This window comes from Pinus tabuliformis, chromosome X (genome assembly GCF_031772625.1).
Source record: "Pinus tabuliformis cultivar Carrire ecotype Pingquan chromosome X, CPIR1, whole genome shotgun sequence".
Taxonomy (NCBI): domain Eukaryota; kingdom Viridiplantae; phylum Streptophyta; class Pinopsida; order Pinales; family Pinaceae; genus Pinus; species Pinus tabuliformis.
Genome location: NC_142308.1, coordinates 1,030,354,491 through 1,030,642,848, shown reverse-complemented (window position 1 = coordinate 1,030,642,848; position 288,358 = coordinate 1,030,354,491). Strand labels below are relative to the sequence as shown.

Below are 288,358 nucleotides of genomic sequence, written 5' to 3'. Positions count from 1 at the left end.
CAGGAACATTTGGACCTGCCATATGAAAAGTAAAGGTAATGTGCTTGAGATATTTCAGAAATTTCATATTGTTGATGAAATGGAGACTAATAAGTTACTCAAGTGTTTGAGGACAGATAATGGTGGAAAGTATTTCTCTAATGCACTCAAGAATTATTGTAATAATTTTGGAATTAAACATGAAATGAATGTGCCTAGTTGATCCAAATGGGATCATTATATATTTTTTCATCCATCTTGATGCATTTGAAGTGGAAAAAGTGGAGGAATCATCTCACATGACCATTTTTACCGGCAGGACCTTGTTTGGCGAAACAAGGTCTGAAACCTTCCAAGAGTGTTTTGAGTCATCAAACACCTATTTTGGGGGTAAAAATTTACCTCTTTGGTGTAGCACCTTTTCGTGTTATTCTACACACAAACACCTATTTTGGGGGTAAAAATTTACCACTTTGGTGTAGCACCTTTTCGTGTTATTCTACACACAAACACCTTTCCAATGGTACAAGAAGAGCATCAATCGAAGTTTGCATGAAAAATTTATGCCACTCAAAATTTGACCTTCCATTTTTCACACTTATAGTTCGAGAGGATATCGCGTCAACCCCCATTATTCATGGAAAATGGGTTAGCCATGTGTTCATGATGTAAGGTTCTAGAATAGTCTATTTTGTAACTTTAGTTAAGAGTTGATGTAGTCAAACTTAACCACTAGTAGGCTATCAGGTTGTGTTATAACCTAGCCACTAGGAGGAAGAGGCATTCCAATTCTTTAGAGAACATTTTGTTCCACAGTTGAGCAAATATAGCCATGAGAGATAGGAGGTAGATAACACAGAGAGGATCTGTGCATTGTAGCAGCCCACAGGCCACTGGTATTACTTCTTTGTACTTGCAGCCATATTTTCAAAAAACGAAGAGAGCGAAGAAACCTCACCTTCGAGCTAGGTTTTTCTCCCAAAAGGGTTTCCCAGAGAGCATATCTTATGTCTTTTGTGCGTGTGTTCGCTTATTTTGCCATTCTCTATTTTTCTACATAGTTCATATTCGCATGCATGCACTAATTACAGTTAAATCCACAAATATTAAAGTTTAATAAGCTGTAATATTATATCTGTTGTGACAAAATGTCCAGTGGAATATCCATGGCATTTTATAGATCACTGGTACTCCCCAACAGAATGGTGTTGTAGAAAGGATGAACCTCACTATTCTGGAGAAGGTGGGGAGTATGTTGTCAAATTCCAAATTCGAAAAACATTTGTGGGCAGAAATAGTAAGGACACCTTGTTATCTCATCAATCACTCACCTTCTACAATCCTAGACAGTGGTATTCTTGAAGAAGTTTGGACCGATAAAGAAGTAAATTATTCTCGCCTATTTTTTTTGGATGTGAAGCATCCATGCATATTCCCAAAGAGCATAGAAATAAATTAGATTGTAAATCAAGGAAATGTGTTTTTCTAGGATATGAAAATGGTGAGTTTGGTTGACGTATATGGGATCCAGTTAATCACAAAATTGTTATAAGGGATGTAATATTTAATGAATCCGATATGTATAAAAGGTCTACAAGTGAAATGGAGGTCAAGAAAATTGTTGAAAGGTTTATAGAACAACAAGAAAATATCCCACCATTGGAATAATCTGGGCAAAAAACTCATGAAAAGGATGGACAAAGAGAAGAAAAAAACTTGACGTATCCATTACAAGAGATTGAAGTGGAAATCACACCACCATAGTTGGTTCAAAGGTCTAATAGACCTCAAAATCCCCCACCAAGGTATCCACCCTCAAATAATATTCTACTAACTAATGAAGGTGAACCTATTTGTTTCAAGGAAGCTTGTGAAGTGGAAACTAGCAAAAAAGTGGAAGAAAGCAATGGAGTAAGAAATGGACTCTTTGTTGAAAAATAAAAATTGGGAGTTAGTGAAGATTCCAAAAGGAAGACATTCCCTACAAATAAAATGGGTATACAGGATTAAACATGAGGATGAGGAGAAGAAGGAAAGATACAAACCAAGGCTGGTGATGAAGGGATTTGCACAAAAAGAGGGAATTGACCTTACAGATAATTTTTCAGATGTTGTTAAAATGTCATCCATAAGAATTATTCACGGTCTTGTTGCTGCTTTAAACTTGGAATGTGAAAAATTAGATGTGAAGAAAATGTTTCTTCATGGAGAATTGAAGGAGTAAATTTATATGGAACAACAAAGGGATTGAAGGTAAAAGGTCAAGAGAACATTGTTTGCAAGTCGAAGAAGAGACTTTATGGGTTGAAATAGACATCTCGCTAATGGTACAATAAATTTGACTCATTTTTGCTATAGCATGGCTTCAAAAGACCTGAGACTGATCATTGTGCCTACATCAAGAGGTATGACAAAGAAATGTATATTATATTACCGTTGTATGTGGATGATATGTTAATTGTTGAACATGATAAGAGCATGATTAGTAGGTTGAAGAAGGATTTGGGAAGTCAATTTGCAATGAAATATTTAGGTCCAACACAACAAATATTGGGCATGAGGATTATACATGACATAAATAACAAAAAGTTGTGGTTGTCGCAAGAAAAATATATTGAAAAGGTGTTACACAGGTACATTATTAAGGATGTCAAACTAGTTTGTAAACCCCTAGCATCAAACTTCAAACTTAGTGTTGATTTGTGTCCTTATGGTGGCAAGAAGAAGGAGGAAATAAGTAAAATCCCTTATGCTTCAATTGTTGGTAGCTTGATGTATGCCATAGTATGTACTCATCCAGATATTGCAAATTCAGTGGGAGATGTGACTTGGTTCCTTGCAAATCCAAACAAACAACATTGGAAAGTAGTTACGTGGATTTTGAGATATCTCAAGGGTACTAGTAATTATTTGTTGGAGATGTGGATACTAGAAAGTCCACCACCAGTTATTTATGTACTTTTATAGGTGCAACAGTATATTGGATGTCTATATTAGTAGTGGTCCTCTCCACAACATAGCCATAGAAGTTTGCAAAGAGATGTTGTGGATGCAAGGATTTTTAGGAGAGTTGGGAATAAAAGGAGATAAATATTTGTTGCATTGTGATAGTCATAGTGTTATTCATTTAGCGAAAAAGTGAACATATCATTCTAAGACAAAGCACATTGATATTGGATATCATTGGATCTATGAAGTGTTAAATGATGGGTTATTACAAATGGACATATAATTTTAAGAAAAAGCACATTGATGTTGGATATCATTGGATCTATGAAGTGTTAAATGATGGGTTATTACAAATGGAGAAAATGAACATTACAAAAATCTAACTGATATTTTAAAAAATACTTTACCAGGGATAAACAAGAATTTTGTAGAACCTTGGCTGGGGTAATGCAAACATGATAAAAATCACCTTGAGAAAGGGTTAATAGCAAGAAGAGAAAACAATGTAAAAAACTTGTGAGGATGAGGGTGGGGTAATTGGGAAATATTAGGTAAATTATTATATATGTTGGTGAAGGTGAGGTGAATTATAAAATAAATTATAATACATGAATGAGGGTAGAGAGAAAATAGTGGGTATATTATTAGGTGGATAATATTGAGGATGGGGGATATTGTGCAAATTATATTGACACAATATTTTCCTCTACCCCGACTCTGTATAATTTGGCCAATATTTTCTTGCACCTATGCACTTTATAATATACCAAATATTTTCCCATACCTCCACCCTCCACCTTCCACCCTATAGCTAATGTTTAACCAAGGTGAGGATGAATGTCTGGGTTGGGGAAATATTTTGTAAAGAAGATGAAAGTGGGATGGAAGGAAATATATATCCACCTTCACCCTCCTCTTGGGGTGGAGCCAAATATTGGGTCAATTAACAGGTGGAAGGTGCTAAGAAATATTAGGTAATCATATGGGGAAAATTAATTAATTTACTCAGTATTCACCACCTTAGATATAATAATTTACTCAATATTTTGATCCACCCCCACCTCACCCATGATTGGCCAATTAACCACGGACGGAGTAAAAACTAAGAAATCATGCTAGGGAAAAAGGGAAACATTGGATAAATTATTAAATATCAAGGTAGGGTAAGGGTAAGAGCAGGGGTAGGATGGGGTGTCAAGAAATATTGGATAAATTATTATCTATGAAGGTAAGGGTGAGTTGAAATATTGAATAAATTATATTATATGAGGGTAGAGGGGAAATAGTGGGTAAATTATTAGGTGGGGGTAGTGGGGAAAATTTTCACAAAATATTTCCCCACTACCACCACCTAATAATTTACCCCATATTTCCCCTATCCCCACCGTCCATTACTTAATATTTAAGGGGATTGAATGAGGGGAAATATTGTATAAATTACAAGGGTGAGGGTTGGGATGAGGATAAATATTGGGTAAGGAGGGTGAGGATGGAGGTGAAGGAAAATATTGATCAAATTATAATTGCCGCCATTTTCTCAACTCCACCCACATTGAAAAATATTGGGTAAAATATTACCCCTCAACTCCATCCTCACCCTCAGATTGAGTAAATAATTTACCCCATATCTCACTACCCCTACATTCATATATTATAATTTACTCAATATTTCTACCCATCCAATTGAGAAAATAAATAATTTACCCAATATCTCACCACCCCTACATTCATATATTATAATTCACTCAATATTTCTACTCATCCAATTGAGAAAATTATTATGTCAATAAGCAAGTCTATTTTGGAACGATGCTTCAAAAATTTTAATTTAATTATCAATAATTTTATGTGGATGAAAGGGATTTAACCGCCATGTAATATTCTAAAATATTCTTGGTAGTATCCACAAATCAAAGCTTGGGATTTATCTCCAAAGTAGTTATGCAAATTTTTCCCTTTTAATTAAATTGATTAATTTAAAAAAACTCATGTGAACAAGTGTCATATGAAATGAGCTATGGTTTTTTGGGCATGTGGTATTGAAAAGCTTTAATATTGGCCCATGGTATTGCAACAAAATCTATTTACATATTAAGAATTTTCATAATCAAGTGGAAGTGAATCTTCATGCTTAAGAATCTTGTTACATGTTTTTTAAAGGAATATATATTTAACTTATATATATTAATAAAAATAATAATAATAATTTAAAACAAAGTTCTAATTTTATTCATTTTTATGACTTTTTTTTAATAATGTAAAATATTGATACCAATATTTACTAGTCATTTAATTATATGGTTGAGTTGATTATACTTGAGGGAAATAAAGTTGAAAATGAAAAGTAATATTGGATAAATAATTTATATTTCTCACTCGAACTATCATGTATTCAGTATTTCCTCCCACACATCATTGTATAATAATTCATCCATCCAATATTCCCAACGTTTAGGTGAGTGGAAATATTGAATGAATTATAACATATGAGGGTAGGGTTAAAGTGAAATATTGTATGTAACACCCATCTACCATCAAAAATTAAAAGAGAATTTGTAAATGGTTACATTGAATATTACTTAGCTAAAATGTAAAAAAAATATATAGTTACTATTTAATCTTGGTGATACATACATGGGACTCATAATAGAAAATTAACACTCGACACTGATTGAAGCATTCTCTAACATATTGAATCAAGAATGTGTTGTCAATTTTTTTTAACCCATTGTTATGCAACTTATGCACCTTATGTATTATTTATAGTTAAGTGTTTATTAAGATTTATGTGACCATGGTATAAATTGAAAGGTTAAGTATGTAACCCTAAGTTTTGGAGAACTTTTTAGAGACTCACTGTCACATCACAATTTTTAATGGAAAACGTTTGTCCTCATTCTCAATATCTATTTTTAGGGTTTTAGGGTTTTCTGCCATCTGAAAAAATAAATTTGAGGTGAAATTTTGTTTTGTATTATTTAAACTGGTTTTTTTGACTGTATATATGAATTCACCACCCTCAAAAATCTCTAGAGCACTTTCATTATACAGGGGTTACTTATGAAACTTATGATTTCAATAAATTCTTACCAGATTTTAAATAAACTGAAATTGAAAAACAAAACAAACAAAGAAAAAATTTCTAAAAAATCACCCTAAAAATAACTCAAATTAAAAAATTCGATAAGTTAGAGCATGCACCTGCGACGTTTTAAAGACGTAAACGAAGGAATTTCTCCTCATGAGAAGCCATTCCCTGGAGAAACAGGCCTTGAAAAGTTCCTTCTTGTTCACGCCATACTTGGAAGTTGTGAGCGCAGCCGGATGGCTCTTGTTTTTATCGTATGGTACTGACAACTCCTGGGCCAATTTCTGTCCAACATGAAAAGACTGATATGCCTCAGCAAATTCCCTCACGGGTACAAATCTATACGGCTGATCCTTAAATGCCCAATATTGTTGCTGATCTTTTTTCGAAGTGACCTGCAAATCAAACACTATCAGAATCGATCGGACACAATACGGATCAAATCAAACGCTATCAGAATCGATCGCATACAATACGGATCAGCTAACAGCGCAACGGAAAAAAAGCTGGAATATAGACTAGACTAGTAGATATTGCCACTTTACTTACTTCCTGCAAGAAATCTGCCACACCCTTGCGCTCAGGACACCTGAAACCCATGGATTCAAAGAATTCGAGTACATTATCACGAGGGCCCTGATACACAATCTGACCCTCAGAGAGCAGGACGATATCATCGAAGAGGTCATAAGTTTCCGGCGCTGGTTGCAGCAGAGAAATGAATGTCGTCGCGTCCAAGACATGGACACTCTGGCGTAAGCATTTCACAATTTGATATGTTGTTGAGCTGTCCAGCCCCGTTGATATCTCGTCCATGAACAGAGCCCGGGCAGGACCAACCAGCATCTCAGCTACACCATCCAATTGTTTCATTAAAAAAAATCCCGACTTTTGCCGCACAATTGTTAAGCCGAATCTTGGACATTTTGAATTGGAGCAGTTTAATGATGTTACAATTTTGCCGGGAAAATAATGGAAATTATGATAAGATTTTAATAAATTTTTGTTGAAATGTTTGGAAATTTTGTTTACACTTACCAAGTATTAAAATTTTTTAATAATTCAGTAATACTGAATCTATTTCCACTATAAAAAAATATATATTCCAACATTCTTCCCTAAAAACCACCCTCCAAAAAAATTATAACGTCTAAAAACACTACCTTTTGAAATTAAAATTTTAATCAAAATACACTTAGATACTGTTATTATGCTATATTCTATTCAAATAAGTAGACAAACCTGTAGTTACACGTTTCCTCTGGCCCCCGGAAATCCCTCTGTGCATCTCATCTCCAACAATTGTATCCGCACAAATGTCCAACCCTAATATCTGCACCGCAAGCTTGAGATATCAGAACCTGCCGCTAATTAATCAGCTGCAAGTTTTTCATTTTTTTAATCATAAAAATGCACTTACCTTAAGTATGTAATCTGTGACCAGGCTCGTTTCTTGCCCCTCCACAGCGGCCGCCTACAAAAAGGGATTGGACGATTACGAAGTGAAAACAGAAACGAAAATATATCTTTTGAATAACAGTATTCGTTTTTTTTCCGAGAGAAAATCAACATATGACCGAGGCGAACAGATTTTTACAATATATGACCACAGCCAGCAGATTTCGTACCTTCATAAAAACATCAATATCTGGATCAGGCTTGATGCCAGCTTGTTTTTCTCTTCTCGAAAGTTCGACCAACATGTCTGTAAGAATGGATCAATCAATCTTGGTGAAAATCGTAAAAAAATTTCCACTTTTTCAGTATAATAGTAATATTTATTTGATTTAAGGCTGCAATTTGGTTATCATTAAATTAACATTTTCCCATCAACATAAATATAGAACTGTACCAAAACCAATGCAATATTCTATTTGAGCTGTACCAAAACCAGTTCAATATTCTATTTTAGTAATCATTTTCAAAGAGCATACCATATCTGGTTCCAACCCCTTGACATCGACCAGAGAAGTCCATAGTTTCTCGCACAGTCATTTCACCAATATGCAAATCATGCTGGCTAATGTAAGCTGATGTTCTCTGGGGCACGAACTCATCTAGTCTGTGCCCATTGTATGTCATAGAGCCGTTTACCTGAAAATAACGTCCAATTTTAGCCTTTGGTCTACTGTATTGTCAAAACAATCGGACTTTGCCGAATCAAACGATGGTAAAGCGAACCCACTCTTAATTCTGAATCGAGCTTGCCCGCCAAAGCCAAGAGTAAAGTTGTTTTGCCTGACCCTGGCGGTCCCAAAAGCAAAGTCATTCTGCAAAATCCAAACAAGTTCAAATTCTTAAAAGTCCAAACGGTTTGCAGCAATTCAGCCAGGATAAACAATACAAATATATGGTGGGATTTGTGGATCTGGATCATAGTTACTAAATTTGAGTTAGAATTTGAATTCATTTGGTACCCAAAAAATATTTGATTATTTAAAATTCAATAGAAAAAATCTGGGCTATATATATTGAAATATATTATTTTCCCAATATTTATTGAATAAATATATCATTTTCCCAATATTTAAAATTCAATAGAAAAAATCTCGGCTATATATTGAAATATGTCATTTTCCCAGTATTTTAAATATTGAAATATGTCATTTTCCCAATATTTTAAATTATTGAAATGTATAATTTATAATACTGAAAATAATAAAAAATGTTTTAAAATTATTTAATTATAAATATTGCACATAAAATTATGTATTAGATTATGTATTAGATTAATTAGTTTAGTTTTAAATTTCTAGTAGTAAGTCTGACAATAGGTTTTAAGAATTTTTGTATTGTTACATTCACCTACTTACATCATAAAGTAAATGTTATTTAATATAGAGTGAATTTCCAAACTAATCCGCATTATAATAAATCATCTAAAGTCCGCATTATCAAATATTTTAAATTCATAATAAAATAATATATTAAGTATTACTGGAATGGTATATTAAGTATGTGTAATATTTTTTAAATTAAGATTAAGTAGTAAAAAATAAATACGTTTATTTCTGGAAAAACAATCTAGATACAGATAGATTGAAAAACTAAGTAAGATGTACTATCTAAGATCCTTAAGATTAAGTAGTAAAAAATAAATACGTTTACTTCTGGGAAAAAAAATCTAAATACAGACAGATTGAAAAACTAAGTAAGATGTACTATCTGTTTTTATTAATATAAATTCAGAAGCGTTTTTTTCCTTTTACAAAACAATACAAATAAACAATATCGACAATCTGATGATTTCAAAAGGAAAGTAGGAAATTAATTGCATGAATTGATAATCACCTGCATGGTTTTATGATTCCACTAACATCGTGAAGGATTGAAATGGGTCTCCTCTTATCCGGGAAAATCTTCAGAAACCCTAAAACCGCCTGAAAAACGAAATCTCCATCTAATTCCCCACCATGATTTGTGCCAATAAAAAAAATCAGAATTCATGGATTCAACTCTACATACCTCCAGCATATTCATGGTAAAGTTCGGAATACTCGGCAGCGATCTGCTACCAACATATACATCTGCATCCACAGTCAAGTGCTCGAACCGGACTTCGATCTTCGGCATGTCAATGCCCACTCTGCAAAACACCGCCAAGAAAAAAAAATCATAAAAACACTAGAAAATAACTAGGAAATCAAAGATTAGGAAAGGAAAGAAATTAAGATGGGTGGAGTGTTTGCCAAAAAAACTCACTCTACTGTTAATAATACTGCAAAATATTTTAAAACAACAAGCTAATTATGACACTGCGAAACTAAAAACATATAACTAGAAAACAAAAAAACTTGCTCCTTACTTGTCGATCCTATTGCGGAGCTTGAGCAGAAACCGCTCGTTATCTTCGGCTGCAATTTTGAGCAATCTATCAATGAGAATCTGGCGATCTTCAATGCCAATCCTGGCCACCTCGACTTCCTCATGGCCGCCCACATTCTGGAGAATCCCCTTGCGGATGCGATCGTAAGTGGGCAGTTTCTCCAAGGCCGCCCACTTCAAGGCCTCTTCGTCGTCTTCGTTATCTCTACTCCTGGCGGACCTGGAGAACACATCGTCCCCTCCTCTCCAAATTCCTGAAGCGCTGTTGCGTTTGCTCCCGGCCCTCCATATCTCAGAAGCTGGAATTGCCATGGTTTCTTTTCCTCACCCTTTCCTCAACTGCAATATAGAAAACACAATACAATGAATGGATATGTATGACATTTTTTTGTTCAGAGTGAAAATTCACATATGGTCTAAGTTCATGATTACAATATGGCCGAAATCAGAATCAGAATATGGCCGAAACCATAATACAATAAGGCTGAAACCAGAATACAATAAGGCCGAAGCCAGTCAGAATACGGCCTAAGCCGGCAGATACGGCAAAGCCATCACAAATCGCTCGCTAAAGAGGAGACCTCCGCAAGGTTCGAACTCGGCTGGGGAAGCGAAAGCCATCCGCCCCAGCCGTCAAATCATGTATTTGATTATGTGAAGTGATTATCTATTTTGATTTTTAAAAATAATTTGTAACAACGACTAATACCAGATTGGTACAGTAAACAATACCATGCAGAATATTATTTGTGACAACTAATACCAGATTGTCACAGTAAACAATACTATGCAGATTTACCTTGTTTCTGAATCTATACATAATAACACGATCTACGTACTATCTAATATTACGTTACAGGAACGTGCAGGGCGTGAGAAGGCCATGGCCAGGGTACCTGTGGGGAGTTCGCATGGAGCAGCTCATCCTCCTCTAAGGTGGAGCGCGGAATGGGCCTTTTATCTTTGACCTGATCCGCTGATTCCTCGACCGTTTTAGTTAATTATTATTCCTTTTCATTTCTTCACAATCAAAATATGAATGCGGGGCAGCGTGTTCGTGTCCGTCTATTATTAATTCAAAAAAATAAATATATATATGTACTTCTAGAAACGAGAGCTGTCATTCGCATGGATTTCTGAAACTCACCCGTAACAATTGATTGAACGGTTGTTCAATTATAGATGCAAATAGGCCGTTGACTGCCACTCTAGCAGGAGCCCGTCTCCACTCCCACATTAAATTCCTTTAAGTAGTAACATTTCCTTTTCATGTCCAGGTACATTAATCTACATTACAAAAATAATGGTTTTCAATATTTTAATATAGATCTAACGTTGATGATTTTTAATAAAACCATCCATTTATATTATATATCTTTAATTCAAAACACTTATAAACTAGCATTTTCATCTAGTATTTGCATCAGATGTTGTAAAAAAGAAACACGGTAAGTTGGTAGTGCGAAACACTGTAAGTCGGTAGTGCATATGGAAGAAGAGCATACATGAAAAAGGATGCAATATGTTACATGATCATGATCTAACTATAACCAAATTTGAGTGAAAAATAAATGTTAATGTTAAATGTAATACAATCAAACAATCTATTAAAACTTCCTTCCTAAGTACTCAATCTAAGAGTTTATTTTCATTGACAATTCTAAGAGTATATTTTCATTAATAATTGCATCCCAGACCATGGAAGAAGAGCATAGATGGAAAAGGATGTGATATGTTACATGATCATGATCTAACTATAACCAAATTTGAGTGAAAAATAAATGTTAATGTTAAATGTAATACAATCAAACAATCTATTGAAACTTCCTTCCTAAGTACTCAATCTAAGAGTTTATTTTCATTGACAATTCTATTAAAACTTCCTTCCTAAGTACTCAATCTAAGAGTTTATTTTCATTGACAATTCTAAGAGTTTATTTTCATTGATAATTGCATCCCAGACCAGATATGGAAGAAGAGAATAGATGAAAAAGGATGCAATATGTTACATGATCATGATCTAACTATAACCAAATTTGAGCGAAAAATAAATGTTAATGTTAAATGTAATACAATCAAACAATCTATTAAAACTTCCTTCCTAAGTACTCAATCTAAGAGTTTATTTTCATTGACAATTCTAAGAGTATATTTTCATTAATAATTGCATCCCAGACCATGGAAGAAGAGCATAGATGAAAAAGGATGTGATATGTTACATGATCATGATCTAACTATAACCAAATTTGAGTGAAAAATAAATGTTAATGTTAAATGTAATACAATCAAACAATCTATTGAAACTTCCTTCCTAAGTACTCAATCTAAGAGTTTATTTTCATTGACAATTCTATTAAAACTTCCTTCCTAAGTACTCAATCTAAGAGTTTATTTTCATTGACAATTCTAAGAGTTTATTTTCATTGATAATTGCATCCCAGACCAGACCTCCTTTGTCTGACAACCCTTACCCTCATATGGTAATGGTTCTAGATCAAATCTCTTTGTGAGTAATATCTAGAGGGGTTTCCATTTATACACGACTCCATTTATACACAATTTTCCTAAAACATTCACCAATCCCGAAGAAGAGAAGCCAAATATGTGTCAAAAGTGAATGGAGCAAGTTAATCATTTTTTCTTCTTTGCAACTTCAAATACAATATCCTTGAGAGTGTAGTAAAAATTGGGCAAGTTAATCATTTTTTCTTCTTTGCAACTTCAAATACAATATCCTTGAGAGTGTAGTAAAAATTGGGCACAGGTAACCTAGGAATTTCTTCATGAAAGGGTGCCTCATGGCAGTGATATTTATGAAATGGACCAATGTAATATTTCCCCCTTAAGATAGATATACTATAAATTCCCTACATTAGGGAGGAGGGCATCTAACACATTAGTCAACATTCTTCCATGGTTTGCATGGTTTTGCATGGTTTTGCACCATACCATATGTTACCATGGACCAATGTAATATTTCCCCCTTAAGATAGATATACTATAAATTCCCTACATTAGGGAGGAGGGCATCTAACACATTAGTCAACATTCTTCCATGGTTTGCATGGTTTTGCATGGTTTTGCACCATACCATATGTTACCATATGTCTCTCTGCTAACCTAAACAACCCATAAAACAACTCATAAGATACAACCCATAAAACAACCCATAAGATATGAGTGACATACAGAAAAATTAAAAATACTAATAAAAAAACAACTTAAAAATTCAATAAAGTGAGATTATGTATTATAGTTTCAAACATTAAACATACACTATATCTTCAAGGGAATTCCACTTTATATAAATTTTCCAAAGTTTTTTTTATATAAATTCATATTCTCAAAATTTTTATTTATAATTCAATATAAATAAAAACAACTTATAACCTAAAGAAAGTGACATCATAACCCATAAGATAGATACAATAAATCCTCCAGAAAATTCCATTTCATATAAATTTTCCAAAGTTCTTTATATAAATTCATATTCTCAAAAGTTTAATTTATAATTCAATATAAATAAAAACAACTTAAAACCTAAAGAAAGTGACATCATATATTTTATATTCAAACATTAAACATACACTAAATTCTCAAGGGAATTCCACTACATTAAAAATTTCCAAAGCTTCTTTATCTAAATTCTTATTTTTTATTTTACAATTCAATAAAAAAAAATCCTTAAAACTTGAAAAAGTGTGATTATACATTATAGATTCAAACACTAAACTTATAATTAATCCTTGAAAAGAATTATATTCTCTTAAAATTTCCAAAATTATATAAATTCATATTTTCAAAATTTTTATTATAAAATCCAATATATAAAAGATAAATATTAAAATACAAATACAAATATACATCTCATTATTATTTTTTTAACAAATAAAATTACAAATAAATAAAATATTAAGAATATATCAATAAAAAGATTCAATTTATTGCTTTTATTAAAGAAATATTTACTTGATACATATAAAAATAAAAAAATGTTTAATATTTAAACATAAATATAATAAACATAAGAATAACAAACCAAAAAAATCAATTAACGAGAATTGCAATTGAATATATTTTAAATTTCATTAATATTTAATATAAAAATGTTATAATAATTTGGACTGTATCTTCCTTTGGTTATTCCTCCACTAAATTATCATGTATGACAGAGGAACCCATGAATTTCTAATGTTATAATAATTTGGACTGCATCTTCCTTTGGTTATTCCTCCACTAAATTATTAAAGAGGAACCCATGAATTTCTATGCTCTCCGGTTAGATTGTTTTATATATATGCATATTGCAGCTCTTGCATTTGTTTTATATATATGCATATTGCAGCTCTTGCATTAAACTCATCTCCTCTGTTGATATTATATACATTGCAACTTTGATATTACAGAAACATCACTGCTTTTTTTCATACTAATGATAAAATTCAACCATTTGATTCGTTGTAATGTACGGTTCAAAATGCTGGCATGAAAACTACACGACAAAATACACATAATTTTTTTTATTTAGGTATAGTAAAGGACTGGAATAAAAATTGAATGCACATAAAAATTGTTACAAATGTATTGTAAAGGATTGGAAATTTTCAATTTATTGTTTTTATTCCATAATTATTTACCGGATGAGTATAAAAAAAAACAATGTTTAATCTTTAATTTTTAAACAAAATATAATAAACCTAATTATATTGAACATTTGCAAGGCACTTGTGTAGAAAATCCAATTCTCTTAGGTTTGGGCAGATGCAAATTCCGAATGCTTATGACTGAATGTTGTGACTAGAGGAATGCTTGCTTGTTGGATTCTCAGGCATATCCCTTACAAAGAAATAAGTCATGTTTTGTTGCAGAAATACCGTCTTTACTTGAAGAGACTGAACGGTTCGATTCCGGCACCATATCCAGTGGCTTCGTTCCAGGCTGCTGAGAGCGGCAAATCCGGTGGGAGAATGCATATACAACCTCCTGCAAAGAGTGGAGCCTCATCACCTATATTAACGAAGGGCTTAAATTTTGGTTTTGCTACGAACCCAAACAGTACAGGCAATTTTGGAATGGGTGGAATCGACCAAGGCACTCTGAAATCACTAGAACAGTGCAGAGCTTACGAGCAGAAACAGGCAGCTAATCGAGCTCAGGTGTTGGGAGGGATTGGTATCATGCCTAGTAAACAATCAAGTGTTGGTCAATTACCAGCTGAATCGAAAGGCAGTCTCCAGCGAATGGCTTCGGTTGATCTAAGTCTGTTATGGAAAGCTCAACGGGATCAAGCTTCCAACCAAAAACCTGCAGGGTTGAACATCTAATAATTATTTACTTATGCATATAAAAATAAGAAACAATGTTTAAATTTTAATTTTTAAACAAAAAATATAATAAATTTAGCTATATTGAACATCAGCACGGCATTTGTGTAGAAAATCCAATTCTCTTAGGTTTAGACAGGATGCAAATTCAGAATGCATATGACTGAATGTTGTGACCAGAGGAAAGCTTACTTGTTGGCTTCTCAGGTATATCCCTTACAAAGAAATAAGTCATGTTTTGCTGCAGAAATACCGTCTTTACTTGAAGAGACAGAGCAGTTCGATTCCGGCACCATATCCAGTGGCTTCGTTCCAGGCTACTGAGGGCGGCAAATCCGGTGGGAGAATGCATATACAACCTCCTGCAAAGAGTGGAGCCATCTCACCAGTGCTATGGAATATAGCCCAAAAATTAGTAGAAGAAAGAGCAGAAGTGCTTATGGAAATTCCCGAAAATTAGTAGAACAAAGAGCAGAAGAAATATTATTATACTTTCAGCGCTTTGTGGTAGCCAACACTGATGGACAGATAAATGGTGTGGGAGCCGATGCTGGGGCTGCGGCCTAGTGGAAGCTTTGAGGGATTTTGTTTTAGCAGAGCATTTTTTTATCCCAGCGCAGTAAGTTTGGATATTCCATTATGTTTCGTAACTGACACATAACTGTTAACTGAAATAACTATTTTCAATCGAATGGCCGAGACCATTTCAATCCTCTAACACTAACATCTTGCACCAGAGAACAAGTGGCATATGTGAGGTGAGTCTTTTTCCAAAGAGGGAAATGCCTTATCGCGTAATTAAATAGCATATATCTTATTATATAAGATATTTATTGTTATATTGTGGGTATATAATATTGATCATACTTTCAGTGCCATTGAATTCTTTACATTGAGATTTAGTTTATTTAGCACTTTCCACTATCCATCATGTGAAATCCATACAAATTCAAGATTTTATTTATAAAAATCCATACTAACTGAAGACTTCGTTTATAGAAATCCAAACAAATTCTAAATTGTACCATTTCTAACAACAATTTAAATTTTGCCAAAAAGCATATACAACAAGGAGTTTAAAACTTGTATTTGGTTTATGCTGCTTCCCATTATTTACATAGTTAACAATGCACATTACCCAAACTTGAATTATGTTGATTAAAAATTATAGAAATCCAAACAAATTCAAAACTGCACATTACCCAAACTTGAATTATGTTGATTAAAATTATAAAAATCCAAACAAATTCAAAACTGGACCATTTCTAAAAACAATTTAAATTTTCTCCCTGAAGAAAAAATAAATAAACATATACAGCGAGGAGTTTAAAAGTTGTTGCCTTTGGTTTATGCTGCTTCTCATTATTTGTATAGTTAACAATGCATATTATCTGAACATGAATTATATATATATATATATATAATCTCTTTTTTCCTATGGTTTTTCACATTTTTCAAATTATATTAATAATAATAACAGGTTTATTTCAATTTCTCCAATCAACATTTGGTTTATACTCCAATCAAATATAAAGCATTTGGTTATGCTGCTTCTCGTTATTTATATAGTTAATAATACAAATTACGCCCAATTAAATTAGGTTGATTTTCAGAGAAAAAAACCCATTTGGATTCAATTTTTATAGTTTATTATCTCGTCTTCCTTCCTGGTCTTTACCTTTGAACCATTTTGATTAGTTTTTTATCTCGTCTTCTTTCATGGTTTCTACATTTTTCCAGCCATATTAGTAATAATAATAACAAACTCATTTCAATTTCTCTAACAAAATATTTTTTTTTCTACGTTAAGACTAAACTAAGTATCCACGGGGAATTGAACCAGTAACCTATCACAAGGAGTGCCTTAACAACGCACCCATTCATCGTCAATCCAAAACCCCGTGAGCTAATTTCTCCAACAAAATATAAAGCATTGTAATATATAAATTTATTTTCAATATCAATCTAATATGTAATCATTGGCTTGCTAATCATTTCAAATTACGCATGCTGATTTAAAAAAAAAAACCATTTTTATTCCCATTCTCATGATTTATTATCTCATCTTCTTCCATGGTCTTTCACATTTTGGCAAACTATATTAATAATAATAATAACACGCTCATTTCAATTTCTCCATATTCACTTTGAAGGTGATCAAATATAGTGCTTCGTAATATGTAGTTTTATTTTCAATATCAATCTAATATGTAATTATGGGCTTGCTTAGGTTGCTTAATATGTTATCATTCGCTTATTGTTTATATTATAGTGTTAATATATATTGAAAAAATGTTTATTTTAATATTTAGTAATATAATTATATAATTAAAAGTCGCTGATATAGGTAAATTAATGTATTTTTTTTATTTTTAGATTAATGGCTTAATTAATCATTACTTTTAATTAATATGAGTGGGAATGATTAATATATTTTTGAAATTAATTTAATTAATATTGAAATATTTATAATATTTTAGTATGTTTGATCATGGTTGATTTCCGTTAGCTATGAATTATTATGTTTGATTTTGATTTAATTTAGTTGAGCATGGTTGACTATATTGAATTATTATTGGTTATGGTTAAATTTGGTTGATGATTACTTACAATTTATCATGGTTGATCATGTTTGGTTATGTTTGACTATTGTTGACCATGGTTGACTATTATTGACCTATATTGACTACAATTGATCATTTCGTATTATTTTTTACTATGGGTTACCATAATTGATTCTGGTCATGTTTTTTATTATGTCTAATTGTGGTTGATCATGGTAGACTATGATTTTCCATGGTTGACCATGTTTGGTTATGTTTGATTACGGTTGACCATAGTTGACTTTCGTTAGCCACAATTGCTTATGTGAGTATGCTAGACTATGATTAACCTTGATCAACCATAGTCAAATATGTTTGAATTGACCACAATTGACAATGATTTACTTGTTGAATTATTATTGAATGTGGTTGAATTTGGTCACTATGGTTAATTATGGTTAACTATGGTTGATCATGGGTGACCATGTTAACCATGTTAACTATGGTTAACATTATTTTACTATGCTCTTTTGGTTAACCATGGTTGTCTATGGTTGAATTTATTTCTATGGTTTATCATGGCTATCCATGGTTGAACATGGTTGATTGTAATTGACCATGGTTAATTTTGGTTGACCTTAGTTGACTTTAGTTTACCATGGTCAACTTTTGGTTGACTTTGGCTTATGTTTGGTTTACTATGATCGAATTATGGTTGACTTTGGTTGTTTGGTTCAATATGATCGACTTATGGTTAACTTGGGCTTAATATGACTGATTTTAATTTATGTTTGATTTATTATGGTTAACATAGGTTGACTTGGGTTTACTACGTTTGAATTTAGTTTATGTTTAGTTAACTATGGTTGACTTTGGTTTGCTATGTTTGACTTTATTTTATGTTTGGTTTACTATGGTTAATATTGGTTGACTTTGGTTTTCTAAGTTTGATTTTAGTTTATGTTTGGTTTACTATGGTTAATATTGGTTGACTTTGGTTTACTATGGCTTCATTATGGTTGATTGTGGTTTACTATGGTTGAATTAGGTTGACTATCATTCACTTTGGTTAAACATGTTTAGACATGGTCAACATGGTTGACTATGGGTAACCATGTTGATTATCTTTAACCATGGTTTATTGTGGTAATATCACATTGGGATGTAAATCATGGTGGACTTATACTAAGTCACTACATTCCTCAATGTTACATCGATCAATTAGTTCCAATGCAACAACCGTCAAGGGTTATGTCATATTACAACATTCCATAATGGTTTTGTTGGATTGTGATGTTTCCCAATTATTATGTTGCATTGATTTTCTTCTTCATTTTGCAATGTCAATTGCCATACTCCTCAATGGTTATGTCACATTATGGTGTTCATCAAGAGTTATGTTACCTTTTGATATTCCTTGAGGGGTTTTTTTCAATGAGATGTTTCTAAATGGTCATGATGCATTGTGATATTCATCTTCATTGGTTTATATGGAATTGTCATGTTTGTCACCAATGTTGGTGCACATGCATTTGTATGGGTCATGTCTCATTTTTTATATTCCTTAATGGTTATTTCAAATTATAACATTCATTTCGGTGGAATTATATTGAATTGTAGTGTTTTTGAAGGGTTTGATTTAATTGTGATGTTCATAAAAGGATATGTTCAATTTCAATGTTCCTCAATGGTTATGTAGCATTACAACATGTATAATGGTTGACATGTGTAAAAATACTATGTTCCTTAATGGTTATGTCGTAATATGATGTTCTTAAAATGTTAGATTTGATTGTTATATTCCATAATGACTTTTTCATATTTTGATGTTTATCATGGTTGGCTTATAACCATCATTGTATTTGGGTTTCCATAGTTCATTATGGTTGAATTTGGTTATAAAATGGTTGCCTATGTTGACCATGTTGTGTATGTTTAATAATGATTGACAATGGTAATATCACTTTGTAACATTCATCTTGATTGAATTATATTAATTTGTTATGTTACTCGTGGTCATGTTGCATTATGACATCCATAAAGGGTTATGTCACACTATGATGTAATGCAAGGGTTATGCTAGATTGTGATGTTCCCCAATGATTATGTCACAATGTGAGGTACATATTCATTGACTTACTTCAAATTGCACCATTCCAAAATGGTTACATTGCATTCCAACATTCATTTAGGGTTTTGTCACTTTGTGACATTCCTCAAGGGCTATGTTTTAGTGCGTAGTTCATGAATGGTTGAATATGGTTAATTATGGTGGAAATTGATCAGCTTATGTTGGCCATGATTGATTAGGCTTGACTTTAGTTTTTTATTATTGATTATTGTTAACTTTGGTTGACTATGGTTGAATATGTTTTACCATGGTTTACTATGGGTAATGTTGCATTGTGACATTCATCTTGCTTGAGTTATAACTAATTGTTACATTCATCAATGGTTGTGTCCTTATAATTGGTTATATTTTACCATGGTTTACTACGCTAATGTCACATTATGACATTCAGCTTGGTTGAATTATGTCAGACTACTAGATTTCTCAATGATTGTGCTATATTGCAACATCATAAAGGGTTATGTCACATTATGACACAATGCTAGGGCTATGTTCGATTGTGATATTCCCCAATGATCATGTCACATTGTGACATATATGTTTGTTTACTTATGTCCTATTGCATCTTTCCTAAATGGTTACATCACATTACAATGTTCGTTTAGGGTTATGTCACCTTGTAACATTTCTTTAGGGCTATGTTTCAATGCAATGTTTGAGAATGATTGACTATGGTTGATTATGTTTTACCATGGTAATGTCACATTATGACGTTATGTTTGGATTACGTTAAACATATTTGTCTTTAGTTGATTATGCTTCACTATGGTTGACTTTGGTCAACTTATATAAATCATGGCTATGAATATGTTGGTTGTAATTCACTATGGTTGACTACAAATGACCCTAGTCTACTATTGTCAACTTTGGTCGATGTCATTAACTTTGGTTGATTATGTTAAACCATGCTACATTCCTCAATGCTTGTGTCACATTGTAATGACTAGCAAGAGTTATGTCGCTTTGTGACATTCGTTAATGGTTATGTGAATTGTGAGGTATCTTAATGATTAAATCACTTCATGACATTCATCTTCACTGTGTCAAGTTGAATTGATACATCCATCATTTGTAATGTCATATTAAGATGCTCAATAAGGGTTATGTAACCTTATGATATTTCTTAATAGTTATGTTTGTTGTGATGTTCATAATTGTTCATGATGCATTGTGATATTCATCTTTATTGGCTTATATGGAATTGTTATGTATGGGAATGTTGCATTTATCTTGATGCGCTTGAATTGCAATATTTTTATGGTGTTTCTTAAATTGAATTTTTTTATTTGTTTACATACACGTACACATATATCCAAGGAACAAATCAAGTAATTTTATTAGAGGATAACAAAATTACATGAGCAGAATACCATGAAGGGTATATGTTGGGTCAAAATATAAAGAGAGTAAGAGGTATAATTTTGATCAAAGTTATTGGTTGATTATGATATTAGGAAGGTGACCAGAAAAGAAACAAAATCATGAAGCAATTATAGATCAAGAAGTTACAAGGATGTATATCAACCACTATAATCAAGAGATATTAGTACTATTTTATGGCATAAAGCATTAACATAAACCAACATTTACTTCCTATATAATTCTAAAATATTGCAAGGGTTTACTTAACATGAAAGTATTTTAGTAGATTAGCTAAGACACAATCATAATCCTAAAGCCAATATTCATTAAAATGGGAAGAAAAATTATTATGTTAGAGCTCTTTGATATTTGAATCACCTTCTTACAACTCTAAGCTATCCTTTGGTATATTATCAAATTACTTGTTATTATTTATCATAAAAAATAATAAAATTGATGTCATTAAAAAAAGACTGCAATTTTTTCATGTATCGAAGTACGGGTTGTAACAACAAGTTTCTTAGCTTAGCAGCTTCATTCACATATTAGACCACAAGGAGGCAATTCCCTAGGACTTGAGTTAATAATTTTCTTCTTAATATCAAGTATCGTAACCAATTTAAGAGCCATAAGATTACCTTGGTCATTTGAATAATAACTATTACTAGCTTTGAGGTTAAGGAAGTGATTTTGTGAGACGTAGATTAAGCGCCCCACTCCAAATTTAGGTGGATCTCCTTAAGAGGTTCCATTGGAAATTTTGTAAAGAATTTTTGTGTCAATTTTCATGGTATAGTTTTAACCATGATGAGGTGCAAATGGGAATTTGGGAAAGTCAATAAAGATATTCATGTTTGGGAAGCACACTTGAAGGGTAGGGTTTCATTGTTCTCATTTTTTTTTAAAACCAAACTCCCCATTCCAAGGTGAGAGGTAATGGTTTTTAAGTTTTAATTTCTTTGTCTTATGCAGATTATTTAAAGCATGTTCAATAGATTTCCATTGTCAATTGGATTTTTTTCATATAATTCCTTCAATTTTATTCTAGACTTACTTTGTGAATGGGTTCGAGAGGGTGAAATGCATGTTTGTTTCTAATAAAATTTACATATGCTACATTATGTTTGTTTCCAATCAAATTTACATAAGCTACATATTCCAGGTACCTCATATCTTCTTTTTGAAGCATATCCAATGTTAAATATATACTATTGAGAAGAAACCACAGATATATTTTAGCCTTTTCATGCCATTTGTATTTCTAGAGAACTTTCCACCACTAGCATGATAATAAAAAAAATCCTTCAATAGCCATAGATTTGTATCTGAGTTTAGGTTCATAACCTCCCAATAAGTTTTCCGACCAAAATATTTCATCATCCTCTTAATTGATGAAGACACTATACTTTCTAAGACGACTTATATAATATTTCCAAGTCACAAAAAAATCCTCATTGAAGTCCAAGTCTCTCCAAGAAATGCATTGATATTGTTTAGATTTTAGAGCTTAATGTATTGCAATTTGATGAAGGGTATAAAATCCCTTTAATTTGAGATCATGAATGAGGGGAATAGAAAATCTATGTTATTTTTTCTTGCAATATATGGGTTAATACTTAGTAGAACCTTATCTCCCTTCCCAACCTTCCAAATTATAAGGAAAACAAAAATGGTGGCCTTCCAAGTGATAGAAGTCTATTATTTGATGGATAGGGGTTTTTTGTATTAATATTTTATGATTAATGTCCAAAAACCTTTTCCCTATATAATCCTCTAAAATTTCTTAGCTACTAAGACTTTGGAGAAAAGAAATATATCTTTAACACCCCATCCCTTTTGGCTCATGGGGATGGCTACGTTTCTCTAGGAAACTAATGTTATTCTCTTCTTATCTTAGTTTCTTGTCCATATAAATATGTAACAGAGGTGGTGAATTTTGTCTACAATCTATTTTGGTATAAAGTAGTGATATCAAAAAATATTGGGTGTCTTCAAGGACTAATTTTACAAGAATTGGTATGTCACCATAAGAAAGCCATATGTTGCACCATGAATTCAATTTTCTTTTAACATTGATTATGAGACATTGTTAGTATCCCTTTAGATATAAGTTATCATTTATGTGGAAACACAAATACCTGAGTCTAGCATCAAAGCTTAAAGTCATGAAAGGGAAAATTTAATTTATATATTGCATCCTAGTTTCAAAAAGACCCTAGCTAATAACCAAATAATTGGAAGAATTTAACAACATACCCATGCCTATGCAAAATAAGTTTAAAACTTCTTTGAGTTTATCCACCATATGCTTAGAACCATCATAGAATATTAGGATGTCATATACAAAAATTGTGATAAAGACAACAAGAATTACCAATACAAATACTTTAAAAGAGCCACTCGTTGTAGTTGTATTAAGTTCCCTCCTTAATCCCTCTACTACTAGGACAAATAACATGGGAAGAGAGTACATCCTTGGTGAATGCCTCATTTAAAGTTGAGTAAAGGTGAATTTGATCCATTGATTGTCACAGAGAATGCACATGTCATTACACAAGCCACAAATTTAAGGTGAATCCAAAATCAATTTGAATGAGTTGAAGGAAAAGCCAACCAACCTTGTTGAAGGCCTTAGATAGGTGTACTTCAACTATCATGGTCTTTAGTTTTTTTTGTTTTCATTGTATATCCCTTCTTGAAAAACACCAACTACTTATGAATTTTGTGTCATTCAGGGAAGCCAAACCATTTTGGAGAGACCTATTTAGAGACGGTTTCTTTTAATTTGTAGAAATTTATTTTTGAGATGATATTATAGATATTTTTGTGTAGTGAGATTGGTAAAAATCTCTCAAATTGGCTTTTTTATCACCAAAAAAATTATCATCTAGCCTAATTTACTATATGGATCGAAGTACACCATGTAAGGCCAATTTTACCATAGTAAAATTGCTTTCATTGTGAGAAATTACTTAATAAACCACATTTGTTAAGTAATTTATAATTAAACCCATGAAGAATAATTAAATAAATCATTATTTGTTTAATTATCTTCTAGGAATAATTAATGAAACCATTGTTTAATTAATATTCCTTGTCATATTTGACCCACTTATGAAAAATCAATAGATAAATTATTAATTATCTTATTTTTCTCTAGGATTAATTAATTAATTATTATTCCTTATAAAATTTAACTAAATCCCTCAGGAATAATAAAATAAATCATTATTTGTTTATTATTCCTTAACCATATTTCTTGAGATGATAAATAAATCATTTATTTATTTATTATTTCTAAATAAAAGTTTAAATCCTTTTTCCCTCCTAACCAAATATAATAAAATATTCCAAGTAATTATTCCAAGAATGGGGTTAATAATATTATATTATTGCTCATTATTCGAGGATAACTCAATATTTTGTTGTAAATAGAATGGTTTTTCATTCATTATTTACTTTTGATTATTTTCATTGTTGCAATCACTCCTGTAACTTTGATTATTATCATTGTCACACACCAGTTTTCTTCCATTTGAGTTCCCATTGAGCTCAAACATTTTATTTGATGGGTTTACACATTATAGAGGAGAGAGACTCTACACAAGATGAAGACGTTTGAGGATAGCGAAGAACCCATCCCATAGAGGGGGATTGGTAACATTTATTTGTTCCCTTCACAAGTGTTATAATAGAATATATTCTTTGTGTATCCGTTTTCCATTGGATTATTGCAGTTATTATTATTGTTTCATTTTGATGTTTAACTATTATTGTGGCATAGATCAGGACATTGGCATGGTTTGTTTCTATCAGTTGTTGCAGATCTACAATGTTTAGTAGCCATTTATATTGTTGAGACTGCTTGTCATCCATAGTCTTAAGTGCTTTCTTTCCGTACACCTTTGAGAAGAAAACACTCCAAAAAAATTGGCGACTCCACTAGTTTTTTACTTTAGATCGAGAAACCTGGGTGACCTTTAGTTTTCAACTTAGGGTTTCTTCTTTTTTTAGTCTCTTAATGTTGTTTACTAGATTTCTAACCCTAGATCTATCAAATTTCTAACTTCCAGAAGTTTTCTGGTCTTTTCTGTAGGTCACAAGAACCAGTTGCGACAGAGACAACAATTTTTTCCGAGACTTGCCGACGGGAATCAAGGAGAAGAAATCACAATTTTCTGCCTAAAAAGTGCGATCTGGAGGTCCAAATCACACCTTTCAGCCCAAAAAGTGTAATCCCCCTGAAATCAGGTCAATACCTGCGATTTTTAGGGTTTATGGGTTTTTGTGAGATCTGTTTTTGGGTTTTGCCAAGAGCTTTCTGCTGGGTTGGTTGACCATTGTATTATTCCATTTAGACCTTGATCTACTCTGGTTTACTCATCAAAGTGGAATTTAACCCCTTAGGGCTTCTAGTACGCTTCCACCTTTATATGAGGAGTTTAGCTGAGTAAGAAGTCTAAGTTTCTACAACAATTTCAGCCATATTTTCTAGATTTGTACCATTTTGTTTTAGATCTTCAAAGATAGGTTGTTTCCATCCAAAGTTTTGTTTTAAACCTTCTTTGGTCATTTTCCTTAGGGTCCCATTGGTTGCCCTAGGTTTTACACCCATCTCCCTATCTTTTTGCATGATCTTCCTCTCTGGTTTTTTGTTTTTGCTGCACCAATTTTTAGCAGCCCAGTGTCATTTGATCCTAGTGACACCAACACTTAGATATCTTGACCTTTTTAGTGTGTTTTCAATTGATTTCACCACCAACCAGCACAGTGTTTACAAACCTAGTTTGGATAGGGTTTAGTTAATTGATTTGTTGTTCATTTTCTGTTTTTAATTTCAGTCTATTTTTTCTTTTTTCAAACATGATATAGGCTTAATTAATAAACACACTTGCACACACAAGCACACCTTAAGTGAAGGGCACTTGGTTTACACCGCTAAGCCTAGACTTAACATAATAAGTTTATCTCTCCACACAGAGACAAAGGCATATTGTTGATCTCCCTTCACCATTTCCATGTCACTTGGGTCTTAACACCATTGCACCACCAAGGAATTTGTCACGAAGATTCTTAAGACTTCGTCCCCAGTTTCTGTTTGGGCATATTACTCCTCCCCGCAGGGTTCAAGTTCATAGTCCTCCGAGTCCCCATACCGACTCTTCTTCTGGTTCATCTCATTCCGAGCCTCCTTCACTTCATATTGTCACCATTTCTGGACCCACAGCTTGTGTACGAACCTAACCTAGTGTTGGCTTTGGTTCTACTCCAGTGGCCACATCTAGCAGAATCATCTTAGGAACCATCCCGACAGCCCCTATGCACCCTTTTATGGTTGGGTTAAGTCTCCCGAATTTTAGCCAGTTGATAAACTACCCTATACACCACGATGTTGGTTGGCCTGCTATGTCGGCTAAGCTTCCCTCAGGCATCCCAAAGTTTGAGGGTAATTCTGGAGAGGACCCTACCAATCATGTCCACTCCTTCCACATGTGGTGTTTATCCAACTCCATTACCAATGAATCCATTCATATTTGGTTGTTCCAACACACGCTTACTAGATATGCTGCAAAATGGTATATAGACTAGCCCGCCGCATCTCATTCCATTTTCATGATGCTTGCTAAAATGTTCCTCTCATATTTTAAGTTACCTCTCCAATACAACACTGATACGGAGCTAGTGACCTCATTTTGTCAATCCTCCGCCACTCGTCTTTCTGATCATATTCAAGAGTGGCATAGAAGGAGGAGCACATGTTGTTTCCTGCCCTTTGAAGACCATGTCTATCTAGATTGGTTTCTAAGGATCCATTTATCACCCATTTTCGTCAGATGGAGGAAGAAGCTCTCCAAACCGCTTTGAGATATGACCTGATTTATGCACAATCCAGTTATGACTATATCGTCATTCCAAACCTCCCCCATCCTTGAGGTGCCAATGCACCGAGGGCATCTCATGCCACCGACGGTATCTTTGGAACCCTTTCACATCCTTCACCATATACTCAACAAAGTTATCACTATCCGGAGGGGGGCACTAGTTCCTCCAACACTTATGCACCTCCTGCTAGCAACATGTTTTGAGGGCCAGCCAATGCTCAACTTGTCTACCAAACCATTTCTCTTCCCTATGCACAACCGAGTGCTCCAGTACCTCAAGAATTAGCACCACAACCTCCCATGCATCCTCAAACCCAACAGCCACTACCCCCTCAGGATCAAGTGTTCTCATAGCAGAGTGTGACCAATCCCCAAAATTCAAAGAAAAAGAATAAGGGAAAAGGTAACAAGGGTAACCAGGGTAATAAAGGTAATCAACCTATTGAGCCCCAGGGGAACTAGCATAACACCAAAAACCAACAACAGGGCAACCAACCCAAGCACAACAAGGTTATTCAAATGAACAAGCCTTGTGCATGTTGTGGTGTACATGTCCATTATGCACATGAGTGTCCTCTCTTACCCCAGATGCACCAAATGTGGGAAGCTCAAGAAACTTCTAGAGGTCAACTACCCATTCAACAATCGCCTTAGAATCCTACACCATCCCAACCGGCAGTGCTTACAAATCCTTTCCCTTAGCAAGGTTTTTTTGATACTCAACCTCATCTAGGTCAATTATTCCATCCCCCCCAACCTTCTGGTCCCGGTGACTACCAGATCCTCATGATGAATTCTGATGAGGTTAATCCATCTGATATTAACCTGCAAACTCGACCGTGTAAATATGACAAGCCATCGACGCCGTCCTCCACTGAGTCCAAAACCAAACCATCTATTGAGCCTCTTACAACACCAAATGATCCATTACAGATCCCTCAACCTAAAGTTGAACCAATTCCTAAGATCCCCAAGGGACCAATATGTTGTAACACGAATTCTAACTGAGATGCCCATGCATATAGTATAGTAGATGACTTGGAACAATCACCTGCAACCATGTCGATGCTGGAAGTGCTCCAGTCATGCCCATCTCAAAAGAAAGCTCTACTAATTGCTTTGGGTGCAGTAGATCCTTCCAAAAATTGTTTGATTGTCTTCCCAATTGATACATCAGATCATCCCCCATTACCTTCATCCATTGCTTTCCAGATACCAGTTGATTCCGTAATTCCATCATCTCTAGATGCATTATTGATGAAGGTGCATCCACCTGTGTGATGTCCACTGCCATTTGGAAACAACTTAAGTCACCTAAACTGTCCCCATCCACCATCACTTTGCATGATTGGGACAGTCATTCCTCCCAACCTCTTAGCATGTATTGCAATTATCCCATGACTCTTGCGAACAAGTTTGTCCATGTAGACATTGAGCTCATCAATTCCCCTTTAGATTACAACATTCTCTTAGGTCGTAGTTACATGAATGCCATGAAGGGAAGATCATCACCATATATTAATTGACTTATTATGAGCTGACATCCATGACCTCCCCATAGTCCATTATCTCGTCAATGTTAGATAAGCACTCTTCAATTCCTGTTACTGGTGTTTCACCTGGAGTCTACAAAGATTCCTCATTGTTGGGTGCTTTCCCTGGGCCTCCCCATCCCATATCAGAGCCTAACTCTTTGAGTGTTTGCATGTTACAAGCATCACGGGCTGCTTTCAAGTAGTACAGTACATCTGATCAACATCTATCTCCTTAGCACCCTACTGTTACCCTCGAAGTCGAGCCATCTGAATCTACCCCGCAAGGATCTCCTCCATTTGTGGGTGCCTCTCTTATGTTACCACTAGGAATTTTTCCTCCAGGTCTCAACCATCCAGGAGTTGTTTCGCTAGGACATTACCCTGCAGGCCAGATACCTTTCTTTTTTCCTCCTCTGGGAATCTTTTTTGTCCCTTCCATTGCTTCGCTGGTCCTCCCTAATATGAATTTGGGGATCCTAGTCTGGTACATTGACCCCCTATAAGCACTCTGCCTGTTCGGATAAGACCTTATCATGCTTTGACCCTGGTTCAACCGGTCCCTACAGCCCTTGCCATTGCTCAAGTTCCATCACAACCTCAACATGAAACCACTCCTGCTGCGAAAGCATCTAGACAGGGGTTCAAATCCAAGAGGAAAGAACCTAAGGACAAGGCTCCCCAAGGTCCTCCAGCCCCCAAGGCCCTAAAGACATCACCTCTGTTTGCTTTGTTTAAATTTTTTGGGAATGCCACCAATAATTGTCCTGAACTCCCACATCTCAAACCTTTGGTTCATGAAATGTTCCTTGAGTAAAATATCCCTTAAGTCCATCTTAAATTACCAGGTCCAGCTAAGAAACTCAGAATGTTATGCACAAATCACCCTTGTGCCTTGTATGATCATCAGGGTCACTATTCCCATTGTTTCCCTCATCTTGACGAATTCTTAAATTTCCTTGAGGTACTTCATGAATACGAGACCACTCATAGTGGATCACCTACTCCTCTACCAGTGGAATTTGGTACCACTAGTAAACTAGAACAGGGGGACTCTAGTCCCACCATCATGATCCCCCCTTGATGTCGAGATGATTGACTCCACGGGCCATATCGTTTACCTGTCGTCATCCTTGAGTTCCTTACAGGCAAACCTTTATGAGGTTTCTGTGTGCGCTTCTATCGAACCTCTTTCAACAGAATCCCAGGTCTCAACATTCGTAGATCCTCCATCTACTAGCTCGTCATCTACAATTCCAGATGATGCATATGTGAACCTTCTCTTTCAAGTTGATGCACCAGGTATCACCGTTGCATCATGTAGTCAGTCTTCCTCCCGTCTGCCCATCTTCCATTCTGATAAGAACAACATGGAAGCTATGTGTACCCCTGATTACCCTTGCACTTAGGTAAGGGGTAATATCTGTTGTAGGATTTTGAAGGCCATCTCCTTCCTAATTCTCCCAATGCACTGTACCTCAAGAAATTTTCCTCATATAATATCCCTTTGATTTGTGTGTCTTTATTTCTATCATGAAGTTAGGTAGGCTGCATCATCTCATTCATTATCTTTTGCACCTTTCAGATGGATCCATCATCCACACTGTATATTGGTCATGATGACAGTGTGAGTCACTTCTCTAGGAATCTAGCCTCAGCAGCTTGGGCCATTTTTACCCCCTTGCATATGTTATTCCTTTTGAATAGCGTGTGCATTGGATTTTCCACCAATAACCAGGTCGAATATGAAGCAGTGATAGGTTTGTTAGTCGATGCCCTCGCTCATCTCATCCTTCATCTTCATGTTCATTCAGATTCCTTACTACTTGTCATGCAATTGAACAGTGTGTATCATGTGCATAACTAAGTCCTCTTTATAAAATACCTACGAGTTAAGTTGTTGGTACGTGAATTTGAAACCATTACTTTTAGTCATGTTCCTAGAGCCCAAAATAACTATGTAGATACCATCGAAAATAAAATTCTAGATTGGAATTTATCACATGAGTACCACAAAAGAAAACCATAAACAAAACACATGGCAAACCATCATCGTCATATGAAATTCATAATCATATTATGTATCACATAAAACTTACAAGTGTTTTGAGCTAATAGCTCTAAATACATCAGACATGCCCATAGCATGTTCCCAAAACCAAAACCAAAGGGAGCCACATGTCCCCATATCTAGTCACTGTAAAGCATATCCTGCGCCAAAGGCTCTGCTCCACCTACACATAGATCACGTACAACCTGACCAGCCTTTGTCGTGTGCCGCACGATACCTCGCCACTCTAAGGGAAGGAAAGTACACTCATATGTGCATCGATCATCTAACTCATGCCATCCATGCTCAGAAACTCCGGTCAAGAGTACCTCACACCTACAGTATAAATCAGCAAGTAGTGCACTATCCTCTAGATGCTGTCATGACGATGATGTCCCTGATCTGCATCCCTTGGTGTTGTGGCTTGTTCTGCATATCCTACCAGGTTTACCAGTGCTATGTCTGCATACCACATGTTTTACACTCAGTACCATATACATGTGACATAAATATGAAAGGCACCATAAAAATAGCAACTTAACACTTACCGTCTAGTCCCCATGCTCGCCCAGGTGGAAGTGGTAAGTCAAGATCACCATGATAGTTCATCTGGCTATAAGGATAATCGTTAATGTAGAGGGGCATCTAATCCCAATGTGAAAAAAAATTAGGTAAGAACACCTGTCCGATTCCCCCTCCTCCTCCTCTCCGCAATAGCTGTCCCCAACAGCACATCCTGGGCTCATGTGGGCCCCCATCTTAGATCTGCACATGAGGACGGATGATGGGTATCTTCGTAAAGAAGACAACAATATACCAAAAGCACAATCATGGTTCACCTATCTCTTGCATATACTTAACTGTCGTTTCACTGATGACAGCATCATCTGGGCCCACCCATAGTAGGTCCTGGCCAAAACACTCTCAACCAACATCATCTGCCCACCAGTGATGTGGTGGAGTGCTTGGCTACCCCAAGACCCATAACACTGCTGCGACAACAACCTGTGTCTCTAGCCTATCTAGATAACCAATTCGGATAGTTTCACCCTTCACACGCACATCCCATGGACAATGGCACTCCATAAACTCTGTAATGTTCCTCCCATGAGGAAACACCAGATGTATATCTACCACCACCCCTAGGGGAGGGAGTCTGGTCAAGAAATAAATATCTTGTAATGTAAGCTCAATCTTGTCCCCCATTTTAGTGTTAGTATCTGCATACTTCCATCAGGGATCAAAATTCACTCTTTCCATTTTCATTTTAGGGGTCCCATACAGAAAATTTTGCATCATTCCATTAGTTCATGATATACTAATCCACTGATTGTTGTTTTCTCTTTAGAAAATTTAATTTTTTCCCTGATAAATTATACTTGCTGATTCTTCTTTAGATTGTCTTCAGTTATGGTTTCATAATCAATCCGTAGTCATGATTTCATTAGGTCATAGGGCATGATTTCATTAGGTCTTAGGGTTTTCACCACCAAGGTCAAAAGTTTGATGTTAAAAGTTAAATAAAGGTCAGCAAGGGTATGAGGATGACTGATAAAACAAGCATGATGATTTGTAAGTCATAATCTACTGAGTTATTATTATTTTTTTAACCTAATGTAATTTTCACCTCAAAAACATGTTTTTGAGGTGAAAACATATTATTTTAAGTTTATTTGTATTTCATATGTAATTTCAAGTTCCTATATGTAATAATGGATCTCAGTTGCACTAGAGCATTTCTCCTTGTTGCAAGACAAACAAACACTGTAAAATTCAAGTCAAATTGAGCATTCATCCACCTGTCAAAAAAGGAAAGGGTTAGAAAATCAAGAGCAATTAAATGGAAAGGTGAAAGTGACCAAAAACATTAGCAAAGGTGGTTTGAGGAGCTAAAGATTAAATTCAAGGGTGTATATATATCTTCTTGCCTTCATATCTTCTTTATTTCCCTTTCACCCCGCATTGAGCAAACCCAAACAATGTTTTCTTACACAAATTAGCAAAAACAGTGAAGGTGCTGCGCATTTCCTCTTGGCGCTATGCACTCCTTTCAGGCACTGCGCATTTCCTCTTGGCACTGTGCACTCCCTTCAAGCACTGTGCACTTCCTCTAGGCGTTGCAGACTCCCTTCAAGCGTTGCGCACTTCCTCTGGGCACTGCGCATTTGGCCAGTTTTGCCCCTATTCGTTCTTTAGTGTTCCTAATACCTCTTCAGCCTAAAAACAAGTAAGTATCCTCTTCAAAACATCATTTTCCCTCTCCTCAAATTTATTTCCTCAATGTTTGAAGAATGAAACCAAGATTGGTGTTAGTCTCACATTTAAAACCCTAGTTTTTCTCCTAAACCTTGATTTTTGCAAACAAGCTTCCCATTTCCCAAAATACCTAATCAATACCCTATATCCCCTTTCAAAGACCTCTATCCCTACACCCATCAAACTCTCATCTACCTTTCCCTTTTCCTTTTTCCTTCCTAAACACTTGCATTCCCCTACCATTTACTTATGGTTTCATAAAAAAGACACCATGGCTGATGAAGGATATAGGCCACACAATGAAGAAGAGGGATCAGACATAGAGGGAGACATAGAGCCGAGAAGGCAACAAAAAGGAGGGAAAATCCACAGGTTTGAGCCCACAGATCTCAAAGAGCTCCTAGCTTCTCCTATGACAATGACATCCTTCAAATGGTTAGGGTTTTTTGAGTTTTGTGAGTAGGTCCAAGCAGTCCAGTACCAACTTGCGTTGACTAGGATTTTCTTAACCAAAATTCAAGATAACCAAGTCACTCTTGCAGGCATAACCTTCACATTGTCTGCTGCCATCATATTAGCTGCCACCGAGATTCCAGAAGTTGGGGAAAAATGGTTCAAGCAGGGTGAAATAGAAGCACATTTTTATGAACCATACATCAAACCTAGGTACAGAAGTGAAAGAAAAGGCTATTTCCCTTTCTCATACCTCCTTGAAAGATATGCACCTATGATGAAGATTATAATGAAGTATTTTTCATGTGAGGGTAGGTTCTCTAGGGTCTATTCTTACCACATCAGTTACTTATGCATTTCACTAGGGTTAAAATGCTCAATATACCCTACTATCTTTTCAGGAGTGTTGAGAAGATGGCTTACATTGCTCAAAGAAGAGAATACAAAGATCAAATGAAAATATTATTTCACCATTCCCTCATAAAGATCATAGTTCTTTATCACCTTAAAGAACTTAACATTGCATGGAGTACATTTATAGCTAACCCCATTTTCACTCAAGTTTCCACTCAAAATGTTCAAGACATTCCATCATCATCTCATCCACCAACCTCCATTCCTCCATCTCAGCCCATGCACTATTCATCAGGACACCATCACCCCCATTATCAACCATTCCATGGACCTATTCTTTCATCTGAAAGGAAAGAGGACAGTGACAAAGAACAAAGTGATCAGGGTCAAAGTAGCAAGCCCGAAGGGGCTAATTTAGGTAATATGGTGCACACTTATCAGAGAGGAAATAGGCAAGTGTTTGTCCCACAGATTGTGGGACGGGCCTGTTGATGCCCCGAAATTCGTTGCAACAACATCGGGGAAACCACCCGGTCCGGAACTTAGTGCAGCTCCTTTTCCGTTTGGAATAGTGGCTCCGACTGGGGATAATGGGACCAGTTTCCCAAAGATTATAAGTAAATGGGATGGATGAATGATTTACGATATATGGTGATAATAAGTAAATAACTAAACTACAAAAGAAATATAATAACTATAAGCTAATCCCGGGACTTATCGATTCGTAGAATGCAGCGTTTGATAATCTATGCTTAATGGCAGGCATATAGATGACACTAACAGTAAGCATAGATGTTTAAATAATTTAAGATTGCTCTGCATAATTAGTTATGCAGAGCGATAATAGCGAATTACTGCACTCAGTCATTTATATTATTGTTACACGCATGAGTAAGAGAGATAACAAATCACAAAACATTCAATAGTGATATGAAATGAAGACTTGCTGTTATATTGCATACATGTATTCAACAATAGCAAAAATAATAACACAACAATTCATATAATAGAAAAGAGAACAGATACAGATAATAGTACCATGTAAGCTGTTTGATCAATCCAGTATATTAATCACTATGTCGCGGTCCTTCCTTCAAACCAGAAAGCATTCCAAGCAAACGACAGTAGTGCACAATTTACTTAAAACAACCTTCTAAGCAAAATTAAGAACCAATGGTCGAGTTTCAAAAAAGAATATAGACTGAAGCACAATAGTGCAAACTTCAGTCTTTAAGTCTTTTACAAAATTTTACGACCCTTTCCAAAACAATGAAAGGATCTATAAATACTATGCTAATCTAAATATCTAAATATCTAAAAACTAAAAAGCTACTAAATTGGCATTAACAAACATCATCTTGTTTCCTGGTGATCTGGCAGTCGGCGGCGATGCTTCATTCAGAGGTCTCTTTGCCTTTACTCCTTCGCTGACATATCGCCAGCATTGGCTCTACTTCTGGTGGAGTATTGAGGCGTGAAGTTAGCTGTGCATCATATGTGGCATCTTGAATATCGGAAATCAGGTATTGGAGAGCATCTGTTAGACAGTTAAGAGCCGACCTTTGAGAATGTGGTTTAATCAGAAAAAGCCAGTATGCATCGGCGGTTAAGGTATTTACTCCGGCGATTAACCGCCCTTGTTTCTCCAGATCAGGGTAATTCCTGTGCTCCAGCATGTTTGCTGTTGTTATGTTTCCAGGTGTGCATTGGGAAATCATGTTTGCCAGATACAATGTATCATTGACTAGATTGATCATGTTGCTGGCAATCATTTTGCATCTTGAGGCTGCCCTTTCCGCTTTCATTACCTGCGTGTTCCATTCCATGAAGAGTATGTCCTTGTATGTTACATGGATTCGGGACAAGTTTGCCGCTTTCCCTTCTGGAGTGTCTTGCCATTCAATATATTCTGTTATATCATCTTCAGCCTGATCCAGCTTATTCCTGGCTTTCTCTATTTGTTCACACACTGCTGTAGATGTTTCACAAAGTGATTCAGCGTCAACAAGTTGTTGGCACAAGAGCTTGATTTGAGATATCAATGCGCTGTTTATTCGAGTTGCCTCTGTTCTGAAATCATCAATACTCTGGGCGCCCTTGATACCTTCGAGCTGTGCCGATAGCTGAATTATTTGCTCGTCTTTAGCTTTTGTCATCAGCTCATTCGATGCTTTTAACTGGGATAATGCCTCTGACAATTCTTTTGCTTTCTGAATGTCACTTTGATCTATCCTCTGTTTTTCGATTTGCTGGGTTAACAAATTATTTTCTTGCTGTTGGGCCAGCAATTGTTCCTCTACCTGCGCTGCCTTATTTCTTGCCTCAATTACTTCTGCTTGCAATGCATATATCTCATGATCTTTAGTCTTCAAAAGAAGACTTACTTCTGAGGCTTTGTCAATAGTTGCCGCTGAATAAGCTCCCGCAAATTGCGATAGCTTTGTCAGATCTTCAGAGGGATCTAATTCTCCCTTCCAGACCACATTGCCCGTGACTGTTTTCTCAGGTGAAATAGAAGGTTGATCAAGCCTTCGTCTTTTCCTAGAGCGCCTTACAACGGCTCTATGCTTTGGGCTGTAGAAAATGTCTAGGGGAGGAATTTCCTCCACCTGAAGATCAATTTGATCGGATGGGTCTTGAGTGATTACCTCAACATTCTGTACCATGGGTGGGCCGCTGGTTCCTTCTAGAACCGAAGAAGAAGTAGTATCGGGAGCATTATTTGTTTTAGAGAAGTTTGAGTCTTTGGAGGCTTCCTTACCACTTATAATGGAATCGAATTGGTTCCATTCTTTAATCAATTCAGGATCAGTAGAGATTTGCTCACTTTGTTCTGTGTGGGCTTTACTCTGTTCTTTCTCTCGTTCAATCCTCTGCTGTTCCTCGAATGCCTTCCGCTGTTGCTCCTCTTGTGCTCTTTGCTGCTGTTCCTCCAATTCCCTTTTCTGCCTATCTTCCAGTTCTTTCTTTGCTTTCTCTTCTTCTTCTCTTTTCCTCTGTTCTTCTAACTCCTTTTGTTTTCTTTGCTCTTGATCCTTTTGTGCCTTTTGCTGCCTTTCTATCTGCTCCCTTTTATGCTTCTCTGCTTGCAGCTTGTTTTGCCTTTCCTCCTGTTGTTTATCATACTCTTTAGTTGTAACAGGAGATAGGTGTATTTGCTGCTGACCAGGCTCGCTTGAGGAGGATGTTGGGGTTGTGGATAATAAATCTAGAGGCAAAGTTTGCAACCTTTGCTTTCTAAGTTTATTAAATTCAGTTAACTCCACATCTTCATATCTCAATGTAGCAAGTTGTTTGACTTGGCTTATTGAATCGGCACTCACGAACAGGTCATCAAACTGATCCTCCTGATGGACAACCTTTGACAGTTTGGCTTGTTCCAAGGCAATGAAAGCAGTCTTTTTTGGATCATAGAGTCTATTTGGAATAGAAGCCAGGGATATCATTTGGAGTTTTGCTGCTTCCTTTTCTGCATGCTTGTAATTTAGCAGCGTATAAACTCCAATTCTTAAAGGAAAAGAGGGCCATCCTCTCTTTTTCTCCTCTTTGAGAGTTTGTGTGACACCCTCAGACATAATCTGGTAGGAGATTTCCCGGGCTAACAATTTATCTGGGATGTACAGGGGGAGGACGTGTGGCCTAGCCTTGCTTCCAAAAACTCTAATATAGGTAAAATGCTCTTCGCCGAACCAATGGGCTACGACTGGTAGGTCAAAATAAGCTTCATAGGAAATTCTTGGGATAGGTCTGTCAAAAATAGAATAGTGAATGGGCACCATGAAACCATTGCAAATCTGATACAAATGGTCTTTGTGAGAGGGTTTCCACAATTTCCGATGGTACAAGTGAATGGGTGTTGGGTCATGGGTGGTCCATCTCCAACCAAGAACAGGAAACTCAGAATTAAAACACAGGGTATCCATAATGTAGGCAGAGTAATAGAAGGGTGGGATTTTCCTCTCGGTGACTCTAGTTTTGGCCCTAAACTCACGAATGGCTATGACCAATTTATCAGACAGAATAGTGGCCCAATCCATGATTGTACTATTGACGGCCGCTTCCATTAAGGGAACCATATCAATATGGATATTAGCAGAGTCATGTAATCCCCACAATCTACACATCATAATCCCAGCATAGCAATAAGGTGAAGCCAAAGAAGCATTGGAGTACTTACCCAACATATCATGCTTGTGTTTAGCTGGATTCTGCCTCCAATCTCGGAGAGGTTCGGATGGTGATTCATTCTCTTTCGCGAATTTCTCCACAAAGGCTCTGTTATAGACTAGCTCAGGTTCAGGCAAATGATACATTCGTCTCAAGTCATCAGGCTTGAAGGAACCGAAAATCCTTCCATCCTTTGTATGAAAGGTTCTATCAGTGAGGGTAATTTCCTCAATTGCCCAGCGTACCACATCAGTATAAGGCAGGACTTGTTCTCTGGCTGCTATTCTGTGCAGAAAGGAGTCGGCCAAATCTTTGAGAGTTGCCTCGGACTTCCTTAATTCATCCACACTAGCCTCAGTTACTGTCTTTTCTGGTTGCTCTGCCTCTAGCAAATTGTATGTACCTTGCCATGTAGTGCTAGGAAGACCAGTGCATGTAGTATCTGAGATTAAGCCTTTCTTTGAAACTATAGCAGCTTGGCCTGAGACAGGTGTCGCAGTAGAACCTGCCACCTTCTTGAATTTCTTTCCCATCATATTCAGACTTCTCTCGACGGTTGAATTCTACACAAATGCAAGAGAAATCGTAACAAGGAAATAACAATGACGATCCATAACGGGATAGATATATAACTTGAAGCGTGGTGAGATTAATTCTAAAAGTGGCTGCGGATCTAATGATTTGAGAAGGCACCGCAGATGCAATGATGGTGATTTTACAGCCTGCAGCTCCATAAATGACCATTACTTAAGTTATTAAACCGAATGACCCCTTAAAGCGTGCAACAGATTTTTTCAAAGGTCTAATCGTAATTGTTCGTTAATTCGAAGGGGCAAAGCTTTAAATACACATGCATTACCTTATCCCTTTATTTAACGGCATTTTGAAATCTGTGCTTTTGTTAAATCGGATTTAAATATAACTTTAAAGCTTTGAAATAATCACCTTTTAGGAATTCTGGTCATCATTTAAGCGTCATCGCATCGCATCGGGGGTGTGAGTGACATTATCATTTGGGAGAGATCTTGGCGAATGCCGATTGCGACATTGTATCATATTAGCGTGCGAACATAATCCCTAAATGTATATCAATTGATTTGCCGACTACCGATAGCGATATCACATCGCATCGGGAAAAGATCTAAACGTCTTATGAAGATGTATGAGATTCTGCCGACTACCGATAGTGATATCGCATCGGGTCGAAGCTTAAAACACTTTTCATAAGAAGCAGCGCCGATAGTTGATCACCGATATCGTGTCGCATCGGGGAAAAGTCATGTGCTTTTTCTATGTGTGCATTGGCTATCGCCGATGGCCGATAGCGATATCGCATCGGAAAGAACCAAGGTAGCAAACAATTTGGCGATTGCTTTTTTCGGACTTAACCAAAAATTGCTTATTATTTGTTCAAAAAGGCTTTTATTCACAAATTCATTTGATTATCATACCTTTTTCGAACAAATTCGTTAATGCCAATTAAAATTTTAAAAGGGACCCATTTCATATGTTAATTGTTTGTGATAAAAATGTTATGAAATGGGGGGTTGTTGTAGGGCACAACAGGGCCTTGCTTTCTTCATCAGCAAATCAGGTACAGAAAGAAAAGGAAAAAATGGTTGAAACAGGAATGAAAAAATAGGAAGAAGACCCCCATGAAACTGAGCAGGATTTTGACTTAGTGGACTTAGATGAGGAAGATGAAAAGGAAAACACCAAAATGATCCTCCAAGAGCAAGAAGCATTGATAGGTGAATTGCAGGTGAATCTACAAAGAGAAAAATACATTATATCTTATTATGAACAGGAAAATAGGCAAATGGAGACCAAGCATGAGCTTATGGAAGTTTAGCTCATCAAAGCTAAAAGGGAAGCTGAAAAGACTAAAGTCCAACTTGAGGAAGCCTATGGTGACTATGGTGAGCCCATGGAGGAAAAAATGCCCAGGAGGAGGCCTAGGACTAGAGGCCTAAAGTGAGCTTTGGAGCTTGAAAGAGAAAAAGAAGCTCAACTTGCCAACCAACTCACCTTAAATGAACAATTTGGCATAATGATGAATGAGAACTAGGAATATTGGCTTGAGAGGGCTAACACTCATCTTGAGGACCTGTTAGCTAAAGCTAATAGAGATACAGAGGTTCAAAGAAGAATGGCCAAATACTATGCCATGAGAAACAAAATTGCTAGAGCCAAGCTCAAAAGGGCTCATGCAAAAATTGAGGCCTTAACTCATCAGAAGGAGAAGGACAAGCTTGACCTATTGGTGGAGGCTTCTCTCCATGCTTAGTCACCTTTAGCATTAGCTATGTCAACCATTTTTGAAGACCCTGAACTTAGTTTTTTTCTTTTGGCATTTCCTGTTTTCTTCAGGTAATTTTTGTATCAGTCCCTTGGTCCGCACTTTTTTGGGGAATATTTTGGAGGAATGGACACCACCATTGGATTCAAAAGGCCATTTACACTCAATAAAACCATGTTTCCAGATTTGAAAGTCAAAACTACTAGGTGGAAAAGGCAAAAAACCACCTAGATATCCTCCTCTATGAAGTCACAATAGTTAAGGAAACAATCAATGGTTAATCCATATAAAATATGGTTCTTTTAGTTTTGAAACATGTGAAAAATTTGAGTAGTTCCTCTTTCCCCACCTCTTCCATGAGGTATTGGTTGTCTTCTAGGTCTCTAGTTCTAGGGAAGAAGTTGGATATTCTAAGAATGACATCAATGGTGGCCTTGTTATCTTCTTTGAGTAGATTTAGAAATGGGAGATCCTTTCAAAAGTGATGTCATTAAAATTAGTAACCTATGACGTGTTCCCTTTATCTATTTTCCATACTATGATGGTATTTTTCCTACAATTTGCATAGTGGTGGAAAATTTTATTATTATTATCTATAGCCTCAAGCTAAATTAGCCTACATTTTAGATTCCATTCCTTTTATTTGTCTAGAAGAATCTTTCTTCCTTTTCTTTCTAGCTAGCAAAGCTCCTCCTAGGAATCTGAAGTCTTCCACTAAGAGTCTAGATTTAATGGCTTCTTTTACTTTCAAAAGATGTCTCACATCCTTTCCCATTTATCTTTTGACCATTAGTTTTCCAATTGTATAACCTTTCATATATTTGAGTGAAATTAGAGGGTTGTGAAATCATGAAGTGTATTATTGAAGGGCACTCAAATATTCTTCTAAATTTGGATGAAATCTTCATCCTTTATCCATTCATGATTTAATTTGAATGAACTAGGTAGCTTTCCTAGGGGCTACATCTAGTAGAAATAGATTGTGGTCAAAATCCCCTCCTACTTATACTCTTTATTAGATTTTGAGAAATTCTTCTAACACATATTATGAAGCTAGGAAGCGGTTGATCCACTCTATTTGAGCCTCCCCAAATTTCTGTTTGTCCAAGTCGGGGTGATCTTGATAGGATCAATGTCAAGCACATTGATTTACTTTAGGATTCTAATAAAAGAAAGTATAAGAGGGCATCTAGTTGGGAGATCCCAAGTCCCAAAATCTCATAGATATAGTCGAGAGTGGAATTTAAATCCCCTCCTAGGGTTACCATCCTTTAACAGTTCCAAGACATGGAAAAAATTACTTTTAATTTTTTCTTTTTAATTATTTAAATTATCATAATGTACACTACAAAAGAATATATGGTATCCTTGAGTAATTGTTATTGCTCAGTAATAATAAATAAACACACACACACACATATATGTTATGTTATTTATTTATTTAAAAAATATATATTTATGTAAAATATTTTATTTATTTTTAATGAAAGTTGGATAATCTATTTAATTTTGTATTACATTTTAGACTAAAAATTATATATAAATTCAATTTTATCCCTTTTGTTTGGGTGGAGTTATTGTTTTCATTTCCATCCAAGTTCAATTTCAACATGTCACTACTTTGTTGTAATGGATATATTGAAATTAGTGATAAAAAATGTTTTTAGGTATTTGCACTAGGTTTTTGGAAGGAGGGAATCATTTGTTTCTCTCTCTCTCTCTCTCTCCACAATCAAGCACACACACATACCTTGTATCAAGTCCATGTTAAGCTTGAAAGGAATTACACATCTCGTTTTGAATAATACACTAATAAAATATTTTAACTATAAGATTTTTTTTTTCAATTACTATATATATATATATATATATATATATAATCTAATTTTAAGGTCACGACCAAGCCATACACCACATTGGTGTATGAGACCCCCTTTTTTGTGGGACAGGGGTCCCAACTCTACACAATGATTTGACTTCTAAGTCTACGAAGGGATACACACTCTACCTCGTCTGGTTTTGAACCTGTGACCTCTTAGGAGGAAACACGTGCTCTTAACCATTATGCCCACTCAAGTTGTATACATATTAAAAACTGAACGAATTACACATCCCCTTAATAAGATATCATGAAGAAGTAACTAGATCTGGTTCTTTTTCAATTATATATTTTCTATTTATATTATTATGATCTAAAATTATTTTGTTTAAAATGATTATTGAAATATGTTATTTATAATCTACAATAAAAATATTTTTTTCTACTCTCTCTTTATATACAAAATAATGATATTAAAATATATTAGTTAACATGGATATTCAATTATTTTATTTATGGCTTACATTGAAATACTTTGAAAAAATAAAAGAATTCTCATCTTTTCCATACATAAAATTGAAAATATAAGTTTTTTTTTTAACTACTTATCTCTACATATAAAATTGACATAGAATCATGTTATGTAGTATGGACATTGAAATATTTTATTTATGATTGATAGTGATTTTTTCTTTTAAATATTACATGTGAATCTATCTTAAGCTCGGAATAAAGTACACATCTCCCTCATAGTGGCCTATAATATCAATAATTCTTTTAATTAAAACTAACAAAATAGGCATATTTATTTATATTTTTTTACTATAACTAATATTGTCTTTTATTTAAATTTTGTTTTTATTTTAAAAGGAACATTTGTTAATTCTAAGTTAAGCACGAAAGGAATTACACAGCTCCATTAAGGAATTACAAATCTCCATCATAGTGGGTTGTAAAATGCCCGTCTCAATGTAATAATATTTGAAATAAGATTTACATGTACTTTAATCATTGTTTTATAGTGATATTGGTGTAGTCCCAAAGGGATTGCAATATTTTCCTACTACAAGTGAGGTGTTGCCTATCATTGTTCACAACTACACTACTCTACCAACAATGTAAATGTAAAAGAGAATTTGCAAAATGATGTGGACATAATAGAATTTTCACACATGTTGGAATTGCAAACAGAAATTAAGAACCATAATTTTATTCAATTTTAAATATGAACCTGTTAAATTTCATCTGTATTCAAGGGGGTATTTATCTCCCCTTGTTACAATGTAATCACTTTAGAAAAAGGTAACAACCCCAGGTTAAAAGTTCGTGTAATAAAGGATAATAAAGGAAAAATAAGACTAAGGTCACTGGACATGTACTCCAAGTTGAATACTGGGAAAAACTCTATAGTGGGCATCACTTGTTGTTTATTATGGCTAAGGAAATTCAAAAAGTGATTTGCAAAGGCATTATAAAAGGAAAAGATGCAATACTTGATATTTGTTTATGAAAATAAAGGAAAATAGGATAAAAGGAAGATAAAGGGTCACAAATTTGCATGAGAGGGAATTTGAAGGGAAAATAGAGGAAAATGAAGAAAATAGAGACCTCAATGATAAAACGGCTTCTAAGGACCAACTCATGGCTTTTGAGGATCAATTCAAAACTTCTGTTAGTTCAATTTTGGAGCTCTTTTATATTCTCTCATTCTCTCATACTCTTGCACACATAGAGCATTCTTAAGGCACTCTAGCATTGAAGAAATGAAGCAAAGAAAGGACAAGGAACGAAAAGGATTAGAAATCAAGGAAAGAAAGGACAAGAAAGGAAATGGTTGGATCAACAACTTCAGCAGGAACATTTTGCAAGTAATAGGTTGCATGTGTGATTTCCTGGTTGAGGTGTGAATACATGGTACATGAATTTGTTTATTTGGTTCATTTTCTGTCATTGACATGGGTTTTCCCCAATTTGACAGTGGTTTCAGCCTTGCATTAGCATTTCCTGGATAGTGATGGTGTGATGAGATTATTTTCTAGTTGAGGTTTGGATTTTCAGAAGGTTTTGGAATTGGGTGAGGTGGTCTTAGGAAAATTACTAAGGGTTGGGGGTGGAGGTAGTTTAATCTCCAGGAAGCCCTCGATAGGTGGGTGGAGACAGTCAAATTCCATAAGGTAATCATGAAGAAACTCTGATGCATCCAAGCTTGTTTGGGCTTCATGATCTCTTGATTGGTTTTGGCAAGATTGCGGTAGCCTGAGGGTGGAAGAGGTTTAATATATAGGAAGCCTTGGTTATTTATGTCTTGAGATCCCACATTAATGCTTGGAATATGGCACGAGGGTGATTGGCTAAATGAAATATTTGGTTCAACCTAATCTATGGTCTGGTGGTACGTGGAAGTCCCTGACTTGGTTGGCTTTTGCATATGTTAAAAGGAGTTATTTCCCTATTGTAATATATGAGCACTTGTACTTGTTGTTATGATTATTTGGTGGTTGTTTTTTCATGGTTATTAATATGATTATATGTTGGCTATAAGCATGGATTTTTAATGTGCTCTAGCTATGACTTGTTCAAGATTTGATAAGTATATGAATGGTTGATGAATGCATGGACTAACAAGTGTTATTACAACTAATATGAGAGGGAATTAGACCTTCTTGATGACTATCAGATGGATCACAAACTCTTAAGATCAGATATGCATTCATGACTTGTATCTCATATGTTCACCATATGTTTGATGAAATGAATGTTATGGTTAGGCTTGGTTAGGTCAACTTCTCATTCAATTTTTATATGAATAGTATTGTCATTATGTTATTTATCATTTTGAGAAGTTATAGGCAGTTTCGGGTAGTGGTCTAGAGGATGGCATGGAAAGATGACTTAGATTGTGGGACCACACCCTACCAACTGAAGATTTTGGGTTACAATTGCATGGAGGTAGTGTTGTGCATGTGGTTGGAGAGTCAGAACCTCACCCTGGCAGGCTTTTTCATGCGGTTGGGTGTTAGGTCAGATAAATATAGCTTCATTTCAAGGTTTGGTCACTTGGGATGGTTCTTTAGCCCATGTGTGTCCTATAAGCCTTGAGGGATGTCTGTGAGTTGTTAATTTTCGACCCTAATTCCATAATTAAAGCTTGGAGGTCATGTCATTTCATAGTGGTTCTCTGCTTCATAGTTACCTGGAGGGCTTGTAAAAGTGGGTAAATGTGGAGTGACGGTATTACAAATAGTTCATGTCATCTCGCCTCATGTCTCGCTATGTCTTCGTGCTAACTCTCCTCCATAATCAACATCATTTCTTATTCCTTCAACATCTAGAGCTACTCTTTAATTGGTGAACAACATCATTCTTCTTTCTCCTAATCCATTTCTTTAAAATCCCTCTTCCTTCCCTTCATTTCTAGTATGGGAGATTGACAGTTCCAACCATCCCTTTCTCCATTAAGTTCCACCATCAAATCCCTTGTCACATGCATACAGCCAAATAAGGTTATGAGTCATTTCATGACACATGGGTAGGTTTGCTTTGTAGAAAAACCTTCTAGAATGGATCAGTAATAAATGGATCCACAACAAACTACACAATCAAGGATCTACAATTGTTATTCATCCTACAAAACAACTAACTTAGAAATTGATTTTTTTTTTTTTTTTGTTTATGTTAATTGCCACATGCCAAGGATGCTCCTACATTAGATACCCTTGGTAAGAAAAAAACATGAGCTTCCAAATCATGTGGTTATGCTTAAGAGGTTGAAGAACCTAATAGGCATGTTGAATCCTACACAAAAACCCATGATGCATCTTCATGTCCCTTGTCTTTCCATTTGATTAAATATTCTAGGTACTTGTTCTGGTGGTTTTTCCTACCTACCCTTGTAGTTAAAATCTCTTCCACTTCCTAAACAAGTTTGATTGGTAGTTGTTGCTTCCATTCATCTGTAGTACCTTCTTGAACTCATATAATTCAATGACATTGAACATCAAAGAGATATCCAAATTTTCTAGTAATTCCAACTTATATGATTTTTCAGAAATTTTCTTCAAAATTTTGCATGGTCCTATATTTTTGTGCTTCAGTTTGGTATAGGTACCCTTGGGAAATATTTCCTTCTGTAAATGTTCAATTACTAGTTCACCTTAAAAAAAATTGTACTCCTCTACAAATATTCCCTCCTTTTATACTTCACATTATACTTTGTTGCAGCCCTTGTTTACCACTCATGCATTTACTCTATGTTGTCCACAAATTCAGTTGCATCAACACTCTTTATTTATTCCAAATCCAACAAGTTGATCAAGTCTGCAACCCCTTTTGGTGACCTTCCACAAAAAAATTGGAAAGGACTCTTACTAGTTGATCTATTCACTAAATTATTACAGGAAAACTCATCCTATGCTAAAACCATATGCCACTAACTAATATTTTCACCACTCAAACTTCACAACAAATTATTAAGGCTTCTATTCACCACTTTAGTTTTTCGATCTATATATGGGTGCTAGGATGAATTGTACAAAAGCTTATATCCCATTTTCTTCCAAAGTGACCAAGAAATATCGTATCTATGTTAGAAGTAATGTTCCTTGGTAGACCATGAACTCTCAAAACTTGTGTGAAAAATAGAACAACCACTTCATTAGCATCACATGTCTTTTTACATGCTATGAAATGTGCCATTTTTGAAAATCGATCTACTACAACCATCACAAAATCATGCTTCCTTTGTGTCCTAGGTAGCCCTAAGACAAAATCCATGCTCACATCTTCCAAAGGATTATTGGGTACCAACAATTGAGTATATGGTCCTGTATTTTGACTTTTACCCTTTGCTAATTGGAAAAATCTATAACACTCAACAAATTTCCTAACATCTTGTTGATGCTAGGCCAAAAATACCTTTCCTTTACCAATGTTGCGGTCTTATCCATGCCAAAATTTCCACCCAAGCCTCCACCATGTAGTTCTTTAATAAAATTCTTAAAAAGGAATGCATAACTTTTTATTCTTAGAAAGGAATTCCTCTTGGATATGATAAACTAGCTACATTTGTCTACCTACACTCCAAGGTGCTTTACAACATCTCCACACTTCTCCAAAACATGCATCTTCTTCATATAACTTCTTCATACTTTTCAAACTCACAACTTCCATGGACAAGGTGTTGAGTAACAACACTCTCTTACTCAAAGAATTTGCCACTTTGTCTGACTTTCTAGACCTATGTTTCAATACAAATGAATAAATTTGTAAGAACTCAAACCATTTAGAGTGTCTCTGATTTAACTTACCTTGACTATTGATATATTGTAGCACCTTGTGATCACTAAACATAACTAATTCCTTGGGAAATTGATAGTGTCTCCACTTCTTCAAAGCCTGCACAATAGCATATAATTCCTAATCATATACAGAATACTTTTTATTATCCTCATTCAACTTTTCACCGAAAAATGTTATTTGTCTCCCTTCTTGACTTAAAAATACCCCAATAGTTGTCTCACTTGCATCACATTCAACTTGAAATACTTTGTCAAAATTTGGAAGTGACAAAATTGGTTTCTTTGTCACCTTATTTTTAGATCTGCAAATGCCTTCATTGTTGTTCTTCTCCATTTGAAAGTCCCCTTTTTCATGAAATCAGTAAGAGGTCCACAAATGCAACTAAAATTATAATGAATTTCATGTAGAAACTCTAATCCCAAGAAAAATTCTTACCTATAAAGTCGATTGAGGTGTTGACCAATCCAAAATATCCTTCACTCTTTCATGATCCTCCTCCTTAGGACGATCACTCTATATCGCCCCACCTCCTACTTGGAGGTATGGCTGCATGTGATCCCTCAGCCCACCTAGCTCGAAGTTTCCCCCTACTGGAGGTCTCTGCATGAGTAGATGTCTCTACTCGATCTCCTCTCAACTTCTCCTGTTGTGGCTGCTCCACAACCTCCTAACGCTGCTACACCAATTGTGGCTCCTCCACAATCGTCTGAAACTTCTTCTAGCGCTGCATGTTGAGAGTTAATATACCCTCCCTCTCAACCACCAAGTCCCCATCAGTTGCCTTGTTGCTCAAGGCTTTGTATGCATCTTGAACCTCAAGAGCATACAGGTTCTTGACCCATGAACCAATTTGCTTCACTTGTCTAGTGATGATGTGTCTAAGGAAAACCTTTCCCTTATTGAAGACTACATCATAGCCTCTTTCTTCTAGCATCGTGATCGACACCAAGTTTCTCTTTAGTCCTAGTACATACTTGACATCGGTCAAGGTAAGGTGAGCTCCATGCTCCCTCTAAAAAATAACCATGGCTACACCTGAGACAGTATACTTTTCATCATTACCCATTGCTATGAGTATCTGGAGATCTTTCTCGTCCAAAGTACTGAACAAACTCTTGTCGCTGGTCATGTGGAAAGAAGCTCCACTGTCAAGAAACCAACCACTTCCCACCATGGATGAAACCATGCATGCGAAGAGTGTGAAATCAAACTCAAACTGTGAAGCAAGTTCCTCACCTTCAGATCCTTCCCCAGATCCCTTCTTGGATTTCATCTATGGACAATTTGCAGCATAATGGACCACCTCATGACAATGAAAGCATCGCAGTTTTGATTTATCAACCTTCTTCCCACCATTGGAAGAACTGGATTCGGAAAGAGAAACCTTCTCCTTCTCCTTCTTTGACTTACTCACTAAGGCACAATTCTCCTCATCCTCCATGGATGAAGAACCGTCTTTGGTGCTCCGTTTGATCTCCTCCTGCATCAAATCTGACCATAATAGTTCCTAATCTGGAAGTTTCTCCCTTCCATTAGCCGAGTCCTGGTAGCTATGCTGGCTCTTAGGAAGGCCAAGGAGTGCTAGAATCACCATATTATCATCAACTATCATGACCCCTACCCTTGCAAGCTCATCCCTGCATGTGATGAGCTTGGTCAAATACAATAGAGATCATCTCATCCTTTTCACGCTTGATCTTTCAAAGTTTGTCCTTCAGTGCCAACTTCCACTAATCACTGCTATTCTGATATAAATCTTTAATGTTTTCCACATTGCAAACAGAGTCTCCTTCCCATGGAGGCTCAAGGCAATGTGATCTCGCACTCCCTCCAAGAGAATTCTCCTAGCTCTAGCCACACACTTCTTCCATTCCACCAGTTGAGTTGCATCAGTAGGCTTAGGGACTTCTTGATCAATGAAGTCCTCAAGGCCGTTATCTTCCAATACTGCCTCAATGTGATCCTTCCAAGCTATATAGTTTGAGATGCCATCAAGGGCATACTCAAGCCTCAAACCATAGAACACCATCGGTGAAATAGATGTGATAAGAACTTGAGATCTATATCCCGAATAATAAACTTCGAATTCCTTCTTATATATTGTTCTTCCTTGATCACCTATGCTCCGATACCATATAGAATTTTCTCTACGAATCAGCTAGCTCACTGATACCATGTAGAAATTTCACCTGCAGATCAAACTGATATATGCAATGTACTAAAGCATAATACTAGATCTACATCTACCATAAAATTTGTGGAAGCTAATCAACCATGAGCAACATCAAGCATGAACACATATAACTGATAAGAAGGAATCAATCACACATAACACATAATATATCACCGAGGAAAGCACCAGCATAAAACTCCAACACCGTATTATCAATCAAGTGGAGATCCTCAACAACATACAGAAAGAATAAGCTCAATAGCTATCCTGCTCTCTCTGTAATCAGAAGATGAAAAACATGAACTACCTAGGCCTCAATATATAGGCTGTAAGTTGGGCTAATTATACCTACTATCACCTCAGGTCCAACTACATAGTCATAGAAGAATATAGATTCCTTCCTCATGCAAGGAATACTTACTAGAAATATCCTAGCATCTGATAGTACATTGTCCCTCATTTGATCTCAACTGGGTCTTTGTTTGAACTGCCATGCATCAGTTATTCATGAGAGAATACTTAGTTATCTGAAAATAATACTTGTCACATGCATGCAAGCATCAACAAATTATATCTCATTAATTTAACAACTTGTTAAATTAATCTAGCTGGACTTGACTAAGTTAAACTAAGTCAACTGATCCTCTCAATATAGAATTGAACCTTATCTCCTTTAATCAAGGGATAAATTCCTAAATCAAGAGAGAAAATAATTGAATGATATCACAAAGAATTCAAGTTTAATTTTCCATAACTAATTAACTCATGGAGATTAATTAATTAATATTTTAAACTGCTGTTAAGGCCAAATTCGTTTTTACTTGCTATAATTAGACCAGGGACTGCTAAAAGTAGGAAGGAACCAGAAATTCTATTTTTAGAAGATTCTATTTTTAGCAGTTTCACCTCTCACCCAAGGTGGCAAAAATGCTCATTGGCCAAACTGCTATTTTTAGACATGCTATTTTTAGCACTTTTTAAATTTATCATTTCTTGTTGCACATTTTTCAACACAACCCTGAGCGACTTCCTTTCAATGTCATCTTCCAGTTCTTCAAGTTGATTACTGCATCCATATCAAAATCCCAGTCAATTCCTAGTAGCATGGGATACGAGTTACTATCATCCACTATTTCAATGACCTCAAAATCAACCAGGGAACTTGTGCCCTAAATGTCCACCGTTACACCATATAAGCACCCCATCAGAATAATCTTCTGTTGATGTTCTATGCGTAGCTGAATAGGAGACCACTGCAGTGCAAGTCTCCCCATTCTTTCCCATGTTTTCTTAGGTCGGACATTTGTGTCAGATCCCAGATCCAAGATTACCTTGTCCATTTCATATTTGCCTATCTGCACAGTCAGACTCATCTTGCATCCCGTTCACTTCTTATGCTTGCCAATTTTCCTCACGGTGCATTGTTCAACAAGATTCTTTTCTTTATTTGTGCACTTGTCGATTAACTCTTGCAACCCTTCTACTACTTTCTTATCGTGCAGTAACTTCATACATGTCTTCAGAAAAGTAGCTAGTATTGAAGGTCTCTTTAATGCAATTAAGATCAATGGCTATTTCCTTCTCAGCATCCTTGCGCACCCACCCGTCATCCTCAGGCTGCTTGCCTTCATTTGCACTAGTGGACATACCACTTCTTATTACTATATTTATGCTTTGATATTCTTCACGGGGCTCTACCCTCATCATCTAGATGTTTTGCGTAGGCTGCACCTTATTTTCTTGCATCTTCGCCATAAGGACCGGAAGCTCTTCTATCACATGGTAATATTGTCAATAATACTGACATGATGGATGCGTGGGGTTTGTAAAATCTTGTGTGAGGTGCCCTGCTTCACCACAATTATCGCATATTACCTGCCCATGCCCTCGACCAGTTCCACCCCATCTTCCTCCTCCTCAGCCTTAGAATCCTCCACGTGCTTCTCCTGTGCCCTAATCCTGAGGCCAATTCTCTTCCTGCATTTGGCAGGTAAGGGTTCTATCCATCATCAGCTCATAACTCCTACAATGGCATTCATCATGTCGCACAGATTTATAGAAATTGCAAAACAACTTCTGAGGGGTCTGTACAAATCTCTGTAGCAAATGGCAATTATTAGTTGCGTGTTGTCCTGTAACCTGACAGATAGTGCACCATAGAGAAACTCCTATGCTCGGTCCAACATTATTGTCTGGTTTCAGGGGAACATGCCCTCCCCCATAATATAGTTCTTATAAACTAGGCAATGGTCCTTATCATGTCCATAGCTCTTGCACTTCAAACATCAGACCTTAGCGTGCACCTCCAGCTAGGCTTCCTTTCCTTTCTTTAGGTTTTGCAACTCCAAGTGTAGGCTTTCCAGCTATGAGTGAATCTGTTTCACTCCAAGGTTCGTATCTTGTATGGGTGAGGCATCCAACCTCATCACAATTTCCAAAGCTTCCTCTTGCGTTTCTATCTTTTGTTGTGACAAAGGCACTCTTAAGTGTGGCAATAGTGATGCTATATACCAATCGCGATGTTGGGAATCTGTAATCACCATGTTGGCTTGCCTGATCAGGAATTTCAACCTTTGATCGAAATCCAAAGTTGTCTCATCTACCTTCTGTTGAATTTATTTAAACTTAGTCATCGACTGTGCCTCTAACGTATGCTTTATAAACTCCTTGTTTAGAGCTTGTTGGGTTAATGCCAACGTCGTAGTGGGGTTATCAGTGCAATAATTGATGTAAAATTTTAATGCTTAATCTTGTAAGGTTGTGACCAACTTCGCTTTCTTGATGTTATCATATGTAATCTGTTGTGCCATCCATACAACTCTTGCGACAAACTAGAACTGTTCAGGATCTTCACTCCCTAATTCTTTAAACATTGGCATCTTCATCACGTTAGCCATGTTGAATGGTGGAAATGGAGGTGGAGGGGGTGAAGTTGTAGGTGTATGAGGTGGAGTCAATGGATGAGGTATCCTTGGGATTCCCTACGTAATTAATTGAACTACACTTTGAGGAGTAGTCAACACAGTCCCCTCATCGTCACTTGAAGGGGGTTCAATGAGCAGATTGTACTCTGAGCTTGATCCTTCGTTCCTTCTAAATAATCTCCCACTTCGCGTAGCCACAAACATCACAGTAACTGCATAACCCTCTTTTCACATAACAACATTTTAATCCAAGTCTTTAATAATTTCAAATACTTACCTCATGGTCCCTTAAAGAGCCTTTGTTCCTCTTTGCTATAGCTGATATTTCTATCAATTGTGAAATAAGTCACAAAACTTCCCAGTGTGCGATTATTCCAGTGATCCACATTTTGCACGATATCTTTTTTCTGATGCCTCCAAATGTCACACCAGTTCAGGAGTCCACACTATAAGGCCGTTAACCCTCCACCTCCCTTGACTATTGGCCAATTTAGACAACCAATCGTGTAGTTCACCAGGGAAGAAATATAAGAATGCTTCGGTTTCGTCTCTGTACAAAAATATTTACAACCACTGCTCCTTTTATGATTTAGGGCTCCTGTTCTCTTGAGACACGAACACGTGCACGTTTCGGTCAATCCAATTTTCAATCTCTTTCTTTGTAGGAAACCATTTATCACACATCTCTTATATAGATCTCGGTCTAGGCAATGGAACCATTTGTTGGCTTAAGGGGGCCTGACCGAGGTTCAGAGTTGTTTGCGCCAACCAACAAACTGCTAACTGTGGTCCCTTTTGGAAACAACCTACATAGCGTAGGTTGCAGTATCACCCGAAGTAGTATTAGGGGATGTTAGAACCATTTTTCTAAATGCAAAGATCGTGTGATAAGTAATACAGGGAAAATTTTAAGAACCCCCCCTAGATTTATAAATATAATAAATGGGCGAATCTCCATGGTATATAGGAAAAATGGAAGGCGATTTTATCAATAATATAATATGTATATATAATTTTTTGGTGAATCTCTCACGAGGCATGGTGAATATTTTACTCAATTATAAAATCTTGTAAGATCTTGGCGAGTCTTTCACTAAATAATAGAACTTTGTAAAGTCCTAGTGAATCTTAGCATAGGCTACATGCTGGTTTAATTCCCCCATTTAAATAGGCTACATTCCAGGTGAATACCATGGGTCAATACCATGTGTCATTTTGGTGAATACCATGGGTCAATACCATGTGCCATTTTTGTTTCTATTAATTCTAATATTAGGGTTAATAATGGTTTTTTTGCATGGTATTAATAACAATCTAGTCCATGGTATTTGTCCCATAGTATTTTGGCCATAGGTTTCACCTAAATATAACCCATTTTTTGAGTGTTCCTAAATATAAGGTGACTTATGGAGTAAATATAAAAAATGTTTTATTTGTTTACCATACCTCTCGTTTATTTATATTTTTATTTATTTACCATACCTTTTGAGTAAGTATAAAAAGACGTTTTATTTATTTACCATACCTCCACTTTACTTATATTTTTATTTGTTTACACCCTTACATGTATATATGGTGACTTATGGAGTAAATATAAAAAACGTTTTATTTATTTACCATACCTCCACTTTATATTTTTATTTGTTTACACCCTTACATGTATATATATAAGGTGACTTATGGAGTAAATATAAAAAATGTTTTATTTATTTACCATACCTCTCATTTATTTATATTTTTATTAATTTACCATACCTCTTTTATAAATATTTTATTTGGCCCATAGGATTCACTTAAATAAAACCTATTCTTGAAAATGGGCGAATGGATTCACTTAAATAAAACCTATTCTTGAAAATGGGTGAATGGAAGGTTGTAAGTCCTAATTTCAAGGGCTAATTTTACCTTTTTTACCCTCTCCCTTAAAATAAGGTGGGCTATTTGAGGTGATTTGTAAAAATGTACTATGATACAAAATATTCGCCCACTAAAAATTTAAAACCCCTTAATTTCGTCAAAGGGCGAACATTCCCCCCTAAAATTATCCTTGAAGTAATATGAAGCCCTTGTTGCTCATATCTGCCTTCACATAGATCTATGTATTTCTAGGGTCCGCTACTCCAACTCTAAGAAAACAGCTCTTAGACCTTCACGAAGGTATAAGATCAGAAGTTATAGATCTAAAATAAGAATATTGTCCACTTTCATCACTAAATAATAACCCTATATCTGCCTTCGCGCAGATCTATCTGATTCAAAGCATTACCGTCGCAAAAATAGATTATTACTTAGTTCATGCATAGATATTAAAGATTCAATAGATTGACGCAAAAATTATACTTCATTCCACAAAAAACAAATCATTAAGCCATAATGCATAACATGAACAGAAATAAGAACAAGACACAAAGGCAAGATATTTGTTCCAAAATCAATCTTTATTAGATTCAATGTTCAATTTACAGACTCTTCCACCCTGCGCACCCAGCTATAGGGGCATGCGCACTCAGCTGCAGACTTGCCAGAGTCTCTGCGCACTCATCTGCAAGAGCCTTCGCCTTTCACCTAAGTACAAGAAACATAGCTTTCCTGCCTTAGCACTTGCCCAAAACAATAATCTTCTATCTTAAATATCATTTCTAGACTCGCTATGAATCACATATTTATAGCCTTTCTATTACAATACCATGGTCCACAGCCTATGGGTGAGTCTCAAAACTAACCTATCACTTACCCATACAAGGGGCTAAAGCCCCTTTGACTCCTACTTAGCTGCGAGCTCTGCATCCAGGAGACTTTACATTCTTTAAAATTCTTCTCAAAAATTGGTTAAACTAACCCAAAATTCACCCTGGGGACCCTATCCCAGCAGATGACATGGAATCATTTCATGCTAGCATGGTAGTGCCACATGGATTTCATGTGGTAGCTCAATGTTGATATGGATCAATATGATTGGCTAAAATTTAGATGACCATAACTTTCAATATAGGATTCAAATTGAGATCAAATTGATATCACTGAAAATTCTTGACAATATAAACGTGATGGTGGCATTTTTTCTAGTTTTGATGATGTTGGGAAAAGATAAATTTTATAACCCCATCTTCATAATAAACCTTGGAGATCTAATCAAATCAATAGGTAACACCTCCCATAGCCGAGATATGACAAGGGGGTGGGAGGAAGAGTTAGATGGAATGTTGTAGGTATCTTCAAATTCATGTCCATCTTCTCCCAAAATGTTGTCCAGAATGCATCAATAAATCTTGTGTTCCTAACTAAATTGATGCTCCTTCATATTGCAAAATGCATCCAGGCCCATCTAATGAACAAGTTCATTGCTTCTTTCCTACTGATTGTCTTTCTATAGGGAATTAGAACACACATTTTTTTGAACCTGTTATGTATGAAAAACTTGTAGTTATTTCATTTCGTAGTTGTTGGTAAACCTATCAGAAAATCCATGCAAATAATTTCTAAAGGATGAGTGGGTACATGTAAGGGATGGTATAGATCATGTTTCTTGATACTACGCTTTCTAATGTAGGAAGGCATACATCCTCTTATGAATCTAGATACATCTTTGTGCATCCCAAACTAGCACACATACCTTTACAAGTATGTTAATCTCATCCTTATACAAAAATGAATTGCAACTTTGGAGGTGTGTGCCTCTTTTATCAACTGTATTCAATTACCTTTAGGAACACGTAACTTATCTAACCTATAGAGTAACCCATTGTGGAAATGGTATTCAACTATTTTGTCACCTTCATGCACATGACTATGGTTTTGAAACTATTGAAACACCTACTTGGAGTCCTCGTCCCTTGTATATGACTCTTTGTATGCATCATGGGTGAAAGGAACTATGTGCATAAGAGTTCCCAAAGCTATGGGATTTTATGTGGGTGGCCTTGAATGCATGTTTTCCAACTTTTTTGTCTTTCCCTTCTTATACTTGATCACTAAATGGAAGTATTGTACAAACCACATTCACTTGTAACACCTAGTTTGTTGTAGCTTACTATGGGCCTATAGGTACTATAATGGATTTTGATTAATGTGGATTACTATCTCCTTTACCATCAAGTATCTTTTCCACTTCCTAAAAACTTGTGTTGAGGCACAAAGCTCCTTATCATAGGTAAGGTAGTTAAGAATAATGTTAGTTGGAAATATGTGAACAAGTGAGCATAAATCCTTTTCCTACTATGGTTTAGAGTAGGCTAACAAAAAATAGGATCGAAACTAAAAATAACAATGCTAAATATATATATGTCAAAGATAAAAAAATATGAAAATTACATCCCAACATTATACCCAAAATGAAAATCATTTTTTATTTCATAAAAATGAAGTACACCTATGGAGGAAGTCAAATTGAACATGGGTCACCACGATCTCCTTCGTGGGAGGGTCCTTTGCTCCCTTTCCTATGGTTTTATGCTTTCGTCTTTCCGGTATGAAATGGGTAGCATTGTAACATCCCTGGCCTCTTACTTTGAAACATTACCCCCTCCACAATATTTTAAACACACAATTGTCTGCGCAGATGTAGAAAACCTTAACTCTTATAATGCCAAATTTAAATAGTAAAGTTGTAATGGTGGTGTGCATTGCAAAAAGGACTCCTAATAGTAAATTATTATCACATTAACCAATAATTCAAGAGCATGCACAATAGAATAAGGGAATTCATACAAAGTATGAAATCTAGGGTTTTTATCCATAAATTATAATACATGAAAAACATGGGAAAAAAATAACATCAAATAGCCTTGGCACATAATAATAAGATGCTCAATGGAATTACAATCCATTGGCCAGAAAATGGAAATATACTTGTTATAATGATTTACACATTATTCCCAAAACTATAGTTTCAACATAAAATTGCATAAACAACATGGTGCATGAAATTAAATACTTATCTCCCCAAAGTAAACTAACTGGATATGGGTTTTCCACATTCCACCCTACCATAGGCAACGTGGTTCTTGTATTTCAACAACAAGTCACCCCCGAGCTAGGGATGCAACTCCACAGGCAATGGTAAACCGACAATAAATGCACCTTCATGGCCAAGGTGCCAGCCCAACAACCATGCTGGTCTAGGGCTCAAGACACCATCCAAGGTAGTTGTGAAGGTGCCAACCAAATAACCATGTTGCTCCAAATTTCTAGGAACCCTATAGGGCACAAACCAACATAGGTTCCAGTTGGTCCAGAATCCAAGCTCGAGGCTCACCAACTAGTTTCTTAGAACTAAAGTCCAATCACCATCCCCATCCTCATAATCATATTTGAAATCATAATAATAATCATAATCCTGAGGCCTACAAGAAAGTATGTATATGTACCTCCTTACAAACTTAAACTCTCTTAGCCATGTGGCATCTTGAAGCCTTGTGGGCCCTAGGTGCTCTCATCATCCACATTGTTTCCGATTGTCACTATGGATTTGCATACCCTTAATACTCTTACCATGGAGTGGGCTCTGTATCTAACCTTTTTATATTATTTTATTATATATCCAAAATAAATATGTACAATATTTACATTATATACCATCCTGGCCTTGTGGCCACATAATCAAAATCGACATATAAGCTCGAGCATACTGTCACCCAAAATATACAAAACATAAATAGATAGGCACTCAAACCCACAAAAATGTTTCCAACTCACTAACCTAATATCAAGTTACACATAATTACATCATAAACTAGTGGGGGTATTACATTCCTTCCCCCCTTATTTTATGCATTGACCTCATCACTGCATATATACACGTATATATAGTACATCAAAAAAAATATGAAGATACTTTTCCCTCATTTCATATTTTCTCCCACATGTAGCCTCATTAAGACTGAGTAAGATCCATTGTACCTTTACCATTCCTACAACTCGGTTCCAGAGCATCTTGACCATCCTGTCCAAGATCTATACTTGTTGTACTGGGAAATCACCCTCTGGCTCCACTTGAATCATATGTCAATCAATCATATCATTAGTAGTAGGAACATACCTTTTAATTAAAGATGCATGAAATACATCTTGAGCATGCATGGATGCAGGCAAAGCAAGTTTGTATTCAACTGGACCAATCCTGTCTAGGATCTCAAAAGGTCCAAAACAATGTGCCACTAATTTGGCACAATGTCACAATTTTAATGAGCTCTTTCATCATCTAACATTTAAAAACACATGATCTCTGAATTTAAATTCACTGTGAACTTTATGCATATCCACATAACTTGTTTGTCTATCTTGGGCAATTTTAAGAGTTTCCTAATTTTCACAAATTTCTCTTCCATTTCTTTAAGAAATTCAGGACCAACCATGATTATATCCACAAGATTTCTCCAATTTACAAGATTATGGCATCTCCTACTATACAATGCTTCAAATGGCCTCATTTTCAATGAAGCTTGATATTTGTTGTTATATGCAATCTCTTCTAGATGTAGGTAGTCTTCCCATTTGGACGGTTTATCCATGATATACATTCGTAACATACCTTCAATCACCTGATTAATGTGCCCAGTTTTTCCATTGGACTTAGGGTGATATGAAATATTAAAATTTATATTAGCACCCAAACCTTTAAATAATCCCATCCAAAATTAGATGTGAACTTCATATCTTTGTCTAAAATAATTTCCCTAGGAACAACATGCAATCTGGAAGTATCTCTCATAAAGATATCAACTATATTAGTTTCTTTATGCATTGATTTTAATAGTATGAAATGAGCATCTTTGGTAAGATTATTAACCACCACCATAACCACATAATGCCCTTTAGTCATCCTAAGAAATTTAGTAATAAAATCCTTTGATATAAAAACCCACTTCCACTCAGGAATGGGTATGGGCTACAAAAAGTTGTTTGGGTTCTTGTATTCAACCTTAACTCTCTAACACTCTAAGAAACTAGCTATGAAATTTTCTACATCTTTCATTAGTCCAAGTGAAAAATATTGGTTCTTGAGTGTTGTAATAATCTTCTGACATCCTTGTTGTCCCACATAAGGCACCCTATGCGTATATTTTAAAATCAAATCTTTCAATTCTTTCACATTTGGCACATATATATGGCCTTTATAAAGAAGAATGTCATCTTCTATAAAATCATAATCCAAATGCTTTGGATGCTTTCCCTCGTGCCATAAATTATTCCTGACAGTAAAAAGTATTGCTCATCCAACTTTATAGCTTCTTTGACTCTAGTTATTATATTGTCCTTTCATATACTTATTGTTGATGCATGCATAAAATGCACCCTTCAGCTAAGGTCATATGCCACTTTGTTCTCCTTTCCTTTACTGTACATGATCTCGAAATCATGTTCAACTAACAATTCAAGCCATATTATTTTCTAGGAATATAATTTAGCTATTCAAATAAGTGATACAAACCATAACGATATGTTTGTAACTCAACTTTTGGACCCATCATATAATTCCACCAGATCTTAAGAGCATGAACGATAGCCACAAATTCCAAATCATGTGCACCATAGTTTTTCTCATGGCATTTCAACTTTCGATACTAGTAGAATACCGCATGTCCATTCTACATAAGTATTCCACCTAAACCCCCTCAACATCCATCATTTCATACCGAAAAATCATCATTTGGATATTTTATCCTTAGTACATAAGAACTTGTTAATAGATCCTTCAAACAACAAAAGGCATACTCACACTCCAAGGTCTAGTCAAATTTAACACCCTTCCTCTACAACAAAGAGATGGGATGGGAAATCTTTGAAAATACTTCAATGAATCTTCTGTAATAACCTAGTTGAACCATAAAAGGCCTAAATTTTGTAAAATTTTTTGAAGTTGGCCATTCCTTGATGGCATTAATATTTTTAGGATCTATAGCTATCCCATCCTTTGAAATGATATGGCCTAAATAACGAATATTCTTTTGATCAAAAGAACACTTGATGATCTTAACATATAACTGATGTTCTCATAGAACTTTTAAAAATAACCTCATATGATGCTCACGTTCCTATTATGATTTAGAATATACCAATATAGCATCAAGAAAAACAATAACGAACTTATCCAAATATTCTTGGAAGACACCATTCATCAAACACATGAAAAAACTTGGTGCATTGATTAGTCCAAAGGACACTACCATGAAATAATAATGTTCATAATGAGATCAAAAAGTTATTTTACTAATATATTCCTTCTTAATTTGAAATTGGTGATATCTTGATCTCAAGTCAATCTTGGAAAACACCTTAGCCTCTCGAAGCCGATCAAATAGATCATTTATTCTCGATAATGGATATTTATTCTTGATAGTCGTTTTAATCCATTATATTTGCAAGGTTCCATATTTTTCTTAATAAATAGGACTAGGGAACTTAATGGAAATACATTGGGTCGAAAGTACCTGTATGTTTTAACCCCGTACAGAAATTACCTGCATACGAATTCTAGAACATATAAAATAAACAATGCAAGAGAATAACACATAAAACACATATACACAAAGATTTTCCCTTGGATCCCAAAACCGGGACTACTAGCTTGATTTTTCATTATGTTCCTTTCAATGTTATAATACATATTTATACATGCCGAAGCATCCAATACCATGGAACGAAAACCATCACATCCAAAACCATGGACCGAAAAGCATGACATCCAAAAACATGTGCAAAAATCATGCACAAAACCATAGGTGGGTCTGCCCAACCTAACATAGGTTCCAAAACCAAAATTTTCTGGGGTGCTACCCCAGACCCCATAGAGTGGGGTCACCTGCACCCCTCAAACCCCCTCTGACCCCTCCGCTACGCAATCAGCGCAATGAGGGGGGGCTCAACCCCCCCTCTAACCCCCCGGTTAACTACGTGGGCTAGTTGTGGAAAGAATATAACACAACCCAACATTCTCCCACTTGTTTTATTTCCACAGGAGGCCACAAGATAGCTTAGTCATTTATCCAGCCCTGCAATGCCCATTGTTTCTCTACACCAAGATAACTTCTCAGAGCTCACAACTTTTGTCAATTCATCTGTAGTATTCTTCAAAGTGTCCACCTTTACTAGCAACACCTTTTTTTCTTCTATCATATCCCTCACAAAGTGATACTGAACATCAATGTGCTTTGTCTTTGAATGATATGCAGGGTTCTTTGCCAAGAAAATTGCACTTTGGCTTTCACAGTCTATCCTTATATCTCACTGTACTAACCCCATACTTTAACACAATCTCTACAACCAAACTACTTCCTTTCTTGCATAAGTAGCTGCCATGTATTCTGCCTCTGTAGTTGATAGTTCCACTACAGATTGTTTCTTACTCATCCAACTGACTACACCTCCAAATAGGTTAAACACATACCCACTTGTAGATCTTCTCTAATCTAGATATATAGCCCAGTCTACATAAAAAAGCCATGGATATCCAACACTCTGTCCAATCCTGGTCTTCCTTGGTAGAACAAACCATAATCACTAGTGCCATGCAAATATCTAAAAACCCACTTCACTGCTGTCCAATGCTCCTTTCCTAGTTTTGACATAAACCTGCTCAATACTCCCACTGCATGTGCAATGTCTTGTCTAGTACAGACGATTGCATACATCAGGCTACCGACTGCACTTGCATATGGAACATAGGACATGTCCTCTTCCTCTTCTTATGTCTTGGGACACTGTTCAGCAGATAACTTTACACCTATAGGAATAGGAACCTTCACTGGTTTAATATCCTGCATATTAAATCTTTGTAATATTGTCTCAACATACTTCCTCTGGTTTAACGAGAGATTCCTCTTTGCCCAATCTCTTTTAATTTCCATACCCAAAATATAGTTTGCAGCACCAAGATATTTCATGTCGAATTTGGAGGACAATTGGGTCTTCAAATGTTGGATAATTTCTTTGTCATTTACAACCAGCAACATATCATCCACATACAAGACGAAATAAATAACACGGTCACCAATTAATTTAAAATTCACACAGTGATCTGCTTTGCTTCTAGTGAAGCCAAATCTTTGTATAAATGTATCAAATTTTTGATACCACATCCTTGGTGACTGTTTTAACCCATACAGAGACTTATTTAACTTGCATACTAGTTCTTTCTTACCCTTCACCGCAAAGCCTTCAGGTTTCTTCATGTAGATCTCCTCTTCCATATCCCCGTGAAGAAATGTTGTCTTCGCATCCATCTGTTCTATCTCAAAATCAAAAGCAACATCAACAAATAAAAGTAATCTAATAGAAGCTACCTTGGAAATAGGAGAAAAAATATCACCAAAATCAATTCCTGGCACTTGGGAATAACCTTTTGCTACCAACCGAGTTTTGTATTTCTCCACCTTTCCTTCTGCATTTGTCTTCTTCTTGCACACCCATTTGCTGCCAATGGGTTTCCTCCCAGCTGGCAACTCCACCATATCCCAAGCCTCATTTTTGTGCAAAGATGCCATTTCATCAACCATGGCCTCTTTCCAGAGTTTTCCATCCTCTGAATCTACTGCTTCCTTCACAGTTATGGGATCATCATCAGTAACAGATAAAGAAAAATTTGAACAGAAAGCAGATGGACTATACCTTTCTAGCTGTCTTATTTCTCGAACTGATCTTCTCACACCCGGAGTTTGTGGCTCTTCATCTTCTGATTCCTCCTCTGCTGTAGAGTCTGATTCTTCCTCCTTTAGATCAAACTCTATCTTCTTAGGTTCCTTTGGTTGGAATTCATGTTTAATAACATATTTCACCTCTCTGAACATGACATCTCGGTTGTACACAACCTTCCTTGATACTGGGTTCTAAAGCTTATAACCCTTTAAACCATCCTTATACCCAATAAAGATGCACTTTTCAGATTTACTATCCAACTTGGTTCATTTCTCCTTTGGAACATGTACATATGCATCACATCCAAATACCCTCAGATGTGAAAGAGAGGGTTTCTTACTAGTACATACCTCTTGTGGAGTTTTATCCTCCAACGCTGATGAAGGTGATCTATTGACCAGGTAACATGCTGTCTCCACCACCTCTGCTCATAATTCCTGTCCTAACCTGGCACCACTGAGCATGCTTCTTTCCCTTTCCATCAATGTCTTGTTCATTCTTTCTACAACTCCATTTTGCTGAGGTGTATATGGAGTAGTCTTGTATCGTGATATACCACACTTCTTACAGAATTATTCAAATTCCTTACTACAAAACTCTCCACCGTTATTTGTCCTTAGCACATTTATCTTCTTCTCTGTCTGGTTTTCCAGCAGAGCCTTGAATTCTTTAAACTTGTCAAAGACTTCAGATTTCTTCTTAAGGAAATATATCCATGTATTCCTTGAGAAGTCATCTATAAATGATACATAGTCAACAGACTTACCCAGTGATGGAACCTTCACAGGTCCAAACACATCACTATGCACAAGCTCTAATATATGTTTCACCCTCTTACCACCGGAGGGGAAACTCACTCGATTCTGCTTCCGATATACACAATTTTCATAGAAATCAAAATCCAGAGAGCTATTACTTATACCTTCTACCATACTTTTACCATGAAGTATTCGAAGGCCCTTCTCTCCAATATGTCCAAGCCTTTGATCCCACAACATGGTCTTATCTCCAAAGACCACTAGATTTTCTACTCCACTTTCAGGAACCATAGAACTGTTGCACCCATCAACAACTGTGCTACCTTGCATCTTGTACGGAGTTCCAATCTGAACTTGCCGCATCAATACCAATGCTCCCCCAACTATCCTGCATGTACCCTTCTTGAACACTGTTTTTTGCACCTGCATCTTCCAACTTGCTTACAAAAATCAGATTTCTAGCCAATGTAGGAATATGCAGAACACCCAGAAGTGTTCTAACCCTTCCACCTTGTAACTTCAACTTTACTTTTCCGCGACCAACGATTCTAGCCTTCCTATCATCCCCTACGAAGACATCACCACCATCATATTTCTCATACTTATAGAACCACTCTCTATGGGGAGTGAAGTGAAAGGATGCAACTGAGTCAATCAGCCATGCCTAATGATCTACATGTGTACTTGAAGAAGCCAAGTACACATCCCCACCTTCATCTAAGGTGGTTTTCACCTCTGCAGAAGGAGCATCATCAAATCCCTTTCCTTTATCAGGAGCTTTATATTTACAGTCCCTTTTGTAGTGCCCTTCCTTTCTGCATTTCCAGAACACCACCTTTACAGGTTTTCCTGTAGATTTAGATCTCCCTCTAGATTTAGATCTCCCACTCGATGACTTATTTTTGTTTCTATTCTGGGACCGTCCTCGTATAGACAAGGAATCACCATTATGGCTCTCCATAATTTTACGTCTCATCTCCTCCGTCAGTAAGGATGAGACTATTTCATCAAACTCCAAGGCAGTTGCATTGCTACCTACTACAATAACTAGACTATCCCATGAATCTGATAGAGAACACAACAAACTGATGCACTTATCTTCATCTGAAATTTTGATATCAACAGATTCTAACTGACTTACCACAGTAATAAATGCGTTCAGATGCTCTATCACTGAGTCTCCATCTTTCATCCTCAAGTTATACAGCTTTTTTCGTAGGAACAGTTTATTGACGAGAGACTTAGATTGGTACAAAGTCCCTAACTTGTCCCACAAAGGCTTCATCATAGCTTCCCCTGATACATTCAGCAATACTGAATTTGAGACACACAATAGTATTGTGCTCTTTGCCTTCCGATTCAACTTCTTCCATTCTTCATCGGACACTCCCATTGGTTTAGTACTCAGATCTACCACGATCCACTAATCTTTATCCACCAATAGATCCTCCATCTTGAGTTTCCACAACTCAAAACTCTTACCATTAAATTTCTTGATCTCTATCTTTCCACAGCTTGCCATGTTCTTTCACCATGAGAATTGATCATGTAAATATCCCACTAAACAGGGTCTACCACAGGCCCGAGTGAAACCCCTTAGCAACAAAGGCGTCCCCTTGAAGCAAAAAAAGCTCTGATTCCAAATGTAGGTTTTAACCCCATATAGAAATTACCTGCATACAAATTCTAGAACACAAAATAAACAATGCAAGAGCATAACACATAAAACACATATACACAAATATTTTCCCCTGGATCCCAAAACCGGGACTACCAGCTTGATCTTTCATTATGTTCCTTTCAATGTTATAATACATATTTATACCTGCTGAAGCATCCAATACCATGGACTGAAAACCATCACGTCCAAAACCATGGACCAAAAACCATCTCGTCCAAAAACATATGCGAAAATCATGCACAAAAACATAGGTGGGTCTGCCCAACCTAACATAGGGTCCAAAACCAAAAATTTTCGGATTACTGCCCCAGACCCCATAGAGTGGGCTATCTGCACCCCTCAAACCCCCTGTGACCCCTCCACTACGCAATCGGTGCAACGAAGAGGGGGCTTTGTCCCCCCTCTAACCCCCTGGTAAACTACATGGGCTAGTCGTGGAAAGAATATAACACAACCCAACAGTACCCTTTCTTCAACAACTCCTCCAACTGCATCTACAATTCTCTAAGCTCTAGAGTGCCCATTTTGTAAGGTGTATTAGATACTGGAGAAACTCTAGGCAACAAATCAATTGAAAATTATATATCCCTCCTTAGAGGTAATCTAGGGATTTACACAAATACATCAACATATTCTCTCAACAATGGGTAATGTTCCTTTTTGGCTTCTTGATCCCTATTGGGCTTCTTGAAATGAACTTCAAGGACCTGACAAACTTTTCTAAAATTATTTCTTAACTGTAGGGATGATATCTCTCAAATATATACGAGTCTAGGAATTCCTGAGACATGTCTCTTGTGACCTTCATCATCCATATAGGTAAAATAGTTATTATAAAAATCTAGAAATGTGTGATGTTTCTCTAGCCATTCCATACTAATCAAGCAATCATATGTTCCAAAGGAAATTATATTAAGCTCAACCATAGTACTTAATATATTCAAATTAATTAGGAATTCCTTTATTAGTTGTGTAACTATTCTCTTAACTCATATAGCTCATCGAACTAGCCATGACTTTCGATGCTTATTCTTTTCTAATTTAAATTTGTCGACTAGCTTTAGATCAATATAACTGTGACTAGCTCTTGAATTAATCAAAATAGTTATAGGTTGATTATGTGTTGTACCTTCGACCTCAATCATGTACGCTTGGTGTTCAAATTTCCTATTATCTAGCACAACATTAATTCTGGGCATGCTTATTCCCATGTGCTCCACTGCATATTGTGCATCATCTTCTTACTTCCATCCTTATAAGGTAATTCTTGAAATTTATGATATCCTTGATAACCCCAACATTTGATAGGTTGAAGTGAGGGTTTCTTTTCTATAAATTCAATGCCCTTAGGTTCACTGAGAACTAGGGCTAACGACTATTTCACTTGCAACCCATTTTTAAAGGTTGAGGGTTTAAACCCCTTGTTCCTCTGCTCCATGAAACTTTTATTCAATTCCCTATGTAACTTGACCCTGTGAGACATCTTGCTATCTCTCCTCACAGGTGTTATACAATGGCTACTATTATTTTTTTAGGTGGTACAATCCTTCTTACGTGACCTTCTTCTTGCATACAAATATTGTTGGTTGTCACTCTTAACTTGTCTCAAAATTTCAATGCATTGTTTATCAATTTTTTTCTCAATTTTTGGAGCTTTCCTAGACCCATATTTTTGGTCCAATTCTTGCTAATTTTATTTCAGACTCTACAAAATATGAGTATATAGTTCTTGTTTTTCTTTAAACAGTTTGACATTATCAACTTTAACACTGAGAACCTCCATTTTAAGGCTTCTTACAGTATCCTATAGATTTTTTTCCCGCCTGCTCATTATGTGACCATTTGATTATGTACATACATCCCCACACTCATATACTCTATTCTCACCTCTCCTTTTGCACTGTTAATGTCCAACATATCTCTCATTTATTCAATTCTCATAGTTTCTACTTTCTTCCTGACCTGTATTATTCTTTCAAATAAATATAGCGAAATTATTACCCAATTCAAAACTCTAATGCTACTAACATGTTCCAATCATCAGCAGTTTTCCACAAACTATTTTCTTGTGAAATTCTGACACTAAAGCAGAATGTTACATCCTTTGAAATTTTTCGTGGAACACCAATTATTCTTTTCAAACACCTATATCTTTCCCTTTAATTTATGGAAATTTACTACTATCAATCTAGTTTCAATTTTCCTAGGTGTGTTCTGCTTGAAATTCCTTTTCTTTTGACTACTCATAAGCCAAATTTCAACTCCTAACCGCAAACATGTATCCCTCGAAAGTTATGTCTCTCTTATTGCTTCTTCTCAACTGTTATAGAGTTATAAAAACTCATTTAACTTCAAAATAAAACTTTTAATTAGTAACACCTTGCTTGCTTTATTCCTGTTGGGAAAAAGCTCATATTTAGAAACTTGGCCAACAAGTTTTAATCAGTTTGCCACTTATCAGATGGGTATTTCCCTTCTTGATTCCATGTGGCACACTCCCAACTATATTTCCACGAGGGGTTCTACCAAGCACGCACACCCTCACAATTTCATGAACATATATAAAATTCATCAAAGCATTAATTAATTAATTATATATATATATATTATATACAAAATTTATACAGTTATATCATATATTGAAATATCTATATATGTGTACGTATTAAAATAGTTATATGTTCATATTCACCACAAGCCTGCGATTTCAATCTATATATGTGAATATATAACATATTCCACCTTATCGTCAAACAATTACATATATTACTAAAGTTTAGCATGCCTTATCTGTGTGTATATAAACTAGATATATATAAACCACAACTCATAACTTTATATCATAAACCTTACATGTATCACCTTCTCGCTTAATCATTTTATATATACCAAAAGAAAAAAAAAATATGTACATCAACCACCTTGTAACATCAACCATATCGTGTTGGGTCCTTAATTTTTTTGGACAATTTGGGTTGGAATATGGTTTTGGAGAATGGGAAGCGCAAGATGGAAAAATAAATAGTCAATTTTGCCAGAAGTTAGCAAAGAAAGATAGGAAGCAACACGAAAAGGACCAAGCAGTTATTTTAGAATTCACTTAGTGCATGTAAAAGTTGGATCAAACTATTACAATTTGAAGAAATCAAGCGAGCGTGGACCAAGCGAGCATGAAATGGGTCAATCTCATCAAAGTGGTTAGAGTTGACTCTATCAAATGAGCGTAAGTTGAACTTGATGAGATCAATGGGAAAAACCTATATAATGAGATAGAAGGGGAACTTTGCAAACAAAGATAATAGAGAAGGGCCAAAATGTTACTGAAATTCTGATTCGACCTTTGCTATTAGAATCGTGTGCCTATAATGAGGATTTTCGGAATAATACTAAAATATCTAGATGAGATAGAATATATCTAGAATTATAATGCTATTTTGGCTTATTAATGATAAGATAAGACTATTTCTGGGAGAATCATTGTGCAACATATGTTTCTATGTCTTTGATTATTCATCTATTTTAATTTTTTGTTTTTTGAGTTTCTATATCTAGTTTCTATGTAATGTGCTTTATTTATTTCTTGTGCAAATCTTCTTCAATAAGTTTGAATGGTAAATGGTTATGAACATACATATTAGTTGGTATAATATACTCTATTACCATTTAAACCCCAACCATTGCACCTAATCTCTGGTTGCATTTTGAGTAAGATTTTCTTCCCTTGCAAAAGATTAAAAATGGCAAGGCCAAGCTTACTATGTCATAAACCTTTGTGTGGAATTGTTGGGCATGGGATCCCCCAAGGATAGTTTTAGGGCTAAAAGCCCATATTTTGGTCAAATTTTGCAATCCAAGTGTAAAGAATCTGCGTTTTGTGGTCACGGAGCGCATAGATGTTAAAGAGTCATAGGGTTGTCTACCCTTATTTTGGAAATGTAATGTCGGTTGTAAAAGATCTACCCATGGTCCGCGGACCATGGAATTATATGAATAGAGCTAAGCTCTAAGTAGTTAAAAAAAAAGAAATGGAGAGGAAGAAATTCATAGCTTAGAGCAGGAAGTCTAAGTCTTGGGTCGTAGCATAGGTATAGGCTCTGCAGTTGAGTGCGCAAAGGCCTAGGGTAGAAGTCCACAGCTAAGTGCGTAGACCCCTGTAGCTGAGTGTGTAGTGCGGGTCAAGTCTGTAATTGTATGGAATTATCAATAAAGAGAAGTATTCTACAATTTCTACATCTTTGTTTCCTGTTTATGCATCTTGATATGTTGGGTACGAATTTCACTTATAATTCTTATATGATGCGTGAATGTATATAATTGTGTTGGTTAAGTGAACGCAAGTAAGAACACCTGTTTACGTGAAGCTAACTAAGATCAATTAATAAGATAAGTAAGACACTTAGCCTAGTTTGGGAGATATCACAGTTCGCTGCCCTAACAACGCAAAAGTATCTCAACCCTAGGTTAGGGCTGCGCGAAAGTCGATTATACCCTTCTGTGAAGGTACTGAAAGGTGGAACAAAGGGCTAAGAAACCTGCATGAAGGTAGGTATAGCTGGAATAAACCAACATCACAACCATCTCAAGGGTGCAAAAACTTGGTTCCATCATCCTCCCATACTGCTTCGGGTGAGACTTCAGTCTGCGCTCCATGGGCTGACTAACGATGAACTTGGGTTAGGCCTTCTCAAGCCAACAAATGGTTCCATTGCCGGGACCAAAATTTGCATAAGAGATGTGTGATGTCATATCACTGGAATCCAATTAAGAAAGAAATTGAAGGCTCGACCAACAGAAGGATGCATAAGTTCGTGGCACAAGAAAACAGAAATCCGTGACTAACAAAAGAACACTGGCTAGAAAGGTACCTGTATATGGAGATCCATGAAATCTTTTTCACCTCCTTTCTAGTTGAGCTATATGAGTGGACCGCGAAGCTAGAAGATAGCCAATGAAGGTGGAAACTTGACGGTCCTATTGTGTGGACCCCAGAGCTAGTGCAAAGGTTGGAACCATCAGAGGATAAGATTGCGCGCGTTGTCGATCATTGGCTTGATCGCGTCATAGGAGAATTTGTTATTGAATTTGCTGTTGACATCTTAGTCAGCCATAGTGAGGCAGAGTGATGCTTTCTCAAAGGATTGCAAGGTAGGTACATCAAATCTTTGAATACTTGGATTAAAATGTTGTGCGAAAAACAGATTATGTAGCTACCTTGATGTTCAGGACTACACGAAGCGGAAAAATTCACAGAAACGAAGGAAGTAAGGATCCAATGTATAGTCCCTTGATTTCACCACCCCGAAGGGTTGAAGAAGCAATAGCGAAGGATTCTAGTGAGGCATTATTTAGTTAATAAGACAAGGATTCCCGCGAATACCACCTCTGCCCACACCACCTCTGACTTCACCGCCATCACCTCCAACTTTTCCCATACCACCTCCACCTCCACCACGGTTCAGTATGGAAAATACAATGAAGTTGACTTTGTTCAAAGGCTTGGGAAATGAGGACCCGGACCAATTCTGGTTTGTTTTGAGGGCTATGGGAAGCTCAAGGTGTTACAAATGATCACATAAAGAATGCGACAATGGTTAGTTCTCTACAATATCGCCCACTAACCTAGTCTATTAAGTACTCTAACGATAACTTGAATGCTGGAGTAGCAGATATCCAGATAGCACTAAATAGAGAATTTAGTAGGCCTAAGTCTGAGGCGCAGTCGATTGTGGGATTCAAAGATATTGTGATGTGACTAGGCGAGACACCTTGGGAATTGGATCAAAGATTGAAGTGTCAAATCCGTGAAGCCAATATGAATTTGACAGATGGACAACATCGCGAGTGGTTTGTGGCTTCACTACTACCCCACTTAAGGAGTGCGCTGTCGTAGCAGAACATAACAAATCAGGCAAAGGCCTTGGAGATTGCCATGAGACTACATGAGACTCTAATGCAAGATCCTAATCTAGGAGTTCAACAAATCCATGCACAACTGCAGAATTTGTGCCTTGAGATGCAAAGTCTGAAGCAGGACAGGATGGTTCGACCAGAGGTACATGAAGAGATATGATGCTTGAAATGTAAGAGTCAAGGTCATGATAAAGACCATTGTCCAGTCTTTGTGAATTACCTTGCAGGGGGAGGACCGATGCCTTTAAGGCCGAAAGCTCAAGCAATACCTAGCATGGGGCCTCCATTATGGTACGCTATTTGTCAGGTATGTTCGGTTGTGTTATATTCTTTCCACGACTAACCTACATAGTGAACCAGGGGGTTAGAGGGGGCGGTGGAGCCCCCCCTTCATTGTGCTGATTGCATAGCGGGGAGGCCATAGGGGGGTTTGAGGGGGTGGGTAGCCCCCCTCTACAGGGTCCGGGGCAATGCCACGGGAAATTGTTTTTTGGACCCTATATTAGGTTGGGCGAACCTACCTATGGTTTTCGGTTCATGATTTTGGACGCGATGGTTTTCTGTCCATGGTATTGGATGCTTCGACATGTATAAATATGTATTGTAACATTGAAAGGAACATAATGAAAAATCAAGCTGGCAGTCCTGGTTTTTGATCTAGGGGAAAATCTCTGTGTATATGTGTTTTATCTGTTATGCTCTCACATTGTTTATTTTCTGTGGTTTAGAATTTGTATGCAGGTAATTTCTGTACAGGGTTAAAACCTACATTTGGTATCGGAGCTGTATTGGCTTTAAGGGGATGCCTTTGTTGTTGAGGGGTTTCACTTAGGCCTGTGGTAGACCCTGTTCAGTGGGAGATCTGCAAGATTGATTCTTGTGGTAAAAGAAGATGGTGAGCAGTGGAAAGATAGAGATCGAGAAATTTAATGGTCCGAGTTTTGAGTTGTGGAAACTCAAGATGGAGGATCTGTTGGTGGATAAAGATTAGTGGATCGCGGTAGATCCAGGTACTAAACTAACCGGAGTGATCGATGAAGAATGGAAGAAGTTGGATCGGAAGGCAAGGATCACAATACGATTATGTGTCTCAGATTCAGTATTGCTTAATGTATCAGGGGAAGCTACAACGAAGGCTTTGTGGGACAAGTTAGGGAATTTGTACCAATCTAAGTCCCTAGTGAATAAACTGTTCCTACAAAAAAAGCTGTATAACGTAAGGATGAAAGATAGAGACTCGGTGACAGAGCATCTGAATGCGTTTAATACTGTGGTAAGTCAGTTATCGTCTGTTGATATCAAAATTTCAGATGAAGATAATTGCATTAGTTTGTTGTGTTCTCTACTAGATTCATGGGATAGTCTGGTTATTGCAATAGGTAGCAATGCAACTGCCTTGTAGTTTGATGAAATAGTCTCATCCTTGCTGACGGAGGAGATGAGATGGAAAAGCATGGAGAGCCAGAATGGTGATGCCTTGTCTATACGAGGACAGTCCTAGAACAAAAACAAAAATAAGTCATCGAGTGGGAGATCTAAATCTCTCGGAAAACATGTAAAGGTGGTGTGCTGGAAATGTGGAAAGGAAGGGCACCACAAAAAGGACTGTAAATCTAAAGCTCCTGAAAAAGGGAAGGGATTTGATGATGCTTCCTCTGCAAAGGCAAAAACCACCTCAGATGAAGGTGGGGATGTGTACTTGGCTTCTTCAAGTACACAAGTAGATCATGAGGCATGGTTGATTGACTCAGGTGCATCCTTTCACTTCACTCCCCATAGAGAGTGGTTTTGCAAGTATGATAAATACGATGGTGGTGATGTTTTCTTAGGGGATGATAGGAAGGCTAGAATCATTGGTCTTGGAAAAGTAAAGTTGAAGTTGCAAGGTGGAAGGGTTAGAACACTTCCGAGTGTTTTGCATATTCCCGCATTACCTAGAAATCTTATTTATGTAAGCAAGTTGGATGATGTAGGTGTAAAAACAATGTTCGAGAAGGATACCTGCAAGATGGTTCAAGGAGCACTGGTATTAATATAGCGAGTTCGGACTGGAACTCTGTACAAGCTACAAGTTAGCACTGTTGTTGATGGGTGCAACAGTTCTGTGGTTCTTGAAAGTGGAGCAGAAAATCTAGTGTTCTTTGGACAGAAGAAAATGCTGTGGCATCAAAGGCTTAGACATATTGGAGAGAAGGGCCTTTGAATACTTCATGGTAAAGGTATGGTAGAAGGTATGAGTAATAGCTCTCTGGATTTTTATTTCTGTGAAAATTGTGTATATGGGAAGCAAAATCGGGTGAGTTTCCCCTTTGGTGGTAAGAGGGCAAAACATATATTAGAGCTTGTGCACAGTGATGTGTTTGGACCTGTGGAGGTTCCATCACTAGGTAATTTTGTGTACTATGTATCATTTATAGATGACTTCTCAAGGAATACATGGATATATTTCCTTAAGAAGAAATCTAAAGTCTTTGACAGTTTTAAAGAATTTAAGGCTCTAGTGGAAAACCAGACAGAGAAGAAGATAAAGTTGGTGAGGATAGATAACGGTGGAGAGTTTTGCAGTAAGGAATTTGAAGAATTATGTAAGAAGTGTGATATAACACAGCAGAAGACTACTCCATATACACCTCAGCAAAATGGAGTTGCAGAAAGAATGAACAAGACGTTGATGGAAAGGGCAAGAAGCATGCTCAGTGGTGTCGGGTTAGGACAAGAATTCTAGGCAGAGGCGGTGGAGACAACATGTTACCTAGTCAACATATCACCTTCATCAGTGTTGGAGGATAAGACTCCACAAAAGGTATGCACTGGTAAGAAACCCTCTCTTTCACATCTGAGGGTATTTGGATGTGATGCATATGTACATGTTCCAAAGGAGAAACGAACCAAGTTGGATAGTAAATCTGAAAAGTGCATCTTTATTGGGTATAAGGATGGTTTAAAGGGTTATAAGCTTTGGAACCCACCAACAAGGAAGGTTGTGTACATGTGAGATGTGGTGTTCAGAGAGGTGAAAGATGTTATTAAACATGAATTGCAACCAAAGGAACATGAGAAGATAGAGTTTGAGCTAAAGGAGGAAGAATCTGACTCTATAGCAGAGGAGGAATTAGAAGATGAAGAGCCACAAACTCTGGGTGTAAGAAGATCAGTTCAAGAAAGAAGGCAACCAGAAAGGTATAGTCTATCTACTTTCTGTTCAAATTTTGCTTTATCTATTACTGATGATGATCCTAGAACTATGAAGGAAGTAGTAGATTCATAGGATGGAAAACTCTGCAAGGAGGCCATGGTTGATGAAATGGCATCTTTGCACAAAAATGAGGCTTGGGATCTGGTGGAGTTGCCGGCTGGAAGGAAACCCATTGGCAACAAATGGGTCTTCAAGAAGAAGACAAATGCAGAAGGAACGGTGGAGAAATACAAAGCTTGGTTGGTAGCAAAAGGTTATTCCCAATTGCCAGGAATTGATTTTGGTGATATTTTTTCTCCTATTGCCAAGGTAGCTTCTATTAGGTTACTTTTATCTATTGTTGCTGCTTTTGATTTTGAGGTAGAACAGATGGATGTGAAGACAACATTTCCTCATAGGGATCTGGAAGAGGAGATCTACATGAATCAACCTAAAGGCTTTGCGATGAAGGGTAAGAAAGAATTGGTATGCAAGTTAAAGAAGTCTTTGTATGGGTTGAAACAGTCACCAAGGATGTGGTATCAAAAATTTGATACATTTATACAAGGACTTGGCTTCACCAGAAGCAAAGCAGATCATTATGTGTATTTGAAATTAATTGGTGACCATGTTATTTATCTGGTCTTGCATCTGGATGATATGTTGTTGGATAGAAATGACAAAGAAATTATCCAGGATTTGAAGACCCAATTGTCCTCCAAATTCGACATGAAAGATCTTGGTGCTGCAAACTATATTTTGGGCATGGAAATTAAAAGAGATCAGGCAAAGAGGAAGCTCTGGTTAAACCAAAGGAATTATGTTGAGACAATACTGCAGAGGTTTAATATGCAAGATAATAAACTGGTGAAGGTTCCTATTCATGTAGGTGTAATGTTATCCGTTGAACAGTGTCCCAAGACATAAGAAGAGGAAGAGGATATGTCTCATGTTCCATATGCAAGTGTAGCTGGTAGCTTGATGTATGCAATGGTATGCACTAGACCAAACATTGCACATGCAGTGGGAGTATTGAGCAGGTTTATGTCAAAACCAGGGAAGTAGCACTGGACAGCAGTGAAGCGGGTTTTCAGGTATTTGCGTAGCACCAGTGATTATGGTTTGTGCTATCAAGGAAGACCAGGATTGGACAGAGCGTTGGATATTCGTGGCTTTGTTGATGTAGACTGGGCTAGAGATCTGGATCATAGAATATCTACAAGTGGGTATGTGTTTAACCTATTTGGAGGTGTAGTCAGTTGGATGAGTAAGAAACAATTTGTAGTGGCACTATCAACTACAAAGGCAGAATACATGGCAGCCACTCATGCAAGCAAGGAAGCAGTTTTGTTGTAGAGATTGTGTTCAAGTATGGGGTTAGTATAGGGAGATATAAGGATAGACTGTGATAGCCAAAGTGCAATTTTCTTGGCAAAGAACCATGCTTACCATTCAAAGAGAAAGCACATTGATGTTTAGTATCACTTTGTGGGGCATATGATAGAAGAAAAAAAGGTGTTGCTGGTAAGGGTGGACACTTTGAAGAATACTACAGATGCATTGACAAAACCTATGAGCTCTGAGAAGTTCTCTTAGTGTAGAGAAACAATGGGCATTTCAGGGCTGGAAAAATGACTAAGCTTTCATGTGGTCCCCTGTGGAAAGAAAACAACAAGTGGGAGAATGTAGGCCCCCTCGATGGGAATTTTTTTTTTTGGACCCTATATTAGGTTGGGCAAACCTACCTATGGTTTTCGGTCCATGGTTTTGGACGCGATGGTTTTCGATCCATGGTATTGGATGCTTCGGCATGTATAAATATGTATTGTAACATTGAAAGGAACATAATGAAAAATCAAGCTGGTAGTCCTGGTTTTGGGATCCAAGGAAAAATCTCTGTGTATATGTGTTTTATGTGTTATGCTCTCACATTGTTTATTTTCTGTGTTTTAGAATTCCTATACAACTAATTTCTGTATAGGGTTAAAACCTACAAGGTAGTCGGAAAACATGCCATGAATGACTCTCACTTTCTACAAAAGTATGTACAAGCACTGCAACAGTTGTTCTGCAACTTTTGTAGGCCGGTAGGACATGATGAGCATACTTGCAGGAGCTATGAATTGATGATGTATAGAACTATCAACTACAAGGTTCGTGTCGAAACGCGGCCCCTTGACCAGAATGCAGGGATGGCGTGAACAGGATTTCAAGGGCGCGACGAGGCCGAGGCAGAGGAGGACTTGGTAGAGGTTGCAGACAGTTAATTTGCTATAATTGCGGAGGACCAGGACACTATGCCCGTGATTGCACTAATCCAACACATCCATCGTGAAAGTATTGCATGATTTTTTATCATGAAACAGAAGACTGTCCCATGCTAATAGCTAGGATACAAGACAAAGGGGCACTACCACCTCCACCAAATCAAAACCTTTAGATGATGAGGTCTGAGCTGCGCGAAGAAGATCCGAACGTAAATATAGTGCTCGGGAGTGGGATCACGATAGGTGATGACAAGGGAAAATAGCCAGAAGATAGTACATGGGTTCACAAAGCTCTGACGAAAGAGGCTAAGTTTGATTTGGAGTGCACTCGTGAAACCTTCATGGAAGCTAAGAAGAGCTTCACTGAGGCCTCCACCTTAGGAAGCAAGGATAAGCCTAAGCCGGAGATGGACCCTTCTATGCTCACAACTTTCCTGGAAACATGTATGAAGTTAATGCGTGACAGTAAGGCTGTGAAAGGGTTACAAGAACTCATCTATAGATGTGTTGGGACTGCACCAGGTGAATTGTGCGTAGTCTGAAATATCAGTAAGCATAAGACAAGGATGGGGTGTGAAATGAGACTCACTGCGCAGATCGGAGAATATGAAATGGATCAAGTCATTCTAGATTCGGGGTTAGATGCCAATGTCCTACCAAAATAGACATTGGAGAGAATGGGGAGAGCTGCGCTACAATGGTCTCTGATTCAGCTAAGGATGGCGAATCAACAGAAAATCATCCCCATGGGGCGACTGCGGGGGCTGACCGTGGACATTGAGGGAGTGAGCGCGCTAGTGGATTTTGAAATAATAGAGATAGTGGATGATAGAAATCCCTACCCTATTCTCCTAGGAATTGACTGGGCTACTGATATGAACGGGGTAATCAATTTGAAGAAGTGAAAGATGATCTTTGAGAAGAAATCACTATGTGTAATAATGCCCATGGATCCTGCTGAAGGATTGTGCAATACGGATCCAGTTTGTGATTATGAGAGTAATGATGATCTGGATTACATCTATAAGATAACAACGTGAGACCAAGACTGGGTGAATCCCACCGCAGATGGATGGATTACATGGGATTGTGAGAGTTCCTGCACTTCGGAATCTGACGAAGAAATATAACGCTGGCAGAATCGGTTACACGAAGTAACTACGTTGAATTACAACATGATGACCCGGTCGCTGTGCTGTGTGTAGTTAGAGGTAAGAAATTTTCCTGCTTATGATGGACTGAATGAGGTAGATATCTTTTTGGATGCATTTGAAAGAGTGGTACCAGAAAAGCAATGCTTCCAGGCCTTGGCCTGGGTACTGTGCGCTACGTCCACAAGATGGTGGGGTATGCACAAGGGAAGCTTTGATGATTGGTGCGAATGTAGGAGGATGATGAGAACACGATTTAGGAAGCCTAAGATGTGACTGATAGACAAGTATGATGGGCATAATGGTCCGCACTACTTGCTAGGAGGCCATTTCAAAATGTATACAGATCACTTCACGCTGAAGTACCTTGTCAATAGGCCTATGTTGTGGGGGCGAATATGCAGATGGATCTTATTGTTCCAAGAGCATGATTTTCAATTTGTTGTGAAGCCTGGACGATTGAACATGGGACCTGACCACCTGTCGCGCATCGAGATAGGGGAGGAACCCACTAATTTGGAGGAAGGATTACCTGACGCACAACTCTTTGCTATGCGCATCGAGAATGGAAATTTTGAGGATATAATACACTTCCTAACAACAGGAACTGCACTAGAAGGATACTCTGTCAAACAAAAGAAGGAATTAGTGGTGCACACGAGAGATTTATTTGCCATTGCTAGTTATCTATACAAGATGGGGACTGATGAGATATTGTGAAGATATGTACCAGAGTTTGAGAGAAGAAGCATCCTCGCGGATGCTCATGGGGGCACTGTGGGAGGACATTATGCGGGGAGAGCAACTGCACAGAAGATTCTACATGTAGGGTTGTGTTGTCCAACCCTTCATCAGGATTCAAATGCATATTGCAAGGTGTGTGGTGTATGTCAGCGAACATGTAGGCCATCATAGAGGGATGAAATGCCTTTGAATCCACAAATGATGTTGCAACCTTCCGAAAAGTGGGCAATAGATTTTGTAGGACCCATTTAGCCACAAGGGAAGACAGGGGCACGGTGTATCATCACCGCGATGGAGTATTTGACATGATGGGTAGAGGCGCAACTTGTGAAGGGTTGCACAGGTGCGATGGGTGCAAATTTCCTATTTGAGCATGTATTGACACGATTTGGGTGTCCAAATATTTTGATAAGTGATAGGGGTACACACTTTCTGAATGAAACGATTAGCGTGCTGACGAAAGAATTTCTGGTATATGACTAGAAGAGTACTCCTTATTACCCACAGGCTAACGGGACAGTGGAGGCATTCAAAAAAGTGCTTGAAAACGCACTGACCAAGGTTTGCAATGCTCAGTGAAGTGATTGGGACCTACGCATACCTGCAGTACTATGGGCTTATTGGATAACATGTAAGAAGTTAACAGGATAGACACCTTTTAGGCTGGTATATGGTGTTGAAGAGGTGATTCCCATGGAGTACATTGTGCCCAGTCTGTGCATAACAGTGCTCACAGGTATGACAAATCACAGAGCCCTAGAAGAGAGGCTCGCGCAATTGGATGAGCTTAAAGAAGAGAGATTTTTGGCTGGATTTCATCAATAGGTCCAAAAGCAACGTGAAAAAGCATGGCATAACCAACATATTAAGCTGCGCACATTTAAGGTGAATGACTTGGTGTTTTTGTATGTCAGTAGTTTTGATAAATTCCCTGGAAAATTCAGGATTCACTGGTTGGGGCCCTATGCTATTAAGGAGATTATCGATGGTGGTGTTGTCTAGTTGGTTAAGTTGAATGGAGATACCTTCCCAGGAAAGGTGAATGGTAGTCAATTGAAGCCATACGAAGGTGGCCCAACCTTCTGACTATGTGATAGAAGCACAGTTTTAGCACTATAGGCAGCTGAAAGGAGGCACAGGACTATAAACTACACTGCCCTGGTTGGGGAGCTGTGCAATTTCAGGACTGCGCGAAGCAGGGAAGTGTCACAAGTTCCGCGAGAGCGCGAAGGCAGCTGCGCTACTCATGGAAATAGCATGTAGGTCCACTAGAAAGTGACCATTAAAGTCACTGTTCACAATTTGATGGTCAGATTGAGGCCAAATGGAGCGGGCGATAGGAATTTAAGGTGAAATTTTTGTGTTAGATTCTTGAAAATATACTGCCAATCTAGAATTAACAAGCCAAATGAGGGGGGAATAGTCAGATTTGAATTCAAAATTCCCTATAAATTACAAGTGGCTATCCAGCGAAAACTCTTGCCATTTTGAAAATTCAGTTGTCACGCTATCAGTTGTGTATGGACTGTGTGAATTTCGAGGCTTTGAGAGCAAGTTCAATGTTTGAGATATTGCTGAAGGAGATGCAGGACCTCCTGAATAGAATGATGTCGACACCTGTAGAAGCCATGGACACAAAAGTGGCGACAACTGAGGAAGCCGCGCAAGAAATTGAGGTAGTAGAAGCTGCCCCAGAGAGTGCCAAAGCAGTAGTCGGAGTTGCTAAATCACCCAGGACACCAAGACCAAAGAAGGATAAGCAGAAGCAGCCTATGCTACCAGTGCGCATCTCACCAAGAAACCCATAGAGGACCAAGCTCACCTTGCAGGAGAAGGGGAAGGCCATTAACCTGGAGGCAGACGAGGAAGAATCTGAAGAAATCCTGGTGGATGAGGAGGATGTGGAAATGGAAGTTGAAACCTAGGGTGCGGACCCTATTACCAGGTTACCAGAATATGTTCCACCATGCAAGGGAAAATCCAAGGTACCCAAGGACATAGATGAGAGCAAGAGCTCCCTGCAAACTCCGTTTCTCTCATATGACATTGTTTTTGAGGGGCTGCACTTAGGGTGGGTCCTGTACTAAAATTTGAAGATTGGGACCTCATAGATCACGAGAAATTATCGCACTTAGTGACTGAGCAATTAATGCACCAAAGGATTGATACAGCTACTGGAATGATCGAATTAGAGCCACAGAGATGGCTCAAGGGTGTAGAGAAAGTTGGGCTTCTCAACCTTCTCTAGGTACCGCATTATGACCATGCCCTAGTAACTGCCTTTTTCATTAGGAAGCTGATCTACTTAGTACATGATGAATGTTTATGGTTGGAGGAGCCCATTCCCATCATATACCACTTGATTCATCGCAGGCTACCTTACTCAGGGGAGAATCCAGCCAATATATTAGAAGGAAAAGGTGGTGAGTTGGCCCTCATGAAGGTTATGAAGATGAAATTCAAGTTGGGAAAGAAGAAGTGAGGATATGCCATATCCAACATTAACAACCCTACAGTCAAGGTAGAAACACAAATATTAGTAGGGAAGGTGATGTGGAAGTGCTGCACGGATGAGGTGCCTGCACCTGTGATTGCATTAGCAGCCCAATGTGCTGAGGGATTCTAGTTCAACTGGGCAAATTATCTGTGCGACGAGTTCCTTTCGAGCTGTCACGAGGCATAAGAGCAGGGCAAGACGTTCCACTATGTGTGGCTCTTGCTCTCGATTGTGGTGGTGGCATGGGAGCTACCAAAGGATAGACAATTCCCTTTGGTCACATCAGACCTTCCAGAGGTAGTGAAGTACTCTTCGCTGTGGGTGACCAAGGACACACAACGTGTAAAAGATAGCAAGATCTTTTGGATCTTGATGGAGATGAGTATTTGGATGGGGATTAATTGCAAGTGGCAGTTGTCGCCCACAATATACGCTAGTTTGCAGAGCTTTGTAGAGTTCAAAGTGGATTTCCACCATGTATTTATTAGGGAGTGGAAGGACCCTACGAAGACATGGTATAACTTACCATATCTGGAAACTAACAATGTTATCTTCATAGTCCTCGAGTCTTGGTCACCGGAGTGGCGCGCTGCAACAGGCTTTGCGATGGAAATGGACAAGTCTGCCGCGCAACGTAAGAAGGAAGAAACAAAACTCTGAATGGAACAGTTGGCTGAGAAGCATAGAAAAGAGGAAGAAGAGGCTAAGGCCCAGGCAGCCCGCGACGTCGTAAAACTAAAAAAATAGCAAAAAATAGGAGTAGAAGAGTGCGAGGAAAAAGTCACCTTCACCCGGGACTGAAGCAGAAACACCAAAGCCAACAGAACAAGGTGTCGTGGACCCACAGATGACGTCCTCCTAACTCAAGCGTCAGCGACCACAAGAGAAGACATGGCCACAAAAGAAAACCAAGGCGTCAAAGAAATCCTTTGACCCAATCACCCTCACTGAGGGGGATTTGCACGATATTCGAGAAATGGTGAGGGATGTCACAGCAGAATCCCTTCAACAATTCGGAGAGCAACAACAAATGGTATTAAGGTCTCTCCAGACAGAGCTGCAGGAGTTGCAGGCTCACACTCCACAGCCTGGCACAGCGTCTACTAGCCTCACGATTAGCACTTCAGCTGCCGCGGAGATGTTGTGCATAAAGGTGACCAACACGATAGTGTTACTAGATGGGGCACTTACTACAGAAAATGAGGCCGACAGGCCCATGGTTAGAAGCCTGAAAGTGGTGGGATTAAATATGGCCGTGCTCCCTCGACAAACACTCCACCTCTTGTAGGATGGAGTCACCACAGAACTTAGGGCCTAGGAGAGTCGCACTGTGCAAGTGATGATCGAGTAGCACTCTGCAGGTGATGAGTGAGTAGCGCATCAACATCGAGTAGTTGGGCCTATAGCGCAATGAGACAGTGGAAAAAAATAAGCAGATCATGTAGGTTGTGGAGGAAGCCCGCTGAATGGTCCCAGAATTGGACATGCAGGGAGAAGAACCGATTGAGGTGCGCATACACAAGTTGGCCACAGGGGTGCACAACACTCGGATGGAGATGGCCAGGATTCAGCTGGAGCTAAACCTGCATATCACAAAATTGCAGTTGAGGGCTCAGCCTTCAACTCTGCTGGAAATCAGGGAACATCGTGCCACCACTGTTGCAACAGCAATAGCGGCTGTCAACAGTGCAGTAGCGGACTGCATGAGACTTTTTGAACAGTCATTTGAGGTCCTAACCACCCTACGGGAGGACCCGAATGTGGAATTCTTGGAGACAGAGGCATGCAAGCTACAACAAAGGTATGACGAGGTCAAAGGGACCACGTAGATGGTCACCCTTATAGAGAGGCTCACACAGATGTAGGAGGCAAAGGTGCTTAAGGAATAGGTGGATGCTGCTCGGCACAAAGAAGCGGTCTTAAAAGCATGCCTACAGCCATGGATAGACGAGGCACATACGACCAAAGCCTCCATTGAAGGAAAGCTCGTGACACTGCAGGCAACTCAGAAGAAGATTCAGGATGGTAGATCAGCGGCAGTCACCAAGCAGAGAGTGGAAGAAGTCCAGTAGGCAGCTGCTCAGTGCGCTGCTGAGGTTGCAACCATCCAAATAGAGCTAGGAGGTCTTCATGCTAAGATCTTCACACCTGTAGAGTGACTCGAGGGCGAGTCACGATGTTTGTGTTGGGGGCCTGTTGGGAATGGGGTCCCCCAAGGATATTTTTGGGGCTAAAAGCCCATATTTTGTTCAAATTTTGTAATCCAAGTGTAAATACTCTGGATTTTGTGGTTGTGGAGCGCGTGGATGTTAAAGAGTCAGAGGGTTGTTCGCCCTTATTTTGGAAATGTAATGTCAGCTGTAAAATATCTACCCATGGTCCGTGGACCATGGAATTGTATAAATAGAGCGAAGCTCTAAGTAGTTAAAAAAAAAGCAATGGAGAGGAAGAAAGTCATAGCTTAGAGCAGGAAGTCTAAGTCTTGGGTCGTAGCATAGGTAAAGGCTCTGCATTTGAGTGCATAGAGGCCCAGAGTAGAAGTCCACAGCTGAGTGAACGGACCCCTACAGCTGAGTGCATCTTTATTTCCTATTTATGCATCTTGTTATGTTGGGTATGAATTTCACTGATAATGCTTATATGATGTGCAAATGTCTATAATTGTGTTGGTTAAGTGAACACAAGTAAGAACACCTGTTTATGTGAAGCTAACTAAGATCGGTCAATAAGATAAGTAAGACACTTGGCCTAGTTTGGTAGATATTGTAGTTCGCTACCCTAGCAATGCGAATGTACCTCACCCCCAAGTTAGGGCTGTGCAAAAACTAATTGTACCCTTCCGCGAAGGTACTGAAGGGTGGAACAAAGGGCTAAGAAACCTACACGAAGGCAGGTATAGCCAGAATAAACCAACATCACAACCATCTCAAGGGTGCGGAAACTTTGTTCCAGCATCCCCCCATACTTCTTCAGGTGAGACTTCAATCCGCACTCCACAGACTGATGCCAAAAGGGAAGGTAGTGTAGGGATTTGTTTGGCTAACTAATGCAGAATCTCGGTTAGGCCCTGTCAAGCCAACATGAACCCTAGGACAAAACCCTAGGTCTCAATAACAATTTTTCTCCAACAAATGGCTATGTTTCCAAGACCAAAACATAATCGGGGCTTTAGATAATGGTGGCTAGAATCCTCAAGAGAAACATTCAAGAATGGTGGCACGATAAGTGTGATTCCTTCATTTATTAGCAAGAAAAACTATGGAACAAAAAAATTGGAATGGGTTCATGGAGATCCTATTTGTTGAACTTTTCTGCGACCAATATGAGATCTTTTGTGTTGAGTTTCTTGATAAGTTATACCATTGGTTAAGCAAGTTGTGAAATTCTTTGAGAGATTAGAATGGTGGTTGGATCTTTAAATCTTGGACTACAACTGATATAGTTGTTTTAGATAGGCTAGATCATGAACTTACCAGGTCCAACGACTCTTGGGTATAAGTTACACTAGAGGGGTGCAACATCGAGTTTTCTACAGAGAACCATCATTCATTTTCCAAATTGGAGGTGGAATTCAGATTTGGATTAAGAGGATGATTGTTGAAAGATTAGATCCCTTTGTGGATTAAAGTCTTGGTGGTAGAAGAAGGAATGTTACCATTTATTTCATCTAATATGGTAGCCTAAAACCCTTTTGCTGGGGGGTGGGACTTTGGGAGAGATGCTAACTAGTTGCAGAAGTTGAGAGAGAGTTGTGATGGACGGGGAGGAGATGTGGAATGCAAAATATTTTTTAGTGATGAGGAGGGCGAAGATATATGATGAATGGAGAGAGCGGAAGATGTGATATAATCGAAGATTAAAAAGGGAGTTCATGAATATAGGAGAAGTGTTGGCTAGTCCTGATATCAAAAATGTATAGTTGAAAGGGGATGCGAACTCTATCAAAGGGAGATTGGATAGAGGAAATAGAGAATGAGGACTAATTCAAAGTGAGTATGTTTATTAGGAATCAAGTGAAACCCCAATTCCAAGGCCAACAGTTGCAGAGATTGTTCCTGGTACCCCTGCAGAAAAAGATATGCATTTTGTGATGAGAAGGTTGTTTTATGAAGATGATATGTTCCCTGAAATCAATGTTTCACAAGGTAGCAACTCAACTAGTCCTCCTCCATCCCTGCCCCTGGTGCTTTATTCTAATTCGGTAAGGTTTCTTCCTAAACTCATTAAATATTTGATGTTTCATAAGATAAGTACATTTCATAGTTTTACTCATTAGATAAATTTTGAGGTCTGAAATGGGCATCCTAAGGAATATTATAAAATAATAGTGGAAATAATAAAATAAGATTAGATTACCTCATCAAGTTTTGGAGGCAAAAAAGATAAAACTACCTTTTAAACTTATCTCCCTACAATTTTACTCAAATTTCCAGCAGGTGTTATACAGTAAAATGACCTCCTCATCAACCCAGAGGGGAAAGACATGATGACTGAAGCAATGACCTTTATCACAATAGCCCTAGCTCTACTTATGTAGCATGTGAGGTTAGGGTTTCCAAGTTTCTCCTTGAGTTTCCTTAGGTAAAAGCAATGATGTTGCCATTCTTTTGAGATCTTTCCCATTTGCCTACTTCATTAGGATTAAAAATCCCCCAAATAGGTCAAACTTTGATGTTTCCTTGCTTTTTTGAGTTGATTGAAGAGAGAATATAGGGATATTTCTTAGTCAATCTAATCCTTTGACCTTTATATCCTCATTTGGGTTCACTAACGTTGTCCTCGAGGTAACAAGTAGAGTTACTTGGGTCACTAATGCTCCCTTAGGCTTGCAGAGAAGCTTTATAAAGTAGGTTGTCAGTGTATAGGTAGTGTTAGCTTGGAAACAAGGCTTGTGATCTTGGTCATTGCTTCAGTCATCATGTCTTTCCCCTCTGAGCTGATGAGGAGGTCATTTTACTATATAATAGCGGGAGCACTCATTAGATGCATAAATTAATTTTTCATCCAAGGATTACCCATCTTGCATATTTTCGATGGACCCTACTACATAAAAAATGTTACATGAAAAAATGTGATTGCAGTCACACTTTTTCATGTATTTCACATTTTTCATGTAGTAGGGTCCATTGGAAGTATGCAACAATGGTACTCCTTGGATGATAAGTTAAATCCTACATCCAATGAGTGCTCATGTTCGAAATTTGAGTAAAATTTTAGGGAGATAAGCTGAAAATACGAGTTGAAAAAGTTTTTTTTTTTTTTTTTTTTAACTTTTTTTATTTTTATCTTTTTATATTTTTACTCCAAAAATGGTGAATCATCTCCCATGGTTGACATCATCATGTCCTATTGGTTCTATAAATTTTATTTTTGTTGTACATTTTTACTATGAGGCCCATTTTTTACCTCAAAATTTCTCTAATGAGTGGTTATCAACAAGATTTGAGCAATATTTCCCAACATGGTTTGCAAGGATTTGTTTTTATTTCTTATACTTTTATTCCCATAGATGGAAATGTGGTTAGTTCCTTTACTCGCTATCCTAAGTTCCATGGTCGGGGTGATGAAGACGTGGAGAAAACAATAGTACTTGTGTGAGGCCACTTAGAGTTCTAGAGGAACTTAGGATGCAACCAAGTTGGTTAAATTCCAAACCACGTTAAGAGATTGTGCTCTTCAATGGTATATGAAAGTGGTACCTAATCTTCCCGATATGGCTATAAATTTACTAAGGGATGAGTTTATGAAAGAATTCAAACTACCTCATACAAAAGTAGGGTCTGAAAAAACTACAAGATACTAAGTAAGGAGAGGAGGAATCTAAATGGGAATGTATGCATAGGTTTAAATATGCTCTGGAAAACACCATCCACATAGACTACCAAAAGGAAAAATTCATTCAAGCTATGTTTCCTTTAATAAAGTACCTCTTACGCAACTGAAAATTAATAACTTGTAGGAAGCTTTAGAATAAGCCATGAATATTGAAGCTATCGCTGGATTTCCTAGTCATTTTAGAGTTTGACCTCCACTGATCTTGTTAGAAAATTATATATTACGGAGCAATGGAACACATAAAATATTGCAGAAATATAAACACATAAAACGTATAGAAACAAGAGAGACACAGATATACGTGGTTTACCCATTTTGGGCTATGTCCACGGAGAAACAACCAGTCCTTCCTTTTATATTATCCAGCAAACTGAAGAGATACAACCTACAGCATATCTGCTGTAACACCCTCTTCTCTCTCAATCTCCTCTCTCTTCCTCAATTAGAATACAGATCTACCTAGATGCAATACAATTCCCTCATATATAGTGAGGGGTTGCCTTCTAGGGAAAAAAACCCTAAATTAAACATAACTTCTACCGTTAGATCATCTGCCTAATGAATGGCCCAGATTGACTAGAAATTACTAGACTTTTATAAGGCAATTTTACATCTATTTTTAGCTTCAGGGGCGTTGACCCCGAACCCCTACTGGGGGACCGCTAGCCCCCAGACCCCCCAACTGGGGGGGATTTACCCCCTTGGGACCCCCGCGGGGGGAACAAGTGCCCCCCGCGTGGATGGGTGTACAGTCTTCCTGGGGTATACATCTGGCTGAAACCTTTGAATACAGAAGATAATCAGGCTCCACACCCAACATATCTTACTCTGAGTGATTTAAAAAATCGATCATTGTCTTGGCTGAGATATTGAAGGGGGTGAATGTTGCAATACCTGCTTGTCCTCAGATCTGGTGTACAATTTTATATGAAGAAGGACATCATGCTACATAATTATTGAGGTTGCAAGGGGAAAAACCCTCTAATTTTCTGCTAGGACCCCCTCCTCAACATACATGACATTTAGGAGGACATATACAAGTATTAATGATTTCTCCTTTCCAAGGACATACCTAGTTCCATGCATTTCGAAACCAGCAAGGCACGTCTTCAAATGCAGACTGTGAAATATGTCATTCTTACGGTCACTCACCTTGATTTTGCCCTATACTATAGAAAGTACTCTAATGTACTTAACCCTTTATTTTATGAGTTTTGTGGGTCTCCCACACATCATACTAACCAGTTCCAAGCACTAGATGCACTGGATGATCATCTAGATTCAACTGCATTACAAGTAAATGAGTTCTCTCATGGAAGAGGAGGTGGAGGATATATAGGAGGGAGGATTGGAGGAAGAGACCTAGTTAAATGCTATAACTATGACCAATAGGGCCATGTAGCTCGAGTTCGTCCATTTCCAAGGAGGCCTTGGTGATCACATTGTCAATTCAATTCCCATGCTAGAGAGGATTATCTAGAACTGATTTCTCAATGGGAGGAGTGCAACTATAAAATAGGAACTAATCTAGTTAATGCAAAACTACGCGAGTCGGAACAAGTCCCACAACCTAATATATATATTGTTACCAAAGGAGGTAAGTGGACTAGAGATAATAAATATAGTCTAGAACAACCTATTATTACAAAATTTGCATCTCAAAGAAGGAAATATGATCCCCATTAGCAGAAGTGTTGATTTTCTAGTTGCATACAAGACTAGAACAATTTTCTATTTGATAACTACTTCCACTGACACAATTTTTTATTTATTTAGAGAATTCCAATAATCAAGCAGTTACACTTAGAAAATTTCAACCATGAACTTAAATAAAGAAATAGATATCACAGTGAAAAAAATGAAACAAGAGACACCAAAATTTCTTGGGACAGAACCCCGAAAGGGGGAAAACTGAGTAAGATTTCCTTATGAGAGATTGTTCAGCTCATTTAATTTGTACATTAGAGACTTTTAGTCAAAAAGTTCAACCATTGACCACATTAGATGGAAAGTAAAATTGATTTAGATTTATGAAGGAACAAAATAAAATACAAATAGAAATAGAAACACAAAGATACAACAAAAACAAAACTTCAATTCATTAATAACAAAGTACTCAAAATTGTTTACATGAAGAATGGAAATGAACTAGATCAGGTGATCGTAGCTTATCTCTAAGAAGAGATGTGGTGGATACATGGCTTCTGAAATATGTTACGATGAGGCTTAAAGGCCTATTTATTATTGATAAATAATGGAAAAGCTTAAACATCCAAAAACTGAACCCTAGGAGATGAAGCCCCAAAAGTTTGTGGGCCCTATTGGCATAAATTGGTACATCAACTTCCCGACGTTGTAACTTTTCCATACGATCTCCATTTGACACATACGATACTTTGTTAGAAATATATATTTGAGGACTACAACTTTTGATTGAAAACCCTAGCTACAAGTTGTATGTTTTCCCATTTTCCAAAAAGAACATCATTTAGGGCCTCAAAACAGCTCTAGAAGTTCAAGGCCTGAAAAAATGCCAAAAAGAGTAAATTGTTCTACAATTAAGGAAACTAAAGGAAAACGTAGTGGGGGTCCAAGTGGAATAGGTAGGTGGCCACCAATATCCACCCAGATCAATCCTCCCCCTTAGGAAGCAATGGTCCCCATTGCGTTGACTGCCTCCATGAGATGGGGAAACTTCTGTTGAACTTGGTCCTTGGTGAGACACTTGCCTTGGTGCAGAAGTTGGACAGCTTTGACAACCCAATATATTTGACTCTTCTACTAGCGAGCGTTCTTGATTTTCATGTTCATGATTTGATAAGTTGTGGCCTATTCCATGAAGTCTGGATTTAGCTTTGTTGGTGTGAGTTGTTATGCAATGTATGATGTGTCCATTAATGGTGGGAAGTATGGCCGAAGGAAGTCCACATTGAAAATTGGGTGTAGTGATGTCTTTATTGATATGGATTACCAAATACACCTTCCTTGGAGTTGGTTTTTCCCTACAAGGAAAATACAAGAAATTAGTTGTTATTAATGGACAAACATTGGTAAACAAAGAACTGAAAGTAATGGAAACAATGCATACATAATCATAAACTAAAAACAATGAAAAAAAACATAAACAATGCTTAATGGACCAAACACATTAACAAATTAATGGAAATTGGCTCCCTTTATTGACTACCGAATGTAGAAGAGATATAATAGACGAATAAAAAGACACTTGTAGAGAATTGTTTGAGCAGTGGTGCTCAAAAAGCCTCAACAAGGAAGTTCCTTTCCTCAATATCCTTGCAATATTCATCTCTCTCTATCAAATAAGTATGAAGAATATCTCAATGATGAAATCCTCTTCTCAATTAAATGCTTGATTTCTAGGGAGAAATTTCGGCGGCATAACAATGCTTTGCTTTTTCTTGTTTTTTAGCTCTCCTTCAACTTGTATTTATAGAGTTTCTTGGACACTCCTCCCCTTGGCTCAACATGGTGGTTCACCTCATAAATGAGATGATAGATACCAATTCCTTGTCTTTAAGGCTTCTTGGGGCTCAATGTTCAAATTTTTCAGCCTGTTATATCAATATTCAGAGTGTTTCTCAAACAAGTTCATGGCCCAAGGTGCTAACTAGACATTTTCGGGACTACACGACTATTGAAGAAATAACCATGCGACCATTAATTTTCAGTAATGGTGCACCCGTGCGGTCTAATTTTTTAACTTGAATCTTAGGAAAGGTTTTGATTTTTGGTCTTCATGGTGTTTATAGCTAAAAATGTCACCCCTGTACGTGTTGATCATTGACTTTGAAATTATTCTAATGCGTACAGATGAGTGTATGATTTTCACATGATAACACTAGGTGTAGGCCAAGGAATGAGGGAACGTTGAGCTCAAAAGCATTATCTCCCACATCCTTGGTGATGGTGTAATACCCATATTGTAGTGGTCTGAGCTTTTGATGGGCTCTAGTAAGGCATTATTTCTGCAAATGAAACCAAACTTTTTCACCCAACTGAAACTTGTGTGGCACCCGATTGATCATTCCACTTCTTATACTTGGCATTGGACTTATCCAAGATGCCATGCACCCCCTGGTGGATGTGTTGGATGCATTCAATGAGCTGGTTTTCTTTATTAGTGCCAGACTATACATGTGTGGATTCTATTTGTGTAGTTGCATGAGGCATCACCACATGAATCAGACATAATGGTTGAAAACCCATACTAATGTAAAAAGGACTGTGACCAGTCAAGCTATGGACAGCTCTGTTATAACTGTGTTCCACATAAGGAGGGATCACATCCTAGAATCGTGGATGCTTGGAGTTGTACATGTGTAGTATAAGCACTATCATCCCGTTGATGACCTCTGTTTGGCCATTTGTCAGGGATGGAAGGAAGTCAACTTGGTAAGCTTAGTCTCCAATAATGTTCAAGGCCTCGACCAAAATTTTCTCAAGAACCTGCTATCCTGATCTGATGTAATGGTCTGCGGGATTCCAAAATGTACTCATACTCATTCAAGGAAGAGTTTAGCAGTATCTGTTAGAAACTAGGACAATACTAAGGGGAGGGGGTGTTAGAAAATTATATAATATAGAGAAATGGAACACAAAAAGTATTGCAAAAACACAAACACAAAAAACACATAAAATAAGAGAGACACAGATATATGTGGTTCACCAAATTTTGGCTACGTCCATAAAAAAACAACTAGGTCTTCCTTTATATTATTCATCAATAAGAAGAGATATGGCCTACAACAGATCCACTATAATTTTCTCTTCTCTCTCACATAGTCTCCTCTCTCTTTCTCACTCAGAATAATAATTCACAGCCGCAATACAATTCCCTCAAATAAACTAAGGGTCACCTTCTAGGGAAAAAACCTTGAATAAACATATATTCTACCATCAGATCATCCACCTAATGAACGGATCAAATTGACTATGAAATTACAATATTTTATAAGGGAATTTTTCATCTATTTTTAGGTTCAGGGGTGCTTCCCCTAAATCCCCACCAAGTGGGGCTCATAAAATTAGTGTCATCCCCATGGACCCCCCTAATGGTGATTAAATGGAAGGCATTGTGACCCTATTAGGAAATGAGTCCAACACAGTGCTACCTCTAAATAAAGAAGATAATCAGGCTCCACATTGAAAAATCTCCCACTTGGAGACTGATTATTGTAACTCCACCACTGCTTCATTTGTTGGACAATGGTTCCACTTTGGACCTGGATTTTTCTCATCTTCATCATCATACTTGAAGACCAATTGAAACTCAGCAGAATCTCATTTTCTCCCCAATTACAACTTTTGTTAACATATCTGCAGGATTTTGGCTAGTGTGTATCTTTTCTAGCTTCAACTGTTCATCTTCCAACAATGACCATATGAAATGGTACTTGAGATGTATATGTTTAGTCTTGGAATGAAATTTTGAGTTCATTTCAAGATGAATGGCACTCTAGCTATCACTGTATAACCTACCCTTCTCTTGCTTCTTACCCAATTCATCCATAAATATTTGCAGCCAAATAATTTCTTTTCTAGCCTCTATAGTAGCAACATACTATGCTTCCATCGTTGAAATTGCAAAAACACTTTTCATTTTTGAAACCCAACTGACATTTGTTCCACCTACAATAAACAAATACCCTGTGATTTTCCTCTTGTTATCTCTATCACCTACCATTTTTGCATCAACATATCCCTATAGAGCAATGTTTGAACCACCAAAGCATAATTCTTGATTTGTGGTACCTCGCAAATACCCGAGAATCCATTCCACTTCCATCCAATGTTCTTTTCCTGGATTGTTCATGTAACTACTTACAACTCCCACTCCATGTGAAATACTAGGCATTGTGCACGCCATTCCATAAATTAAATATCCAACAATTGACGCATATGGAACTTCAGACATATATTCCATCTCTTCCTAAGTCTTGGGACACATCTCCTTACTTAGTTTGAAATGGTTGGCCAAAGGTGTAGTAACTGGTTTTGTATTCTGCATATTAAATCTTTCCAACACCTTTTGTATGCACTCACTCTGAGACAATATTAATATGTGACTTTTCCTTTCGCTAGTTATTCTCATACCAAGGATTTGCTTTGCAACACCCAAATCCTTCATTGCAAATGAATTTTCCAATTTTCATTTGAGCACATTTATTTCCTACATGTTAGACATTGGAAAAAGCATCTCATCTACATATAATAACAATATAATATAGCTCCCATAATTTTTTGTTTTGAGATAAACACAATGATTAGAGTATGTTTCAGGCCATACAAGTTCTTCTTCAACCTGTACACTAGTTTCTCCTTCCCTTTGACCTCATACCCTTGTGGCTTCTGCATATAGATCTCTTCCAAAAAATCCCCATGGAGAAAATTTGTCTTTACGTCTAACTGTTCTAATTGAAGTCATTTTAATAACAAGAGAAAATATTTCATCAAATTCTGTTCCTTTTTTCTGTGACAACTCCTTCACCACAAGTCTAGCTTTATACCTTTTTCTACCTCCATCTTCTTCCGTAATCTTGTAAACCAATTTATTCTATGATGTTTTTTTACCTGCAGGAAACCTGAATACGTCCCAAGTCTATTTATGTACCAAGGAGTCCATCTCTTCTTTCATGTCTAGCTCCCACTTCTTCCTAGTTTCTACTTTCATTTCTTCTTCATAACATTCTAGTTCACAGGAATCAGTCAACAATACATAATATAATGAAGGAGAGTATCGTTTAGGGGGTCTACTTATCCTGGTAGATCTCTTGAAACCACTTTCAGGTGTTTGAGGTGCATGTTGTTGTTGTTGTGGTTATTGATCATTATGATTTTCAGGCACCTTTACTATTTATGTGATCTCATCAAGAACTGTGTATTCTTTGTTGTCTTTTTCCTGTTTCTTTTCCTGCATCTGATCCTTATACAAGACCTTTTCATTGAATATGACATCTATGCTCCTAATTATTTTGTGATTTTCATAATCATATAAGCGATAACCAAAATTATTAACACCATATCCAATAAAGGTACATTTCTTTGATTTTTCCTAAAGCTTGGTTCTATTTTCTTTATTAATGTGGACAAAGGCTTCATAACCAAAAGTATTTAAAAATGAGTAATTTACCTTTTTACCTGTCCATGCCTCCTCTAGAATACCACCATCCAAAGAAATTGAAGGCCCACTGTTTATTAGATAAACAACAATATCTACAACAACTGCCCTAAATTTTAAAGGAAATCCTACATGCAATCTCATGCACCTTTCACGCCCCATGCTTATCGTGTTCATCCTTTCTGACACATCATTTTCCTATGGTGTTCCTATAACTATCTTCTCTATGCTAATTCCATGCTCTAAACAATTCTTATCAAAATCTTTGTTATAATATTCTCCTCCATTGTCTGATCTGAGACACTTCAACTTCTTTCTTGTCTCATTCTCAACCAAATATTTCCATTTCTTGAAAGTATAAAATACATCAAATTTATTATGAATAAAATAAATCTAGGTTCTCCTAGTTGCACCATCAATAAAAGTTACATAATAGCGAGAGCCACAGAGAGATCATACTTGAGTAAATCCCCATACATCTGTATGCACAAGCTCTATGTTTTCTCTTTTCCTTTCTTTCCCAAATCTAAGAAATCTGACTCTCTTCTATTTTCCATAAAAACGATTCTCACATAAATCCAAATCAACATGCTTCAAACCTAGCAACAAATTTCTTGAGTGAAGAGTATGCATCCCCTTCTCACTCATGTGCTAGAGCCTATGATTCTATAATGGTGTATCTACTCTTGTGGAGGTTAGAGTATTAACAGAATTAGAAATACCATTACATAAACATAATGTACCAACATTTTCTCCTTTTTCTATTACCAAGGTTACTTTAGTTACATTCCAGGTTTTATCTGTAAAAGTAGTCACACAACCTTCACCACTTAACTGCGATGTTGAAATTATATTTTTCTTTAGATATGGAACATGCCTTACCTCCTTTAATAGCCATTGGTTTCCATTCTGATATTTTACAAAAACCTTACCCATTCCAACAATTTTATAGAGTTTATCATCAACCAGATGAAACTATCCAAAATCTTCTTGAAAGTAATCTTGAAAAATTTTCCTAACGAGTGTGGCATGGAATGAGGCCCCTTAATCTACCACCTAGGCATTAATTATTAGAAAATTATATATTACGGAGCAATGGAACACATAAAATATTGCAGAAATATAAACACAGAAAACGCACAAAACAAGAGAGACACAGATATACGTGGTTCACCCAGTTTGGGCTATGTCCACCCCGAACAGCCAGTCCTTCCTTTCTATTATCCAGCAAAATGAAGAGACATAACCTACAGCAAATCCGCTGTAATATCCTCTGTTTTCTCTCACAGTCTCACCTCTCTGTTTCTCGCTCACGGAATACACATCTATCACACAGCCTCAAATACAATACCCTCATACAAAGAGAGGGGTTGCCTTCTAGGGCAAAAAACCCTAAACTAAACATAAGTTCTACCGTCAGATCATCCGCCTAATGAACGACCCAGATTGACTAGAAATTATTATACTTTTACAAGGCAATTTTACAGTTTTTTAGCTTCGGGGGCATTTCCCCTGAAACCCCCCACCAGGGGGGGGCTCCCAAAGGTCACAGCCACCCCCCCTGGACCCCCCTTGCAGCGAATATTTTACGGGCGGCAACATTTCGAATTGGGGTCCTATGTGGCGATACCTTTGAATATAGAAGATAATCAGGCTCCACACCCAACATTAATAATATTTTCTAGTGAAAAAATCAAAGAATATTGTAACACATCACCTGTCACGTTCACTTCATGATTGTTTTCTTGTTGTGTGTCTGCTTCTTTTCCCTTTTGAGACTTATAGTCTTTCTTAAGGTGTCCTTTCTTCTCGCATTTCCAAAACACTATGTAACACCCTCCTCCCACATATACCCAAGCAACCATCCATTAGGGGTAAACATGTGACGAGAGACCGCTATGATATGATTCAACCTCCTAAGTCACATTAAGGAAGTGGAAGCAACAAAAACACACCATATAGAAATTCAAAATTAGCATTAGGACCCTCAAGAAATAATCCAACCTTTCTGCCAACTAGCCTCTTGGTCCCACTGAGCTTTTAGACCACTTGACCTCGAGATAGTCTCATGCTATGGACATGCCAACGTATAGGGACCTCTGGACACTCTCATAGGCCTGCAAGCGTTCATGGACTCTTTTGTACAGTGTTGTGCCAACGTCCTCGAGATTTGAGCCACTTTTTTAGGCCCAGAGTCACAGTCACTACCCAGAATTGAATCACATCTTCATAACAGTAAAATAACAAGGAAATGGCAATATAAATGCATTCACTTGAATGAGAACTTGACTAGACCCCTACTAGCCATGCTAGGCATTTCGTCAAACATATCACAAATATGTAATATACAGGTGTAAATAACATATATGAGCATAGGGGTCTCATATTTAGCTGATAATCGCTAAGAGACATTGATGCCTCAATATATTGACTTCCATTTTATCCACTAGGTCATAGATACATTGAACATTCATTTAAAAGTAAAAACATGATGAGAGCCATACATAACTACTGTCATAAAACACATATATAACTAACATAATAGTAGCAGAAATACAATGAAATCACAACCATATAAACCACATATCATATAAATACAAGGATAAATAACCTCATATTAATGATGAAAAATCCAAACCTGAGATGGGACTTCCACATTCCACCCAACCATAAAATGGTTGACCCAGATCTCTCTTCATGAATTCACTCGCATGCCATATTCCAAGAATGAATGTGGGATCATATAGAACACATCAATAAAAAACCATCTAGGGCTTGCAGAGGCTATCCACCTCAACCCATAAAATAGTGATTCCACCTCATGGTGAGACATCAAAAAACCATCATCATATTGGTCTCTATCTAAGCCTTCCTGGGTTTCCAGAGCGTTTTTCCAACTAAGGCATCCATAATTATTAACTCAACACATAGCTTTTATTGGGCTTCTAGAGTGTTTGTCCAACCGGGGCTTCCAGGACTAGTAACTCAACCCATTAAGGGCTTCCAGAGTGTTTGTCCAACCAAGGCTTCTAGGATTAGTAACTCAGCTTAAGATATTATAGGGCTTCTAGAGTGTTTCTCCAACTAAGGCTTCCAATACTAATAACTCAACCCAAGCTAAGGAAACATTGAGAACCAACAAAAAAAACAAGGAAAACAAATCGACAATCACCATGGCTATCCAGGAAATGGCAAGGCTAGGCTATCCACTCAATCTTGGACATCATCCATGCCCATGTGTTGGGATGGGGTCCCCTAGGTCCAATTTTAACTAAGTTTTGTAAAATCCTCCGCATTTCAAGGAGCAGAGCACGTAGTGTGCAGGTCACCAGGAGTGAAGGGGTTTTAGGAAGGTCAAATCCCATTAGTTTTTGTATTGTTTTGAGCTCCGCCCATGGTTTGTGGACCATGGTATTGTAATAAGAAAAAAAATATATAAAGGGGTGTCTTAGTAAGAAAACGACAATCAAGTCAGAATTTATGATGATATGTTTTTGAGTCTATACTTGTGAGATCTTCTGTGTTTGGGTGAAGGGAAGGCTCCTGCTCCTGTGTGCATGGAGGCCTTAGTAAGTCTGCAGCTAAGTGCGTGGGCCCCTGCAGTTGAGTGCGCGGGGTCTGAAACATATATGTATTGAAGATATGGAATAATAAATATTATTTGAAGGAAATTTGTGTCTAAATTGTATACTTATGTGTTTTCTGTATTTATGCTCAGTGAATTCCATTTATCTATATTATTGTCTTAATTACACCGCGAAGATCTGGATCTATTGTTAAATGTTATTTTATGCATGATTAGACCCTTAGGTAAAGCTCAAAAGTCTGTTTAAATTGAAAATTGCTTTAAGTTTGGGGATTTTGAGGATAAGGGTTCGCAAAGGTTAGATTAAGACTTAAATGGAAGAAACACCTTACCCCCACATCACATAGCCTTCTGGATGCAGAAACCTAGTTATGGCATCCCCAACACTGCCTCGAGTGATACTGCAGCCTACGCTAAGTGGGTTGTTTCCGAAAGGGTTGGTAGTGCTAGTTTTGTTGGTTAGTGTGAATGACTTTGAACTTGGGTCCAAGCCCCCCTCAAGCCAATAAATGGTTTTTTTGCTGGGATCAGGACCTATTTGAGGGATATGTGATGTGGCGTCTATGGAGACCAACTAAGAAAGAAATCGAGAAGTGGATAGATCAGAAATTGCATGAGTTTATAGCTAGGAGAATTAGAATCCACACTTGTCAAAAGAAAAGTGGTTACAGAGATATCTCTACACATAAGTGCACGAAGCTTTTTTTCCAACATTCCCTTGCAAATTATATGAGTGGCTATCCAAATTAGGGAATAACGAACCTACTTGGAAGCACGATGATCCTATTGTGTGGTCTCCAGAATTAGTCAAACATCTTGAAGGATCTAATTATAAGGTTGCAAAGGCTATTGATTACTTGACTGATAGTATCTTGGGTATTTTCATCACTGAATTTACAATCGACACATATGTGTCTTATAGCGAAGCTGAACACCGATTCCTCAAGGATCTGAGAGGTAAGTACCTGAAATCACTAAAGAATTGGATTAAAATGTTGTTGTGTGAAAAAAATGTTATGCCTTTACATTAATGTTTAAGAGAGTTCAGACTGGATCTATGCAAAATTCAGAGCAGATGCAGAAAAATTTGTTGAAAGTGAATACAGTCCTTTATTCGGAGAGTCTGGAAGTGAAGAAGAAAGAAGTAGCCCTAGTACTCCTAGAGGTGCGATGCAGTCTGTAGTTCAAGATACTTATGGAAATCCACATCCATCCACTCCACCTCCACCTCCACCTCCACTATTTAGTGTGGTGAGTACAGTGAAAATACCTGTGAGTACAGTGAAAATACCTGTATTCAGGAGTCAGGGATTAGAGGATCTCGATAATTTTTGGTTCATCATAGAAGCTGTGTGGAAAGTGCAGCAAGTCAATGATGATGACATGAAGAAAGTGCAATTGGTTACAGTACTACAGCACAGAGAGATTACCTGGTACATTAGATATAGTATGACTCATCTAGCTTCTTTGTTAGATGACCTGAAGGATGTGCTGAATGCAGAATTTAGGAAGCCGAAGTCGCAAGCTTAGTGTGTGATTGAAATCAAGGAGATCAAGAAGAGGGTTAATGATTCTGTAAGTGTAATATATTTTTGTATTTGGGCAAAGGGGAAGGCTCATGCGCTTGTGTGCATGGAGACTTTGGTAAGTCCGAAGCTAAGTGCACGGGCCCGTGCAACTATGTGTGCAAGGTCTGAAACGTATATGTATCGAAGATCTGGAATAAAAAATAATATTTGAAGAAAATCTATGTCTAAACTGTATACTTATGTGTTTTCTGTATTTATGCTTAGTTGAATTCCATTTATCTATATTATTGTCTTAATTTCTCTGCGAAGATCTAGATCTATTGCTATATGTTATTTTATGCATGATTAGATCCTTAGACGAAGCTCATAACTCTGTTTAGATTGGAAATTTCTTTAAGTTTGGGAATTTTTAGGATAAGGGTTTGCGAAGGTCAGATCAAGCCTTAAATTGAAGAAACCCCTTACCCCCACATCACATAGTCTTTTGGATGCAAAAACCTAGTTCTAGCATCCCCTAGTACTGCCTTGGGTCAGTCTACAACCTGCACTAAGCGAGTTGTTGCCGAAAGGGCCTATAATGTAGGGTTTTGTTAGTTAGCACAACTAACTTTGAACCTAGGTCCTAGCCCCCTCAAGCCAACAAATGGTTTCGTTGTCAGGATATAGATCAGCGGTGACAATGTTTACTGAGCCAAGCTAATCTTCAGATTTTAGATGAACAACACAGGGACTGGTATATAGCTACGTTATTACCTCACTTAAGATTGTCGTTATCTCAACAAAATATTCGGTCTCAGGACAAAGCATTGGACATGGAAATGAAGCTAGAAGCTTCGCCGATCCAAGACACGAATATAAGGGTTCAACATATCCAATCATAGTTAGGAATCTTGCATATGGAGTTGCAAGATCTAAAGAAGGGAGAGAAGTTTAAATCAGAAACACATTCTGAATTTTGGTGCATGAAGTGCAAGACTGAAGGTCACCATAAATATCAATGCCTTGTATTCTAGGATTATATAACCACGGGGAGTCCCAACCCACTGAAGCTAGAATCTTCTGCTAGATCAAGAGCTGGTGCAAGTGCCTGGTGTAACATCCGCCAATTGTCAAGACAACATTCGACAAATAATCGTTCTCTATTACAAAAGTTTGTACAATATCCAAAGCAACTCTTTTGTAACTTTTGTAAATCAGTTGGTCATGATGAAAGGAATTTTCAAAGCTATGAATTAATGATGGATAGGACTTCATTGTATAGAATCTAGGATGAAAACGTGCGCAGAATGATAAAGGATCACCTATGACTAACGGGGGATTCCAAGGATGGGGAAGAGGGGGAGGAGGAGGAGCTGGAAGAGGCCAGGTTCAGATCATTTGCTACAATTGTGGAGAACCAGGACACTTTGTACGTGACTGTCAGAATCCAACTCACCCTTCTTGTCAATACTATCGGTAATTTGATCATGTTATAGAAGATTACCATGTATTAATAACAAAGATGTAGGAGAAGAAGAACCAACAACCAACACTGAATATTCAGATGATGATATCTGATCCATGCAAAGACGATCCCAGTATCAACATAGTCATGTGAAGCGGTATAACCACTGGTGAAGACAAGGTCGAAGGAAAACAACAAGTATCAGATCTATGGTTTTGAAAAGCCAGTGAGAAGAATGTTGGTTTTGATTCACATAGGGAAAAAGAGACGTTCATGGAGGCAAGATTTTTTTTATGGATCTAGGTGCTTCTACATCTAAGAATCAGATACCACTAGTCCCACGAAAGGAGAAACATGAAGAAGTTACTGTGACGTAGGATTCAAATCCCACAGTGTTAAAATCATTTCTGTAGACCTGCATGAAGTTATTATGGGATCAAAAGGCAGTGGAAGGACTCCAATAACTGATAGATAACTGCACCATCCAGGATAAGTCATTACTAGAACAATGCGTAGTCAATAAGGTGAACCGAAGTAAGAAGAGAACTGGTAGGGAGATGCGGTTGACAACGTAGATTGGTGATTTTGAAATGGACTAGGTAATCCTAGACTTGGGCTCTGATGCTAATGTACTTCCAAAGAAAACTTGGGAACGAATGGGGAAGCCTAAGTTACAATGGTCACCAATTCAGCTGCACATGGAAAATCAACAAAAGATAATTCCAATGGGTCTCCTACATGGAGTAATTGTAGATATTGAAGGCGCAAGAACAGTGGAAGATTTTGAAGTTATTGAGATAGTAGATGACAATAATCCATACCTAGTGTTGCTTGGGATTTATTAGGCCTTCGAGATGAATGCAATCATTAATTTAAAGAAGCGAAGCATGGTATTTGAAAATAATGAACTTCGAATGATTGTTTCATTGGATCCAGTAGAAGCTGCGCCATACACATAACCAAACCATGATTATTATGAAGACGAAGACATTGAGCACATATATAAGCTAACTGCATGAAATTAAGGTTGGATCAATCACATTGCAAATGGAAGGATCTACTCAGAGAAGGACAGTTCATGGCAATTAGATTCAGATAAAGAGTTAGAAAACTCACAGACTTGATTTCACGAGGTCTCTACGCTGCAATGTAATCGACTTTCAAAGTCGCTAAGCTGTATATCTACTGAGGTATGTAAGTTTCCTTATTATGATGGCTTGGATGATGTCAATATGTTTCTTGACCATTTTGAAACGGATGTACGAGAGGAGCATCGATTCCAGGCCTTATGTCTAGCATTGTGAGCTACACCTACAAGGTGGTGGTGCATGTGCAAGGATAATTTTGCTAACTGGAAGGAATATCTGAGAATGATGTGACTAAGATTTGGCTACACAAACATCAAACTCATTGGAAAGTACACAGGAAAGGATGACCCGCACAAACATCTAGCTCGATGGACTAAGGCATGGGGTGAGGTACCCCAACTAGAGTGTGTGCACATATTTATTCATACCCTAGATGTTATCCCAAGGAACTAGTATTTATAGACGGAGCTGTGACACGGGACTGCTGATTGGGATGAAATGAAGGAGAGTTTCTTGGTGACATTCAGTTTTGAAAATGGGTTCAAATGCATTGATGAAGCACTTTAGCATATCAAAGTAACAATATTTCAAACACCCGTAGAGCCTATCACTTGGATACATCCTAACTAGAGTATGTAGCTACAACCTGCTTTGGAATGTTACAATGTGTTTACAGAAGAAGGCGATGAGGATCCTTTGAATATTAATATCCCTTAGTTAGGGGGACTATGCAAAGTTGTTAGACCTAATGTGGAGATCCATGATATATCACAACGGGTGCGCAAAAAATAAGTAAATATTGGCTCAGAAGCAATACTGAAATACACAAACATTGGAGACTATTGGGATGAAGACATAGTGGATAAGGTCATTGAATTATTACACACATATTAGGATTTATTTCCAACTGATTTCTCTGACTTGAAGTGGATAGTAGTAGATTTTGATATGATGAAGATCAATATAAAACTATATGTGAAGCTAGTTAAGTAGCGCCCATATCAATTGAATCCAAAATACAAGGAAAAGGTAAGAGAGGAACTCGATAAGAAGCTTGTAGAAAGAATAATTAAGCCTGTAGAAGAATCAGAATGGGTCATTCCTATGGTGTTCCAGGAGAAGAAAATGAAGGGTGATATCAAGATCTGTGTAGATCTGTGGAAGTTAAATGATGCATGTGTACATGATCTATTTCTTATGCCTTTTATAGATGAAGTTCTAGAAAATGTTGGTGGGAAAGAAGCTTATTCATTCACAGATGGATTTTTGGGATATCACCGAATTAAGATTCCGTTGGAAGATAGAAGCAATACTACCTTCTCTATAGAATGGGGGTCATTATAATATACAGTGATGCCTTTCAGACTAAAGAATGCTCCCGTGATATTCTCAAGGGTGATAGTCATAGCATTCAAGGAATTCATTCATGAATTTTTGGAAGTCTACTTCGATGATTGGACAGTGTTTGGGTTAGTCAAGAAGCATGTCTCTAGTCTACACATGATGTTGGATACATGTAGAAAGTATCAGATCTCCTTGAATTTGAAGAAATGCAATTTTTGTCTACCTTATGTAACACTTTTGGGACATGTTGTCTGTAAGCAAGGATTGATGGTAGACCCTAGTAAGATTGTTGTAATTATCGATTTGGAGCCCCCTAGGAACGTAAAATAGCTATGTGCAAATTTGTATCATACTAGCTACTAGAGGAAGTTTATTAAGGAATACATGCATATCACTGTACCCATGGAGAAGTTGTTAAAGAAGGATGCTATGTTTTGTTGGGACGATGACTGTCAGAAGAGCTTGGATACTCTAAAGGAAAATATGGTTATGACACCAATCCTAGTATTCCCGGATTGGAAGAAGGAATTTCATGTGCATGTGGATGCATCTTGTATAGCGTTGGGAGTTGTCTTAACTCAACCAGGGGCAGGAGATATTGATCACCCGATTTCCTTCGCCAATCAAAAAATATCTAAGGAAGAGAAGAACTATTCAATCATAGAGAGAGAATAATTGACCATGGTTTATACATGGACCATTTTGCTTTGAAGTACCTGGTCAATAAGCCTGTGTTGGGGGGGGGGGGGGGGGGAACTTGTAGATGGTTGCTTCTTTTCTAGGAGTATGATTTTGAAGTGATAATTAAGCCCGAGATATTGAATGATGGACCCAATCACCTCTCTCGGATCAAGAAAGGCGAAGAACCCACTAATATTGATGAAGGGTTACCTGACATGCAACTCTTTACTATTAGTGTTGCAGATGAGTATTTTGTAGAAATTATTCATTTTTTATCTACTAGCGTAGCTGCTGAAGGATATATGACACAACAAAAGAAGGAATTAGTTGTCAGGGTTGCATATTTCTCCTTGTTTACAGGACACTTATATAAGACGGGATCGAATGAAGTTCTACACTGATATGTGTCTGAATATGAAAGACATAGTATTCTAGATGAAATAAATGGTGGTGTCGTTGGAGGGCACTATGCAGGCAAGGAAATTGCGTAGAAGATTTTGGGAGTAGGATTATGGTGGTCTATGGTATATAAATATTCTAAGGAGTACTGCAGTGTGTACGATGTGTGTCAAAGGACTGAGAGGCCATCATGAAGGGATGAACTTCCATTAAATCCAGAAATCACACTACAAGTATTTGATAAATGGGCAATTGACTTCATTGGACCTATTTAACCACCAGGGAAGAAGACAGGAGCATGTTATATTATCACTGCGATAGAGTACTTAACCAGGTGGGCCGAGAAACATCCTGTGAAGGATTGCAACATGGACACTAATGTGGAGTTTATATTCGAATTTATTCTGGCAAGGTTTGGATGCCTGAAGATTCTAATGAGTGACAAAGCTTCACACTTCTTGAATGAGACAATTGCGGCTTTAATAGAAGAATTCTAGATGTACCATCAGAAGAGTACACTGTATCATCCCCAGGAGAATGGAATTGTCGAAGCTTTCAACAAGATCTTCAAGAATACCCTAACAAAGGTCTGCAATGTTAATAGGAATGATTAGTATGTGTGCATACCAGTGGTTATATGGACATAGAGGATGAATTTTAAGAAATTAATTGGGCTAACACCATTTTGACTAGTTTATGGACAAGAAGCAGTGATGCCGATGGAATACATAGTGCCCAGCCTAAGGATTGCAGTAGTAACCGAGATGGTAGATGATGACGTAATGGAGGAATGCCTAGTGCAACTACTTGCATTAGAGGAAGACCACTTTTTGGGTAGCTTTCACCAGTAGGTGCAGAAAGCTAGAGAAAAGGCATGGCATGAATGTCACATTAATCAGTGTACTTTTACGAATGGATATTTGGTCTGATGTATGACAGCAAGTTTACCAAATTTTCAGAGAAATTTCAAATTCATTGGCTAGGACCATACGTGATTAAGGATATTTCGGATGGTGGTGCAGTTCAACTTGTGAAGTCTAATGAGGAAGTGTTTCTTGGCAAGATTAGTGGGAGCAGATTGAAGGTTTACAGGGATGATCTCGCCCCTACGCAATGACTACATAACAGGAGGAAAGTCTTAGTGCTTTTGGAAGTTGAAACAGAGCGCAGGACTATAAAATACTATGTTGGGGAAAAGTTCTATCGAATAGGGAGGGTTGTGCGAGGTTTAAGAAGATGGCGTATGTGGAAGCTGTGATGAGGTCGCTATGCCATAAGGAAGGGTCCTGTGCATCCTACCCAGAATATGACCATTGATCATTCTACAGTTGATTTGATAGGGAATTTTTCTTTAAAAGGAGTGGGGGAAACGCATTTAGGGTGCAAATACGAGAAAATCTACCACCAAATTTTCATTTATGATGAATATCTGAGGGGGAACAGATAGTTTGAATTTGAAATGGGTTATAAATATTGCACCCCACTCGAACACTTTTCTTCTTGAGAGTTCATCGTGTGTTTTTGCACTTAAAGAGTTGAGTGTGTTGTTGCATGTTTGGTTACCCGAGTTGGGAAGATGTTAAGCAAGATTTTTTGAAGAGAGGAGTAGGGAACATCATGACTCTAACACTGCCAGTCCATGCTACAGCACCAAGGTCACTGAGGCTAAAACCTACCTCCTCCATATTAGGAGAGAAAAAGAAGAAAAAACTGTAGCAGACCCCGGTTTGGAAATATCTGGTGAAAATTCCAACCGAGCAGAGATATAAGGGAAAAATGGATAAAAACAAGCAGCTAATGGAGCCTCAAGACTTGGACGAAGAAGAGTTGAAAAAAGGGTTTGAGGATACCAGAAAAGAAGCAGCAGATCCAATTTCTCGGTTGTAGCTGTATATGCCACTGCGGAAGCCAACCTCAAAAGTGACTAAGGATATAGAATCTATCAAATTTAAAAGGAAGTGCCTATTAAAGGTGACATGTTGGCAAGGGTACCCTATCTCTGCATGGAAGAATTGGATTTGGGCGACTGTGAGAAATTTCTGTATATGGAACCCAACAAGTATTTGAAGGCAGTGTACTATGAGGAAGCAGGCCTCACAAGACTTGAATCGATGAAATGGGCAGTTGTTATTGAGAGTGCATGATTGGTGAAGATGATGTACATCCCACACTTTAGCTAAAGCAATATCAACACTATTTGTGTGTGCCAGTTATTGGCGCTGGTCCATGATGGTTTCCTATGGCTAGGAGATCCCATCCCAATTAATGACATGTTGATATAGATAATCACAGTGTTGCCCTATCAAGGCAAGAACTCCACATATGATTTTGTGAGGAAGTCACTTGAGAAAATATTGGCAAACCAGATGAAGAGTGACTTCAGGCTGATCAAGAAGTCTACGAGATATGCCATCAGTTCAATGACAAACAAACCTATACATTTTGCTACATATATTTTGGTAGGAGGGATTATGAGGAAGTGTTGTGTAGATGAAGTGTCAGCACCAATGGTATCCTTGGCTTCACAGTGTAGCAAGGGGGTTCAGTTCAATTGGGCACACTATCTATGCCAAGAATTCCTCGATGATTGTCGCAAAGCACAAGAGGAGGGAAAATCATTCCAGCACGCGTGGATCTTATTGTTGATCACGTTAATAGCTTGGAGGATTCCAAATGATTCACAATTCCACACTACAGATCTAGAGTTGTCCGAGGCTGCCATATTTTCCTCGATGTGGGAAACAAAGGACCCTACTCATGTTAAAGAAAATAATATGTTTTGGGTGTTATTCGAAATGGATCTGTGAATGGTGATCAGTCAGAAGTTAAGGTTGTCACAAAGTCTCTTCAAGGAATATCAACACATCATTGACTTCAAGGCCGATTTCCACCATGTGTATATCCGCGCGGTGTGTGATTTGATGAATACATGGACAACATTTCCATTTCTGGTCACATCAGAAGATATCACCAAGCTATTCCTTCTATGGCTGACTGACTGGCTCCTTCTGATAGACATTGTAGAGGGTGCATTAGGGACTAGTAAAGATATGACAAAGGAAAAGAAGAAGGTGACCATCGATGTAGACAAAAATACCAAGGAGGAACAAGAGTGCGAGCAAAAAGAAGAATAACATATAGAAGAACCTAATTAGGGTGGCAAAGACCCGTATATAGACCTGGAGGATGTCGATTCTCCATTTATTCTAAAACAGTGGCAGAATACATGTACGGGAGGCACACATAAAAAGCACAAATCTGATAAGTCCACCGAACCGGAGGCCATGGTCCTCACTGAGGGGGACCTTGATGAAATTGGGGATACTGATAGGTCTACAATGGAAGATATCTGGGGACACATCGAAGAGAAATACCAATCCATATTGGCGAAGGTCCAATAGGGCCACAAATAATTGCAGGTTCAAGTGAGTGTGGAACCAATGATATTGAGTAGTGTGCAGTCATTACTCACTTCAGAGCTCTGTGATGTACCCATACCTAATGGAGCTTTACACCTGAATAATGTCGAAGATAGGGAGAGCACGCAGCTACCTAATAATGTGAGTATCAACCTCTCGACACTCCCTCTACACACATTTTATTTGCTACACCAAGGTGTAGTAGATGAGCTTAAGGTGCAAGAGAAATGGGCTCTCATGGTGAGTAAAGATGTGAAGATCATTAGTCAGCAGATGTGTGATGAAAATCACAAATCTCTCCAAGATCACGATGAGGCAATTGCATGAAGGAAGCAGATGGAGTAGGCCATTTCCAAAGTATGCAGTGAGCTTCCAGATCTCCAAAGTTAGTCTGAGGCTAGTTCAGAAGACAAAGTGCAGTAGTTGGCAGATGCATTCAGAGAGTCGAAGGCACAAGTGGATAAGGATTTTTTTATCTACGGATGAAAATTTTTGAGCTTCAATTGAAGCTACAACCCACCACACTACCTGAGATCCGAGAGTAGTGTGAGGCTACCATTCGAACAACTAGGGAAAATATCAATGCTATAGTCATAGATTGTAGCCAACTATTTGAAGAAACGCTAGAAATGTGGGCCTCATTTGAGGAGGACCCACAGGTGAAAAAGACAGAAGTAGCCATCCAGGATAAGAAACTACAGTATGATGAGATCAAGGCAATGATGCACACCTTAGCACTTGTGCAACGGTTTGCCTAATTGAAAGAAGGGACATCCCTACAACCACATTCGAGGAGCTGTGGAAGAAGATGAAGATTATCACTGCACAGATGCAGCCTTGGGAAGAGCAGGGTAGATCTCATAGAATATGGAAGGCATGCTCAAAAGTATGTAGCAAACACATCGGACAATCAGCTTAGCAGTAGAAGGACAGACTATAGAAAATTTTGTCGAAGAAGTTCAACAGGTGGTAACACAATGTAGAGCGTACCAGCGGAGTGATTTGGGGATGAGTCACATCTTTGTGTTGGGTGCCTGTTGGGACAGGGTCCCCTAGGTCCAATTTTGACTAAGTTTTGTAAAATACTCCACATTTTAAGGAGCGGAGCGCAGAACACGTAGGTCACTAGGAGTCAAGGGGTTTTAGGAAGGTCAAAGCCCCTTAATTTTTGTATTGTTTTGAGCTGTGCCCATGGTTTGCAGACCATGGTATTGTAATAGTAAAAATTATATAAAGAGGTGTCTTAGCAAGTCTAAAGCAATCAAATCATAATTGATGATGATATTTTTGAGTCTATAATTTTGAGATCTTCTATGTTTGGTCGAAGGGGAAGGTTCCTGCTATTGTGTGTGTAGATACCTTGGTAAGTCCGCAACTGAGTGCGCGGGCCCCTGCAGTTGTCTGCGTAGGGTCTGAAACGTATATGTATTGAAGATCTGGAATAATAAAGAGTATTTGAAGAAAATATTTTTTCAAATTGTATACTTACATGTTTATTGTATTTATGATTAGTGAATGCCATTTATCTGTATTATTGTCTTAATTACACCATGAATATATCGATATACTTTTAAATGTTATTTTATGCATGATTAGACCTGTAGGTGAAGCTCATAACTCTGTTTAAATTGGAAATTGCTTTAAGTTTTGGGATTTGAGGGTAAGGGTTCGCAAAGTTCAGATCAAGCCTTAAACTTAAGAAACACATTACCCCCACATCACATAGCCTTATGGATGCAGAAACCTAGTTCTATCATCCTCCAATACTACCCCTAGTGAGACTGCAACCTGCATTAAGCGGGTTGTTGCCAAAAGGGCAAGTAGTATAGGGTTTTTTTGGTTAGCACAACTAACTCTGAACCTAGGTCCAAGCCCCTTCAAGCCAACACCATGACATATCACGACCAACAAACCACATGCATATTCCATGCATGCCAAAACTATTGAGGAAAACATACATGCAACTCGATACCTGCAAGAAAAATCCATTGTAGTTGCTGATCCTAATGTTCTCTTGTGATTTCCTACTCTTCCTTTGTCTTATTGCCCCAAAAATCCAAGTATGCGACACCCTACAAGAGTTATCCAAGAAAAAAATTGAGTATCCAAAAGTATGAGAGAGAGATAGAGAATAATGCTGAGAGCTCGAAAGTTGAACTGACAAAAGGTTACCAACTGATCATGAGAATCCTTTTTATGAATGAGGCTTCTATTTTCTTCAATTTCCATTATTTTCCTTCATTTTCCTCCTCTCATGCAATCTATGACCTTTCACCTCTCTTTTCTCCTAATTTACATTTTTTTCATAAATAAATGTGCCAAAATTCCATCTTTACCTTCCAAAGCCTTAACCATTGCCTTTGCCAATTTACTTAGCCATTAATAACCAAATGAACACCCACACTAGGATGACTTTCCCAACATTCAACCTAGAATAAGTGTCCCATCAACCATGGTTATTATTTTTCCTTTATTAACTTTTAGTACATGGAATTTTCACCAGGGCTATTACAGAACCCTCCCCCTTGAGGGAACACCATCCTTGGTGTTCAACAACACCTATAACCACAAAACTGTTCTAAGAAAAAAGTATTGTCGATGGAGCTTTATAGCTTAGCCCGATGTAGTATTTACAATGATCAACCTAATGAGAAGCAAACCAACATCATAATGACATGACACCCATACCGCCTATTAGAGTTTTATAACATAGCTCATGGTGGTATTTACATCCATATACATATGTACATATAGCAACATCACCAAAACATATGCCAAAACATATACCAAGAAATATACCAAAACACCATACTAAAACTGCTTTGCCTCAATTGGTAAACAAGGAGGGATACATAGCCCAGATCTAATCTTCCATGTCCCATGTATTTTCATCAGGCCCAAAGTGCTTCCATTGCACTTTAACTTGCTTGATTTCTCAGTTCTAATGAGCACCTTTTTAGGCAATATACATTGAGGCTCTAATTAGAATTCTCCATCTGGTTCCATCTGCAATACAGACCAATCAATCACATGATCAACATTCCTAACATACTTATTAAGAAATGACACATGGAAAACATCATGGACTTTAATTGTCAGAGGCAGTGAAAGTCGATAGGCTACTGGCCCAATCCTCTCAATAATGTTGAAGGGTCCAAAAAACCATGGTGCCAACTTGGCACATGATCTAATCCATAAGGAATTCTTCTTTGGTTAGATGTGAAAGTACACATGTTCCCCAACCTGGAACTCCTTGAACAACTTGTTCCAATCTGCATAACTCCTTTGCCTATCCTGTGCTTCCTATAGATTATTCTTGATCACCTTCATTTCCTGTTCCATGTCTACCAACATGTTTGGTCCAATCAACACCCTGTTAACTAGATTACTCCAACTTATGGGAGTATTGCAACTTCACCCATACAATGCCTCAAACAGAATCATCATCAAAGATTCCTTATACCCATTGTTGTAATTGAACTCTACCAATGGTAGGTACTCTTCCCACTTTCACTGCTAATGCATCACATCATCAACATGCCCTCCAATATCTTATTGACCCTCTCTATCTATCCATTTGTTTGTGGATGATAAGTTGTATTGAAGGCCAACTCTATACCCAAACCTACAAATAACTCCTTCCAAAACTTGGAAGTGAACTTTTCATACATGTCTGGCATGATCTTCTTCGTAACAATTTGCAGTTTGACTACATCTCTAATGAATACCTATTCTACTTCACTAGCTAAGAATGTAGACTTCACTGGAATGAAGCGTGGAACCTTTTTCAATCTGTCCACAATAAACATGATTGAATCATGTTTTCCCACTGTCCTCGGTAAACCTATGATGAATTCCATGGAAATGACTTCCAAATTTCCACTTTGGAATTGTAATTGGGTGCAGCCATCCACCTGGATGCTTACACTCTACCTTCACACAGTGAAAATCAAAACCCCCAACCATAAACTTTGCTACATCGCTCTTTAAGTTCGACCAATAATAAAATAGCTTCACTACTGTTAGTGTCTTATGATAACCTGAGTGACCTGAATATGGTTTTGCATGAAACTCCCTCAAGATCATCTTCTTGATCTCACTACTATCTGTCACATATATCTTGTCTCTGAACCTAACCAATCCATATGATGTAAGACAATAATCCACATCCCTTACACCTGCACTTGTACCTGTACATATACCTGTAATATCACCTGTAACTTCACCTATACTATCACATGTACCCGTACTATTACTCTCTTGCAACTTGTGCATAATCTCCATATATCTGACATCCTACTGATCTACCTACAAGATCCTATCCTATAAGTCTATCCTATAGGAGCTCATTGTTGCTAAGTGATTTACCTATATCCACTTGCTAAGAGCATCTGCCACTCTGTTCTCTTTGCCTTTAATGTACCTAATCTCAAAATCGAACTCACTGATTGTAGCCAACCACCGAGCTTGCCTACCATTCAGATTCAGTTGGTCAAATAGATACCACAAACCACTGTGATCACTCATCAATGTAACCACTATGATCACTCATCAGTGTAAGCCTCCTTCCCAAAATATAGTGTCTCCACATCTTCAACACATGTATAATTGCTTCCAACTCAAGATCATGTGTGGGGTAGTTTTGCTCATGCTCATTTAGTTTTTGCAACTCATAGCTTACCACCTATCCATACTGCATAAGGACTCCACCATGTTACCAGGGATAGTGTCTATGAAGAGTTGCTAATCCCACTAAGGCTGGTAGCTACCTTAGAAACAAACAAACTAAAATTACTTTTGTTTTCCTTTATGAGAGATAGATGAGAGAAGAATAAAGGAGACCAACCTCTGTCTTGCGCTTGATTCCTCTCTCTTCTGATAGTCCTTTGCTACTTGCTTTCTTGTGTACCCAGCTTCACAAAGTACCTGTAGAATCAAAGCATCATAACACTATACGAGAAAATAGATCTATTATCATAAGAAATATAGGATCAGATGTATATTAACCACACAAATGCATAAAACATCAATCATACAAGTGTATGGAGGAAAACTTGAATAGCTTTATTGATAATCAAGAAAGAGCCAAGAGAATTACAACCAATTGTTCTGACCAAGCATCATCCTCTTAGCAATAAGCCCTTCTTCACCTCATGACAAGCTTAGATCACCCAACACTATGATATTGCACTAAGAAACCAGCAACACTTCCTTACAAGATACACAATTCCAACCTCTGGATCTCTGGGATGAGGGATCCATATATAGATGTCTGCAAGGGAGGTGAGTCAGCTTTTGAGATTTTATTAGTGTCTTCTCTCTGATAGTTCTTGATTCCACTTGGAGATTGATGATCTCTTACTCATCCTTGGTCGAATTCAGAGAGGCAAGTGTCACAGGAGAGGTTTCTGGAAGATTCCATGCTCCTCCACCTTGCGGATTGACCCTGCCATTTGTCCCTTCTCGCCCATTGCACCCCATAGAAGGGCTTTTTGACATGCATCGCACCTACTGTGTGTATTCAGGTGGGATGCAACGCACTTTTCCTATGGATCTGGTGAAATGGTCCAGTTTAGACCAGTTATGAGTAGTTTTTCATGGAGAACTTCGGGGAGAAGATGTAATCAATTGAGCTTGTTCTTTTAGGGGTCGAAACAACACTTTTAGGGACTTAAGAGCCCTTGGTTTATTGACATTTATGATTGGAGATGCAGTGCCCAAAAATGTCTATAACACACCAAGACCTTTCTTGAAAGCATATGTGCATACTACAAACTCTTTATCCTTATTGACAATCTTTAACACTGGTGCATGTGTCTACAACTACTTGAGTTGCTTAAAACTAGCCTCACACTCCTTTGTCCATTTGAACTTCTTACCTTTCCTCTGTAATGATGTGATAAGATAAGAAATCTGTGAGAAGTTCCTGATGAACCTCCTGTAATATCCTGCCAATCCCATGAAAGATTTCACCTCATCTACATTCCTAGGAGCTACCCACTCCATGATAGCCCTTATCTTTTCTAGATCTACTGCAATGCCCTCCTTGGAGACAACATGCCACAAGTAGTGTACCTTAGTTTGAAAGAAAATACCCTTGTTGAGCTTAGTGTACAACTAATGATCTCTAAACAAGCTCAACGCTGCTGCTAAATGCTCAACATGTTCTTCCTCATTATTAGAATATACCAATATGTCATCAATGAATAGAATAAAAAACTTATCCAAATATAGACAAAACACACTATTCATAAAACACATAAATGTAGATGGATCATTAGTCAAATCGAATGGAACTACAATAAAATAATAATGCCCATACCTATTCCAAAAGGTTGTCTTGTAAATGTCCTCCTCTCTGATGTGTACCTAGTGATATCTGAATCTTAGATCAATCTTCGAGAATGCTATTGATCCCTTCAACTGATCGAACAAGTCATCAATCCTTGGTACTGGATACATGTTCTTGATGGTAAATTTGTTCAACTTCCTATAGTCAATGAATAATATGATAGTACCATATTTATTCCTCACAAACAATATCGATGTGCCCCATGGTGATATACTTGGCCTAATGTATCCCTTGTCCAACATTTCCTTTAACTGTAGTTTCAACTCTAGCAATTTAAGTGTACTCATCCTGTAAGGTGCTTATGATGTTGAAGCTACCCCTAGCACTAACTCAATAGAAAATTCTACCTCCCTGTTAGATGGGAACTCTAAAATATCCTCAAGAAATACATCCTTGAACTATTGTAGAACTTGGTACCTGCTCAAAACATCTGCATGCTCAACTTCCTTACCATTGTCATTAGAAATGTGCCCTTAAAATAGCACACAACCTTTCCTGCGATTGCGCTTTGTTTGCATAGTTGTTACCATCCTAACTAATGTGGCTTTCTTCTTTCCCTGTAAGACTTTTGGTTCTCCATTGTCATCCAAGCACTCAATACCTTTGTCATAACGATCAAACTTGTTTCTATGAAGAAACAACCAATTTGTTATCACTTAGAACTATAAAAATTTGTATATATAGTCTTTTGTCCAAATTAAAGTTCAAAAGTTGGTGTCAAATTGTTTTTATTCTATGTTTCTTACTTAGGTTTGGAGTTTTAAAGGGGTTTGATGTAAATCGTGCTCTAATCTTATTGGTCATCCTCCATTATCATGGTTTCATAAGTCATGTCTTGTCTCATTCATATCACCAATCCTTTCCATAGTTTTGCAGCGCAGTCTCCTATTGGTCAGTTTTGCAGCGTATTTCCGTAATTTTGCAGCGTAGTTTCTTATTGGTCAATTTCGCAACATAATCATTGTTTAGCCATTCCGCAACGTGTCACCATCAAGCCGTTTCGCAGCATATTATGACAATTCAAAACTAGCCGCGCTGCGAAATCACAGATTCCTGCGTTTTGCAGCGAATATTTCTCAAAGGGTCAAGTCTGTTGTTGAGTCATTGTTTCCGTCCGTTCATGTCAGTGGGCGTACCTCCCAAACACTCATTAACCATTACTCCTCCAATAGGTTTGTAGGCATGCACATTAATATAATTCAAATGGGTTTTACCGTGCATAGATTCTTTATGGTGATCGTAAATGATGCACAAGTGACCAGCCTGTGCGAGGAGATATTTGAATTGCAAGCGAGCCCGAGTTTTTTCAAGAGAGCCTAAATTGCAAGCAAGCCCGAGTGAAAAAGAATTGAATCATTAGTTTAGTTGAAGCTGCTGGTAATTGACTGTGTGGAAATTTCAAAGGCAAAATGGAGAGGAAAGGGCATAGGTCTGGGAAATGTCAGAGAACAGAGCCTGAAGGTTTGGACCTCGCACTAAGAGATGAAGGCGTGAAGAAAGCCTTCAAGGATGCTGGCTGTTGGAATTTCTGTGAGAAGCTGCAGGGTGGCCATGCTCAGGTAACAAAGGATTTTGCTTTAAATTTCACCGATTTGAATTCTAAAGTTGCTATGTTAGAGGTTCAGGTGTCCCCGGAGGCAATTTCTTCTGTAACTGAGATTCCAAGGGGGGGAAAGAGTGGTTTAAGAATTTTAAATTTGATATGAACCCCTGCAAATAATTTCTAAAAGAGGCATATGTGAATGAGGATCTAACAAAGGCAGTGCCTAGGAACTATGTTAAGGAGCACTATGCTCTTCTTCTCACATGTATTCAGAAGTATTTAACCTGTGAGGGAAGATATAACAAGGTCTACTCCTATCACTTTAAGTTGTTGTTGCATTTTACTGGTAAGGCATCCATAGATATTCCATTTTACTTGTTTCGCAGTCTCAACAAAATGTGTGACAAAGTGCAATTAAGAAAGGATGACTATGAAACATCATTATTTCACCATGGTTTGGTTAAATTGCTGGTGCTGGATGGTCTTCAGAAAATTGGTAGAGACTGGAACTCTTTCATCTTCATGGATGGTTTCCAAAGTAAAACAGGTCTTACCCCACAGCCAGTTAAGGAAAAAGAAAAATCAGTTGATGAAGAGCCCACAATAGCCCAGCTTCGAAAAGAGGCAAAAGATAAAAAGAAGGCCAAGTCACAGCTGAAAAAATCAGTGAAGTCATTAACCATTAAAGAGCAGCCTCAGCCATCATCAAAAGAAGAGGCTAAGCACAAGAAAGCTGTACCTGGACCAAGTGAATCTGAAACAGTTCCTAGAGCTAGGACAAGGAGTCAAGTAAGCAAAGAAAAAGGCAAAGCATTGGCTGTTGAGGAAAGCCCGACATCTAAAGCCATCTTGAGTGATTTGCTTGAGGCCATTGAGTTTGAGCAGGTTGAACCAGTGCATCTTGAACCAATGCACATTGATTTGACTCAATCGTCACCAGAAAGCACTAAGAAATCTAAAACTTCAAAAAGACTGAGGTTTGATGAACCCGGTGATGAATTTGTCCTCAAACCAAGAAGACCTGTTACAAGAAAACAAGTAAGGGAAGCCTCTAAACTGCCTGGAACAGAGGAAGTTGAAAAATTGCCTAGAACAGAGGAGGCAGAGAAAACCAAGCAGAAGCACACCAATAGAATAGTCATTATTTCCCAAGGAGGTAATGTTATAGCCATAAAGGACCAGCTGGAGGCAGAAAAGATTGAAATTGATAAGGTGAAGAAAGCCACTAGGGAGTTTGCAGTCAGATATGCAAATTATCGGAAAGCTGTGTTGAAAGGAAGTAAAAACCTAGTAAGCCAGGTGGATTCAGTAGCCGATGTCTACACATGGACGGTTCCAGCTCTCAAACATGCCCAATTCATCAGGAAAATAAACATGTGTTTAAAGGCTGAGAACAAAGCCATGAAGAGGAGGATTGAAGACTTGGAATGACAACTAGGTCAGTGGAAGAAGGTGGAGGACTTAAAGGCTCAGCTAGATCAATTAGCTGATAAATAAAGTTGCTGCTCAAAGAGAGGTATTGTTCTAAGTTTTGTAAAAATTTTGACTTAGTTTCATTATTTTGAAGGCATCCAGACCCCTGTCATATAAAAAGGAGTTTTAGCAATTGGAGGTATAAGCAGTAAATACCTCAGAGAAAAGATAAACTGCGAAACTACTGTAGGTGTTGTTTTTAATACAGGCAAACAGTTCGATGGAATAATCAGAAATTGTCAAAGGAAACATCTGAGGGACATTTAGGAGACCGAATGAAGCTAGCACATCCAGTCAAATGATGACAGGTGTTCCTTTGAAAAAGTGTAATGTTTTGGTTCAAGTTCAAGTTTTTATTGTAAAGGCACTTTATTACCGGTCATTAGGGTTTGGAAAGAGTTGCATACGAGGAGTTTTGGGTTTGCACACCTGTTCATCAGCGAAGCCTCCAGCACATTTGGAAATATGGTGATGCTCATTATTTTTGGGATATTAAAGAACTGGAGACATGCTGCTACATTTTCGAAGAGGTAGTGGAAGACTGGAACCGGAAAAACAGGGGTTTTATCCTAATATTATTGAACCATCAACGCATCCAGCATCCAAAGCTAGCCTGGAACATTGAATCCTTTTCTCAGCTATCTCGGCCAAACTGAAAGGAGACAGGTGTCAAGGAGCAAGAAAGAATCATTCTACGAGGAGGATAGAATTAGAGTTTTAGTTTAATTAGGACTCTTTAAAATTCCAGTTTAGCGCTTATTGTATTTAATAAGTCAGTTAAATAGTAGATAGGGGTAATTAGTAGTAGTCATCGAGCTCCCCTCATGCTGGAGGAGGAAGCTCAAAGTAGTTAAGGATATGTTTCTATATATAGAGGAAACTTTGATGTAATGGGGGTTGGATATTTGAGAAAACAGAGTTTATTTTGGCTTGTGTAAAAACTTATTCTCAGTAATACAAATGACTGCTTTTCTTCTCAGGATTCACACAGTGTTTCAAATGCTCAAGATATATGTGGTTTTGTTTTATCCTTTATGTTTTACAACTGTATAGATACACAATCACTCAGAATTCACTTTTCTACTCTGGTTTCCTGTGTGTATTTGTAAGTTGAGATTTCTATGAGAGGTATTTTGAGTGTTTAAACATTACATGCCCCGACTTCTATGAATGAGTAGTTTTATAGTTTGCTGAAATGATGATTAACTCCATGAGCCCAATGGAAGTCCTTGTAATGTCTGTCCAGCCAACATATGTGTTAAATTTACTTTGCAAGAGTTAGCCATCTCATCAATATTTAAAATCAATAACCCTTTGAGAGAGCCCTCTCAGGCTAAGGAGGCTAAGCCTTAGTCAAAAGTCTGGTTTGAAATAGTTACACAGAGTCTAACTGATCAGCAGCCTTTCAGTGCTTGATTTTGTGATAACACAATCCATGCCTAAAAACATATTTTATGATCTCAATACTAATACATTCAAATGTGTTATGGTAGGCATACCATTCAAATCAAATGTGCAATATCCTACCCAATGATGAACTTGCTTCTTTGTACATGTAGCCAACTACATTAACCAAGATTCTACATGAAATTCCATGCTCAAATAACACTTATCCACCAAGTCGGGACTAGCATAGTTATAATTAGATCTAGGGTCAATCAAAATAGAAATAACTTGATCACAAAGATTACCATCCATCTCAATGATAGATGCTCCATGGTATCCCTGTTTGTTATCCAATGCTGCATAAAAATGAGGAACACTCTAACCAAAATCCCCAATAGTCTGTGCATCATGTGCACTATATATCTAAGGCCTACCACCTTGACTCTGTAGGCAATCTCTCCTGCAATGATCTTTGCCACAATTTCAACACTCTATAGGCTTCGAGCCTGCATCCTTGTTCTGCTCCTCAGATCAATGTCCTTGTCCTCTGTTAGATGCATTGAACCTATTAGGTGGTGTAACATTCTCCTTATTACTTGAATCACGTGGTCTTACTCAATTTTTGTCCCATTTTCCTTTGTTCTTTGCATTTCCCTTCTAGTCTTTCTTAGTCTCAGATCTGTACTTCAATTGTTCATAGTAATTCCTTAGCTTCTTGATGGCCTCCTCCAATGATCTAGGCTCATCAAACTCAATCCTATATTTGAATTCCATTGGTAACTCACTAGTGAATCTCTGAATCTTGGCTTTCTCCTCCTTGAGTTAAGGCATTGTAGGTTTTAACCCCGTACAAAAATTGCCTGCATACGAATCCTAAAACACAGAAAATAAACAATGCGAGAGCGTAACACATAAAACACATATACACAGAGATTTTCCCATAGATCCCAAAACTGGGACTACCATCCTAATTTTTCATTATGTTCCTTTCAATGTTATAATACATATTTGTACATGCTGAAGCATCCAATACCATGGAACAAAAACCATCGCGTACAAAACAATAGACCGAAAACCATCACGTCCAAAATCATGTGTAAAAATCATGCACAAAACCATAGGTAGGTCCACCAAACCTAACATAGGGTCCAAAACCCAAACCCCATAGTGTGGGGTTATCTACACCCCTCAAACACCCTGTGACTCCCACCGTTACGCAATAGGCACAACGAAGGGGGGGCTTCATCCCCTTCTAACCCCCCGGTATACTACGTGGGCTAGTCATGGAAAGAATATACCACAACCCAAAATTCTCCCACTTGTTTTTTTCTTTCCATAGGGGGCCACAAGAGATCTTAGTCATTTATCTAGCCCTGCAACGCCCATTTTTTCTCTACACCAAGAGAACTTCTCAGAGCTCACAAATTTTATCAATGCATCTACATTATTCTTCAAAGTGTCCACCTTTACCAGCAACACCTTTATGTCTTCTATCATATCCCTCACAAAGTGATATTGAACATCAATGTGATTTGTCTTTAAATGATATGCAGGGTTCTTTGCCAAGAAAATTTCACTTTGGCTATCACATCCTATCCTTATAGCTCCTTGTACTAACCCCATACTTGAACACAATATCTGCAACCAAACTGCTTCCTTGCTTGCATGAGTGGTTGCCATGTATTCTGCCTCTATATTTGATAGTGCCACTACATATTCTTTCTTACTCATCCAACTAACTACACCTCCAAATAGGTTAAACACATACCCACTTGTAGATCTTCTCTCATATATATCTCCAACGCAGTCTGCATCAACAAAGCCACAAATATCCAACACTCTGTCCAATCCTAGTCTTCCTTGGTAGCACAAACCATAATCACTAGTGCCACGCAAATACCTGAAAACCTGCCTCACTATTGTCCAATGCTCCTTTCCCGGTTTTGACATAAACCTGCTCAATACTCCCACTGCATGTGGAATGTCCGGTCTAGTATAGACCATTGCATACATCAGGCTACTGACTGCACTTGCATATGGAACATGGGACATGTCCTCTTTCTCCTCTTGTGTCTTGGGACACTATTCAGTAGTTAACTTTACACCTACAGGAATAGGAACCTTCACTGGTTTACTATCCTGCATATTAAATCTTTGTAATATTGTCTCGACATACTTCCTCTGGTTTAACCAGAGCTTCCTATTTGCCTGATCTCTTTTAATTTCCATGCCCAAAATATAGTTTGTAGCACCAAGTTCTTTCATGTAGAATTTGGAGGAAAATTGGGTCTTCAAATCCTGGATAATTTATTTGTCATTTCCAACCAGCAACATATCATCCACATACAAGTCCAAATAAATAACACGGTCACCAATTAATTTAAAATATACACACTGATCTGCTTTGCTTCTAGTGAAGCCAAGTCCCCGTATAAATGTATCAAATTTCTGATACCACATCTTTGGTGATTGTTTTAACCCATACAAAGACTTCTTTAACTTGCATACCAGTTCTTTCTTACCCTTCACTACTAAGCTTTCAAGTTGCTTCATGTAGATTTCCTCTTCCAGATCCCCGTGAAGAAATGTTGTCTTCACATCCATCTGTTCTACCTCAAAATCAAAAGTCGCAACAATAGATAAAAGTAATCTAATAGAAGTTACCTTGGCAACAGGAGAAAAAATATCACCAAAATCAACTCCCGGCACCTGGGAATAACCTTTGCTACCAAATCAGGTTTGTATTTCTCCAACTTTCCTTCTGCATTTGTCTTCTTCTTGAACACCCATTTTCTTCCAATGGGTTTCCTTCCAGCCGGCAACTCCACTAGATCCCAAGCCTCATTTTTGTGCAAAGATGCCATTTCATCAACCATGGCCTCTTTCAAGAGTTTTCATCCTCTAAAACTACTGCTTCCTTCACAGTTCTGGGATCATCATCAGTAATAGATAAAGAAAAATTTGAACAGAAATCAGATGGACTATACTTTTCTGGATACCTTCTTTCTCGAACTGATCTTCTCACACCTAGAGTTTGTGGCTCTTCATCTTCTGATTCCTCCTCTACTGTAGAGTCTAATTCTTCCTCCTTTAGCTCAAACTCTATCTTCTCAGGTTCCTTTGGTTGGACTTCATGTTTAATAACATCTTTCACCACTCTGAACACCACATCTCAGTTGTACACAACCTTCCTTGTTACTGGGTTCCAAATCTTATAAGCCTTTAAACCATCCTTATACCTAATAAAGATGCACTTTTCAGATTTACTATCCAACTTGGTTCATTTCTCCTTTGTGACACGTACATATGCATCACATCCAAATACCCTCAGATGTGAAAGAGAGGGTTTCTTACCAGTCCATACCTCTTATGGAGTTTTATCCTCCAATGCTGATGAAGGTGATCTGTTGACCAGGTAACATGATGTCTCCACCGCCTCTACCCAGAATTCCTAACCTAACCTGGCACCACTGAGCATGCTTCTTGCCCTTTCCATCAACGTCTTGTTCATTCTTTCTGCAACTCCATTTTGCTGAGGTGTATATGGAGTAGACTTCTACCATGCTATACCACACTTCTTACAGAATTCTTCAAATTCCTTACTGCAAAACTCTCCACCATTATCTGTCCTCAGCACCTTTATCTTCTTCTCTGTCTGTTTTCCACCAGAGCCTTGAATTCTTTAAACCTATCAAAGACTTCAGATTTCTTATTAAGGAAATATATCCATGTATTCCTTGAGAAGTCATCTATAAATGATACATATTACATAGACTTACCGAGTGATGGAACCTTCATAGGTCCAAACACATCACTATGCAAAAGCTCTAACATATGTTTCGCCCTCTTACCACAAGAGGGGAAACTCACCTGATTCTACTTCCCATATGCACAATTTTCATAGAAATAAAATCCAGAGAGCTATTACTCATACCTTCTACCATACCTTTAACATGAAGTATTTGAAGGCCTTTCTCTCCAATATGTCCAAGCCTTTGATGCCATAGCATGGTCTTCTCTCTAGAGATCACTAGATTTTCTACTCCACTTTTAGGAACCATAGAACTATTTTACCCATCAATAATTGTGCTACTTTGCAACTTGTATAGAGTTCCAATCTAAACTCCCCGCATCAATACCAGTGCTCCCCGAACCATATTGCAGGTATCCTTTTTGAACACTGTTTTTACACTTGCATTATCCAACTTGCTTACAAAAATCATATTTCGGGCTAATGCAGGAATATGTAGAACACCAAGAAGTGTTCTAAATCTTCCACCTTGCAACTTCAACTTTACTTTTTTGTGACCAACGATTCTAGCCTTCCTATCATCCCCTAAGAAGCCATCACCACCATCATATTTCTCATACTCATAGAGCCACTCTCTATGGGGAGTGAAGTGAAAGGATGCACCTGAGTCAATCAACCATGCCCCATGATCTACATGTGTACTTGAAGAAGCCAAGTACACATCCCCACCTTCATCTGAGGTGGTTTTCGCCTCTGTAGAAGGAGAATCATTAGATCCCCTTCCTTTACCAGGAGCTTTAGATTTACAGTCCCTTTTGTGGTGCCCTTCCTTTCTGCATTTCCAGCACACCACCTTTACAGGTTTTCCTGGAGATTTAGATCTCCCACTCAATGACTTATTTTTGTTTATGTTCTGGGATCGTCCTTGTATAGACAAGGCATCACCATTCTGGCTCTCCATATTTTTCCATCTCATCTCCTCCGTCAACAAGGATGAGACTATTTCTTCAAACTGCAAGGCTGTTGTATTGCTACCTATTGCAATAACCAGACTATCCCACGAATCTGGTAGAGAACACAATAAACAGATGCACTTATCTTCATCTGAAATTTTGATAACAATAGATGGTAACTGACTTACCACAGTATTAAATGCATTCAAATGCTCTGTCACTGAGTCTCCATCTTTCATCCTCAGGGTATCCAACTTTTTCCACAGGAACATTTTATTCACCAGAGACTTAGATTGGTACAAAGTCCCTAACTTGTCCCATAAAGCCTTCACCGTAGCTTCTCATAATACATTTAGCAATACTGAATCTGAGACACACAATCGTATTTTGCTCTTTTCCTTTAGATCCAACTTCTTCCATTCTTCATCGGATACTCTCGTTGGTTTAGTACCTAGATCTACCACGATCCACTGATCTTTATCCACCAACAGATCCTCCATCTTGTGTTTCCACAACTCAAAACTCTAACCATTAAATTTCTCGATCTCTATCTTTCCACTGCTCACCATCTTCTTTCACCACCAGAATCGATCTCGCAGATCTCCCACTAAACAGGGTCTACCACAGGCTTGAGAAAAACCCCTTAGCAACAAAGGCGTCTCCTTGAAGAGAAAACAACTCCGATACCAAATTTAGGTTTTAACCCCATACAGAAATTACCTCCATACGAATTCTAAAACATAGAAAATAAACAATGCGAGAGCATAAAACATAAAACACATATACACAGAGATTTTTCCCTGGATCCCAAAACTGGGACTACCAGCTTGATTTTTCATTATCTTTCTTTCAATGTTATAATACATATTTATACATGCCAAAGCATCCAATACCATGGACTGAAAACCATCGCGTCCAAAACCATGGACAAAAAACCATCACGTCCAAAACCATGTGTGAAAATCATGCACAAAACCATAGGTAGGTCTGGCCAACCTAACATATGGTCCAAAACCAAAATTTCCTGGGCCGCTGCTCCGGACCCCATAGAGTGGGGTTATTTGCACCCCTCAAACCCCTTGTGACTCCCCCTGTTACGCAATCAGTGCAACGAAGGGGGGGCTCTACCCCCCGTCTAACCCCCCCGTTTAACTACATGGGCTAGTCATGGAAAGAATATAACACAACCCAACATGCACATACCTCATTAGCTCCAAGAACCTGCTAGTGTACTCATCATCTTTCATGGATCCCATCTTTAGCTCATAGAATTATTTTTCCCTGTCATCAAGTTATCACTCTGATAGTTACTTCCTTTTGAATAGCCGCTCAAACTCACTCCAATTCAAATCTTCCTCATGTATACCTATGACATTCTTCACATCTTCCCACCAAATGTCTGCTTTACCTTTAAGACTGAAAGTAGCTACTCTGGCTTTCATGTTCTCCAAATAATCATGCAACCTAAAGCAGTTCTTCATACAAAGAAACCATGCCTCTGCATCTTCTGATTTCTTCATCTCTCCATGAAAAGTAAGTGGCTTTAATTTATTAGACTCATCTGGAAAGTATCCGCTATCACTCCTCATGTGAGGATGATAATGATATCGATCATCATGCCTTTCAGAACCAGAACTAGAATTGTACCTGTGTCTATCCCTCCTCCTATATGAAATGTCCAACAATCTACCATCTCTAATCATGTCATCGTTATCTGACCTGTGACCACCATGCGACCTACTCCCATATGCCTCATTAGTTTTGTCCTCTTTCTCATGGCTGATCTAAAGTGGTCCTTGTCACTGTAAATTTTAAAAGCTTTGAAGTATCACTGCATTTACCTCTCCTAGTTTCCCCTGTGCCTATATGATTCTTTCATTATCTGCCTTACAATTCCTTATTTCTTCCTTTAAGCTTTTACTGTAGTTTCCAAATTGGAATAATTCCCAACACCATACTGCTCTTCTAATTCATAGGGAGAGTCTTTGTAATCTACCATCTTGCTAGCCATTTGATATTTCTTCCTGCAAGGTATATCATGTCAGCTAAATCAAATCACAATAAACCAACGTACCTTAGTATAGCTCAGGAATGATATCTTATCTATGAGATCCACAAATCAACATGATACATGTATAACATAATCATGACAACATATAGAAACATAACACATAAGCATAAGACCATGCAACCATCATTCTATCTAGGGTCCAATCATCAATGCATGACATTATCAACAACACACACCACGACCTCGTGCATGACAACAATCATTACAACCATCATTTGGCAGCTATTGGGACAGGGTCCCCTAAGGTTTATTTTGGGGCAAAAGCCCATGTTTTTGGGCCGAAAGCCCAAGTTTTTGTATGTAAAGTGTAAAGTCTCCACAATGTGTAGTTGCAAAGCGCATAGATGTAAAGTGTCATAAAATGGTTTTACACTTTGTTTATGTAAGTTGTGTCGGCTTTAGTAGACCTACCCATGGTACACAGACCATGGGATTGTATAAAAATGATAGCCTTAGAGAGTCTAAGGCGATTCAGTTAAGTAAGTTTGAAGATGAATGTAATGGGTCAATAGGAGCTAAGAGCGAAGAGTCTTAGAGTAGAAGAGAGGCTCTTTGGTTGTGTGCATAGAGGCCTAGAGTAGAGTCCGCAGGTGAATGTGCAGACCCCTGCAGTTGAGTGCGTAGGGTAGTTTTCAGTCTGTAAGAAAATCTGAAGTATCAATAAAGAGACTTTTTTGGAAATATTTGTGTTTATCCATTTAATTTTGTTATGAATGAATGTGTTTATGTTATGATGAATAATGGGTTTATGATTTAATGATGTATTGATGCGCGAATTTTTATGTTTTATATTTTTATATGAATGCAAGTAATAGTATATGTTTTCGCAAAGAGTATCTTAATGCATGCTAAAGATTTCAGACAATCAAGCCTATCTGGGTAATAACAGACCTAGGAGTGATTACAAAGGTGCGTAAGTGGTTGATTCGCCTTGTTATAGACATTTTTGTGCCTTACAACATTGAGCATGAAATGTCCATAATCTAAGGGATCCAAAGTCCCTAAACATGTTGTTCCTACCCCTAGAGGAACAAGGCTAACAAACCACAACAATTCATAGAAGTTCTCCACCAGAAACTGCTCAAAAACAAGTCAATTCAGGATCATTTCAGTGGATACACTAGTTGTTTGCGCTGAATGTCAAAGCCAACACTGGCTACCTGCGTTTAATGTCAAATGGAACACTGGCTACCTGCGCTGAACGAGAGTGGACATGTGGCAGGCTCATTTCTCAAGGTGTCAAAACCCAGGAAGCTTCCAAAATGACACTTGCCTCAGGGAATTCGACTGGTGATGAGTAAGAGGTTCCAAATCTCCAATTGGAAGCAAGAACCTCCAAGTGGACTCAAGAACTGATAGAGGGAGAGGACACTAGTCAGATCTCAAGCTGACTCATCCTCTCTCCAAACATCTATATATGGATCTCTCCTCCATGAGATCTGGGGGCTGGAATTTTGTTATTGCAAAGAATTGCTGTTGGTTTGAGACTGGAACCATTGGGTGCTTAATTATTTGAAGGGGGTGAAGATAGGAATTCCATTTACTGGGAAGGAGATGCTGGATTGGAGCCCTCTGGGTTGTATCTCTTCCTGAACCTTGTTATTCATCAATAAAGCTATCTTGGTTTCTCCTATATGCTGATGTATTTTTGATGTATGAATGCATTAGTATGTTTAGTTTATTTCTAATCCTAAACTAGTTATGAATGTGAATATCTGTCTTTGTGTAGTGTTCTTCTCTTGTTGCAAGTAGCTGTTCTCTTGTCGCAAGTAGTTGTTCTCTTGTGATCTTGCAGGAACCCGTTGAAGCTGTACAAGCAAGAAGGCAAGTAGCTGTTCTCTTGTAATCTTGCATGAACCTGTTGAAGCTGGGCGAGTGAGAAGGCAAGTAGCTGTGAACTCCCAAAGAGAAGAGAGACCGGATCGAAGGACAAACGAAAGACACCGGTAAGTCTATTGATCTCTCTTCTTTCAAATTTCATAAAGGAAGAAACCAGAATAGCTGTCTCTGTTTGTTGCTAAGGCATTGTCACACCTTAGGTGGATAGGATCGTCCTGCATAGGCATTTTTCCCCACAACAAATTGGCGACTCCGCTGGGGGTAATTGTTTAGTCATTTTATTTGTGTTTCTATCATTGTTTGTTTCATAGACTTGACAGCAACAATCGAACTGCATCTTTCCCGAATGCAAAGTAGACAGCTGCTGCTTTGATCCAAATACTGGACTTGTCTATGATCTGAACAATGGACTCACAAATGATTTGATGATCCTTTGTGATAGATCTTAGTAGCCCCTCAAAGCATCCCTTTGATTGTACCTTGCTTGTTGCTTTTATTTGGCCTAAAACAGTGAATTAAATAGCAATCTGTGACCCAGAACTTGTGGGAAACGAGAGTTTCTCCTTCAGCGCAGACCCAGTGAAGGGATTCTGCATTTCAACGCAGGTCCCGTGAAGGTTACCTGCGCTAAATGTCAAAACCCCTGTGTTGAGGTTGCGCTGAACCAGTTTTTCCTTGTGCAGCTGGGGTTCTCTGCTCTGTTTTGCCTTGTTTTGATCTCTGATTTTTGCAGCCTGTAACAAGCATAGGTACTAGTCTGATAACTCCTTTTCTCTACTCAGATTCCGCCTCCTTTTGTACAAAACGACTGTGAGTGTTTTTATGTGTTTGTGGCGTCATTTACAGTTTTTCCTTTGCATGAGTGAAATAGTCATCCTGTAGCCCTTGATTGAGATCTGTTGATTGTGATCTTAGAAGAGAGTTCATTGGCTGTTTGCAGATTGATTATACATTTAATTTTGCTTATTGGTTTGAATTTGTCTCTTTTAAGTGTTGAAACAAGTCTTCATTTCGAAAATTGTTAAGTGTTGTAATCTCTTCTACCCTCTCTGATTTCGAAAAAGTAAACTTGTTTGTATTGGTCATTTAAAAGCAAATTCAAAGTTGTACAAAAATCTTTCTTTGTAGGCATCAATACTAAGAAAGCGGAAAACAAACATCTGCATTATGCATTTGCATTTGATAGTTTGCATGATTGATTTAGGAAAAGTGCATTAGAGTGTGCTGATTGCTCTTTGAGAAAAGATGGTGTCTTTCTTTTCCCTTAGTAGCTAGGATTTTCAAAGTTGAAAAGATATAAAGCTTGCTTATCATCTTTAGACTGCATTTAGGAATTTGTATCATACATCTCGTGGTGAACCTTGAAAGGTAAAATTCTAAAAAGATCAACCTAAAATAAATTGAATGAACTTAACAACGCTTTGCAACATAACACACAACATAGAGGTCTAGGCTAGAGACGTGTTCCGGCGTCGTTAAGCATGGTGACTGTCGATCTCGTGGATGGTGGGTGATTCCTCCTGAGGGACGATAGCACCAATACGGATTGTGCTCCCACGTACCGCCGCATATATATTGGGAGACCCCTATAGGCATAAAACCTTTATCCTCAGGAAGCCATGTCGGTCGCCCTACTGATCGCAATGCACTGAACACAACATTCAGGAAGATTGACCGCCCGTACCCTAAAAAGTATTCTGCGGTTTTGTGAAAAGTTTGGCACACCCTCTGCCTAGAACTCCAGAGCAGTTCCTTTTGGCATTTTTCAGTCTCTATAACGGAAAAATTCTATCCGAGCATTTGTCACTTCGGGCTCGTTAAAACATCGAAGGAGACTAGAGTCATCTTTAGCTTTTTCTCGACTCTTTAAAACTGAAAAAGCAAGTTGTGTCTAAGCGTCATTAATTTTTTTTTTTTAAACGGAACAATCACCCTTTAATTCCTGCGTTGATATTTAGGTTGAAAAAATGGAGCACACCAACCAAGGAATTCCCCTTGCCGGAAATCCTAGTCCCTTCTCCTCTTGGGGAGATGTTGGTGCGCCCCACATGGCCACATTGTCGCTTCCAAGACTGACAATTGGCCTGCCGGTCTGGCTCTTTCCAACCAATGTCGTTCAAACCACCGCTATTCCTGAACAGTCGAGTCAATAGTTAGACTAGACCAGGGTTGCCAACCAGCCTTCTACTTCATCTAACTCTTCCTCTCCTCCTTCCTCTTCGCTTGACGGAACTGGTAAAACAAAAAACCAAGTTCCTAAGGAGAAGAAGGAAAAGAAGAAGAAAGAGAAGAAGAAGAAGGAGCCAAAGGCAACTGGGGGCAAACAAGCGTCGTCTGAAAAAAATCCACACACAACATTGACCAGGCCTAAATCGCCATGTGTCATATGCAAGGGAGACCACTTCCACAGAGATTGTCCCTGCATCCCTTGGATACTAACGGACTGGTCTCCCCATTTGCACAATTCGGTAGCGTCGACCTCTGATAGCCACGTTGACTGCTCACCGTCAACTAGTGAAAGTGAAGTCCCAGGATAGAGAGGGAAAGCTAGATTTCCCTGCAAACTGTGTGAAGGTGACCATGCCATCCACCGTTGTCCCTTCTTAGACGAGGCTAAAAGAGTTCTGGAAGATCGCCCGATTCTACGAGCACAACTTCCTCCTGGATATCAAAAACTCCTGCCAAGTCCTTCACTAGTTGAGAACCCGGCTGGTCCACCTAGGTGGTCAGCCGAAGCACCTATCATTGAAGATGAACCGTTTGGATCCATGCCTGACGAAAGTCAAAAGGTTGAGGCGGCAGTTGACCCGGTTTTGCCTTCAGAGGCTCTATCTTCGAATGATACCATCACAGAGGAGAATAAAGACGACACCGTCCAAATTCTCTTCATCAACACTGACTCTGATGAACAAGGGGGCAATTCCCCCATTCCTATATCGCAAGAAGGAAGTTCGTCAGAGCGATATCCGGCCGTCTATTCAGTCCCACCACCAAGCAACCTGGTTGTGTCCTTTGACTGGAACCAACTAGGCAGACCCCGGTTGCCAGCAAGCATACCATTCAGAATTATCGTTCAAATATACAGAATGGTGATGGCTGGCACTATTATTGATGAGGGGGCATCTGTGAGTATCCTTTCCTCTATTGCTTGGAAAGTGCTTGGTTCGCCAACGCTTTTACCTGAAATGAGAAATCTATTAGGTTTTGATAAAGGAACCAGTCGACCTTTAGGGATCCTCCCCAATGTGCCTATAACATTGAAAGGGAAGACCGTTCAGATGAATGTGATGGTCGTTCAAGGACCCTTGGATTATAACCTACTCCTTGGACAAGACTATATATATTGCATGGGAGCTATAGTCTCCTCACTCTTTAGAGTAATGTGTTTTCCGCATGAAGGAAGAATGGTCAAGCTCGTAGACCAACTTTTGTTTCTCGGATCACGCATCACAAATAGTCATGTACCATCCCTAAATGGTATATTCACGCAAGAAGTGTCTCAACCCACGGTCCGTCCTCCTGATGAGCGCGAGTAATCCGGGAGGATATGACTGGAACCCAAGGGGCATGCATCCTGGTCTGCTTCGGCAGGGAAACTTTGGGTATAAAGTAGGTTTCCGCGGGAGAATATGACTAGTCTGTACCCCGTCTGTAGAGGAAGAGGGGTTATTCTAGAATAAGATTCTTTTGTCAAAGTTATGTGAGTTGGCGGGAATCGCCACTCACCTTTGTCAATTTCGGTAGACATTGCTGAGGAAGTGTTTTGTTTGAAAGATTAACGAGACAATCTTTGGGTAGCCTGAAAGAGGTAAGCCTCTCTCTTTAAAACAATTGTTTTGAAGGAAGAGAAGTAGAGGTAACCTTGAAATCGTACTTTATACCTGGGGGCATGCAAGCCTTTTGGAATGCAAGAAAAGAGCGGTTATTTATCTATTTTTTGGGTTAGCCGTTTCCTAACTTGCATAAAGAAAGGATGCGGGGCATAGCTTTGTGAGATGAAGCTCCATAAAAAAATAGAATCTCAATGAGACACTCTTATCATATGACTGGTATTTTCGAGCAGTTTTAGCGCGTAATTCATGCTCGTTAAAAAATAAACGTAAGTTCGAGCAGTTTTAGCACAAAGTTCATGCTCGTTAAAAAATAAACGCAAGATCCGAGCAGTTTTAGCACGTAGTTCATGCTCGTTAAAAAATGAAACGTAAGATCGAGCAAATGTTTCCACCCGCGTTTAAGCTCGTTAAAAAATGAACTATCCTGGTAAATAACCACTGTGAATGTAATATCAACAGCCATTAAAGCCTTGGTCGTATTTGCACCGTCACCTCCACTTTTCATTTGGCCGATCGTTCACCTCCATATGATTGTTTACCCATTTTGAGGAACAGCTGCGAAGAGTGATTTCACCTAGCCATCCTTGTGACACTGTCGTGATTGGAAAATTCCAACCTGTACCTGGAATCAACTGCTAACCCTGTTTATCACTTGTTCCTCAAAAGACGAGTCTTCTTTAAGCTCTTTTCAGTTGACTCGTAAAATATGAAAAGATTGCCGAGTCCTTGGCCTTCCAGCTCGTTAAAGGGACAGGAAGAGCTATCCCTCCTCTAGATTTTAATCTTTTTGGACCTGAGGGATTATTGCACAAAAAGATCGAGCGCTTGTTTTATTCGGCTCGTTAAAATTATCGAAAACTCATCCCTTCTGTATTGTTTTATACTTTTTCGGACTTAAGGGATTAGATGACGAAAAAGGAATTTTGGAGTTAACTTTATGTACCTTTTTAGACTCTCTAAAAATGAAAAGGACCGAGTTATCCTTGTCGTTAGACTCGTTAAAATCATTAAATAGCGACAAACTTGTCTTTAGACGAGAATGAGTTTCACTATTGCTAGGCTCGTTAAAACATAGCGATGGGCTTGCCCGAAGGGCAGGTTATAGAACAAGCATATGTTATCCTCCTCAAGCTTGAAAAAAATAAAGAGGTACTGGTCAGCAATAACTGGGGAAAAATTGGGAGAAACTAAAGAAAACTTTGATGGTAGCAAGTCGCTCTTGAACATGACACTTTTCCTCCGTACCACAATCGGGTTGGGTTGTTTCATTCACCGGTCACATCCATGGTCTCGTCATACCATCCATATTTGGGGTAATGCTACCGATCCATCGTATCAGTGTCGGCATATGTTCAAGAGAAGTCGTTCAGAAAAAGTCAACCGTGTCCCATCCACTGCCATACATTATCCTTCATCCTTTAATGACCGCCACCCTGAATCATATGTCACAGATCGTTTTCAACTCCATTAAAATCATTAGCTCCGTTCCGTGTCACTGATGTGGGATTCATTAATGCCCTCCTGTGACGGATCGCTTCTTGTCGACATCAGCTCATTATCCAAGAAGTTGATCTAGGAACAACCCCTTCAGTACTTTGAAGCTTGCATGCCTCAATGGCAAGTTTCTCACTTCCGGCGACAGGTATACATCAATGACCTTCGACCGAAAGATTTTGCGTGGTGTTCGACGCCAAGTCCTTTATTCACACCACGTGAATTGTACTGCAGTACCTTGAGGGTCATTATCATTATCGGTGATTCCTCTCGCGCTTGTTAACGGTTTACATCATTGACCGGTAATCAAGCGATGTCTTTCCGTGTTCGACTTCAGAACATTTCTCACATGGATCAACTTGTACTTAGAGTGAAGATAGAACGAGTTTGAAGACCCCGGATCTAGTTTCATCCATCCGGGCTGCGATATATATTCAGCAAAGATAAAGACATTGACATGTACATCATTGCAACAGATAATCATCCTACTCAAAGGATGATAATTTCATCAAAATTATCAGTCTACCATCAGACGATTGTCTGTTCTATGTACAGAAAAATGAATTTATAAAGCTGAGCATGGGAATGCCTGCCTCAGCTAGATCATGAAAGCAGTATGAAAAATAATGTATTGTATTGTATTGTATTACAGGTCTCCTCTCAGCATTGGATGAACTTCGGATCCCCTTGATAAAGCATTTCACCTGATAAACAGCCTCATACTTTAGGGGGCAAATGTTATAGACATTTTTTTGCCTTACAGCATTGAGCATGAAATGCCCATAATCTAAGGGATCCAAAGTCCCTAAACATGTTGTTCCTACCCCTAGAGGAACAAGGCTAACAAACCACAGCAATTCACAGAAGTTCTCCACCAGAAACTGCTCAAAAACAAGTCAATTCAGGATCATTTCAGTGGCTACACTAGCTATTTGCGCTGAATGTCAAAGCCAACACTGGCTACCTGCGTTGAATGTCAAATGGAACACTGGCTACCTACGCTGAACGAGAGTGGACATGTGGCAGGCTCATTTCTCAAGGTGTCAAAACCCAGGAAGCTTCCAAAATGACACTTGCCTCAGGGAATTCGACTGGTGATGAGTAAGAGGTTCCAAATCTCCAAGTGGAAGCAAGAACCTCCAAGTGGACTCAAGAACTGACAGAGGGAGAGGACACTAGTCAGATCTCAAGCTGACTCATCCTCTCTCCAAACATCTATATATGGATCTCTCCTCCATGAGATCTGGGGGCTGGAATTTTGTTATTGCAAAGAATTGCTGTTGGTTTGAGACTGGAATCATTTGGTGCTTAATGCTTTGAAGGGGGTGAAGATAGGAATTCCATTTGCTGGGAAGGAGATGCTGGATTGGAGCCCTCTGGGTTGTATCTCTTCCTGAACCTTGTTATTCATCAATAAAGCTATCTTGGTTTCTCCTATATGCTGATGTATTTTTGATGTATGAATGCATTAGTATGTTTAGTTTATTTCTAATCCTAAACTAGTTATGAATGTGAATATCTGTCTTTGTGTAGTGTTCTTCTCTTGTTGCAAGTAGCTGTTCTCTTGTGATCTTGTAGGAACCCGTTGAAGCTGGACAAGCAAGAAGGCAAGTAGTTGTTCTCTTGTAATCTTGCATGAACCTGTTGAAGTTGGGCGAGTGAGAAGGCAAGTAGCTGTGAACTCCCAAAGAGAAGAGAGACCGGATCGAAGGACAAACGGAAGACACCGGTAAGTCTATTGATCTCTCTTCTTTCACATTTCATAAAGGAAGAAACCAGAATAGCTGTCTCTGTTTGTTGCTAAGGCACTGTCACACCTTAGGTGGATAGGATCGTCCTGCACAGGCATTTTTCCCCACAACACGCCTATTTAGGGTCCATGAAAGACAATCGTAGACATTCACGAAGGTCTAGAGAATGGTAAGAGGAGGTTATATCGATAAGCCTCGAGGGCTTATCGATCTGTACGAAGGCATATAAAGGGTACAAAACAACATCATAACCATCTCTGGGTGCGGAAACTTGGGTCCAACATCTCCCCATACTGCTTCGAGTGAGACTTCAGTCCACGCTCCGCAGATTGATGCTGAAAGGGCCAGTGGTGTAGGGATTTGTTTGGCTAAATTAACGTTGAACCTAGGTCAGGGCTCCATAAGCCAACAAATGGTTCTGTTTCTAGGAGCGGGATATGAAAAAAGAGATGTGTGATGTCGCATCATTGGAATCCAACTAAGAACGAAATTGCAGATTGGTTGGATAGGAATATCCACGAATTCGCAACGCAAGAGAATAGGAACCCGTGATTGATGAAAAAATCGTGGTTAGATAGGTATCTGTACAAAAATATAGACACAATTTTCTTATGTTCCTTCCCGTCAAATTATACGAGTGGATCGCTAGATTGGCATACGGTCAAGGAAGGTTGAGGCTTGACGGTCCGATAGTGTGGACCCCATAGTTAGTGTAGATATTGGAAGCCTCTAAATATAATATCGCACGCGTTGTCAATCAATGGCTTGATCATATCATTGGAGGATTTGAGATAGAGTTTGTGGTTGATACCTCGGTTAGCTACAGCGAAGCAAGGCGATGCTTCTTCAAAGGACTGCGACGTAAGCATTTGAGATCTTTGAATACTTGGATTAAAATGCTCTTGTGTGAAAAGTGGGTTATGAAATTACCTTGATGTTGTTGAAAAGTGCGCAACAAGAAATGCTTGTTGAAAATGCAACAAGATGATGGAGCTTAGTGAAAAGAGTCGCCTTCACTAAGTGGGCCCGCAGGAAAATTATGGTGCAAGTTCTAATTTTGATCCCAGCAGGGATGATCACAGTATGGGTGATCATAGTATGGATGATCACAGTATGAGTGATCACAGTATGGGTGACCACGGTATGGGTGACCGCAGTGTGAGTGATCACAGTATGAGTGATCAAAGTCTATTTTTAGATTGGCTTTCAAAAATAGAAAAGTCAAATATTATTGTCTCATAATAATATTTGGACTATAAACTTGATCTTATTCTCTTGGAGCACTTCAAGATGAGCTACGGATGTGGTACATGCAGATCACAGAAGGAAATACGTGGTTACCTATGGGATGACTAATATTTGCATGCATGACTTGAGTTTTTTTTCCGGAGAAAAAAAATCAAAACTTTTTATTAATGGTATAAAAAGTTACATTTTTCGGTTAATCATCATCGAACCACCAAGAAGCGGTATCCAAACTGATAGGACTATTCCCTATTTTAGAACTGTGTACAGAGAGAAGAGGGACCCATTGTCAACCTCCACATGACAAAACCAAAAGAAAACGCATTCAGAGGATCTGAACTGTCACTAGAAATCATATTTATCTGTTCTGGTTCTCTGGATCCACAAATATAACTTCTTCATGATCCATTTAAAAAGGACTATGTGGCCTCCTTCATATAAACATATAAACAGCCACGTATAACATGTAAACTTTTTACGAATGTACAGGATGCAGGAAATATAAAGACAGTTTCAGCATACTGTGTGAATGATAGAAAGAACGCGGCCCTCCTGAAAACGACACCATGGAAGAAGATGACCATAAAGCAGAAACGTGTTTCAGCTGTAATATGTATTTGGAGAAAACCATCAAAGAGGCGGAGCAAAAGGAGGCAGCTGTGATGTGGTAATCTGCCCCTGACATGTTTCTTCTATAGACCAACTCCCCGTCGCTTGCTGAAGGTCATTTTTTGAAAGCTGGTCTGCTGATGCATTGTGTTCTCTGTAAATATGGCAAATAGAACAGTTGTTAAAATGAGATTTTAGAGAAACTATATCATCTAGGATAGTCTTCAAGATCTGGTTTTGACACATGGATTTTCCATTAACCCATTTGACAGCGTTCATGGAGTCTCCAAAGATTTGAATGGACAAGATATTCTTTTTTAAAGCCCAGCACACGAGGAGACGTAATGCAGACATTTCGGCATAGTTATTTGATCCTTGACCCAGACCCACAGAAGCTTTAAAAGACTGATCGTGGTTTAAATGAATACATATTCCAGCACCTTCCCTGTTTTCTTGGGATGCCCCGTCGAAGAAAGCCCAAGGAGAACCTTCCTTTATCGCTGGAGGACTGTTTCGGTTTTGTGCACTTTTTGGTTCAGGAGGAGGGATAGAAGAGTATATGGCCACACAGGTTGATGCAATTGTTGATGTGGATATGGCCTGGTCTTGAAATATGCTGTTATTCCTTGCAAGCCATACACCCCAGAAAAAGATTGGGGGAAGATTTCTGAGGTTACCATCGGGGTGGTTGTTCCACCAATTCTTCCACGCATCCATGACTTGAGTTAGAACTCAAGTGAGTTGAGTTTAGTGGACTGGAGGTGCAGTTGATGGAGTTGTGTTCAGTTTAACTTTGTTAAACTAGTTGTATTTGGTCTAACTGATCAATAGACTAGAGATGAGTTGGATTAATTAGTTATTAATTAATTCACAAGTTATTAACTCATAATGCAACTATAGAATACATCAGTTAATTCAGTTGCATTTCAGTGCATGTTCAATTCAATAGGGACAGGTGTTAGAGGATCAGATTGCTATCAGTTGTGACTATAGTCGTGCATGATGATTTGCACAATCAGAGGGATTGAGTATGCCAATGAATTGGCCAATACCAAGAATCGTAGCCTGTGCTCACGTCCAACACAGTGTGAGTGATTATTTGCAGGTCAAATACGAGTTTGGTAAACCATTCTCATCAGTTCTTGAGCAGGTATTGAGCTGTGGAGGAAGGCAAGCAGCGGGGGAGATTTGGAGATTAGATCTGACCTGTATTGTGTGTAACAGTTGGAGCTGGTACTGGATTTCTTGTGATAAGCATTATACTTAGTAATGTTACATGATTCAATCAATATAATATACAGATAGTTGGGGTTTTTAGCGAGATGCTTTCCCTGGGAAAATACTGTGTTGATATGTGTGATTGATGCTTCTATGTGCGCCTGTGAATGTTTCTACTTTTGTGAATTGATGATCAACATAGAGGAGGTTATGTATTATGCATGTTCCACTTATAAGTGTATAATCGGGATAATCTCTGTGAATATGTGTCATATTATTCAAAATTTCTACATGGTATCAGACCTGCTTGATTTGTAGAAGGGATTTTTACAGGATATCAAGCGAGGATTGATCATCGGATCTATTATTCAGAAAGTGTTTACATATTATTTCTTCAGGCAGAGTAAGTAATCAGGCCAGGTAGCCTCTGGATTCATCCTTCTTTTGGAAGGTGAGATATCTGGTGAATGCCCAGACAGTCAATCTCTGTACAAGAAATACTTTGTTCTCACGAATTCTAGATCGGAAGCGGTTGAGTTTTGTGCTGGTGGAATTCAAATTTAACTCCAAAGAAAGAGATAAAACTCAGAAAAATTAAGTGTGAGAATGGAGACAGTATGCCCCAGTATCTCATGAAGTTCACCCAATGCCGGGATGATCTGGGAAGTGTGGGGGTAACTGTCGGATGAGGATGGTGAGTCTAGCACTCCTTGACCTTCCTAAGAGTTGGCATAGCTACCAGGAGTCGGTGAATGGAAGGGAGAAACTGCCAAATTGGGAACGACTATGGTCAGATTTGATGCAGGAGGAGATTAGACGGAGCACCAGAGACGGTTCTTCATCCATGCAGGATGAGGAGAACTGTGGCTTAGCAAGTAAGGCGAAGAAGGGGAAGGAGAAGGGTTCTCTTTACGAATCCAGTTCTTCCAGTGGTGGGAAGAAGGTTGACAAATCAAAAGTGCGATGCTTTCAATGTCATGAGGAGGGTTGATGGGTCAAGAACCTGTATGCTCTTGAGGTTCAAGATGCATGCGAAGCCTTGAGCAGCAAGGAAATTGATGGAGACTTGGTGGTTGAGAGGGAAGGTATGTTACCTTTCAACCTGCAGAGCCAGAAGAAGTCTCAGACGATTGTGGAGGAGCCACGATTGGTGCAACAGCTTTAGGATGTTGTGGAGGATCCATAACAAGGGAAGCTGAGAGGAGATCGAGTAGAGACATCTACTCATCCAGAGACCTCCAGTAGGGGGAAACTTCAAGCCAGGTGGGCTGAGGGATCGCATGCAGCCATACCTCCAAGTAGGAGGTGGGGTGATGTGGATTGATTGTCCCAAGGAGGAGGGGAAAGATCCTTGAGGTACCCAACCTCTTGGATGAGACCTTGCTACGGGAGCCCCAGATGTGTAGTAGCAGGATCTGACTAATTGGGTAGAGACAGATGCGGATGGAGCGGCAGAGAGAGCGACAGTGCAGGGAATCCCAAGATAGCGCATAGCTAGTAGGCTGCAGCAATGCGAGAGGCACAAGTGTTTTGCACAGTGCTAGGTGGCACAAAGAGGTGTGCAGTGGTGCGAGATGCATGGATATGTTGCACTAGCGCAGATGTCAGAGAGGGAGCACTTGTCAGCAGCAGGTAGAGCTTCAGCATCAGAGGATGTTTCTAGCCCAACAGGGAGGTCAGTTGGGGGGTGCAGTGCGGATGCAATGTTGGGAGATAGAACTAGCAGCAGCACAGATGTAGTCAGAGATCAAAGTGACATAGGCTAGAGCAGTCAGATACTGAAGAGCACAGAGATGCAGAGTTTTCAGTCGACAGAAGCAATAGCAGTCAGAGACTTTGATGACAGATCAAGTGGACCGGCCAGATGTGTTGCATGGAGAACATTCCAGAGTTTCAGGATCGGGTTTGAGAGGAAGCCTTTATTGTTGAGAGGGAGTGTTGAAAAGTGTGCAACAAGAAATGCTTGTTGAGAATGCAACAAGATGATGGAGCTTAGTGAAAAGAGTTTCCTTCACTAAGTGGGCCCACAGGAAAATTTTGACGCAAGTTCTATTTTTGATCCCAGCAGGGATGATCACAGTATGGGTGATCACAGTATGGGTGACCACAGTATGGGTGATTACAGTATGAATGACCACAGTATGAGTGATCAAAGTCTATTTTTAGACTGGCTGTCAAAAATAGAAAAGTCAAATATTATTGTCTCATAATAATATTTGGACTATAAACTTGATCTTATTCTCTTGGAGCACTTCAGGATGAGCTACGGATGTGGTACATGCAGATCCCAGAAGGAAATACATGGTTACCTATGGGATGACTAATATTTGCATGCATGAATTCATTTAGAACTCAAGTGAGTTGAGTTTAGTGGACTGGAGGTGCAGTTGATGGAGTTGTGTTCAGTTTAACTTTGTTAAACTAGTTATATTTAGTCTAACTGATCAATAGACTAGAGATGAGTTGGGTGAATTAGTTATTAATTAATTCACAAGTTATTAACTCATAATGCAACTATAGAATACATCAGTTAACTCAGTTGCATGTCAGCGCATGTTTAGTTCAACAGGGACAGGTGTTAGAGGATCAGATTGCTATCAGTTGTGACTATAGTTGTGCATGACGATTTGCACAATCAGAGGGATTGAGTATGCCAATGAATTGGCCAATACCAAGAATTGTAGTCTGTTCTCACGTCCAACACAGTGTGAGTGATTATTTTTAGGTCAAATACGAGTTTGGTAAACCATTCTCATCAGTTCTTGAGCAGGTATTGAGCTGTGGAGGCAGGCAAGCAGCGGGGGAGATTTGGAGATCAGATCTGAGCTGTATTGTGTGTAACAGGTGGAGCTGGTACTGGATTGCTTGTGATAAGAATTGTACTTTGTAATGTTACATGATTCAATCAATATAATATACAGATAGTTGGGGTTTTTAGCGAGATGCTTTCCCTGAGAAAATACTGTGTTGATATGTGTGATTGATGCTTCTATGTTCGCCTTTGAATGTTTCTGCTTCTGTGAATTGATGATCAACGTAGAGGATGTTATGTATTATGCATATTCCACTTATAAGTGTATAATTGGGATAATCTCTATGAATATGTGTCATATTATTCAAAATTTCTAGAGATGTTTGGAGCTACGTTAAGTGGAAAGTTATTCAGAGATAGAAAGGGAACAGGACCTAAATATAGCCCACTAATTGAGCCTCCTTTAAGTGATGACAAAGAAGTGGAACATGCTTCTCCACAAAGTGTTGTTTAGTTAATAAGGCAAGGGTTCCCGCAAATACCACATCCACCCACACCACCTCCATCTTCACCTCCATCTTCACCTCCATCACATACATCTTCACCCACACCGCCACCACCTCCACCACCATTCAATATAGCGAATTCAGTAAAATTTCATGTTTTCAAGGGCTTGGGGAATGAGGAATCTGACCAATTTTAGTTCATCACGAAGGCTGTGTAGGAAGCCTAGGGCATTACAGAAGATCAGATGAAGAAATATACATTGGTTACTACTTTATAGGAACACGTGCTAACATGGTACATTAAGTACTATACTGCTAACCCGATGGCTGCGTTGGTAGACATTTAGACTGTGCTGAATAAGGAATTCAATAGGCCCAAATATGAAGTGAAATAGATCGTTGGATTCAAAGAAATCATGATCAAACCTGGCAAGACACCCTAGGATTTGGATTAGATATTGAAGTGCGAGATCCGTGAAGCTAACATGAATCTTATGGATGGTGTTAACGGATAAAGTCCCCTAGGGTTTGGGTCAAAACCCTAGTAGAGCAGGAGTAATCCACAACAGGAAACAAGCAAATAACTCAGGAAAAATTCTTAAACGAGTAAACTATGCGAGAATGTACATACCCAGGGGTCCTTCGTTTGGGTAGTTCTAGCGAGGGTTCAAACCCTCTGCAACTCCTCTTGATATTTGAGCCTGCAAAACAACCAATTCAAAGACACACAACAGCATATAGTTAAAGAATTATAGTGAAATCAACTTTATAACATATAAATAGATGGTTAGTTATACATTGAAATAGTCATTCATACATAAACCAAAACAATAACATCAGATGCATGAACAAAGTTGATATCAGGAACAAGACAGTGTTTCTTTTATTGCAGATAACCATAATCAAAACATAGAAAGAGTTCACCTGAGTCTTCCTCTTTTGGCTCCAAGCAGAACCGTCCTCTAGGTCTGTCCAGTCTCGGTTTTCCAAAGGTTCCTTCCATAACCAACACAAGGATATCTCCCACAAGTTAAAGGATATCAACTCTCAAGGAAACAAGGGTTTCCTGAATTTGGGGAAGTGCTTGAAGCACATGGATCTTCATACTTGACCAAGGGATAATCTCAACAGAGTAATTCTCTATTTTCTCTCCTCCTTAAGGCCTTCCCATTGAAGTCTTTTTATACTTCTCCCAAAGTAGCTTTTTAATTGGGAAACAATTGGGAACAGTTGGTCCATAAGCACTAATAGGTAATCAACAAGTAAAACCCGTTATCTCCGCCCATAATTAAGGAAATTTAAATTTTTAAAGTGTTTTAAGAAATATACGTGGGCTGGGTATAGACTGACCCATGTGTACACGCGTTTAATATAGGGCAAAGTCGTGTACAGGGAGTAAAACACTATTTTTTGAATATTTGAACCAAGTCTGGAAGGAGGGGTTTCCCTAGGCCATAGACCAAGCATCACAAATACATAAGGTGGTATTTGGAGCTATAACAAATGCCCCCTAATATATGAGGTCAGAAGGGAAACATGATGGCTGAAATGTATTAAGTATACGGAAAGGAAACCTGTCAAAAACCGGGAAGGACTTCACCAGATTTTAGCCTGCCAAGCCAGCAAAAGAATATTAGAAAGAAACAGTTGTCTGAGGCGGGCATACCCATGCTAAAAGAAAGTAAAGCATGTTTGCACATCATGTACAAGCAAATCCACTGTGTATACAAGTATAAGGACCTGAACGTACATAATGGATCATTTGATCACGATCGAACAAGTACATGTCTGAATATCACATAAGATGATGATCAATGAAGTTGAAGGATGGAGCTTATCACTGATGTCAAAAACTAATCCCAGTAGTACGAAATAAACATGATGGAATAAGATGGTACTACATTGCAACTCAGATGCCAACATATAAGATGTCGCTGTGAAGGACTGCAACATATAATGTGGAATGGTGTCAACTAGCAGCAATAGGAGCAACTGACAAGTGAACCAAAGAATGCTGATGCAACCCAATGTCTTCATCGACCGCCATGGTACATTTCTACGCAATGGGAATAAATGATCTAAAGTCGACCATGTGAGAAATCATTTGATTACCGGTCATTGATGTATATCGTTAACAAACGCGAGACTACTCACTGATAATGATAATGAGAGTCGATGTACCCAGTACAATCTAACAAGTGCGAATAGATGAGCTAAATTCGAACACCTGTAAGAATCTATCAATCAGGAGACAATGATGGTTTCCCACTGTCGATAGCGAAGGATCTGCCACTAATGACTGCAAACCCCAAGGTACTACCAAATGGACTCTCGACGTTTGCCGCAGAGCAATGAGTCATAGTCAATAGGGAAAGATTTATTAGACGGAAGGAATTAAGGCATCCTTCATCAATCTAGTGTGAGTGTAGCCTGTAGGTCAATAATGTGGAAGGAATTGGACAAAAAAGATGTAGTAACCCGACCGAAGAACATTTCCGGTGTACACAAGATGTACCTAGTGCACGATAGAAACCCTCTGAACCAACCAATAATGAAAGCTGAAATGGAGGCGAGGAATCCACCAATAGGGTCAAATGGAAACCAAGGCACTGCATGAATCCCAATGTGTGATAATGAAAGCTGATGTCAAACACAAGGGAAACCACTCAGTCAAAGACCCATGATACTGATCGATGCTAAGCACAAGGTGACCTATCAATAATGAAAATAGGCAGGGTGCGGCTCTAGGCCTGTCCTCAGGGAAAGATGTCGTCATCAATAAGGACAAGACCCGCCAGCAAGAAGTCAATGGAGACCTTCTCAAACCGGCATGAGTAAAGGACCAATATAACTGATGTGATGATAGAAAAGACACTAACAACCAGGGATGGCCGACTGAAAAATAGGTCAAGAGACACTGCAAAGAGGTCGACTTAGGCTTACTTCCCTTGAAAAAAAGTACAACTCAATGATGACCATGTGGCAGCATATGATGACTTTGTATAAGTTTGTCATGCAGGAGGCACGAACGAACTCTACATATGATTGGAAGAGATAACCAATCAGAGGAGAACTGACTCAATAACAAGCTTAAGGCATACCTAAGTCAAACTAAATCCCACCCAAATGGAGGAGAGACTTTTCTTTGAGTGCTTTGTTCAAGGGCAACACGACTGACTCTAGCTACCAACAATAAATGGAAATGTTGTCTTATTCCCGCACTTTTTGGAATATATAATTTTTTTTATCTTTTGTTTTAAGCGGGAAAAAGAATTCTATAGTACAGTGGAAAGAACGAGTGTCAATGAAATAGATGATCTAGTTCCTAGTATGGGAACATTCCTATGCTCAATGCAGGGAGGCGAAACTCATCAAGGACACTCAAAGGGATGTTCCTTCCACGGGTCTGAAAGTGTGTCAAATTGTAGAAGCTAAGGGATTGAAAGTTTGATTTTTGCAGAAGTCATGGTCAAAAAGTGGCTTAAACACGAGTGCAAGTGAAGCCGGCTCAAGGCCAAAAGGGGAAAATGGTCAAAATGCAATGCAGTATTATAACTCAACACAAAGGAGCCTCTCGGGTATAAGGCTAGAACGAAGCAAAGAAGCAAAGTGGAATGAGTCTTCAACGCACAAGTCATGGCAGGACTATAGAGGACTCCCGAGCCTACTCAATGAAGCAAGATGGGCAACCAATGTCAGTGAGGTGCTAACTATGATGCCCATGAAAAGGATGGCTCTATCATCGTGTCATGATTTAAAAAATCAACGAGTGAAGATGGTCTACGAACCATAACATGATGGGATCGACCCTATGGCAAGTGTATCGACAAATGGAGGCTAGTATGCAAAATGCAACAGAAAAATGGCTTCCCTAACCTATATGCCAGTGAGTAAATGATACCTACCATGATGGGTCAGTAGTCATGGAACTGACTTGAAATTTTTGAAAAAGCGTCCAAAATGTCCTTAAAAACAACCCATTCTCGACACTCCAAGCTCCTAAGTTAAAAGATACATGAGACAAAACAAAATCAAGATTTGAAAAAATTTGAAATTTTCAAAGCTTATAAAATAGTTTTTTGACTCACCATTTTTACCATTTGTGTTGAGAGCAAAAGCTATGGAGAAAAAGAAGCAATCTTTCCCCTCAAAGAATTCTACCGTTCAAATTGACTCAAAGTCACCAGGTAACCCCCAAATCTAGCTTGCATCAATTTGAGATTGTTTTTAGAAATTTAAATTGAGGTTTTACCGTTGGAAACTATGTCAAAAATTCCAATGCGGCATATACGCAGGTTGGTTATGATAAACTCGCATATACGCAAGCCCTACACGTGATTGTGTATGAAATGGACCCGCGTATACACGTTTTGAATTTAAAACATAAAAATCTAACGGTTAACCTTGATTTTCTTTGAGGATGAAAATCACTTGCAGGGAAAGGGAGCATGATAATATTGATGATGAGGTTATGAATGATAAGTAGGCCTTAGATGCCTTGAGAGGATGCAGTTTAGTAAAAATTTTCAAAATGCCAAATATGAAGGCAAACACCCACTTGTTTGAAATGTTGATCCGTTATTGGAGTATTGAAGATGATGCGTTCATTATTAATCAAATGCCTTTAAGGATAGAGATAGAAGATATTTACTTTATCACTGGACTCTCCCAAAGGGGAGAAGTGGTGCATTCAACTGGACGATCACGAAGTAGTCTTTCAGTGGAAGACTACGTGCATATATACCGTCCAGGGCATTCAAAGAAGGTTGGAAGCCAAATTCCAATCAAACATGTAGAGAGTTTGTCCTTGAGGATCATACTATTCACCATAGTCAGGGTAAACAGATCGGCTTCATTGCACCAAGTGTCACGACTATCCATGAGCTTGGTTGTAGATTGTCTCACTATTGTGTTTTACTAGTGTACACCTCTTCTGACCAATATGAAGAGTCAACTATCCACCATTCAAAAAGGACAGACCAAGAACTTTCGATATGGGACCATTTTGTGGTCCTTCTTCTTCGAGAAGGTTCCAAATTTACGTCCCAGAGTATCAGTTCCTATCAGTAGCCCGCAAGATCCATGGATGGGTAGGTGGGCCAACCTGATGAAACACCTAGGAGGCGGAGACATACCGCGGATTGCTTTTGACGATGATTTCTTCTCCTGGTGGGAGCAATAGATCATAATTATAGATGACTATCCCTATGTTGGCATGAATTTCAGGGGAGATCCAGATCTGGCGTTGCCACCAGACGTAGCATGGGGAGAGATAGGTAACCATTTTTGTCAATTTTTATGATTTTTATGTGTTTTTCAAATATGAAAATGAACGTAAAGATATTTTTGATGGGATTAAATGACTGATATAATGATCATGCTCTAGATGTGGGTCCAGTATGACTAGATGGATTTCCGCGGCACATGCGTCATGATAGAGGTACCGAAGAGGTGGCTGCAGAGACTGAGAGAGTCTTATACGCAGTCCAGTGAAACTTGGTGAGGTTTACCCACCAGGTATCGATGGAGGCGGTAGAAGATCTACCAGAGGATATGTAGCACCGCGTGGTAGGAGTTCCGTTCAACTGGGTTCGCCTTTTCGACATGTGGCCAAAGTAGTGGTCACCTACTTAGCCGCTCATCTTGAGCCAGGCCCTTAGATGTACTAGACATGATTATGGGCATTTTAGTTCCAATTTTGTATATTATTTTTGACACACTTTATGTACACACAAGCGATTTTATGATATATATATATATATATATATATACAATTCCGACTTTTTGATGATTGATTTTATCTTGATGAATGAATGATGTGCCAGTCTAAAGCTTAATTAGTGATAGAATCTACTAATGAATCGTTAGATCGTGGAATGTGCAAATAAGTAATATAAACAAATGATCTTTGCAACACCCTCACTCTCAAATATTGGCGATATAAACAAGGATCCCGAACTCGATAGATGTTATTCAATTGTGACACTACCAGTTGTGAATCAAGATAGACTACCAACAAATCGATTCCATAAGAAATAGCTTAAGATATTAAATTAATGATGGCAGTATGCTTGGCCATATTATTTGACGCTGGACCAATACACATTCCCCTTGATACCATCAACTGACCAGTTGGATAATAAATCACCCAAGCTGTGGAAGCGAGGTTCCAAGTGTGCTCACTAGCACCATCGGCGAATCCGAAATAGACCAAGTCATTCATCAACACCTGCCAAAGCAAATAAAAAAGTGTCAATATCATGAAATCTCCCGATAAGATATGTACAAAAATACAAAATATACAAAGAACCCATTGCTCGGCCGTAACCTATGCAAAGTACTTCTTGAGGTAAAGCCTATTAGGGGGCTCCACTAGCTTGCTCCTAGGGATGTTTATAGGTATAGCCATTGAACCAATCAATATATTATCTTCGGCAGAAAACTATGTTAGAGCCAGAGGACCTGTACAAACATCGCTAGTAGGCAGACTGGAGGACCTAGATTCAACTTCATGCAAAGGAGGACGAAAATATGAACGATGATGTAAATCTTCCAATGGTCGATCTATAGCCGTCATTGCTTCAAATATCGCTTCATCAGATGGAAAAACTGTATCCAAGCAATCCAAAGCAGAAGTGGAATCAAGGTTCCAAGTAGGAGCCACATCATCATCTAACTCTTCCTCTAAAAAAGGAGTAGGATGGTCATTTGCAGAGTTAATGATAGACTGATATCTAAGCTCTGTTGTAGACATGGGAGATTATATTCCACCCACCTTCCCTTCATCTGATGTGGTTGCAGATGAAGGTAAGGTCCCAGGATTCGAAAAATAGTGAGTTCAAACAAACTCTTTCCATAAAGGCTCCTTGGAGGATGAAATTGTATCTATTCTAGCTTTAGGAGGGGGATGATCAACTACACCCATCAAGGAAGAGTACATCCTGACTCCTAGATTCTTGACAGGTTGATGGGGGTTATCCACCATCGGAGCAGTAGAATCCGAAGTTTCTCAAGGGTCAACTGGAGAATAATCCAATTGACCAATCTTAACAAATTTCCCCTCATGAGGAAAACAAAGGACTCAAAACAGAATCAAAATGACGACATCCATTTCATAAATCAAATTCTGTCCTAAGAGGAGATTGTAATCTAGGTTGGCATCAACGATTTCTACTTTGACATTAATGACCTTTCCTCCAACACATTCCCGTGTGGCCTATGACAATGACCATCAAATGCTGTCAAGAGTGTGGGTGAAGGAATAGCCGAAGGTGATCCAATGGCCTTCCAACATGACATCGAAATGACGCACTTGGAAGCTCCCTCATCTATAACTGTCCAAAAAATGTTGGTTTTCCAGTAAGTAGACTTTATTTGGAAAGACATATGATGAGGAAGTCTCTTTTGGACATTATGCATATCGAAAGTGAGAGCTAAAGAATTATTTGGATCCACTGCCCCCATTACCGAAAGCAAAGAACTTCTTTGAGCTGGACACGACTTGAGTACCTCTAAAGCAGACATCGTGCAAGGACTCTGAGCCAGATCTTCTACAATGGAGTAGTTCTAGGCTTCCCTAGCATTAGGGTTGATAGTAGCGCATTTGGCGGAACCTTTTGGTATTCGAGGTATAGACTCGATAGAGGGTCGCTCAATATGAAGTGGATCTGTAGTTTTGGGAACAATTTTATCCTTCGATGTTTCAGCTTCACCATAATCACATGACTCATCCTAGACTCATTTCCACCCTCACCAGCATTATTACTGGGCTTATTTGCATTACCCTTCCCATCTTGATTCTTCTTTTTACCTCGTCCCTTCTTCTTCCCATCAGAATTTTGATTTCCTTTGGGGTTGGAAGCTTGAACGGTGTTTATGGAAGAAGGTTGAGAAGGTGGAGTAGTAGATGGTGTAGCCTGATTGGAAGAAGTAGTTTGTATAGACAACTGCTGCAATTGGCTCAGAAGGTTCATGGCATTCACATCAATCGATCCAACAATACTGTCAGCATGCGGGCCTGGCTTCGATTTGGCTATATCAACCATGGATCTAGGAGCATCAGGTAAGATCTTCTGCAGGGTCCTTGACTAAGAATATATCAGTTCTAACTACTGGGCATGAAACATAGCTTGCTCTTCGGAATATACTCCGAACATAAAAACGTCCTTAGAGATCTTGGGTTGTAATGATCTTAAAAACCATTCGAGACGGAATTCAAGTGGAATTTCAGCTTTAATAAGCCTCTTTCTCCGTCTCCATTCTTGAATATGATTAGAAATGTGAGTGGCCGTGTCCTAATGAAAGCTGGCCAGAAGTTTAGTTTCGGCTTCGTAATGGATAGGAAACTGAAAATGGTTTAAGAAAATGTTAGCCAAATCGACGAAAGATGTAAAGGTGACCCCTGGAAACTCTATATACCACTTAGCCGCATTGCCAGTTAAGGTGCGTTGAAATAGTCTCCACCTAATCGAGTCATCGATGAGGGAGTTCGATGAGCACCATAAATGGAATGTGGTTACATGGTCCCCTGGATTTTCCCCACTCTTCCTTTCAATTTTTGGGATATCCGATGGAAGTTTTGTTGGGACCGGAGGCCAAGCCGGATTGTATCTAATTGGATCATTCCTTAACTTAGTCAAGTCTGGTAGATTGAGCGTAGTCAGAAATAAAAGTCTCAAGGGACCCTGGGGATTCCACCCAGATTGGGCGGGGTTCCCGAAAGTCTAAAAAGAATGGCTTGGATTTTGAAAGGCACCAGGTTGCTCGAAGTAACTGGTAGAACCTGCTGAACCAAAATGTGACCCTTGTGGTCCAGCAAAACTCAGAGTTTGACCAACTCCAGCCGAAAGACCTCCGTAACTGGCAAAGTTTCCCCCTCAAGAATTATTATAAGGAGTGGACAACCCTTGGTAAGGGTTCCATGAATTAGCTAAGGGTGGAAAATTTCAAAATGAACTAATCGAGGAGTATGCAATATTCCCTTATTGTTCAAAAAATGGATTCCCTGCTCCTGTTCCACTAACTGCAGGATTATTCCAACCTTGAAAGGGATTGTTGCCTTGACTCGTGAAAGAAAAAGGCATAGACCCAAACAAGGATGTGCTAGTAGTAGACCCAAATAAATATGTAGAAGGGATGGAAATGGTTCCTCCCCCTTGTACTGATATAGGAGTCTGCATACTTGTAGCACTCGTGGTGGATGCCATGCTCCCAACAGTGGTCATCGAAGGGATGTGCGTGTGTGGACCTAGACTTGAAGGTCTATGTGTCGGAGTCCCAACGTATAACACTACGTCTAGATGATCAGAAGGTAGAGGAGAATTCGGAGCTGCTAATGGCTCTAAGAGTTATTCTACCTCAATATTATCTTCCGACTGGAAGAGAACTTGAGAAAGAACTGGGGTGTTCCTCTCTGGCTCTGTGGTAGTACCAAGCCTATCTTGTACACTACTACCCCCAAGCGGAGGATCAATCCCTGATGGATCGGCTGCCACTGGGTGAAAACCACTGGCAGTATCGCTCCTACGTCTTCTATAAGAAGGCTTTGGACTTGCAGGTGATATCCCACGAAATCTTGGGGACCGTCTAAGCAATCGGTCAGCCAATTTGAATTATTTAATAAGATCTATGTAAAGACTCAAGAAATTGAAATCTAGGCCAACTAGGAGCACAAAACACACACTAAAAATTTCCCTAAAAGAATTCAGCAGTCAAACAACTTACAAGTATTTCCGCTCCGGCTGATTAAGACCAGACACCAAAATACAAGAAAGTGAATAATAAGGGCCTTCTAAAAGTAGACTAGGGTAATTATGCCCCAGGTTTACTAGCAAAGGTATCAACGGAAGTTATGCTGACCACCAAACAACAGCCTTTGTTGGTGCAATCCCCCAAGTTTCGCAAGGGTGCCCTACAGAAGTACCGCTAAAAGTGATGCAACGTCGATCTCAGGTGCCACGGGATTCCCTTCCGCAACTACCTATGTAGATCCCTAGGATATGCAACTAAAGATACCAACTCATATTAGAAGTCGGGCGGAACAGTCGTGATGTAAGATCCGACAAGTAAGAGAGGGGGTATCTCTCATCCTTATCTTCAAAAACCCTCATGCTTAACTCCCAGTCATGGAGCTTTCCCAGTGTCCCTAACGCTATTGGATTTCCACTCTCTATTCAGACTTCTACATTTGACAATTTAGAGTGACCTTAGAGATTTTACTTTCCTTCACCTAATCCAAGGCCCTAAATAACCTAAAAATTGTTGGTGTACTTATTGACAATATAAAAAGTTCTAGTTTATTTTATCAGCGCTTGATTTTAAGTGGCTGTTCTTTTTAATTCAAAGGGACAATACATAAGTGAAACTAATGGTGTTCTTAGACGCAAAAGAAAATAATGAAAAACTAACTTATATGCAATGCACTTGTTTTTTCTTCAATGAAAAGCAACTTCTACTTGGGTTCTAAGAAACTTCTATTAAATAAATAAACTTTTTTTCTTTTCCTACAACAAACTTCACACTCACAAAAACTAAAAAACTATTGATGCTCTAATAATGTGAACTATCATAATGGAAAGTGTACATGATGATGCAAAAATTCTAAATTACTCTAAAAAAGAAAATGAAAGTAATTTGTTTTATAACCCAACTTAAATGTTTTGAAAGGAATGAGAATTCTGAACACAAAATCTTTCCCAAAACAAGAAGGACTAAACACAAAGATCCCAAATCACTCTCAAAAGCCAAAAGAAACCAAACAAAAATTCGGCAAAGAAAGAAAAAACAATGTTTTGAAGGACTTTTATTTTTCAAAAAAGCAATAAAATCAACTTTTCAAAAGTACTCAAAATTCTACCAAAGACTCAAAGATAAAAAACAAGTCACCAAGAAACTTTGCAAGTTGTCAATTCAACAAGAATGAAAACTTAACAAAGTAGATGTTTCAAGATGTACTAAATGATGCCAAAAGCAACCAAAAGAGGTGAAAGGCACTGATCAAGAAATCAAGAAAAGCACAGTTTGAAATTTGTCAACAAAAAATTTCGAAAAGCAAGAAGAAGTGAATGGCCACAACCTTAACGGGAAGCAAAGCAAGCAAACCATAAAAATGAAGTTTGACAAAAATATTGCAAGCAATATTTTGTTCTAAAAAACTAGAACAATCAAGAGTCTCTACAAGAAACCTTGTGTGTTCAAACATAAATGAAAACACTCACTATAAAGCAAACTGAGACCAAAAACTCTTCAAAGTAGGAGAGAACTCGAAATAGGAGGCTCACTGAAAAAACTAAAATCTAAAAGTAGAAACTTACCACTCAGGAAGTACACAGACCAAGAAACAAATCTTCCCAGATAAAAAGACTTGAAAAAATCATGCAAAACAAATGCATACGTGACTATGTCTCTACACAGCTGCGTGTACACGCATTTCAGTCAAAAGAAACTTGCGTATATGCGGCTCCAATTTAGTGAAACTAGCGTGTATACGCTTCTGTAACCTGACAAAGGTGCATATATCAAAATTTACAAGAAAAAACAAAAATGAGGCTTGATGAAAAGGATCAGACTTGAAGTCTAAGTTCCTACAAGAGTAGACAATACAATCCCAGCAAGCAAATTGAAAGCTGAGCCCTGATTGGCATAAAATAACCCAAACTAGGAACAACAAGATTGTTGTCCCCAGTGGAGTTGCCAATTTTGTTAAGGGATAAAGTCCCCTAGGGCTTTGGGTCAGAACCCTAGCAGAGCAGGAGTAAGCCACAACAAGAAACAAGCAAATAACTCAGGCAAAATGCTTAAACGAGCAAACTATGCGAGGATGTACATACCCGAGGGTCCTTCGTTCGGGTAATTCTAGCCAAGGTTCAAACCCTCTGCAATTCCTCTCGATCTTTGAACCTGCAAAACAACCAATTCAAAGACACACAATAGCATATAGATAAAGCATTATAGTGAAATCAACTTTATAGCATATAAATAGATGGTTAGTTATACATTGAAATAGTCATTCATACATAAACCATAACAATAACATCAGATGCATGAAAAAAGTTGATATCAGGAACAAAACAATGTTTCTTTTATTGCAGATAACCATAATCAAAACATAGAAAGAATTCACATGAGTCTTCCTCTTCCGGCTCCAAGCAGAACCGTCCTCTAGGTCCGTCCAGTCCCGGTCTTCAAAAGGCTCCTTCCATAACCAACACAAGGATATCTCCCACAAGTGAAAGGATATCAACTCTCAAGGAAACAAGGGTTTCCTGAACTTGGGGAAGTGCTTGAAGCACAGGGATCTTCAGACTTGATTAGGGGATAATCTCAGCAGAGTAATTCTCTATTTTCTCTCCTCCTTAAGGCCTTCCCATTGAAGTCTTTTTATACTTCTCCCAAAGTGGATTTTTAGTTAGGAAATAGTTGGGAACAATTGGGCTACGGGCACTAATAGGTAATCAATAGGTAAAACCCGTGATCTCTACCCATAATTAAGGAAATTTAATTTTTTTAAGTGTTTTAAGACATATACGCGGGTTGGGTATATACTGACCTGTGTGTACACGCATTTAATACAGGGAAAAGTCACATACAAGGAGTAAAACACTGTTTTTTTAATATTTGGACCAAGTTTGGAAGGAGGGGTTGCCCTAGGCCATAAACCAAGCATCACAAATACATAAGGTGGTATTTGGAGCTATAACAGATGGCGAGCATCATGAATGGTTTGTGGCTTCACTCTCTCCTCATCTGAGGGTTACTTTATCACAGCAAAATATTGGGACCCAAGCGGAGGCCTTGGAGATTGCAATGAGATTGCACGAGACACCAATTCAAGATGTTGCTTGAGGATTTCAGCAAATTCACATGGAGTTGCAGAACCTTTGCCTAGAATTCCAAATTCTGAAGAAGGATAGAGCGGCTCGGCTCGAGGTATGCGAAGAGGTTTCGTGTTTGAAATGTAAGAGTCAAGGGCATGATAAATATCATTTCCTTGTCTTCACGAATTATGTTGCAAGAGGAGGGCCGATGCCTCTGAGGCCGGAATATCAAGCAGGGCCAAGTGCGGGGCCTGCCCTGTGGTGTAATATCTATCAAGTAGCTGGAAAACATGAGATAGACAATTGCCACTTGTTGCAGAAATTTGTACAGACACCGCAACAACTGTTCTGCAACTTCTGCCAATCAATAGGCCATGATGAGCGCAATTTGCGTAGTTATGAGTTAATGATGTGTTAGTGTCGGTATCTTCATCCCTCCATTAGTGATCAAAATACTCTTGTTGCATTGCATGTTAGGTGTCTCATTTGATCATCTGCATTCCATTAGGATCATGGATCATCTGATGGTAGTGGCATATTATAAATTTTCCCTCATGATCTTTACTTGTTAGCCCATTTTCATACATTTAGGTCATTTGCAGTCATTTTTTGTCTTTACATCTGTAAAAGTCATTTTTAGGGTTTTAGGTCTCATTAGGTCTAGGGTTTTGTCAATAAAGTCTTGTAAAAGCTCAATAATGGTCAATAGGCACATGAGGAGGTCAAATAAAGTCTCGACAACAAAAATTTCAATAATCACATGCTCAGTGATTGAAAAACGGAGCTTTTTATGTTTTATGTACAAAATTTCATGTGATTTCATTTTTCCTATATGTAATAATTTCGAGATGCAGCCCTAGTCACCTTGCCAAGCTCCTGCACTCCATCTCCTACAAAAGAGTCAAAAATTCAAAGCATTTAGTCCAATAAAGGGAAAAAGCAAGTCAAACTGCAAAAACAAAGTTTTGAAATACAAGTGAAAGACAAACATTACAAAGTGGGTTTTTATATGTGAAAAATGAAAATCCTTCGTATATAAAGTATTTTTCATGTTGAAGAAGTTCATTTGTGTCCAAAGAGTGCAAGAGAACAAGAGCCAAGTAATTTTTGAGGTGAAGGAGTGAATTTACAGTAAATTGTGAAAATTCTTGTGGCGTGGTGCACCTGGGTTGAGTCGCAGCGCACCTGGTCGGCGCGGCGCATGCAGTGCAGGTTTAACACTGGGATTGCAATGGGCGTGACACACGAGAGAAGCATGGTACACCTATTAGTGGGTGTGACGAACTTGCCTCCAAATCCTGAAACTCATCCAAATCGCCTCCTCCAAGCTCCAAACTTGCAAATTTCCTCCTTCGAAGTAAGTCAAGCATCTCATATTGCCATCGTAAGGGTTTTCATCAGTTTTTATGGTGTTTCAATAGGTAAAAAACAAAACCCTAGTTCCTTGCACATTCAATTGAGAAAGCAACTTAGGGTTTGCAAAATTGCAATTTTGTTGTCCTATCCCCCTCTACCATTTTCACATCCCCTCACTACAATTTCATTCACCTCTTTTCTCCTTCCCTCTTTTACTTACACTTACCTATCCCCCTATCCCCAAAACTGAAAACCTTAATCCCTAATCCCACTACTCCCAAACCCTAATTAACATCTTTAAACCCTATTCCTTGTTCCCCAAACCCTGCCATTCCCAAAGACCCTACAGTCATCACAAACTTCCACATTCACAGTCCCCATCATCAAACCCCTGTCATTTAACAACAAATACCTATTGTTCCTATAAAATCTCTTCATACTCATCAAAGAACATCAAACAATGGAAAACATGGAGTTAGATTCATCTTATGACAGAAATGAGGAAACAATGAGTGATTCCTCCCAAGAAATTCATGCATCAAGGAGACCTCACAAGGGAGGGAAACACATCCAAGAGGAGCCCACTACACTTACTGAGCTATTGGCTTTCCCTCTTGCTGTAGCATGCTTCAAACATCAATATTACTACCAATTTTTTGAGATGGTGGAAAGATTCAAATACCACCATGAGATTTCCATACCTTTTTGTGCTCCATCTTCACAATGGCCAGGTCAATTTGGCAAGTGTGACATTCACTTTGACACCTGAGACTATAGCTGAAGCAATAGGCATTCTGAATGTGGGTGAGCAGTGGAACAAGGGACAGCAGGTGGATAGAGATCATTATGAGCCTTATATCAAGGCTAGCTTTCAGAGGCATATCAGTAGGGTCTTCCCTTTCAGATACCTACAGGACACATATACTCCCCTTATGAAACTCATAATCAAATATTTCAGCTGTGAAGGCAGATTTTCTCGCCTATACACCTATCATGTCATATTATTGATGCATTTTACTAGAGTAAGGATGATGAACATCCCTTATTTCATATGCCGAAATATTGAGAAAATGACTACATTGGTGCAAAGGGAACCTCCTCATCAGCAGTACAACAACATCTATCAGTTTGCATTGATCAAGATTGTGGGTTTGCATCAGCTTAGTTTACTGAATGATTCATGGGATGTTTTCATTTCAAATGAGGTCTTCACAAGCCCTCAAGTGCCCCCATCAGCTTTTCATGAGGCAGGAGAGCCTTCACATCAGCAAGAGGTGCATGAGACTCAAACCACCAGTGTGCCAGTGTTTGTCACTTACCAAAAGGGCACAAGGAGATTGTTTGCAGCAGCAAAGCGAGTACTATCTCCACTCGGGTTGGAAAGGGTCTCGTTTCCTTCAACAACAAAGAAGATATAGGACAAAGGTAAACATCCATTTCATGATGAGGTACCTTCAAAAGGTCAAGAGAGAGATTTCATTCTCATTCAGGATGATGACACTTATTTGGGCTCCCAAAGCTCAAAGCTCAAGGAGATCATCCAGGAACAACAAGCTGACATTCATGACTTGTCTCTCAACCTGGAAAGAGCCAAGTGGGTAATAAACTATCTTGAGCAAAGGAACAAATAGTTAGAGGACCAGCAAACTATCATGGAGCTCCAAAACATAAGAGAAAACCGGCAAGCTGCCAAGAGGAAGAAAATCAAGTTGACACCACTTGAGCAAGAAATTGAAGCTGATCGTGAATCTTGGCTTGAGAGGGAAAAAATGCATTTGGAGAAGATGCTGGAGAAGGCCAACAAAGAGAAAAATATGTTGAGGCACATGGCCTATCACTATTTGGCAAGAAATAACGTTTGCAAAGCAAAAAGTAGGACTTTGAAGGCTAAGTTGAGGAAGCTTTGAGGAAGAGGAAAGAGCAAGATAAGCTCAAGATTTTGGCTAAGGCTTCCTTAGCCCAACATAGCACATGATACAGAATACTCAACCCAAATTTCAAGAAATTTGGCACACTTTTTGTCAATTTTGAATTTTTGGAGCAAAACACATATTTTTCTGCCTGGTGCGTAGAGCCACCTGGCGCTTGCTTTTGCTAGGGACCTCCTCTGGAGGAAAAATCAGGATTTTTAGTTTTCTCATGAAAAATTATGAGTTCCCACAAATGGCCGAGAAATTTTGTCAAGTTTTGAGCTTCCAAAAGGGTCAAAAACACCTCAAAAATGCCCTTTTTCGCCTTTTTCGCCACACAGGAAGCAATGTTGGGAGAACTCACTTTTGGAGGGGTAAATTGCCACCAAATTCAGAAATACCACCTGTTCTAGAAAGTATACAGGTAGACCCTTCCAACAAGCCCACTTGGAGAAAATTTGGTGCACGGAGAGGCCTCCAAAATCAGCTGCAAAAAGGTGTTATGCACAGGGACAATGGCGCGACGCACAAGATGGAAAATTGTCTTTTTTTTTGCCAAAAAACAATGTTTTTCGCCTAGTTTTTTCTCAGTTTGACTTTTTTATCTCTCATAGTCAAACTCATGATCTAATTTGATGTAAATTGATGTAAAAATGTTAAAATTTCACTCATGGGTGTAGATACATCATGAAAAGGTAGTTTTGAACTGAATGAATCAATTTCCTAGGTTTTGGAGGCAAGTTGTTCCACTGCCTACTTTTCCGTTCTTTGTTTAGATCTTATTGAAAAAACTCCTAAACTCATGAATTCGAACCCTAAAGCCTAAAATTAGTTGTTTTTTGCCTATATCTAGTAGTTTTTCAGTCATTAATAAAGGTTGGACTCTTGTGAATGCTTTGAGCATTATTGTTCATTCATCTCTGCAGTTTAACAAAGGAATAGACCAGGGTTTGCAACATTTTGTGGGATTCTTGTGGCAACTTGATTTGGTATTTTTTTTTCCTTCTGTAATGCAAGTTTACATGTGTTTATGTATGCCATCATCTCTTTCTGTTCAACTTAACTAAATGAAACAAGGATAAAGGTAGAATTCATTGATGTTGAAGTGCTCTACCTAGAGTTTGTTTAGTTATTCATATTTTCAACTATTTGAAGAGAATCCCTAAGAATTTCATGCCCTCTCCAACTCCTCACCAGTCTTAAGACTCTCCATCTCATGCAATTTAAAGTACTAAACTATTTTCCTACCTCGCCCCACAGAAACCTCTGCAAGACTAAGTCCATTCCCTGAACCCAAATTTGCCTTTCACATTTGAGCCAGCAAAACAACATAAAAATCAATCAAACTCCTATGAGAATATACCTAGCCTAAAATTAGTCTTTACATCAGTCATCTCAAGCTTTATTGTTCATATTTTTCCGAGATTGATAAGAAGATAGCCCTCTCCCGACCTGGTAGGGCTAGCTACCAAGTTAAACATGGTTTGATGTTACCTTAGATCCTGCCTTTCTTAGCCTGAGGTATATTTAGGCCCTAACATATGGCAACCGTACTGGGGAAGAAAAGTTTATTATCATTGTTTTGCTTTGTAGACTATAGAAAGAGCCTGAGGTTAGCCAGGTAGCCTTCTAAATGCTCTTTCTTTGCATTAGCAAAAGTAGATGAATGTTGCTTCAGTCACTCTCCGGTCTAGTTTACAGACTAAACATTTGATCTAAATGATTACCCCAGTATCATAAAGCAATTCTAGACTTTGGATGATGAATTTAGGATTTGATAGGCTGAACCAGTTGATAATGTCCATTTGATTTTTGGGAATAATTCAACACACTGGCTTCCAGATGATACACCAGGGCCAATCCTGATCCTGATACTCTTCCTATGCATGAAAACCCAAATTTCATCCCAAGAATTCTCCGACAAGAAAGTTCTGTGATTCCCATGGTCAAATCTCATTCAAGTCCAGTTGTTTTTTAATATCTTAAAGATCTTGAGTTTGATGAAAATTTTGATCTATCATTGTTTGAGACTAAATCTGAAAGTGTTTTTGGTTCTAATGTCCTAAATCCGGAGTTTGTCAAAGATCTTGAAACTGAAAAGGCTAATAGATCAATTGATGATTACATCCTAAATCTTCAAACTTCCATTGTGGCTACAAACATTCCCGAGTTCTTATAATCTGCATCTGCAACTCTTGGTTCATCCGCTATTGCATCTAGTTTAGAAATTCCTACCAAACCTCCTTTCATTCCCACCATTCATGTGCAGCCCACTATATCAGATCATAGACCTCCTGTCCCTTCTCCTCCATCAACCCCTTCAACACCTCAAAAATCTCATATTTCCTCTCCTCCCTCTACACCTCATACACTAATTACATCAGACGTTATCATTGTTTCAACTCCTCCTACATCTCCAAGGCCAGTTTCAAATCCACCTTGAGCAATGGCTGCCTGATATGCACCTCTTGTGCTGCCTCAAAACTTGGATGCCATGCCCGTTGATTACCAAATAAAAATTCCATTGTTTGATGGCAACCCCCAAGGTATCACAACTCAGCAACATGTGGATAAGATGATCGATTTCTTTGACCTTCATAAGATTGATGTAGAAAATGTGACTATGAGACTATTTGTGCAAACTTTTGGAGGTGAAGTGCGGAAGTGGTTCAGTGCTTTGGCGGCTGCAAGTATCACTACATTGCCCGTTCTTCAGAGACAATTCTTGGATCGCTGGGAGGTAAAGAAAAAACCTCTTCAAATCCTTTCTGAATATGAAAGCATCAAGAGGAATGTTGGTGAGAGTGTCGAAGATTAATGTGTCAGATTCAATATTGTTTACAATGCAATTCCTGCTGATATAAAGCCACCTATTGGGTTGGATTTGATTAAATTTCCTAATGGCTTCAATCCCGACATGGCATATCAATTGAGAGAAAAATATCTAGCCACATTGGAGGACATGCAGAAAATTGCAGTCAGCGTTGAGGCAAATCTGCTTGCCAAGAGAGCTAGAGCAAAGGCCAAAAAGAAGGTGACCATAAAAGAGGAAGCTTCTTCCTCAGATCATTTGCTTCGCAAGATCGAGAAGATGTTTGATAGACTCACAATTGTTGATAAGCCTGAAGCACAAGTCAAAAATCCAAACTTTCGTGGTCAGCAACAACCACAGTTCAGAATCAAGCAACGAGAACAAAGAGCGCAAGACCAAGAAGCACAACAGCAAGTAAAGACACCCTTACAACATAATTTTGTACATGGTCCGGAATCAGATGATGATGATAACATAATATGCGAGGATAATCATTTCTTTACACCTGATGATCTGCCCATTTATATCACAGAAGATGAAGAGTATTCAGAAAGCCCAGTTGTACAAAAGGATGAAGATTTCATCTTGGCAAACGAAACAATTCTTGAAGAAGAGTCTGATGAATATCAGAGGGGATACATGAATGCTTTGACAGCCCAGCAGTGACAATATTCACTCAGGAGTAGAAAGGTACCCATCAATCCAATTAAGAAGAGAAGAGAAGTGACACCACCAAAGAACGACTCTCCAATAGTGCAGAAAAAGGGAAAGGAGGCAGCTGATCCTACCACCAACAAAACACAATCAACAAATGAAAGATAAAATCAGCCAATTATATCAAAGGAGAAGACTGAAAAGAAGGATGCCCCAGTCAAAGAGGTAGAGAAAACTTCATATTTTAGCTTAGAAAATGAAATTGCTAAGTTAAAAGTGTCAATTCCTTTGATTGAATTAATGAAGAATACCAGTTATAAAGGTCATGTGTCAAAGATTTTGAATTTTGATCCATTATCTGGTATGGTAAATGTGGAGGATGACCAGCCCGAAATTATCTTTGGTTTGGCATTAGAAGGTCAATCTTAGGATAATGATGTAGCTCCTTTTTACATCAGCCTTAGATTGCATGATTACGTATTGCACAACGCCATGTTTGATTCAGGAGCCTCTCATAATCTCATGCCTAAAGCAATCATGGAAAAATTGGGTTTAGATATCACTCACAAGTACCATGATCTTTATTCCTTTGATTCTGGTAGGGTCAGATGCATTGGGATTATTAAATATTTGGTTGTCACATTAGATTATATTCCGGCGAAGAATGTTTTGATGGATGTGGTTGTGGCTGATATTCCTCCTAGATTTGGCATGCTTCTTTCCAGATCTTGGGGAGAAAAACTCAAAGGGACATTGCAGCTTGATTTCTCCTATGCTATTATTCCCATGTTTGGTCAGTTGAGGAAATTATACTGGGAGAAAAAGATGAAGTACATGATCACTAGCAAGGAGAAACCTCTAAATCATCCAATCAATTATGTACATACTGATTTAGAATCTTTTGTTCTATATTCTGATAGTTTTAATGATGTAAATAGTCAAGTAGTTGAAGTAGAAGATATTCTAGAGATCACTAAAAATTTCAGAGCTGTACTAGATCAAGAAAGACAAAAGCTTGATAAAACTGCTGAACAACCAGCCTTCCCACAGTAGCAAAAGAATGATGGACAACAAGCAAAGGTAGAAGAGAAAACAAAATTTCAGCAGTTGGAGGACGAAACTGGTTTGTGGAGCATGGATTTTGATGGCATAGTAGGTAGGGAAGGTGCTGGAATTGGCATTTGGATATGCAGCCCTGCATTTCTAGCAAACAAAGTTCCAAGTAATGTGAGGGTTTGTTCATACGAATTGGCTTTTGATTGTTCAAATAATGAAGCTGAATATGAGGCTTTAATTACTGGTTTGAAAATCCTTAAGAAGTTAAATGCTAAAATAATTTCAGTATATGGTGACTCCGAGTTAGTTATCAAGCAAGTGAAAGGTGAATACCAAGCTAAGCATCCTCGCATGCGAGCTTATCATAATGCGGTATTAGATATTTTGAGATTGTTTCCAAATTACACTTTGACATGTGTCCCTCGTGTATAGAATGTTATTTCAGATTCCTTGGCAATAGCTGCAAGTAATTTGAAAATTCCGATGAATTCAAACAATAAGTTTGAAATTCATGTGAAACATCACCCTGTTGTCCCTGATAATCAAAGATATTGGCAGGTGTTTCAAGATGATAAAGAGATCGAAGAATTTCTGCAAAATGAAGGCAAATACAAAGACACTTCTATCGATGGAGAGCATGATGATGGTGAAGCGGATATGGAAGTAAATCAAATGGAAGTTTTGCAGCCGGAGGACAATGTCATTCCTAAAGTTCTAATACCTTTAGAGGAGTTGTTTGATCAAGATGATGTAGCCTGGAAACCAAGCTTGGTGCCAACCGAGAATGGAGTTGAGGATGTAAACATTGGACAGTAGAAAATCCTAAAATGGTGAAGTTATCAAAAGCATTGCCTCCACAGGTAAAGGAAAAATACATTAGTTTATTGTCTTCATTTACTGATGTATTTGCATGGGACTGTTCATATTTAAAGGCATATGATAAGATTATAATTCAGCACATCGTTCTAATCAAGCCAAATCAAAAGCCATTTCAATAGAAGCTAAGATGGATAAATCCAAAGCTGCTGCCCTCAATAGAGAAGGAATTGAATTGGTTTTACAAAGTTGGTATAATCGTTCCCATAAGATTTTCAGATTGGATTTCTAATTTGGTGCCCGTGCGCAAGAAAATAGGTGAGATTCAATTATGTATTGATTTCAGAAATCTGAATAAGGTGTCTTTGAAAGATAATTATCCATTGCCCAAGATGGATCACATACTTCAAAGAGTAGTTGGAGCATCTCGTATGTTGCTACTCGATGGGTATTCCGGTTATAACCAAATTCTGGTCCATGAGGATGACAGGGACAAAATAGCGTTCACCACTCCGTGGGGAACTTTCCATTATGCCAAGATGCCATTCGGATTGAAGAATGCTGGTTCGACCTTTCAGCGAGCCATGGATATCGCATTTGCAAATGAGGAAGATGTATTTTTAGTTGTTTATATTGATGATTTGACAGTTTTTTCTAACTTAGATGAAGAGCACCTTTATCATTTGAAGATTGTATTTCAGCGGTGTAGAAAGTATGGCATATCTCTCTATCCAAAGAAGAGCTTGTTTGCCATGGATGAAGGCAAGCTTCTCGGTCAAATCATATCCAAGGAGGGCATCCGCATCGATCTAGCTCGAGTGGAAGCCATTGAGAAGATTGATTTTCCACGAAGTAAAAAGGAGATCCAAGCATTCAACAGCAAGATGAATTTCTTACGACATTTTGTGCCAAATCTTGCAGAACATTTGAGGGAAATCACAAACATGTTAAAGAAAGATAGTGTAGTGAAGTGGACCGAGGAAACAATCAAGTCTTTAAATTTGGTAAAGTTGGCCCTTTCTTCAGCTCCAATTTTGATCAGCGCGGATTATTCCCAAGATTTCATTTTGTTTTCATTTGCTTCGGATCATACTATGGCAACGGTCTTAATGCAGAAAAGAGACCAGCTTGAGAAGCCAATTACTTTTTTTAGTAGAACAATAAGGGATGCAGCCTTAAAGTACAATATTATTGAAAAGCAAGCTCTTGCCTTGGTAAAGGCATTGAAAGATTTTTGAGTCTATATTTTGCATTCTCATATCCTTGCTTATGTCCCTAACACTGTCGTTAAAAATGTCTTAGTGCAAACATATTTGGAAGGGAGACAAGGAAAATGGATCGCAACTTTGTTAGAATATGATGTGGAGATCAAACCAACAAAGCTCATCAAGGGTCAGGGGATGGCCAAACTAATGGCGGAGTCTAATTTGCATGCCCTGGACATAAATCTGATTGCTGCTATGTCTGAAGAAGATGAAGAAAGTTTACTTGTTCAAGTATCTGAAATGTTTGTTCTTTCTCCTTGGTATTTGGATATTGTCTATGTGCTCCAACATCTTTCACCACCACTTGGAATGGCTAGGAACAAAAGTAGGACTTTGAAATCAAAGGCTACCAATTTTTGTATAATGATAATGCACTTTATTGGAAAGATTCTGGTGGTGTCTTGTTGAATTGTTTGGTCGAAGAAGAAGCAAAACATGTCATAGATGATTTTCACAAGGGAGATTGCAGACGTCACCTATTTTGGAAGACAACAGCCAATAAAATTTTGAGAGCGGGATATTATTGGCGAACCCTCTTTGCTAATGTGTACAAAACTGTTACAAGCTGCCAGGAATGTCAAAATTTTCAAGGTAAGAGAAAGTTATAGCCTTTTCCACTCAAGCCGGTGGAAGTAAGTGTTCCATTTCAGCAGTGGGGTTTAGATTTCATTGGCGAGATCCATCCTACTTCTTAGCATAACACAAGTGGATCCTCACAGTGATATATTATTTAACTAAATGGATTGAGGCGATTCCCACTCGGTAGGCCACTGATTCGGTAATAATTCAGTTTCTTGAAAACAACATTTTGTCACATTTTGGCTATCCTAACAAGCTGATCACAGATAATGCAACAGTTTTTAAATCTAAAAGGATGATTTATTTTTGTAATAAATATCAAATTATCTTGGGGCACTCAATTGCATACTATCCACAAGGTAATGGACTGGCGGAATCCTCAAATAAATCATTGGTCAACATTATCAAAAAGCTGTTGGAAACAAACAAGAGGACCTTGCACAAGAAATTGGTTAATGCACTATGGGCAGATAGAGTAAGTCAGAAAAAATCAATAGGCATGTCCCCTATGGTGTTGACACGGTATTCTCGACATCTCTCGTAGTCCTGGTTGTTAAACTTTTGTAGGAAGCTGGCAGCGAGGAAGATCATTTACAACGAAGAATCAACCAAATGATCCATTTACAACAGACAAGAGAGGAGGTTTTTCAGAATACCTTCAGGCTGCAAGAGAGAATCAAGAAAATATATGATCAGAAGGAAAAGGTGAACAAGTTTCAAATTGAAGACATAGTGCTGAAATGGGATGCTCGAAATGAAGACAAAGGCAAGCATGGCAAGTTCAAGAATATGTGGAAAGGACCATTTAGAATTGCTGCATATCAGGGTCAAAATGCTTTCCTACTGAAAGAAATGGATGGAGAAGATTGTCCAGGTGGGCCGGTCAATGGTCGGCTGCTGAAATGGTACCATATTTGAAATGTTGTCTATTGTCATATGTATCACTGTACATACCGTTTTATTTCCTTCATTGCAAGTGTATACTATTATCATTCATTTAGTTTGGGGCCCGAAGTGAAGGCTATAAAACTGAAGGTTTGATTTCAGTTTTCATTTGGATTGTTTGAGTCAAGTTTTCAGTCAATTTCAGTCTTGAAATTAAGTCATTTTTGAGTCAGATTTCAGTCCTGAAATTGAGTCAAGATATTGGTTTTGGTTTGTCGAAGTTATTGACTCCATAGCCGAATGGAAGTAGGCACTGTCTGATTTCCAGAAGTCTATAGTTCTTGGCACCTCCAAGGAGCTGCCATCAGCATTGGAGCCAATCTTAGTGTCGTTATCTTCATCCCTCCATCAGTGATCAAAATACTCTTGTTGCATTACATGTTAGGTGTCTCATCTGATCATCTACATTCCATTAGGATCATGGATCATCTGATGGTAGTGGCATATTATAAATTTTCCCTCATGATCTTTACCTGTTGGCCCATTTTGATACATTTAGGTCATTTGCAGTCATTTTTTGTCTTTACATTTGCAAAAGTCATTTTTAGGGTTTTAGGTCTCATTAGGTCTAGGGTTTTGTCAATAAAGTCTTGTAAAGGCTCAATAATGGTTAGCAGGCACATGAGGAGGTCAAATAAAGTCTCGGCAACAAAAATTTCAATAGTCATATGCTCAGTGATTGATTTTTCCTCAAAACCCTGTTTTGAGAAAAAAACAGTTTTTTTATGTTTTATGTACAAAATTTCATGTAATTTCATTTTTCCTATATGTAATAATTTCGAGATGTAGCCCTAGTCACCTTGCCAAGCTCCTGCACTCCAGCTCCTGCAAAAGAGTAAAAAATTCAAAGCATTTAGTCCAATAAAGGCAAAAAGCAAGTCAAACTGCAAAAACAGAGTTTTAAAAGACAAGTGAAAGACAAACATTACAAAGTGGGTTTTTATAAGTGAAAAATTAAAATCCTTTGTATATAAAGTCTTTTTCATGTTGAAGAAGTTCATTTGTGTCCAAAGAGTGAAAGAGAACAAGAGCCAAGTCATTTTTGAGCCGAAGGAGTGAATTCGCAGCAAATTGTGAAAATTCTTGAGGCGCGGCACACCTGGGTTGAGTCGCAACACACATGGTCGGCGCGACGCACACAGTGCAGGTTTAGCACTGGGATTGCAACGGGCGCAATGCACTAAAGAAGCATAGTGAACCTGTTAGTGGGCGTGGCACACCTGCCTCCAAAGCCCGAAACTCATCCAAATCGCCTCCTCCAAGCTCCAAACTTGCAAATTTCCTCCTTCCAAGTAAGTCAAGCATCTCATATTGCCATTGTAAGGGTTTTCATAAATTTTTATGGTGTTTCAATAGGTAAAAAACAAAACCCTAGTTCCTTGCATAGTTAATTGAAAAAGCTGCCTAGGGTTTGCAAAATTGCAATTTTGCTGTCCTATCCCCCTCTACCATTTTCACATCCCCTCACTACAATTTCATTCACCTATTTTCTCTTTCCCTCTTTTACTTACACTTACCTATCCCCCTATTCCCAAAACTGAAAACCATAATCCCTAATCCCACTACTCCCAAACCCTAATTAACATCTTTAAGCCCTAATCTTTGTTCCCAAAACCCTGCCATTCCCAAAGACCCTACAGTCATCACAAACTTCCACATTCACAGTCCCCATCATCAAATCCCTGTCATTTAATAGAAAATACCTATTGTTCCTATAAAATCTCTTCATACTCATCAAAGAACATCAAATAATGGCAAACATGGAGTCAAATTCATCTTATGACAGAAATGAGGAAATAGTAAGTGATTCCTCCCAAGAAATTCATGCACCAAGGAGACCTCACAAGGGAGGGAAACACATCCAGGAGGAGCCCACTACACTTACTGAGCTATTGGCTTGCCCTCTTGCTGTAGCATGCTTCAAACATCAATCTTGCTACCAATTTTGTGAGATGGTGGAAAGAGTCAAATACCACCATGAGCTTGCCAAACTTTTTGTGCTCTAGCTTCAAAATGGGCAGGTCAATTTGGCAGGTGTGACATTCACTTTGACACCTGAGACTATAGCTAAAGCAACAGGCATTTCGAATGTGTGTGAGCAGTGGAACAAGGGACAACTGGTGGACAAAGATCATTATGAGCCTTATATCAAGGCTGGATTTTATAGGCATATCAGTAGGTTCTTCCCTTTTAGATACCTACAAGACACATATGCTCCCCTTATGAAACTTATAATCAAATATTTCAGCTGTGAAGGCAGATTTTCTCGCCTATACACCTATCATGTCAGATTATTGATGCATTTTACTAGAGTAAGGATGATGAACATCCCTTATTTAATATGCTAGAATATTGAGAAAATGACCACATTGGTGCAAATGAAACCTCCTAATCAGTAGTACAACAACATCTATCACTTTGCATTGATCAAGATTGTGGTTTTGCATTAGCTTAGTTTACTGAATGTTTCATGGGATGATTTCATTTCACATGAGGTCTTCACAAGCCCTCAAGTGCCCCCATCAGTTTTCCATGAGGCAGGAAAGCCTTCATATCAGTAAGAGGTGCATAAGACTCAAACCACCAGTGTGCCAGTGTTTGTCACTTACCAAAAGGGCACAAGGAGATTGTTTGCAGCAACAAAGCGAGTACTATCTCCACCCGGGGTGGAAGGAGTCTCGTTTCCTTCAACAGAAAATCTGGTACAAGACAAAGGTAAACAACCATTTCATGATGAGGGACCTTTAGAAGGTCAAGAGAGAGAATTCATTCTCATTCAGTATGATGACACTGATTTGGGCTCCCAAAGATCAAAGCTCAAGGAGATCATCTAGGAACAGCAAGCTGACATTCATGACTTGTCTCTCAACTTGGAAAGAGCCAAGTGGTAATCAACTATCTTGAGAAAAGGAACAAACAGTTAGAGGACTAGCGAACTATCATGGAGCTCTAAAACATAAGAGAAAGCTGGCAAGCTGCCAAGAGGAAGAAAATCAAGTTGACACCACTTGAGCAAGAAATTGAAGCTGATCATGAATCTTGGCTTGAGAAGGAAAACATGCATTTGGAGAAGATGTTGGAGAAGGCCAACGAAGAGGAAAAGATGTTGAGGCACATGGTCTATCACTATTTGGCAAGAAACAACGTTTGCAAAGCAAGAATTAGGACTTTGAAGGCCAAGTTGAGGAAAGTTTTGAGGAAGAGGAAAGAGCAAGATAAGCTCAAGATTTTGGCTGAGGCTTCCTTAGCACAACATAGCACTTGATGCAGTACACTCAGCCCAAATTTCAAGAAATTTGGCACACATTTTGTCAATTTTGAATTTTTGGAGCATAACACAGATTTTTTTGCCTAGTGCATAGCGCCACCTGGCACTCGCTTTTGTTAGGGACCTCCTCTGGAGGAAAACTCAGCATTTTTGGATTTGGCATGAAAAATTATGAGTGCCCACAAAAGGCCAATAAATTTTGTCAATTTTTGAGCTTCCAAAAGGGTCAAAAACACCTCAAAAATGCCCTTTCTACCCCTTTTTGGCCACACAGGAAGCAGTGTTGGGAGAACTCACTTTGGAGGGGCAAATGAACACTAAATTCATAAATTACACCTATTTTGGAAAGTAAACAGATAGATATTTCCAAAAATCCGACTTGGAGAAAATTTGGTGCACGGGAAGGCCTCCAAAATCAGCTGCAAAAAGGCGCTACGCACAGGGACAGTGGCGCGGTGCACGGGATGGAAAATTGACTTTTTTTTGCCAAAAAACTTTGTTTTTCACCTAGTTTTTTCTCAGTTTTACTTTTCTCTCTCTCATAGTCAAACTCATGATCTAATTTGATGTAACTTGATGGAATTTGAAGTAAAAATGTTAAAATTTCACTCATGGAGGTAGATACATCACGAAAAGGTAGTTTTGAACTAAATGAATCAGTTTCCTAGGTTTTAGAGGCAAGTTGTTCCACTGCCTACTCTTCAGTTCTTCGTTTAGATCTTGTTGAAACATCTCCTAAACTCATGAATTTGACTCCTAAAGCTTAGTATGAGTTGTTTGTTTCCTATATCTATTAGTTTTTCAGTTATTGGTAAAGGTTGGACTCTTGTGAATGCTTTGAGCATTATTGTACATTCATCTCTGCAGTTTGGCAAAGGAATAGACCAGGGTTTGCAGCATTTTGTGGGATTCTTGTGGAAATTTTATTTTGTATTATTTTTCCTTCTGTAATGCAAGTTTACATGTGTTTATGTATGCCATCATCTCTTTTTTTTCAGCTTAACTAAATGAAACAAGGATAAAGGTAGAATTCATTGATGTTGCAGTGCTTTACCTAGAGTTTGTTTAGTTATTCATGTTTTCAACTGTTTGAAGAGTATCCCTGAGACTTTCATGCCCTTTCCAACTCCTCACCCATCTTAATAATATCCATCTCATTCAATATAAAGTACTAAACCATTTTCCTAGCTCGCCCCATAGAAACCTCTGCAAGACTGAGTCCATTCCTCGGACCCAAATCTGCCTTTCACAGTTGAGCTAGCAAACCAACATAAAACTCAATAAAAATCCTCTGAGCATATACCTAGCCTAAAATTAGTCTTTACATCAGTCATCTCAAGCTTTATTGGTCATATTTTTCCGAGATTGTCAAGGAGAGAGCCCTCTCCCAACCTGGTAGGGCTAGCTACCAGGTTAAGCATGGTTTGATGTTACCCTAGATCCTGCCTTTCTCAGCCTGAGGTAGATTTAGGCCCTAAAATGATGTAGGGAACGCCCACGTATTGAGTTTAGATAGAAACTTAGCCTCCATATCAAGGTGCTGGGGGACCGCGAGAAGGATATCAAGGGCGCGGAAAGGGCTAAGGCGGAGGAGGACCTGCGAGAGGTCAGGGGAAAGTTATTTTCTACAATTGTGGAGGTCTAGGGCACTATGTGCGAGAATGCACAAACTCGATGTGCCTGTCATGATGATATTGCACTTAGTTTGACCACACGACAAAAGACTTCCCTGCATTAATGCATAAAATGTACGAAAACCGGACGCAACCTTAGAAACCTACGCAGAAGCTGCAGATGATGAGGGCTAAGCCCCACGAAGAGGACCCCAATGTGAATATTGTGCTACGAAGTGGAATGAAAATTAGAGAAGATAAGGGAAATTGGTCTGAAGAAGGTGAATGGGTCCACAAAGATCCAAAAAAGGAGGGTGGGTTTGATTTGGAGCGCGCGAAGGAAACCTTCATGGGAGAAAAGAAAAGCTTCTCTGAGGCTTCTACCTTAGGAAGTCAGGATAAGCGGTTTGAAGAAATGGACCCATCCATGCTCACTACCTTTTTAGAGACCCGTATGAAGATGCTACGTGATAGCAAGTCCATAAAGGGATTACAGGAGTTGATCAATAAATGTGCTGGCAATGCTCCTGAGGGACTACACGTGGTCAGGGAAATTGGTAAGCATAAGGCAAGAACAGGGCGTGAGATGAGGCTCACCGAGCAAATAGGAGAGTATGAAATGGGACAAGTTATTCTAGATCTTGGGTAAGATGCGAATGTTTTTCCAATATAGACATGGGAGAGAATGGGGTGACCTACGCTGCAGTGGTCTCTTATTCAATTGAGAATGGTGAATCAGCAAAAGATTATTCCCATGGCAAGACTACAAGGAGTGATTGTCGATATTGAAGGCGTGAGCACATTAGTGGATTTCGAAGTTATAGAGATTGTCAATGACAACAATCCATACCTTTCTCTCCTTGAATCAATTAGGCTATCGACATGAATGGGGTGATCAATTTGAAGAAGCAGACGATGTCATTTGAAAGAAAATCGCTCTGCGTAGTAGTACCTTTGGACCCTGTAGAACGACCACTCTATATTGAATCGGTCCGCGAACATGAAAGTGATGATGATTTGGAAAAGATTTATAAGATAATGACGCGGGATCAAGATTGGTTGAATCCTACAGCTGATGGATGTATTGCATGGGACCGCGAGAGCTCTTGCACATCAGATTCATATGAGGGATTGGATCACTAGCAAAATAGTTTGCATGAAGTGACTACACTACAGTGTAACATGATGACCAAATCGATGCACTGTGTATCGTCAAAGGTAAGAAGTCTCCCTTATTATGATGGTTTAACCAACATTGATAAATTTCTTGATGCATTTGAGAGAGAAGTGCTTAAGAAGCATTGCTTCCAAGCCTTGGACTTGGCGTTGAGCGCTACGATTGCAAGATGGTGGGGTACGCATAAATACAATCTCAATGGATGGCACGAATATAGAAGAATGATGAAGGTGCAGTTTGGTCACCCAAAGGTGTGATTGATAGAAAACTACGATGGAAGGAGTGATCTGCGTGATCACTCAGCCAAATGGACCAATGCTTATGGAGTAGAATTGCAACCGGAGTGGGTGCATTTGTTCTATCACACCTTGGATGTAATACCTATGAATTCGTACTTGGAAACAGAGCTCAGCCATGGCACAGATGAATGGGATATTTTGAAACATGGATTATTGATGACATTCAACTTTGAATATGGATTCGAGTGCATTGATGAAGCACTGTAGGAGGTCAAATCAGCGATCTTTTGAATCCCAGAGGATCCCTTGGATTTGATTCAACCAGATTGGACCACCTAGCTGGGTCATGCACTGGAGTACTACAATGTGACTGCTAAATAAGAAGAGGAGGATCCAAGGAACATTGTTATCCCAGAGGCATAAGGTCACCCTGAAGTTGAAGGGCCATAGATAGAGAATCTAGATATCATCGCGCCGATGAAAATGAGACAAGTAAAAAATGGGATAGAGGCAGGGCCAAGGTTTGTGAAGATAGGGGATTACTGGAATGATGCTACAGTGGATAAGGTTGCTAAGTTGCTCTGCAAGTATCGACATTTGTTCCCTACAAAATTTCCAAACCTGAAAGGGATTGTAGTCAATTTAGGAGTGATGAGAATAACATTGAAACCAGACACGAAGCTTGTGAAACAGAGGCCATATCGCCTCAATCCTAACTACAAAGAAAAGGTCCACTTAGAATTGGACAAAATGTTGGCAGCAGGAATCATTAAACCAATGGAGGAGTTCGACTGGGTAAGTCCGATGGTCATTCAAGAAAAGAAGCGGAAGGATGAAATAAGAATATGCATAGATCTCAGGAAGTTGAATGACGCTTGCATACATGATCCTTTTCCAACTCCATTCATCGATGGTTTCTTGGGGTACCATCAGATCTAGATCGCGCCGGAAGATAGGAGGAAGACGACCTTCACGAATTAATGGGGATGCTTTCAATATACTGTAATTCCTTTTGGACTAAAGAATGCGCCGACTATCTTTTTGCGCATAATCATTGCGGTGTTCAAGGACTTCATTCACAAGTTATTGGAGGTATAACCTGATGATTGGAAGGTGTTTAGGCTGGTAACATGCCATGTAGCTAGTCTATGCTTGATGTTAGATACATGCCGGAGGTATCAGATCACACTAAATTTAAAAAAATGTTTGTTCTGTGTTCCCTTTTGAATCTTGCTGGGTCATGTAGTATGCAGACAAGGATTAAAGGTGGCTCCAGCTAAGATTGCGGTTATAATCAATTTGGAGGCACCAAGAAGTGTCAAATAGCTTCGTGCAATGCTGGGGCATACTGGTTATTATTGAAAGTTCATCAAGAGTTATGCCTAGATTACCGCGTTGATGGAAAAATTGTTGAAGAAGGATGCTACATTCCATTGGAATGAAGAATGTCAGCGAAGCTTGGATGTATTAAAAGAAAATATGGTCATCGCATCGATCCTAGTCTTCCCGAATTGGAAGAAGGAATCTCATGTGCATGTGGATACGTCATGTATTGCGTTGGGAGTAGTACTGACACATGCTGGTGAGGGAGAGTTGGATCACCTTATTACGTTTGCAAGCAGGAAGTTATCTAAGGCTAAGAAGAATTATTCAACAACAAAGCGCGAAGGTTTGGATATGATGTACGTGCTCCAGAAGTTTAGACACTACTTCCTAGGAGGACACTTTAAGATGTATACAGACCATTTTGCATTAAAATACTTGGTAAACAAGCCTTTGTCAGGGGGGAATATGGAGATAGTTGTTGTTGTTTCAGGAATATGATTTCAAAGTCATTGTAAAGCTAGGGCAATTGAACGCATGACTGGATCATTTGCCACACATTGAAATAGGGGAGGAGCCTACCAATTTGGAGGAAGGACTGCCTAACGTGCACCTCTTTGTGGTGCGTGTAGCAGACACTCATTTTGCAGACATCATACACTTTCTAACTATAGGAATGACTCCAGAAGGGTACACCAGCCAACAAAAGAAGGAATTGGTGGTGTGTGTAGCATATTTTTATGTTATTGCAGGTCACTTGTATAAGATGGGAGCAAATGAGATATTGCAACGTTATGTGCCTGAGTTTGAATGAAGCAACATCCTAGCTGAAGCTCATGGAGGGGCTACAGGAGGCCATTATGAAGGAAAAGCAACAACACAAAAGATTTTACATGCTGGGTTGTGGTGGCCCATAGTTTATAAGGATTCCAAAGCTTATTGTAGGGCATGTGATGCATGTCAGAGGATGGGAAAGCCATCTTGGAGGGATGAGCTACCTCTGAATCCACAAGTGCCATTGTAGCCATTTGAAAAAAGGGAAATTGATTTTGTAGGACCGATTCAGCCTCCAAGAAATACGACAGGTGTGCGGTATATCATCACTGTGACTGAGTATTTGATTGGATGGGTGGAGGCGCAACCTGTAAAGGATTGTACAAGGGCAATAGAAGCGAAGTTGCTATTTGAATATGTGTTGACTAGGTTTGGTTGCCCAAAGATTTTGATGAGAAATCGCGGTACGCACTTCCTTAATGAAACGATTAATGCGCTGATAGAAGAATTCCAAGTTTATCATCAAAAGAACACGCCATATCACCCTTGGTCTAATGGGATGGTGGAAGTGTTTAATATGATATTGGAGAACACACTGGCAAAGGTTTTCGATGCACAGAGGAATCATTGGGATGTGCGCGTACCAGTGGTGTTATGGGCTTATAAAACTACTTGTAAGAAGTTGGCTAGATAGACACCTTTTCGACCAGTCTATGGTGTAGAAGTTATGATGCCGATGGATTACATTATGCCTAGTCTACGAATAATGACATTCACAGGAATGATAAACCGCACAACCATAGAAGAAAGGTTGCCGCAACTAACAAAGCTGGAGAAAGATAATTTCTTGGCTGGATTCCATCAAAAAGTTCAAAAGGAGTGCGAAAGGGCATGGCACGATTTGCGCATTAAATTGTGCACCTTCAAGGTAAATAATTTAGTTTTATTATATGACAATAAGTTTGATAAATTGCCAAGAAAATTTCAGATGCATTGGCTAGGGTCATATGTCATTAAGGAGATTACCAATGGTGGAGTAGTTCAATAGGTGAAATTGAATAGAGATCCATTTTCTGGAAAGGTAAATGGTAGCCAATTGAAGCCATACAACAGGGATCTGGCCAGATCACTATATGAAGGTAGCAGAGTCTTAACACTCCAGGCAGCTGCAAGGAGGCGCGAGACTATAAACTACACTGCCCAGGTTGTAGAGCTACACAATGAGGGGCCTACATGGGACAGACGGGTGTCACAGAGTCAACGGACGCATGAAGGGAGCTACACTATAGGACAAGAGACCATGCAATGTAGCTAGAAAGTGATTGTTACCATCACTGTTCATGATTTGACAGTGAAAAAATGGTTAAGAGGAGGGGGGGAGGTATTTAAGGCTGAATTTAAGAGCGAGATCTTTGAAAATCTGCTGCTAATCTAGCATTTATAAGTGGATTTTGGGGGGAATGGTCGAATTTGAATTCGAAATTGCCTATAAGTTACAGATGGCCACCCAACGAGAGACACTTTGTATTTTAAGAATTTATGTGTCGCCTTTTCTGGTGTGCATGAACTGTGAGTTCTTTGACGATTTGGTGGCTAGTTCTGTGTTTGATAGGTTACCTGTGAAAACTCAACAACTTATTAACATCTTCATGTCCGAAACCATGGAAAAGGCAAGTGCTAGAGGGTCTATTGCCCCTGAGGTTTTAAGTATGGAGGTGCCCGCAGCAGTGCCAAAATCACTGAGGTCGTGTAGGCTGAAGCCTATGCCGGCAATAAAGGTTCCCAAGTCGAAGAAGGATAAACAGAAGAGATGCTGCCAGTGCGCGAGTCATCAAGGAAACATCAGAGGAAAGAAAAGCCAACCGCATAGGAAAAGGGAAAAGTGGTCGACTTGGAGGGCAATGAGGGCGCAAAGGGCATCGATATTGAGGGGGCAGACCCCTTTTTTAAAGCTGCCAGAATACCTCCCTCTACGCCAGGGCATGGTGAAGGTCCAAAAGGACCCAGATGAGGGAAAGTTTCTCCTTCATACACCCCTGTTGCCAGAGAATATCACGTTTGAAGGTCCGTGCTTGGCACGAGTCCCACATCTGAAGCTGGAATATTGGGACTTGGGGGACACTGAGTGGTTCCCCCACCTGGCTATCGATAATTTCATGCTATGGGTATTCTACAAGGACTCTGGTGTCACCGTGCTGGAGCCAGTGAAGTGGATTCATAGGGTAGAAAAGGAACGATTGTTGAATCTGCTATGGGTGCTGCATTACCACCATACTCCCATAAATTTGATTGTTATCAAACAGTTGTTGTGCCTGGTGCACGATGGGTACTTGTGGTCGGAGGAGCCAATCCCTATAACTGATTTGCTGATCCGTAGGATCACCTTATTACCACATTTAGGACTAAATCCGACTAAGGTATTTGGTGGAAAGACTTGCAAGAGCGACCTCGCCGAGCAAATGAAGGACAAGTTTAAGCTTGTCAAGAAGCCACACAGATATTCAATTTCAAGAATAAGCGACCCCACGGTGAAGGTAGCCGCCCATATTTTGGCTAGCAAGATAGTGAGGAAGTGTTGTGCAGATGAGGTGACGGCACCAGTTGTTTCACTAGCGTCCCAATGCACGGAAGGCATACAATTAAACTAGGCATGCTACCCGTGCAGTGTGTTCCTCGTGAACTGCAGGGAGGCACAAGACTAGAGAAAGATGTTTCACTACTCATGGCTCTTACTTTCAACTGTGTTGGTCACATGGCAGTTGCTGGAGGACAACCAATTTCATCTAATCATGCCAGATTTTCCAGAAGCAACGAAGTTTGCTTCGCTATGGGCCCCAAAGGACACTAATCAGGTCTGGGAGAGCAAGGGTTTTTGGGTATTGATGGAAATGATCATTAATATGGCCATCACTTAGAAGCCATAGTTATCACCAACCATTTTTGAGCAGTTATCTGGGTACGCAGAGTTCAAAGCAGACTTCCACCAGATTTCCATTTGGGCGCGAAAGGACCCAGAACAAAAGTGGTATGATTTACCATACCTCATGACGGATGATGCAATTGCAGCAGTCCTCGAGCATTGGCCAGAAGATTAGTGCACAACATCTGATTTGTCCACTGGATCTAGTAAGTCCATGGAAAAGCAGAAAAAGGAAGCGGCCCGGTTGAAAGTTTAGCAGTTGGCTGAAAAGCGAAATAAGGAGACTGAGGAGAAGGTGTGGGTAGAAGTAGAGTGTGATGCCAAGGAACATGAGGAAGAGCGTGACTTTGGCAGAAGTCAAAAATCTCCTTTGCCACAGACAAAGGACTAGGAGCAATCAGAACAGGGTAGTGGATATCTAGAAAGCACTCCCTTCCAGGAGAAGCAGAACTCGGAACATGAAAAATAAGGACCACGAAAGAAGACCAAGGCCACTAAGTCATTGCTAGACCTAACCACCTTGACAGAGGGCGACTTGGATGACATTGGGGACAAGGTAAGGGATACAATAGTGGAACTGCTGCAGTAGTTTGAGCAGTAGTAGAAGAAGGCATTAAGTGCTATTCAGACGGGTCTGCACGAGCTGTAGATCCAAACAACTAGACTAAAGGCAAGAGCAAGGAAGAAAAATGTGACCTCAACTAGTTTATCACCGTGGAAAATCGCAGCCGTGGAGTTGGTTCACTCTTTGGATCTTCAGGTAGTCGTGTTGCCTAATGGAGCCTTGAGCACGGAGGCAGATGCTGACAAAGCTATAGTCAGCTCTTTGAGGAATGTTGGACTAAACCTCACTGTGCTCCCTAGCGAATTCCTTCACACACTACAAATAGGTGTGATTGAAGAGATTTCTTGCTTGAGAGGAGCGTGTGCTACTCACAATCAGTGAGCATAAAATCAACAACGAATAGATATTCATTGAGAAGACAACCACACCAGAAGCCTAGAAGAAGGCGCAGGAGAAGAATGAGCACACCACCATGGTAGTAGCTGAAGCATGCAGAACCATTCTCTAACTTCATATCCTAGAAGAAGCACCGGTGGAAGCAAAGCTTCAAAAGTTGGTTGTAGGTGTGCATGATATGAAGACCGAGATGGAAAAGGTTTTGTTTGAGCTGAACCTAAAAATTACAGATCTTGAGTTGAAGACAGAGCCTTCAACTCCACCAGAAGTCAGAGAATAACATGAAGCTGCTACGAGGGATGGAGTCTCTACAGTAGATGCCATGGTGGTGGAATGAACTACACCATTTGAGCAGTATATGGAGCTAATCACGAGTCTACAGGAAGATCCTAACCTGCAGAGGTTGAACACAGAGGCCTGGGAACTATAGCAGCAGTATGATGAGGCAAAGGCGACAGCGCACACCATCACTATCATGTAGATATTGGCAAAGCTGCAGGAGAAAAAGCAACTGCAAGAATAGGTGGAAGCAACGTAGTGGAAGGAGGCGGTCCTCAAGGCCAAATTGGGGCCTTGGCTGGATGAGGCCTATGTGATCTCTGCCACCGTTGGGGAAACTTTTTCCAACCTGCAGAGATCACAACAAAATATCCAGGAAGATAGCGCAGGACGAGCAATTGAGCAGCTGGTGGAGTAGGTCAAGAAGGCACCTACGCAATACATAATCGATGTTGTAGTGGTGCAAGTGGAGTTGGGAGGTCTTCGCAGTAAGATCTCCACACCAACAGAGTGACTCGAGGGTGAGTCATGATATTTGTGTTGGGGGCCTGTTGGGAAAGTGTCCCCTAAGGTTAATTTTGGGGCAAAAGCCTATGTTTTAGGGCTTAAAGCCCAAGTTTTTGTATGTAAAGTGTAAAGTCTCTGGAATTTGTGGCCACGGAGCATGTAGATGTAAAGTGTCATAAAAGAGTTTTACCCTTTGTTTATGTATGTTATGTTGGCTTTAGTAGACCTACCCATGGTCCGTGGACCATGGGATTGTATAAAAAGGAGAGTATTAGAGATTCTAAGGCAGTTCAGTTAAGTAAGTTTGAAGATGAATGTAATGGGTCAATAGGAGATAAGAGCAAAGAGTCTTAGAGTAGAAGAGAGGCTCTACAACTATGTGCGTAGAGGCCTAGAGTAGAGTCTACAGCTGAGTGCATGGACCCTTGCAGCTAAGTGCGTAGGGTAGTTTTGAGTCTGTAAGAAAATCTGAAGTATCAATAAAGAGACTGTTATGGAAATATCTGTGGTTATCCCTTGACTTATGTTATGAATGAATGCATTTATGTTATGATGAATAATGGGTTTATGATTTAATATTATATTGATGCGTGAATATATATGTTTTACATTGTTATATGAACGCAAGTAATAATATCCGTTTTCGTGAAGAGTATCTTAATGCATGCTAAAGATAGCAGACACCTAAGCCGATCTGGGTAATAAAATACTTAGGAGTGATTACAGAGGCATTTAAGTGGTTGATTCACATGTTTAGGGTTCGTGAAAGATAGTTATAGACCTTTGCGAATGTCTAGAGACTGGTAAGAGGAAGTTATATCAATAACTCTCGAGTGCTTATCGATTTGTTCGAAGGTAGATAAAGAAAACAAAACGACATCATAACCATCTCTGGGTGTGGAAACTTGGTTCCAGCATCCCCCCATACTACTTCAGGTGAGACTTGAGTCCGCGCTCCACTGATTGATGCCGAAAGGGCCAGTGTTGTAGGGATTTGTTTGGCTAACTTAACGATGAACCTGGGTGAGGGCCCCTAAGCCAACAATGAGATCAACAAATTAGCATGATACAAGTATAACATAATCATGGCAACATATAGAAACATAATACACAAGCATAAGACCATGCAACCATCATTCTAGCTAGGGTCCAATCATCAATGCATGACCTTATTAACAACATACACCACGACCTCGTGCATGACAACAATCATTACATCATTTCACACTTTTCCACATGCAAACATGAATATGCGTAAGTAATGCATAACCAACCACACACATTCATAAAGACATAATCAAGCACAAATGAACAACACTAGTACCTAAACATACAAGAATGATACATGCAACCAAGCATATAAGAATACAACCAAACATACAAGGATGTAACCAAGCATAGAATAATGATACATGTAAGCAACATAATCGACATGTAGCCAATCATACACTCATGATGATGCACTCCATAATAACAAAATAAACTTCCACATGATGACATCACTACAACCATGATCAACATCATGCAAATGCAACAAGCACATGGAATGCAAACGTAACATACACACATGCAATCAACATGCATGCATGACCAACACACAACCCAACCAATCTAAGGGATGGCCATGATATAATACCACTCTGTAACACCCTCCTCCCACATCTACACAAGAAATCAACCAGCCAGGGTAAATATGTGAGGATAGGGAACTATGATATGATTAGAACTCGTAAGTCATGTTAAGGAAGTGGAACCGATGGAAACACACCATACAGACATTCAACATCAGCATTAGGACCCTTAGGAACCAATCCAACCTTTCTTCCAACCAACCCTTGGGTCCCACTGAGATTTTTGACTACCTGGCCTCTAGACGCTCTCATGCTATGGGCATGCTAGCATCCAGGGAATTCGGGACACTCTCATAGGCCTACAAGCCAGCGTCCAGGGACTCTTTTGCACAGCGTTGTGCTAGTGTCCTCGGGCTTTGAGCTACTTTTTCGGGCCCAGTGCCTAGGTCACTTCCCGTTATTGAATCACATCTTCAGAATAGTAAAATAACAAAGAAATGATAGTATAAATTCAATCACTTGAATGAGACCTTGACTAGACCCCTACTAGCCATGATAGGAATTTCATCAAACATATCACGAATATGTAATCTACAGGTGTAAATAACATATTTGAGCATAGGGGTCTCATACTTAGCTAAGAATCACTAAGATACATTGATGCCTCAACATATTGACTACCATTTCATCCATTAGGTAATAGATACATTGATCATTCATTTACAAGTAAAAACATGATGAGATCCATACATAGCTACTGTCATAAAACACATATATAACCAGCATAATAGCAGCAGAAATACCAATGAAATCATAGCCATATAAACCACATATAATCTAGCATAATACTAATAGAAATACAAGGATAAATAACCTCATATTGATGATGAAAAATCCAAACCTGCAATGGGACTTCCATGTTCTGCCCGACCATAGAATGGTTGAGCCAAATCTCTCTTCAGCCATTCACTCCATGCCATATTCCAAGAATGAATGTGAGATCTCATAGAACACATCAATCAAAAACCATCCATGGCTTCTAGAGGTTGTCCACCTCAACCCATCAAATAGTGATTCCACCTCACGATCAGACATCACAAAACCATCATAAAATTGGTCTCTATCCAAGCCAACCAGGGCTTCCAGAGTGTTTTTCCAACCGAGGCTTATAGGACTAGTAACTCAACCCACAACTTTTACCGAGCTTCAAGAGCATTTTTCCAACCAGAGCTTATAGGACTAGTAACTCAACCCACCAAGGGCTTCCAAATTATTTTTCCAACCAAGGCTTCCAGGACTAGTAACTCAACCCAAGTTGTTATAGGGCTTCTAGACCATTTGTCCAATGAGGGCTTCCAAGACTAATGAATCAACCCAAGCTAAGAAAACATGAGAACCAACAAAAAAAAATAACAAGGTAAACAAATCCACAATCACCATGGCTATCAAGGAAATGGAAAGGGTAGGCTATCTACTACTAAGCCTGACCATCCTCCATTACCATGAAAAATCACAACCAACAAACCACATGCATATGCCATGCATGCCAAAAATAGTGAGGAAAACATACATGCAACTTAGTACCTACAATAAAAATCCACTGTAGCTACTGATCCTGATGTCTTCTTGTGCTTTCCTCTCTTCCTTTTTCTTCTTGCTCCAAAAATAAAAGTATGCCACACCCTCCAAGAGTGCTCCAAGAAAACTCTATGTATCCAAGAGTATAAGAGAGAGAATAATGAGAGAACTCCAAAACTGAATTGACAAAAGGTTACCAACTGATCCTCAAAAACCTTTTTATCAATGAGGCCTCTATTTTGTTCAATTTCCATTATTTTCCTCCTCACATGCAACTTGTGACCTTTCACCTCCCTTTTCTCCTAATTTCCATTATTTTCGTAAATAAATGGGCCAAAATGCCATTTTTCCTTTCCAAATCCTTAGCTGTATCCTTAGCCATTAATAACCAAATGAACACCCACACTAGGATGTCTTTCCCAACATTCAGCTTGGAATAAGTGTCCCATCTACTGTGGTTATTATTTTCCTTTATTAACTTTTATAACATGGAATTTTCACTAGGGCTATTACACACTATCCTTGATATGGACTTGGACCTGCCCTTCCTTGACTTACTGTGATATCCTAGGCTCTTTCCTATTTCCATTTTTCTTCCCTTAGTCTCTACAGTCAAAGCATTACCTTATGTCTCACCAAAGCTTTTCTGTCACATTTCCTCGCTAAGGATGGCATCGAAAACATCATCAAACTTTAAAGTACTAAATTTGGAAATAGAGTTACAAATGGCCATAACTAAACCATTCCAACTTTCTTGGAATGAGAACAGAAATACTAGAGCCCTAACTTCATCATCAAAAGTTACCCGTACAGAACTTAGCTGACTGGTAACCGTATTAAATTCATTTAAATTAACAACAACAAATCCAACTTCTGAAAACTTCATATTAAATAAATTCTTCATAAGAAATACCTTGTTTAAGGACAAAGGTTTTTCATATAGTTTGGCCAATGCTATCATTAGGCCCTTTGTTTTCGTTTTCTTTGAAATAATAAAGGCTACGGACATTGGCAAGAACAACCATATTGTTCCAAGTGCCTTTTTGTTGAGAATCTCCCATTATGTGTCTATCATACTCATCTGCTTCTTTATTTTTCTGCTCAATGGTAGGTACAAATATTTCTTATAAAAATAATCTCCCAACTACATCTTCCATAGTTGGTAGTTTTGGCCTTTATATTTCTCGACCCTAAAACTACCATCTTCCGCCATTGCTCTCCCTCGAGCTAGGAACCCTTATCTCCTACAAATTTGTCGACAAAATAGACCTTCGGCTCTGATGCCAATTGTTATAAAATTATATACTACAGAGCGATGGAACACATAAAATATTGCAGAAATGCAAAAACAGAAAACACATAAAACCAAAGAGATACAAATATACGTGGTTCACTCAATTTCAGTGACGTCCATGAAGAAACAAGTAGTCCTTCCTTTATATTATCTAGTAAAATGAAGAGATGCAACCTACGATAGATCTGTTGTAATTTCCTCTTCACTCTCTGTTTCAGGGAAAACTAGTGTTGATTTGAACTGCTAGTCCCACTAAGACGAGTAGCTATCTTAGAAGCAAACAATGAAAGCTTTTCAAGAGTTCCTTTAAGTGTTATAGATGGAAGAGAAGAAAAGAGGACCAACCTGGATCTTTCGCTTTGATCCTAGCTTGATTTCTTCTTTCATTGATAGAATTTGCCACTCCTCTCCTACTTGTCCAAAGAGTCCCTGTAGAGTCATAGTAATAGCAAACTATCAAAGAATCTCTATCTAAAACATCATAAACAATTCGGAATCAGAAACACATTGACCATACAATTGTATTCATAAACAATAAGATTTACAAATACAAGATTATATGGAGGAAAACTCAAAGAACTTTCTTAATAGTAATGTAAGAGAGGATTACAACCCAGTTGTTTGATCCAGCATCATCCTCCTAGTTGTAGAAGCCCTCTTCACCTCGTGAACAAGCAAATCACCCAACAATGCAATGTCTCTTCTAAACAAACCAACAACACTTCCTTACAAAATACAAAATTCCAGCCTCTAGATCTCTCAGATGAGGGATCCATTTATAGATGTCTTGCAAGGGTGTGAGTCAGCTCTGGGTTTTTGATTAGTGTCATTCCACTAATAGTTCTTGGTTCCACTTGGATATTTCATGATCTCTTACTCATCCCTGGTCGAATTCAAAGAGGCAAGTGTCATAAGAGAAGTTTTTGGAAGATTCCATGATCATCCACCTTGCAAATTGTCTTTTCCATTTGTCTATTCTCGTTCATCACACCCCACAGAAGGCCATTTCAGTATGCATCGCACTTGGCTAGTTAGGCAGTCAGTATGCATCGCACCTTGCCCATGGAGCAGTCTGTATGGTCCAGTTTTGGCTAGTTCTGAGTAGTTTTTCAGGTGGAACTTCTAGGAAATGATGTAATCAGTTGACCATGATCCTTTAGGGTGTGAAACAACACTTTTAGGGACTTAAGGAGCCCTTAGTTTATGGACATATGAGTTTGGGGTTGCAGTGCCCAAATATGTCTATAACAGCTGCCCCCTAAAGCATGAGGTCGTAAATCTTCTGATGTCAGGTGAAATGCTTTATTCATGAGGATCTGAGGTATTCATACTGGAAAGTGACCTGTATAAGATACAATACAATACATCATCATCGTATTATTTTCATGATCTACCTGAAGCAGGCATTCCCATGCTCAGATTTATAAATTCATTTTCATGTACATAGGATAGAGAATCGTCTGCTATTGCAGACAGGTGATTCTTCGCATGAAGAGTCATCTTCCCTGGCTTAGATGAATATTTGTGCAGCTTTTGTGTACAATTGATGTCTTTATATTCTTGGATATATCATAGCGCGGATGGATGAAACTAGATCCGGGGTCTTCAAAACTCGTCCAATCTTCGCCCAATGTACAAGTCGATCCATGTGAAAATATTTTCTGATGTCGAACATGGAAAGACATCATCTAATTACCAGCCAATGATTTAAGTTGTTAACAGATGCGAGAGGAGTCACCGATAATGATGATGACCCTCAAGGTACTACAGTACAATTCACGTGGTATAAATATACAAGCCGATGTCAAACACCACGCAAAGTCTTTTGGTCAAAGGTCATTGATGTAAACCTGTCCCTGGAAGTGAGAAACTTGCCATTGAGGCATGCAAGCTTCAAAGTACTGAAAGGGTTGTTTCTAAGTCAACTTCTTGGATAATGAGTTGATGTCAACAAGAAGTGACCTGTCGTAGGAGGGCCTTGATGTATCCCACATCTACGATGTGAAACGGAGCAAATTATTTTTGTGGAGGTGAAAACGATATGATGATATAAGGTTCAAGAATGGTAGCCATGAAAAATGAAGAGTGGATGTAATGCAGTGGATGAGGCGTTTTCTAGATGGTGAATTCTCTGAATGACTTCTCTTGAACATATTGGTGACACTGATATGGACTAGTAGCGTTAAGCCCATGGATGGCACAGCAGACCAATGGCGGTGGTGAACGGAAAAACCCAACCCAACTCAATCACAGTGATGGAGTGAAAGTGTCATGTTCAAGAGAAACCTACTAGCAATAGAGTTCTTCAAGTTTTCTTCCCATTTTTCCCCAGTCATTGCTGACCAGTACCTATTTATTTTTGACAAGCTTGAGGAGGATAACATATGCTTTGTCTATACTTTTCCCTTTGGGAAAACCTGTCGCTTTGTGTTTAGCGAGCCTAGCGTCAGTGAGACTCGTTCTTGTTTAGGTAGACAAGTTTGTTGCTATTGTTTTAATGAGTTTAATGACAAAGATAATTCGGTCCTTTTCATGTTTAGAGAGTTTGAAAATGGACGAAAAGAAGACTCCAATATTCCTTTTTCGTGGCATAATCCCTTAATTTTGAAAAAGTGTAAAATAATATGAAAGGAATGACTTTTCGATAGTTTTAACGAGCCGAAAAAGACAAGCTCTCGATCTTTTTGTTTAATAATCCCTCAAATCCAAAAGGATTAAAATATATGAGAGGGATGGCATTCCCCTTACTTTAACGAGCTGGGAAGGCCAATAGCTTAACAATATTTTTATAGTTAACGAGTCTAAAAATATTTTAAAAGAGACTCATTTTTGAGGAACAAGTGGTATTTCTGGGTAGCAGCTGGATCCAGGTAAGTTTGGAACTTCTCAAAACATGGCAGTGTGAAGAGGGTGGCAATCAGAATCACTAGTCGCAAATTTTCCTCAAAAGGGTAAACAATCAAGTGGGAGCATATGGTCGGCCAAATGAAATGGAGGTGATGGAAGGAACACAACCAAAGTTCAAAAGGGTATATAGCAAAGCGATCACAAAGGTTATTTACCAAAGGCGGGTTTATTTTTTAATGAGATTGAACCTTGTGCCAACATGTGTTAGTGCAGGTTGACATTTTAACGAGCTTGAACCTTGCGGGAACATTTCTCTTACCAGTATTTTGATAATGTCTCTTTGTAGATTTATTTTTTAATGATATTGAATACTACTATAACATGTGCTCATGACCTTTTTATGCAATCTAGAAATGACCAAGATACAAGGTTAAAGGCTTAAGAACCTACAAACTAAGAAAATCAAAGGTCGCTTTTCACTTGCACATAAAGGTTTTCATGCCCCCAGGTCTTTCAGTAAAAGGAGACTTCCCAGGTTATCAAATGGAAGTCCCTACTGTTAGGCAGGATTGTTTTTGTCGGCAAACAAAAACTCTTCCTTTGCTTTGTCCAACGAAATAAATGAAGGTGATTGCTGTGATCTTCCAATCACATAACGTACGAAGGTGAATGCTGTGAGCTTCCATTCACAATCGTACAAAGGAAATAATTGTGTTAGACTGATTACATAACCTATACGGGAATGTTATTCGGTCCAAGTATTATGACCTTTCAAGAAAATATCTCTTTTCCTCTGTGTGGAGCGATAAAAAGGTGTCTTTTGAACTCCTAATTACCTTCACATTAATTATCAACCTAGGGACGACTTTTTATTTCAAGAGTGTACTCAGTCTGAGGCGGCAATTTACTCAAGAGTAATGTTTTGCAGTATAGTTCTCAAAATCCAAAAGTAAATGAAAGCTAGAAATAAAATCTACTTACAACAAAGCACTTTAAGACTTAAATCATGCATTCGGAAAAATAAGCAATGTATCAGTCAAGGGTCCAGTAGCAATAAATCATCCCTTTGGAAACTGATATAACCAAAAGTAATCAAGGTACAGATCATCAATCTGGGGACTAGAAAGCAAATGCCAATGCCCACTACAGTTTCAGATCTTTCTTCACACCAAAGCAAAGATAATGCGAATAACAGGAAATGGAACGACAGATAAGAAATGGAACAACAATTAAGAAATGGAATAGCAAGAAACTGAAATGTTCTTAAACTAAATCATTCACTCAAACAACCATCAATTGAGGATACAGTAGCAATAACTCATTCCTCTGGATATTGATGCAATTGAAATCAAACTAGAACAAGACAATCAATCTGGGAACGAGGAAGCAATAACCAATGTTCTCTACAGTTGACAGTCCTGCTTTAAAGCAATCAAAAGGAAAACGAAATTGAGCTAAAGCTGCCATTGAAAGTAAACTAGGAAAACTCTTTAAAAGAAAACTCTTGCAATTAATCAACCAAACTGAACAGTGAAGTAAATGCACAACAAACTTATAATTAAAGGAATTAAACAATGAATCATATTTAATAAATCTGAACAACAAACTCTGATTAGTGGAATCGAATAACCAACAATCTGAAATGAACAATGAAGCTTTACATTTGAAATGAACATCATGACAATATAAATTGAAAATGATAATAATCTCTGTTAAGATGGAAAAGAACAGCCACGCAATTCAATCTCAACTTGTGCAATAAAACAATTCCATAAAATATTCTAACAACACACTATAAAACCATGAAACTGTAAAATAATGCAATTCAAAAGAATAGGAAATAAATCAAACCATCACATAGCAGCAATTGTAAAGATATGATACACAGCAGCAACATACTCCACCAAAGGCTGGGCCCTTAGCCGCCAGCGGATGCTGCTGGGCTACTTCAGATGAAAAGAATGAATATCAACTCCCAAATCAAGTTTTAATCATTAAATGGTAAAATCATTACAACAGCAGCAGCCTTGAGACTTATAGCCTGAAACAATCCTTTCTTCCTCCCATCCTATCATGAATTTTTAATTTTAAATATCTAATTCTAAATCCTCAATTCCATCATTTTTCCATCCCAAATCATCCCCATCTTTGATCTCTGTTTTGATTTAAATAAAGAGAGATCAGAGAGTAGTTACAATAAACATAAGTACAACATGATTTCTATTACAGAATTGGTTTGATTCTAACCAATTGATCAACAAGAAGATATATTTCCATCCAGCTTTCAACAAGAGCAAGACGAATTTGGCTTTGCAGCTGAGATTTGGAGGACGTCCGCAACAACAAATCTGAGAAAATCATGCTCAAAGAACCATGCATTTCTCTCAGTATAAGCTGAATTTGGGCAAACCGTTCTTTGATAAAGTTAATTGGGTCCATTCTGGACAAAACCCATGTTCCAGATTTTCCAGATTCTGCTTCATTTGCTCAAAATCTCAATCGCAAAACCGTCACTTCTTATTCCAGCGAATTTTTGAGTTGGCACTTTTAATGATCAAATCTTCAATCTGGAAATTATCTTGGAGGCTAAAAATGGTGAATAATGTTACAACTGATCTATTAAAACTATCATTGAAAAAATCATGCATAATCATCAATTTATTAGAAATAAAGGAGAATAAATAATATTCATTCATAGAAGCATAAATCATCATAAAATGGATTTATATAATAAATTATAATAAATGACATGATGAAGAATAATAGAAATGGGTGGAATAAGTGTTCAAAAGTGATAATAATAATGGCATATTAACGGCCCAACATACCCCCACACTCAATATGTTGCATGTCCTCATGCAACGAAAACTGAATATATTGCATGTCCTCATGCAACCCAAAGACAAAAGCCCATGTGTTAACCAAGCAATAAAAAATATGTTCATCTCAGCTCATGAAATGGATAGAACAAATGAATTCTTCCTTAATTAATGAATATTCGCTTTTAGTAATCTTGATGAAGGCATAACAATTTTTACATTGACATTCAACTATATGTATATATGAAGTTGCAACAAAATATGATATAAGTAACAGCAAACTTCATTAACTATTTTCTCAAAAACTACAAACCAGCTTTTGTTGAAATTTGGCAAGTAAATTTATAATATATGAATTCCTTTATGATCCGAAAAATCAGACTGTTTTGACGCACGGATCATGAGATATAAACAAAATGGTTGTAGGTGAGAGTGCATGATTTCCGAATATTTTATGAACCAATTTATCTTGAAATTGTCTGGGTTTTATTAATGATACGTCTGTGTTTTCCAAAAATCACAAGAATTGAGTTCATAGCTTTTAAAAATATTATGGAAATCAATTTCTACACTGAAATTGTATGCCTTAAATGAGAAAGAAAATAGAAAACATCCATCATGCATAGCAATTCAAACATCCATCATGTGTAGCAATTCCTCCCCCTCTTTGAAAAATTAGCATGCCCTCATGCGATGCTAGAAAACAAATAGAGGTGATTGCTACTATCTGTTGAAGTCTATGCTTGGTGTAAAACAACATGGAATAAGGGAGGTGTTGAGAATGAATAAGAATAGGAATGGATGATAAAGAATATGAATGACATGGTCATAAGAAAGAAATTAATGAAAGCAACACTCCCCCAAACTGAAAGATAATATGCCGCTGAAAAAAGGGAAGTGGTAAAGATGTGGAATGAAGGATGATAAATAATGCTCAAAATGGATTTCATTGAATTCTCCTAAATTCGTAATAAATCAGAAAATTATGCTATTTTACCTCAAGTTTTACCTCCAAAAAGAAAAATGTGGAATGACATATATGTACTGGCATATTGTTGTTCTTTTTATCTTTTTCATAACTTATCATCAATCCTAAGCGTCCTATCTCTTATTCATAACTATCTTTACATACTCTTCTCTCATTATAACCATAACTCTCGCTGTCCTATCATTGATAAGTGTACTCTGCTTCATTTACTGATATATTGTTCATTCTTGTGCCTTGCCGTCAATATAACCCCTCTCATACGCTTTATGGTCATGGAATTCATTTTCCAATTGGAGGGGGGGGAATGTATGCATTATGGGATTGCATGCGATATGATTACTGCACTCTGCCATAACTTGTTGATTTGACAAAATATTAATATTGCATGTATACAAAAGTTTTTCTGACTGAAAGTTTTGCATGCATCTTATCTATTTCTCTTCAAAGCTAACACTATGGATTCAAGAACATTGTATGCAAAATAGTGATTTGTTTACAAGAGAACAACAAGTATGGGGGAAAACTCTATTCGCAGCATGACCACACTATTGCAACTAACAGAAGAGGCTCGAGCAACTCTCAACGGCGCCAAAATGTGGAGCGATAAAAAGGTGTCTTTGAACTCCTAATTACCTTCACATTAATTATCAACCCAAGGACGAATTTTTATTTCAAGAGTGTACTCAGTCTGAGGTGGCTATTTACTCAAGAGTAATGTTTTGCAGTATAGTTCTCAAAATCCAAAAGTAAATGAAAGCTGGAAATAAAATCTACTTACAACAAAGCACTTTAAGACTTAAATCATGCATTCGGAAAAATAAGCAATGTATCAGTCAAGGGTCCAGTAGCAATAACTCATCCCTTTGGAAACTGATGTAACCAAAAGTAATCAAGGAACAGATCATCAATCTGGGGACTAGATAGCAAATGCCAATGCCCACTATAGTTTCAGATCATTCTTCACACCAAAGCAAAGATAATGCGAATAACAGGAAATGGAACGGCAGATAAGAAACGAAACAACAATTAAGAAATGGAATAGCAAGAAACTGAAATGTTCTTAAACTAAATCATTCAATCAAACAAACATCAATTGAGGATACAGTAGCAATAACTCATTCCTCTGGATATTGATGCAATTGAAATCAAACTAGAACAAGACAATCAATCTGGGAACGAGGAAGCAATAACCAATGTTCTCTACAATTGACAGTCCTACTTTAAAGCAATCAAAAGGAAATCGAAATTGAACTAAAGCTGCCATTGAAAGTAAACTAGGAAAACTCTTTAAAAGCAAACTCTTGCAATTAATCAACCAAACTGAACAGCAAAGTAAATGGACAGCAAACTTATAATTAAAGGAATTAAACAACGAATCATATTTAATAAATCTGAACAACAAACTCTGATTGGTGGAATCAAATAACCAACAATCTGAAATGAACAGCGAAGCTTTACATTTGAAATGAACATCATTACAATATAAGTTGAAAATGATAATAATCTCTGTTATGATGGAAAAGAACAGCCACGCGATTCAATCTCAACTTGTGCAATAAAACAATTCCATAAAATATTCTAACAGCACACTATAAAACCATGAAACTGTAAAATAATGCAATTCAAAAGAATAGGAAATAAATCAAACCATCACACAACAGCAATTGTAAAGATATGATACACACTAGCAACGTACTCCACCAAAGGCTGGGCCCTTAGCTGCCAGCGGATGCTGCTGGGCTACTTCAGATGAAAAGAATGAATAGCAACTCCCAAATCAGGTTTTAATCATTAAATGGTAAAATCATTACAACAACAGTAGCCTTGAGACTTATAGCCTCAAACAATCCTTTCTTCCTCCCATCCTATCATGAATTTTTAATTTTAAATCTCTAGTTCTAAATCCTCAATTCCATCATTTTTCCATCCCAAATCATCCCCATCTCTGATCTCTGTTTTGATTTAAATAAAGAGAGATCAGAGAGCAGTTACAATAAAGATAAGTACAACATGATTTTTATTACAAAATTGGTTTGCTTCTAACCAATTGATCAACAAGAAGATATATTTCCATCCATCTTTCAACAAGAGCAAGACGAATTTGGCTTTGCAGTTGAGATTTGGAAGACGACCGCAACAACAAATCTGAGAAAATCGTGCTCAAAGAACCATGCGTTTCTCTCAGTACAAGCCGAATTTGGGAAAACCGTTCTTTAAGGAGGTTAATTGGGTCCGTTCTGGACAAAACCCATGTTTTGGTTTTTCCAGATTCTGCTTCATTTGCTCAGAATCTCAACCGCAAAACCATCACTTCTTATTCCAGCGAATTTCTGAGTTGGCACTTTTAATGATCAAATCTTCAATCTGGAAATTATCTTGGAGGCTACAAATGGTGAATAATGTTAAAACTGATCTATTAAAACTATCATTGATAAAATCATGCATAATCATCAATTTATTAGAAATAAAGGAGAATAAATAATATTCATTCATAGAAGCATAAATCATCATAAAATGGATTTATATAATAAATTATAATAAATGACATGATGAAGAATAATAGAAATGGGTGGAATAAGTGTTCAAAAGTGATAATAATAATGGCATATTAACGGCCCAACACTCTGGGTTTGCCTGCTGAAGCAGACTAGGGTGCATTCCCCCTAACCTTCATCACACTCACCGAACTACTCACGAAAATTAGGTGGATGGGATGAAGGTGGAAGAGACATTGTTGATGTAAAGAGACCATTTAGGGATGATGGTTTATTTATAGCTATGTTTGAACCAGGAAATGATTGCTGGTCGACAAGTTGCACCAGTCTGCCTTCATGTGGAAACACATCACTCGGAAGAATGTGGAAACAATAGCTTCCATGCTATATATATAGTCAAATCCAAGGAGTAGATTGTAATCTAGTGGACCTTGGACTATCATCACATTCAAATGAACGATTTTCTTTCTCAAAGTTATTGGCAACTTTGGAAGGATCCCTAATGGTTGACTGGTTCCTTTGTTGAAGCCTAACAAATTTTGTTTTTCAGGCAAAAGTGATGGCGAACCAAGCAGTTTAGGAAAGGATACTCACCAAATCCCCTTCATCTATGATTGTGCCAGACACAATCATTTTGTAAACTTGCACAATGATTCGGAATGGTATATTAGATGGAAGGTGAGGTTTCACTAGTTGATTCCAATCAAAGAGAACGACTAGACTTCTTGGAGGAGGTACTGGATAAATTTCTGGATAAGTTTCATGAACTGGGGGGGTCTCTTCCCGTTGTGAAGGAATGGGTGGATTGCCCACAAGTTCATTAGATTGTATTGACAAAAAGAATTTGAACAGTGTTGTTCTCATCCTCTTTGGAAACTATATCATCTGAAGGTGGATTTTCTGAAGGCAATACTAGGCCGACTGCCATCTCAACCAGTTGACTTTGATCTGGTATGGACTCAGAAGGTTCACTTTCAATGATAGGTGATTCAATTGACAATTGAGTTATTTCAATCGGGTTTTCAACTAGCGAAGGACTTGGCAAGAGTTCCTTGTATCCAGGTGGAAGTTGTTGTGATGAAGCAGGCCAGTTATCCAAAATGTTTTTGGCTTCGTCTAGAAAAGGACAATGGTGAAGATTATGATCACCTTCACATAACCTACAAGGAACTCTGACTTTTCCTTTTGGTCTATTGACTTTGTTTTCACTAGTTGATGGTGCGCTGTCAACTTGACTGTCAGGGGTTGATGACACTGAATGGTGCAACCGGGGAGACCATTCTCTCAAGATCCGTGGGATGCAAGGGAAATATCGATGGTAATGTATCTCCTTGCAAATTACACATGGAGTTTTTGGTTTGGAATTTTAGTGTGCGGATTTTCACCAGATGATGTCTGGTCGTTCCCTTGTTTAGCTGGCTTCTTCTTCTTCTCCTTCCCTTTCTTTTTCTTCTCATCTACTTGGTTTTTAGTGTCACTAGTTTCACCAAGTGAAGAGGAAGAAGGGGAAGGAGAAACAAATGAAGTAGAAGGCGAAGGGGTAACTTTAGTATCATCTAGTTGCTGATTAGATTGTTGAGGAATTATGGTGTTTTGAACGACAGAGGTCGAGAAAAGCCATGCTGGCAAGCTAATTGTGATTCCTAGAAGGGACAATGTATCCATATATGGAGAACCAATATCTACCCAAGAGGAGAAAGGACTAGGATTCCCTCAAAGAGGGATTCCTTGATTGGTAGACTCCATTATCTCAACCTCAGATCAACGAAGGAACAAGGATGTTATTCCGTTCGAAATAAATTTTAAGACAATTTGACGCAACTTGCTTTTTCAATTTTTAAGAGTCGAGAAAAAGCTAAAGGTGACTCTAGTCGCCTTCGATTTTTAATGAGCCTGAAGTGACAAGTGCTTAGATGGACCTTTTCTTTAAGGAGTCGAAAAGGAACGAAATTGACTGCTTTGGAACTCTAGATAGAGGGTTTACCAAACCGATCGTAAAACTACAAAATACACCTTGGTGATAAATGATAGAGAAATTACCAAGGACTTATGTACAGCAGTCAATCTTCCTGAATGTTGTGTTCAGTGCATTACGATCGATAGGGCAGTAGACATGGATTCCTAAGGATAAAGGATATTAGCCTATTGTGGTCTCCCAATATATACTTGACGGTACGAGGAGCACAAGTCCATACTAGCACTTGTCGTATCAAAGAGGAGGAATCACCCAACCTTCGATGAAAACGATAGTTACCAGGTTTTATGATGCCAGAACACGTCTCTAGCCTAGACTTCTAGATGTGTTGTGTTAGGTTCCAAAGCATTTTTATGTTCATTGAGGTTTATTTTAGAGTTGATCTTGCTTAGAAGTTTGTCTTTCAAGGTTCACTGCGTGATGTAGATGTGAAATTCCTAAATATGCAATCTAAAATGATAAACAGTTGTTTATGTTCTTTTAGCAATGAAAATCCTAGCTACAAAGGAAAGAATATTATGATTTTTCTTTCAGCAGAGAGCATAGAGTACACACTAAATTCACTTTCCTAAATGAAATTTCGCATGCAGTGAAAATTTAGATGCACATCCATGTACTTTTTTCTGCTTTCTTAATGTGTGAATGCCAAAAAGAAAGCTAAGTACAGATCTGGACTATTTTCTTTCAAAGCGACAGTACTAACAATTTTCTATTCAAAACGAAAGGAAGACTAAGACGACACTTTTCGATTTCGAATTGAAAATTGTTTTCGACACTTCAAATACTAATAATTTCAAATCAAGTACAATGAAAAAAGTACAATCAACTATCTAGAAAAGGAATACTTTACGACACTCTTGTTTTGATTCAGAATGACAATTACGACACTTGCATCAAAAACAACAGTTCGATTAGGCTACTTTCAACAAAGAAAGACTGTAAATGATTGAAAAATACACAAAAACATTTACAATTCCTAATTGATGGAGGCTGAAATAATGTGAAGGAAGATGGTTTCAGCAAGAAGGTATTGATCATGAACAATAAAACTACTGAATAAAGCTTAAAGCAAGGATAAAAAACAAAATTTTAGAGAAGAAAAATAGTATCACTCAATCATCGCGCCTGCAACATAGGGAAACAAGGATGCATCTCTCCTGCAACACATAAGAGGTGTGATTCATCTAGGTTTCATAGTTACAGACAACGCGATGGGCCAGGGAACGAAACTGAGCTTGGTTTTTTCTTAAAATTTGCAACTAAGTTTAGTGATTTAGGTTGAGTAATGATGGACAGTGAAAACAAATCATAAGGGTGAGATTTGATGAGGTTCTGAGCTACCACAAGGGCACTTAGAATGCTTTGTAAGTCAGATGTTCAGTTCATAAACCAACCTGGAGATTGATTGAAGCAACGCTTATCTACTTCGCAAATTGCATAGCAAAGGTGTTTCAAAGGCTAGTTGGCTAACTTCAGGCTCTGTCTGTAGTTTTTAAAGCAAACAATAAGCAAACAAAACGAACTATTCGATCCCCAGCAGAGTCACCATTTTGTTTCAGGGAAAACTAGTTTCGATTCGAATTGCTAATCCCACTAAGATGGGTAGCTATCTTAGAAACAAACAATGAAAGCTTTTCAAGAGTTCCTTTAAGTGTGATAGATGGAAAAGAAGAAAAGAGGACCAACCTAGATCTTTCACTTTGATCCTAGCTTGATTACTTCTTTCCTTGATAGAATTTTCCACTCCTCTCCTACTTGTCCCGCTTCAAAGAGTACCTGTAGAGTCAAAGTAATAGCAAACTATCAAATCATCTCTATCTAAAACATCATAAACAATGTGGAATAAAAAACACATTGACCAAACAATTGTATTCATAAACAATAAGATTCACAAATACAAGATTATATGGAGGAAAACTCAAAGAACTTTATTAATAGTAATGTAAGAGAGGATTACAACCTAGCTGTCTGATCCATCATCATCCTCCCAGTTGTAGAAGCCCTCTTCACCTCATGAACAAGAAAATCACCGAACAATGCAATGTCTCTTCTCAACAAACCAACAACACTTCCTTAAAAAATACAAAATTCCAACCTCTAGATCTCTCAAATGAGGGATCCATTTATAGATGTCTTGCAAGGGTGTGAGTCAGCTATGAGTTTTTGATTAGTGTCATTCCTCTGATAGTTCTTGCTTCCACTTGGATATTTCATGATCTCTTACTCATCCCAGGGCGAATTCAAAGAGGCAAGTGTCACAGGAGAAGTTTCTGGAAGATTCCATGATCATCCACCTTGCAAACTATCTTTGCCATTTGTCTATTCTCACTCATCACACCCCACAAAAGGCCATTTCAGTATGCATCGCACCTGGCCAGTTAGGAAATGAGTATTCATATCACCTTCCCCATGGAGCAGTTTGTATGGTCCAATTTTGGCCAGTTCTGAGTAGATTTTCAGGTGGAACTTCTAGGAAATGATGTAATCAGTTGACCATGATCCTTTAGGGTGTGAAACAACACTTTTAGGGACTTAAGGAGCCCTTAGTTTATGGACATATGAGTTTGGGGGTTGCAGTGCCCAAATATGTCTATAACACTCTCACACAATCTCCTCTCTCTTTCTCGCTCAGAATAATAATTCACAACCGTAATACAATTCCCTAATATAAACCGAGGGTTTCCTTATAGGGAAAAAAACCAAAATTAATATAACTTCTACCATCATATCATCCACCTAATGAACAGCTTACATTGACTACAAAATTACAATAATTTTACAAGGAAATTTTTCATCTATTTTTTAGCGTCGGGGGCACTGCCCCTAAACCCCCACTAGGGGGGGTTATAACATCATTGCTGCCCCCACTGGACCCCCCTGATAGTGATTAACAGGAGGTTTTGCCAACCTGTTAGGAACCGGGGTCCAATGCAGTGATAAATCTGGAAAAATAATATAATCATGCTCCACACACAATAGGGTGAATCAGTATTGCAGGAATTTTTACCAATTGAAAACTTTATTTTACTTTGTGAAAGAATATTTGGACACCATTAAATACTTCAATAATTAATTTAAATAAGCATAACAAGAATCAATGTTAGAAATCTCAATGGAATGCTCAAAGAAAAATTAAATTTTCAAAACTACTCTTCAATTCATTCATAGGGAAAGCTACAACCTTTTGTTACAATTCTCTTGCTACAACAAATAGGAAGCTACAACTCTTTAATTTATAAGCTACAACTGAATGGAGCTACAACCCCAACTATTTACCAAAAACCACTAGAAGGAGCACCAATCCCTAATCTACAAGATAAAACTTGTTAGACACTCAATGTTTCATATTTCATCCATTTTTACATTAGAGCCATGAATGTCATCTCTACTTTTATAATAAAATATTTCTCCTTGATCACCAATACCTTCAGCAATCTCTAATTACTGATAACACCAAAAACATCTCACTCACAAAATTATATTATATATATATAAAAACATTATCTCAATCACACACACTCTGTAATACTCTGCTACTCTTTCATAGTTTGTTGCACTCGTCCATCACTCTGGTACTCAAATTTTTCATTTAAATAATTCTAAATTGATTTTTTGGCTTCATTCTTTGGTTAACTTGCTCATTGATATGTTGCATGGTTTTCTTATTTTTTCCTTTGTTCAATTCACAAACTGTCATCTGAACTTGTTCTCTAAATATTCTTTTGATCTTCACCTGTTACTTCAAGAATTTATGAGTTAACTATGGGTTTCCTCAATTCTAGTGAGTTATAGGTTTTAGTGAGGTGTTGTAGCGGCTACAACCATCCTCCAAGATTTTTCCTATGATTTGATTTTTGCGCCTTCCTTTTTATTGACATGAGCTTAGCTTTCACTGTCATCAAGTATTCATGAATTGATCAAGACTTATTCTTTCTTTCTATGCTTTTTTTTTATTGTTTTACAATTAACTAGTCTTTCTAATCCACAAGCTAACCTCCTGACTTGGCCTTACAACAGTTCTGGGATCGCCTCCAGAAATTTTGCAATCCATGAGGGTAATCCAACCTTGATGATTGGAATTGTGCAATCCAGTATGGCAGTTCTACCTTGAGCTCATAAACTGCGCAATCATGGAAGGAAACCCAAAACTGAGCATAGAAAAGGTGCAATCCATCACTAATCTTAGAAACTGCATAGTGCACTGAAACAGAAAGTTTCCTAGTTCCCCAAAATTGCACAATCTTTTCCAACAGTGTGCATGGAAAGTTTCCCAAAAAAGAAAAAACAAGAAAACAAAAAAACAAAAAAAACAAAAAGAAATCCCTAGAAAGTAGGGCTTCATCATTAGTTTCCCAAAGGTGACATAATCCCCATTCTTAGAAATTTATGCTAAGTGTCACTTTTTCCTTGATTTTAGGCATGTGTGTCATAAACACCAATCCAACTGAATATATTTAATAGACACCTCTAGAGCTCATTTGCACATTCTATCTTGGAGCTTTAGTATTACCGAGGAGCTCAAGGAACCTTCGGTGCAGTTGTCGCCGATTTTCTGGGTGAGTTTTTCTTCTTTCGTCTTTTGCCTCTCTTTTTGTCACTTTTTTCCATTTCGCTTCTATGAGTGTTATTTTGTTTTTTTCTCTTCATGGTTTCTAGAGTTTTAACTTATATTAGCTTGTAGAAGTGTTGTTTTAGTTTTTCATTTGCCTTTCATAAGTGTCGCATTGATTTTCTTGTTTTTGTACACCAGCGATTTTCGTTTCAGTGACTCTCCTCACACATTTGTTGTTTCTACCGTTCATTAATTTTATGCACTTGATTCACATTGATTCATCTATAATTAGTCATATCTTCACTCAAACTCACATAATCACTTAGATCTTCTTGTTTCCCACACTTCCACTAGGCAGATCCACACTTTCCTTGGCTAGTTTTCACACTGTCAGGTGGGCGTTGGCTTAGTGGGTCCTGACCCAGGTTCAGAGTTAATTCTGCCAAAAAAAACCCTACACTACTGGCCCTTTTGGCATCAAACCACATAGCATAAGCTGAAATCTCAACCGAAGCAGTATGGGGGGATGTTGGAACCAAGTTTCCACATCCAGAGATCAATGCGATGTCTTTTATTGACCTAGATCTATCTTCATGCACATCTATAAGCCCATAGGGCTCAATAATGTAACTTCCTTTAAATTACCTGTAGACCTTCGTGAAGGTCTATGGTAGGTCTTCGCAAACCCTTAAAAGATGGATCAGCCACTTATGCACACCACAAAATAATCATAGCTTTGAGTTCATGAAAATCTACTTAAGTACTCAATAAACATAACATAATGTATTATAATCTTCATGGAAATACTTATCAAGCATTACGTACAGTTAATAAGACTTATCCAATAGAGTCGAACGTCAATAAATCAATATTTCATAATGAAATTATTCCACCACAGCTTATATCACAAACATAAATAACAAAAGTAAACAAATAAACACATTAATTTTTTCAACAACCTTCTTTATTAATCTTCAATATGGGGTTACAGACTCAAACTTCCTTGCACACTCAACTACAAGGGTCCACGCACTTAGCTGCAAACTCTACTCTAGGCCTCTGCACACTCAGCTATGAAGCCTTTTTCCTTCTATCTAATTTCTTCTTACTTGCCCCTTTTCTCCTCTCTTAGCCATAGACATAGATCTTTGCCTTAGATTCTTTAAGACACACCTATATATAGCTTTTTACATACAATTCCATGGTCCGTGGGCCATGGGTGGATCTCAAAACCAACTCGACTTTCCATAGACAAGGGGATAAAATCCCTTTTCACTCCTAACTGTCTACATGCTCTGCATCCACAAATTGCAGAGAATTTACATCTTTTTACCAAAATTTACATCAAAAATTGGGTTTTTAACCCCAAAGCTGACCCAAGGGACCCCATTCCAATAGGCCCACAACACAAAGGTCATGACTCACCCTCGAGTCACTCAGCTGGTGCAAAAATCTTGCTACGAAGATCCACCAACTCCATCTGCACAACTGCAACCTCGGAAGCGCTCTACATGACTTCCTTCTTGAACTCTTCTAGGAGCTGCTCTGTAGCTGGTCCTTCCACAACCAGCTTCATTATTTGTGGTGCTTGCTGAAATCCTGTAAGCTTCTCCTAACTGTTGGTTGACACTTGGTAAGAATCGTCCAACCAAGATCCCAACCTGGCCTTAAGCATGACCTCCTTCTTTTGAGCTGCTTCCCTCCTGCAACTTGGCGAGGCGTTGCACTATAGTAATTGAGCACGTCATTGCCCTCACCTCGTCGTACTGCTTCTCGAGCTCGTGAATCTCTATATTCGGTATCTAAAAGTTTGGGTCTTCCTGGAGGGTCATTACGAACTCCATCACATGTTCAAACAATTTCATGCAATCAGCAATTGCGGCATCCAAAGTGGCCATCCCTTCCTTGATGGTGGCTCCGCATTGCTCCCCAACCTTAGGTGGAGTCATAGGCTGTAATCTAAGTTGTAGCTTTATGATCTTCATATTGAGTTTGAATTAAACTCACCCAACTTTTGCCTTCGCCTCACGCACTCCTGCAGCTAATTCCAGATCTTGGCTTCCGGTTGTGCGTCCTCTAGGATGTGCAACTCCAGCATTGTTCTGCACGCCTCTCCTACCACGACCTCTAGCCTAGAAATTTGTGCCTGGATTGTATCTTTTTCCTTTAATGCTCGCGTTTTTTTGGTGAACATATGTTCATTGTTCACCTTGTATTTTCTTATCAAATTAAGAGTGTGCTGCTCCAGAGATCTCAATTCCTCCATAACCCCTGCCTATAGCACATGAAGAAGCTCATTGGGGAGTGCTGCAATGTTAAACCTGATATTCTTAAGGGTACTTAAGATTATGCGGTCATCGACTGACTCTGCGTGAAGGGACCCTTTTGGTAAAGCAATTATGTGAAGGTCTAGGGTACTTACCAATTTTGTAGCCTAACTCATCCCCGGTGCCAGGCTCACTTGTGCGGTGCTCACTTGATCTACGCCCACTTGTATCCTACTAGTTTGGATATGCAACTTGCACAAATCCTTCTGGATGCTCCCCAACATCTACATATACTGTTGCTCGAACTGTTGTAATAGTTCAGTTGTAGTATCTTGGATTTTGTCATCTATCTCATCGAGATCACCCTCTGTCAATATCATGGGATCAACAAGTGTTTTGTCTGACTTTTAATTCTTGCAGGGACCTTCCCGTTGCTCCTTTCTGCACTTCCTTAGCCAAAACGGGGTGATCTACCCCTCATCTTCGTCGCCTCCCTATTCAAACTATTCTTCCTCCTCCGTCAAGGGAGAAGGGGATTTACTGCTTCTCTGTGATTTGTGCTACTCTTGCTTGGCCTGCTACTTAGAAACATGCTTCTTCTCCATTTGAACCTTCTCTGTGACTTCCTTCTTCTACTGTACGGCCAAATTTTGCGCAGCCTACTTTGCTGCATCCTTCCTTTTCCTTTCAGCTGAGCTTCCTGCACCCTTATTGGTTCTAGCATATGAATTTGATGGGGTGCACCATTTTGTGGGCCATCGCTTGATGACCTCCTGAATGTCATGATCTGTGACCAACTATGGTAAATCATACCATTTGTGTTGTGGGTCCTTTCGTGCCTGAATGTAGACGCGGTGGAAGTCTGCTTTCAACGCAACATATGCTGACAACTACTTATACAAGGTTGGGAACAACCATGTCCACTGATTGATGGCCATGCGGAGACTCATTTCCATCAAGACCAAAAAAATCTTTGTCTCTATGACCTGCGTGAGGTCCTTCGTGGCCTAGAGGTAGGAAAACTACACAGCCTTGGACAATCATTCCTTCAACGGAGGAAACTGGATATCCTCTGGAAGCTCCCATATGACCAACACGATGTAGAGCAACAACCACACATAGTGGAATGGCTTGCTCTCATCCTGGACCTTGTAGAAATTCAGGAGGAATTCACTGCATAGGTACCTTGACCAGTTAATCTGCCCACCCTTGGTGCATTGTGCAGCTAAAGAGATCACGGGTGCTGGAACCTCATCCATGCTACACTTCGTCATTACCTTTCCTGCTAGGATTTTGGTGACAGTTTGCACTATGGGATCGTTGATAAACATGATTGAATATCTGCATGGATTTTTAACTGGAGAAAACTCCTTTTTCATCTTATCCACCAAATATTTTTCTCCTCACTTTCCACCAAACTCCTTGGTAGAATTCAAGCCCTCATGTGGAAGGTGCATGATCATATGGACGATCATGTCAGTGATGGTTATAGGCCCTCCAAGCCATAAGCACCCATCGTGGACTAGAGTAAGAAACTAATGCACACAGGTCATGTTGATAGTGGTGCGGTGACAGTGGGGTACCCACAATAGGTTCAACAACCCAGAATTCTCCACTCCACAGATCCATTCCATCGTTTCTAACTTAGTGACACTTGATTTCGGGTAATAGACATGCTTCATATAATTTGTTGTCATGAGGTGAGTGAACTGCTCATGGTCTACCAGGTCCAAATCTTCCATCTTCAGTAGGGGGATCCGCGCAAGGCGCAAACCTTCGAAGGAGACATGCTTCGGTAGCAGGGGCATAGAGATGACAAACTTGTTGGATTCTAGGTCCTTGGTGACCTTCACCTTCCGCTGGAATGGAGGGATATAGTCAGGCAACTTGGTAAGGGGCTCCACTCCCTCAGCATCTATATCCTCGGTGCCTTGTCCTTCCTCGACTTCCAAATTGAAAACCCTCTCGGGCTTCTTGTCTTTCTTCTACTTTTGAGTTGTAGAATGTTTCCTGGGTGATTCACAGACTGGCACCAGTTTCTTCTAGTTATTCTTCTTTGACTTCTTGGTTTCTCTAACAGGGGTAGGCTTTGGCATAGGCAACCTCGACGCCATAGGCACAAGAGCTAGAGCTTCCATACTCAACACCTCTGGAGTAGCTCCTTCAGACGTGACATCTCCCCTATTTCTCACAGTCTCAGTAGGGCTTGGTCCTAACATGGTGTCAAGGATGAACTTCTGATTCAACTCTGGTAAATTGGAAAATGCAGGGCTCGCGACCAAATCCTCAAAGAATGAGCGATTCACAAGAAACAGACAACTTAGCTAAAAAATTATAAGTGTGCAAAGTGTTCTCTGTTGGTCTAGCACATGTAATTTATAGGGGTTTTTGAATTCAAATCTGACCTTCCCCCTCAAAATTCAACCATTAATGTTGTTTTGGCAGGAGATCTTCAAATATTTTGGCCTTAAATGCCACCAGCCCGCTCCTCTTAACTGAATTCTGGCTGTCAAATCATGAATAGTGACTTCAATGGTCACTTTCTTGCTATGCTACTTGGCACCTCCCTTCATAGTGAAACTCCCTTTGCACAACTTCTTATACTGTAACTTCACCTGTTTCAGCACAGCCTGCCTGCCATGTATTATTCCAATCCTAGAAGTGTAGTTTATAGTCCCACACTTCCTTATAACTTCCTAGAGAACTAAGACTGTCCTTCCGTCATATAGTCATTTGAGATGGATCCCCTGTATATGGTTTCAGTCGGCTTCCATTCACCCTTCCCGGAAAAGGTTCTCCATTCAGCTTTGCGCGCTGAATCATGCCTCCAACTGTGATCTATTTGATAACATATGGCCCAAGTTAGTGCATCCGAAATTTCCCTGAAAGCTTAGTGAAATTGCTATCATACAACAATACCAAATACTTTACCTTGAACGTGTGCAGCTTGATGTGTTGATCGTACCATGCCTTTTCACATTCATTATATACGTGTTGATGGAATCCAACCAAGAATCTATCTTCTTCAAGCTCCATCAACTGCACGAGCCATTCTTCCAACGCTTCGCGATTTTCCATACTTGTGAAATCCGCTATGCGTAGACTAGATACGATATATTCCATAGGCATCATAACTTTGACGCCATAGATGAGTCTAAAAGGTGTTTGTCCTGTCAGCCTTTTGCAAGTAGTCCCATACACCCATAGTATTACAGGTATGCACACATCCCAATCATTCTGTTGTGCATTACAAATTTTTGTCAATGTGTTATCCAAAATCTTATTAAAGGCCTCATCTGTTCCATTAGCCTGAGGATGATACATTGTGCTCTTCCGATGATAAACCTGGAACTCTTCAGTCAACGCACTAATCATTTGATTTAGGAAGTGCATACCACAATCACTCATCAACACCTTTCGATAACCAAATCTTGTTAACACATACTCAAACAAAAACTTCTCTATTATAGCCCCTATGAAATCCCTAACTGGTTGTGCCTCTACCCATATAGTTAGATACACCATCGTGGTAATGATATAGCACACACCTATCTTCCTTTCTGGGGGTTGGATTGCCCCAGTGAAATCAATTGCCCATTTTCCAAATGGATGAAACAATACTTGAGGATTCAGTATCAGTTCATCCCTCTGTGATGGTCTGCCCATTCATTTACATGCATTGCATGCCCTACAATATTCTTTAGAATATTTATGCAGCGTAGGCCACTATAAGCCTACGTGCAAAATCTTTTACAATGTCGCCTTTCCTGCATAATGTCCTCCTATAGCCCCTCCATGAGCTTCAGCAAGGAAATTATTCCATTCAAAATCTGGCACATATCGTCGCAATATCTCATCTACACCCATCTTATTCATATGTCCTGCAATCACCGAGAAATCCATTGCGCACACTACTAGTTCCTTATTTTGCTGGCTCATATACCCTTCCGATGTCATCCATGTAGTTAAAAGGTGAATAATATCCTCAAATTAGTTATCTGCTACACGCACTGCTAAGAGTTGCGCATCGGGAAACCCTTCTTCCAAATTAGTAGGCTCTTCTCCTATTTCGATCTGTGATAGATGGTCGGTCATGCATTCAACCTTCCTAGCTTGACAATAACCTCAAAGTCATATTCCTGAAATAGCAGCAACCATCGACAGATCCCCCCCCCCCAATACAGGCTTGTTGACCAGGTATTTCTAGGCAGAATGATCTATCTACATTTTTAAATGTCCACCCAAAAAGTAGTGCCTAAACTTTTGAAACACATATACCATAGCTAGTCCTTCGCACTTTGTCGTTGAGTAATTCTTCTCAGTGTTAGATAATTTCCTGCTTGTGAAGGCTATAGGGTGGTCCATTTCTCCCTCACTAGCTTGTGTTAGCACTGCTCCCAAAGCAATGAAAGAGGCATCAACATGTACATGGAATTCCTTCTTCCAATTCAGGAAGACCAAAATCGGCGTGGTGGCCATCTTCTCCTTTAAATAATCTAAACTGCACTATAATTCTTCATCCCAATGGAATGTAGCATCCTTCTTCAGCAATTTCTCCATGGACGCGACAATATGAGCATAAGCCTTGATGGACTTTCTGTAATATCTTGTATGCCCGAGTGTTATGCACAACTGTTTGACACTTCTTGGGGCCTCCAAATTCACTATTAACGCGATCTTGGCAAGGTCCACCATCAACCCTTGCTTTCACACCACATGACCTAGCAAGATCCCAAAGGGAACACAAAATAGACACTTCTTCAAGTTCAGTGTGATTTGGTATCTGCAGCACGTATCCAACATCAGGGGTAGTATTTCTACATGGCACTTTACTAACCCACACACCATCCAGTCATCAAAATATACCTCCAAGAACTTATGAATAAACTCCTTAAATGTTGTTATAACTACGTGAGATAATATTGCAGGCATATTCTTAAGTCCAAACAGCATTACAGTATACTGGAAATAGCCCCATTCTGTCACGTAGGTTGTTTTTATCCTATCCTCTGACGCGATCTTGCTCTGATGGTACCTCGAAAACCATCAGTGAATGAGCAGGGCTCCTGCCCTCCAACATTATCTAATACTTCATTAGTAAATGATGTCAGAAAAAGATCATGGATGCAAGCATCATTAAGCTTCCTTAGGTCTACGCAAATCCTTATTTTTCCCTTATGTTTCTTCTCTTGAACCACCATTGGGCTCACCCAATCAAATTCTTCCACAGGTTCAATGATGCCTGCTTCTAGCATCTTATCCAACTCCAAGCAAAACTTTTCCTTGTATTTGGATTAAGGCGATACAACCTCTTCTTAATAGGCTTCGTGTCCAGTTTCAAACTAATTTTCATCACACCCAAGTCACCTATGATTCCCTTCAGGTCCAAAAACTTGGTGGGAAAGAGATCTTGGTACTCGCAGAGTAGCTCAATAACTTTATCCACTGTGGCATCATCCCAGTAGTCCCCGATATTCACACATTTTGGATCTGCTTCAGTGCCAATGCTTACTTTCTTGGTTTTCAATGGCGCGATGGTGTTTAGGTTTCTTAGTTGCGGACCTTCAACCTCGTGATGGCCTTCTGCCTCTGGAATATTGATATTTATTTGATCTTCATCCTCCCCATCAGCGGTCACATTATAGAATTCTAGTGCATGGCATAGTTGGGTGCTCCAGTCTGTTTGAACCAACTCCAATGGATCTTGTGGAATTATGAAGATCGCAGCCTTAACCTCCTATAGAGCTTCATCAATGAATTTTAACCCATATTCAAAACAGAAGTTAATTAAGAATCCTTCCCTTAATATATCCCACTCCTCGGTGCCATGGCAGAGCTCTGTTTCTAGATACCAATTCATAGGAATTGCATCCAAAGTATGACAGAATAAGTGCACCCACTCCGGCTATGGCTCAGTTCCATAAACTTTAGTCCACTTCGCTAAATGATCGCATGGATCATTTCTACCTTCATATTTCTTGGTCAATCGAATTTTAGGAAGACCAAATCACAACCTCATCGTCCTTTTGTAATCTCACCATTCATCGAAGTTGTCTTTTTGTGTACCCCACCATCGTGCGGGCGTAGCGCGTAGCGCCAAATCCAGTGTTTGGAAGCAATGATCCTTAGGGGATTCTCATTCAAAGGAATCCTAAAATTTATATACTTTAGTTAAATTTCTTACCTCCGATGACACACAACACAACAATTTAATCATCATGTTGTAGCGTAGCATAGATAGTTCATGCAACCTATTCTGCCAATGCTCTAATTATTCATCTGAATCCAAGGTATAGGAACTTTCCCCGTCCCATGCAATCCTTCCATCAGATGTTGGATTAATCTAGTCTTGATCTCGTGCAGTTATTTTGTAGATTTGATCTAAGTCATCATCACTCTCTTCATAGTCACGGACCAGTTCAGTATAGCGTGGTCCTTCTACAGGGTCTAATGGTATTGTTAGCCCTTAGGTGCAGTGCTGACTTTTTGAAGGTTAAAGGAAAGGTGATCCGAATTGGATCCATAGAAGACTGTCAAAGAACCATGACTGTATCAGGTCACAAAAATCTCTAAAGAAATCCAAAATAGTATCAAAAACACCCTGAACCAGTGGCAATGGCAACCTGCATGGAATAATGAGGACCTCGGTCAAAGCGCACTAACCAAGGCCCATGGAGACTACGCAGGAGGCCAAAGTAGCCCCTGGGAGCCCCAAAATGGGAAAAGGAAGAGTTTTTTGATGTGTGATTAGCGCTTAGTGCTAATCACGCATTGCTAGGCGAACAGGGCTATGATGGGAAAGCCCGAGCACTCGGTCGCGCAAGGAACCGTGGGCGGAGAAGGAAAAAGCACTAAAATACAATGGTGGGACCCGCTCTCTAGAAAACCAGTGGTTTTGATCAGGGCGCCCTTGAACGGTAAGAGGCTTTGGACAGGAGCGGAGTGATTCCATACACCGATCGACACATGGCAGGTGGAGGTGAGAGAAAACCACCATTGATCACGTCCTATCGGTCGAGCAAGTCAACCGCGCGAAACATGTGTATGGCATCGGATCTGGAGGGCCCAGATCGGACGACTAAGATTACACCTGATAGAAAGAAGCAGAATCAACAGGGAATTAAGCCCCATTTGAAGAGATTTGGAATCCGTTTGACCGCCATGGTGGAGGAAGAACGCATCCATAGTGTAACTGAAGAAATGAACCGACGAAGCATGCTGGCACCATTTAGAGGAGGACAAGTGGCCCCTCCCTAAGTGTTCATAATGACGCCGAACACAGGGAAATCCAAGCGCAGCTATAGAAGGTGAATCGACAGGAGGAAGAGGAACCGAAAAGGCATAGGGATCAGATGGCTAAAATCCATGAACGGAACAGAGGAAGAAGGCAGTTAGAGTTGAGAAGAGTCCAAGTGACTAAGAGAGAGAGTGAACAGTGAACCCTGAGAGGAGGACTAAACACAAAGAATAGTAAAGCCAAGCAGAAGAGACAGAGGGTCGAGTTGACCATAGGCAGCCTTCCCATAGAGGAATCTGTTTGGACTGAGCATCACATTTGGCTTTTTCCACTGTAGACCAAAAGGTCACAGAGCTAGTAGGAAGAAGAAGAGTCTGTGTACTCCAAGTGGCTTGGGGAATCCAAGAACCACCCTGCCAAGCAAAATCTGCTTCAGGAGAACTCATATTGAGTCCCTGTATTGTAATTTCTCTACTTAAAGACACAATAAAACAAGGCCACCACTGAAAGCTGGACCAGAGACATAGCCTTGGAGGATAGGGTGAACTCCTTATTAAAAATTGTTTGTGTCTTTGTGTTTTCTTACTTTATTTCTATGCTGTCTTTCCATTTTATTGTCTGTGTATTGGCAATCTGATCAATCCGTTGTTTCAATAACATAGAACACATACTAGCACATGAGTCTGTAATACCTTAGTTTAATAAAGCTTTAACTGATGTTACTCATAGGGTGAATATCAGATCAAGTGATATCAGAGCTCAAGGCTGTAAGGTTAGACAAGCTTGTGTTGGTATAGTTGTGAATGCTCACAAGATCAAAACTCAAGTTAGGAGAAGGAGAGTTAGTGGAAACTGATCCTGAAATTGGGAGAGTCTATCCTCGAAAGACCATGTTAGAGGAAGGTTCTATAGGGCCAGACCCTCAATTCATAGAGAGTTTCCTAGCTATAAAGTCTATGGTTGAAGAAATGTACAGATACTTTAGAAAGAAAAAGGTGGAAGATGCATCAAGCTCTAAGCAAGAGAAAGAAGAAGACGAGTCTCACTTCCATGACAACTCCAAAGGAAAGGGGAAAGAGGAAAACTTTCTCACACCTCCTAATAGCCCTGTACATAATAAGAAAGCATCTTTGATTAAGTTAGATGTTAAATTTGATTTGCCTATATATGATGGAGAGATAAATTCTGAAAAATTGGACAATTGGATTAGACAAATTGATGTGTATTGCAGGGTACGGAACATAAACTCAGACAAGAGTAAGATTCAGCTAGCAAGCCTACACCTAGAAGACATTGCCTTGGTTTGGTGGTAAGGTAGAACCCGAGCTGATATGAAAAGACATGGCAAGACCATCTCTGTCTGGAGTGAATTTGTTGCTGCAATCAAAAAGCAGTTCTATCCATTGGCCTACATGCAGCAAGCCATGATGAGTTGGCAAACGCTTCGGTAGTTGAAAGGACAAAGTCTGCAAGGGTATACTCAAGAGTTTAGAAAGAGAGAATTGATGTTGGGCATCTCATTAGACTCCCCAGAGACTCTTTTGAAGTACATTGGTTGTATGCACAGCTACATGAGGCATACCATCCTCATGTTTAATCCCACTAGTATAGGTGAGGTATCTCTACAAGCTACTCATCTAGAGGCTACAGGAAAGAATGACAATCTAGAAGTTGGGGGACCATCCCAACCCACTGTAAGCAAGAGCAAGGAGAAAAGAAAACAGAAGTGGAAGGCAAGGAAGGCTAACATTGCACAAAAAGCCAAAACTTCATGCACTCACTATAAAACGGAGGGGCATGATGATGAGCATTGTTGGATTCTACATCTAGAACCGAGACCTAAGAAGTCCGAGGGCAAGAAGAAGAAGACAACTGCAACTATTCAAAGAGATTTGGGGTTAGACTCAGGAGATGAAACAACTATAGCAGCCATAGGTATAAAAGGTAAGAATTTTGAAGCATCTACTAGTAATTCTGCTCAATCTGTAATTGATGAAGAAAATGAGAGAAAAAGACATGAGCTTTTCCATATTCGAGTTATTTCCAAAAATCAAAAGATTGATACTTTGTTTGATAGTGACTCTCAATTAAATTTGATTTCTGAAGCAACTGCAAAGAAATTGGGATTAGCAACTACACCTCACAAAAAACCATACCCATTAGGATGGTTAAATGATAAAGCACAACCACAAGTGACTAGAGAGTGAAAACTCAAGTTTTCTTTTGGGTCAGCATTTGTAAATGAGGTTGAGATAGACATAATTCCTTTGGATATATGTGGAATTGTTTTAGGAAGTCCTTACTTGTATGATAGAAAGGCTATTTTATATAGAGCTGAGAACAAGTATCTACTTGTTAAAGATGGAATCGAATACTTTGTAAGAGCTCATAAGCTCAAGAACAATTATACTCTCATAAACTCAGGACAGATGAAACAAATGATTAATTCATGAAAACAATTCTTACTTATGGTTGTAAAGGAAAAGAAACCTGATAAAACCAATGTATTTGAGGGTTGTAATGTTGAACAGCAAGCTGATATAGAAAATACTATTTCAGAGTATGATGTCTTGTTTCAAGAACCTAAAGGTCTGCCACCCAAAAAGGGAATGGTACATGATATTATTTTGCAGCAAGATGTTCCATTTCCTAACATTGGGATGTACAGGTTGTCTGCTTTAGAGAATGCTGAAATCAAGAAGAAGGTGCAGGACTTGCTTGAGAAGGGCTTCATCAGGCCTAGCACATCACCATGTGGGTCACCAATCGTTTTGGTGAGAAAGAAAGATGGCTTGTGGAGAATGTGCATAGACTACCGAGCACTGAATAAGAAAACAATTAAAAATCATTATCCCCTTCCTCGGGTCAGAGTTGTAGAGCAAGATGCATGGAAGACTGATTTCAAAACAAAGCAGGGATTGTATGAATGGCTGGTTATGCCTTTTGGATTAACTAATGCTCCTACTACTTTCATGAGATTAATGAATGATGTACTCAAACCTTTTATTGATGATTTTGTTATTGTGTATCTGGATGACATTCTTATTTTTAGTAAAACGCGGGAAGAACATTTAAAGCATGTTAACCAGACATTAGATGTTTTGAAAAGAGAAAAACTTTATGTTAAACTCTCAAAACGTGAATTTGGAAAAACATCTCTAAACTATTTCGGTCATATAATAGGGGGAGGTGAATTGAAAATAGATCCCTCTAAAGTGGCAGTCATTGTGAACTGGCCTAAACCCAGGTTTGCTACAGAAGTGAGAAGCTTCCTAGGAGCAGCACAATATTGGAGGAAGTTCATCTCTAACTTCTCCTCGATTGCAGCTCCCTTACATGCTTTAACAGGATTGAATAAGGTGTTTCAGTGGGGAGGCAAACATCAGAAAGCCTTCGACAACTTGAAAGAGAAAATAAGTACAACACATGTACTAGCACTGCCAGATTTACAAAGACCATTTGAGATCCAAACTAATGCTAGTGACTATGTCATGGGAGCAGTGTTGACACAGCATGACAAACCCATATGTTATCATTCTGAGACTTTTAATCCTGTAGTAGTTAACTATCCTACATATGATAAAGAATTGTATGCATTAGTTCAGAGTGTGAAAAAGTGGAAACATTACTTAATGGGAAAAGAGACAGTAATACATACTGATCATCAGCCACTTCAATATCTACACTCCAAACTAAGTTGTAGCAATCAAGACATTATAGATGGATGGGTTTTCTACAACAGTTTCACTTAGTCATCAGATATAAAAAGGGCATACATAACAAGGTTGCAGACATGTTATCTAGACCCATTATAAATGCATCTACCATACTTAAGCATAAATACATGCTACATGAAAGCTACATAGAACAATATGCTCAGGATATGGCTTTTAAAGATGCATATGCAACTTTCAGTCAAGGCAAAAGAGTAGAAGAATTGGACTATCATATAAAGGACTGACTCTTATACCATTGTGGGAAACTATGCATTCCACAAACTGAGAGGATAAAGATAATTAGGGAAGCACACGCTTCTCTGATATCAGGCCACTCTGGGGTTAGTAACATAGTTGCACAGCTGCAAAGATTCTGCTATTGGCCGAAAATGAATGAGAAAAGCAAGCCCAGCAACAGAAAACTAGGCTTGTACACTCCATTTCTAGTTCCATCTCACCCTTGGGAAAGTGTTTCCATGGATTTTCTTGGAGGACTGCCTAAATCTAGGAAAGATCATGATTATCTATATGTTGTTGTGGATAGGTTCAGCAAAATGTGTATTTTGATACCTTGTAGTAAACAGATCATAGTTGAACAAACTGCCAAATTGTTCTTTGAACATGTATGGGTTCATTTTGGATTACCCACTTCCATTGTATCTGATTGAGAGACCCAATTTGTGGGGAAGTTTTGGTCTAGTATGTGGGAACTAATGGATACCAAACTGAAGAAAAGCATAGCTTTTCATTGACAAATAGATGGCCAGACAGAAGTAGTAAATAGGACCGTGATCCAGTTACTGAGAGGATATTGTAGTAAACATCTTAAGCTTTGGGATGAACACTTGTGTTATGTGAAACATGCTTACAACAGAGCCAAACACTTTTCTACACAGAGATCTCCTTTTGAAACTTGTTTTGGTTTCACACCAAGGTCTCCTTTGGATTTTGTCTTTGGTAAAGATACCATGGTTGATGGACATAGTGATGTGGACAAGGAAACTAGGTTCATTGAACAGATCTAGGAGATCCACCAAGTAGTACGGGAACAGCTGGAAAAGAGCCAGGCCAAGTACAAGGCTAGGCCTGATAAGCATTAGATGGAGCATAGTTTTTGAGTTGGAGACCAAGTCTGTCTGTATATCAGCAAGGACAGGATGCAAGGTGAAGGTAAAAAACTAAAGCCTATCAGGTATGAACCTTTTAGGATACTTGAGAAGATTGGTGAAAATTCTTTTCGCCTTGATCTACCAGCTTACATGCACATCTACTCAGTCATAAATTCCAATTGCTTGAGATTGTTTGAACCTTCAATGGTTGAGGTCCCTGAAGAGGAAAGTCAATTGCCTTCTATTAATGACCTGCTACCTAAATACCTCAATGAGTTGCAGGAAGACACAGTGTTGGACTGGAAAGTGAGGACTACGGGCAGGGGAGATGTTGAGTACCTCAGGATTGGGCTCAAAGGTTCAAAGCCGAGTAGCACAAAGTGGATTGAGATTGGAAAAGTGAAGAAACAGTATCCTCACTTAGTCGATGCTTGAAAACCAACTTTTGGTGGTCCAAAAGCTTTTTTAGTGGGAAGGACATGATCCAAATTGGATCCATAGAAGACTGTCAAAGAACCATGACTGTATCAGGTTGCACAAATCTCTAAAGAAATCCAAAACAGTATCAAAAACACCCTGAACCAGTGGAAATGGCAGCCGAGGTGGAACAACGAGGACCTAGGTCAAATCGCACTGACCGAGGCCCATGGAGACCGCGCAGGAGGCCAAAGTAGCCCCTGGGAGCCCCGGAATGGGAAAAGGAAGAGGTTTTTGATCCGCGATTAGTGCTTAGCGCTAATCATGCATCACTAGGCGAACAGGGCCCTGATGGGAAAGCCAGAGCACTCGGTCACATGAGGGAATTGGAGGACCATGGGCGGAGAAGGAAAAAGTGCTAAAACACAATGGCGGGACCCACACTATGGAAAACCAGCGGTTTTGATAGGGGTGCCCTTGAACGGTAAGAGGTTTTGGATAGGAGCAGAGAAATTCCATACATTGATCGATGCGTGGAAGGTGGAGGTGAGAGAAAACCACCATTGATCACGCGCTATCGATCGAGCAAGTCAACCGCATGAAACATGCGTATGGTGTCAGATCTGGAGGGTCCAGATCGAATGGTTGAGATTACACCCAATGGAAAGAAGTGAAATCGATAGGGAATTAAGCCGCATTTGAAGAGATTTGGAATCCGTTTGACCGCCACGATGGAGGAAGAATGTATCCACAATGTAACTAAAGAAACGAACCGACAAAGCATGCTAGTGCCATTTATAGGAGGACAAGTGGTCCCTCCGAGCATTCATGATGATGCAGAACATAGGGAACTCCAGGCATAGCTGTAGAAGGTGAATCGACAGGCAGAAGAGGAACCAAACTGGCATAGGGATTGGATGGTTAAAAGCCATGAATGGAACAGAGGAAGAAGGCAGTCAGATTTGAGAAGAGTCCAAGCAACCAAGAGAGGCAGTGAATAATGAACCCTGAGAGAAGGACTGAACACAGAGAACAGTAAAGCCAAAAAGAAGAGAAAGAAGGCCGAGATGACCATAGGCAGTGTTGAGCACTAGAGAGCTTGAAGATTCAATCCTTCCCATAGAGGAATATATCCAGACTAAGTATCACATTTGGCTCTTTCCACTATAGACCAAAAGGTCACAGAGCTGGTAGGAAGAAGAAGAGTCTGTGTACTCCAAGTGGCTTGGGAAATCCAAGAACCACCCTGCAAAGCAAAATCTGCTTTAGGAGAACTCATATTGAGTCACTATATTGTAATTTCTCTTTTTAAAGACACAATAAAACATGGCCACCACTGAAAGCTGGACTGGAGACATAGCCCTGGAGGATAGGGTGAACTCCTTATTAAAAACTGTTTGTGTCTTTGTGTTTTCTTACTGTATTTCTCTGCTGTCTTTTCATTTTATTGTATGTGTATTGGCAATCTGATCGATTTGTTGTTTCAATAACACAGAACACACACAAGCACACGAGTCTGTAATACCTTAGTTTAATAAATCTTTAACTAATGTCACTCATAGGGTGAATATTAGATCAAAAGGCTTGGCCTACTTCGCTGTTCTTAAAGGGGTCCCACATGGGCCATTATTCCCCTCCTTCTCTTACCCCGCTCACACTCTACCTGCCCCGTTTCCTGACTAAACCTTCTAATCCCAACGAAACTCCCCTTTGGCCTTAGCCCCAAGCAAAAAGGCCAAAATACCCATAAAACCTTACCCATTCACCATACACGCCTTTAGCACAGCCGCCGAGGGCGTCTCATCATTTCACCGCGTCTACGCTGTTGATCTTTTCCCATCGATCCAACAGCCCACATTCCTTCCGATAAAGGCAACCTGCATGATCATTCCCCGCTATCAGATCACCTCCGCCAGATCTAATGGTCAGCGCCCATATCGCATAGACAACAAACACCATAGGTACCCGCGGAATGAGGGTGGTTTTCCTCTCTCCTCCACTGCTATGTTTCATCCACTGAATGGCATCGCGCGAGTTCTGACACTTACCGCTTACCTCCTGATGCTTGTCCAATAAAAACCATTACCACTCAAATCAAACCACCCCGCGCGTTATCGCATGCACATCTCTGTCGCCCGATAACCGTCTAATTTGTTCACTTGAAGATCTAACAGCCCAGACATGTCCCGCTCCCACCATGACCGCTAGCTTCTATAAAGCAATCTCTGCCACACATCTCCATTGATCTGAAGGCCACCATTCGCGATCACTCCCATCGTTCATCTGCGCATGCAATCCACACCCCACGTCCTATCTGTTACCCAAAGGAGAATATGGCTGACTTTGTCAGTCTGGTGACAGTCTGACCATGAAACTGAATTAAAGGAAGAGCATGGTTGAAGGATGAAAGGACACAACACGACCCAAAAACCAAATTAAATAGTCATGGAACTCCACTGCCATGATCAATCCAACCACCCGAAGGACAACACAATACCAGAACTGACCATGTTTTCATAATGGAGAAAGCAACTACTTTCAAAGACGCTATCAGATAGTTAATGGTAGTTGGCAGTTTATCAAGACCCCTCCATCCATAAATGGCTAGGAGCCATCGTAAAGATAGAATATAAATAGCCAGAAGAAAGAGGTAATGGTGGTTGGAAATTATGTTTTGGTTCAACCTCTGGAGACTGTAGATATTCTGTAACTTGCAGCATCTCATCTTCATTTTCAACAATGCAAGATTCTTTTGTTGTTAATTGCTCAATGCCCATTTCTCCTCTGTTGTAAACTTGTACCTGGAATGTTTTATTCATGATATCTTCTATGCCTAATGCTAGATAAATGTCATGTTATCTCTGTATTAGTAAATTGAATGTATCATTGAGTAGGTCACTCAGGTTTCTTATTTATCTAATGCAAGATAACTGTCATCTTATCTCTACATTGACAGAGTAGATTTGTAAGTTTCTTTACTAGTTGCAGCTGGCCTTCATACATTCTGTATGCATCTGGTGGTGTGGTTACTATTATTCATTCATTCACGTATTCTGCAAATTGTTGAGCGTGGTCTAAAGCCTTGTAGTCTGAGGGTGTTCATGCATGTCTAGAGTGAAAGCATAGTAGAAGTGGTTATCTGGCTTGAACCAAACCATCACCCATCCCAATAAGTTCCTAGAACCATATTGAAAATTATATGTTACCAAGAATCTCCGAGATACAACCTAGGAGAGTTTCCTGGAGCCCTAACATAATTGGCGTCGTTGCCGAGGAGAGGAGATTGAAGCTCAGCTTCCCTGGGAGAACGACACAAATCCAGCTTCGATGATAGACAAAGTCTGTGTTATCTCAAAATCAAGCCCTGGAAGACTGCGACCCAGGAAGACTTCAAGTAACTATTTCACACCAATCTTTTGACTAAGGCTTAGCCTCCTTAGCCTGAGAGGGCTCTCTCAAAGGATTATTGATTTTGACTATCAGTAAGATGGCTAACTCTTGTGAATAACATTGACAAATAATGAAGGCTGGACAAACATTACATAAGTTTCCATTGGGCCTATGGAGTCAAACATACTACAGTAAACAATGATGATGCCTTACATAGAAGTCAGGGCACTTAGTATTTGGATGTTCAGAATACCACTTATATAAGACCACAGTTTACAAAGACATACAGGAAGTCAGAGCATGATCAATGAATTCTGAGTGATTATGCATTTGTACAACTGTAAAAGAACACTAAAGAAAATATACCATCACAAATTCTAAACAAGTAAATCCCTTATGAATCCTGAGAAGTAAAACAATCATTTATATTACTGAACTCTGTTTTTTTTTACATAAGCCAAAACAGTCCTCTGTTTTATAAAAATATCCAACCCTCATTACATAGATGTTCCAGCTATATATAGAAAATCCTTATTCTAACTACTTCGAGCTTCCTCCTCCAACATGAGGGGAACTCGAATTCTTCCTATGATGACACCTATTTTCTTTACAAAAAACTATTAAATACAATTAGTGCTAACTGGAGTTCTAAAGAGTTCTAATTTGACTATGACTCTAACTCTATCTTCTTCGTAGAATGATTCCTTCTTGTTCTTTGACACCTGGTCTCCTTGCAGTTTGGCTGAGATGGCTGAGATGAGTATTTAAAGCTCCATGTTGGCCTCGGATGCTGAATACTTTAATTGCTTAGTGATGTTAGGTGATATCCCTTGCTTTTCGGTTCCAGTCCTCCATAACTTCGAATATACAACAGCATGTTTTTTTTTTTTTTTAGCCCCTTTTAATAACCCAAAAATATATAACACCACCATGTTCCTGATGTGTTGGAGGCTTCATTGATGGCCAAGTGTGCAAGCCAAAATTCCTTATATGCAACTCATTCAATACCCTATGACCGGTAATAAAGTGGCTATATAACAGAAACTTCAAACTTGAGTTAAAGCATTCCACCTTTTAAAGGTACAGCTGTCTTGATCTGAATGGTTTTGATGGCTTCATTTGGTCCCTTACAAGTCCTTTAGGTGTTTCCTTTTGAAAATTCCCACATATATTACCAAACTGTTTTTCTACGTTGAAAACACCACCTACAGCAGTTTCGTAGCGCGCTACGAAACTGCTGAATTGTTTAAACAACTTGTCTTTGCCCTGAGGTATTTACCGCCTAGACATTTGATTGCCACAATTCTTTTTGATCTTTGATACATATAGCAGGGATATACATATCCTCAAAACAATAAAACTAAGCAAAATTTGACAAAATTTAGAACAAAACCTTTCTTTGAACAACAACTTCATTTAGCAGCTAACTGGCCTAACTGTGCCTTCAAGTCTTCAACTTTCTTCCTCATAGCTTTATTTTCATCTCTTAGATGCATATTTATCTTTCTGATGAATTTGGCCTCCTTAATTGCAGGAACTGTCCATGTGTAAACATTGGCTACTGAATCCACCTGGTTTACTAGGTTTTCACTTCCTTTCCATACAGCTTTACGATAATTTGCATACCTGACTGCAGATTCCCTAGTGGCATTCTTCACCTGAGAAATCTCATGTTTAGCTGCTTCTAACTGGTTCCTTATAGCTATAATATTACCTCCTTGAGATATGATGACTGTTCTATTTGTGTCTTTTTGCTTAATTTTCTCTGCCTCCTCTATTCTGGGCAATTCCTCGGCTTCCTATGTTCTAGGCAATTTCTTAGCTTCCTTTACTTGCTTTCTTGTAATAGGTCTTCTGGGTTTGAAAATGAATTCTTCACCTGGTTCATCAAACTTCAGCCTTTTTGAGGCCTTAGACTTCTTGGTACTTTCTGGTGATGACTGTGTCAAGTCAATATGCACTGGTTCAATTTTCCCAAACTCAATGGCTTCCAATAAATCATTCAGGCTTGCCTTAGATACTGGGCTTTCTTCAATAGCTATGGCTTTACCTTTTTCTTTACTTACTTGGCTTCTTGTCCTTACCCTTGACACTATTTCAGATCTACTTGTTTCAGGTACAGTCCTCTTATGCTGAGCTTCTTCTTTTGTTGATTGATGAGGTTGTTCTCTAATGATCAGTGGCTTCACTGGTTTTCTTAGCTGTAACTTGGCTTGCTTTTTATCTCTTGCCTCTTTTTGAAGCTCAACTATCGTGAGTTCTTTGACTGGTTTCTCTTTAACTGGTTGTGGAGTAAGTCCAGTTTTGCTTTGAAAACCAGCCATGAAGATGAACGAATTCCGGTCTTTGCCTATCTTCTGGAGGCCATCCAAAACTAACAATTTAACCAAACCATGGTGAAACAAAGAAGTTTCACAATCCTCTTTCCTCAGCTGCACCTTATCACACATTTTACTCAAACTGCAAAATAAGTAAAAAGGAATGTCTATGGAAGCTTTCCAAGTGAAATGTAAAAGCAGCTTGAAGTGATAAGAGTAGACCTTATTGTATCTTCCTTCACAGGTCAAATATTTCTGAATACAGGTGAGAAGAAGGGCATAATGCTCCTTGACATAGTTTTTGGGAACTGCTTTTGTTAGGTCTTCATTCACATATGCCTCTTTTAAAAACTCTTTGCATGGATTCATATCAAAATTAAAATTCTTAAACCATTCCTGCCGCCCTCTTGGGATCTCTGTTACAACAGCTATTGCCTCCGGAGACACTTGAACTTCCAACATAGCTATTTTTGAATTTAAACCGGTGAAGTTTGAAGCAAACTCTTTGGTTACCTGCGCATGTCCTTCTTCCAGCTTTTTACAGAAGTTCCAGCACCCGACATCTTTGAATGCTTTCTTCACGCCTTCATCTCTCAATGCTATGTCCAAACCTTCGGGTTCGGTCCTCTGGCATTTTCCAGATCTGTGTTCTTTCCTCTCCATTTTGCTTTTGCAATCTTCACACACACAATGACCAACAACTTCAGTTGAAATGGTGATTCAGTTCTCTTTAACTCGGCCTCGCTTGTAATCAGGCTCGCTTGAAAATAGCCTCGCTTGAAAACTCAAATACATCATCATACGAGCTTGTCACTTATGCCTCACTTACGATCATCATAAAGATCCATGCACGGTAACATCCATTGGAATGATATTACGGTGCATTTCAACAAATCTATTGGTGGAGTAATTACTAATGAGCATTTAGACATGCTACGGGAAGTACACAAACTGACAATGAGAGGACATAAATGGTGACTCATCAACAGACTTGACACTTTGAGAAAGATTTGCTGCGAAATGCACGAATCCCCGATTTCGCAGCGCGGTTAGTTTTGAATTCTAATAATGCGCTGCGAAATGGCTTAATGATCACGCGCTGCGGAATGGCTAAACAATGATTACGCTGCGAAACTGGCCAATAGGAGATTACGCTGCGAAATCACGAAAAGAATCGGTGACTAGGATAAGACAAGACATGACTTATGAAACCATGATGGTGGAGGAGGACCAATAGAATTCGAGTCTAACTTAAATCAAACACCTTTAAAGCTCCAACCCTAAGTAAGAAACATACAACGAAAACAATTTTCCACAGACTTTTGACATTGAACTAGGACAAAGGATGATATGCAATTTTTTTTTTTTTTTTAAATTCTAAGTGATAACAGTCTGGACACATTTTTGGTTGTAATCATCCATCTGGTGACTCTACTAGTATTGGCGACTCCACATCATAGTTCTGGCTTAGTTTGTGAGGCACACTCGGAGAAATCCTCAGAAATCACCAACTGACCCAGTACCTGACCCTAAGAAGATTATCAAGGAAAGAAAGACATCACAAAAGGGAGCATCAGGATCAGGTAAACCTAAACAATCTTATGCATCTCTACAAGAAAGGCTTGTAACAGAGCACATACATATTGAGAATATAGCCTCTAGCACTAGCAGTGAAGAAAATTTTTCAGAGATTCATAAAGCTCCTTATTCTTTAGGTCCTCCTTTGGATTTCAGCCCAAGGGAAACCTCCCCTCCTGTCCATCATATTCCTTTAACCCTGTCAATCATTTCTCAACTCCCTACCTTTCAGACTGCCAGCACTCTTTCATCTACACCAGTCATGGCAGGCCCACAAGCACCCACCAAAATGGAAAGAATCATAGCTGCTAGGTATGGGCCCTTGGTACTGCCCACTCCTTTGAATGCAATGCCTACTAGAGAATATCATAAACACATCCCTAATTTCACTAGGACGGAAGGGGTTATAGTTGAAGAACATCTTGAGTCATTCTATAGCTATGCTGATAACCTAGATATTAGTGAAGATTATTTATGGATGAGACTATTCATCCAAAGCCTAGATGGAGAGGCTAGAAAATGGTCCAAAGAATTAACCCCTAGGTCTATAGCAGACATTGAGGCCTTAGATGATGTTTTCCTAAAGATTGGGGTGATAAGAAAGATCTGCTCTATTGTCATACTGAGTTTGGAAACCTAAAAAGGGAAAATGGGGAGTCATTGTCTGATTTCAATAAAAGGTTCAACTGTATGTACAACAAGATACCAGCTGAAGTGAAACTTACCCTCACCTCTGCCGAGCTCACTTATGCCAATGCCTTTGATTCTGACTTCTTCCTGCTATTGAGAGAAAGAAGATGTGCCTCTCTGGCTGAGATGCAAGATGCAATTTTGGAGGTAGAGTCTAACATCATGGCTGCTAAGAAACTCAAGGGACATATTCAGCGAAGGAGATAGAGGGGAGAATCTTCTTCATCTTTAGACCCCAAGATAGACAAAATGACCAAGATGATAGAGTCATCAGCCTTTGAAATCTCCAAGTTGAAGGATGAGTAACATTAAGGGAAAGGAAGGGTTCCTAATACATTGGCTCCTAGAAATACAAATCCATATAGGAGAGAAAATGAATAGTTGCAGATCATGCAAAGGGGCAAAGAGGCCAGTGAAGAACAGAAGGTGAAGACCCCTTTCCAAAACGTAGTCATGGAAGAGGAGAAGTTTGATGAAGAGGATGAGATACACTGCATGGAAGACAAAGGAAATGCTTCCTTTTTGACATTAGCCACCTATGAAGAGTCATTACTCAAGGAATAGACTAGCCAGGAGTGGGACAGAGAAGCTGTTCTGCAAACTGAATATTAGCAAAGATATAACCTAAGGTCAAAGTTGAGTAATGTCAAAGAAAGCCCTATCCAAAGAGCTATTGTCCCCATAGAGCAGCAGATTAGAAAGCAGAAGCGACTAGTAGCTGATCCCATCAGCCTCAAAGCACTAGCTCAAGAGGTAAGTGGTCCTAACAAGTCCCCTTCTCCTTTCAGTTTTGAATCAGAAGTCCAAAATTTGAAAATATCTGTAACTTTGATAGAACTAGTCAAGAATGTGGCCTCTAAAAAACCCATCCTTGAAGCCCTTGAGCTCAAACTCACAAAAGCATCACATGCCTGTATCAATTTGCAAGATGACAAACCTACAGTTATGCTTAGCCCAAGGATTAAACCCTATGATGATAATTCCCCATCATTGTATGTCTTCTTGATTATTCATAACAAAACCCTTCACAACTGTCTACTAGACACAGGTGCCAACCATAATCTAATGCCAAAGGCTGTCATGGATGACTTAGGCCTTAACATCACTAGACCCTATCATGAATTGATCTCTTTTGAATCAATAAAGGTGAAATGTTTTGGGTTAATCAAAGATCTAGCCATCACCTTATTCTAGCTTCCCATGAAGCGCATGATGATGGATATTGTGGTAGCAGATGTCCGTCCTAAGTTTGACATGTTACTTTCCAGAGGATGGATTAAGAGATTAGGTGGGACATTGCAGAATGATTTGTCTTATGCCATTGTCCTAGATTTGGAGGAGAAAGCAGGAGATTGTACAAAGAAGCTCAGCTAGTCTATATAATTAGTGACGAGAAGCATCCCACTAATCATCCCATTTATACTGTGGACACTAATTTTGGAGCATGTATTCTCCAAATTGAAGAATCCCAATTGGCCTCAGTAAAGCTCAAGAAACAAGTATGCTAGGTCATGGGGAAAGAAGGGCCATAGATTTGGGATATGTTCTTTGATGGAGCTTGCTCTAGGAAAGCTGCAGGAGCAGGTGTGGTGTTAGTACCCCCAACACAGGAATGCACACATCTATCTTTCAGGCTAACTTTTCAGGTCAACAACAATATAACAAAATATGAGGCTTTGATATTGGGCTTAAATGTTGCTAAAGAAATGGGAATTAGAGACATAAAGGTGTTTAGAGATGCCAATCTTATCATTCAACAAGTGAACAAAACCTTACAAGCAAAGCACCTAAGGCTGAGAGCATACAGAGATGAGGTATGGAGGCTAAAAGATTCTTTTAGTAGATTTTGCATCTCATATATTCACAGAATTAAGAATCATCTTGTTGATTCCATTGCTATGTTTGCTAGTGTGTTCATCCCTCCCATGCCTCCTAGATTGACTTATGAAATCCAGGTTAAATATAGACCATCCTTGCCCGACAATGTCAAGTATTGGAAACTTTTTGAGGATGATGATGAAGTCAATAGGTTTCTGCAAGTCATTGATGAATTCTCTGAAATGGAAATTGATTAAGAGAATGAAACCATGGAGGAATGTCACCAGTCTCAGCCAAGAAATAAAATTGGCCAAGACAACATTGTACAATTGCCTAGTAACCATATACCAAAAGGCTTGGTGACTCTAGAGAAGTTGTTTGACCATAATGATGTACCCTATAGTACTGACCAAATGGAAAATAAGTTTGCAGTCCATATACATAATATAGGGAGTCCAGATCATCCAAAGTGTATAAATTTGTCCACCCATTTGTCTGCTGCCCACAGTTCTGACTACTGCACCCTAATGAACTAATTTGCTGATGTTTTTGCCTGGGATTATAGTGACCTTAAGACTTATGACAAGAACATCATCCAGGATAAGATTCCACTGGAGAAAGACACCATCCCTTTCAAGTAGAAGCTGAGACCCATAAGCCCCTTGCTACTCCCTTTGATCGAAAAGGAAATTAAGAAATTGTTGGCTGCCAAGATCATAGTTCCACTGGGTTTTTCGAAATGGGTAGCCAACTTGGTACTAGTGAGGAAGAAAAGTGGGGAAATCTGGATATGTGTCGACTTCAGAAACCTGAACAAATTCTCTAAGAAAGAAAACTATCCCCTGCCCAAAATAGAACATCTGCTGCAAAAGGTCTTAGGGGCTAGAGTCATGTCTTTGTTGGATGGATTTTCAGGGTACAACCAAGTGGTTGTACATCCATGGGACCAAGAAAAGGCTACCTTCACCACTCCTTGGGGCGCTTTTATGTACTCCAAGATGCCTTTTGGATTGATGAATGTTGGGGCTAACTTTCAGAGGGCCATGGATATAGCTTTCGTGGGAGAAAATGATAAGTTTGTCCTGATTTACCTTGATGATATAATAGTTTACTCCAGCAGTCATCAGGATCACTTGCAGCATCTCAAGAAGGTGTTTTTGAAGTGCAGAAAGTTTGGGATTTCAGTAAATCCCAAGAAGTCACAGTTTTCTCTAAAAGAAGGCAAGCTTTTAGGACATGTCATTTCTGCTACAGGTGTTAGGATCAACCTAGAAAGAGTTAAAGCAATCCAGACATTGTCTATCCCAAGGTCAAAGAAGGGCATTCAATCCTTTTTGGGTAAGATCAATTTTGTAAGGAGGTTTATTCCTAATTTTGCAAAACTAGTGAAGCATATCACCTCCATGTTGAAGAAGGGATCAGAGATCAAATGGACAGATGCAACAAGAAAATATTTTGAAGCCATCAAATGAGCTATAATGGAAGCTCCCACTCTAATCAGCCCAGATAATGAAAAGGAGTTCCATATCTTCTCTTTTGCTTCCTGTGACACCCTTGCAGCAGTCTTGTTGTGGAAAGATGACGAAGCTACAGAGCACCCAGTGGCCTTTTTCAACAAAAATTTAAGAGATGCTGAATTAAGATATGAAATTATTGAAAAATAGGCTTATTCCCTTGTTAAGTCTTTAAAGGCATTCCAAATCTATATTTTGCACTCAAAGGTGATTTCCTATGTGCCTTCTACCTTGGTAAAGGATGTCCTAACACAATCAGATGTTGATGGAAGAAGGGCTAAATGGATCGCAAAGTTCATTGAGTTCAAAATAGAATTGAAGCCTACCAAGCTTGTCAAAGGCCAGGGCTTGGCTAAGCTGATGGCCGAAGAAAATTGTGGTCTGCTGAGCATAAATTGCATAGGTTCAGATTCAGAGGATGGACAAGCAGAGGAAGAAACAACAGAGCAAGGGTAGAACCAATCTTTAGCTGAGAATTTGGCTTCTTGTGATTGGTATTCCAGTATAGCTCACTTCCTATTGAAGCTAGAAGTCCTCTAGGCCTTAGTTCAAGCCAAGCCAAGACCATTAAGCTCAAAGAAGCTAAATTTTGCATCAACGAGAACCTACTTTATTGGAGGGATCAAGCTAGAATCCTCTTAAGGTGTCTAGACAAAGAACAACCAGTGGAAGTGACGTAGCAGTTCTATTCTAGCATATGTGGAGGGCATCATTATTGGAGAACTACAGCCCACAAGATCCTGAGAGCTGGGTATTATTGGCCCACCCTATTCTCTGATGTGTTTTCATTTGTGAAATACTATGATGAGTGCCAGATATTTGTAGGAAGACAACATCTGAAATATTTTCCCCTGAAGGCAATACACAGTAATGGCCCTTTCCAGCAGTGGGGTCTAGATTTCATAGGAGAGATTAATCCACATTCCAGTGGCCAGCATAAATGGATTTTAGTAGCCACTAATTATTTTACCAAATGGATTGAGGCCATCCACACCAAGAAAGTTGATCATCAAGTTGTCATGAAATTCCTGACAGAAAACATTTTTACTAGGTTTGGCTGCCCAAACAATTTGGTTACAGACAATGCAGAAACATTCAGGGCAAAAGAGTTGGTGGACATGTGTGACTCAATGGGCATTAAATTAGTTCATTCCACCTCATATTATACTCAAGGAAATGGCCTAGCAGAATCATCTAATAAAAGCCTAGTAAGGATAATCAAAAAGCTGCTGGAAGACAACAAGCAGAGCTGGGATTCCAAACTAAAGTTTGCATTGTGGGCTGATAGGGTCACCACCAAGAAGTTCACAGGGAATTATCCATTCAAGTTGGTATATGGCACTAAAGTTGTTTCTCTAATCCAATTGATCCTCCTTGTGGCAAAATTTTTGCGGGAAGAGCAGAGTGAGGAAAATGACATGGCAAGGAGGATGAGTGACTTGGCTAAAGTTCATCAGATCAGAGATCAATTGATTGAGAGGTCTGCAGTACATCAAAGTAAAATCAAGGAAGCTTTTGACAAAAAGGCAAAGATGGATAGTTTTTAGGTTGGTGAATAGGTTCTCAAATGGGATGCACTAAAGGAAAAGAAAGGAAATCATGGTAAATTTGATGCTTTATGGACAAGACCATTTGTCATCTCTCAGGTCCAGGGGAACAATACTTTCATGCTGAAAAGATTGGAAGGAGAAACTGTTTTTGATGGCCCAGTCAATGGGCAGTTTTTGAAAGTTTATTTTGTTTAAAGCCTGTAGGCCTTAGTATTGTAAATATTTTATTTTTCAAAGTTCAGTGTAGGCTTAGATAGACTCCATGCCCAATGGAATACTAGGTAATATTTCTGATCTTATTTTTCATGTAAAGGCAGTGGTCTATGGTTCTTGATACCTCATAGGGAGGATTTCATCCCTAGAAGGAGCCAGTGTTATCCCTGAGGTGCAGTGCTGACTTTTTGAAGGTTAAAGGAAAGGCTCAGCCTGCTTCGCTATTCTTAAAGGGTTCCCACATGGGCCATTATTCCCCTCCTTCTCTTACCCGCTCACACTCTACCTGCCCTGTTTGCTGACTAAACCTTCTAATCCTGACGAAACTCCCCTTTGACCTTAGTCCCAAGCGCAAAAGCCAAAATATCCATAAAACCTTACCCATTCACCATATGCACCTTCAACACAGCCCCCGAGGGCGTCTCGTCATTTCATCGCATCTACGCCGTTGATATTTTCCCACCGATCCAATGGCACACATTCCTTTCAATAAAGGCAACCTGCCCAATCGTTCCCCGCCGTCAGATCGGCTCCGCTAGATCTAATGATCAGCACCCATATCACATGGACAACAAGCGCGACAGGTACCCATGCGATGAGGGCGGTCTTTCTCTCTCCTCCGCTGCTACGTGTCTTCCACAGAATGGCATCGCGCGAGTTTTGACACTTACCGCTTATCGCCCGATGCCTGTCCAATAAAAACCATTACCACTCAAATCAAACCGCCACGCACGTTATTGCCCGCACATCTCCGCCGCTCGATAACTGTTTGATTTGTTCACCTGAAGATCTAATGGCTCGAACATGTCCTGCTCCCACCATGACCACTAGCTTCCACAAAGTGATCTCTGCCACACATCTCCATTGGTCCAAAGGCCACCATTCATGATCACTCCCACCATTCATCTGCCCATGCACTCCACACCCCACATCCTGTCTGTTACCCAAAGGAGAAGATGGTCGAGTCTGTCAGTCTGGTGACAGTCTGATCAAGAAACTGAATTAAAGGAAGAGCATGGTTGAAGGATGAAAGGACACAACACGACCCAAAAATTGAATTAAACAGCCATGGAACTCCACTTCCATGATCAATCCAACCACCTAAAGGATAGCATAGTACCACAACTGACTAGGTTTTCGTAGTGGAGAAAGCAACTACTTTCAAAGATGCTATCAGATAGTTAATGGTAGTTGGTGGTCAATCAAGACCCCTCCATCCCTAAACAGGTAGGAGCCATTGTAAAGATAGATTATAAATAGCTAGAAGAAAGAGGTAATGGTGGTTGGTAATTGTGTTTTGGTTCAACTTCTAGAGACTATAGATATTCTATAACTTGCAGCGTCTCATCTTCATTTTCAGCAATGCAAGCTTCTTTTGCTGTTAATTGCTCGATGCCCATTTCTCCTCTGTTCTAAACTTGTACCTAGAATGTTTTATTCATGATATCTTCTATGCCTAACGCTAGATAAATGTCATCTTATCTTTGTATTAGTAAATTGAATGTATCATTGAGTAGGTCACTCAGGTTTCTTCTTTATCTAATGCAAGATAACTGTCATCTTATCTCTGCATTGATAGAGTAGATTTGTAAGTTTCTTTACTAGTTGCAGCTGGCCATCATAAATTCTGTATGCATCTGCTGGTGTGGTTAGTATTCTTCATTCATTCACTTTATCTGCAAATTGTTGAGCATTGGTGGTATAAAGCCTTGTAGTATGAGGGTGTTCATGCATGTCTGGAGTGAAAACAGAGTAGAAGTGGTTATCTGGCTTGAACCAAACCATCACCCATCCCAATAAGTTCCTAGAACCATATTGAAAATTATATGTTACCATGCATCTCCGAGCTACAACCTAGGAGAGTTTCCACGAGCCCTAACATAATTGGTGTCATTGCCGGGGAGAGGAGATTGAAGCTCAGCTTCCCTGGGAGAATGACGCAAATCCAGCTTTGATGATAGACAAAGTCTAGACACATTTTTGGTTGTAATCATCTATCTGGTGACTCTACTGGGGGCCCAACCTCTTGGCGACTCCACATCACAGTTCTGGCTCAGTTTGTGAGGAACACTCAGAGAAATGCTCAGAAATCACCAGCTGACGCAGTACCTAACCCTGAGAAGATTATCAAGGAAAGAAAGACATCACAAAATGGAGCATCAGGATTAGGTAAACCTAAACAATCTTATGCATCTCTGCAAGAAAGGCTTGTAACAGAGCACATACATATTGAGAATATAGCCTCTAGCACTAGTAGTGAAGAAAAATTTTCAGAGATTCATAAAGCTCCTTATTCTTTAGGTCCTCCTTTGGATTTCAGCCCAAGGGAAACCTCCCCTCCTGTCCATCATATTCCTTTAACCCTGTCAGTCATTTCTCAACTGCCTACCTTTCAGATTACCAGCACTCTTTCATCTACACCGGTCATGGCAGGCCCACAAGCACCCACCGAAATGGAAAGGATCATAGCTACTAGGTATGGGCCCTTGGTAGTACTCACTTCTTTGAATGCAATGCCTACTAGAGAATATCAGAAATACATGCGTAAGTTCACTGGGATTGAAGGGGTTACAGTTGAAGAACATCTTGAGTCATTCTATAGCTATGCTGATAACCTAGATATTAGTGAAGGTTATTTATGGATGAGAGTATTCATCCAAAGCCTAGGTGGAGAGGCTAGAAAATGGTTCAGAGAATTAACCCCTAGGTCTATAGCAGACATTGAGGACTTAGATGATGTCTTCCTAAAGATTGGTCTGATAAGAAAGATCTGCACTATTATCATACTGAGTTTGGCAACCTAAAAATGGAAAATGGGGAGTCATTGTCCGATTTCAATAAAAGGTTCAACCACATGTATAGAAAGATACCAGCTGAAGTGAAACCTACCCCCACCTCTGCCAACCTCACTTATGCCAATGCCTTTGATTCTGACTTCTGCCTGCTATTGAGAGAAAGAAGATGTGCCTCTCTGGCTGAGATGCAGGATGCAGCTTTGGAGGAAGAGTCTAACATCATGGCTACAGAGAAACTCAAGGGACATATTGACCGAAGGAGACAGAGGGGTGAATCTTCTTCATCTTTAGACCCCAATATAGACAAAATGACCAAGATGTTAGAGTCACTAGCCTTTTAAATCTCCAAGCTGAAGGTTGAGTAGCATTCAGGGAAAGGAAGGATTTCTAATACATTTTCTCCAAGAAATCCAAATCCATATGGGAGAGCAAATGAACAGCTGCAGATCATGCAAAGGGGCAAAGAGGCCAGTGACGAACAGAAGGTGAAGACCCCTTTCCAAAACATAGTCATGGAAGAGGAGAAATTTGATGAAGAGGATGAGATCCACTGCATGGAAGACAAATGAAGTGCTTCCTTTTCGACATTAGCTGCCTATGAAGAGTCATTACTTAAGGACTAGACCAACCAGGAGTGGGATAGAGAAGCTGTTCTGAAAACTAAAGATCAACAAAGATATAACCTGAGGTCAAAGTTCAGTAATGTCAAAGAAAGCCCTATCCAAAGAGCTGTTGTCCCCACAGAGCAGCAGATTAGCAAGTAGAAGTGATTAGCAGATGATCCCATCAGCCTCAAAGCACTAGCTCAAGAGGTAAGAGATCCTGACAAGTCCCCTTCCCCTTTTAGTTTTGAATCAGAAGTCCAGAAGTTGAAAATATCTGTACCTCTCATAGAACTAGTAAAGAATGAGGCCTTTTAGAAACCCATCCTTGAAGCCCTTGAGCTCAAAGTCACACAAGCATCAAATGACTGTATTAATTTACAAGATGACAAACCTATAGTTGTGTTTAGCCCAAGGACTGATCCCTCTAATGATAATTCCCCATCATTCTATGTCTCCTTGATTATTCATAACAAAACCCTTCACAACTGTCTACTGGACACAGGTGCCAACCATAATCTAATGCCAAAGGTTGCCATGGATGAGTTAGGCCTTGACATCACTAGACCCTATCATGGCTTGTTCTCTTTTGACTCAAGAAAGGTGAAATGTTTGGGGTTAATAAAAGATCTAGCCATCGCCTTATCCCAGTTGCCCATGAAGAGCATGATGATGGATATTGTGGTAGCAGATGTCCCTCCTAAGTTTGGCATGTTACTTTCTAGAGGATGGATTAAGAGATTAGGTGTGACATTGCAGAATGATTTGTCTTATGCCACTATCTTGGTCTTTGGAGGAGAAAGCAGGAGATTGTACAGAGAAGCTCAGCTAGCCTATATTATTAGTGATGAAAAGCATCCCACTAATCATCCCATTTATGTTGTGGACACTGATTTTGGAGCATGTATTCTCCAAATTGAAGAATCCAAGTTGGCCTCAGTACAACTCAAGAAACGAGTATGCTACGTCATGGGGAAAGAAGGGCCACAGGTTTGGGATATGTTGTTTGATGGAGCTTGCTCTAGGGAAGCTACAAGAGCATGTGTGGTGCTGGTATCCACAACACAGGAATGTGTTGGAAATAATACTGAGAGGGGGGGTGAATCCGTATTATCAATTCAAATATTTCCTTTTTTAATTCCAGATGATATGCGTTACTTCTGTTAATAAAAACTGTGTATATACACACTTACAGATAAAGAAACCCGCGTATACAAAGCAAACTTATAATTTGATTTATCTTTGAGATGTCAGTTATTAATCTGTGTATCAGAAGCAAATAAACAGTACCAGAAACAGAGCAGAAGACAGTCACACACAAGAACACATGATATAAGGAGGAAACCCAATGTGGGTGAAAACCCCCTACTGCAATTTGTCTCTATCTTCTTTTTAATTAGAAACTTATCTTTACAATGTTTTGTACTGGTGCAGTCTTTACCAGTACGCAGGCTGCAACCTGCAGAGAGCCACAACTCTCTCTCGTTCTCTAGCTTTCCTGGAAGGGAGCTCCAACCCCCTAAGTTCTTGTACTAGCTTGAGATACTAGTACGCAGGCTCCTACCTGCAGAAGGCTACAACCTTCTCTTTGCTTTCAGGGACCTCGTTTCATTAATTTTCAGACTGGATCCATAAGTAACATCAATCAAACATCATGAATTTCTGCGTAACCCAAACTCCTTTTCACCAATCAAAAGCTGAACCAAATAAACACTTCTCTGATCGCTGTACCGAGAACACAGTAACTATAATCAAACACCAATTCTGAACCCAGAACACTACAGTAATAAAACAGAAGCAGCTAGAACATAAATCAAGATATATACGCTACTTCACCGTTCAGCAACCTGCGAGTATACGCCTCTGTACCACAACCAACCTGCGTATACGCATCTTTCATTCATAGAAAAAGCGTGTATACGCACCTGCAATTCACTGAACCTGCGTATAGATCTATAAAGGATAATTTATTCTTTTAAGCATTCAGAAATCAGTTAACCTAGATTTATAGATCAAGAGTGCGCCACATATAATAGATCAAAATCATACAGAGATACCAATGTTCAAGCCTTGAGATTTTGATCCATCAATAGTCCTTATCCTTCTTGCGCTGAGGTTCCTCCTTCATTCAGATCTAGATCTACACCATAACCCAATCACCAGTATTCCAGATCTCATACATTATCAGATATTCAATAATAATTCAGATGATTCCTTGTCACATGATCTCCTTCCTCTTTTATAGTTTTAGGCCTTCCACAATACCACGGTCCAAAACCATAATAAACCAATACCAAGGGCCCAAATCCTAGGGTCAACACTTCTGACGAGATACCATGGTCCAAAACCATAGGTTCAAATTCCAAGGACTAACAACCATGGACCAAAAATAAGTTTCCCACCATGTACGTGCTTTTCTGTGCATAAAAGTGCGTGTATACGCATACGCGACTTCTGAACGTATAACCCGCGTGTATACGCGTGTTTGGCAAGGTGAACCTGCGTATACAATATTTCCTTCATTCTGAGCGCCTGAACTAAGATCTGTCACCAAAGAGAGTTGCCATCAAGGACAACACCTGTACCATAGCACCATTCTTGTGCCAAAATGCCAACAGAATGCACACATCTTTCTTTCAAGCTGACTTTTCAGGTCACCAACAATATAGCAGAATATGAGGCTTTGATATTGGGCTTAAGTGTTGCTAAAGAAATGGGAATCAGAGACAAAGGTGTTTAGAGATGTCAATATCATCATTCAACAAGTGAACAAAACCTTCCAAGCAAAGCACCCAAGGCTGAAAGCATACAAAGATGAGGTATGGAGGCTCAAAGATTCTTGTAGTAGCTTTTGTATCTCATATATTCCTAGAGTTAAGAATCAACTTGCTGATTCCCTTGTTGTGTCTGCTAGCGTGTTCATCCCTCCCATGAATCCTAGATTGACTTATGAAATCTAGGTTGAATATAGACCATCCTTGCCCGACAATGTCAAGTATTGGAAAGTTTTTGAGGATGATGATGAATTCAATAGGTTTCTGCAAGTCATTGATGAATTCTCTAAAATGCAAATTGATCAAGAAAATGAAGCTATGGAGGAATGTCACCAGTCTTAGCTAAGAAAGAAAATTGGCCAAGACCTCATTGTACAATTGCCTAGTAACCATATACCTAAAGGGTTGGTGCCTCTAGAGAAGCTGTTTGACCATAATGATGTACCCTATTGTATTGCCTAAAAGGACAATAAGTCTGCAATCCATAGACAGAATATAGGGAGTCTTGATCATCCAAAGTATATAAAATTTTCCACCCATTTGTCTGTTGCCCACAGTTCTGACTATTGCACCCTAATGAACCAATTTGCTGATGTTTTTGCCTAGGAGTATAGTGAACTTAAGACTTATGACAATAACATCATCCAGCATAAGATTCCACTGGAGAAAGGTACCATCCTTTCAAGTAGAAGCTGAGACCCATAAGCCCCCTGCTACTCCTTTTTATCGAAAAGGAAATTAAGAAATTGTTGGCTGCCAAGATCATAGTTCCACTGAGGTATTCGAAGTGGGTAGCCAACTTGGTAGTAGTGAGGAAGAAAAATGGGGAAATCCAGCTGTGTGTCGACTTCAGAAACCTAAACAGATGCTCTAATAAAGACAACTATCCGCTGTTGAAAATGGAACATCTACTGCAAAAGGCCTTAGGGGCTAGAGTCATGTCTTTCTTGGATGGATTTTCAGGGTACAACCAAGTGGCTATACATCAAGAGGACCAAGAATAGACTACCTTCACCACTCCTTGAGGCACTTTTATGTACTCCAAGATGCCTTTTGGATTGATGAATGCTGGGGCTACCTTTAAGAGGGCCACGTATATAACTTTCGTGGGAGAAAAGGATAAGTTTGTCTTGATTTACCTTGACGATATAAGAATTTACTCCGGCAGTCATCAGGATCACATGCAACATCTCAAGAAGGTGTTTTTGAAGTGCAAAAAGTTTGGGATTTCAGTAAATCCCAAGAAGTCACAGTTTTCTCTAGAAGAAGGCAAGCTTTTAGGACATGTCGTTTCTACTGCAGGTGTCAGGATCAACCCAGAAAGAGTTAAAGCAATCCAGACATTGTCTATCCCAAGGTCAAAGAAGGGCATTCAATCCTTTTTTGGCAAGATCAATTTTTTAAGGAGGCTTATTCCGAATTTTGCAAAACTAATGAAGCATACACCTCCATGCTGAAGAAGGGATCAGAGATCAAATGGACAGATGCAGCAAGAAAATATTTTGAAGCCATCAAATGAGCTATAATGGAAGCTCCCACTCTAATCAGCCTAGACTATAACATGGAGTTCCATATCTTCTCTTTTGCTTCCTGTGACACCCTTGCAGCACTCTTGTTGTAGAAAGATGATGAAGGTACAGAGAACCCAGTGGCCTTTTTCAGGAAAACTTTAAGAGATGCTGAATTAAGATATGACATTATTGAAAAATAGGCTTATGCCCTTGTTAAGTCTTTAAAGGCATTCCAAATCTATATTTTGCACTCAAAGGTGATTTCCTATGTGCCTTCTACCTCGGTAAAGGATGTCCTAACACAACCAGATGGTGATGCAAGAAGGGCTAAATGGATCAAAAAGCTCATATACTTCAACATAGAATTGAAGCCTACCAATCTTGTCAAAGGCCAGGGCTTGGCTAAGATGATGGCCGAAGAAAATTGCGATCTGCTGGACATAAATTGCATAGGTGCAGATTCAGAGGTTGAACAAGTAGAGGAGGAAACAGTGGAGCAAGGGTAGAACCAATCTTTAGCTGAGAAGCTGGCTTCTTGTGATTGGTATTCTAGTATAACTCACTTCTTGTTGAAGATAGAAGTCCTCCAAGCCCTAACTCAAGCCAAACCAGAACCATTAAGCTCAAAGCAGCTAAGTTTTGCATCAACAAGAACCTACTTTATGGGAGGAATCTAACTGGAATCCTCTTAAGGTGTCTAGACAAAGAACAATCAGTGGAAGTGATGCAGGAGTTCCATTCTAGCATTTGTGGAGGGCATCATTATTGGAAAACCAATGCCCATAAGATCCATAGAGCTAGGTATTATTAGCCCACTCTATTCTCTGATGTGTTTTCATTTGTGAAATTTTGTGATGAGTGCCAGAGATTTACAGCAAGATAACAACTGAAATCTTTTCCCCTAAAGCCAATACACAGTAATGGCCCTTTCCAGCAGTGGGGTTTGGATTTCATAAAAGAGATTAATCCACATTCTAGTGGCCAGCATAGATGGATTTTAGTAGCCACTGATTATTTTACCAAATGGATTGAGGGCATCCACACAAAGAAAGTTTATCATCAAGTTGTCATGAAATTCTTGACAGAAAACATTTTTACTAGGTTTGGATGCCCAAACAATTTGGCTACAGACAATGCAGCAACTTTCAGGGAAAAAGAGTTGGTGGGCATGTGTGACTCAATGGGCATTAAATTAGTGCATTGCACCTCATATTATCCTCAAGGAAATGGCCTAGCAGAATCATCCAATAAAAGCCGAGTAAGGATAATAAAAAAGCTACTGGAAGACAACAAGCAGAGCTTGGATTCCAAAATAAAGTTTGCATTGTGGGCTGATAGGGTCACCACCAAGAAGTCCACAGGGAATTCTCCATTCAAGTTGGTATATGGCACTAAAGTTGTTTTCCCAATCCAATTGATCCTCCCTGTGGCCAAATTTTTGCAGGAAGAGCAGAGCGAGGATAATGACATGGCAAGGAGGATGAGTGACTTGGCTAAAGTTCATCAGATCAGAGATCAACTAATCGAGAGGTTTGTAGTACATCAAAGTAAAATCAACGAAGCTTTTGACAGAAAGGCAAAGATGGTCAGTTTTCAGGTTGGTGACTTGGTTCTCAAATGGGATGCACTAAAGGAAAAGAAAGGCAATCATGGTAAATTTGATGCTCTATGGACAGGACCATTTGTCATCTCTCAGGTCCAGGGGAACAATACTTTCATGCTGCAAAGTTTGGAAGGAGAAACGGTTTTTGATGGCCCAGTCAATGGGTGGTTTTTGAAAGTTTATTTTTTTTAAGGCCTACAGGCCTCAATATTGTAAATATGTTATTTTTTAAAGTTCAGTGTAGGCTTAGATAGACTCCATGCCCAATGGAATACTAGTTAATATTTCTAATCTTATTTTTCATGCAAAGGCAGTGGTCTACGGTTCTTGAAACCTCATAGGGAGGATATCATCCCTAGAAGGAGCCAGTGTTAGCCCTGAGGTGCAGTGCTGACTTTTTGAAGGTTAAAGGAAAGGCTCAGCCTGCTTCGCTATTCTTAAAGGGGTCCCATATGGGCCATTATTCCCCTCCTTTTCTTACCCCGCTCACACTCTACCCGCCCCATTTACTGAATAATCCTTCTAATCCCGACGAAACTCCCCTTTGGCCTTAGCCCTAAGCGCAAAAGCCAAAATACCCATAAAACCTTACCAATTCACCATACGTGCATTCAACACAACCCCCAAGGGCATCTCGTAATTTCACCGCGTCTACGTCGTTGATCTTTTCCCACCGATCCAACGGCCCACATTCCTTCCGATAAAGGAAACCTGCCCAATAATTGCTCGCTGTCAGATCACCTCCGCCAGATCTAATGATCAGCGCCCATATCACGCAGACAAAAAGCACGATAGGTACCCGCGCGATGAGGGCGGTTTTCCTCTCTCCTCCACCTCTACGTGTCATCCACTAAATGGCATCATGCAAGTTATGACACTTACCGCTTACTCCCCGATGCCCATCCGATAAAAACCATTACCACTCAAATCAAATTGCTCGATGCATTATCGCCCGCACATCTCCGCCACTTGATAACCGTCCAATTTGTTCACTTGAAGATCTAATGGCCCAGACATGTCCTGCTCCCACCACGACCGCTAGCTTCCGCAAAGCGATCTCCACCACACATCTCCATTGATCCGATGGCCACCATTCACAATCACTCCCACCGTTCATCTACCCATGCACTCCACACCCCACGTCCTGTCTGTTACCCAAAGGAGAAGATGGCCGACTCTGTCAGCCTGGTGACAATTTGACCATGAAACTGAATTAAAGGAAGAGCATGGCCAAAGGATGAAAAGGCACATCACGATCCAGCGACCGAATTAAACAGTCATGGAACTCCACTGCCATGATCAATCCAACCACCTGAAGGATAGCACAATACCAGAACTGACCAGGTTTTCATAGTGGAGAAAGCAACTACTTTCAAAGACGTTATCAGACAGATAATGGTAGTTGGCGGTCAATCAGGACCCCTCCATCCCTAAATGGCTAGGAGCCATTGTAAAGATAGATTATAAATAGCCAGAAGAAAGAGGTAATGGTGGTTGGCAATTTGTTTTTGGTTCAACTTCTAGAGACTGTAGATATTCTGTAACTTGTAGCGTCTCATCTTCATTTTCAGAAATGCAAGCTTCTTTTGTTGTTAGTTTCTCAATGCCCATTTCTCCTATGTTCTAAACTTGTACCTGGAATGTTTTATTCATGATATCTTCTATGCCTAATGCTAGATAAATGTCATCTTATCTTTGTATTAGTAAATTGAATGTATCATTGAGTAGGTCACTCAGGTTTCTTCTGTATCTAATGCAAGATAACTGTCATCTTATCTCTGCATTGATAGAGTAGATTTGTAAGTTTCTTTACTAGTTGCAGCTGGCCATCATACATTCTGTATGCATCTGCTGGTGTGGTTAGTATTCTTCATTCATTCACTTAATCTGCAAATTTTTGAGCATTGGTGGTCTAAAGCCTTGTAGTCTGAGGGTGTTCATGCATGTCTGGAGTGAAAACAGAGTAGAAGTGGTTATCTGGCTTGAGCCAAACCATCACCCATCCCAATAAGTTTCTAGAACCATCAGTTTTACCTTTCTATTGGTTTCTTTGCTGCTCAATTTTGTCCCATGGTAGCTTGGATGTAGAGGCATCATGTTATCCATTTCATTTGAATCTTATGCAGTGTAAATATGCCTTTTCTCCTTGAGAGTGTCTGCCCCCTCTGCCTCTGAAATATCTTCCTCTTCCTCTTCGACCACCTCTTCCTCTTGAAGAATCTGGAGCAAGATGCCTTTCTTTATGAGCAAGGCACACAGCCTCTTCAGAAGATTCAGGGGTTGTCCTCTTTCCAAAAGCTTTCTCTCTTTTATCAAACTTTTTCACAAGAGAGTCAAAGGTGATATCTTTTAGATTTCCATTTGCTTGCAGTGACTCAAGATAATTGGAGTAAGTAGGATAAAGTGCCTTGAGAAAAGCGATCAGAGGAATATCCAATTCAACCTTAGTGGATTTTATATCATGCATTATAGACTTTACTTCAGATTCAAGAGAAAGAGGATCATTATTTTGCAGTTCAAGAGTGAAGAATTTAATCATGAGTTGAACAACTTCAAGTGTAGAATGTGAGTCATAGAGTTCTTTCAGCTTTTGTAAGGCTTCAAAAGTAGTTGAAAATGGCGAAATATGGCGACTCACCTCTTAATTTACAGATGTTGCTATTAATTCATAAGCTTTGTTGTTCTTGTTTTCCCAAATTACGAGCTCTTTGTCTGATGTAGGTTGTTCTGGCTCTGTGTCTCCGTATCCAACACACACTCCTTTCCACAACTCATTGAAAATAAGCGTTTGTTTTATCATCCGGGACCACTTAGGATAGTTCTCTTTGCCAATGAGAACTATTCCCACAATAGATATGATTGAATGCATACTGTAAAAAATACTTCTGTTGATAGAAAAATATTTCTGCCAATATACAGTAAAATTGTACTTCTGGTGGTAATTTAAAAAAAAATTACAATTCAACAGACTACGCACAGTAGATAGTGGACAAAGAGCAATGAATAATGGAGTTAGAACTATTTTGGGAGCTGGCTCTGATACCATGTCAGACCAGGCAGTAACTCCTCAACCAAAATTGATTCGTATATGTCATTCCTTTAGGTAGGTCTTCATTATATACATGAGGGAGAGACTGTTCACTTCATCTCCCGATGACTGTTCATATTACTTATTTATTTATTTACATTATATTCACCCAATCCTGATGATTAGGTGTCAACAAGTTCAAGCCAAGCTAGGACCATTAAGCTCAAAGAAGCTAAGTTTTGCATCAACGAGAACCTACTTTATTGGAGGGATCCAGCTGGAATCCTCTTAAGGTGTCTAGACAAAGAACAATCTGTGGAAGTGATGCAGCAGTTCCATTCTAGCATCTGTGGAGGGCATCATTATTGGAAAACCACAGCCCACAAGATCCTGAGAGCTGGGTATTATTGGCCCACTCTATTCTCTAATGTGTTTTCATTTGTGAAATCCTGTGATGAGTGCCAGAGATTTGCAGGAAGACAGCAGTTGAAATCCTTGCCCTTGAAGCCAACACACAGTAATGGCCCTTCCCAGCAGTGGGGTCTGGCTTTCATAGGAGATATTAATCCACATTCCAGTGGCCAGCATAGATGGATTTTACTAGCCATTGATTATTTTACCAAATGGATTGAGGCCATCCCCACCAAGAAATTTAATCATCAAGTTTTCATGAAATTCTTGACAGAAAACATTTTTACTAGGTTTGGTTGCCCAAACAATTTGGTTATAGACAATGCAGCAACTTTCAGGGAAAACGAATTGGTGGACATGTGTGACTCAATGGGCATTAAATTAGTGCATTCCACCTCATATTATCCTCTAGGAAATGTCCTAGTAGAATCATCCAATAAAAGCCTAGTAAGGATAATAAAAAAGTTGTTGGACGACAACAAGCGGAGCTAGGATTCCAAACTAAAGTTTACATTGTGGGCTGATAGGGTCACCACTAAGAAGTCCACAGGGAATTCTCCATTCAAGTTGGTATATGACACTAGGGTTGTTTTTCCAATGCAATTGATCCTCCCTGTGGCCAAATTTTTGCAGGAAGAGTAGAGCAAGGAAAATGACATGGCAAGGAGGATGAGTGACTTGGCTGAAGTTCATCAAATTAGAGATCAACTAATCGAGAGGTCTACAGTACATCAAAGTAAAATCAAGGAAGCTTTTGACGGAAAGGAAAAGATGGATAGTTTTAAGGTTGGTGACTGGGTTCTCAAATGGGATGCACTGAAGGAAAAGAAAGGCAACCATGGTAAATTTGATGCTCTATGAATAGGACCATTTGTCATCTCTCAGGTCCAAGGGAACAATACTTTCATGCTGAAAAGTTTGGAAGGAGAAACGGTTTTTGATGGCCCAGTCAATGGGTGGTTTTTGAAAGTTTATTTTGTTCAAGGCCTGCAGGTCTCAATATTTTAAATATGTTATTTTTCAAAGTTCAGTGTGGGCTTAGATAGACTCCATGCCCAATGGAATACTAGGTAATATTTCTGATCTTGTTTTTCATGTAAAGGCAGTGGTCTATGGTTCTTGAAATCTCACAGGGAGGATTTCATCCCTAGAAGGAGCCAGTGTTAGCCCTGAGGTGCAGTGCTGACTTTTTGAAGGTTAAAGGAAAGGCTTGGCCTGCTTCACTATTCTTAAAGGGGTCCCACATGGGCCATTATTCCCCTCCTTCTCGTACCCCGCTCACACTCTACCCGCCCCATTTCCTGACTAAACCTTCTAATCCTGACGAAACTCCCCTTTGGGCTTAGCCCCAAGCGTAAAAGCCAAAATACCCATAAAACCTTACCCATTCACCATATGCGCCTTTGGCATAGCCCCCGAGGGCATGTCGTCATTTCACCGCGTCTACACCATTGATATTTTCCCGTTGATCCAATGGCCCACAATCCTCTCGATAAAGGCAACCTGCCTGATCATTCCCCGCCATTAGATCGCCTCCACCAGATCTAACTGTCAACGCCCATATCGCATAGACAACAAGCACGACAGGTACCCACGCGATGAGGGAAGTTTTCCTCTCTCCTTCACTGCTACGTGTCATCGATTGAATGGCATCGCGCGAGTTCTGACACTTACCACTTAACGCCCGATGCCCGTCCGTTAAAAACCATTACCACTCAAATCAAACTGCCCTATGTGTTATTGCCTGCACATCTCTGCCACCCGATAACCGTCTGATTTGTTCACTTGAAGATCTAACGGCCCGGACATGTCCCGCTCCCACAATGACCACTAGCTTCTGCAAAGCGATCTCTGCCACACATCTCCATTGATCCAAAGGCCACCATTCATGATCACTCCCACCGTTCAACTACCCATGCACTCCACACCCCACGTCCTATCTATTACCCAAAGGAGAAGATGGCTGACTTTGTGACTCTGGTGATAGTCTGACCATGAAACTGAATTAAAGGAAGAGCATGGCTGAAGGATGAAAGGACACAGCACAATCCAACAACCGAATTAAACAGTCATGGAACTCCACTGCCATGATCAATCCAACCACCTGAAGGATAGCACAGTACCAGAACTAACCAGGTTTTTGTAGTGGAGAAAGCAACTACTTTCAAAGACGTTATCAGACAGTTAATGGTAGTTAGCGGTTAATCAAGACCCCTCCATCCCTAAATGGCTAGGAGCCATTGTAAAGATAGATTATAAATAGCCAGAAGAAATAGGTAATGGTGGTTTGCAATTGTGTTTTGGTTCAACTTCTATAGACTATAGATATTCTGTAACTTGTAGCGTCTCATCTTCATTTTCAACAATGCAAGCTTCTTTTGTTGTTAATTGCTCAATGCCCATTTCTCCTCTGTTGTAAACTTGTACCTGGAATGTTTTATTCATGGTATCTTCTATGCCTAATGCTAGATAACTATCATCTTATCTTTGTATTAGTAAATTGAATGTTTCATTGAGTAGGTCACTCAGGTTTCTTCTGTATCTAATGCAAGATAACTGTCATCTTATCTCTACATTGATAGAGTAGATTTGTAAGTTTCTTTACTAGTTGCAGCTAGCCATCATACATTCTGTATGCATCTACTGGTGTGGTTAGTATTCTTCATTCATTCACTTAATCTGCAAATTGTTGAGAATTGGTGGTCTAAAGCCTTGTAGTCTGAGGGTGTTCATGCATTTCTGGAGTGAAAATAGAGTAGAAGTGGTTATCTGGCTTGAACCAAACCATCACCCATCCCAATAAGTTCCTAGAACCATATTGAAAATTATATGTTACCAGGCATCTTTGAGCTACGGCCTAGGAGAGTTTCCTGGAGCCCTAACAAGTACTACAAACTGAAGTGATTTTCTCTCAAACGACATCTTCCTCTTCTTTAAGTTGATGACTCCATTCATATCAATGGCCTAGTCAATTCCAAAGAGTGAGGGGTATGGGTTGTTGTCGTCGACAATCTCTATTACTTCAAAATCAGCTAGCGTGCTCACACCTTCTATATCTATAGTGACTCCATGTAGTCGTCCCATAGGGATGACCTGCTGCTAGTTGGCCATTCTCAGTTGGATCAGAGACCACTGTGTTATAGACATTTTTGTGCCTCGCAGCATAGAGCATGAAATGTCAATAATTACAGGGATCCTCAGTCCCTAAACATGTTGTTCTTACCCCTAGAAGAACAAGGTCAGCAAACCACAGCACTTCCCATCAGTTCTCCACCTAAAAATACTCAAAAACAGGCTATTTTTGGATCATGTCAGCTGCTCCACTGAGCAACTGCGCTGAATGTCAACTGCTCCTCCTTGTACCTGCGCTGAAAGTCAACTCCAATGAAGGCTACCTGCGCTGGGCGAGATTGGCCAAGTGGCACAGTCATTCTGCAAGGTGTCAACTGCCCAGGAAGCTTCCAAACTGACACTTGGTTCAAGGGATTCGCCCTGTGATGAGTAAGAAGGTCTTGATCTCCAAGTGGAAGCAAGATTCTCCAAGTGGACTCAAGAACTGAAGTTTAACTGAAGAGGGAGAGGACACAAGGCAGCTTTAGGTCAGTCTTAAGCTGACTCCTCCTTTCTCCAAATCTCCTATATATAGAGCTCTTCTATGAGGTCTAAGGAGGCTGGAATTTTGTGCAAAGCAAGGAAGTGCTGTTGGTTTACAGTTAGAGCTATTAGGTGATTGCTTTTATAGAGGGGAAGAGGAGATTTCTTGCTGCTGGGGAGGTGCTGCTGGATTGGAGCCATTGATGGTTGTAACCTTCTCAGAACCTTTTACTTCTATCAATAAAGCTTTGAATGTTCTCCTATATACTTGTATTGCATTGATGTATTGTATTTACTTGTATATCTGATTCACTCTAATCCATGCATCAGTTATGAGTACATGTTTCTTGTAGTTTCCCTCTCTTGTATGTACAGGATCTTTGTGTAGCTGGGCCGGCAAAAGAACAAGGAGCTGGGAGCAAGGGACGAAGAGAGAAGACAAGATCGACAAAAGCGAAGGATATCGGTTGGTCAATCTTTTCTTCCTTCTCTGTACTTTCATAAAGGAAAATATCAAAGCTTTACTTTCAGTTGTTGCTAAGGAACTATCACCCTTAGAGTAGGGATAGGGTCATTCCGAGTCGGATACTTTTCCCCACAACACACTGCAGCACAGGTCTCCCCATTCTCTCCCATGTCTGTTTAGGAAAAACGTTCACGTTAGACCCCAGATCCAGAATGACCTGGTCCATCTCATAATCTCCTATCTGTGTGGTGAGCCTCATCTCACGCCATATTATTTCCTTATGTTTGCCGATTTTTCTTACTATGTGGTGTCCATCAGGAGTGTTTTCTTTACCAGGACACTTGTTTATCAATTCCTACAGACCTTTCACAGTCTTGCTATCATGTAGAAGTTTCATGCAGGTTTCCAGGAACGCAGTAAGTATAGAGGGGTCAGCCTCTGTAGGTGCACTTGTTTTTGGTACTTTTCTCTGGCTTCCTAAGGTAGATGTCTCAACGAAGCTTTTCTTGGATTCCACAAACATTTCCATCACGCGTTCCACATCGAACCCAACTTCCTCCTCTGGGGTCTTGCGGACCCATCCGTCCTCTTCAAGTTGTTTTCCCTTATCATCCCCAGTTTTTATTTCTCTTTTCAGTGTGATGTTCACATTCAGATCTTCCTTGCGAGGCTCAGATCTCATCATTTGTAAGTTCTATGTAGGTTTCTGAGGTTGCACCTTCTTCTACTGCATCTTATCTATCATCATAGGGAATTCTTCTATAGTGTGGTCAAACTGGCTGCAACATTGACAGGACGGGCGTGTATGATTTTGACACTCCTATGCGTAGTGCCTTAGTGTCCCAAAGTTATAGAAAATAACCTGACCATGACCTCTACCTAGTCCTCCTCCTCCCCGACCCCGCCCTCTTCCTTGATAACCTCCACGTGCTCCACCTCCGCTCTGATCTGGAGGCGAAGTTTCTGCTTGCATTTGGTAGGTAGGCATTCTTTCCATCATCAACTTGTAGTTGCGACACTGGTGCTTATCGTGGCCCACTGATTTACAGAAATCACAAAAAAACTGTTGTGGTGTTTGAATGAAGTTTTGCAGTAAATGAAAATTATCCATTACGTGTTTTCCAACCACCTTACAAATTGAGCACCATAACACGAGCCCTGCACTTGGTCCTGTCGGAGCTTCTAGCCTTAGGGGAAGTGGCCCCCCTCCTATAATATAATTCACGAAGATAAGGTTATGGTCTTTATCATGCCCCTAGATCTTACATTTCAGGCACCAGAATTCCTCACACACCTTTGGCCTAGCCTCCTTCTCCTTTTTCAAGCTCTATAATTCCAAGCAGAGGTTTTGCAACTATGAGTGAATATGTTGGAATCCCAAAGTCGCATCCTGAATAGGCTTCTCATGCTGTATCATAATGATTTCCAGGGCTTCTGCCTGAGTTCCTATCTTCTGCTATGAAAAAACAATCCTCGAGTGGGGTAGAAGTGAGGCTATAAACCAACCATGGTGCTGACCATTGGTGAGCTTCATATTAGCTTCACTTAACACATTTTCGCCTTTGATCTAACTCCCAAGGCATCTCACCAGCGCTCATCGTGATTTCCTTAAATCCAACGACTAAATGCAAGTTAAACTTAGGCTTAATCAACTCCTTGTTTAAAGCATCCTTAGTTTCTGTTAGTGTTGCTAAAGGATGATCAACATAGTACTTAATATACCACGTCAACGCGTGATCCTGCAGAGAAGTAAGCAACTACACCTTCTTTATGTAGTCATCATTGATCTGTTGCATAGTCCACACAACATTTGCAGCAAACCAGAACTGATCTGTATCTTCACTCCCTATACCCTTGAAAATTGGCAGCTTTATTGAGTTCGACATGTTGAACGACGGTGGTGGTGGCAAAGGTGTGGGTGAAGGTGTATGCTATGGAGGTGAGGGTGGAGGTGGAGTGGATGGATGGTGTATCCGCAAAAAACCCTATCTTATTAGCTGGATCGCACTCTGCGGTGAGGCCTGTGTCATTCCCTCGTCATCGCTCGAAGGAGGTCCAATCAATGTGCTATATTCAAGACCTACTTTCTCTCAATTTCTGAAGATCCATCCACTTCACGTAGGTCTGAACATCAAGGCAACGACATAACCTGTTTCTCACACAAGACCATCTTAATCTAGGTATTCAAAGATCTCAAATACTTACCTCACAGACCCTTAAAGAAGTGTCACTCTTCTTTTCTATAGTTGACTGAGGTATCAACCATGAACTATGTAACAAATCATCCTATAATTTGATTGAGCCAGTGGTCAACAACGCACGCGATCTTGTCTTTAGAGGCTTCCAACCTTCAAACTAGCTTCAGAGTCCACACTATTGGACCGTCAAGCCTCCACCTTCCTTCACCATTTGCCAACTTAGCTATCCACTCATATAGTTAGATCGGGAAGGTGCAAAAGAAAATTTATTGTATTTATGTATACAAATATCTCTCCAACCACTGCTCCTGTAACAGGTGCAATTTCTTGTTTTCTTGCGTTGCAAATTCGTGAATATTTCTATCCAACCACTTCTCTATTTTCTTCTTGTTTGGATTCCAGTGATGCGACATCACACATCTCCTTAAGCATATCTTGGTCCCGGTAACGTAACCATTTGTTTACTTAGTGGTTGTTGACCCAGGTTCAGAGTTAATTGCGCCAAAAACAACCCTACACTACTGGCCCTTTCGACATCAACCTGCGTAGTGCAGACTGAAGTCTCACCTGAAGTAGTATGTGGGGGTGTTGGAACCAAGTTTCCTCATCCAAATATTAGTGTGATGTCTTTTATTGACCTATATCTGTCTTCACACAGATCTATAAGCCCCTAGGGCTCAGTAATGCAACTTCCTTTAAACGATGCCTATACCTTTCCAAAGGTCTACGATAGGTGTTTGTAGACCCTTAACAAATGAATCAGCCACTTATGTGCACCCTAAAATAACCCTAGATCTGATTTCACTCAGATTTGCTTAAGTTCTCAATAAACATAACATAATGTATTATAATCTTCGCGGAAGTACTTATCAAGCATTGAGTACAATTAATAAGACTTATCCAATAGAGTCGAGCATCAATAAATCAATATTTCATAAATACATTATTCCTTCACAGCATATATTGTAAACATAAATTACATAAGTAAATAGATAAACACATGAATTTCTTCAAGAATATTCTTTATTGATCTTCAATATGAGGTTACAGACTCAAACTGCCATGTGCACTCAGCTACGAACTCTACTCTAGGCCTACGCGCACTTAACTGTGGAGGATTTTTCATTCTATCTACTCGTTGCTTACTTGCCCCTTTTCTCTTCTCTTAGACATAGATATAGATCTCTACCTTAGGCTCTTTAAGACACACCTATTTATAGCTTTTTACATACAATCCCATGGTCCGCAGACTATGGGTGGATCTCAAACCGACTTGAGTTTCCATAGACAAGGGGCTAAAACCATTTTTGACTCTTAACTGTATACATGCTTTGCATCCACAAATTGTGGAGACTTTACATATTTTTACCAAAGTTTACATCAAAACATGGGTTTTTAACCCCAAAACTAACCCAGGTGACCCCATCCGAATAGTGGGCATTGAGAAATATAGAAGGTCAAGCTGAGGCTCGACCTCTAAGATTGCGCAGTGCATAGTATAGGCTAGCCTAACTACGCATTACACAGTTTTAGGGCTCACTCTGCTCCTTCCCCACTGAGATTGTGCAATGCACAAACTCTCTTAGTGACTGCCTAGGCTGGAATGCAAATTGCGCAGTCTCAAGCCTCAGGCTACACCTTGGTTGCTACGACTATCAAATGTTCAGTTCCCATAACCAGGGCCCCTCACTTGCCCAAGAAAATTGCGCAATGTTTCTCACAAATGAATTGTTTTGCTGCATGATCTTGTTGTGAAGATATATTTGCAAAATGATAATGTTTGCATTCCTTGAGTGTATTTTCTATCACACAAGTACCACGGTTGTTGAGCACTTCTCTCCAATAGTCACTATTACCATGGCATCTAAGAGAACTCTTTCAAAAGATACCATTGAGAGTAGTATCGGGGAAGCAGTTGAGAAAACGCCTGTAAAATTACCTGTATGCTCAAACACTCAACTATATGTAGAAAAAGACTCAGATCTTACATGGCAGAATGTTAATGAATATTTTTGAGAAAAGGACTTTGCAGTAGATCTAGAGGACCAGAAAGTATACATTAAATTTTAGATATTAGGGCTACATAAGGTTGCATGCAGATATGCATCCTTCCCATTGCTATAGGATAAAATGCATGGTGTATGGAGAATGAAGATACCCTCAAAGGTCTTCCCAGGACCTTTGGCAGACTGTAAGATTATCTGCAGCTGTCACAAAGTTACATGCATGTCCATAAACAATAACTAACTATCAAAGCAAGACAGATTGATTACCTCAAGCCTCTGTGTAGATTTGCTGGAGAGCACAATGCAGCTAGGTGGAAGTCCCCTGAGTCAGCTCCAGATCAAGTCCTGCACATAGAAGAGACAAGCATAATCACAACATACAACCTTGATAACTAATACATGAATACATAAAAGACATCTAGTTACACATAACTAAGCTACTCATTCTAAATGGTATTAGGGAAACAAGTAAATGAATGATAATACCAACACCACGGAGTACACAGTACAACTACAGTTCAATATTAATGTCGGAAGGGTGATTAGAAGCATCTGTTGCATCAGCCTTTCTTTACCCCTCCAGCTTCTCTCTCTCTCTCTCCCTTCTTACCAACTTCTTATGCTTAGATTTGAGACTATGCTCAACAATCAAGTAAGCTATCCTTTCAAATGATCTAACCTCTATCACCATAGCCCTAGCTTTGTTTATGTAGCAATTGAGTTAGGGTTTCCAAATTCCTCCATGAGTCTCTTAAGGTAAAAGCAATGACGTTGCCATGCTTTTTAGCTCTTTCCCATTTGCCTCCTTCATTAGGACTTAGAAATCCCACAAATAGGTCAAACTTGAGATGCTTCCTTGCTTTTCTAAGTGGATATATGAGGGAATATATAGATATTTATGAGTCAATTCACTCCTTTGACCTCTAGATGCTCATTAGAATCCACTAACACTATTCCCGAACCAACAACTAGTGTTAGTAGGGTCATTAATGCTCCCTTAGGCTTACAGAGAAGATTTATAAAGCATGTTGCCAGTGTTTAGCCAGCGTTAGTGTGGAAACAAGGCATGTGATCTTTGTCTTTGCTTTAGCTATCATGTCTTTCCCCTCTGAGTTGATGAGGGGGTCATTTTTTTGTATAACAGATGCCCCTAAAGTGTGAGATTAGAGGCTGTGACGATGGCTGAAATACTTTACTTAACTGTAATTTTCCTTCTTCGACAAAAAAAGAGAGAGGATTGAAGCTTCGTGTGGTACGGGAAATCTGATACAACACATATATATAGAACAACTTAAAATAATGTCTTGAGTCGGGCATTCCCATGCTCAGTAGCTATGTCAGAGTGATTTTCTCACAAAAGAGATATGATGATGTTGGCCACCGATAAGCACAATCCGGATTCGGTGTCATAATAGGATCAGTCTGATGAGCTATCTCGAAAAAGAAATATACACAACTTGGGAGAGGAAGCAAGGCTGATTGACGCAAGCCTCTACCCAAGGTCTTGATTTCTACTTCACTGAACAACATAGATCTATACATGTGAATATATGCGTTGATGTCAAACATGCACGAAATCATCTGATTACCACTCAATAATGGAGACCGTTAACAGATGAGAGGAAGGCCACCAATAATGGTGATGGTCTCCAAGATGCATAGTACAATCGAACGAGTGTGAAAGATGTTTTTGTCATCGAACACCCATAGAATCGCTTAACCAGGAGCCAATAATGACAACCCCTGATCAAACAAAAGGTGACCTGCCACTAATTTCTGCAAGTACCAAGATACTGAATGTGTTTCTAGGTTGTCTTCCTAGATAGAGTGTTGAAGTCGATAGGAAGATACCTATCAAAAGGTAGGCAATAATGTGTCCTACATCAATCGACACGAAACAGGACAATAAAGATTTGTTTTTTGAGGAATCTTTGAGCATTAGGTCTAAATGACAGAGGGCATGATGAAAGGATATGCTTGATGGGTTGATGGAGGAAACAAAAGCTTAACGCTTGAATAATAGAAGGCACGACAACAGTTTTAACCATGCAGCACTAGACTCATGAACACCAAAGAGTGTTAAGATACAGAGACACAAGAACATTGGGGTATTTAGGCTAAACTGATAGGATGGTAGGATTCATATTGAGAGGCCATCACAAGGAAGGTTTATCTGAGGGAGTGCCATGTTCAAGGGAATGACTACTGCCAAACCACGCTTTCTAATACTGAATGTAGTTGTATTGTCTATTTTCCCCGTCTGATTAGTTTAGTGAGTCCAGATGGGTGAACTCATCGATCTTTTCATATTTTAAGAGTCTAAAAAGGATCACAAAAAGATCGAATCTATGCCCTATCTGATTAGTTTAATGAGTCCAGACAGGAAAACTCATCGATCATTTCATGTTTTAAGAGTCTGAAAAGGATCGAAAAAAGGGTTGACTCTATATCTTGTCTCTATAATTTAATGAGTCCAGACTAGACAACTCGGTGGTCTTTTCATATTTAGAGAGTCTAAAAAGATCATGAAGAATGACTCTAGGGTGGTCCCTTTGTCATAGTTGTTAACCGGGTGCGACAAAAGGTTACTAGTATGCCTAGATCAGTTACTTTTCCGTGAGTTAATCTATTAAATCTGGATAAAGAGAAACCTATGTTCAATGGATGTTGACCTCATTTGTTACGAGTATGAGGAGACAGACTAAACATGTTTTTTGTCATGAATTTTTCATGAGTCACACGAAGACAAAATCAATACCTTCATCAAATTTTAACAAGTCAAATGAAGAAAAATCATGGTATATTTTTCAGTTTATTGAGCAAGGAAAAAGAGGTTAAAGAACTACTCATTCCTTCTTCGTAGATTTAACAAGCCCGAAGAAGGGGAAAATGTCGGGGATTTTTTGATTTTAAGAGCAAGAAATGGTCCCAAAAAAGCAAGTGCTCTTATTGTTTCCGTAGATTTTTAATGAGCCCAGTGACAAAAATTCAGGATTTTTCAGTTTAACGAGCGAGAAAAGTACTTAAAAGAATGCTCAATTTATTTTTATAAATATTTGATGAGCCTAAAGAAACAACTTGGGGTTTTTTCAGTTTTATGAGAGAGAAAAAAGTGCATAAAAAGAATGCTCTAGTCATCTTTATAAATATTTAACGAGCCTAAAGAAAAAACTCAGGATTTTTTTAGTTTTATGAGCGAGAAAAAAGCACCTAAAAAGAATGCTCTAATGATCTTTTTCAATTTAATGAGCTAGAAAAAGAGCGAAAAAGAGTTGCTCGAACTATCGTATGTGTCTAACGAGCCCAACGATGACAAACTCGGGAATTTTTTAGTTTAAGAGCGAAAAAATATCCCATAAAAGAAAGCACTCATATCTTCCTTGTAGTAGTTTAACGAGCCCAAAGAAGGAGACTCGAGATTTTTTGGATTAACGAGCAAGAAAAATACCATAAAAAGAATGCTCGATCTTCTTCGTGGTAGTTTAACAAGCCCGAAGAAGGAGACTCGAGGATTTTTCAGATTAACGGGCAAGAAAAATACCATAAAAATAATGTTATAGGAAAAAATGCACGGTGTATGGAGAATGAAGATACCCTCAAAGGTCTTCCCAGGACCTTTGGCAGACTGTAAGATTATATGCAACTATCACAAAGTTACATGAATGTCCATAAGAAATAACTAACTATCAAAGCAAGACAGATTGATTACCTCAAGCCCCCGTGTAGATTTGTTGGAGAGCACAATGAAGCTAGGTGCAAGTCCCCTGAGCCAGCTCCAGATCAAGTCCTGCACATAGAAGAGACAAGCATAATCACAACATACACCCTTGATAACTAATACATGAGTACATAAAATACATCTAGTTACACATAACTAAGCTACTCATGCTAAAAGGTATTGGAAAAACAAGTAAATGAATGATAGTACCAACACCACGGAGTACATAGTACAACTGTAGTTCTACATTAATGTCGGAAGGGTGATTACAACCATCTATTGCATCAGCCTTCCCTTACCCCTCTAGCTTCTCTCTCTCTCTTCCTTCTTACCAACATCTTATGCTTAGATTTGAGACTATGCTCAACAATCAAGTAAGCTATTATTTCAAATGATCTGACCTCTATCACCATAGCCCTAGCTTTGCTTATGTAGCAATTGAGTTAGGGTTGCCAAGTTCCTCCATGAGTCTCTTAAGGTAAAAGCAATGATTTTGCCATGATTTTCAGCTCTTTCCCATTTGCCTCCTTCATTAGGACTTAGAAATCCCACAAATAGGTTGAACTTGATATGTTTCCTTGCTTATCTGAGTGGATTTAGGAGGGAATATAGAGATATTTATGAGTCAATTCGCTCCTTTGACCTCTATATTCTCATTAGAATCCACTAACGATGTTCCCAAACCAACAACTAGTGTTAGTAGGGTCACTAACGCTCCCTTAGGCTTACAGAGAAGCTTTACAAAGCATGTTGTCAGTGTTTAGCCAGCATTAGTGTGGAAACAAGGTTTGTGATCTTGGTCTTTGCTTCAGCTATCATGTCTTTCCCCTCAGAGCTGATGAGGGGGTGATTTTGTTGTATAACGGATGCCCCCTAAAGTGTGAGATTAGAGGCTAGGACGATGGCCAAAATACTTTACTTAACTGTAATTTTTCTTCTTCAACAAAAAGAGAGAGAGGATCGGAGCTTCCAGTGGTACTAGAAATCTGATACAACACATATATATAAAACAACTTAAAATCATGTCCTGAGTCGAGAATTCCCATGCTCAGTAGCTATGTCAAAGTGATTTTATCATAAAAGAGATATGACAATGTTGGCCGCTGATAAGCACAATGCGGATCTGGTGTCATAATAGGATCAGTTTGATGAGCTGTCTCCAAAAAACAATATACGCAACTTAGGAGATGAAGCAAGGCTGAGTGATGCAAGCCTCTACCCAAGGTCTTGATTTATGCTTCACCGAATAGCATAGATCAATACATGTGAATATATGCGTTGATGTCGAACATGGATGAAATTTTCTGATTACCAGTCAATAATGGAGACAGTTAACAGATACAAGGAAGGTCACCAATAATGGTGATGGTCTCCAATATGCACAGTACAATCTAATGAGTGTGAAATATGTCTTTGTCATCGAACACCCATAGAATCGATTAACCAAGAGCCAATAATGAGAACCCTTGATCAAACATAAGGTGACCTGCCACTAATGTCTGCAAGTACCAAGGTACTGAATGTGTTTCTAGGTTGTCTTCCTAGATAGAGTGTTGAAGTTGATAGGAAGATACCTGTCGAAAAGTAGGCAATAACGTGTCCTACATAAATCGACACGAAATGGGACAAGAATGATTTGTTTTTTGAGGAATCTTTGAGAATTGGGTCTAAACGACAGAGGGCATGATGAAAGGATATGCTCGATGGGTTGATGGAGGAAACAAAAGGTTAACCCTTGAACAACAGAAGGCACGACAATGGTTTTAACCATGCAGCACTAGACTTATGAACACCAAAGAGTGTTAGGATACAAAGATTCAAGAACGTCACGGTGTTTAGGCTAAAACTCATAGGATGGTAGGATTCATATTGAGAGGCCGTAACAAGGATGGTTTATCTAAGGGAGTGCCATGTTCAAGGTAACGACTACTGCCAAACCACACTTTCTAATACTGAATGCAGTTGTATTGTATACTTTCCTCATCTGATTAGTTTAGTGAGTCAAGACAGGTAAACTTGTCGATCTTTTCATATTTTAAGAGTCTGAAAAGGATCACAAAAAGAGCAACTGTATGCCCTATCTGATTAGTTTAATGCATCCAGATAGGCAAACTCGTCAATCTTTTCAAGTTTTAAGATTATGAAAGGATCATAAAAGAGAGACTCTATATCTTGTCTCTATAATTTAATGAGTCTAGACTAGACAACTTGGTGGTATTTTCATCTTTAGAGAGTTTGGAAATATCATAAAGAACGACTCCAAGGTGGTCCCTTTGTCATAGTTGTTAACCGGGTATGACAAAAGGTTAATAGTATGCCCGGATTGGTTATTTTTTCGTGAGTTAATCTATTGAATCCGGATAAAGAGAAACCTATTTTCAATAAATTTTGACCTCATTTTGTTACAAGTACGAGGAGATAGACTAAACTCGTTTTTCGTCATGAATTTTTAATGAGTCACACGATGACAATCTCAATACCTTCATCAGATTTTAATGAGTCAAATCGAGGAAACTCAAGGTATCTTTTACAGTTTATTGAGCAAGGAAAAATAGGTAAAAGAACTGCTCATTCCTTTTTCATAGATTTAACAAGCTTGAAGAAGTGGAAAAACTCGAGGATCTTTCAATTTTAAGAGCGAGAAATGGTCCCAAAAAAGCAAGTGCTCTTGTTGGTGTTGTAGATTTTTAACGAGCCCGGTGAAAAAAACTCGAGATTTTTCAGTTTAACGAGCAAGAAAAGTACCTAAAAGAATGCTCGATTCATTTTTATAAATATTTAACGAGCCTAAAGAAACAACTCAAGATTTTTTCAGTTTTATGAGAGAGAAACAAGTGCCTAAAAATAATGCTCTAGTCATCTTTATAAATATTTAACGAGCCTAAAGAAAAAACTCAGGGTTTTTTTAGTTTTATGAGCGAGAAACAAACACCTAAAAAGAATGCTCTAATGATCTTTTTCAGTTTAATGAGCTAGAAAAAAAGTGAAAAAGAGTTGCTCGGACCATCGTTGTATGTGTCTAACGAGCCCAACGATAAAAAACTTGGGGATTTTTCAGTTTAAGAGCGAGAAAATATCCCATAAAAGAAAGCACTCATATCTTCTTTGTAGTAGTTTAATGAGCCTAAAGGAGACTCGAGGTTTTTCGGATTAATGAGCAAGAAAATACCATAAAAAGAATGCTCAATCTTCTTCGTGGTAGTTTAATGAGCCCGAAGAAGGATACTCAAGGATTTTTTGGATTAACGAGCATGAAAAATACCATAAAAAGAATGATATAGGATAAAATGCACAGTGTATGGAGAATGGAGATACCCTCAAAGGTCTTCTCGGGACCTTTGGCAGACTGTAAGATTATCTGCGGCTATCACAAAGTTACATGCATGTTCATAAACAATAACTAACTATCAAAGCAAGACAGATTGATTACCTCAAGCCCCCATGTAGATTTGCTAGAGAGCACAATATAGCTAGGTGGAAGTCCCCTTAGCTAGCTCCAGATCAAGTCCTGCACATAGAAGAGACAAGCATAATCACAGCATACAACCTTGATAACTAATACATGAATACACAAAATACATCTAATTACACATAACTAAGCTACTCATGCTAAAAGGTATTGGAAAAACAAGTAAATGAATGATAGTACCAACACCACAGTGTAAACAGTACAAATGTAGTTCTATATTAATGTCAGAAGGGTGATTACAACCATCTGGTGCATCAACCTTCCCTTACCCTTCCAGCTTCTCTCTCTCTCTCTCCCTTCTTACCAACTTCTTATGCTTAGATTTGGGACTATGCTCAACAATCACGTAAGCTATCCTTTCAAATGATCTGACCTCTATCACCATACCCCTAGCTTTGCTTATGTAGCAATTGAATTAGGGTTGCCAAGTTCCTCCATGAGTCTCTTAAGGTAAAAACAATGATGTTGCCATGCTTTTCAACTCTTTCCCATTTTCCTCCTTTATTAGGACTTAGAAATCCCACAAATAGGTCGAACTTGAGATGTTTCCTTTCTTTTCTGAGTGGATTTAGGAGGGAATATAGAGATATTTATGAGTCAATTCGCTCCTTTGACCTCTAGATATTAGAGTGCACTAACACTATTCCTGAACCAACAACTAGAGTTAGTAGGGTCACTAATGCTCCCTTAGGCTTACATAGAAGCTTTATAAAGCATGTTGTCAGTGTTTAGCCAAAGTTAGTGTGGAAACAAGGCTTATGATCTTGGTCTTTGCTTAAGCTATCATGTCCTTCCCCTATGAGCTGATGAGGGGGTCATTTTGTTGTATAACACCCATGTGTGGATGTCATCGGCTGGATTGTCTCACATATTGATTTTAAGACCATGACTTTGAGCAGTGCTAGCGAGCGGAGGCTTGCTACTTTTCTGGCAGCATATTATCAATGTATGTACCATTTTCCTAAGCCAGAAACACGCATGGATTCACTCTTCTATACCACCAACAACTATGTGGTCACGAGGGATGTTGTTAAGAGTTGGATGAAGGAGCCATCAAATTTTTGACAGACACCCACCAACACATATAAGAAAAGGTCTCTCAAGAGGTCTTATCAGTTTTTGATCATATTAGCTTATAGAATCCACAGTCACCAGAACACAAAGACCTTTCTAGAAGGGTGGGAAATCCTTCTAAACCAGGGTGTGAACAATGGGAAGTCACTCAACTAGTCATATTTTTTCGCTCAATAGTTAAGGATCCATGTAGGTAACACCATGAATCATCCTAATGGTGGGAAAGTAAAATTCTATATGTATGCATATTTAGTGGATGCAATTTTTGCACATAACACATTCCTTAGTATGAACTAGGCTTGGTCACCTCGAGATCCTATCATGCACATCCACTGCAAGCTGCTCTCAAATTGTAGCCATAGATGGGTTATGGAGAATCTAACTGATCACTTCCTCATTCCGCTATAAGGGATTATCTTTGAGGAAGAACCACCTTGCATGTCACTTATGGAAATAAAGGAAATATCAGAGATTGCAGATTGGTTTTCCTCACCGAATGACACCTTCCTTAGAGTGTTTGACAGAGAGAATTCATTGCATGTTTTTCTAAGGTATGCCACAGACAAGCTCATCATGCAAGAAGTTTCATATCATCTTTCCACAGGGTTATTAGCTACTTTGCATAGGAAGAAGAAAGCACCTTGGCCAACTATTCCTATGCAAATTAGATTGTATGAGATAAAGAACCTGAAAGTCACGAAGACCAAAGGAAAGGCGATATAAAAGTTTTCATTCAATACTTGAGAATTTAACTCATATGATCCCGATATTATTTTAAAGAACCATTGTGCGAGAATTCACTTTTAGTGGCTTAGTGGGACATTTCATTGGTAGGAGGAGGATCCATCGAAGAATTGCTATAATGCCTCGAAGACTCGTGTGTCAGTTAATTTTGTAGGAACTTCACAGGTCACTCCATAGAAGGCAGCAACTCGAGAAGCAGTTCTGATAGAAGGGAGCAAACCCATGAAAGATAAATGAAAGAGAAAGTTTTCTCATAGTTTAGGGGTAGAAAGAAGTTACAAAATGAAATCGGATCCAATTGTTATGAAAGCAGCTTTAGAAATTGAGGCAATGAGGAAATAGAGGATGAAAAGGGTAGAATGGAGGAAGTGAGAAGAGAAGTGGAGGAGATTGGAGGAAGAAAATTAGAAGAGAAGAAGAAGCAGGAAGAATAAGAGAGGCAACGCACAATCCCAGAATAAACAGCATGGAAACAAGTTGGAGAGAAAGAGCAGAATTGGAAACTAGCAGACAAGGAGGGAAAATAGATGCAGGATCAAGAGATTTCTCGGTACATTTAACACTTGATAGAGATCAATGACATGGAAGTGAAACCTAAGCTGCAAAATCAATATGTCTACCTGATGCCTAGCACACAACAGGTCACTATTCAGTCTCCACCACCTCCAATAGCAGAGTCAGCTCCAGCAAAGGAAGGGTAAGTTGTTCCTCTAGACGATGATATGGTTATGGACACATACAACTTTTCATGTGATGAACTCTAAAATAATATTTTACAAGTGCGTAAAAATCATTTTCCGGATGATCTTGCAGCTCCTACTTTTATGAGAGAAAGGGTGAGTGTAGCTGACATCAAGAGAGATCCTGAATCCATTGCCTCAACCAACGTGACCTTCATAGAGCAAACTTGAACACTCAGTGTTTGATGGTTGAGAATAAGAAATTGGCAAAGAACTTGCAAGCTATGAGGAAATAGGTTGAACATCTCCGTGTAGTAGCACAGAACGCAACTTCCGCACAGGTCCACTTGGAGGAAATGAAAATAGTGATACTTAATGAAGTATCGACACTTGGAGAGACCATGTAGGATCTCTATTAGGAGCTCGTTACTGTGCATAAGGTAGTTGGTCGTGTCCTTGGATTGCGGCAGCAGTGTAAATATTTTGTTAAAATCTCATAAATGTGCAAGTTGCAATCACTGTCATGCATGAATGGACAATGTGATACAAAGGGGAACCACTTGACTAGGGTAAGAAGGTGAAGCCACAGGAATAGATAGAGAATGCAAGAGTGTGGATGTTGATACAAAAGAAAAAAAATATCTCACCTCATTCATTAGCAACATTTAGGCCTAATATGCATTGATATACAACAGTTTAAATCCCTTGGTGAAGACCCACAAGATCCCATCAGTTCGCTCACTTGCTAAAGCCAAACCTAGCAACAAGGTTAGGAAGGAGATAGAATAATACATGGAGAAGCTGACATAATTCCACAGGGGAGTACTTGGAGGGGAGCACAAAGAACATGAACAACTACATTGGTGGCCCTATCCAAGCACGCATGATATTGATCATGCTTTGGAAGGAAGTAGAAACTGGTTCCAAATCTTTGTACCCAGATGCCATGGAGGCTAGAGTCCTCTTGTAGCTAGACACCATCACATAGTTTGGGGGTGTCATCGCATAGCACCAAGCTGGGCATTGCTACGTGACTGACAAACATCAAGTGTAATTTGTTGAGATAGAGTTTACCCAAACTCAAGCATCATAGTGTTTTGTCTTCTTAGGCTATCAAGTTGTCTCTACCCTATTTTATTTCATATGGGTAATGACTATAAATTGTAATATTATTTGTAATTAATTTGTAAGTTGAATTCCAAGTGTCAAAAATGAATGTGAAGATTCATGATGTAACTTAATGAGTTATTTTGTAAAGAATTTGAAGAGTCATGAGGGTAGTCCAAAGGGAACAAAGGGGAGTTGAAGAGTCACCCACTCTTATTATAAATAAAACCTCATAATTCATGTAAAGCACTTTTGGGAACCAAGCTTTTGGCTAGGCTTAGGCTTAGAAAGAGCTTGGTAGTTTTGTGAGAGCCTTGGCTTCTCCGTAGCATAGAGAGAGTATACTTCTTTGGAGGAGCAAGTGTTGTTGACTTCACATTCCACTATTGGGGCTAGTGGTTCATCAATGGTGTATGTATGATTGGAAATTTCACTTTTAATAAAAGCTCAGAGCCAATACGCTTTCATGCATATGTTGTGAATATAGTAGGATTATTATTGTTGTATTTGAAATGTATGTTATTTAAATTACGCTTATTCTTATGAACTATTTCATTTTCATTTGTAAGAATCTTGTTGAATGTGTGTTGTTGTATTAATTTGTCATTGTTAACTTGTGGATTATTCCACATATTATCTGGTGATGTCATTATGATCATGTGTTCCTTTCAAGCTGCGTACTATTAAAGTATTTTAAAGGGCTCACTTCCTTTTCCCTTCATGTGTTGGAACCTTCATGCATCACACTTGACCTTCCACAAGGTCACACACTTGTTCTCACCAAAGACATCGTGCACCACTCTATGCGTATTTGCAACCAAGGCATATCATTAACACCCCACTACTAGGACTCCTACTCCAAATGGTGTGAGGTCTAGTTGGGACTTCATATTGAGGAGATCCCCTGAATGTTGGCAGGTCTAGCATCATCAACATTTATGGTGCTAGAAGGAGGGCCAGATGACAAGTTGAGTCCATGAAGTTTTCTTGAACATTCTGCACTCATTAATGGCTTCCTCCCATATCTTAGCCTCGACATGTTTTTCTAAAAATTAAAAACTAAAAGTGTCGGTGGAAATCATTAATGACTTGTCAAATCTTAAATTCAATGGTGAGGGTGAAACAACCTTCTTTGAGCACACCACTCATTTTCTTGAATTTTGCACGAACTACAATATTCATTACGAGCAATATGCTTGTAGGTTGTTTAATCCTACATTTGAAAGGCGCGTAAGGGAATGGTGTTACACATTTCCCGTCACTTCCATGCAATCTTTCGAACATCTTTTTATCACAAAATCACTACTGAGGGCTGCAACCAAGCGAGATTTCATGTAACTATTTCAACCTATCTTTAGACCAAAGATTAGCCTCTTTGATCAGAGAGGGCTCTCTCACAAACTCTTGATAAAATCCTTCAAACAATGGATGGCTAACTCCTTATTTAATCATGAAAGCATAACTGGTTGGAAACACATCAAACTGGTTCTCATTGGGCTATGGAGTCTATAATATTAAGTAAACAAGGAAAACACAGTGATCTCATGGAAATCAAGGCTCTTAGCATTACATGTCAAACATACTCCACCAAAACATAGCTTGCTGAATACACAGGAAGTCAGAGCATATGATTATGAATTCTGAGTGATTGCATTGCAACAAGACTACAAAAGAACATAAAATATAAAACACCATCATTATATTTGAACATGACAATCCATCGAGAATCTTGAGAAGAGAATAACTCTGTTTTACTATTACTGTCAAAAAAGGTCTTACAATGGCCCAAAACAACTCTGTTTTTCTATAAAGTATCCAACCTTTTTTACATAAGAGTTATTCCTATATATAGCCAATCAAAACACTACTATCTGAGACTCCTCAACAAGCATGAAGGGAGCTCGGAATTCTGTCATTAATGACCTTAACTATAACATAAACAAACTAATTGATTACAAGAGATATGGTGCTACGAAAACAGAGGACTCCATCACATTGGCACTTTAAGTTTATCTCCTCGTATACTTTGCTGCGTTCTTGGAGCTTGCCACCTGTAGCATTACAATAATAACCAAACCAAACTGAAAGCAGATTCAATGTATGAATAGCTTCGGATGCCTAATGCAAAGATGATTCATCAACCAATAATAATATGAAGCCTATATTCACGGTTGCTGCCTCCCATCAATGTTCATGTATTAATGATCAAGTTTCAAGCCATTTAATCCTTGGATAGTCCCGTGTAACTGAAGAAAACTAATGATCTGGCCATCCCATAACTTGGCAGGTGTACCACTTAACACCTCGGCAGCTCTATCATAACCCTAAAAACTCGGACATAAAGTGAAACTTTCAACAAAAGACAAAACTTCACCTTTTCTTCGAATATTTACACCTGGCATCCTTTTCTAAACATCTGACTGACTTTCTATAGTCTCCATGCTGGCATTAAGTCATCTCTTTAAATATTTGCTGACCTCAGCATTCAAACTCAAGTTTTCAACATAGCCAGTCATCTACAGCAGTTTCGTAGCGCGCTACGAAACTGCTGTAGGTCATCAAAATTAAACACATGAACCTTAAAGCAACAATAACTCAAGTCTGTGATTTCTTCAGTCATTCTATACAGGTGTAAGGACATCAAAAAGTCTCAAAAAGCTTTAAAAAGATGATGGCCAAAATATATCAAAATTTGGAAAACACATTCCTCCTTGAATCATTTAGCTAGTTTGTCTAGCTTCCCTTTTAGACTGATGACTTCTTCCTTTAACTTCTTGTTCTCTGCTCTTAGACTTGCATTCACTTGCTTCATAATCTTTGCCTGCTTCAGAGCTGGCACTGTCCACACATAGGCATCAGATACCGAGCTAGCTTGACTGATCAAACTTGTTTTACCTTTCATTACAGCTTTCTTATAACTTGTATATCTTACTGCCTTTTCTTTAAAAACATTTTGAACCTGAGGTATTTCCTTAGTTGCTCCAGCTTGTTTCTTAATGGCAATCACATCTCCACTCTGACTGATAACAACCTTATTATCCTTGTTCTTGTTTTTAGCTGCTTGGACTATTTCAGAGAAGATTTCAAGTGCCTCTGTCCTAGGCATCTCCGAAGGTGCTTTCTCTTTCTGAGTTTTCTCCACTTCTTTCATTTGCCTTCTAGTCATTGGTCTGCGTGGTTTAAAGGCATACTCTTCACTTGGTTCTTCAAACTTTAACCTTTTAGAAGCCTTTGACTTTTTAGAACTTTCAGGTGAAGATTGTGTTAGATCAATATGCATTGGTGATACCAATTGATCTTGCTCAAGTTCAAGTGGTTCAATTTGGATTGGATGGTCTTGCTCTAGTTCAATGGCTTCAAGTAAGTCATTTAAACTACCCTTTGAAATAGGACTTTCTTCCACAGGGGCTGACTTTCCTTTTTCTTTGCTTAGCTGGCCTCTAGTTCTCACCCTGGAAACCCTTTCAACTTCACTGGATTTAGCTTCATCTTTTCTTTTGTGAGTCTTCTGTTTTGATGACTGAGGTGTTTCCTTAGGAGATGACTTAGAGGTTTCCTTTTCAGATACTCTAGATGATTTTGAAGTTTTATCTACTGATGCTTCAGGTGTTTCTTTAACTGCTGGCTTAGGAGTTTTTTTTCATTGATGCTTCAGGTGTTTCTTTAACTGTTACAGACCTCTCTGATTTCTTTGTTTTAGCTTTGGGCTTCTTATGGTCTGTTATTTCTCTCCTAATTTCAGCCAAAGTAGTTTCCTCACTCCTTTCTTCTCTTTCTCTTACAGGTAATGGAGTGAGGCCTGTTTTACTTGGGAAACCGGCCATAAACACAAATGAATCCCAGTATTTACCAATTTTATGTAGGCTATCCAACACCAGCAATTTAACCAGACCATGATGAAAAAGAGATGTTTCATAAGCATCTTTCTTTAACTGAATCTTATCACACATTTTGCTAATACTCCTGAACAAGTAAAAAGGTATGTCTATTGAACTCTTACCAGTGAAGTGTAACAGCAGCTTGAAGTGGTATGAGTAAACTTTGTTGTACCTACCCTCACATGTCAGGTACTTCTGGATACATGTCAATAGCATAGCATAATTCTCCTTTAGATAGCTCCTTGGGACAGCTTTAGTGAGATCTTCATCTACATAAGGTGCCTTCAAGAACTCTTTACACGGACCCATGTCAAACTTGAAGTTCTTGAACCATTCTTGGCCACCCCTCGGGATTTCTGTGACAGTAGAAATGACTTCAGGGGACACCGGAAACTCCAACATGGCCACCTTCGAATTCAGTCCAGTGAAGTTTAATGCAAATGCCTTGGTCACTTCTGCATGTCCACCCTTCAATTTTTCACAAAATCGCCAACAACCAGCACTTCGAAATGCCTTTGCTACCTCCTCATCCCTGAGAGTTACATCTAACCCCTCCGGCTCTGTTCTCACACATTTACCAGAACGGTGTTCCTTTCTTTCCATGCTTCTTTGAGTATTTTTACACAAGGGAATGATGGTGGTTTGCAGCACGAAAACAATCTTTAGCTGTAGAGAGCAGGCTCGCTTGCAGTAGTCCGTTTAAAACAAAGCTCAGGCTTTTCATATAGCAAAAACATTCATATGATATGAAGAACTCATTATGAAATGACCACCTCCTATAACGTCCTCCAAACTGACACACAACTATATGACTTCGGACCTTATGGCAAAATAATGGCTAATCATGACATAGAAAGGGTGTGAAAAGACAATCATGACCGGATTCGTGACTCACTACTCTCGGATTAGACATTCAGAGAAAAACGCTGCAAAAAACCCTGAAACCCCGATTTCGTAGCGCGGGCAGTTCAAATTTAAGAGGATGCGCTACGAAATCGCTGACAAACAGAGCGCTACGAAAACACGAAAACATTATTTCGCAGCAAAACTGACCAATCACACCCGCGCTGCGAAACTGCGCAAGTACCAAAGACATCATACCCGCGCTGCGAAACTGCGCAAAGTACCAATGACATGACATGACATAACTAACAATGATGGAGGGTGTCTAATAATCTTGCCTTTACACGAATTCTCATCCACAACTCTTGAATTTCAAATTTGAAATTGACATAAACTAACAAACCTATTTACAAGACCTCAAGACTTTATAAAAACTTATGGACAATCTTATATACATGAACTATAGTTCCTAGTGATAACACATCTTACCACAAAACATTTATGTGCCTTTAATAGGTATGATTATAAATTTGTGTTCAAGAAAATTATGCGATTATGAAAAGCGCTTGATGAATCTCTTGATGATTTTCAAGATCATTTCATTCATTTCTTCTTTAAATTTTCTAAAGATGATGTTTATTAGACTTTAATGAAAGATAAATTCAAATTTCTTGTTCACATTTTGATGAATCCACACGAATATCAATATTTTGAAAGTAACCCAACATACTGCAGTATTAGAGCTTCAAAATATGCGATGGATGAAGTTGTTGTTTCGAGTGACTCTTTGTCTCCCCCTAATCAAACAGCTCCATTTCCATAGGTTGAGGTGGGAGAACTTGATAATTCATCCGTTGATTGATGACCATCTTCTCCCACCCCAGATATTCAAAATTCCAGTTCAATTTTGGACTATGAATCTGATGTTTATGATGAAGTGTTAATTCCTCATCCTCCATCCTTTGGTTCCTTTGGTCCTTCGGATTGTGAGTTGTTGTGTTCACCCGTTTTGAATGGAGTTGGTGTTCTGCTGAAAACTTGTGATATCATTTATGATGACTATGTGTGGGAGTCCACATTTATACATGAATTTGCGATGAAGGTTGATTTTTCTCCTTCCGCACCTCTCCCCCATTATCTTGACATTTTCCATGATTCTGTCATTCCTATTGAATCTTGCAAAAATTTAATTTGTGATGATATTATTACTTCTGATTGTTTTCAGAACTCATGGAATGTCATTTTTTCATTGATCTAGATTTAAGTAGGAATGCAAAAAATTATAGATATAACCACAAATACAAAGATTTAGCAGAAATAACGCTTCATTTCATTAATGTGAAATACTGAAATATGCTTACAAACAGAAATGGAAATAAACCACCTAGTGTAATGGTAGCTTATCTCTAAGAAGAGATGTGGCGGCTAAATGCCTCTGAACTATGTTACAATGAGGCTCGAAGGCATATTTATTGTTGAGAAACAATTTAAGACCCTAAACATCCAAAAACCTAACCCTAGAAGATGAAACGCCAAACTATGAGCCTTGTTTGGGTAAATTGGTACATCAACTTCCTGGGGTCATAACTTTGGCATACGATCTTCGTTTGACGCGCACAATAGATCTTTAAAAAGATCTATCTGAGGAATACAACTTTGGAAAGAGAAACATCCGTCCATGGACCCATGTTACTCCTAGATTTCCCAAAAAACGTCGTTTAGGGCCTCAAAATGGCTCCAGAAGTTTAGGACCTGAAAAACTGCTAAAAATAGTAAATTGTGCTACAATTAAGGAAATTGAAAAACTGAAAGAGATAGTTGTGGGGGTCCAAGTGGGATAGGTGGGTGGCCACCAACATCCACCTGGATCATTCATCTAAATGTGAAGAGGAACAATATTCTCTTTTAAATCTTCCTAATCATCATCTCATCATTCTGAAAAATTAGTGGTTGAAATTTCTTGTTTTCAATCTTCCCCTCTTTATTATTTTTAAGATCATGAGGATGTCTCTATTTTTTGTCTTGAACTTTCTAATCCACTTCTAATCATGGCTATCATGATCTTTTCACTTGTCCATCCGATCACAATTTTGATTTTTCCACTGTTGATTTTTCTAGGCCATCGGTACACCAATATTTCATGATCTACTTTCTGATGATTTGGAAATTCCACAAGATGTCGAGGAACTTCAGACCAAGATGATGGATATGTCAAGTTATCGCAGTCTTAATATTAGTTCCAATTATGATTATAACAGGGATGTATCTTTCAAGGCTCTGCATCACTCTGTCATCCACATTGAAAATAATTTTGTCTCACAATTTTCGCATCCTCCATCTGCATTACATGATCCTATTGCTCAATAATTAGAGGAGTCATACCTGGTGTTGGTACAAAAATAGAAATAGGGTCAAAAGCCAGGTTTGAGCGTAGGGGCTAGCAATGCTCCACTATAGCCTAGCACACCGTCAACGTTTTCACCTTACCGAGAATGGGTAAGGAGTCTCACCCAAGTTGTGTCATGACCTTAGTTGGATGAGGACTGGAATCTAGTATCAGAGAGAGTAATATTAGATAATAAAAGTCAAAGAACATTGAATCATTCTACAAGGAATTTGGATCGCAATAGTCCATACATGTTGTAACAGAGAGACTACTTAAATATGTGCATACATAAAAAAATTAAAGAACCAAAATAGCATACAACTAACACACTATGATCCCAATAGAATTCTCCATCATTAATTTGAGAGGTGAATACATTACATTAGGCTCAAGGCCTCTTCCTCAATGTATATGACTCTAACAAGATAGAGTACAAGCTTAGAGAATGATAGATACATAGAAATTCTCATAGCTTCGCAACACAAGAGTAACAACATCAACAACAATAACCATTTCCGATTCTCCTTTCTACCTATTGTCTTGTTCTAACTTCTCTCTGCATGCCAGCCTAAACTTTGTGTTCCTTCTCAGTCTCTATACCTTATCCCTTTCTCAACTATCTCCATTCATTTATTTTCCTTTCTCTTTTCCTTCTCGATTGTATCTGCTCCTTCCCACCCTCCCTCTACAATTGTCAGTCCTCGGTGAGTTCCTTCCTTTTTCCCAGTTGTTATTCCTGCAACTCTACAATGGCCATTTCTGCCACCTGTCACGAACCTTTTGACTTCTCTACAAAATGTCTTAATTCCTCCAAAAATGAAGGCCCCAACATGACTCGACTAAAGTTCATTTACTCATCCCTGAGTCAATCTTTATTCAGTGTTGTGAGTGTTGTTGATGCTTCTGCTGCTAATGTTGTTGCCAATGCTTCTACTGGTGTTTCCTCTTGGCTAGTTTGTTTAATTGAAGGCCCCAATTTGGGGATAGATGGAATGGTCACTTAGCAGAATTGGTTGTAATAATAGAGCATTGCCTGCCATTAATTTCAATGATCGTATCTACCTATCCGAGGAACTCAGATGTTGTGACAGATGTCGGTCGAGTTGGCCATGTCATCAAAAATAAATTCCATTTCCTTTCCATGTCACCAATTAACTGTTGCAGTGTCTCTAGGTGTGTCTGAGTCGGGGGTCGAGGATCTTAGAGTATCTACTTTGTCTTGGCCGACTTATCTTTGATATGTTGAATGTGACCATCCATAGGGTCTACATCTACCATGATCATCTTCCTTTGGTATTTGTCTTTTGTGTTCTTGGCATCGATGAGTAACCGATTGACCTAGTCACGGAGGGGGTAGGCCGGTTGGTTCTTCTTTGCAAGAAAGCCCAACTAGTCATGAACTTGTTGTAGGAGAGTGTAGGCATCATTCAAAACATTGACAATGGAGTCCTTTCGGGTGGTTGTGCCAGTCATATTCTATTCTATTCCATTTTCATATGTCATGGTAGGGTCATAAAATGCACTTATTGTTGCAGCGAGGGTTTTCTTGAGTTCTTAGTTGGTAGAGATTAAATCATGGCATGTGACCTAGATATGTTTGCAACATTCAACCAATGTGCAAGCTGAAAAGTCTTTTGGGGAATTGGTCACAACATCAGAAATTGAAGGCCATAGTACCTCAAATTTTGCGGTGATCTACTCTAGCTTCCCTTGGATTTGTTGCTTATCTTGAAGGAGTTGATCACGTTTTGCTATGGGTGCAACAATTTGTTGATTTTGTTGTACAGGCTCGATCGTTAAATCGCTGTGCAGTACTATGGATTTTTGTGCAGCTTATTCAATAAACTTAAACAATTAGGGTGAGGACCAACCCTGAAGATCAACTTGGTGCATAGTTGAGGGATATGGGAGACGACTCTACAAGGACTACCCACTGGTGATAGACTTGTCTGAGTGTCCATGGGGAGAGGTATCCTATTGTGACGGTTCATCCGATGGAGGATTGGTTTGGATGGAGACGGGGAGTGGTGTAATTGAAGGAAATAGATGAAGTGGTAGTGACATTGGGTTGATATTGATGGTGAGTGGTTGGGTAATGATGGGTCCTGTTCTAACTAGTGGACCCAACTCTAGTAATAAAGACATCATGGAAGCGGTGATGACTTCTCCACTAGTGACTTTCATGGTGGACTGGACAATAGAGTCAACCTCCATGTCCATCTTTGTTCCCAAAAATGTCCCAGAGAGTATAATGTCCAAGACCATGGTGGATGTGGATGTTGTATGCGGTGATGGTTTACGCGAGCTAAGTGATGTAATTGAGGTGGAAGGTGGAATTTGTTCAATGATGGGTGACACGGTATGGGATTAGGGTTCTTGAATGGTGATGTCGACAATGTGACTAAGAGGGGTTGATTTCTACTCTGATTCCAAGTTAATTTTTCATAGGGCTACATTGTTATTTTCTTTGATAATTGCATTTCATCATTAATACACTAAGTTCACCCCATATCATCATTACATTATTCAAACCTACACTAGTATCCATCAGCATATGCAATTATATAGAAAGAAAAACATCATCATCCTCAATGTAGTAGAACATAAAGGAACAATAGAAGAAAAGCATGCACACATATAGAGACACCAGGATTGGTCTGATACCAAGGCAAAGCCCACTATGGGGAAAACCCTTGCAAAACTTCTTCTTCTTATGTCATCATCACATGATTCAGAAAAAGAAATTACAATGATGTATAACTTAATCTATGCAACTAAACAACCATGATATCCATGAAACAAATCTAACCATGCTTGAAAAACAAAACCTTGATTCTGATGACTGTGATATTGTCATTGAATACAGACAACTACTAGATACTGTTGAACACTTTTGTCATTGAGAGGAATCTTTGGAATACAGAAATATCATCCATGATTCGTAGACGCAGGGAGGAGGAGTTTTGCAAGTGTCTATAGTAGATCTGGATGCTCTCTGCATCACTGGATGACTACACCCGTAATAGATCTGGACACTCTCAAGTGAACTGGATGAGGGTATCCGGGGTCAAACATACCCAGACCTACTTCAAGCCCTAGATAATCTCATGATGTTATTATGAGAGCGTCTATGGCAGCCCGGCTATTCTCAGGACCACTATGTGCAAGTGTCTGGGGACTAATACAACTAGATCTATCTCTGAAACCCTGGACACTGGCACAATGTGTTATGGGATTGTCCAAGGAGCCTTGGACATTGGCACAATGGGTTATGTTAATTTTTGCAACTACAATAAAATTCCACCTTGGACAACTCAGATGATATAGATAATGATGGAACTAGATTCCTCCTTATGAGAGGACCAAAATCGACCTAAATGTCACCCAATTTGGTCAAGTGGAAGTTGAGTTTTGAATTATTTTATTCATACATGTATAATTCTGGAATGGTTCGGCTCTAACCACATGTAACTGCTTAGTTCGGCTTCAACCCCAAGTGGAACCTCATGAAAGCCTATAAACAAAAGAGACCTCAAGCTCATTTAAACACATTGATAAATCCATATTCTCTTCTCTTATTGTGTTGGTTCACACAGGTCTGTTGGAGGAAAGTTTTCACAATGGTCTAAAATCCTAGGGTCGAAGCTAGCACTAATCTATAGTTTTCTAGATCTCTAACACTGGCACAAAACTGGTCATTTTAGTCCCTAGACGTTGGCACAAAGTTGTCTTGACAATGTCTAGGGAACCTTAGTCACTAACACAATGATTTATGGGAGTGTCTAGGGCTTGAGGGTCAGATTGGGCTATATTAGTCCCCCGAGCTCACACAGAGTGGTCGTGTGAGTGTTTGGGCTACCATAGAAATTCGCATAGCAACCTTATGATATTGTATAGGGCTTGAAGAATGTTTGGGTGTGTTTGACCCCAAAGGCCCTCATCTAGTTCACCTTGGAGCATCCACATTATTATGGATGCAGTCATCCAGTTATGCAGAGAGCATCCAAAACTATTATAGACACTCCCACAACTCCTCCTCTATGAATCTAGGACCCATAGATGAGATTTAAGTATTCATAATATTCTGCTCAGTGACAATAGTGTTCTACAATGTTCATATCAATAATAGTAGTATCCAACATTTGACTTCAATTTTTGACAGCACATTGCAACCATTGAGTGTTTTGATTATAAGCATGATTAGATCTGTTTCATGGATATCATAGGTTTTTTTTCATAGATAAAGCTATCGATCATTGTACTCTCTTTTTCTGAATCATTTGATGATGATCTAAGAAGAAAAATATTTGCAAGGGTTTTCCCCATAGTGGGTTTTGCCTTCGTCTCAGACCAATACTAATGTCTCTATGTGTGTGCATGCTTTTCTTCTATTGTTCCTTTATGTTTCATTGCATTGATGATGATGTGGTTCTTTCTATATAATTGCATATGTTGATGAATACTGGTGTAGATATGAATAATGTAATGATGATATTGGGTGAATTTAAGGGATAAATGAAGAAATGTAATTATCAAAGAAAAGAACAATGTAGCCCTCTGAAAAATTAACATGGTATTAGAGTTGAGCTGGAGGAAAGCCATGGAATTCACCCCGATGATGACACATTTGATGGATACAAGAAATGGATGGTAGAGACCTAAAATAATTCTAGGGTTTGAATAAAACCCTAGGAAACTGGATTATTAGGTTTTGATGGATTCTATGAGGTTAGGGTTTGAGAGAAACCCTGGATAATGGAACAATATGAGATATGAAACCTAGCTGGTCAATGTGAAGATGCTCAAACACTTAATGAAGCCCTAGATGGGATAATCCCTATGCTATAGGGATTAATGCATGGTGTATGGAGAATGAAGGAACCCTCAAGGGTCTTCCCGGGATCCTTGGCAAACTGTAAGATTATCTGCAGCTGTCATAAAGATACATGCATGTCCATATTCAATAACTAACTATCAAAGCAAGACGGATTCATTACCTCGAGTCTTCATGTAGAGTTGCTGGAGAGCGCAATGTAGCTAGGCGGAAGTCCCCTGAGCTAGCTCCAGATCAAGTCCTCCACGTAGAAAAGACAAGTCTAATCACAACATAAAACTTTGATAATCAATGCAAGAATATATAAAAGACATCTAGTTGCACATAACTAAGCTACTAATGCTAAAAGACATTGAATAAACATATAAATGAATTGTAGTACCAACACCATAGAGTAGACAATACAACTACAGTTCTATATTAATGTTGAAAGAGTGATTACAACCATCGGTTGCATCAGCCTTCCCTTAACCCTCCAACTCCTCTCTTTCTCCATTCTTACAAACTTCTTATGCTTAAGTCTTAGACTCTGCTCGACAATCAATTAAGCTATCCTTTCAAATGATCTAACCCCTTTCACAATAACCCTAGCTCTGCTTATGTAGCATGAGAGGTTAGGGTTACCAAGTTTCTCCATGAGTTTCCTTAGGTAAAAGCAATGATGTTGCCATTCTTTTGAGCTCTTTCCCATTTGCATACTCCATTAGGATTAGAAATCCCCCAAATAGGTCACACTTGGATGTTTCCTTGCTTTTCTAAGTTGATTTAGGAGAGAATATGGGGATATTTCTTAGTCAATCTGCTCCTTTGACCCTTAGATCCTCATTAGGGTTTACTAACGCTATCCTCGAGGTAACAAGTAGAGTTACTTAGGTCACTAATGCACCCTTAGGCTTGATGAGAAGATTTATAAAGTAGGTTGTCAGTGTATAGGCAGCGTTATCTTGGAAACAAGGCTTGTGAACTTGGTCATTTGCTTCAGTCATCATTTCTTTCCCCTCTGAGCTGATGAGGAGGTCATTTTACTATATAACATATTCCCCCTAAAGTGTGAGATCAGAGGCTGCAACGATGGCAGAAATACTTTACTTAACTGTTCTATTCCTTCTTGAAAAAAAGAGAGAGAGGATCGGAGCTTTGGGCAGTATGGGAAACTTGATACAACACATATATAAAAAACAACTAAAATAATGTCCTTAGTCGGGCATTCCCATGCTCAGTAGCTATGTCAGAGTGATTTTATCATAAAAGAGATATGACGATGTTGGCTGCTGGTAAGCACAATGTGGAACCGGTGTCACAGTAGGATCATTCTGATGAGTTGTTTCCAAAAAACAATATATGAAACTTGGGAGAGGAAACAAAGTTGAGTGATGCAAGCCTCTACCCAAGGTCTTGATTTCCGATTCACCAAATAGCATAGATCGATACATGTGAATATATGCGTTGATGTAGAACATCCACGAAATCGTCTGATTACCAGTCAATAATGGAGACCATTAATAGATGCGAGGAAGGCCACCAATAATGGTGATGGTCTCCAAGATTCACAATACAATCTTGTGAGTGTGAAAAATGTTTTTGTTGTTGAACACTCGTACAATAATTTAACTAGGAGACAATAATGAGAACCCCTGATCAAACACAAGGTGACCTGCCACTGATGCCTGCAAGTACAAAGGCACTGAAGTGTTTCTGGGTCTTTTTCCTAGATAGAGTGTTGAATTTGATAGGAAGAGACTTGTCGAAAGGTAGGCAATAATGTGTCCTATATCAATCGGCATGAAACAAGACAAGAATGATTTTTTTTTTGAGGAATCTTTGAGCATTGGGTAAAAATGATGGAGGGCGTGATGAAAGGATATGCTTGATGGGTTGATGGAGGAAATAGAAGAAAAAAGGTTTTCCCTTGAACAATAGAAGGCACGACAATGGTTTTAACCATGCAACACTAGACTCATGAACACCAAAGAGTGTTAGGATACAGAGATGCAAGAACATCAGGGTATATAGGCTAAACTCATAGGCTGGTAAGATTCATATTGAGAGGCTGTCACAAGGAAGGTTTATCTGAGGGAGTGTCATGTTCAAGGGAATGATGGCTATCAAAGAACTCTTTCCAATACTGAACACAGTTGTATTGTCCACTTTCCCCATCTGATTAGTTTAGTGAGTCCAGACGAGTAAACTCATCGATCTTTTCATATTTTAAGAGTCTGAAAAGGACCGTAAAAAGAGCGACTCTATTTCACATCTGTGTAATTTAATGAGTCCACATGAGATAACTCGGTGGTGTTTTCATATTTAGAGAGTTTGAAAATATCATAAAGAATGACTCCATGGTGGTCCCTTTGTCATAATTGTTAATCGAGTGTGACAAAGGGTTAATAGTATACCCGAATTGGTTACTTTTTTGTGAGTTAATCTACTGATTCCAGATAAAGAGAAACCTATGCTCAATAGATGTTGACCTCATTTTGTTACGAGTACAAAAAGATGGACTAAACTTGATAATTGTCGTGAATTTTTAATGAGTCATGCGACGACAAACTCAATACCTTCATCGAATTTTAACGAGTCAAATGAAGAAATCTCAAAGTATCTTTTTTAGTTTAGTGAGCAAGGAAAAAGAGGTAAAAGAACTACTCATTCCTTCTTCATAGTTTTAACAAGCCCGAAGAAGGAAAAACTCGCGGATTTTTCAATTTAAGAGCGAGAAATGGTTCCAAAAAAGCAAGTGCTCTTGTTGTTGCCATAGATTTTTAATGAGCCTAATGACTAAAACTCGGGATTTTTCAATTTAACGAGTGAGAAAAGTACCTAAAAGAATGCTCAGATCATCTTCATAAGTTTTTAATGATCCTGAAGAAAAAACTCGGGGTTTTTTCAGTTTTATGAGCGAGAAAAAAAATCCCAAAAAAGAATGCTTAATCGATCTTTTTCAGTTTAATGAGCTAGAAAAAGAGGGAAATAGAGTTGCTCGAACTGTCATCGTATGTGTTTAACGAGCCCAACGATGAAAAAATCAGGGATTTTTCGATTTAAGAGCAAGAAAATATCCCGCAAAAGAAAGCGCTCATTGAGAATTGCATGTAGTGATTGCTACCATTCATTCCTTAAAGTAATTTCATCAAAAAAGCAGAAAAAGGAAACAATTTATATCAACATGGGGTCATGCATGATAAAAAATCATGGGGAATAGACTACTTCCTCTTTAATGATTTCAATAAATCATGTGTCCAAAAATAAATATAAGAAAGTTCTTGAGCTTTCACATTCAGCATTTTCAATATTTGAACTATTTGAGAACTGTGAGAGCGTTTTGGAGCCAAAGAGGAGAAGATTTCCACAGACAATTGCGGGAGATCCGGGTGACCATTCAACGTGCCGTCAGTCCCAGGTAGATGCAAAAACATTAACATTAATATTTTCTTTACTTAACATTTTTTATCAGTTTATGGGGTGGATTTGTGCATATACGGGGAGCCCTGATTAAGTATTTGTGCATTAACGCCCTCTAGCAGGCCTGCAGGGAGCGTTAAACACCATTTACGACCTGCTCGAGGGCGTTAATCCTCCCTGTGTACCACTAGGGGGAGAATTAAGCATTTAGAGCGCATTTTAAAACCCTAGTAGCTATTTCAGAAGCTTTTTTGCCCCATTTTGACTGATTTTTGGGTTGTTTTGCACAAGTTTCAAGCCATTATAACTAGCCTATGGAGAGAACGGGACCATGACAGCCAAGAATTGTTGATGCAAAATGATCCAACATGCATACTTGCATTGCACGACTGTGGTTTAATAAAGTATGCGAAGTTGGACTTGATGAAAGGGCAGGGGACTTGTTGAGATGGATTATCCAGCGCTGGGATGAACATGAGTTGGCCATTGACCACGATGATATTTACTTTTTAACTAGTTTGTCATGCTAAGGAGCACAAGAAAATGTGATCGGGGGTAGGCCTAATCCTCGATCCACCCTATAGTTGGTTCAATCTTATTATATCCCTGAGAGTGGACTCGTCAGCAACAGAGTCCCCATAGAGAGGATTAGGTCCAGATCTGTGAGGTCCATTTTATGGTTGATTGTGCATTTGATGGGGTCAAAGAGTCCGCACGTTGCAACAAAAGCCCAACTATTGCTTGCATTTGACTGTGTCCAGCCTCAGATGTTCAACTGGTGTGAAGCAGTGCTTCGCCAGTTGAAGGCAGAATTGACCGCATGTAAGACTCGAACCCAACAAAGTTTTGGGTATGGCACTCTCATTGTCTCATTCATACTTGAGAGGGTACATGTTATGCATCCAAGGATGAGCTTAGGACTATTTGATCTGATGGAGCCGAGACGGGGGCGATGGTCATCACTTGATCCTTGCACAGGAGGAGGACCTATTCGACACTTCTTTGAGGAAGAGTTCTTCGAGTGGCTTCATGGCCAGATTGTGATGATTGACGACTATGCCTATGAGGGCATGGACTTCACCAGTGACCTTGACTTGATGCTACATCTCGGGACCAAATAGGGTGCTCAAGGTCAGAATGATTTTTGAGGGTACTTAAAGTATTTTTACACTTTTTAATATTTATGTTATGTTTTTGTTGATTTTATGGGTGAACAAGTGCTGACATGAAGCTTTTTTCTTAACACAGATGTGGCACTAGTACAACCTGTAGGCGAACCTCGCCATATGAGGCGGGGAGGCCAACTACCTACTAGGGGGGTGATGGTAACAGTCTTCGCGAGGTTCTAAGGAACCTAGAGGGCTTGAGAATGGGTGTGCCCCTCCCTCCTATGAGGGAGATCCCCACTTATATGCAGTGACACATAGTTGGTGTGCCTGAGTGGTTTCTGGTTCCTCTTCGGAGGATAGCTAGAGCAGTGTTATCATTTCAGGAGCAGTAGGCTCTATTAGCAAGCACTTTGGCATAGCCAATGGCTATTTATAGCTAGGCTTAGTAGCCATTTTGTACTTAAAACACCCAAGTTTTGGAATATTTTGATGTAAAATATTGGATTTGATATATATATATATATATTTGTATTTTATGATGTAAATGTTTTTTAAGTGTTTTTGTAAATTTTTAACTCTGTAATTTTTTACTTTTCATACATGTATCTATAGTGAATGAGACAGATGCCAATCTAACACATAGTTTGCCAATGAATTAGCAACTGTATTAAATTCTCTAGGAATGTGCTCATATGTGATAACTTCAAATTGACATTCCAAGAGTCGTACCCTTAAATAATGACATAACAAGGTTGGATTACGAATGTGATAACTATTTTTCAATTACATAACATCAAGTTGAGAGTCTAACATAACCACCAGAATGGAGATGTTCCTTGATGACGCTTCAGTGAGAAGTGAAATTAGGACATGTACTCAACAATATTGTTGGTGGCAGTACCAAGAAAGACTCCCCCAGAACAAAATAGTTCCGACTCAAGTGTGTAAATGACCCAAGCACCTGATACAATGTGCCATGTGTGACAATTGGCACCATCCACGTATCCTACATATGTTAAGAGTAATGAAGGAATCTACATTGCGAGAAAGATGTATGAGAAAAATACTTTAATAAATACCAAAACTCCAATCACATCAAAAAATAAGAAAAACTTATAAATACATAAAATTACAAATCACATGCCCAGTGCAATACTAGGCATAATACTTTTTCAAATAGAGCCCATTTCTAGGCTCAGCGAGTAGGACTCCTTCCCACTCCTGAAGTTCATATGCCCCTGTTGAGAGGGATTTTTTGAAGACATATGGACTTAGCCATAAGGGTTGAAGTGTTCCTGCCCCCAAGAGATCATGTTTTTTATCGTACAGTAAAATAAGATCTCCCTCTTGGTAAGAACAAGGATTGACCTTTTTGTCGTACTAGGCTTTCACCTGGTGCTTGTGGGTCTTGAGTGCCAATTCGGCATCTCAACGGGTTTCATCGAGTTGATTTAGGTATAGCAGGTGATCCTCTTTGGCAGTAGTGACGGGTAAGAGTTCAACAATGATTTGTAAGGAAGGAATCTGACACTTAATTGGTAAAACTGCTTCTATACCATAAGCTAGTTGAAAACATGTGAAGCCTGTAGCAGTCTTAACTGAAGTTCAGTATGCCCATAGAGCAGGATATAACATTCGATGCCAGTGGGTTTTATGATTCCATACTAACCTATGGATCATGGTTTTTAAGACGCCATTGACAACCTCTACTTGACCATTAGCTTGGGGGTAGTAGGAGGATGATTGATCCTGGCGAAAACCTAGCAGCGATGTTAAGTCAAACATCATGTGATTCTGGAAATGATACACATGGTCTGTAACGATTGTGCGGGGTATACCAAAGCAACAGATGACCTGATTGAACAACAATAGCGCCGCGGTTTTCCCATTGGCCCTAAAGGTGGGAAGGGCTTCGGCCCATTTCATGAAATAGTCCACAGCTACAATAATATAGTTGTGTCCAGCAGAGGAAATGGGGTTGCAAGTTACGAAGTCTATCCCCCATTTGGAAAAGGGGCTAATGGAGATAATCGGGTGCAGTAGGGCCAGGGGAGTGTGAATTTTCTTTGTAAACACTTGACAAGGATGGCACTGTCGGATAGCCTTGATACAATCTTTGAACAACGTCGGCCAGTAGTAGCCTATGCGCAAAATTTTTATGTGCAATACATATGCTAGAAAGATGACCACCACATGCCCCAGCATGGCAGTCATTTAAAACGTGTTTCGCCTCTTCATGAGTGAGGTAACTTCAAAGAACTGTATCAACAACATGATGATATAACGTATCATTAAGCACTAAATAGTGTCACGCTTGGTCGTGGATGCGATGACGGTCACTTGGCAATAGCTCGGGGTGAAACTGTTGTGCTTGGAGGTAGACAAGAATGTCACTATACCAAGGGTTAGTAGTGTCGATAAGATAGACAACTTCAATTGAAAGAGGATCATGGGCTATCTCGTTAGGATCGAAAATGGGAAGATCTGACAAAAGTTCAGCGAAGACTAAGGAATTTTTCGCCTTGGCAGCAGTGAAAACCAAATCAAATTGTTGGAGGATCACGATCCATTTTGAATATTTCCCTCCAATTACTTGATGAGACAAAATGTGTCTCATGGGATTCTCCAAGGTGATGACTGTATTCTATCGCAGCAGTATGTAATGTCGAAAGCAGTTAACAACAAAGACCACTGCCAATGACAACTTTTCCGCATGTGAATATCTAAGTTCAGGCCCAACCAGGCCTTTCGACAGATAATATATCACATGTTCCCTCTGGTCATCATGTGTTTGAACCAAGACCATTCCTAGAGAGGATGGTGAGGCTGTCAGGTATAGAAGAAAGTCTCGTCCATAATTGGGAGGGCCAAGGAGTGGGGTTGATATAAGTGTCTTTTTCAAGGCATCAAATGAGATTTGAGCTTGATCATCCCACAGATACGAAACTCACTTTTTAATTAGGTGCATAAAGGCTTTCATCAACTTAGCATAGTTTATGATGAACCGTCGTAAAATGTTTGCTTTCCTTGCAAATGTTGGAGCTGCAGAATGGATTGTGGTTCGGGAAATTGAGTAATTTCCTTTACCTTATCGGGATCAACCCTAATCCCGTACTTGGAGACAATGAATCCAAGTAAGTGTCCAGACTCGACAAAGAAAATGCATTTATGCGGATTCAGATGTATGTTATAAAACCAACACCTAAGAAAGATAGCTCTTAAATGATCTAGGTGCTACGCTCACTGCTTGGAATGGGCTGGAAGGTCATCCAAGTAAGCTTGAATGATATGCCTAATATCGTGAAATGCATAGTCCATGGCCCTTTGAAATGTTGCTCCAGCATTATTTAAACCGAATGGGAGTTTTCGATAGGCAAAGATTCCCCATGGACAAATGAAGGCAGTTTTGTGCTGGTCTTTGGGTTTTATAGCAATCTAGTTGTAACGTGAGAATCCGTCCATGAATGAAAATGATTCACAATCGGCACATTCGTCGATGGTTTCATCAATGAACAGTGTCGGATAATTATCCTTTGGACTTGCAGCGTTCAAGTCTCGATAGTCGACACATACGTAGATGGTTCCTTGTTTCTTATCAATAGGAACCAGATTGGAAACCCATTCTATTAAGGGAACAAGATAGACGAAACCAACACATAACAACTTTTCCACCTCAGTTTTGATGTCTGACATTTTGTGGGGGTGGATTGGTCGAAGCCTTTAACGAACAGGTTTAGCATTGTCATATATCTTGATCTCATGCTCAACAATAGACAGATCTATGCCAGAAATTTCCTCGTAAGACCAAGTGAATACATCACAGAATTCCTTAAAAAGGTAGCTGAAGCTTGAAATTTCCTCAGGATTGCAATCTACTCCAACCTGGATGTTTTCCACAATGCCTATTGTGATAGAAATATCTATGAGAAATGTCTTTGAAATATTTCCCATGTTTCCTTCTGAGTCCAAAGTTTGGATAGTCGTATATGGTGAGGAAACAATTTCAGGTGCGTCAGGTGATAGGATTTGAAGAGGCATGATGTCCGAATAAGATATCGAAACATGATGGTGTGAGTCCTCCCAAGGTCTCTCTTCTAAACTCATGATCTCTATAATGGCCTGGTAGGAAAATTTAGCTGGAGACAACAGCGTTTGTTCTCTGTAAGTGTCAATGTCTAAAGGGGCCGATAGGATCCAAGGATCGGTCGGTTCGTGAGGAATGGATGAAACCATATTGATTATATGTGGAACCATTGGTGGTATAAGAGGGAAACAACACATCAGGGAAGAGGCCTTTGGTAGACCAGTAACGATATTGATGTAAGAGTCATGTACACTACCCACTAAGGGTACAGAGCCGCTTGGTAACGGGGAATAATCAGGGGCACAAAAGGATAGCTGGTCCATTGTGACTATCTTTCCATCCAATGGAAATAGGATGATGTTAAATACAATACACATAATGGCAGTCATGGCATAAGTCCAACTATGACCCAATAAGAGATTATAGTCGAGCCTTTTATCTACGACTTCAATGTCTACCATTACCATTTTCCCATACAAGGTGATGGCGTAGCTAGCTAGGTAACCTTTTGGGTTGAAAGTGTGGCTATCGAAAGCTTTAAGGGAATTCAATGGTGGGGATAGGGTTGGAGAACTCAAAGTGAGCCAACATGAAGCTGACATTATGCAGGTAGAAGCACATTCATCAATGATAGTTCTATGTATACCTATACCTTGCGAAAAGATTTGCACCCGAAATGTAAGCTAGTGAGAAAGGGGAGGTTTACACTTTTCCATGTCGAAAATTGCAAGCATGGAATCTTGTGGGTCAATACCACCAATGGCCGAAAGCAGAGCTTTCCTTTGTTCTGGACATTTTTTTAATACTTTGAGCACCGACATAGCCAACAACACTTGCACCAAGTTTTCTACAATGTTGTAGTTTTTTGCGGCACATGTAGATGTGTTGTGCGTTGTGCGTAGAAGTGCCCCTTTAGGGGGGCGAATCACAAGGTCAGCAACTAGCCTTCCGATATGAAGATCATTACGTCGCAGTGGGTTTTGGCTTAAGGAGGGTTCCTCTGCATGAGCGACAGGAGCTCCATAAGAATTGGCTCTAGTTTGTAGGTCTACCATTTCAAAGGTGTAAATGGTAGAAGGTCCTTCACTAGCTGAAGGATCTTGCCAACCAGCATTTCCCCCTTGCAGGGGTTGGGGTTGGTTTGTAATAAGGTTTTGTTGCTATTGAGCAGGGAAAGGATTATTCAGGACAGTGGGGGTCCTACCAGTATCCTTTTTAGCAATGAAATATGTGCACTCCTGAAGACATGGGCATCGATAGGTCATGTGGTCTTTAGCACAAATTTTTTCAAGGGAATCTAGTGGGTTTATCCTTTGCATCGTCAGAGGGCGTAGCTGCCTTCTGCTTTGGGTTAGACTGCTTTGTTGACTACTCTTCAGAAGGAGCGGTATTTTTCTTATTCTTCTTATTCTTACCACCGAGTTTTTGTGTATATTGCAGAGAGTTGATTGTGGTGGTAGGAAGAGCAGTCGATTCAGTAGAGGGGTCCACTGACATCTGGGAAATGTGACCACTGAGTTGTTTTACAGCAGCCCCAGAGGTTGTTCCAATAATCCCATCGACGTGCGCTCCAGGTTGCTGCGTAGCGGGAGCATTGGAGTTGTGAGGGGCATTGGGAATTATGTTGTATAGAGTTCCAAACTAAAAATATATCAGATCTAGGTGTTGGGCACGACGTGTGGATTGGTCTTCTGTGATTGCACCACCTAAGGTGACACCCTTAGCAATTTGGGGGAGTAGATACTTGCAGAACCAATCCACTAAGAGATAGTTTGGGAGGGGAGCTTTGACCAACCTCCGCCTACATCTCCATTCATGTATATGATTGGAGATGTGGGTGGTAGTATCTTCACGTATCCCAATTTCATAGCAAATGGGTAGTTGGAAGTGCTTTAAGAATTCCATCTCTAGAGTGTCAAAGGTATTGACTAACATGCGTGGTAACTCAATGTACCACTTGGCTTCGTTGCCAGCAAGGGTGCGGGGACAAAGATGTAATTGGATACTATCATCCACCATGGAGTTAGAAACACTCCATAGATGATAGGTGGTGATGTGTGTACCCAGATCCTCCCCTTGTTTCCCTTCAAACTTAGGGATGTCTGTCAGTATTTTATGCAAGATTGGTGGCTAGAGTAAGTTATGATAGATGGGGTCATTTGTAAGTTTGTATAAGTTGGGGATATCAAGCATTGCCAAGAAAGGAAGAGTGTGTGATGCCCTTGAATCAGACCAAGGCAATGACATATGACTTGAGGATCCTTGCAGTCCTCCCATCGTGTTGTTCATAATATTATACATAGGTTGCATGGTATAGTAGGTGCCTTGTGGTATGGTATTGTAATGTGGATTTCCATAGGGATTTTTAGGTTGAGGGATAGAAGTGCCCCCAGGATAAGCAGTGCCCCCTTGACTCATTTGAGGTAGGGTGCCCCCATGGATTGATTGGGACCTCCTTGAGAATTCTCGCTCACCACAGAACTAACCATAAGTCCTTGACTAGCAAAAGGAGTGTTCATGTCAATTATTGATTGACCATGCATGCCTCAAAACAAAGGGGGAACTGCTAAATTTCTGGCCAGTATATGCATATTAGGATTGCCCCCGGATACTTGAATCTGGGGATTAGAACTATATAATGAATGCCAACCATATTTTTGGTTGAAGAGACCCGCGCTAATTGTTCTATATTCAGCATTATATGTAGCACTTGTCGAAGGTACAGAGTTTAACACTAAAGGGGTAGAACCTGTAATTGACTGGGTTCCACTCATGGAGGGTGTCATGATAGGGGTTGAACCTAGGACAAATGAGATAGCATGGTTCGCCATCAAAGGTGTGGTATTGATTATCGACTAGGGAAGTGGTGGCAGACCAAAAGTGTCCAAAAAGTCCCACGACTCGTTAGTCATCGACGGGATAGGTGGAAGTGTTCCAACTGAAGACAAAGGAGGTACAGATGCAATGAGAAACAAGAGTGGGCCCAATGGATTTGTGATCGGAGAGTTGTATGGAGTAAGAAATCCTTCAATAAAGAAATCCTCCGGTAAGCTTGAATTGTCAGATGTCCAAACTGATTCTGTGTGAGATGTCGAAGACTGATTCCCGAAGATGGGGAATCCAGTTCACTGGATCACGGTGGATCCTCCACAGTCAGTGGGGGAAGTCCTAACAATCGCCTAGATTAATGACGAGGGTCAGATGTAGCCATGGTGGCTGATAATTTTAATCAGTAAAATTTACAGTGATGTTTATTAAAGTCTCAATGATAACACTATGGCACCTAAAAAATAAAAAATACACTGAGTAAATCAATCAACAAGCAGAGGGAAATGACCCTGTCTGATAAGCACAGATCATTGGAGATGAAACCCAACATCACAATGAATAACAGAGAGATCTAGCTAAATGTATAGTTACAGTTACTCTAGAGCTTCGCTCGTACCTTAGATTGAGGGGCCAAGTACTCTCGTGAAGCTGATCACCATCCCAAAAACTAAAGGCAGAGTAGGTCCATCTATGTTAGGTACCAGGGCAGCCCACCCCAGTCACCTTGTGTTAGTACCTAAAAGTATGGCCACTAAGGATACCTCAGATCATAGACACTACCAGGGGGAACATAGTCGCAGATAGTATGCTGTGTGGGCAGGATACCCGAGTCCCCGCCTCAGCTCTGATATCTCTGAAGGGATCCCCGATACAAAAAATACCCAAAGGATATGTAAGCAAATGTGGGCTACCTTCACTTACAATCCGATGTTGTCTCGTATTTAGCTCTACTTTTATTGGAGTGGTCCAGGTAGTATGAGTGCAGAAGGATTTTTCTCTTTAATGACACTAGTTTTGGTGTATGATCTTGGGCAGTTTACTCACACTGCCTAACCCATGATCCTAACCTAAAATAATGTATATTTACTCTAGAAAGAGTTGTTGATTGATTTTATTAGGTACATTTTAATTGTACTTTGTTAGAGTCTTCGATAGGGGTGTTGATGTATGAGATTTTATGGGACTCTGACTCAAATCATGCAAAAAACAATGCTTGTAAATTTTCAATTTTGATGAATAAGCTGCTTCTACAAAGGGAGAGTCATTCATACATCAATATTCATTCCATGCATCCTATGTTATAAAACCAACTCACAAAAAGATAGAAAAGATAGATAAATGCCTTAGAAATAAGCCTCTTCAAGGGGGCAACCTCCTTTATATTACACAAATGAACAATTATTGCATGATACAAATGACAAGAACTCCTTTCTATATATAGGAGTCTAACGGATCATAATATAATTAGAGTCGACATAACAATAATAATGTAAGGGCACAATAATAATAATAGTGGGCTTCTATGGGGAACAATAATAACAATATGGGGACTACATGGGCACAAAAATATAATAAGGGGGCTGTACTAATAACAAATGGGTTACACTAGTAGTATAGGGACCTAACATGCCCCTCTCCTTCAAAAAGTGTTGTCCTAAACGCTTTAGTAGTTCTTGATGCTTCTGTATAAAATTATTGTCCTCCCGTGTGGAATCTTCAACAGGTAATCTCTTCCACTTGATGAGATACTTTGAAATTGATCTATTCCGTAGCTGTCGGGTTCTTGTTTCTGTGACTGCTCTAGGTTGCAATATGATTTTTCCTTCCTCATCAAGTTCTGGAAATATTGTTTGTACTGGGATCTTATGCAAGTTTTGAATGAGTGGCCACACTTCTTCATCCTTCTTCCATTCATCCCTTGCTTCATTTATCTAATCTGGTTGGATAATAGAAATAGCTAAAAACAATGCTTCCACATCCTCATCCTTTCTTGAGAGTACACCTGCCACAACATTTTTCTTCCCTTTTTTGTAGATGATTTCAAAGTCATAACCCAACATATTTGTGACCCATTTTTTCTTTTCTTCTAAAGATAATCTTTATTCTAAAAAGTATTTAAGACTATCATGATCCATTTTTATGTTGAAGTGTCTTCCCATTAAGTAAGGTCACCATTTCTTAAGTGCATGTAGTATTTCCAACATTTCCTTCTCATAAATAGCTTGCTTGAGATGTAGCCATAAAAATACCCAATTGCCTACATCAAAACTTCTTTCACTATGATGTTGATCTTCCTGTTGTTTCATTCAATTTTTCACCAAAGTGGCATTATCCTTTAAAAATTGGAGAAATTTTTGTTGATGCTCGACGTGATCTTTCACTGCTTGAATCTTTTTCTTATTGATATGTACTTCTATATTGAGAGTTTGAGGAGTGGTAATTTCTTCCAATGCATTACAAGATATGGTCATATTCATTTCTTGATGCTCGATGTGATATTTCACTTCTTGAAGATTTTTCTTCTTGATATGTCCTTCTATCTTGATAGTTTGAGGAGTGGTAATTCTGGCCAATGCATTACAAGATATGGTTGGATTCATTTCTTCTTTCTCGATGTGATCTTTCACTTCTTGAACCTTTTTCTTCTTGATATGTCCTTCTATCTTGAGAGTTTGAGGAGTGGTAATTCTTGCCAATGCTTTACAAGATATGGTAAGATCTGTTTCTTCTTTCTCTGGGGTTAGTTCCTGGTGTATATCCTCTTCTTTTGACATTTCTTGATCCTTTTCTTCCTCCTCTTCACAATCAATGTAAAATAATTTCTTCTCAGCACACTTATGACCTTTAAAGTATTAGTTATCACAATTGTAGCAAATCCCTTTTGCTCTTTTTTCTTCCAATTGTTGTGGTGTCTACCTTGTAGGTTGTGGAAGGCTAGGAGAAACAACACTTCCAACTTTATAGTTGTGAGGGGTAGACTTCCTTGTTGCCATAATTTTTCTTTCCACTTTTCTTGCCAACCTGAATGCATTCTCCAATGAATCAGGATCCCAAATACGAACCTCATGTTGAATTTTATCCTTTAAAGTTCCTATGGAGACATCAATCCTTTGCTTCTCTGGAATATCATTTTCCCTTATATTTAATTTTTGAAAGTCCTCAATGTGCTCTACCATTGAACACTTTTGTTTTAGATTTATCAATTGCCTAAAGGTGTTCCTTTTTGTATCCTCATAATGTGCTATCATTTCCTACGTGAAAATTGACCACGTAATAAGTGGTTTACGAGAACAAAGCCCTTTATACATTAAAAATTGATCCGGTTCTAAATATGAAGATGCAATATGTACCTTTTGTAACAGTTGCACCTCATGTATATCAAAATATTTCTCCATCTATAATATCCAATTTACCGGATCCTTGCCATCAAACTTCCTCATATCGCATTTTCTTGATTTTAGGAGCTCGATCTTGAAATGATTGTAACTATGTAATTTTAGATCTTCCAATTCTGAAATCACTACTTGCAGTAGCCCTCTATGTCCTCTTTAGAATGCCACTAGTCTGATCAAAATTGGATTCTCCAAGAAGGAGTTATGAAAAAAATCCCAAGATGACCTGATTATATGCCCTTTTAGAAGAACACAATTGTATGAAGTGCCCTGTGTCCCTATATTGAACTTTGAATCTAAAAATTATATAGAAAAAACTACAATCCGTCCTCTTTCCGTAACTTCTTACGAAATTTCAATCTAATTCTCATAGAGATAGTTACAATGATTTTTCCCAGGTCACCTGTTTGGGATGTAATTCGGGAGCCTGCAGAAACCCTAAATGTCTTGGACTGTATCTCCGAAAATATAGCAAAACAAGATTTGAAATTTGGGCTCGAGCTTCATCAATTTTGTGGTGCAAATGGGTTTTAATTTCAGAATTTAAAACTTTGTAGAGAAAATATTTATAGCGAAAATTCCATGATGACTTGTTTGAGATGGAATTATGGAGCTTCCAAAAACCCTAACTTCTTCAGATCATATATCCGAACATATAGCGCGACAAGATCTGAAATTCAGACCCGAAGTTCAAAATGATGTTTTCTCAAATGGGTTTTTTTCTTAGCATCTGAAACGTTGCATAAAAGAAAGTTATAGCGAAAATTGTACAATGACCTGTTTGGAGTAGCGAAACCCTAGAATCCAAGCTATGATACCAAATTTTATGAAACCAGCTCACAAAAAGATAGAAAAGATAGATAAATTCCTTAGAAATAAACCTCTTCGAGGAGACAACCTCCTTTATATTACACAAATGAACAATTCTTGGATGATACAAATGACAATACCTCCTTTCTATATATAGGAGTCTAAGGGGTCATAATATAATTAGAGCCGACATAACAATAATAATGTAAGGGAACAATAATAACAATAGTGGGCTTCTATGGGGCACAATAATAAAAATATGGGGACTACATGGGCACAACAATATAATAGGGGGGTTGTACTAATAAAAATAATGGGTTACACTAGTAGTATAGGGACCTAACATCCTACTGAATAAAACACTTGCATAACCGAAAAAACTTTTCAATGCTCACTAACAACTACTGAAACCAAATAATGCAGAACTAACAAACTAAGTAGAAACCAATCAAAAAATTTGATTTTTTTCTTTTATGAAAATAAAAACTTTAAGAAGGAAAGTTATTTTCTTAAGAAAATAAATTATTTAGGTTACAGATCACTCAAACAAAAAACAACTACAGATCCCTTATCAGTCCAGAAGCAAGTTTCCCAACACTTTGAGGTCACAGACACTGTTGTTTATCAAAAAATGGGTGACTAACGCTCTGTGCTAGAGGCCACAGAGAGTTACTAGTCGCACTAATGCTTTGTTTGTGAAGCTACAGTGCTTTATAAAGCTCTGTTTACACTGGTAACCTGCGTTAGTGAGGGAAAACACTTCAAAAAAGGGTTGTGGGGATCAGATCCAGGGTTGAGCAATGAAAGAAGAGTGTTGCAAGGTCCTGAGTGGTCAGAAAAGGAATGAAGAAGTACAGGAAGGTCTGGAAGGAGGAGAAATCTAGGAACTTTCTGGGAAAACCGGGAACTAAAGTGTAGTCCCCAATGGAGTCACCAATTCTACTATAGGGATTAATGCATGGTGTATGGAGAATGAAGGAACCCTCAAGGGTCTTCTCAGGAACCTTGGCAGACTATAAGATTATCTACATCTGTCACAAAGATACATGCATGTCCATATTCAATAACTAACTATCAAAGCAATACATATTCATTACCTCGAGTCTTCGTGTAGAGTTGTTGGAGAGCATAATGTAGCTAGGTGGAATTCCCTTGAGACGGCTGCAGATCAAGTCCTACACATAGAACAGACAAACGTAATCACAACATAAAACCTTGATAATCAATGCATGAATATACAAAAGAAATCTGGTTGAATATAACTAAGCTACTCATGGTAAAAGACATTGAATAAACATATAAATGAATTATAGTACCAACACCATGGAGTAGACAATACAAATGCAGTTCTATATTAATGTCGAAAGAGTGATTACAACCATCAGTTGCATCAGCCTTCCCTTACCCCTCCAACTCCTCTCTCTCTCCCTTCTTACCGACTTCTTATTCTTAAGTCTGAGACTCTGCTTGACAATCAAGTAAGCTATCCTTTCAAATGATCTAAACCTTTCACAATAGCCCTAGCTTTGCTTATGTAGCATGCGAGGTTAGGGTTTCCAAGTTTCTCCATAAGTTTCCTTAGGTAAAAGCAATGATGTTGCCATTCTTTTGATCTCTTTCCCATTTGCATACTCCATTAGGATTAGAAATCCCCCAAACAGGTCAAACTTGGATGTTTCCTTGCTTTTCTGTGTTGATTTTGGAGAGAATATAAGGATATTTCTTAGTCAATCTGCTCCTCTAACCCTTATATCCTCATTATGGTTTACTAACAGTATCCCTGAGGTAACAAGTAGAGTTACTTAGGTCACTAATGTAACCTTAAGCTTTCTAAGAAGCTTTATAAAGCAGGTTGCCAATGTATACGCAGCGTTAGCTTGGAAACAAGGCTTCTGAACTTGGTCATTTGCTTCAGTCATCATGTCTCTCCCCTCTGAGCTGATGAGGAGGTAATTTTATTGTATAACACCCTAGCAAGCCTAGTTGAAGAAATAAGGAAACATTGGTATATGGACCATGGACATTGATGGCTCTTGAAGATTGATTCAAGAGGGAGAGGATCACCTCTCATTGTAGATAAGTATATATTAACTTATTATGCCTCTTACTTTTATGTAGACCTATGGATATGGTGATTATGTTTATTAGTTATACTTCCTGCATACGTATGTTTCTAACCTCCTTGATGAGATGTGATGGGTAGATCCTTCTTGAGGATCATTTTTGAGATGCAAGAAAGAAAATCTAGATCAGGAAAGAGGTAAAGAGGTAATTTATGAAAAATAAATACAAGCTTCCTTTTAGAAGGTGCACAGGTATTTGAATACCACAAGTATGCATAGTATGTTATATTTTAATTGTAACATTAGATGGCTTGGTAAGCCCTAAGGTATGATGAGGATGTCTCTTTTCGATAGCTCATACGTGCATATGAAAGTGACTTATGTTTCCAATGATGAAATGATGCACATGGTGTTGAACATTATGATCTTCTTGTATTCTATGAGGCTATCTAATGTTGATAGATTGATACACTTGATGATTGGCTAACATCCATCCATTGGACATCTTGATCCTATAAGGAAGGCTAGCACCTTGACTCTAGTAGATGATGCTCTTAATACTTGTCATGCTTAGGTCATGCTAGATTTTACACAAAAGGATAACTCATTGACCCCTATACATGAGTTTGTTGATAATGCTTGGGATAAACGTGATGAAAGCATATGGAAAGAGAGATTGAAACTCTGAGTGTTTTGATAATTTTTTATTGAATTACCTTACTTGATCTTATTGATCATGATAAGTATGGTAACCTTGATGTTAGAGGTATAACTATGAGAATTGATATTCTAGATCTCTTACTTCTTAGGGCCATGTCTTGATGGCATATGGTAAAACTGGATGCCCCAACTTGATGAAGTGACTTGATATAAAGTGTTATTGTGTTCATAACATTTGAGATGTGATGTTGCATCTATCTGTTTCTTTGAGTCTAACCTTTGATGAAAGATTGATTTCATGATGCTGATAACCATGATAGATATATGTTCTAACAGATCTATTGTTGCTTGACTCTAGTAGAGACAGGTTGATGACATGAATGAAGATGAATGAAGTAGATCCCCAATCAGAGGGAGAATCTCTTCTCAAGACTCATACTCATATTACTATTTGCATTATTTGTTGTTGAAGTATGATTTATGTGCATCTGACGGTACTGATCTACAACAGAGTCTTAGATCTGAAGCCCGTACAAAAATTAGGTTTTATGCTCTAGATGCAGTCACAGAAATGTGAGATATCATCCCTAGATGCACACACACTAAGACCTAGAGAGCATC

The 288,358-nt window shown here is 38.9% G+C and overlaps 1 protein-coding gene across 2 annotated transcripts in view; it reads right to left on the bottom strand.

Moving 5' to 3' along the window:
• LOC149143275 (ABC transporter G family member 39-like) overlaps window positions 1-7,665 on the bottom strand; it is a 21,697-nt gene extending 14,032 nt beyond the window's left edge. For both annotated transcript variants that reach the window (XM_089453340.1, XM_089453341.1), the window contains exons 1-5: window positions 7,645-7,665; window positions 7,437-7,490; window positions 7,259-7,349; window positions 6,566-6,867; window positions 6,130-6,411 (exon numbers count right to left, since the gene is read on the bottom strand). In XM_089453340.1, the coding sequence (XP_089309466.1) occupies window positions 6,130-6,411; window positions 6,566-6,867; window positions 7,259-7,349; window positions 7,437-7,490; window positions 7,645-7,650 (735 nt within the window). In that variant the 5' untranslated portion in view covers window positions 7,651-7,665. The remainder of the gene's footprint in view (window positions 1-6,129; window positions 6,412-6,565; window positions 6,868-7,258; window positions 7,350-7,436; window positions 7,491-7,644) is intronic.
• Between the last annotated feature and the right edge of the window lie 280,693 nt (window positions 7,666-288,358).